Source organism: Lissotriton vulgaris, chromosome 12, assembly GCF_964263255.1.
Source record: "Lissotriton vulgaris chromosome 12, aLisVul1.2, whole genome shotgun sequence".
Classification (NCBI taxonomy): Eukaryota; Metazoa; Chordata; class Amphibia; order Caudata; family Salamandridae; genus Lissotriton; species Lissotriton vulgaris.
The window spans coordinates 658,292,344-658,547,701 of record NC_141700.1 but is presented as its reverse complement, the minus strand read 5'-3'; the positions used below and the strand labels follow the sequence as shown (position 1 = coordinate 658,547,701).

Below are 255,358 nucleotides of genomic sequence, written 5' to 3'. Positions count from 1 at the left end.
AGTGTTAGGTCGTGTTACGGACTCAGGTATGAGTCAAGAAGCATTCAAGCAATATTATCAAGCCTTGTATATGGAATGTAGTGGGAGGGAACTGAATTATGTTAGGGAATATCTTGATTCAATTACATATGTGAAGTTCTTCAGCGAGGATCAAGAGTAACTAGCTAGTCCCCCGCAATGGATTGAGATCTTGCTTTCTATAAATAACCTAGCAAGGGGAAACGCTGCTGGCACTGACTGTATCCTGACTTCTATTATACATTTCCTCTCAGCTTAAGGAGATTATGAACAAAGTATTTGAACACATCTTCAAGGGAGGCAGGCCTCGGAGTTCGCGGTCCTCTGTCAAAATAGCGTTTTTTTTTTTTAAAAGAGAAATAAACCTCCTGTTGAACGGCGGTTCTTATCACTCAATACCGCTGATAAATGGCAACTCCAAAATCTATTTGAAAGTTATGGCTATGCGGCTTGTACCTATTATTTATAAAATCATTTTGGTTCAGCAACATGTGTTTATCACTGGAAGAAATGCGTTACTTACCTGTAACAGCAGTTATCCAGTATTGGTGTCTTTCATAGATTCACATGCCTGAATCATTCCCCGTCGTCGAGACGGGAGCCTCCGGTAAATAAAAAAGTAATGTCCATAGACATACATAGAGAGAAAGGGTCCAAGGGTCTCCCCTTAGTAGCCTTTCCTTGTCCTTATGTAAAAAGGACCAAACTGACATAGTCAGCCAATCAGCTCCGACCTCCCTCCAGAACCTTCCTGGGAGGAGCCTCAGTCCCTCAGATTTTCGTACGCACCCAGCTAGGTTTGGCGTAGTATAGTTCCGAGAGGGAGGTGAGTCCTTCCCGGGGAGGCGGGAGGGTTACATGTGAATCTATGAAAGACACCAATACTGGATAACTGCTGTTACAGGTAAGTAACGCATTTCTTATCCAGTATTAGGGGTGTCTTTCATAGATTCACATGCCTGAATCAGAGTAGCTAGCAATCATAGTAGCACATTTGTAAAACAGAGTTGCTCTGCCGTCATAGTAGATAATGCATATAATATCATACAATAAAGAGACAGCTTAGACATAATATCATCAGAGCAATAATGTGCATACCTGGAAGGCGGGATGTAGGAAGGCTCACCTTTCTGAAAGAGATGGCGAAGCACCGCCTGGCCCACTGCCGCATCCTTCTGGAGTTCGATATCCAGGCAGTAGTGTCTGGAGAAAGTATGCAGTGACTTCCAGGTCGCCGCCCTGCAGATGTCCAGGATTGGCACTCCTGCAAACAGCGCCGCTGACGTGGACATCGCCCTGGTGGAATGAGCAGTAACATGATCATTCAGAGGCCGGCCGGCCTTGTCGTGGCAGAATGAAATCGCAGAGGAGATCCATCTGGAGATGCTTTGCTTCGTGAGGGGTAGGCCCATTCGTGGCCTGCTGTATGCCACGAACAGCTGTGAGGATTTTCTGAGATCCTTAGTCTTGTCCAGGTAGAACTTCAGGCACCTCATAAGGTCCAAAGAATGCAGCGATCTTTCCGCTGCTGTGGAAGGGTTGGCGAAGAATGACCTAAGGACCAATGGTTCGTTGAGATGGAAGTCCGAAGGTACTTTTGGAATAAACTTAGGGTTTGGTCGCAGTATCACCCTATCATGTCTGAATTGTAGATATGGTTCTTGAATGGACAAGGCTTGCAGCTCGCTAACCCTTCTGGCCGAAGTTAGAGCGAGCAAGAGCGCTGTTTTCCATGAGAGGTGTTGAAGAGATGCCCTGTGAATGGGCTCAAACGGGTGGCGCATGAGTTGGTTGAGTACCAGATTAAGCTGCCATGTGGGAGGTACTTTTCGAGGCCTCGGGAAGGATCTGAATAGCCCTTTGAGGAATTGCTTGACTAGCCGACTAGACCATAGAGAAGGTCCTGTGACCGTTCTGGTGAACCTGGAGATTGCTGCCAGGTGAACTTTGATGGATGCATGCGCCAGTCCCGACTGGGCCAAATGCAGGAGGTATGGTAATATCTGTTCAGGTGTGATGGCGAGGGGCCGTAAGCCCTGGTCTGAGCACCATATGCAGAACCTCTTCCATTTGAGACAGTAGGTCTTGTTCGTACTGTCTGCCCTTGCTTTGGCTAGTACATCCCTGCAGTCTTGTGGGATATTTAGGCCCCCGAACTCTCTGTGCTCAGGAGCCAGGCTGATAATTTGAGCGATTGGAGGTTCGGGTGTTGCACTTGCCCGTTGGACATCGTCAGAAGGGCCGGGTGTTGGTTCAGGCGAATCGGTGATTTGATGGAGAGTCGAAGCAGATCCGAGAACCAGTGTTGCCTCGGCCAGGACGGGGCAATCAGGATCAGGGTGCATGGTTCCGCCTTCATTTTTCTGAGGAGCCGTGGAATCATCGGGAATGGAGGAAAGGCGTATGCAAAGACGCTGTACCATCCGATGGAAAATGCATTTCCTAGTGATCCTGGTTGGGGATGCCAACTTGCGTAGCACGGGCATTTGGCGTTCCTCTTGGTGGCAAAGAGGTCGATGTTTGGGACTCCCCAAAGAGAAAAGATGTGAGTGAGGGCGCTGTCCGATAGTTCCCACTCGTGGGAGAAGGACTTTTGCCTGCTCAGGGCGTCCGCGATGGTATTGTCCTTTCCCGGGACATATTCCGCTTTGAGTTGGATTTCGTGCAGCACCAGCCAGTTCCAGATCGTCTGCGATTCGCGAGAGCGAGAGCGAACGTGTTCCCCCTTGTTTGTTTAGATAGTGCATCGTCGTGGTGTTGTCTGTCCTGACGAGCACTGGGGATTTCTGGATGCGGGGTAAGAAGGCTTGGAGAGCCAGATACACTGCTCTTAGCTCCAAGAGGTTTATATGGAGCGATTGCTCTTGAGAATTCCATTTGCCGCTGATCTGTAGGTCCTGGAGCACCGCGCCCCATCCCTCTAGGGAGGCGTCCGTTGTTATCACCAGCGGTGATGCTGGGAGGAGAAACGGTAAGCCCACTGTTAGATTTTGGCGACGTGTCCACCATTGTAGAGCTTTGCAAATTTTCGGTGTGATCCGAAGGATGTCCTCGAAGGAGCCAGTGCTTTGGGTCCATTGGCTCGCGAGTGCCTCCTGCAAGGGCCGCATTCTGAGCCTGCACTGCGGGATGAGGAGTATGCAGGAAGACATCATCCCCAGAAGGGAGGTGTAAGTCCGAACTTTCAGGTGCGTTGTCTTTGCCACAGCCGTGGCCAGAGATAAGATCTTGTCTGTCCTCTCTTTTGAGGGGAAGGCTTTCGTGGACACTGTGTCTAACATGGCTCCTAGGAAGGTAATCTTTGTTGTGGGGACCATGCATGATTTTTTGAGATTGAGCGTCAATCCCAGATTTTGAAAGAGATTGGTGCAGGCGTTGGAGGACGTGATTGCGTCTCCAGGTGAGGGTGCTTTCACCAGCCAGTCGTCTAGGTAGGGGAAGACCTGGTGGCCCAGTTGACGCAGGAAGGCTGCCACTGGCGCAAGGCATTTCGTGAAAATGCGCGGCGCGGACTTGAGGCCGAACGGCAGGACTTTGAACTGATAGTGACGGCCCGCCACCTCGAATCTTAGGAATTTCCGGTGATTTTTGAGGATGGGGATGTGGTAGTATGCATCCTGGAGATCCAGTGACACCATGAAATCTCCTTTCTCTAGAATGCCCAGGATTTCTTGGATCGTCACCATCCTGAACGATTGGCTCCGCAGGAAGGTGTTGAGTCCTCGGAGATCCAGGATGGGTCTCCACTTGTTTTCTTTTTGTTGTACAAGAAAGAAGTGGGAGTAAAATCCTTTCCCCTTTGAGGATGCCGGAACCCTTTCGATTGCTCCTTTTTGTAGCATTGTCGAAAGTTCCTTCAGAAGCAGGCGAGGATGTTTGTGTGTCCGTCTGCGTGGAGGGGTATTGGGAAGGATGGAGGTGAATTCGAGAGAGTGGCCGAATCGAATAATTTGAAGAACCCACCGGTCCGTGGTGATGTACTGCCAATTGTGAAGGAAATGGGTCAGCTTTCCTCCAATTTGAAAGAATGGAGATGGTGTTTGGACTGGCTGGAGTAGTCGGTCACTGGCGGCCGCCAGCGCCCCTCTTGGTATTTTTACCTCTGTAGGTTGACCTTCCGAATGAAGATTGTCGGCCTTGCTGTTGTTTGTTTTGGTACTGGCCTTTGTGATTGTATGAGAACGAGGATGAGGACCTGTTTTGATATGAGCCTCGATAGGAGGACTGACCTCTGGGCCTGTTGCCCCGAAAGGACTGGTTTCTAGACTGCAGAGAGCCCAGTGCCCTTGCCGTGTCTGTGTCCTTCTTAATGGCCTGTAGAGCTTCGTCGACCTTTTCTCCAAACAGGTGCTGGCCGTCGAAGGGCATGTCCAGAACCTTTGCTTGGACTTCTTGGCGGAATGAAGTCGCTCTTAGCCATCCTTGGCGTCTCAGTACAGCAGCTCCCGCAAGTTGACGGAAGCCTGTCATGGCTGCGTCGATAGCACAGTCTATGAGTTCCGCTGCAGAAGATTGACCTTCCACGAGGAGCGCTTTCACCTCACCCTGGACGTCATCAGGCAGTTCCTTTACGTAAGGGGCAATGTCCTCCCACAGCTGGCGATTGTAACGCCCCAGCAAGGCAATGGAGTTGGCCACCTTGATGGACATGGCCGATGTGGACGTGAAACGTTTACCAATCGTGTCAAGTTTCCTGCCCTCTTTGTCCGGGGGAGCGGACAGTGGTGAGGAAGGGTTGCGGGAGTGTTTCTGGGCCGCCTGCGTCACTACCGAGTCCGGTTTGGGGTGACCATTAAGGCAAGCCGCCGCAGTGAGTGGTGCTCTGTATTTCTTATCTAGGCGTGGGACCACCGCCGGTACTGAAGCAGGAGTTAGCATTAACTTCTTTCCTTGTTCCCACAAAAATTCTATGATCGGAACAGCTTTTGCAGATTTCTGAGTCTGTTCCTTAAAGTCGTGCAGGAAACAGTCAGTTTCCGTGGATTCCACCACCATGTGGAATCTCTTTGCCGCTCTCTCCACCAGCTTGTGGAAGCCAGCAATGTCGACCGGGGGGGAGTCCGCTTGGCGTGGTTGTGGTGAAGCTGGGGATGATGCTATATATTCATCCTCTTCATCCTGGTCCGAGTGGTCCGAGTGAACCTCCTGGACTTCTCCTTCCTCCAGTTCTTCCTCTTCCTCCTCATCGTCCGAAGAAACCACCACTTGAGGCTGGACGTCGTGTTGGGTTTGATGGGGAAGGTGAGTGCGTTCCGGTGCGGACACCTGTACTTGAGCTGGAGGTGTCTGATCCCCCTTGTCCCCTGGTGCGGGACTCTTAGGCGCTTGACCGCCTCTGTTAGCCTCCGGAAAGCGTTGCTTGTAGTCTTGCACAAGAAGTCGTAAGTCATCAACCAGGGTGGCTGGTAAGCATATCATGGGGGTGACTTCAGTGCGGACACTGGCGTGGACGGAGTGTTCCTGATAGGTGAATTCCTCCTGTTCCTCATCAGTGCTTTGGCATTTTATGTGAAGTTCTGAGACTGAAGTAGCGGGATCCAGATGGTCATCCTCTTTGGATTCTTCGCTTTGGAAAATTTCTTGAGGTGGATGCTTTTCCACCTTACTTGGAGACGTCGTTTCCGGGGTTATTAGTGGTTTGCCTGGTCTGCCAGACTGCATGGTAGAGCCTGTCGTCGTCGAGGGGACCGTCGACGGTGGTAGCATCATGGACGGTGCCTCCACCAGTTTCGATTTTTTCCATGGTTCATTCGACGACGAGTCGTCCGTCGACGGTGTCGTCGTCGAGTCCGTCGACGGAGCCTTTGGTGTCGTCGTCGACGGGGTCTTCGTCGACGGGGTCTTCGTCGACGGGGTCTTCGTCGACGGTGTCTTCGTCGACGGGGTCGTTGACGATGAGCCTCTCGTCGACGGGGTCGTCGACGAGGTCTTCGTCGACGGTGGGGTGGACGAGGGGATCTTGGTTGTCGACGACTGCGAAGTCGTCGTCTTCATCGACGGTGCCTTCGTAGTCGATGGTCTCGTCGACGAGTCTCTCGTCGACACTCTTGTCGTCGACGGTTTTGACGACGATGGGCTCGTCGATAGTGACGGCGTCGTCGACGGTGTGGTCTTCGTTGTCGACATGGTCTTTGTCGTCGACGACGATGTCAGGGGAATAATTGAAGACACAGGTCTACCTGAATATGAGGAGGACGTAGTCATCGTCGTCGATGCTGAGGGCGACGATGCTGATGTGGTAGACACTGTGGTTTTGACTGAAGTAGTCCTCTGGCTTTGTCTGGAGGACGGAGCAGGCATTTTAAAGGTTTTATCCTCCTTAGCAGACACTGAGGATGACGCAGATCTCGCCTCTGAAGACTTTTTGTGGGTCTTCGTAGGAGGAGTGTCTGAGGGGCCCGGGGAAGCTTCCCTTGGCCTCTTGTTTGAGACAGCAGAGGTCCTGGAAACGCTGCTCACAGAGGAGTCCAGATTGTCTCTGTTCTTAAGCCTGTCCAACCAAATCAGAAGGCGACCTTCCCTGTCTCTCACAGTCTTTTTTGGAAAAGACCGACAGATAGTGCATTTCTCCGAATTATGGTCCGGGTAAAGGCAATACAAGCACAGGTCGTGCCTATCATCCACATGTATTCTTTTCTTGCTGCAGGAAGAGCAGGCCCTGAACAGGGCTTTCTTCCCTGAGTCAGACATGTAAAAAGCAGTAGAAACACACACTTACTTCAGGGATAGTGTGTTGAAGAAGTCCTTGAAGAGTTTTGAGGTTTCAGAGAACACTTTCAAAGAAAGTTTGGTGAATTTAGAGTAATCCTGAGGAGAGCTCAGGCAGGAGACTCCCTAGCACAACGTGCGGTAGAAAATCTGAGGGACTGAGGCTCCTCCCAGGAAGGTTCTGGAGGGAGGTCGGAGCTGATTGGCTGACTATGTCAGTTTGGTCCTTTTTACATAAGGACAAGGAAAGGCTACTAAGGGGAGACCCTTGGACCCTTTCTCTCTATGTATGTCTATGGACATTACTTTTTTATTTACCGGAGGCTCCCGTCTCGACGACGGGGAATGATTCAGGCATGTGAATCTATGAAAGACACCCCTAATACTGGATAAGATCTAGTATCGATCATATCCGTAGAGTCATATCACTATTTGATGCCACCAGCGTGACAGGGGACCCTACGGCTTTAATTCTGCTTGATGCAGAGAAAGTCTGAGACCGGGTCTCTTGGCAGTTTCTCAGGATAGCAATGTCAAGAATTGGGCTTGGTCCAGGCTTTATTCAGGCGGTCAAAATGCTATATGTTGAGCCAACATCCAGGGTTGCTGTGAATGGCGTATTATCTGAATAATTTGCAATCTCACAGGGGACTAAGCAAGGTTGCCCTTGATTCCCTTTGCTGTTTGCAATTACATCAACCCTTTTATCCGCCGACTGAAGAGCAATGTCCTAATACCAGCGACCCATACCAAAAACTGGGAGACAAAAACCCTTGCTTATGCTAATTACATTGCTCTTGTAACATCTGATCCAGTATCAGCTATTAACGCAGTGGAAGAGGAAGCTGGACTATTAGGGAAAATCTCCGGGTATGCTTTGAAAAAGATAAGACCCAGATCATTAACAATAAAGGAATTACGATGACAGATATCCGGGTTGTGGAGAAGGTTATATACATGGAAGTTTGTCTGCTAGAGTGGGCAATGGCGTCAGGGATACTATGGAACCCCTTTTGTGTAAAATCAAGCAAGACATTGTCAGGCTAAATAATCTACAATTATCCATAGGGGGTAGATGTGACATGATTAAGATGCTTTTTTTCCCCAAAAATCTTATACTTCTTTCGGGTTCTCTCTCTAGAGTATTCACCGCAGTAGTTTACAACAATGGAACATATTTTCTCCCGGTTTATTTGGTCGTACTCCCGACCTAGACGCGCCTTTAAATGTCTTACAATACTCAGAGAGAAAGAGAGAGAGAGAGGAGGGTGGGCACTACCTAATTTGAAATTATATTAATGGGCTGCTACTACATTGATAAGTAGCAGAGTGTTGTTGCTAGAAAATGGTGACAGTGGGGAAACAGGATAAGTGTCCTTTCCCTATGAACTCATGATGGGAAGAGGGACCTGGAGGTGTCTATGGTCGCAATTAACTGACATCTACTATAAACAAGCAAGTGCTTGCTCATGTCTAAGGTGGGAGGAGCGAAAAGATGCACTCTGTAGAGTTACGCTGTGCCTACCTGCAAGACCACCTTTCAGCGAAAGGTCCACTGAGACCATGAGAGGTGCCTTCATTTATGTGCGTCACCATGGCTAAGTTATGCTTTTCACCCAGCAAAGGGTCACAAGAGGACAGTAAACATTGCTAACATCTCCCCAGAACCAGGCCACATTAGTCAGACTACGTGCCAGGGCATTCTACAAACAGTTGCGAGCTAGAGTGAGCAAAGAAACATGGCCGCTGACTTAATATTAACAGAGGTATGTTTTTTTCCAACCCAATAACTCCCCAACATGTGTGTGCGGGAGAGACACCCATTTGCCCGCATAATCTCATGTGTGGGCTAACTGGCAGAGAACAACTCCTGTTCTACTTTGCTCCAGCACCTATCTGAGGAAATTAATGAACCATCCCAATACATGATGTGAGCTAGTGTACCACAGTATGACAAGCAACTCAAAAGACGAAGCCACGCAGTTGTGTCTGAGGCCATCAGTGAAACAAAAGGTTCTCTTTAATGAGAAATTACTTTCCTATAATTACATTACAATCACTGTAAGTACATCAGGCCAAATGTGTTTAAATTCCATTTATATACTGCTTACTACACCATGCGTTGTACTGTATGTAAACCATCCGATTTCTGATTGTATTAAGGCACAGCACATTCTAAGTGAACAAAGTTAGCCTTCTAACTAAGGCGCCTTTGAAACAGCTTTGTAAACATATGCACTCTTTTGGAAGGATGTTTGATACACCACCACACTTGTAAAAGTAATCTAGTACTATTCAATTCCGGATGATCCCTACTGGAAGTCCCTCGAAGCACCCCGCAATACCCTCGCACAAGCATGCCCCCTTCTGATGGTGCAGTGGCTCGGCACACAGCGCTGCGATTCGTAGTCTATGTTTAATGAACAGGCCCGCCGGCATGAGTGTTACCTTTCACTCTAGACACCTTGTCACCTGATCAGTGTCTGATAACAGAGGTACAATGCAGTGCGTTAGGCGAACAGGTAAAACTGCAATCTTAGTGGTCATTCGTTGGTCTTCCTTTCCAAAACACGGGCCAAAAATAAACCTCACAATTGCCTACCCTCGGGCTGTGTACTTTCAGTGCATTTACACAGCGAGATCACGCAAATCCTGGAGCACTGCCTAAGCACCTTTACTCAAGGATCATCGACACTACCGGGGCGGGCTAAATACGGAAGGCCACTCATTCGCCTCTGAGTCGGGCAGGACACGCACATATCCCCATTTCAACATGCACTGCCCAGACTGCACTTATCTGGAAAGTGGCACAAAATGTGTGACGGAAGCCAACACCTGCATTTTGTGTGGACACACTTTCCATTGTCAAAGGAAAAAAAATGCAGATGCCCCAAAATTAACAGCCCAATGCAATCACTTAGCAACTATAACACAGAAACCAGCTACTCTGATGTACACACAAACTGATACATTAACACGATGTGTCCCAGTAAACCTTACCCATGTATTTACTGCAGCAGTTAATGGGGCTGAGGGGTGTTTTGTAAGTAGCATCATGGGTAAGAGTGAAACAACAGTGAACCTGTTCAGACCGCTCACAATAGTCATTCATAAAAGTAAATCTTCTGCCCCAAAACTTCAGAAATTCGCAAGTGTGAAGAAATTCCTTTCAGTGGTAACAGGTCTTAGAACCGAGCTTCGCATAAGTGAAGTGTTAAGTGAGAGGCAGCAATCTCACAGAGAGAGGCTAGATTTCATTTAGGGTGCGACTGAGAATGGACTGCTCATTTGATGACGAAAAACCATGTAACTGCCCAATCCGCTGAAACAAGCCTCTGAAAATGTTAGATCACCCGTGCTGCAGCATTCCATCAGGGGAATAGTTGATCATGTCATACGTATATTAATACAATTCTGTAACGTGAAATTAAACACCTCCCGGCTTCATAAAACAAGCATTGGCATAGCAGATAGGTCTCGCCTTTGGGACCTTATAAGTATTTAGTTATGCAGCACAATATCCTTAATGCAACAACATTAACTGTTGCATGGCTAAACACTTATAAGGTCCCAAAGGCGAGACCTATTGGCTGTGCCAATGCTTGTTTGCTTTAGTGCCCTATTTTAAATCCTACCATAAACAAGCCTTTGTTTACATGAAATTCTGAGGAGCAGCTGTCCAACACATTGCAGCAGGCAAAACAGACTTATAAAATAGCATCCTAATAAGTAAACAAAAGTTATAATAAGCAATACCGAAAGCATCACCTCAAAACAGACTCCTGCATAAACTCTTGTCTAGGTCTAAAATGAATTCAGATTAAAAATGCTACCAGTAAATTATTTCCCTAACGTTAAATCTAGTTGGAAACGGAAGGAATAGAATTTATGATCAGTACTGAAAGTGCACTAGCATAGAAAACATTCCATTCGCCACTCACAGCATCTCATCATTCACCAGTATGGTTGACAAACTGATTCTTGCAGACATGGCACCGCATTGATCGCCGTGAGTCTTTTTCATTCAGTAATCCCGTGCATTCTGGGGATGTAGTCTTAGTTTGCTTCAAATTAAGCAATTCAAATAATTGATAATAGCAATGGTCAAGGGAACACCTGGGGGGTGAACCCTGTCGTCTTGCTTAGATGGAAAAATCCATAAACTCTATTTACATATTTACGAAAGCACCCTATGTGTAATTCACAAGGTGCCATTTTCAGTTTGTAGTCTGAAAAGCATGTCTAATAATCTCCAGTTTGCTTGGGCCGTCCGTGTGTCTTTAGTGCAGCCTTCCTTTCCACTTTTGTACCCAAAGTCATGGAGATCAGCTGCATGCGAATTCTAGGGCGGCGTGTTCTTCATCGAGTGGCCTGACATGCAGAAGCCAATGTTTGTGATTGCCCAGAGCCTGTTCTATGGTCTCTCCTGAGAATGCTCGTCCTCGGCTCCCAGCAGTTGCTGTCGCAGACCTGTAAGACACTCATTTCCCATGAGTGCGAGGGCGAGGCTCTTGGTTACAGAACAGCAACAGTGCCTCAAGCAGCAAAATATGATGAGCACAAGTCTTGTGGGGGAGGAGAAAGGAATTGTCAAGACCAGCCTGTCTCTTCTTTTATTCAAAACGTGGAATTAGCAGTAGCACAAAACCTATATATTGTATTTGCCTGATTAGAATCGGCATGCTAGCATTTCATTCAAAACAAGCAATCGCAGCACTCGTAGCACTCGTGCTTTAGCTGTAAACATCTTAAGCTAAAGCGCGGGTGTCTCAATTGCTTCAAAAGTAAAGAAATAGAAAAGAAAAAAAGATTCAATTTCTTTACTTTTGTAGCAATTCAGACACCCGCACTTTAGATGTTTACAACTAAAGCATGAGTGCCACGATTGAAACCTAAGTAAATAAAGAGAGAAAGAATGGCCGGCAGACTTTTTTTTCTCTTGATTTACTTTGGCTATAATTGCTGCACTCACACTTTAACTGTAAATATCTTAAGTTAAAGCGGGTGCCGCAAATGGTTCAAAAGTAAAGAAATTGAAAAAAAAGTTCTTTACTTTTGAAGCATCATGGCACTGCGCTTTAGCTGAAGATGTTTACAGTTAAAGCGCGAGTGCGGCGATTAAAACCAAAATAAAGGCAGAGAAAACAATTCGTAAAATTAAGTGAGGTGCTCCAGAAACGACCGCAGCAAAGATGTGACAGTAGAATCGGGAGGGAGCCCCCTTCATCACAAAAAACATTAAAGTACGTTCCAATAGCGCCGCGCTCACAGTGAAAGTTTAACACACTAGCGCTACAGAATGTAAAACAAGGAGCGACGGGTGGGTGGCACTCTGGGGTGGCAGAGGGCAGGTGGCAGTGCGGGGGAGACTATGGTGGCAAAGAGGGCGGGTGGCAGTGCGGGCGGCGATGGTGGCAAAGACAAAGACGTGCATGAAGCATGAAGCAATGCAATACATACACAAGCATTGGCCGCGCGGCCGGGCCGTGAAATGAAATAATTTTGGGGAAAAAAACACGAGTTGTGCGCGCGCACGCGTGATGAAAAAAAGTGCTGTGCACGTCGGGTGCGTGCTTGTGCGGGTGAGCTGATCGCCGCTTTGGAAGCACTTCCAAAAGCGGCTTCTAAATGTCTCGGCCAAGCCCAGCGCATGCGCTGGATCAGTACTGGATCATGAGCTAGCAAAGCAGCCTTAAGTCAAAACCAGGAATTTCATCAGAACAGATGCAGTCCTTCATTCTCCCCAGGTTGACAAACTGAATACCATTAGACTGGCCACTAATTATAGCAGATATTTAGGAGGATATGTAAAGGCAAAAATGAAGAAGCAAGTGTTATAAAAAACATTTTGACAGTCGAGTGAGGATTGTCCAGATCCTCATCACGGGCAAGCGCTTTCCCTAAGAGTTCTCAATGAAACCTCTGGTAATGAGCTGTTTTGTCCTAAGATAGGGCCCAAACAAGGAGCATGGCAATGAGGAGAGAGGTGATGACAACCTTTTTGGAGGAGCAAAATCCTGGATAAAGACTGAGAATGTTACTCAGCAACCATCTAGCCCTCAGCCCCACCCCCTACTGGTTTAGGCACAGAACACAACCAGAAATGGCAGCCCAAAATATCCTTTGAGAGAAGTGTGGTTGAACCCAGGTTTGCCCAGGACGAGACCCTCCTTCAATCCTGCCAGGGAAGATGTGATTGCTCAGTCCAGGCAGATGTACATGGAAAATGAGGACAGACTGGATCCCATGGAGGCCAAACTTGAAATTGTCCATTTTACCTTTGGGGATCGTGAAGAAAGGTGACCACTGACGAGGCTTGGGAATCTTAAGTTAACAGAAACAGTTAAGAAAGCAGACCTGATGTTTGCAGATCCTGCTGTGGGCCCACCACAAAGGCTTGTGCAGATGGAGTCTGACATTTTGGGAAAGGGAAGACTCACCGCACACAAATATTTGATGACGATGCTTGCCGCCCCGAGGCCGGATTCAATGGTTTTGAGACACTGAAGAGAGTGGGGACCTCTATGGCATCTGATCAGAGAGCCAATGTGAAAATACTTTCACAAATAAGAAAGGAATGGTGAAAGGAGACAAATGAGACCAACACGCAACAAAGAGATTTTGTGCCTTTATTACACCAACATGATGGAAAAGTAATCTGATGTGCGAGAAATGTTTCACTACATTTCTAGAGAAATTCGCCTATATGCAAAAGAGACGCGAAAATGGGCTGAAGAGAAGATGCTATGGAGTACAGTGAAAGACCAAATCAAGTGGCCTCTCAATAAGTCGAAGCAGGAATGGTAGTCACCTTTAGAGGCATGGGGACCCACAGGATTCACACAAACAGTGCAGAGTCCCCTGATGTCTCTAGACTTAGGAAACACTGCTCCAGCTATTGAAAAGGGGTCTTCATTTTGTAATTTTCTCAACTTCTCTCTCTACCCCAGTGTACTGAAGAGCATGGAAAAAGTAACAATTGGCATACCCCCTTAAGACAGGCAATGTGAGATGGTACATGATCTTTCAGTAAAATTTCTACTAAGAAGATTAAGGAGCAGTGATCTGCCACTCCCCTATTAATCCTCCTTACTTCATGTCAGGTTTAGGTCTTTCCTTCCAACATAATCTAGGTTTGTCCAACACTTATTAACTACGAAAAAGTCTAGCTGACCATTCTACTTTGAGCCTACTCCTGACTGCGTTTCCCTTCCATGAAGTACTTCCTCCTCAGTCAACAATCCTGCCCATTTGGTCACTCTACCTACCAACAGGCTAGGGTTCTGCAACAATCACGGCATGAGAATCACAGAATCACTCACTTTTTTTAAGTGGAAGGAACCCAACCATGGGCTACAGACAACTAGGCCTTTGACATTACACATGACAAAAATTTTCCTGTTTGCCTGAATGTTTGCTGTTCAGAGTGTTCAATTTACATATTCTAAAACATGCTAACTGACTGTGTCTTAAACAGTCATTCAAGCAAAACATCTCATCTTGTTTACCAAAGAATGATTCAAAATAGTCTTAAATGGGTGGAACCATTAAAATTTCCAAATTTGACTAGAATACCTTAAGGGTATTTTCATTTTTTGAACATTGGCAATTAGAGAAGCTGTGTGGTTCGCTCTTTTATTCAAAACATTTTGCTAATTTATTGTGACAGAAGAGGTCCGGAATCTGCTCCCACAATACTGCATAAGGAACTACACAAATGGCTTGAACTAGGAACAATATTTTGGACAGCCTGAATGGTGCATTTGTCATTCACATGAACAAAGAGAATTCATAAATTGAATAGCCAAACTTCTTGGAACACTATTTAAAGTTTAGATTTTAAATATTTGAATAGATGTAATGCATGCTAAGCTCAAGAAGCGTGTGTATGGTGATTTTGCTTGTACTGTAAAAACAAGGTAGTCAAGAGAGAACAAATCCTCCTAAAGCTGATATGACCAAATTGAGTCATGCACATTCCTGTACTGCATCTACGAAAGGTGGGATGCAACAGTGATCTCAACCATTGGACTGTAGAGTTCTGGTGAGTAAGAAGGGAGTACTTTATAATGATATTGGCTCAAGGAAATATGACAGACACTGGTAGAAGGACCATGACTTACTCATATTGGCTAGTGTAAATAAACTTCATCAGGATGAGTTCCTGCATGTGCTCATGGAAGATGTCCTCCAGGGTCCGGCCCCACTCCTCCCTCAGCCATGTACGAAATTCCTGTAAAAATGTATCTGAATTATTCTTTTTTGTTTTTTAATTCAAACAACCAACCTTGCAGACACACAAGGGATGAGGAGAACTGTTGTCCGTAAACTACATTTTCGCTTAATTCAACACTAGACTAGATGTTGTTGTCTTGATCTAAAACCTTACCAAAAATTTTGGGATACCCACAGCCTAGAAAGGAAAAGCTACAATTTATAATATCAAATATGCACCATGGTAAAATACTATTACATTGATCAAGAAGCTGAAATATCTTGTTACGGGTCTAACATGACAGGGATACAATTATACTTCAGAGAAAGAACCTCTACACTCCACAAAAAAGGTAACACTGTTCATTGGAATTGATTTCAGACACTAGCAAGTGGACAGAATCAAAACCACTTGATCTTCGAAAGTAACTGCACAATGCAAGACAATATTAAATGCAAGTAGAAATGTATCAACATTCTCTGGTCCAACTACTCACCAACTCCTCTCACGTCAGATAACAAATCTACCAACATCCCAATACAGACAATAGTAATTTCAACAAAACCTCTGACATTCAACAGCAATTGTATTTAGCCTAGATTTCTGGTCACAAAAAAGTTACCTACTTGTAACTGTAGTCCTCCATTTTTGTTATCTCACACCGATTGATATGCCTGAATCGTTCTCCATCATCGAGGTGGGAAAAGCACTGTAATTTTACAATAGCAGTACAAGGCACTGCCTGCCAAAAGGCCCTAGAACAGTGTCCCTTTATGAGGATATTCACCTCACTGGAAAAGTCCTGAACTCCAGCCAATGGGGTGAGAGTACTCGCAGCCTCAGACTTTACGGAGGGCATCACACCTCAGATAAATCAACAAGTACTTTACGTAAGCCTCTATTTCGGGAGGAATCTAGAAAAGATACCAGTAATGGAGGTCTAGTTATAGGTAAGTAACTTCTTTCTTCCAAAGCACTGGTGCCTTCATAGATTCACATGATTAAGAGTAGTAAGCAGTATTGACAGTTGATACCTACACCTACAATGCAGAAAATGGGATGAAATAGAGGGCCTCAGGAGATGGCGCAGAGCTGCTTGTCCACCACTGTCTGTTACTGCTTCCAAGTTGTAGTGCTTTCTGAAGGTGTGTCTGTTACACCTTGTTGCTGCATGGCAGCTTTCAACCGGCACCACTCCCGCAGAGAGTGCAGACATAGATGTCATCCCCTCTCATACAGTGGCTTATGACTGATGTTGAGAGCACCGTTCCCATTTTGATGTGGCAGAAGTCAACTGTGGGGCACAACCTATCCAGTAATGTATTAACTTTGAAACAGAGAGTCCTTTATGTGGGTTTGTGAAGGATCATAAAATGGTTTGATTTTATAAACTGTGCTGTTCTGCCCAGATAAACCTTAAGGCATCTCCTTAAATCAAATACGGCCATCTCTTCAGGTATAGTGGTATTTTGTAAAATAGCTTTGAGGACTGTGGGTCAATTATGAGAAATTCAGTTGGAAATTTTGTATGGATTTTGAGTTCCTCGTTAATACAATATCCTTGATGAACTTCAGGTAATGTTCTATAGAAATAAACTCTTGGACCCCACTTACTCTTACGGCCGTTATAACCAATAGAGTGGCCGTTTTCAAGTAAAGAGATCTTTTGCAAGCCTTGTAAATTGGTTTCAAATGGACTTGGTATTAGGTGGAAAAGGGTTGTGTTCAACTCCCACTTTGTCGATAGCTTCTTGATAGCAGAAATATTCTACAATGTGCATTTAAGAAATTATTTACTGTTTGTTGCTATAAATATGGTCCTTTTGCAGATGTTTGGTTTCATGACATTGCCGCAAGGTGGATTTTATGGACAGAAGTTTCAGTTCTGATTGAAGAAGCTGTAATAGGGCAAACTGTGATGGGCTGGGATTTGAACCGAACTGAATAGTTTTGAAGAGCCCTTGATGCACAATATCCTTCATTTGGCTATGTAGGTTTTATTTGTAGATAATGTTCTGCTTTGAGCCCAAATGTCACTTCAATCCTTTGGTATGTCTAAGTTGTGTAATGTGGCTGGGTCCATACTGGAATGGAGTGGTGAGCAAAAACAAAGAAAGAATCAATCCAGTGTCTCGTTGCTAAAAAAGTTAGCTTTGTTACACCAGACGTCTGTGTCTGAAGTTGTTGTGAATACAGGAGCTGCATCAAACAGGATTTTGCTGTTAGAAGTGGGAGAATACTAGAAATTACCATAATACACTGCCCCCCCACACACACAGACATACATACACTTGCCTAGAACTCAAGCTTAGTGTGACTGAAGACTTCTGCCATCTTGAAAATAACCAAAGTGGGTAGGGTTAGCCCTGGGAATGTTTATCTCATTGTTTAGAGCATCCTCATGGGACAATCCCATCCACTAGCAGGTGGCAATCATAAATGTGGCACCTTCAGGCACCCACCATAGAACACTCGTGGATCAGTAGAGGACTGAACTTGTTGTCTGAGACCCGAGAAGAGCCTATTAGACTAGACCTGCTCTCCCTATCGAACCCAAGATAAAGAAGTGTACTCCTAGGCTCACAAGGGTGACTTCCCATGATAACTACAGGGACAGATGTTCAACACTGGTGAACCCTGCCGCTCTCATTTCTTGGCAGAACAGCCTTGTTTGAAAAATGATAGCGCTGCCCTGTGTTCTGTAGGTCTTACACAATACACCTTATCCAGTCCTTACTTTAAAGATTTTGAGAGCTAGATATGTACGCTCTTCTAAAATAGAGCCCCCCTCTCCCCTGGGCATTGCTATTCAAAAACTGATGAGAGGCTGGTATGATGGTGACAATGCGCTGCCAGACATCTGGAAATATTATTGGGCTGCGCAATTAACGGTGGTGTACCACTGGATACATCTTCCACTGACAAGGCCAGCCTACTAGATGGATAGATTGATGATGCGTACAGGGGGGCCTAATACGGTGCTCTATGATGGAACCAGACATACAACTTTTAAAGGCCCAACTGCAGTAACTCTAACCTTATGGCATGCAACTCTCCATGCTCCTGATGGAAAGATACAATAACTTGTGGGACGCAGTGAGTGAGTGATCAAGGGGCACAGCCTGGTTTTGATAAATTAGCCTTATGATCTTGGTACAGGTAATAAACACACATCTTGAGAGGGTGATGTGTGAAGACTTATTTTCCCAAAGAAATAACATGGCCTGAAAAGGACCCATTTTGGAGGAATTTTACATGGTCAAATCAATGATTTTTCTCCAATATAACGAAAGTAGTGGAACAAACTCTACACTTGCCATCACCACCCACAGAAGGGGTTTTAGTCAAATATTTAATTGAAATAAATATTTATCTAGTCTGAAGTAAGAGCAAAGCTCTTGGCCTACCATCCACACATTGCGCAGTACAAATCAAAAGTGAGACAGTCTCAGGGAGGCGGATAGCACTCATCTCATTGGCTGGAGTTCGGGTCTTTTCTAATGACGTGGATGTGCTAATCAAGGGGCACTGTTCTAGGGTCTCTCAGGCAGGCAGTGCCTTTTACTGCTATAGTAAAGTTACCTTCGGGCTACCATTTTGATAAAGGGAAATGGTTCAAGCATGTTAATCTATGAAAGCTCGATGCTGGAGGACCATTTATTATGCAGCACATTCTGTGGCATTATCTTGCTATTACCATATTTCAATGCACAAGTAATGCTGCAAAATAGATCCAGTATTTTGGAAGATACCATTCAAAGAACTACTCATCAGCATTAATTATTCTTTGTTGCAGTGAGACATAACAATAACACGTTAATATAGATTTCCATTTCTGAGAAAATTCAATCCAACTAACGGACTCAAATGTCCAATGCTCAAATTAACAACTTAGATTTCCCTATACTAATCCATCACTAATATACTTTGGGTTCTGGACTAGTGTGCTACTCGCCGATAAAGTGCTCCAAAGCCTCATCAGGAGTAGTAAGACCTATATAAATACAATAATAATATGTTAGGATTATTGCAAAATCCCAAAGGAGCGCTGACAATCTTAAAAACAAGGCAATGCACCAATGGAAAATTCCCAAAGTGCTTAAACAGATTTTAGACCTGTTTGCCTTTTCAGTGAATTGGCTTAACCACTGTAATTTGCAGCTGCAAGAAAAAAAAGTTGAAAAGACTTACATGCATGTATGGTGCTACAATGGGCCGGGGTGGTTACATGCATGCAAATGCGTCACCATAATTTGGTTTGTTTTATTTACAGCTCATAGATGGTGGTTGCCAATTTTTGAGAGGTAAACAGCATACACATATTTAGTATGTGAAAAAGCACATCTGAAAAATGCACTTAATGGAAGCACATAGGAGCTTCTGGGTCCTCCCCCCAATTTTTTTCTTTCTTTAAATAATTCAACAGGTGGAGGCTGGGCAGGCAGGCAACACAGGAGCGCTTCAGGGTAAAGGCAGCATGGAGTGAAGGGAAACAACCGGGAGTGGGTGGGGAAGCAACACAGGAGCTTGAGGGGATAGGGAAAAAACGAATTAAGCACAAAAAAAGGATAAGGCGGGTGGAGTAAGCAATGAATGAGCTAGGGGGATGGGGAAGAATGGAACAACAGAGAGTAAGTACTCTGGAGGAGATGTTTGAAGGGAGAAGCGGCGCAAGAGGGAGACAGCAAGAAAGCATATACTCTCTCATGAGTGCTGAAGGAAAAAAGTCGTTATTTCAAGTTGGGCAATTAGGATGGTAAAGGAGCTATGCTTTGGGGGCAGGACAAACCCAAACAGAGGAAGGAAAGCCGCCATTAAATAAAGAAGCAAGGCAATAAGAGTGACAAGAAAGCCAATCACTGAGAAGGAATGGCCTGTCTCTAAGCCCACTGTAAGTTTTTTGGTATGGTCCACTAGAGCAATTTTGACAACAGATAGTTAAAATATGACTATGTGCGAGACCTACCAACACAATTTCAAAGCTTTCCTAAAATGGGTAATATCTGAAATGTATCTCAGGGAATGGGGAGAATGTCCAAAAGGGCTGCCCCGAGAAGCATGGATCCTCCTCCAACAAATGATGAAAGATTGAGTGGTTGGGCGTGAATGAGTAACTTAGTGGAAGAGAAAAGGGGAAAGATAGAGCTAATTTCCTGGCAGTCACAAATATATATATATATATATATATATATATATATAAGCAATTGGGATGAAGGATGTATGTAACAGGACCAGAGATTATAACAGGCAGCATTCCTTTACAGGGAGTCAATATGTGGACGCCAATATTGGCTTGAAGCAGTCTCTATTTCTGGAATAAATAACTAATTTGGCGACTGAATTTCGGAAACCTGGAATTTTCTTCTGAAGAGGGATGTTAGAACTTTTGAAAAGAAAATTACAGTAGTCCAAATTAAGATGAATTTGTTTTAGAGTAATGATTCAAACTTTACATTTAGGACGGAATGTCATAGGGATTTTAGGTAACAGAACCTCACCCCAACACTGTCTTGTGACTTTCTGTAAACCGTGATGATTGCTAATTTACTCTGACTGAGGCATATGGCAGCACTGTTTGGTAAGAGGTAGTTTACAAGGTCATGAACTTAATTCCGAACCATTTCCATTTAAGAGATAAAACACTTATGCTGCGGAAGGCCTCCCTAGTTTCCCCAGAGTATTTAGAGACCCACTGATGGAAGCTTCAGATCTTCAACAATTCTATGACTGCAGAAGCCATGTCAGGCCTCAAAAAATCATTAAAGTTTACTAGACCTCTAGGTCTAGTAACTTGAATACTCTATTTGACTTAACTGTAATGTACTTGACCCATAAAATGGTCTCAAATTGTGTGATCCTAGACAAATATTTGATTTTACAGAGCCGCCTTTTTCTTCATTATCCCATTTGTGCGCACCATCAAATATGCAAGTTCAGTATTTCTGCTGTACAAAAACTCTTGTTTTGTTTAATACAATAAACATTTGCTCCATGTATAGTAAGAATCTAGCCCACATGTAGGGTACACATGGCTCCTGACTTGCCTCTTAATTCATTAATAGCATTGCCATCAGGGCATGAATATTTCTCAGTAGTTCATGTTTAAAATCAACTTTTAATAAATATATTACAAAAGCAATGATGTGGTAATCATTTACAAATAGCACATTTTCCATTGAAATGGCCAAAAATCTTCCCAGTAACTTAGTTTTACTGATACGACTGTATATCGTATTAACAATCTGAGAAAATTGGGTTTCAGCTAAAATATTTGTCATTTGTACATCAAATAAAAGGTTCTGATTTGTTTTTAGCCTATTCACATCTGTTTTGCATCACACAAAACATGATTTCATAACTACTGAAATATATTTTGAAATGTCTGTAAAGTTCACTTACAAGCTATTTAATGTTGTGTGTTAGAAAAAAACACCGAGACATTCTACAGCCTTTCATTGCACACTTTGTGTACAGCACAATTAAAGGCTGAAGTCAGAGAAAGAAAAGAAATTATGAGAAAACAAACTGACTTTCGACGTCTCTAAACACAGAGCAAATGAGACAAGATAAAAACGAGATTTAAAGGCATCTTTATTGCTTATTCACTGACTGAGGGAACAGAACACCTCTTCCTTGTCAGCTCGCCGGAACGGGCCAGTAGGTGCTAAAAATAGCTCGCCATGAAAAAATATGACTCGCCTTAGAGAGTGGACAAGTAGGCCTCAATCCTATTAAGTTACTTCCAATTACTTTTTGGGATAAGAGGCCTCTGCATGAACTGGAAATGTTGCATGCAGTTTTTCAGTCCTGCCCTATGTATTATTTCAGAGGGCTCATCTACCTACAAACTAAGTGAGGCAGCTAATTCTTCCACAAAATTGTTCACAACAGAGCCTTGCGCTATGCAATGAGGTGAATGATGGAGGTGGCAGCAGATTTAGTTCAGGGATGAATACCTCTTTTAAATGTCTCATTTACCTGACTACAAGCTCTGCTGAAGGTCAGTCCAGTGCCCTATATCACAGGTTCCTTACATATTCTTAGGTGTAAGTACCATATTTATGCATCTGCTTGGGTACCATGTATGTGTGCTAAACTGTATACAATTAAAGAAAAGTATCCATGGCTGCACAAAATAGTGGCCTCCATGTAGGCTGTTCTATGTCCATGCTGGACATGACAGCCAACATCTCCCACACTTGGTACTCCTCTGAAACTGAAGCATGTTGTTGAGAGGTGAAGGCTTCCTCATCTCTTACATTTCTCACAGTAAGTTTCCTCTCCTCTTTGAAACCCACCCTTCTCCTATTTTCCACATTGCTAGCTTTCACCTAGCAACAGCAACTGTATATTTGCACAAGTTTGGGTTAAATTGACAACTCAGCATTTACTATTACAAACTTGCTTGAGCTGCATATGAAGCCGTAAAAACAAAGGACAAAGTATTTCTCCCTCCTGCTGCGAAGTAATGTCCTAAAAGTCAAACTCTTGGCAGAGACACACTCCAATGTGAAATACACCTGGGGCAATTAGGCCCCACATCATCGAGAGCATGCACTGGATCTATACAACTGGATAGTGCACTAGGACTTTCTAATACACAAAGTCCCACATGACATTATGCTTAACCAAAACAAAAGATGTATTCTTAGCATGTGATGTGTCATGAATGAGATCCCTCTCTCCAGGGTGCAGTGCCAGATGTTCTGGGCATCAGTTGGCGAAATATCCAACCCCACTTCAGAATGTATTCTATGACTTTGCTACTTCTGACCAGATCTGTACATTTTGTGTTTGTTGTTTGTAAAGGACTTAAAGCGTAGAATCACTATCTTGAGTTGCAGCAACTTTATGCACAGATTTTATTTCTCGACCACGCTATCTGCCATTGGTAATGGGCAATCCCTTGTAGGCTCACATCTTTTCAGGAGAGTCTGTAAAGATAACCAACGGGTTTTCATTGCACAGGTATGCAGCGCTACTTCATAATGGCTACATTCCACTTCCTAAAAGCCTTCTGTACATCTCTTGTCCTAATCACCCAGTACATTGTGACTACTGGCTGTAAAGCCTTTCAAGTAAAGTTTGCAAGTACAAAGAGGCATTTGGAATTTCACAGATGCAAGCTGCCTTTATGCCAAATTCTGCCATCATGTCCGTCAGACTGTAAGGAGTGAAAAAGGGAATACTTTCGTAAGGAGTGAATTTCACCTCTACATTAAAGGCACTTGATCTCTGGAAATCTATGATTGGCCCATGAAATGTTTTTTTGTTGGCAGACAATCAACTGCTGTATTTCCAAAGAGTTAGGTTTACTGCCTTTGAGTTTTCCCCATTACCTGCCAGTTGTCTAAGTAACAATACTAATGTATACCTTCCCTTGTAAAGTCCAATGCTACCACTAGTTGACATTATAGAAACTCTCGTTTGGGTTTCTATTCCGAAAGGTCAACCTTCAAAAATTGGGCGTGCTTTACATCACTGCGGATCCTAGGTGCACTTCAGGATATGGAGATGTGAAGTAAGTATTTTTCAAATAAAAGTTACGGAGGAATTTGTCTTCAATCATGACATCTTCAAACACTTTGTAACAATCCACTTGTCGAGGAGTCTCAGGTCTAGGACTGGTCTAAGCGTACTGGTAGTATATAGAGAAGACCCTTTTCTTGTCTTAAAAGCCCTTTGCCTTTTAGAATAGGAGATATAAATCGTTTGAACAGAAAACTTTCTTTCTAGGGGTAGTTTCTAATTCTCTGGCCTTGGTAAAATCTGGATGCAGCAACCCTGCAGAATTGTATGCACCATCCATTTGCCTAAGCTGATAAATTCTCAACATTTAAACAGACTGCTCTGATCTTGGTAGGACATGTCACTGTTTAGAATGCAACCCTGCTGATTATACCACCCCACTCTATCTCTTGGATACCACTCTTATTTGGCAGTGCACAATTTTTGGGTTAATTGCTATAGTATGTTATAATCATTTATAGGACGCATGTAACACCAATGTTTTCTTGACACAAGTATAACAGAACCACCACAGAGAGCCCGCAGTGTGCCTGTTTAAATATCCATGTTTTTAAGAGTTGTCTAAAACTGATGTAAAAGTGTGTCAGTCTAATTTCTGATGCCAGAGTTCCATATTCGGGGGCGAGATAGGAAAACCTAGAGCCACCAAGTGTCTTCTTTTTAAAGGAGGGAATGGTAAGAAGATTCATATGAGAGGATCATAAATTGTGGGCAGGAGAGTATTTTTGGAAACGGATCAAGATGAAAGCAGGGCAGGTGCCATGTAGGGATTTAAAAATGATGCAGCCAGTCTTGAATACTACACACTGTTTCACCGGTAGCCAGTGCAGCTCCTTTATCAAGGGGGGATGTCACATTTTCTAGGTTTATGAAAGATCCAACAGGCTGCCTGGTTTTTTGCCGGTTGTAGCCTGCGGTTCAGTCCCTCGTGGAGGCCAAGTAAAGAGAATTTGCTTAATTAATTTAGCCTGGAGATCACCAATGCAATGATTATCTTGAGGAGGGATTCAGGAGTGAGATATTTATCCATTTTTCTTATTTTACACAAATGAAGGAAGCAAGATGATATTGCAGCACCTACTTGGGGCTTGGTGGACAACTTATATTCAATGAAGACCTGAGGCTCTTAATTGAACTCCTGGGCTAGACGCCCACTGATGCTGGCCAGAAACTAGGATTCCACAAGTCAAGCTTGTTGCTGGGTAAGGACTATTTCTGTCTTGTAGGAATTCAGTTTGACCGGTTTATTACTTATCTAATCCCGGATGAATAGTACTGTATTTTGAAAGGCAGTTTTTGATTTCCGGGAGCTAATGATAGCTAACAGCAATTGCATATTGTCTGCACAGTAGTAAACCTTCATCTTGACCATAGCATACACCAGGTGGTTGTAAAAATAGACTGAAGAGGAGGGGAGACATAGAGGACCTCTGGGGCGCTCCATAAGAGAGTTGAACCTTGGGGGAGCTGAATGGGGGTAGGCAGACTGACTGACAACTGTCAGTCTAGTTCTGGTCCCTGTAAGCCTGTAGCTCCGACACAGTGATCAGAAGTAAATAGTCAACTGCGTTGAAAGCCGCCAAAAGGTCAGGAAGTACCAGCGCCTGAGGGCTGCCCCTGTCCACTTCTTCCCTCATGTCATCTATGACTGAAAGGATAACTGCTTAGGAGAGTGAGCTGGTCGGAAGCCTATTTGATGTGGGTCGAGGAAATGAGTGTCCTCTAGGAAGGAACACAGGCAACTGGCCACATGTGACCTCAGAATCTTAGCTAGTTACATTAGCAATGATATGAGGCAATAGCTTTTCAGCATGTGTGGGTCAACCCCAACTTTCTTTAATAGTGGAACCAATTTCGCCTCCTTAAAGGAGTTGAGGACCACCCCTTGACTCAGGGAGTTATTGAGAAGGGATAAGGCTGGGTCCTGAAAGGAGAATACTTCTTTTAGGACCTTTGGAGGGCACATATCATACGGAGACCCCGACTTTACTTTAGTTAGCAGATCCAGGATGGTGGGCCACTCAGACAGGTTTAGAAGGGTTCATTGCATTGATTGGAATTTTTGCAATGGGAGGCCTAAGAAGAACACTCTTTCATCGTTTTGATCTTATCTGTAAAGAAAAGGTTGAGTGTGTTACACTAGCTTACTAGTGTATGTGGGATCGTTGTGGTCAGGATTGGATAATTTGGTGACAATTCTGAAGATTTCTTTAGATTTATTATTTGAATGTATTATTTTATCTAAGAAAAAGACAGCTTGTATGATTGATTCTATTATATTTTTTATGGTGGAGTAGATAAAACCTTTTTCTGGACGAATAAGCTCTCCGCCAGCTGCATTAAGCTCGGCAGAGTTCAAGTTTAGCTGCTCTTAACTCTTCAGAAAACCATTTAGATGTGTTGTGTCATTTAGTCGGTCTGGTTTTCCAGAGAGGGGCATGCAAGTTGCTAGTATCTGTTGACCAAGCCATAATTCCTTCCTCATGCTGGTTGATATTGGTCTTTACGTCAAGAGGAGAAGTTGCCAATGGGGTGCAAAATGTTGTAGTGTTAACTCTGGTCCAAGTTCTAGAGGGAATTCCTGTGTTAGTTGAGGGTTTAGGGAGGACCAGATCAGTAAGTAAAAATGTAACTAAATATTGATCGAACCATGCATATGGCGTAACCATGAGGTTAGATATAGAGAGGTTAGTTGATCACACCGGATCCAATGTATGGCCTTTAATGTGGGTGGGCATAGACATGTGCTGTTCAAAATTCAGACTACTTAGCATGTCAGAGAAAACCGGATGAGGACCCATCCATTTTCTCATTAGCCCAGTATTTAAAATCTCCGACTATCAATATTTTAGCATATTCAATTACTAGAGGGGAAAGGAACTCTGCCAAAGTATGTGGGAAATGGGGCATATGGCTCGGCAGTCTATATATCAGAGCGCAGATGTGAGAGGAAGCAGCTGAATCAAGTTTAATCATGAGGCTGTCGACATGACTCAAGACTGGTGAATTTCAGATTTTTCATAATTATAGCTGCCGCACCTCTGCGCGTTTTCCCCGGTGGTCTTTTGGCATTGAGTAACAGTTTTCTTGATGAGCAGCTAGTAAATTGGGAAAGGATTCCAAAGTTAGCCAGGTTTCTGATAGTATTAATATATGAGGCTTGTCAGCGTCCAATAGAGTCCAATAGATGATATATTTCTAGTTGGTGTTTTACCATAGATCTAGTGTTGAGATAAAAACTGTGATCTGGTTAGAAGTGTTAGCAGTATCACTACAAATCCTGGAGAGGGGGAATCACAGTTTTAATCGATTCAATGAATGAGCCATTCCTGTTAAGTAGCCCTAGGCTGGAGAGGTGAAGTACAATGGAGGAGGAGAGTTGGGATTTTACCCATTGAAGGTCTCTAAGTTCATTAGGCATATAGGTGATTTTTTGAGCATATTAACTGGCTCCTGGCCCTGGTGCAGACAGGATTGCTTTTGGCACACTTACGGGGTGCCAGTGCTGCTGCTATTTCAGGGCTGCAAGCTCTTTCAGACTTCACCCATCTTCCCACTGGTTGGTTCACTACCAGCCAAGCGAGCGCCCTGGAGCGTCTGCCACGGCTAACAGTGGCAAAGTAATGTGCGATAGCAGGGTTAAAAGTGCAAGATTAAAGCAAAGTTAAGTCAAAAAGCAAACAACTTGATTGAGAAGCATTAAAAACACTGAATGCTGAATGAGTGTGAGGCAGTAAGCAGTGAAGGTATGTGCAAATAGCAGGGTTTAAAGTGCAAGGTCAAAGCAAAGTTAAGTCAAGTCAAGTCAAAAAAGTTTGGTTAATTGTTCTAACCAAACATGGACAGGCAACATGGCATAGGATTATTACCCAATCTATCCCAATATGGTTAGAAACTGGCTGACAAATGTGAGGAGTTAAAAGTTGTAAGAAAAAAACAGATTCCATGTAGAAGAATATGTGACCAATTTTTTTACCTGTATATTATCACATTAAAGGTATTTTGATTGCAAGGACTAGAAGGGTAATGAAATGGGAGTTAGCATCATAGTTCTTCCAGTCATTAACTTATAATGGTAGCACATTCAACATTAAGGTCTTTGCCCATGTGCCTTATCCTTAGTGCCCTTAGGAATGTGCCAAGTGGTGCAAGCTCCGATCACGGCCGAAGACACCGCCTCGACCATGAAAAGCATCCACTCTGGGGCCCCCACCGACTCCTGCCCCCCTCACATCTACCACAGAGCCACAGCCGCCATCGCACACGGACTACAATGCACTATCAACACCACCTTCAAAAGAGGCACCTTCCCAGACGACTGGAAGCGCACAGAAGTCAGACCCCTGCTCAAAAAGCCCACAGCTGACCCCACCGACCTCAAGAACTATCGGCCCATCTCGCTCCTCCCCTTCGCAGCCAAAGTTGCAGAGAAAACAGTCAACAGGAAACTGACACAATTCATTGAAGAGAACGCGGTCCTTGACCTGTCCTAATCCGGATTCCGAAGCAACCACAGCACAGAGACCGCACTACTCGCCGCCACAGATGAAATCCGCACCCTGCTGGACCAAGGCCACTCCCCAGCCCTCATCCTACTCGACCTAACAGCGGCCTTCAACTCCATCTCCCACCGCACACTAGTTGCCATACTACACAACGCAGGCATACAAGAAACAGCCCTGGCCTGGATCTGATCATTCCACACAGGAAGAAGCCAAAGGATCAGACTCCCACCCTTCCTCTCCGACCCCACGAAAATCACCTGCGGAGTCCCACAGGGTTCATCACTGAGCCCCACCCTCTTCAACATCTACAAGGCCCCCCTCGCAGCCATCGCCCGACAACACGGTCTCAACAACGTATCCTAGGCCGACGACACCCAGCTCATCTTCTCCCTCACCAAAGACCCCACCACTGCCAAACTTAACTTCCAGAAAGGAATGAAATACATCGCAGTCTGGATGACCAACAGCTGCCTGAAGCTCAACGCTGAGAAGATAGAAGTCCTCGTCCTCTGTACCACCCTTCTGCATGGAACAGCATCTGGTGGCCGACCGCCCTCAGAAGCCCACCTACCCCCTCAGACCACGCCAAGAACCCCGGCATCGTACTAGACTCATCACTCACCATGAACTGACAGGTCAATGCCGTCACCTCCAGCTGCTTCAACACCCTCCCCTCCGTAAGACCTTCAAGTGGATCCCCTCCCCGAGTCTAGGAAGACAGTCACCCATGCACTCATCATCAGCAGACTGGACTATGGAAATGCGTTCTACGCCGATATCACAAGTCCCTTCTCCGCAAACTCCAGACAATACAGAACACCGCCGCCAGACTCGTCCTCGGAATTCCCCGACACAAACACATCAGTCAACACCTACGAAGTCCCCACTAGCTCCCAGTGGAGAAAAGAGTCCCCTTCAAAATCCTCACTCACGCCTACAAATGCCTACACAACAACTGACCTAAATACTTCAACAACAGAATAAATTTCCACGTACCCAAAATAAACCTCCGATCTTCCATCCTCGCACTGGCCGAAACCCCGCGCATCCACAGAGCCAGAGCAGGCGGAAGATACTTCTCTCACATTACAGCCAAGACCTAGAACGAGCTACCGGCAGACATCAGACGGACTCCCTTCCTGAATACCTTCAGGAAGACCCTCAAATCCTGGCTCTTCGGCTAAACAGATCTGCGGACCCCCTCCCTCCCCGTAGCGACTTGAGACCCTCACAGTGAGTAGCGTGCTTACAATTCCCTGATTGATTGAACGATTGAAGCTCACCTCCTGGTGCTCTAGGCACAGTGAGCATTAGATATGGTCTACAGAGTCCTGGGCTACCTGACCTCTTTCTTCCTTTTTTTTTTGACTACCCCATGTATTGTCCTTTTAACAAAATTATGAGCAGGGATTTTCACAGTGGAGTCTGTTTAACTCTATTTTTTCTTTCGATCAATGCTAATATTGGGATCTTACACCTGGAGCCTGGCAACAACAGCGTATGCATTTTCTCAGGGGATAAGCACCCGGCATAAGTGTTGTGGAGCTTATATGTGTGATGCTTATGCGCTTAAGTGGGCTCCTTCAATATTATATACACCGAGCACAGGGGTTTGAGGCTATACAATATTGCACCTATCCACTAGTGTCACTTTAATATCTGTAATTTTTAGGTGCCAAGGACAGGAGATCCAGACCCCTAGGTCTCCCTGAGACTAAAAAATCTCAAACATACACAATTTGACACAATGTCCAGCACTCTACAGAAGTGTGAAAATGATCTATTTCTATGTGGTATGATAACCAAGAAAAAAAGCAATATTCTTTATGGATGGACACCATATAGTCACAGCATTATATTCATTCAATCCAGGTAAGTCAAGAATCTTCAATGGTTGAGTAGCAAGTTCTTTATTCGGTTCAAAAATGCATGGATTCTATCTTCATAAAAACAATGTTGTAGCCGGTGCCTTCAATAGTGTGTAACTAGGAGTTTTAATGACGCTAAAGCTTTTGCCTATGATGATCTTCACAGAGAGCACAATATATGTCTTGATTAAAATGCCCTTCCTTGTTTGGGAAGTCCTGTGGGGGTAATCTCATTAGAACCAGCGTACCAAGCACAACATTTCTGCTTTAGAGTCTTAAGTATTGCTACCTGGATTTTGCTGCAAGTGTTACATTTATCGGCATGATTTCTTCGTTAGATTGTGGTTGTAGAAAATGTGTATTCATCTACCCCAAAAGAAATTCTGATTACAAGTACAAAAACAAATGACATGAACTTTCCGAACCATGAAAAACATCAGTCTGAGGAATCTTGAAAACAGAGTTACTTACCTTTGGTAATTCTCTTTCTAGTAGATACTATGTAAATGCAGATTCCTCACCTCCTGAATATTCCTCAGGCATCAGACTGGAGCTGGAAACATTTCTAGCAGTACCTCTGCATGCTGGTAGGTTGCACCATGCGGCTCCTTACATATGCTATTCTGCTCTGGGAATGAGGTTGTGGCTTATATAGGCAACACTCCTTCGCGCTTATGTCAGTTGCTTTTGAAGATGTCAACACCCTAGACGCACAGCCCCAAAAGAAAATTGGTTGTGACTAGTGTGCAGATTCCCAGACTTCAGATCTTATTAATGGATATTGTACAATGAACAGAACAGGAAGGTCGGTGGGGAATTTAGGGTTAGAATGTCTACCAGAAGGAGCATTACCGAAGGCAAGTAACGTGTTCTTCTGATGGATACCAACTGCAGGTTAATAACCTTTTAAATATATGCCAAAGCAAGACCTGTCTGGAGGAGAGTCTGTGAATGGACTCAAACTAAAAAGTGCTCAGGAATGAGCAGATAAAATGCCCCGGTCTGTGAACCTTGTTGTCCAGACAGTAGTGCTTCATGAAAGTATGGGGTAACGCCCTTGCAGCTGCCTGGAAGATGTCCAGGACAGAACTCTGCATGCCAACGCAGTAGTAGCACCTTTAGTTCTGGTGCAAGGAGCTCAGAGGCTGCTTCACAGCAAACGCACATCAGATCTTAATGCAGGGCACAATCCATCGGGAGATGGTCCACTCCTGTACTTTTTTTCATTACAGCGAACCCCACAAACAGCTAATCATCCTCCAGTGTTCTGCGGTATGATCAATGTAAATGCACATTGCTCTCTTGGGGTCCAAATGATCAAGTCTCTCCTCCTCCTTGTAGGAGTGAGACAGAGCATAAAACACCAGCAGGATGATGGTTTGAAAGACGTGGAAAGGCTTTCGGCAAGAAAGATGGACACGCCTACAGAACCAGTTTGTCCAGGAAAAAGGTGGTGTACAGCGAGTTGACAGTGAGCTTGAAGCTCGCTTACGTGACTCACCAATGTTATGGCAATGAGGAACACTGTCTTTAGGGTGAGAACTGCAAGGGACAGCTGTGGAGCGGCTCCATGGGAGTACACATTAAATTGCTACAGACAAAGTTAAGGTCTCACTGTGGCATGACAAAGGGAAAGAGAGGAAACAGATGTGGTAGGCCTTCCAAAAAACACGCACAACCGGTGATTTAAACAAACAATGAATGTTGGTCCCAGAACTGTAAAAAAGCCAAAAGAAATCTTTTAACTGTATCCAGAGGAAAGTCTTCCAGGGAGAGAGACAAAACAACAAACAATAGATCATTGTGCCTAAAGAACGTCTATCTAATGAGTGCTGCACCAAGTCACAAATCTGTCCTGACAGTCGTATACAGTTTTGTTCAAGTGACACCTGGCTGCCAAGAGAAACACCCCAGAACAAGGTTGAAGGTGTTCAGCTTTCACTGCTCAAACTCCATACATGGAGGCAAAGATTTTAAAAGGCCAGTTATTTACTGCGACACCTGGTCCTCGTGGAGGGGCAGCCTAATCAAAGGCCCGATGTTCGGGCCCAGGCACTCTGGATATCATACTTTCCTTGCCCAATTCAGTGCTACTGGGATGACTTGGGCCTGGTTCATCTTGGTGATCTTTAGAACTCAGGCCAGAGGAGGTTATCAGCAGAAAGCCATACACCCTAGGCTGAAAGTGTCTCCACGATAGAGATGCCATCGAACTTCTAATGCGCAGAACTGCCGACATTGCACATTCCCGGCAGTGGTGAACAGATTGAGCCAAGGTTCTCCCCATTTGCTGAAATGACCTTGCACTATCTATCGGTGCAACTGCCATTCATGATCAGCTGGTCGTCTACAGCAGAGTTTGTCCACAATGGCATTCAAGGAGCCTGCCACATGGCTCACCACTACAAAAATGCCTAGATGGTCCTTCCATTTCCAGAGGCACAGAGTCTTCTGGCACAGGGACTGTGACCCCCATCTCACCCTTTTGTTGAAATGCCATATGGCGAAGGTGTCGTCCATAATCACCCATCCCAGCCTCTCCTTGATGGATGGAAGGAAGGCTTTCAATGCCAAGCAGATGACAACTCAAGAGGGCTGATGCAGTGCCAGGACTCCCCCAGAGACCAGAGGCTCAGAGCTCCACCTATCCCAGGTGGCTGCCACAATTCAGGAGTGACGCATTGGTCACTACTTTTAGCTCTGAGTGAAGTAGGGGGGAGGGGTCTTTTTTGGACCCAATTAAGGTCTTGTACCACAAAGTGCAGTTCTTTTGCAGTCTCTTCCAAAATCTGGACATGGTCTGAGAAGTTCCCTGGATGTTGTGGCCACTGAGGCTTCAGATTCAACTGCAGAGCCTGCGTATGCCGCTGGTGTGCTTGACCAGCAGCCATGAGTCTCTCTCACTAAAATTCAGGACCAAGGCTAAAAGATTGAGATAATAGCCTTAATATCCTGAACTCTCCTCTCTGGGAAAAACACACAAAACCCAACCATGTCCTGAATGGCTCAGATGAAAGAGAGCATCTGTGAAGGAGCCAGATGTGACTATGTTACGTTGATAGGGAACTCCAAAGATGACAGGCGGTTCTCTACAGTCTGAAGGTGGTTGACGATTGCCTGGGTAAAACCTGCCTTCAACAGCTAGTCATCAAGGTAGAGGGAAGACTGGAACCCCAACCTCCGAAGGTGCTGCTACACCAGTGCCATCACTTTTATGAACACCAGAGGGGCACCACTTAGACCAAAGTGGAGCACCGCAAGCTGAAAATGCTCCTGTCCTACCATGAACCTCAGGTAGTGTCAATGGGCCTGCAGGACGGGACTATGGACATAGGTGTTCTGCAGATCCAAGTCCACCATTGAGTTTTCAGGTTCCTGGGCAGACAGGACCTGGGCCATGGTGAGCATTCTGAATCTATCCTCACAGAAGAAGGCATTGAAAGGGTGCAAGTCTTAAAAAGGATAAACATATTTGTCCTCCTTTGGCACCAGAAAGTAGCTGGAATAATCGCTATGGCCCACTTCAGGAGCAAGCACCATCTCAGTAGACCTATTGGCTTAAAGGGCTTGCACTTCAGGTCATAAGATGGACAAATTGTCCTTAGTCAGTCTGGCGCGGGATGGGGTGGGGGAGTGGCTATGAACTGCAGGGAGTATACCTTCTCCAAACGCTACAGCACTCACCTGTCCAATGTTATGACCTGCCAACCTGAAAAGAATGGTTAGATCCTGCCTCCAACCCGGGGGCTGTGCTTCATTAAGGGCATGCTAAAAGGGTTTGGCAGGCAGAGTGTTGGAGGATGGCAGTAGGCTGACAAGCTTGATGATCCCGAGACTCAGTGGGTGTCACAATCTCAGCCATGAAATGGCCAACCACCTTGTTGAGATTGAAGTGGATGGAGTACGGGGTTCCTTTGGGACGAAAGGAATGATAGGGATGATGTTGCTGGCAAGTCGAGACAGATTAACCCAGGAACATGCTACGGCACTTCTCTTTTTGAACTGCCCCAGTGTGGAAGCAGCCTTGTCTACAAAAACGACCCGTCAAAGCACATGTCCAGTAGGTGAACTACACATCGCCTAAAGAAACAGCTGACCGAATGGCGACACTGCTGCAAATGGCTCACTATGAAACTGGTCGTGTTTAGGCCACAACGAATTCTGAGTTTGGCTAAGTCACAACCGTCCTGTATGGATTCTATCAGAACAGGTCAAAGGTCTTTCACGACACTGGGGAGGACTTGAGCCCCAAAGAGGTTGGGAATATTGCCCAATCAGGTACTGGCATTGACAGGCTGGAGTGCCAAACTGGTAAAAGGAAACCCTTTCCCTAAAGGTCTTACACTTCAGACTCCCTACCAGAGAAGACATCGGAAAAGTATTCAGACTTGTCCGACTAGTAGATGCCTACATCAATAAGCTCTCAGGAGAGGGTTACTGAGGCAAAAATTCAGGGTCGGCAGAGACAGGTCAGAGGTGTGCTGTAATATAGCGATTTATTGAGGGCCAGAGCAAGGCCTCACAAAATCCCCTAAGGGAACCAGTTAGTGCCTCAATAAAGGTAGGAGGGGCTTGATAATAGTTTGCCTTAGCTGGAAAACGTCAGTCAAAACATTGTTTTTGGCCATCTAAGGAGGGAAAATGGAGGTCTAGAACTTTGACAGCCCTCCACATGATCATCACATCGAAAACACTTTTTAGTGACAAGACTGGAGGGTGTGAGAAGGCCAGAAACAGAAGAGGTGTCAAGGCCACTGGCCTCTTGAGGGTCATCAGATTAATTCTTTTCATGTTAGGGTTGGCCAATTTCCTCACCTGCATCATAATCTCGGTCAGGATCTGTGCCAAACAAGGAATGCAATGTGTGGGGTCATTCTTGTGGAGGTGTGATGCAAAGATCAGACTGCGGTTTGGCGGAAACCGGGTGCAACACCAGCAGAGGTCATAGCAGCACTGCCTCAGAGTTGGAGAGCACAATGGGACCTCATCCGCTGGCATCTGCATCAATACCCCATGAACCGGCATGGAGGTTGAGGTGGAGTCTGTCCAGAAGCCAGGAAAGGCCCACTGAGGGCAAACCCATTGGCAGTATACCAAATGGAGGGCTTCTCGGCTCCTTGATGCCCACAGGTGCACCAGTGGAAGTTGGAAGTGTTTCGAAGAGTCAGAGCATGGACTCATGGAACTCTTAGGTCTTCCTCAGTGTCTCAGATGGCCCTCGAAACTTGGATTGTGCCGGGACATGTTGCGAGATGTTGCGAGATGGGTTCCAAAGTCGACTGGATTTAGGAGCAAGATTATGAAGAACGGTGACGCACTTGCACCTTCTCAGGAGTACAAAAGTGGCGAGTAGAGACTAAGTCATACTTGATGTTTTAATGTTTTTTCTTTGACTTACTCAAAGATTTGGAAAGCAATGATAAACAACCTCAGGATCGACTACTGGACGCAGAACTGGACTTCGACCTATCTTGACCAGGAATCTTCCAGAGCTTTGAGACGTACAGTTTGCCTTCCGCATGCCCTTCAGGTTCATTGATGTGCAGCCACTGCAGGCCTTAATCATGACTCAACCACAGGCATCACAGGCAAACCTGGCAGCCCTTACAGGGTTTAAAACATGTAATCTTGGGAGGTGACATTTCCCTTGCACACTGTTAAGACATTTTTGCAAAAGAGATCTCTAAGAGATAAAAGGGAGCTCTGGATCCGTGAAAGGAACGGAGGTCAGTGTGCAGCAGTGGCGTCTATATAGGCTATGAAAGTTATTTCCCAAGTCTAACTGCATCAGTGCAGAGCTACACGCCGCCACCTACTGGTGAATAGACGTACTGTTGGAAAAGTGGCCAGAGACAGCCCAATGCCCGATGAATATTCAAAAGTGAGGTGGTTCGACGTCGCTAACATTAAATAGTATTTATTCTCAGATATCCTTGCACAACACATGTCTAACAAATCAGAAGCTTTATTGCCCGTTTGATTTATAAGTTGAACTGATGCTGCAATTTTAGTTTATTTTTTTAGCTTCCTCCTAAGTAACTTACACTTAAAGCAGTTGCAAATGAACCAAGAGGCAGAAGAATGAATCTGAAGATGATGCAGAGGCAAGATAGAGCTGCAACTCATCACAAAAAAGTTTTATTACATACATTCTCTCGTTGAATTCCAACTTTACCACCAAATGTTTTTCTTTAGAAAAGCACTGTAAAATTTTAGATGCAACCAGAAGACAGCAGAAACATGCACAGCATGTAAACCTATCCCAAAATCATGCTGCAAAACGTCTACTTTGACAACATGGACACAAACATTCAACGGTCTCTGAAATTCAAGACAAAAAGTATCACTCTTTCAAGATGTTTAAAATATATTTAGTATTGCAGAGTTTTTGTTTCCTTGTTGTTTAACGAACCAGAAAAACACTTTCCCACTCCATAAACAGAGAGTACAGTAGAAATATAAACACTATCTGAAAGAGACCTTACTTAAATATTGCCAGAACACAGCAATCAACAAGAGAAATTTGACAGTAGGCAAGTTTCTTATGTGATATTCTTAGAGTGTATTTGTAGTGAGTCCGAGCTACTGAATTGTTTTAGCCAACTCTGCAGATTATCTAGCTGGTGGATCTTTTATTAAATAAAATATCTTTGTTCGTTTTACATTGAACCACACAATTGCATACCCCTGTGTGCCAACAGGAGTATTACCACAAAACTATAAGTTTAAAGAGGAATGACTTGGCAAAGTAGCAATAATCTCACCACTCTGTTCAACTTGCTTCTCTTGCTACATACTAGCACATACGATTGCACCCCTGAAGATGCAGAGCTGATCGCTTCAATTTCTACCTCACACTAACATGAGACTGCCAAATGGGATGAAATGCCAGAATACATTTAAAATCATCTCAAATGGATTACGGTGTTGAGGGTGAGGGGGGGTGAGGAGGGATGAGTAATTGGAGGACTTCAATGTTAATAGACAAAGTGAGTTCTTCACTAATTAGTATTGATAAGATGCTGGGAGTAAGGTGGCCACATTCAACTAATGCACTCATTCTGGGCGATTTATCAACTCTAAAAGCTTAGGCATCAACAAGCCTTTCAAATAAGTTTTCCCAACATAAAATAATTGTACATTTAAACAGAGGAATTACAAATCCTGCCATGAAAGAAATTCTACTTACCTCTTGCCTTCCACCAGACATGCGATGATAATCTGTCTGGTTGCATTTCGTGGAAAACTCATCTTTCTTGACAATCTACCAACAAATCACAAAAGAAATATGTGAATGATTGGGCACACAGTAAGTACTGCTAATATATATTACTTCTAATAGACTACATGGGTTCTGGCATGCCATACTCAGTGCAGATCCTATGTGTAAAAATAGTTTAGCTTACCACAGTTCACTTAAGGGGAAAATCTCCAGTTCAGTGTTCTGGAGTACACAACATAAATCTGCTATACTAATCTTAAAGGTGTGGCTTACAGGAGTCTTCAATCAATATTTCACTTTTTTTTTTTTAGAAAAGAAAGTTATTATTGTAGACATATCAATTCATTTTGGTTATATTTCTGCAATATTGTCCAAATGTCCTGAGTAGAGTGCAGTGCTATTCTAGACATTGACCTGTCATTCTACAGGGAGTGTACAAACTGGCAGTCTAAAAGCACATAGGAACAGTTAACAGCATCTCAAACTTTTGTTTCTTTGTGAAAATATGATGGTAAGTTACAATGTTCCAGAAAACATGTATTATATTCAAGTGAAAGTTGCAAAATTGTACACACTGACATACAATAAGTCTGTTGGTGTTTTACATAGCTGAAATATTGCAGCTTGCACACACTATATTACATGGCCAAATTACACTGTTGTCTTCGTGCAAATAGCATAACTTTCAAATGTAATCCAGGAAGTGCATGGCACAGAACCATATATCATCAAAAGGAAAGGAAATTCAAGTTTATTTTAGAGAACTAGACTTCATATCCTAAGACTAGATAGACTGTAAACAATGTCCCAATCTGGAGGTCATACCTGGATGTGTCCATTGTGTGGACCCTTATGGCCGTACATGCACTCTACAGTTGCAGATTTTCTCTCCATTAAGTGTACCCTGAAGAGAGGTTTCAGCCTCATTGCGTTGTCGACATGAGGGTCATGGGGGGGCAAGTACATCCAGCCAATAATGAACAAGCCATCCACCTGCAAAACAGGAAAAATGGACACATTACAAAGCATGCCTTTAGGTCAGTGCTAAACAAGCAAATAGTGCTCTTAACAGCATGTTTACCCTGGTACATCCCAGCACAGTTGCAAGTACAAACCTGAGTAAGACATGTAAATGTCACATCCTGGTTCGTTTCCCTCTCCAGTGAGTTAAATGAAGTTGAAAACACACAGATATGATAGGCAAAAAAGAAAATTACCTACTGAATGTATCATATCACTTTCGAATATGCGCAGAACAAACCATCACAAAATAAAGGTCATCATATGTTCTCCTGAATTTCATCTCAAAGAAAGAAAAATATGGAAGATTCTACTAACTTGAATAATAGAAGTATAAAATAATCATATAATGCATACATCCAGTAAAGTTAAATCCGATAGGCAGAAATAAAAAGCAACAAAATAAAAGAAAACACCACAACTCATGAAAGTAAAAGGTCTGAATGATAAGTGATATTGTATAAAACTGAGAATTTAGTGTGCAATATATCCTGATGTAATCCGCATTATATACAATATTGGAATAAAGGGATTTGCTAAAGCAAGAAGAGAATGAATGAATATCTTTTATTTCCACAATAATTAAAATAATTTCAAAACCAGGTTAAACAATCATACAAGACACAGCATGGGGTCATACAACAGACCATAATCTGTATTGCGTTAACATAATTAAATGGAAATCCTCAGTAGTACATTCTACTAGTTTTTCTCCCTTTCAAATATATAGTGTTAAGGAAAAATGGAAAGCTGCATGATCGGATGTTCAATACAATGCATCTGTACAAACGTTTGATAGATTATTAAAAATTGTGCAATAAAGTGCTGCAGTATAAATGCTTAAAGTACTCTTCAAAGACAAGAAAGTGCGGGTGAGCAAAGTTACTAACAGCACAATTCAGTTAAAACATTACAAAAGGTACACGAGTTAACGCTGAGTACTCACTGCATGACAATTTGACCTGACTCGGTCTTTCGCATGGCATGTCCGAATGTCCACTTATCTGCAACATCAAAAGGTGCAGGTGTGCAAAGTGGCATGGGACATCGTCAATTCAAAGCATTACTAAAGTGCATATGTGCAAAGTGACATACAAGGCAAGAAGAGAAATTGGGAATACAAGGAAAGTGACCTATAAGTGAGCAGGCCTAGAAAAATCTACTTGCCCACTCGCTATGGAGAGTCAAGTTTTAGCAGGTCGAGCTATTCACTTGTCAGTTCTGGGAAGTTAATTTAAGCTGAAAGGAACAGGTGTTCTGTTCATTCAGAAAGTGAATGAGCAATGAAGATGCCTATAAATCTTGTTTTTATCTTGACACATTTGCTGTCTGTGAAGGATGGAGGGCAAATGACAGTTTGTCTTTTTACAAATTGTTTCTCATCTTATCCTGGAAAATGGCGGTTACTTTCCTTTCTCTTATTACAGTTAGAGGTTTTTTGTCAAGTGAGCTCGATGACAACCATTGTGAAACAAAAGGCTTTAAGATGTCAGCATTTTTTTCTAACGCACATTTAAACATATCTTAAAATACTAATACTATTCATTTACAAGCTATTTTAGGAATTGTGCATTGCATTGCATTGCATTGCATTGCAGCGTTGGGATTGGCTTAGGGCAGCCTGGGAGCTTCCTGCTGCTGGGACCAGAGACAGAAGGAAGAGGACGGAGGAAAGACGGCAGCCAGCTTGCTGCAGCGAGGTAAGCGCATTTTATTTTCTGTTTCCGTCCCCCCACCACCACCACCACCACCTGGGTGAGGTAGCAGCCGCTACTGCTTTTATGTACCATATGATACAAATTTGTTCCACTGGAAGGCATATAATGTATTGGTGGAAGGGTGCCTGGCTGCCAAAATAACATTAAAGACTTAGAGGGGAAGGTCAAAAGCAGTCGACTGTTGCCGCTCAATCTTCACACAAGAAGCACAAGGTCGACAGGTTGAGGAGGACCAGCCCCTGCTGCTGCTACAGAAGATCCTCCTGGAGGGGCAGCCTGATCGGAAGATCGATGCTCATTTGCAGAAGCTCGGTAGATCAACTCTCTGTGCCCAGAGCTACAAGGATAACTTGAGCCCGGTCGTTCCTGATCTTCTTGAGAACTCTGAGCAGGAGAGGTATGGGCAAAAAGGTGCACTGGAGGCGCAAGTTCCACTCGAGACGAAAAGTGTCTCCAAGCGAGAGCAGCCTTGGAAACTCCAAAGCGCAAAACTGCTGGCATTGCACGTTCTCGGCAGAGGTGAACAGATCGAACCGCGCTCTCTCCACTGTTGGAGAGTTTTCACCACCGGATGGAGACTTCACTTGTGATGCGCAAGGATTCGACAACTAAGTTTGTCCGCACAGTCTTTCAGGGAACCTGCCAGGTTTTGAACCACTAGAGAAATGCCCTGCTGTTCCAGCCACTTCCAGAGACATAGAGCCTCTTGGCCAAGTGTCCACAACCACACTCTGTCCGGTTTGTTGAAGTACCACAAGGTGAGTGTTGTCCAAAAATACTTTCAATGCCATATGGATCTCTCAGAGCTCTGGCACGTTGATGTGGAGTCTGAACTCTGCTGGAGACCAGAGTCCTCTGATCTCCACCTCTCCCAGATGGCCGCCCAATCCCCAAGAGTGAAGCATCTATCACTACTGCCAGATCTAGTTTGGGAAGGGAGAAGGTCTTTTTATTTCGCAATTTAGTGAGTGTGAATACTTAGTGGGGTCGTGAAAAGTGAGTGTGAGATTAAATATTAAATCTGGCTAGGGGATATCCCAAACGTTTTTAATATACTGGTTCCCCTGTCAGAGTAAAAAACCTGTAGGTTGTTGTTACTAGTGGGGTAATAATGGCCCCTAGTAACTAAAAGATTGACATGTTTCACGTCTAATAATGGTCAGATTGATCACTGGCGCTTCATCGGGACCAGAAAAAGTAAAACGTTTTTGCTAAGTCAGCCCCAATCATGATTTATGATTGAGAGGTCCCCCTTTCTCTTATTTAGGGTGGTACCTGCTTGTGATAGTTATCACCGTTGGTTCGACCTAGAATGCCAATTATTTCAGAGAATAGGCTTCATAGGCTGTTGCATGGTAATCTGCAACGTTACGTGGTTTTTGCCGGGTGCGCGACTTGCTGCAGCTACCCTCGACCATGCGTGCACTAGGTTTGAAGTGAAGCAACCTAGAGCAATCCTCTGAGGATTTGAACCAGGTGTTAAGACAAGGAGCATCTCTGGACTACAGTGGAAAAGAAGTGTAAATAGTTACCACTTTGTTCGAGAAGAACTGAACTAAAATACTACATCCATCCTCAGAAGGCGCTGTGTTAGCTGAAACTCGACATAGTGAGGAGAGGGACTTCACAATGGCAAACATTTCTAGAGAGGACTTCTGTGCAGAAAGGATTTTGTTTGCGTAGAAATCGCAACGGGATTGTCTAATCCAGCCATGATATGCTTTAAGGGGCGTCAAACCACCAGTAGTTTTACTGACAGTCATAAGCTCTACGCCAAGAACACTCCAAGCGCTTACAGTTCTTTTTAAGTGAGATTAGTTAATTATTTACCACTCAGATGGTTTCGGTCTACAGAGAGTCTGATCAGCCAACAGGGCTATTTGATCTAGTGCATAAGAAATCCAACATTCCAGTTGTAAATTTGCTATATCAACACAACTATCGATGGAGGGACATCTTGAGTAACACCTGAATAAAGCTGGCGGGAGTCACCCTACCCCACTTGCATGACCGTACTACCTGGGCTGTAGACAGACAGGATAGGGATTTGGTAAAGGGAACCAAAAAAGGAATAGCAAGATGGCCGGTCCAGGTGAGTCGAAGAGGGGTGGAGGGGTTGGGGTGGGGGGGGGGGGGGGGGGGGGATCAGTAGACTAATTGACCATATTGGAAAATATAGGATTGAGAAAATGCCCAAGTCTATGGGTAGGGGAAGAAACAGATTAATAAAGCTGGAGGTCTTCCAAGTCAGCAACCAAGGCCGCTGCCATGGGACAAGAAGCATAGTCGAAGTGCAGATTAAAATTGCTGATAACTAAGAGAATAGGATAGTGCAGAGTGAGTGGAGATTGTACATCGGCTAAAGTTGTGACAAAGCTAGAAGTCAAGTGCAGAGGGCGGTAGATTAAAGTCCCTGTTAAAGTGAAATTACTTGAGAGAGTTAAGGAGAAAAAAGCTGCTCACACTTCTCGATGGATAATTCAGAGAAGGAGCAGTGCAAAGTCTGCTTAAAGATGATGGCAGTACCACCCCTCTCTGTGTTCGGCTATCCAATCTCACGATTGCGAAACCTTGGGAAATGGCTTGTAGAATGTATGGCAAGGAATTCTCAGTCAAGCAGGTTTCTGTCAGAAACACAGCATCTGGCATATGTTCTTCCAAGAAGTCCCACATCGCCTGTTTATGTTTAACCAGTGACCTGCAGTTCAGAGCGAAGAACTTGTGGCATGCAGAGGCTGTGGTATAGCACTAACCTTTGTGCTCGAAGCCAGTCCAGGTGAGACCAAAAAACTGCACTTTCTACATGGAGTCTCTGCTTGTGTGAGGTCCAGCAAATGGCAGCAAGCATTTGGCAAGAGGATCACTATATGCTTTCGCTCAATTGAAGAGTAATGCCGGTGGACTGACCCGGAAACGGCAGTGGTCCCGGCCCCTGGCGCCATCCAGGCGCGGACCTGCTTGCCTCAAGTGACCCCGCTCTGCTGCCACCATATGAAGGGGTGTGAGCGCTAACAGTCTCTGCCACTTGCCTATGACTGGTTCCCCACCAGCCAATCAGAGGCTTCCTTGATGTGTCTAGCACCTTTCAAGAAAGAAGCAGGAAGTGCAAAACACGACAAAAGTTCAATTCTGATTTAAAAACAAGGTTAAAATACAAATCTGAACTTAAAAACAAGGTACCAGCATTAAAAAGCACCCCAGAGAAGTGGGAAACCGATAACTGTAGAGGGTCAACGTTGTGGGAAGTACACCATGGTATACATTTCTTCCAATGGCAGGCATATACCATCATGGTGGAGGGAAGCCTGACAGACAGAATAACATCACAGACTTCGGTAGGAAGGTTAAAAGCGGTCAACTGTTGCTCATCGATTTCCACTCATGTAGTTTGTGAGTGTGGAGGTTCTGGTGCAGAACCCTGCCTTGTACCTGCAAAAGAAGATCCTCCCACAGATGGAGCCTGACCGGAAGACCGATGATCATGCTTAACAGCTCGGGATACCAGACTCTCTGTGTCCAAACCAGAGCCACAAGAATAACTTGGACCTGGCCGTTCTTGATCTTCTTGAGAACTCTGGGCAGGTGTGGCATTGGCAGAAAGACGTAGTAAAGGCCAGAACTCTACTCAAGAGGAAAATCATCTCTGAGCGAGAGTCGCCTTGGAAACTCCAGCATGCAGAACTGCTGGATCCGCGCGATCTCAGTTATGTAAAAAAAATCTAACCAACGCTCTCCTCACTGGTAAAAGAGGCCTTGCACCACTTCTAGGTAGAGAAGGCATTTGTGATCCACTATGCCTCTTAGGCCGAGTTTGTCCGCTCTGGCATTCAGAGATCCCACCAGATGCTCACCACCAGGGAAATACACTGACGTTCCAGCCATGTCCAGATGTGCAACCACTCAACACAGGGCCCATGACCTGACCCTGTCCTGTTTGTTGCAGTACCACATAGCAGTGGTGTTATCAGTGAACCTCTGCACCAGCCTTTCCTTAATATGTAATTGAATCGTCTGTAGCTCCAAGAGGTTTATGTGAAGCTCAGACTCTGCCAGACCAGAGGTCTCCACCTCCCCCAGATGGCCACACCAGCCTAGGAGTAATGCATCTGTCACCACCATTAGAACTGGTTGGAGGAAGGGCGAGGGGTCTGCCACTTAGCCAATTGCGGTTTGTTACCCACTGCAGCAAGTTTTTTGCAGTTTCCTCTGAGATCTGGACCATGACGAAGAGATTCCCTTGATGCTGCGTCCCCTGGGCCTTCAGGTCCTTCTGCAGAGCCCACATATGCCAAAGGGCATGTGTCAACAGGAGGGTGCAGGAGGCCATGAGGCCCAACAGCCTCAGAGTCCGTCTCACCAAATTCCAGGATAGTGGCTGAAACATCACTATCATAGCCTGAATATACTGGACTGTCAACTCGGGGGAATGGGCCAGATACCGCACAGAGTCGAGAATAGCTCTGATGAAAGGCAGCATCTGAGAGGGAACGAGGTGTAATTTTGGCAAGTTGATGGTGCACTCCAGTGAGTGCAAGAGGTTCGCCGTAGTCTGAAGGTGGGTGACAACTGCGGGGCGAGCCTGCCTTCAACAACCAGTCATTGAGGTAGGGGAAGGCTGAGATTCCCGACTTCCGATGAAAGCTGCAACCACAGCTTCATCGAGGAGCACTAGAAAGGCGGAAAGGGAGTACAGTAAACTGTAAGTGCTTATAGCCCACCGTGAACTGCAGATAGCACTTGTGGACCAGCAAGAGGGGGATGTGGAAATGTGTGTTCTGCAAGTCCATTGCTACCATCCAGTCTCCCAGATCTAGGGCCGACAAAACTAGAGCATTATAAATTTCTCCTTCAAGAAGAGGTTGACAAGTCACAGATCCATGATAGGATGAAGTCCTCAGTCCTTCTATGGCACCAGAAAGTAGAGGGAAAAACAACCACAGCCTAATTCTGATACAGGTCCCCTCTCTATGGCTCACTTGGCCAAGAGAGCCTGTACTTCTTCACAAAGCAAGCAAAGATGGTCCTCCGTCAGCCAATCGAAAGATGGGAGGCATGGGTGGAGGAGGTGTCACAAAGGAGGTGTCTGATGTTACTGACTGCCAGTGGGGGAGAAGATTAAGTATTCGGTCTCCCACTGGGTGCCCATAGCCTGTCTGAGAGCAGGCTAAATAGGCTTGGTGCCAGAGTGAGGAGGGGATTATGTGGACTGATCTGACCGCTGGCTGCCTGTCCCACATGTTCTCTGGGACCCTTGCCCTAAGCCACAAAAAGGCTGGGAAGCCTGCTGGCTGTGGTAGTTGGGAGGGTATGGCGCCGATGGAGACCCCTTCCATAGTCACGAAAGGGGGATTGGAGTTGTCGAGGAACCATGGAAAAGCCCAAGGAACTGCCTGTAACCCTGCGGTCCTTGAAACCATCGAGAGCTGAATCTGCCTCGTCTCCAAAGAGGTGCATGCCATCAAAGGGCATGTCCACTAGGGAAGCAACACATGCCCCGAAAAAACATATGTTCTCACCCAGGTGCGGTGCTGCAAGGTTACGATGATGAAATCGCTCTACCCAGTAAGTATGGCGTATCAAGTCCACATCTGATGGAGAGTTTTGTGGTATCTCTCTCATCGGCAACAGCCCGAGAGTGTATTGCCAGAGCTTCCTCCAGGACTATAGGCAGCAGTTGCGCAACCAAATCCCATAGTGAATGGGAATAACAACCCAACAGGCGCGCAGTGTTCACAGACAGCAATGCCAGGCTGGTGGAAGAGAACATACTCCACAGATGCTGCCCAGCCTCTTGGATTCCTTATCCGGTGGCATGTTAGGGAATGCGCCAGGGTGAATGAGGGATGAGGAGGCTTGGACCACCAAGCCCTCTGGGGTGGTGTGCTGGGTAATAAAACTAGGACCCCCCCCCCCCCAAGGAGTGGGCGATGGTGGCGGGCAATTGTCCCATGCACAGGAGCCCCAATGAAGGGCTTGGACCAGGCCCCCCCAAGTAGGACTTCCCTAAGAGCTTCATTGAATGGAAGTAAGGGTTCTGAGGAGATGAATCCCAGATGAAGTGCCAGTGTCAAAACGTTAGTCTTGACTGCCAATGACGGTATGTTAAGGTCCAGGATCTCAGAAGCCTTGCGCACCACCATTGCAAAACAGGCTCCCTCTTCCGCAGCCATAGTAGGAGGGGGAAACCAGGCCAGGGTCAGGTGCAGTGTCCAGTCCACGGGCCTCACCCAGTTCCTCATACTAGTTGTTCTCAACTGGGTCTTCTCCATAAGAGTCCATACAACCCTCCCAAACATCACCCTCACCAGGTGTATCCATCACATAAGGCACTGGCTTTACTCTGGAAAGGATGTCCTCTGTCGGCACTGGACACTGCATCTATGATGCCCATCCAGCTTTGTGTCGGAGTCAGGAATGACGATGGGGCTGGCATCAAATGAGGGGCTGCCAGGGGAGTTGGAACTGTAGTGGGCACTTAAGAACGCCTCGTCGCAGGCTCTGCTTTGGATCCATCAAGGGATCCTTGGGGTCCGACTGGTACCAGCGCGGTCCCAGTATGGGCCCCTCAGATAGGGCCCAAAGATGCTCCACAGGGGCAGGGCCGCCCAAACACGAGGCGCAGCACCTCATAAAATTGCTTCAGCTGGGCGTGGGAGGGTTAGGGGGGCTTCAGGAAAATCAGGGAAGCACGGAGCGGATCCTGGGTCAGGCCCTACCGACTCGTGGGAAAAACAACAGTTGATGGACAGAATGCAGAACAATGTCATACATTCACCTCAGTACAGAGATCTGGGTCTAAATCCATAGTTTTTTTGCAATCCACACCACCCCAGTTCAGACATGGCCGCCTTCAGCCAGGATAGCTTGACTCCAGTGGTGTGGAGAGCATGGGACTCACGTCTGAGCATACCCATCCCACTCATGGGACCTGGAGTGCTGATGCCCCTTTGTCTTGTCAAATGACTTTGACTAACACAGGGAAATCAAAGAGTGATTGGACTTCTTCACTTCTTGAGCTTGTAGGACTTATCCCACTTCCCAATGACTTAAAGTGTGATGAATAACGTCGGGAGGGGCTCGGCGTACGGTCCTGAGACCTCTCATGCGAAAGGGACCTCGAGTCTTGCAGAGTCTATGAGCTTGAGGGATCGCTCCCTCAGCACCTTCAGGTGTATGGCGCAGCAGTTGTTACACACCTTGGAGTCATGCTCCGGCTACAGGCACCACAAAGAGACCAATTGGGGGGTCTGTCACCAACATTTGCCTATAACAGCCCCCACAATGTTTGAAGCCAGCAGGTTTCTTGTGTGACATCCTCACATCAGGAGATAAAATCTCAAAACAGTCAATAAAAAGTTGAAAAAGACCAGTCAAAAATTACTTAGTAGTAATCCGGATCAGCGGTATCTGGCGCAGGAGGGAAATAATGGAGTATCTCACACAGAAAAAAAGGGGGAGAGGGTCAACTACTCCACTACCCCAACCCTCTAATTGTAACCTTAACACACCAAGAGGGGTAGTGAGGAAAAAAGGCCTAGACAAAGCATGCGGGGGCACACACAGTGTTAGTAAAACTGCCCTCACTCACACACAAACTTGTGTGTGTCATGCTTCATCATCGGGTATGCTTGCTAAACACCCTGGTGTAGCCACGCAAAGGGTGGAGCATAGGGGAGGGGATAACATAGACAACACAAACAACCAAAACATATATGGGGGAGTACAACGTGCTACCAACCCTGACTGGGAACAGTGATAAGAAAAAGATGCAGTAGAAAGTGATATTAAAACTGCCCCCTGTTGGTTATTTTAGTCCTGAGTCTCATGGACAGGATTAAAAACTAGAAAGGGAAAGAATTAAAGTCAGCACATTGAGGTGGTACCTATATAGGTACGGTACACGTCACTTCAGGCACCGACGGCTCCAATGCACAGCCGAATGATGCGACCTTCCGGGGCACAAGGGTACTGCTCAAAAATATTCCAGACTAAGTCTAATGCATGGGGATAATCAAAGGTAAGAAATCTGCAACTAGAATGTGCTATCAGATTGGCAAAGCTACTGGTACCAGTGTTGTAGTCAATCGTCATGCATGGATACGGTCAACTGGTTCTTCTACATCATGCAAGTACCCTAAATGCATATAATCTGGTAGTTTGGAGAAACGTCTGATTATGTGCCTTAATTCTTCAAGGAGAGTTGTGCCACAGCATACTCCTTTGGAAGGTTGATGGCAGCTAAGTAATTTCCACACAAGTACAAAATGTGCAGGGGCTATTTCATGCAGCTAGCTGACCGACCCTTTCCAACCTTTAGAGCAGCAACCAAATTAAGTTCAGGCAAGGGATATGACCCTCCACAGGAACAGTTCAATCCTGTATGGACAACAGGCATGCATTTCATCTTCTCCTGCTATAGCACTAACCAATCCGTTTTAGTTTCCACTCTCAGACTCATGACTGGCTAGTTAGAGGGAGAATACGTTGTATCCTCCATGGCTGGAAATGCATTGTGTTGGACAGATAGGTCTTTTTTTTTTTTTTTTTGTCCTCATTTTCGCCCTTGGTAATCAACTAGTAGCATGTGGAAGCGATCTTACTGTCTCAGATATACTGGAAGGAGCTCCGGGGTATGCCGCTCTAATTGCTCCACAGCAAGTAGAATCATAATCCAACATAGCCACATTGAATAACCATATGGGACCCATGCTGCGTTCATATACCCATCGTGCTGGGATATATCGGGTATAGTCAAATGGAGAAAGAAGAGGATGCCAAGCAGCGTAATCATTGGACCTTGGGGGGAAAAAAAAAAAAACCCAAGATCAACCATAGCTTTTTACCAACCATAGCTCTTTACCAATTTAGCAAACTCCAAAATTTTCTCTTGTTTTGATTTCCTGATCTTAAGAGGTCCATCTTTGATGTTTGTAGAACTGACCTTTTCCAATCCAGCAATGTTGGAGGTGAGGGATCCTTCCATTTTTTACATATTTCCCTTCTTGCCAACAAAATACAAAAAAAAAGTAAATTTTTTGCTGGACCAGTAAACTCTGGTGAAATTCCAAAAATAACAAGAGCAGGTTTCAAAATTAGTGGAGATCTCAACGAGGTAGATATTGAACTCGAAACGGAGTCCCAAAATGATGTTAGCAATGGGCATTCCAAGAACATGTGTAAGTCCGAGGCCTCTGCCAAACCGCATTTAGGGCATAAAACCTGCGTGTTGTCTATAAACTTTGACAGGCGTTGGGGCGAATAGTAGGCCCTATGCAGTGTGAACAGATGATTTCGGCGTAACCACGATGGTTTTACTATGTTCCACAAGATTTTAAATGACTCATACCACATATTCTCAACACTAATGCCAGTCATATGTGTGGACCATAACTGATCTGGTAATAGGAACTCACCCTCTACTTCATCTAGTAATATATTATACCATGATGAGACTTCTTTCTGAAATGGGGGTTTATCCGTTAGTAGTGACACTAATGTACTATCATTTCCTATTGCAGATCTACCTTTAACACGGGACCTTGCATTTGCCCAACCTTGGATTTGAAGATATTTGAACCTAGAGAGCCTAGGCCCCACTTTTGAACATAGAATCTCCCATGGTAGTAAACTTCCTTCAATAAAGATGTCCCCCCAAGTTATCAAGCCCGCCTCACGTAATGGTATTGCAAGACTATCCAGTAGCCAGCTCGGAGAGCCAGGAGAGTTCCAAAGTGGGGCTTTAGCAGAATAATAGTCAATTTTAAGGGTACATCTAAGTTTAACCCATGTTCTGCATGCATCCCTAAGCACCTTTAATTTTATTTTCTTAAAAAACTTTGGATCCCCAAATTTAAACAAAAATTCATGGTCAGCCACTTTTTCTCCTCTAAGTAGTGCTGCGAACATGTGTCCACAAGCCAAGTTTATAGGGGAGGACAGATAGGTCTTACAGATTGACCAAAAGGGCTGTGTCAGTCACTTCATTTCCTCCCCACACCTTCCTCCCATATCGAAGCGCGATTGGTAAGAGCACTCCACATATCAGATGCAGGAAGTCAACCTTTTTTGGATAAGGGTGCCAATGAATGGATGCTGGACTTGGAGAGGGGAGGAGGATGTTACTCGTGTTCTTTTCTCATTTCGAAGAAGGACGGAGGCCTTTTTGACCTCCACCTCACAAATACCTTTCCGAGAAGGGACATGCTCACAATGCTTACTCTTGCCCACATCCTGTCAGCTCTGTACCTAGGAGACTGGATACCGTGTTTGGACTTGCAGGAAGAGTATTTCCATATTTTTTTCCTGTAGTCCCTGTAGGTGTGGCCAGTGGTTCAAGGTGGACCAGGATCACTTTATGTGTACATTACTCCCCTTTAGTCTTACACCAGTCTTTAGTCTTTAGTCTACGGAAGATCTTCTGGTGGATCCCCACAGAGACCAGGAAGACCGTCACCCAGGCCCTCGTCACCAGCCGACTGGACTACGGCAACGCCCTCTACGCCGGGACCACCGCCAAGCTCCAGAAGAGACTCCAGCGGATCCAAAACGCCTCAGCCAGACTCATCCTCGACATCCCACGATCCAGCCACATCTCCGGACATCTGAGAGACCTTCACTGGCTCCCCATCAACAAGAGAATCACCTTCCGCCTCCTCACCCACGCACACAAAGCCCTACACGACCAAGGCCCGAGCTACCTCAACAGCCGAGTCAACTTCTACGCTCCCAAACGCCACCTCCGATCAGCCAACCACGCCCTCGCCGCCGTCCCCCGCATCCGAAGAGCGACTACAGGAGGAAGGTCCTTCTCCTACCTGGCCGCCAAGACCTGGAACTCCCTCCCGTCCGACCTGCGCTTGACCCAAGACCACCTCTCCTTCAGGAAGAAGCTGAAGACCTGGCTGTTCGAGCAGTAGCGGCACCCCCCCCCCCCCCAGCGCCTTGAGACCCTATGGGTATGTAGCGCGCTTTATAAGTGTCACTGATTGATTGATTGATTGATTGATTGACATTGGCCCCCTAAGGTGTTCATTAAAGTGATGGTGATTATCACTACTCATCTTCGGAGGTTGAGAGTACATTGATTCTTGTACCTAGAAGACTGGCTGCTAATGCCAAAAGTGCCAGTCATTCATATATCATCTTCATATTGCAGCCAAGCTCTCCCCATCATTTGATTTCACCATAAGCGAGTGGAAGTCCCACCTGAGCCCCTCGCAGATTCTGCCATTCATTGGGGCAATTCAGACATTGTGGCAAAGAGTGCCTTTCTTCCAAGGGACAGCTGAAGATATTCTGCTATAGCAGACAAATGGCAACCGGGCCAGAGACAGGCCAATATCCCTTCCCCTCCCAGAGGTCACTATGGCAACAGAAGAATCACTGCTGGTTAGGAAGCCATTTGGAAGAGGTGGCGATCAGAGGACTCTGTTCTACTGCAGTTAGCAGTTTCCATATCAGTCTTCTGGAGCTTTGTCCGATCAGTCTGGCCATAAAACCCTTTCTGCTGCCCATCAAAGGGAGACTGGTGCAGGTCTTTAAAGACAACATAATCGCCATGATGTATTGCAACACGCAGGATGGAGTGAGTACTGAATTCTGTGTCAGGAGGTGTGACACCTCTCGAGGTGGCTGTACTTGCAGAACATCTTTCTGGTTGCCAACCACCTGGTGGGGTCTTTGAATGCCACAGCAGAATAAATGACCAGACATCATCTGACAGACCAAAAGTGTCATTTACATCCCAAGGTGGTGCAGAGAGTGTTCCAGCAGCAGGGTACACCCTGGCTAGATCTATTTGCCACCAACAAGAACATGCAGTGTCAACAATTCAGTACACTGGAGTGGTATCCAAGGTTCTAAGGAGATGCATTCTGACTGGAATGGAAGGGCAGGCATTTGTATGGGTTTGCACGGCTACCTCTCCTGCCTCGAGTTCTGAGGAAGATCAAGACATATGAGCTCAAGACATTGTTAATAACCTCCTGGACTGGGTCGGGAAAATGTGAAACCCAGAGCTCCTGATCCCGAGTATTTGTTCTCTGATCAGGCTTCTGCTCGGGGAGGACATCCTGTCTTAAAAGAGAAAAGTCCTGCACCCGAATCTCTACAATCTACATCTCCATAGGTGGAGAATGAGCAGTGGCAGTTAAATGCATTTGACTTGCCAAATGAGGTGGTTGATGTCATCCTTGCAACCTAGTCACTCCTGAATGAAGCTGTTCTACGCTGGGTGCTGGGACAAATGTGTTGCCTGGTGTGGTGGCCGAAATACTGACCACTTACATTCCAAACTTTTCGGTGTTCTTTTATTTGTTCTTTTGTTAGCCGAGCGAGGCCTTGCAGTGGACATAGTGAAAAGTTATTTGTCTGGCTGTCATTCTTTACATGTCTAAACATATTTAAGTCACCAGTTGTGGTCATTGTTATAAAAAGTTTGACTTTCATATTTGCACCCCCCCCGACCATTTTTTTAAAACAGATTTTATTGGGTTTTTAGATTAAAGCAAAACATTCACGTCACCTTGGTACAATAAACAACAAACTGTCCTAATGAATCAAAAAACAGCAATCAGACACAGAGTCAGTCTTCCATCCCTTCCCAAGGGTCAGTACATCACCTCCCAAGTGGCTGCCAGATTGGCATATCAGAAAAGGAAAGACACCCTAGCAGTGGACTTCGGGCCAAAGGGGGTGCCCTCTACTGTGGGCCACAACTGTGTGCTTCGTGTGTCATGGAGAACAGTAGCTGGTAATGAGCCATCAGCCTTGGAACTTTGACTCTGCAGCGGAGCCCGCCAGTGAGTCAGACTCTGGGTGAACCAGGGCATCCACTAGCGCACCCCAGGCTCAAGCTCCTTCCATGTTTCCCATACCCCTTTGTGCTTCCCTCAAGAGTATCCTGCCTTCGCAGCTCGCCCATTTAACCATCACTCTCTCCCATACCCTCAGTTGCAGGCCACCCATTGCTTTCAAGTTCCTAGTTATCTCATGCTTGGCAATGACATATGCTCGGTCCTGGAACCTCCCTACCATCTTAGTCCTTGCGGGATGGGGGAATCAACTCAACAAGCAGTGTTCCGGCAATATCCTGACTGGAGCCGGCATGGAACCTCACACTTAAATGCAAATGCCACTGAGGGAAAACAAAAGGTATCACAGGTACTTAAGAGAGGCATTCTTTTGCCTTTGTTCAGTCCTTGTATTTAAGAGATGCATGCACTGTAAGAATGTCAGATGTGTTGGTTTAATAGCTCACTCTCACTGTGCTATATTATAAAGATTACAATTTATGAACTGCAGGTAACAAAAGGATCTCTGCGTTAAAAGCAGTAACCCACTTTACTATCTACATAAAATAAAAATCTGTCATCTGCATATTACGTGCCGTGCTTTGCAGAAGACGTGTTAATCCGCTATGCTACTTTGATTTAAATCTGGGACTTCACAAAACACAGATCTCTCTAACATACGCGTTAACCTCCAGAGTTATCTCAACATTATTACTATTCTCTGAGATTTACTGGGCACCTTTGCAGCAGATGCCTTAACCCATGAAATATTTTAAAATGCAGACTTTGCAACCAATTAAGCAGAACAGATCTACTGCCATGCTTCTCCTTGTTGCCAATTACTTTGTGATATAGTTTAAGAAAAAAATAATAGATCAGCGAAGGCCCAGATTTTGTGTCGGCGTTGCGCCACTTTTTTGGCACAACCCGAATGCCAAATCTCATTTGTTAAAACTCATAATGTGCTGAAATGTACTCATTATATACCTAATAAACATATATGAGGTCTTAATATCAAATGTCACTTCTTGTGATGTCACATTCAGTGAGGTCACTTCCTGTTATGCCACTGGCAACGTCGCTTTCTCATATATTGCACCCATATTATGGGATGCTCAACCAGATTCACTCAGAAGAATAGGAATGTCTTAAGCTGTCTCCTATAACAAAGTACGTCCATGTTTTTCCTAATACACTGAGCCTGGTAAGATCCGGAGCGCTGGGAGGCCAATTGGGTAGCCAATAGAACGGTATCTATACTGAAGGTGAGAATTCTGCAGTTAGATGTATCCATTAGAAAAACAAGTTACTTACCCTCGGTAACACTGTCTGGTGGATACTCAACCTTCAGATTCCGAATCTCAAAATTATATAGAGCAAGTAACTTCTAACTAGCTCCTTGTGAAAAAAACGATACGGAAATTGTTACACATACATCCAATCATTAGAAAGCTTCTTGATGTGTGTTTCCGTAGTGTGGATCCATCCACAGTATGTTTTCAGGCACAAATTGCTTACATTACGTCATTATTTACAAGATTTACATTTCAAACACTGGGTTAAGTGATTAGTTTCAGGTCAGCCTGATCTACCCACAGACTGAAAATCCCCCTACACAATCACCAAATAGCTACTATTCTAAAGGACAGGCAGACGTTCAAGTCATCCTCAAAAAGCGTAGCACTACCTCTAAGCCAATAAATAACAGCCATCTTCATTTTCAATTGTTGATTGGAATTTACTTTGTGTGCTGTAGCCGCCAATGAATTCGTAGGTGAAGACCAAAAGAGCAGACCATTACTACAATGCTAGGTACTAAAGCGAATCCCCACCCTACCCCTAGCTATGGCAAACCTTTAAAAAAAATACATAACGCTGAGGAACCATTCTATCAATAATTACACTATCTTAAGACCAGGTTGTAAAAAACTGCTAAGAAATTCAGATTTCCTTGAAGACTGTAGACAATCCGCTGCTTACATGGTGAAACATTTTGAAGCTTACTATAATAATACTTAGAACTTTGAAGGCCCCAATATCACAAATAGCATTCGAGCTTCACACAGAAGTTAGAAGTTAGTTTGTAGCAGCTCTCTGTTGTAGTGCAACTTAGTTAAACTGGCAGTACATAGCTGCAAGCTGCAACCCTTAATGGGTTGATAGGATACTATTTACCTAGGCTGGATTCAGGAGGATAAAGTGTGGACACACTATCCTGCTGCACACAGCATGTGGAGGGAGCAACTCTACTGAAGCCTCTAAATCCGGACCAAAAAGGGCATCATTGTATGAAATTGGAGATATGTATATACCCATAGATGTGTTTACCAGGGAAAAACAGAAATCATCTGGGTATGTGCGGTGAAAGGCCATTAAATGGGCCTGTTTACTTCCTCCCCAATATATTCCCCTGCAACATCATGCTTAGACTTCATCAGATATTTACTCAATGGCTGGGAAATCCTGATGGTATGCTAATAAGATCACCTGTTAAAACTTCTCTCTCAGCATCTTCCTTGCCTGGAAAGTTTAACTGAAGAGGGTAATAGATAGCTTGACATGCCTTCAGACCCCACGTGGTTCAAAGAGACCTGCATAATGGATCCATCACTAAGCAGCTTCTTAATGGGCCTTCTGCAATTAAGATGACACCACCTCAAAAATATTTAGTATACCTTCAGGTGTAAAGTGAATCGCTCCCCAAGACAGAGCACACTTGGCAATTAAATACATTATAAAAATATAGCTGAAGCCACAACCCACCAATAACCAAAACAAACAAAAAATAAAAACATATATGTAAACCTACTGGACTGTCCAGAAGATCAACTTTCAGCTAAACAGAAGCTAAGAAAATGAAGAAAACACCAAAGAAATACTGTTAACAAATGTCTAACTGGATAATAAGTTACAATTAATAGTTCTGTGCTCCATCTACGAGTCCCAGTGACCAGAAGGTCACAACTACCTTTGTTAGCTGATCCACCATAATAGTCCCAACAAGATTCTCCAGCAATTAAAAACTGATCAGCTTACCAAAACACAGGAGAATGAAACATGGAGGAAACAGACCATAAAGCCCACCTTTTGTATGTCTTGGGCTGTGGACATCAACATTTGGACATTTCAACTTTATTATCATTCAAAAGATTTCTGAAAAACAATGGGTTCAAATCACCTTTAAACTCGCAAACTGAGTTGACGGGGCAATCACCAGCCTCTTGGCCCCACAAACAATCTTTCATGTGAGTTTCTAATTAATCATTGTAAAATGATGAGTAGTCTACACTGTTTCATCATGTGCTGCGAATGCTTAGCTTGATACAAATAAATAAACAAACCAGTAAAACACTTGCAAATATTCAATGTAGAAGAAAAGCCAGAAATGTTGAATTGTTACTTACCACAACATTCAGGAGACCTCCATAAGGGCCAATATCTGGCTGCCATAACCCCAAAATATGCCTGTACCGGTGCAGCACTAACAAAAAAATAAGCAATCCATATATTAAAAGGACAGAAAGATAAGGAACAAAGACAGTTCAAAAGCAGAAACGTCTTTGAATTGGTAAACAATTACACAATGGTTAGAAACATTTTTTTTCAGGAAACCTAGAAGTTGAAATACTGAACAATAAAAAGAATGTAAATACCGCCACCAAGAAGACAAGGTCATCAATAAAATACAAAAAAAAGCATCATGCTCTGTCAGCGTGAAAGACACACATCCCCACAAACACAATTAAAGCTTTGCAGATGTCAGAAAATGGCAGCATGCAAAACAACATGTTACCCGCTGAAGTGAACATTTTTGAATGGCCATAGTTAATTTAACCTCAAACTAACAAGTAAGATCAAAGGTTCAATGTGAAATGTCAGAAAGGAAAAATAATATTTAATGAAATTGTTTTCCACGTTCCAAACTACAATTCAGCAATACATAGAGCTATGGTGAATCAACAGTGGAAGAGGATTGGTACGCTGGAATGAAAAAAAAAAGCAGAATCTACAGAATGGTGGTTAGGAAACAATCTGCAGGAAAGATGGAAGGATGTTGCAAGAAGGGTCAAAAGAATGGCTCAAAGGAGGAGGGATTAATGGATTTTTTATTTATAGATTAGCAGATCATGGCAAACCATTCCAGTAACAGAGTTCTGTGCTTGCAATTTGAAAATTTGCCTCATCGAAAATAACAATGATTTAAGGAGTAGTGACTGGGCAAAATATAGGGCTCCACAATAAACTTGTTATGTAAGAGTTCCTTCAACAAGTGGTCAGAGACATAGCCTTTTGGTTTCAAAATAGGCAATTCCAGTGTATTTTCCTCAGCAGTTGTGAATGGTACACTGCAGTTTTGAAAACTTGTGCAACAAGAGATGGCAAATTTAGAGTACTTATGGCTTATCTGTCAAAGAGATAAGATGGGCTTGCAAGAAAGGCAAGGGGATAAAATGAACACGAAGGGCGAGAGATTACAATGAAAACCTTTTCGAAGCTAAACAAGAGGGATACAAGTGGAGGAAGAGAGACTGTACGGTATGTGATAGAGTACAATAATACACTACTCGCAAAAAGGGGAACAAGCAGCATGAAAAGGAAGAGGGAATGGTCACAAGGACATAGGAACAAGTCCCAGCAAAAAGCTAGGAAGACATCTGCCCACAGACATGGAGGGACACACAAAAATAAGGTAAAGGTCCAAGTACTGTTTCCACATAAAATATGTACTCCTTATGGATGCTGAACGAACCAGCACTGTAAAATGTTGGTATAAATTGAAAACCCTAGTGCCAAGCAGCACCTCAACACTAACTGAGAACAATAGTGAAAACCAACACCCACTATTGATGGGGGAGAAGAGTGTTGGACCAGAAAAGAAGTAGAACACAAATTGCCACCAAAATTAATGAACACACTATAATGGCATGAAAACAATGGGCAATTAAATCACAGTTCACTCCCCACTGCTGGAACTCCAAAGAGAATTAGATTACTTTATGCAATCCTGCCAATGGAGGATCAACTCGACTATTCCTTCATGATCATCAAAAGATGGTGGATAAATTCAATTACAGAGGTTACAGCAGCCTAGAAATAGTTCACCATTTGGTTTCCTCGCCTACCAAAGTCTCCAGTTGAAATATAATACATAATTACTTTCAACGTAAACTGCGTTGTTGAAAGACGCGCATGTTCATTAAAATGAATGAAATTTTAACTTGTCCTAGGTTAGCAATTGCTACAATGTTTGTATTTAAAAACAATTGCGTCTTGACCTGATAGGAGACTAAGTATGTGTCAAAATGATCATGTTTATGTCATTTTACTATCATAGCCAACAAACATTTCCAAGTACACATCAAATTTCACCCAAAAAACAGACTGAGTGTCAAACACTAAAAAAAGTAAAAGAAAGAAGGAAAGAAAGATTAACACTATTAGTACTTGGCCAGTAGTTTTTTTTATGCTCGCAAAATCTTGTGTAGTTTCCGCATTTTACCCTAAACAACATGTGCAACATTTTCACCATTTTGCAAAGAAGAAAGCCGAAAATATCTTTCCAGGTGCCCTTTGCGCCTCAAGCAAGTTTCTCTTTCATGTATTTCGTATGACCTGCTTTTGCAGGATACATACCTGGTTGTATGACAATGTCTTTAGTAGGCATCCTTTACCAAACAATGCATTTTCCATGCAGGTCTTTACAACACATATGGCTTTACCACGCATGCCTTTAAAACACAATGCTAAGTAGATATCAGGCAAGTGAAACATATATATGTGACCAAGAGCAGGATTGCTTGAAACGCATCGTTTGTTGTGCCTGATTAAAACTTAAGCTTTAAACTGACTGGATCGGTGTGGCTCGTTCTTAGTTTCCCAACTGGAGTGAAGTTTCTTGTTGGAGATATATATATATATATATATATATATATATATATATATATCTATCTTGAGGGTGCACTCAGGAGACTGCAATCTTTCTCTAGGCACCGCTGCACTCCAACCTCTGAATGAACCCGACGCGTTTCGCACGATTCCTTAATCATATTTAACAACAAGGGGTGGTGATGGACAGAGTTTCTGAATTAAGCAGAATACTCTCACCCAGTCAAAAGATCAGGGCTAGATCCAACACCGTTTTTTAGCTCACTGCACCATCCCAGCGCAGAACCTGGCTATATGCAAATTAGTCTGTTCCTGTCCCAGTGCATGATGGGAACAGGGCAAACCAAACTACCAAGCCAATTCTTACACTGGGAAGGAAACAAGCTTCCGGGGACCGGTTTCTGGCATTTCAGCCGTCGTCGGCCCGGCTTGCTTGAATTCTGATGGTGCAATGAGCAAGGGACTCACATCTGAGTATACCCTTCCACGCTTAGGGTGGACAAAATATTTAACAACAAGGGGTGGTGATGGACAGAGTTTCTGAATTAAGCAGAATACTCTCACCCAGTCAAGAGATCAGGGCTAGATCCAACACCGTTTTTTAGCTCACTGCACCATCCCAACTCAGAACCTGGCTATTTGCAAATTAGTCTGTTCCTGTCCCAGTGCATGATGGGAACAGGGCAAACCAAACTACCAAGCCAATTTTTACACTGGGAAGGAAACAAGCTTCCGGGGACCGATTTCTGGCATTTCAGCCGTCGTCGGCCCGGCTTGCTTGAATAATGATGGTGCAATGAGCAAGGGACTCACAACTGAGTATACCCTTCCACGCTTAGGGTGGACAAAATATTTAACAACAAGGGGTGGTGATGGACAGAGTTTCTGAATTAAGCAGAATACTCTCACCCAGTCAAGAGATCAGGGCTAGATCCAACACCGTTTTTTAGCTCACTGCACCATCCCAGCTCAGAACCTGGCTATATGCAAATTAGTCTGTTCCTGTCCCAGTGCATGATGGGAACAGGGCGAACCAAACTACCAAGCCAATTCTTACACTGGGAAGGAAACAAGCTTCCGGGGACCGGTTTCTGGCATTTCAGCCGTCGTCGGCCCGGCTTGCTTGAATCCTGATGGTGCAATGAGCAAGGGACTCACACTCTGTTCATCACCACCCCATTGTCTGAATCGTTTTTGGCCACTATAGGTGCGGCAGGGTATACTCAGACATGAGTCCCTTGCTCACTGCACCATCAGGATTCAAACAAGCCGGGCCGACGACGGCTGAAATGCCAGAAACCGGTCCCCGGAAGCTTGTCTCTTTTCCAGTGAAGAATTGGCTTGGTAGTTTGGTCTGCCCTGTTCCCATGATGCACTGGGCCAGGGACAGACTAATTTGCATATAGCCAGGTTCTGAGCTGGGATGGTGCAGTGAACTAAATAACGGTGATGGATCAAGCCCTGATATTTGGACTGGGTAAGAGTGGTCTGCCTAATTCAGACACTCTGTTCATCACCACCCCCTTTTCTGAATCCTTAATCATAGGCGGACTCCAGTGACTAGTACGGCAGCTGACACTTTATTTAAATATTCTCTCTCCAATGGGATCTTTAATTTTGTTTTCCCAACTCCTGCTGGGATTCCTAGTGCCTTGCTGCCAACCTCTTGCCCAAATGGGATGCTGTACGTGTTAGTACCTTCAGCCCTCATTGGGCCGCGAAGCGCAGGTAATGTCAATATTCTAAAACAGTCTCCCACATGCAGCGTCAACATAATTTTGCGCTGTGGCCCCTTAAACAATCCAAGGGTGGTGCTGACCTCGTACGCCTGAGCCGGCACGGAAATTTTACCATATGAGTGCTCAACACGTTGGAGTAGGCTGCTTTTCTAGCAACCTTTTAGGTCTCGCCTAGGCAGTGCGCATGCACTGCTCAAGGAGATGACCTTTTGGAATCAGTCAGCTCTTTTCAAGCACTCGTGCTTGTGGCGGCATCCACCTTGCGGGAGCGAGCAGCGGTGCGCACAAGGGCCATGTGTTTCCAATCAGCGCTGCTCGCTCCCGCAAGGTGGATGCCTCCGCAAGCACGAGTGCTTGGAAACAGCTGACAAGGCCATCAGTTTTTTTTGCGTCCGCGGGTGCGTGCTGCAGGCCTTTTACTGCTGTTCCGGTCTGAACGCGATTAAACTCCCTCTCCTCCTAGCGTTCGTGCCACGACCCTCGGGGGAGTTTTCGCGCATCCAGGACACGTGTCCCCCCCACTTGTTTTTCTTATCCCGCCCGAGCCCGCGTGGCTGCTGAGCCCTGTACTTTATGATCATGTCCCAAAGAGTTCTCTTGTTTCTACAGTCAGCTCCACTGAAATATGTTAGCATTAATGTATGTCCAGAGTGTTTTTGCATGTGAGTATACATGTTTGAACCCTTCAACGTGTCTGCATTTTCGGTTGCATGTGCTGCTGAGGCTTGTACATTTTCCACTCGTATTTCTGAGCTGCTTCTGCACTCCGCTGCTCGTTTGTGCTGATTGACAAATGCGGTTTTAGAGTTTACCTTTGCACCCCCCCACCCTACAGTATGTGCATCCTGTGCACCTGTGGCTGCTAGCCCTGTGCTTCTCCTCAATCATTTGCCAAAGAGTGTTCTTGTTTCTACAGCCAGCTCCACTGAAATATGTTTGCATTAATGTATCTATGATCCGAGTGTATTTGCAGGTGCATATTAGAATCCTTTAACGTGTCTGCATTTATTTTTGGTTGCATGTGCTGCTGAAGCTTGTATTTTTTTTGTTCGCATTTCTGAGCTCCAGATGCGCTCCCCAATCCCCCTCGACCACCAACAATATGTGCTTTGAATGACAGTGGGTCATCTGTGGCGTTCTGACTTTCATGTGTAAGAAAGAGCCTGAAGTGAGCGAGACCTGAGATGCATGTAATATTAATACTGATCTTTTTATATAGCACTACGTACAGCACCTCTGCTGCACTAGGCACTGTGCATAACCGATGTCGCTTTTGCCCAACTAATAGTACTACATTTACTCAAATCGGAAATATTGAAGTGTCAACTTGCCTTGTCTGAATTCGAACTTGTGACTTTAAGGTCACTGCATTCGTCACCGGCGGTGTGTTTAAATGTCAAATTATGTAAACCTCTGCTTTAATGATGGGAATAGGGAGCTTGGACTGTCTACTTCTGTCCACAAAGACTATGCCAGTTTACCCCAAGAGCCTTGATTTACTCGGATTCAGGGACTACTGCCGTAATAACATATATATATTGTTTTAATCGCACTCCATATCTATTTCTGCTATTCCTAAGCGCATTAAGTAACCCGTGTTACGTTACCAGGGCTGTCTTCCAATAGACAACAGATTCCCAGGGAGCCACTCCTGTTGTAGAGCATGAGTAGGAAGGGATTATATTGCACAGCATGGCTAAAACACGTATTCTGCCATGTTCTGCACTAAATGGAGCTTTTTCACTGGGCAAAGCCTGTGCATGGACAGGATCCTGAATCAACCTGCGTCCAAACAAGGACAATTTTCAAGCCAGGCAGCCGAAAGTGAATGCAATGTGCTGTAATTGTACATTATATTTACATTGTGTAGTGTGCGCCACACTGATATCATCACACACGAGCATCTCCGCTAAGCGCTATATTTTATTAAAACCCCTTCGAGGCGGGCACAGTAAAGACCCTCGAATAGGGCCGCAGATTATGGGTCCCAGCAGAGGCCTCTGAAATACAACACCACAACTGTTTACAGCAGGACACAGCTTGCTTCCAGTGCTTGTGGTACATATGCAAATGAGTATGCAAATACAGGTGCCCGATCCCAAGCCTGGATGCCACGAACTGCTGCAGCGAGAGAGGAACTCCCTGATCTGCGTGAGGGTCTAAGTGTGCAAGTGTGAGCAGAGTCCGTGCAGAGATGCCGGGGTCCTCGAAGAGGTGAGGGCCACCTCTTTTCTAGGGAGCAGCAGCTGTGCTTGCTAGGATGCGGAGGGCGCCTCCCTGGGAATGGAGGGGGCCTCCTGCGTCCACATGCCAGGGCACTAGAGCCCAGACTGTTAACCTGATGTCTGTGACTGTCGCTTTCTCCAGCAGGTAGAGTTGGTACTGTATTAGATTGTTCTGCTATAACCAGGCCATGGAATTATGAGATCGAAAGTGCCGCCATATAATTATAAATCTGCCACTTTTGCCACATAAACCATAATCTGCTGCATAATCTGCAGATTTTAGCAAAAAGAAAAAAATGTTTCAGCTCAAACTGTGCAATAAGTTAATAACAATGCAGCAACAGGTGTTGCAGTGCAGTGGAAGGCCTTTTGCAAAGCTTGACTGGTCACCTTTCCTTTGCTTATTGCTATATGTGGGTAATAAACTGGTACTAATGAGGTGCACCCAATGCCCAGACAGTGTTAACATGTGTAACAAGCATTGGCATAGCCTAGAGGTCTCGCCTTTGGGACCTTATAAGTGTTTGGTTATCCAGCACAATATCCTTGGTGCAACATCATCAACTGTTGCATGGCTAAACACTTATAAGGTCCCAAAGCCGAGACCTATGGACTATGCCAATGCTTGATAAATTTAGGATTAGCACAGTGCCATACCTGTCGAGCTAGAAAGGGACACAGTATTTTACCAATTATACAGCAATGTTTTTAAGCATTGAATTAGCTGGTGTCATCCATGCAGAGTTGTACATGAAAAAGTATTTTTCCACTCCAGGAACAGTATTACAGCTTTGGACTGGCAACCTGGAATAAATAAAAATAAAAAAAACACCCCAGGCACGCATTTTGCTGTCAATACAGCTCTTCAGAGCGATTTAGCTTTGTCCAAACACAAGGGAGCACCCAGTGTAAGTCAAAACAATACCCATTCAGGCTTAGAGTGCCACATAAATTATGCAAAAACAAAGCAGAGAACTCTAAAATCGGCTCACCTCAAATAGCTTGATAGCTTACTCGCCCAGTGTGGATGGCACTGTGCTAATCCTATGTTTAAAAACTTTACTCGAAAAACAGACATTTCAGGTGAGCAGATTTTAGAGTGTTGCTGGTGTTGAAGGGTGCTCTATATAGGATAGGCGCTGCTCTGAACCTAAACTTGAGAACTACCCACAGTTCTCTGCTTTGTTTTTGCATAATGTATTTGGCACTCTAAGCCTTAAACAGTATTATTTTAAGTATGTGTATATATATATATATATATATATATGAGAGCAGAGAACTCTAAAATCTGCTCACCTCAAATAGCTTGGTAGCTTACTCGCCCAGTGTGGATGGCACTGTGCTAATCCTATGTTTAAAAACTTTACTAGAAAAACAGACATTTCAGGTGAGCAGATTTTAGAGTGTTGCTGGTGTTGAAGGGTGCTCTATATAGGATAGGCGCTGCTCTGAACCTAAACTTGAGAACTACCCACAGTTCTCTGCTTTGTTTTTGCATAATGTATTTGGCACTCTAAGCCTTAAACAGTATTATTTTAAGTATGTGTGTATATATATATATATATATATATATATATATATATATATATATATATATATACATATATATATATATATACACATGAGAGCACGAAGTTTTCCCCTCCTGTCAGATTTGCGCTCGTAGCCACACCCTCCACGCCAACGACAAAAGGAACACAGACCACCAAGTCAGCAATGATCTTGTTTATTTAACTTCACAGAACCAAATCAGCGACGCGTTTCGAGCACAAGTGCCCTTGTTCACGCTGCAGTCAAATGAAACAATCACAAGCCTTTTTAACATTATGCTCACACTCGGTTACCACCCCCTGGTGGTAACCTCCCGTGTCACGTGAGTAACAACAGTGAAGAAAGACTTTAGCTGCATAAATTACATGTAAACAGCACATTTAAATCAACAGTCTCAGGTTAAATCCACATAGAAAAAGTAATTAGAGCACAAAAGAAATGTGATTGGCTGGTTAAATCCAGAATCCTAGCTAAATTCTTAAAGTGCAAATGTTTCGTATATCATGAACAATGATGATATATTACTAATTACTTAAATTGTCCATCAAATATACAATGATGGTGTACACAGTTTAACTTTCCAAGCAAAAAGCTAATATTTAGGAAAATGTAAACAAATGACTGTCATGTGCAAAGTAGCAATATATATACACATACACACACACTTTAATTGTGGAGCCCACTAAACACCCCCATATTTCTTACTTTTACCCCCTTACCACCACTAACCGTACCCATCCCTAAACCCTAAAAATAGCATTACCACCTAACACCCTTACCCACTGCCTCACCCCTTTCCACCCAGAACCTTTACCCATCCCTAAAACCTATAACCCCCCTTATCACCCAGTACCCATACCCGCCCCTAAACCTAAAGACCTTACCACTCTATACCCTTACACACCCCTAAACCATAACACCCTTATCACCCTGTTCTGTCACCCACCCCTAAACCCTAAAACCTTCCTTACCCTAATTGCCGATATATATATATATATATATATATATATATATATATATATAATCTTACACATATATACATACATACATACACAAACACACAGATATTTGAGGTGAGCAAATTCAGAGTGTCACTAGTGTTACAGTGCGCTCTATATAGGAGCTGCTCTCCACCTAAATTTGGGAACTAATCTGAGTTCTCAGCTTCCTCTTTTGCATAATTTATTCAGCACCCTAAGCATGAAAGAGTATTGTTTTGATACATAAATGTACATACACACACCTGCACATTTACCCGATATAAACTTACCATTTAATTGTAAAGGCATGCGTGGTAAAGGCAATGCATGGTAAATGCCGCATTTTAAAGGCGGTTTGTCATCTATCCATGGAAAGAAAAGTTTCTCCCGATGTTGCCGAAGCATTTTGGGTAATTTTGTAGAAATTATGCACATTTCACAGACACAAAGTTGGAAATTTTGCACAACTTAATCAGTAACTAGAAATAGATATAGGCATGCTGGAAAATCATACTACACAAAATTAGGCTAATTTCAGTTAGTGGAACAGGTTACAGAGATTCTTCACTACTGGCCCTTTTAATAAGTGTGCAACAAACAAATATTCCATGCTGGAAAAAAAGCCCAAACCAAAGAAGTGACCTGACCTCTAAATACTGGAACAAGCAGTCAATGTATGTGCACATGATAAGATATGGACTCCTTTCAACGGTTGAAGGACCACAGAAAAGCACGGTCTACAAGTGCTGATAAAAAGGCCATTTATGACCACAGAGTACAGAGTAACTATCTTAATTTGATAAGTGGTAGTTTGCTCTACTGTGCTGTCTTTTCTTCAGGCCTACAAAGAAGCATTTAACACTTAGTTCCTTTCACTAGACCTATCTTTATCTGCACATTCAAAACCATCAATCCTTATTATCATAACAACTCTTTCACCATTCCAGATGCACCGTCTACTAGACATGTATCACAACCCCATTGCCACAGGGTGCAAGCTCCACTTTGAAACCATCTACTAACTTTTAAATCCAAATGTGAAGATCTCATTCAGGTGCACCTCATAAGATCAACGTTTCTCTGGCGAGTGGTCATCGCTACAGATTTAAAGTACATTCTGTTCGTTGCCTCTATTGTACGTTTTTATTGGCACATTAGCAGTAGCTATTGCCATTCACAGCTGCCTAGGATCCCCCTTTACCTCAAAGTCATGCAATTACTAAACCATCAAATGTCTTGACTCCAAAGTTATTGCCCACACCCCCACTAATACTTATCTCCTTCTCAGATCACACATTAGTTATCCTTCCTCACATGATTTAAACCTCTTATACATTCATCACACCCCAAACAAAACGACTGAGGGAATTGTGTATGCATTTGAGAAGATAGGAGGTGAGCTGCAAAGATCACATAGAAAAGCACTCAAAAAAGGAGCAGGGCACCAGTTAATCCAACAAGGCTTTCTTTTAGATTAAATAAGCATATCTAACATTTGCTCTATCGACAAGCTAGAAAAGAGTACATTAAGCCCACATCAAACTTCTGTACCTCTATGCAAGATCGCTTTGGGGAGTTATGCACTAGCATTTGGAAAGTACAAGCTTTCAGGTCTCCATCATTAAGGGCTCTGTCACAACCGTCATCCAGCTCATCAGTTTAGGATCAACAGCAGCTGCAGTTCCAGGCTTGTGCACACACAAACTGCACCAAGCAATGGTTTCACAACACGTGCGGTACGTACGGCAGGTGTAAACATCTCTGTATTCCATATTTTCATAATCAGGAAGGATTTTGATGAACCGGCCAGACTTCACACGTGGATTTATACCTGAACAGACACAGCAGGATAAGCAACAGAAGATATGAACTGTGCTCTTACCAAATGGTCTTGGACAATTAACAGGTTTTTCAAAAAATACTTGTTATACTCCTTTTTCAAGTCGGCTTGCCTTCCTAACAAATCAATAAATTCGGCTCCTCCTGCTCCCTTGAGTTGCTTTCTCTTCAGCCCTATGCCAATCACTCTTGGCAGCAGGCATTTTTCTTGGAGCCAAGCTACTCAAGCAGACATAGCATCGTTCCCATTTCCAAAACTCATCATCTTGTTTGTAGATAGATCTCGAGTCAGAATAATTTACAGCATAAATGTGTGAAAACCTCCTGTGACTTATTATGAGATTACAGGTACCTTCAAAGAGCCTAACAATGCACCTCATAACACACAAAGGTATTGAGTTACATAAAACGGCACAGCAAATGGTAAAAATATAAACTCATTAACACATACTTATGTTTTTCAAAGACAACAAGCTGAATGCTGTAGAAGCAAAGCATTTCTGCATTATCTAGCCGACCATGCTTAGAACTGATACCTCGTTTCGGATAGCCGATCATGCTTGAATGTGAACTGAAGCAACAGAAAATAGTCTACAGAATGTCTCCCTTACCAAAAATCTGCCATGTGAGTTACAATTCTTGACAAAAAGTACAGGCTTGACTGTCGCCAAAAAAACAAACACCCGATGCCCATCACTATCGCGAGCTGGCCATGTAGATTCCAGTTCCGCTGGACGAAATTATGTTTTAGAAGAATAGTGTCATATATTTCTCATTCTGCAACAGCAGAAAGGATAAAAGTATTTCTTGCAATTACAATTCATCACAGGGTTCTTCACTAAAAAATAGGAACGGGATGCCTCCATTGATGTGCACGATCTTGGAGCATTTTGGCAGAGAGTAATTTCTATTTTAACTAGACTAACACGAATGACAATGTAAAAGTACATGCTGCCTTTTTTGAATCACCAATTGGACAATATGCCAGGAGGCAGTACTGCTTGCAGATGAAGGTGATGATATGTTGATACAGGTTTGAGGAACCATCAAGGTTTGTCCCTCATTCCAGCACTCTCCACTCAAAGTGCAAACCTTTGAACAAGCGGTTTTGAAAGATCTGGAGGAGACACAGACTCAAGACAAGGTTGTGTATCAGAACTTACTAACCTGTGAAACAAAAACACTTCAAGATGCAAAGGCATCCTAATCAAACTAGTGGATAAAGGAGGAGCTATTGTTATCCAATACACTAATGAATGCAGAAAAGAATGCCTCATATTACTGATTTAACTAGCTAAGAAATTCTTCCACTCCTAGCCTTTTGACTACCATACAATCTATGGTGATGCAAGCAGAAACGAGGGCTAGATCACTACATTAGAATCAGACTGTTTTATCAACACCCATCCTAACGTTCCCTATTTCTGTATGTTTCTAAATAGCCATAAAAAAGTAATGCTGGGGGGCATGGCCAAGTAAGATGGCGGGGCGGACTGCAACCACAGAGGTGTCACTTCTGGTCCCGTTGATCATGCCCCGGTGCGCGAAGCGACTGGGAGCTGGGAAGCAGTGAAGTGTGGCCAGGCACAAGATGGAGTAGTGCCTTCCTTGCGGCGGTGACCGGCGGTGACCAGCGGCGCCGCAGCGCAATCCAGCGCCGCAGTACAGTATTGGCAGCATTCTGACCAGCACCGGGAGCGGGCCGCACCAGCAACAAAGAGCAGAGTGGCGCATTTACCTTTTGGGAGCCTGTTTCCGAGGCTGCACGAAGGGGCTGGAGACCGACCACGAGGAAGGAGGTGTGGCCGGGGGGCTATGCAGGCGACCAGATACCGGTGCGACAGACTCTTGGCATTAGTGCGTGGAGCACGGACTGGGCTGCCTGAAGAGGACAGTCTCAACAATGTCAGTGCACGCATCTACTCTGGCCTCCTCCCCCGGATTATTAAGGAGCCAACACTCTTTTGTTTATTTATTTATTTTTCACATTTTTAAAGCGCCCTGTTACCCGGAGGTGTCCTGGTGCTGGGTGATCACTGGTGTGCGTGTGCTGAGGAAATTAGTGAGTGAAGAGCCACGTCTTGAGGGCTCTCCTGAATACCAGCAGGTCCTTGGGGGTCCTTGGGGCCTTGCCTGACCTTAAGATGGCGGCCAGCAGGCAAGAATGCTCCGGAGCAGTCTGTTGCTGTGCACTGGGGACTCTCAGATGGCCTTAGGGGGCAATCAGGAAAGGCGCCTACACAAACTTCTTTCTACCTGAAGGGAGACGAGATAGCGCCACAGGGGCATTCAGCTGACCCGCTGAGGACGCCTGACCTTAACGTGGCCGGCTAAACTGCTCCAGGTTCGCCAACTGATGCCCGAGCAGACCCCCACTGCAGGAGAAGACGTGAAGGACTGGATCACTGCTGCTTCACCAGAGTCCCTACATCTTTGGGGTGTTGGTCGCAGCGCATATGCCGCCCAAGAAAAACACTAATAAAGTTTTGCACTACTTCCAGGCGGCTGATGAAGATCCCCCACTTCAGGATTCCCACTAAAAGCAGAGCATGGCGCTTATGTGGGAAGAGTTGGTGGCTACACTGCGAGACTTTAAAGCTGACCTCTGCACAGAGATCAAACAGGATCTGCGGACCTCTATAGATCAGCTCAAGGTGGACCTCTCCGAGAAGATGGTGTCTCTGCGCCAAGTTTAAAATCGATCGACCCCATCGAGTGGGGACTGCACAGCCGGGGGATTGAAGATGACCACGAGACATCCTGGTCAAGCTGCATGCCTTCAAGACAAAAGAGGCCACCCTGAGTGCAGCGAGGAAGAAGACGGACATCTCCTTCCAGAACTTCAAGTGCTCCATATTCCAAGATTTGGCGCCTGCCACCCTCGCACGATGACAACTCCTGAGGCCCATCATCGCCAAGCTGAGTGATGAAAACATCTGCTATCGCTGGTCGTTCCCCTTCGGCTTGGCCTTTGAATACAAGAATAAATCACACCACGTGACGGAGCTGGCTGACGGTCTCCGCATTTTGTGTCTACCGCCACTGGAGGAGGAGGCTTCGGAGGGTGCTTCAGACAGATCGGAGCAACGTCGAAAAGGGTCCAGATCTTGGCACACAGTCTCAAAATCTAAATGACTGTTCAGAGCCTGTCTTTGTAGAACTGCCGGGGGGTTGAAGTTGTGCGCTTTGAGAGTCGGTGCCCAGAGAAGCCTCTACAGACTGGCGCCACTCCGAGAGTTCGAAGCATGCAAACTGGCATCCAATGCAACTTCTTCGTTTGTTGAGGACACTGGGGCTGTTGCTTTTCCTTTCCAGGCTGACCACTGTGGTTTTCATGCTTATTAGCATGTGGCAGTCGAGGGGTGCGGGCCTTGTCCGTACCACCCAGTATCGTCCCTAGTATGCCAGGGAGGTTCCGAGATGCGGGCCCGTTGGTCGAGTGGCTCCCTGTTTTTGGTATTTTTGGGGGGGGGTATGGGGGGGTGTGGAGGGAGGGTACCTCGGTGGTGATATTTGGGTTATGTTTTTTGGTTCACCATGGCAATAGCAAGCTATAGGCGGGGAATGCAAAAGTGTGAGGGGTGGCGCCTAATGGGGATCAGGCGAGGGGGGGGATCTCTGCGGCTGGCCGGGGGAGACCCTGGCACACATGGGAGGGAGGAGTGGTGAGGTCACACAATGGTCTCAGTAGCAACCTGGAACGTTAAGGGACTGAACACCCCCCAAAAACACCCAAAAATTTGGAAATACATTATGGATACAAGATTTGAGGTGGTAGCCATTCAAGAAACCCATCTTAAAAAGTATGAGGCCGCTCAGTTGCGCCACAAATCATATCCTCTCATATACCAGTCGTCCTCTAGCACGAGGCATAAAGGGGTGGCACTACTGTTCCATATCTCCACCAAGTTCAACCTGGTGGATTCCAAAACGGACCAGGAGGGTCGGGTGGTGGTGGTAAAAGGGTGACTCAGGGGCACGCTCTGTACCGTTGCATCCATATATGCTCCCAACATGGGTCAGGCCGCATTTTGCACACACACAATTGACTTGATTTCTGGGTTTGGAGAAGGGCAGCTGGTTCTACTGGGGGACTTTAACCTGGCTTGGCATGACACGCTGGATATCTCACATCCTCACAGGGCGTCAACATCCATCTTTCCTAACAGGGTCAAAAATAAAATATCCTCCTTGGGCCTTGGGCCTGTGTGATGCCTGGCGAGAGTTGCATCCCACTACCAACGATTATATGTTTTACTCCCATGTGCATCAGTCCTACTCCAGGATTGACTATATATCTGTCAATCAGGCCCTAGTGGGCTCTCTGATCATAGTGTGGTCACTATTCATATGCAATGGACGGGGCCCAGGTCCGGAAAAGCCGGATGGTACTTCCCACTCCTGATCTTACGCGACTGAGTGCTTGCTACGGAATTAAGGATAGCCATACTGGTGTTCTGTGCACACAACTCCCCCCCCACCCCCCCCCCACCCCCAAAAGACACCTCTGTGCAGAATAATTGGGATGCCTTTAAGGCATTCATTAGGGGTAAATGTATCCAACTCCACGCTACCCTTAATCGCCAACGAAACAAGGAACGGGTAGATCTTGAACACGAGCTGGAGGTAATTGAAAAGGCACACAAATCGACCCCCACTAGGGTGATACAGCGCCAACTTACCGCAGTTCGCGGCAAGCTGCACTCGATTTATAACAGGGCGGAATATACACTCCTGAAACTAAGGCAGACCTCCTACTCTCAAGGGGATAAGGGATCCCACTTAGCACGGCGGCTCCGGGTGAAAAAGGAGCGGGATTTTATAGGGGGCATTATGGACCGTCAGGGACAGCTTACACACACAGACGACCAGAAAGCCAATCTTTTTGGTGATTTTTAATATTGGGAGAAATCATTAAAATTGCTTATCTCTACTCATTTCTACCCAATTTTATAACACTAACTTATTTTCACTATACACCCATGAACTGCAATTCAGTTACCCTGGTGTATTGGGCTTTTTTTTCGGTTCCACCCCTTATCAATTTTCCATCTTGCTTTGATTGTCTGTCACAAAAACATCTAGTGGCAGACTACACTTTCTCCTGGGTTAAGAGAGCCCAGATGATGAATAGGGCGGTACCGAGTGGGAACTGATGGGCACTTTTTCCTACTCAAGGAATTTAGTGCGTTTTGTTGCACTTTTGCACTAGTCATTCTCTTGGTTTTCCTCGGTTGTGCTACACTTTAGGACACACAGTTGAACCTTATTTCTTCTTTTTTGACCCACAGACATTTTTTGTTATGAATATGTAGTATTAGGGCACGTGTCTGTTTGGGTCCTTAATCTAGCCCTTGGACCCTCACCAATTTGTTTGTTTCTTGTTGGTAATTGAAAAGGCACACAAATCGACCCCCACTAGGTTGATACAGCGCCGAATTACCGCAGTTCGGGGCAAGCTGCGCTTGATTTATAACATGGCGGAATATACACTCCTGAATCTAAGGCAGACCTCCTACTCTCAAGGGGATAAGGGATCCCACTCAGCACGGCGGCTCCGGGTGAAAAAGGAGCGGGATTTTATAGGGGGCATTATGGACCGTCAGGGATAGCTTACACACACAGACGACCAGAAAGCCAATCTTTTTGGTGATTTTTACAGGGAACTTTACCAGGGCACCCCCCAGACATTGTCCCCCATCAACGGTATTTAGACGCCCTGGATCTTCCAAAGATATCCGCTGCAACTGAAGAGTCCCTCGAAGCCCCTATCTCCTCGGAGGAGGTCCGACTAGCCATAGGGAGACTCAAACTACACAAAGCCCTGGGTACTGATGGCCTGACTGCCCAATTTTATAAACATTTTGTGGCGGAGCTCACACTTTATCTCACTGGCCTTTTCCAGACGATTTGCATGGAGACTCGCGTCTCCAATTCCATGGCCTAGGCGGTGATTTGGGTAATACCTAAGCCGGGGAATGACCCCCAACAATGAGCCTCATACAGGCCTATAGCCCAACTCAATCTCGCGCCAAACTCGGTTGTATGTCTAAACAACTACTGCCTAAACCACGACTGCCTTAACCACGAAAGCCTAACCACGATCTATTTTTAACCACTACCTTTTTTAGCACGACTTCCTAAACCACGAAATTAAACATCTCGTGTTTGGCCATTAGATGGCACTATTGTACTTGCAATTCTTCTTGCGTGAACCACTTTGTTAAAAAAAACGGATCTAAATGTTCTATGTTAGTATGCTTTGACAACGCATACCATTATTATTTTTTTTTTAATGTATCCTTTTTTTTTGGGGGGGGGGGGGGGGGAGACCCCCCCCTCACCCCCCCTAATCTTCCCTTAATTCGGACAAGTGACGTTAACGTTCTACTTCGTGGTTCAGCCTTTCGTTGTTCCGGCCGACGTTGTTCAGCAGTCTTCGTTATTCTCTCCTCGTTGTTCAGGTGAGTCGTGGTTTAAACATCGTGGTTTAGGATGTTTCCCGCCAAACTCTACTCGATAATACTGGCCAATCAATCAGTCAATCAATCAATCAATCAAAAGCCTTTGTAAAGCGCGCTACTCACCCATGAGGGTCTCAAGGTGCTGAAGGGGGGGGGGGGGGGGGGGGGGTGCTGCTGCTACTGTTCGAGAGCCAGGTCTTGCTGCTGCTACTGCTCGAAGAGCCAGGTCTTGAGGTGTTTCCTGAAGGTGAGATGGTCCTGGGTCGTTCGTAGGTGTGTGGGGAGGGAGTTCCATGTTTTGGCTGCTAGGTAGGAGAATGATCTTCCTCAGGTGGTGGTTCTGCGAATCCGTGGGATGGTGGCGAGGGCGAGGCTGGAGGAGCGGAGTTGGCGGGTCGGAGTGTAGAACGAGAGGCGGTTGTTGAGGTATTCGGGTCCTATGTCGTGGAGTGCTATGTGTGCGTGGGTGAGGAGTCTGAACGTGATCCTCTTGTTGACCGGGAGCCAGTGCAGGTTTCTCAGGTGGGCGGATATGTGGGTGTGGCGAGGGATGTCGAGGATGAGTCGTGCGGAGGCTTTTTTTAAGCGTTGTAGTCGGTTTTGAAGTTTGGCAGTGGTTCTGCGTATAGGGCGTTTCCGTAGTCCAGTCTGCTGGTGACAAGGGCCTGGGTGACTGTCTTTCTGGTTTCGGTGGGGATCCACCGGAAGATCTTTCGGAGCATGCGCAGGGTGTTGAAACAGGAGGATGAGATGGCGTGGACTTGCTTGGTCATCGTGAGGGATGTGTCCAGGATGAATCCCAGGTTGTGTGCGTGGTCCGCGGGTGTTGGGGCGGAGCCCAGTGCTGTGGGCCACCAGGAGTCGTCCTAGGCGAAGGGGGATTGTCCGAGGATGAGGACCTGCGTTTTGTCTGAGTTTAACTTCAGGCGACTGAGTCTCATCCATTCTGCGACGTCTTTCATACCTTCCTGGAGGTTGGTTTTGGCGGTCGTTGCGTCTTTGGTGAGGGAGAGTATCAGCTGGGTGTCGTCGGCTTAGGAGATGATGTTGATGTTGTGTTTGCGTGCGATGGCGGCGAGGGGGCTCATGTAGATGTTGAAGACGGTTGGGCTGAGCGAGGAGCCCTGGGGTAAGCCGCAGATGATCTTGGTGGCCTCTGAACGGAAGGGAGGGAGGCGGACTCTCTGGGTCCTGTCGGAGAGAGGAACAAAGTGATCCAGTCCAGGGCCTTTCCTTGGATCCCGGTGTTGGAGAGGCAGGTTATTAGGGTGCGGTGGCAAATGGTATCGAAGGCTGCCGAGAGGTCCAGGAGGATGAGGGCGGTTGTTTCTCCATTGTCCATCATGGTCCTGATGTCGTCGGTGGCTGCGATGAGGGCAGTCTCGGTGCTGTGGTTGGCTCGAAATCTGGACTGGGACGGGTCGAGCAGGTTGATTGCCTCGAGGAAAGCAGTCAGCTGTTTGTTTACTGTCTTATCGATGACTTTGGTTGGGAAGGGAAGAAGAGAGATGGGGCGGAAGTTCTTGAGGTCTTTGGGGTCCGCCGTGGGTTTCTTCAGAAGGGCGTTGATTTCTGCATGTTTCCAGCTCTCGGGGAAGACAGCTGACGTGAACGAGCTGTTTATGACGTTCGGAGAGGGGGTGCGATGATGGTGTCGGTTTTGTTGAAGATATGATGGGGGCAAGGGTCAGAGGGGGAGCCGGAGTGGATGCAGTTCATGACGTTGGTGGTGTCTTCAGTGCTGATGGGGGTCCAGGCGCTGAGGGTGGAGTCGCTGGTTCGGTGGCTGCAGGCGGAGTCTGGGGTCCAAAGCTGTTGTGTATATCTGCGATCTTGCGATGGAAGAACGTGGCGGGGAGTTGCAGAGTTCTTGCGACCGTGTGACGTCGTTGTTCCTGGCGTTGGGGTTGGAGAGCTCTTTGACGATGTTGAAGAGTTCCTTGCTGTTGAGGGTGTTGTGGTCTAGTTGCTCTTTGAATTATGTCCTTTTGGTGGTGCGAATAAGCTGGTGGTGTTCGCGGGTGGCGTTCTTGAGGGCTGTCATGTTCTCTGTAGTTCGTTCGTGGCGCCTGGTTTTTTCCAGGGTTCGACAGGATTTCTTGGATTCTTTGAGTGCGTCTGTGAACCATGGGGTTTTCCTGTTGCCGGTCAGGCCTGGGGGGTTCTTCAGTGGTGCGAGGTCGTCGGCGCAGTTGGTGATCCACTGTGCGAGGTTGCGGGCTGCGTCGTTGGTGTCAGTGGTGTTGGCTGGCGGGTTCTGGCTTAGTGATGAGAGGAGTTGGTCTGTGGTGATTTTGCTCTAGCATCTGTGGGGATCTGTTGTGTACGGTGGTGGGATGTGTTCTTTTTAAAGGTGAAGTGGATACATCTGTGGTCGGTCCAGTGTAGTCAGGTGGAGTGGCTGAAAGAGACGTGGTTGCTGGTGGAGAAGATGGGATCAAGCGTGTGGCCGGCGAGGTGGGTGGGGGTGTTCACTAGTTGCTTGAGTCCGAGGTTGTCGAGCAGGGTGGTGGTGTTGTTGTCGCGGTTTTTCTCCAGTTGGAAGTTCAGGTCCCCTAGGAGAATGTATTCTGGTGAGGCTAGGGCGTGCGGGCTGATGAAGTCGGCGATTGTTTCGCTGAATTGTGTGCGTGGTCCCGGGGGGTCTGTAGATGAGCGTTCCTCTGAGGGTGGTCTTGGGGTCGGTGTGAATCTGGAAGTGTAGGTGTTCGGCGGCAGGTAGTGTGTCTTCCGTGGTGGTTGTGATGTCAATGGTGTTCCTGTGGACGATGGCGATTCCTCCTCCGGTTTGATTGACGCGGTCCTTCCGGGTGATCTTGTAGCCGTCCGGGATGGCTATGGCGATGTCGGGGGCCGAGGAGGCGTTCATCCGACGTCTGGTGCTGTTGTGTCGAGGAGGTCCCACAATTCGATGGCGTGCTTGTGGACGGAGCGGGTGTTGAGGAGGATGCACTTGAGGTGGTTGTTGTTGTTATTGTTGCGGGGTTTGGAGGGTGTGGGGCGGGTTCGGAGGGAGGTGAATTTGCAGGCTTGACAGGTGAAGGGTCCGTGGGTGCGCTTCGGGGTGGCTTGGTAGCAGGCGGATGGTCGTCCGGTGTTGAGTGCGTGGAGGGCGGCGGAGTCTTATCTCAGTCGTACCCTCTGGATCTGGTGGGGGCAAGGGTTTCTGGCACTGGGCGCGGTCCAAGCGCAGACGGGCTTGCCTTCGGCGCGTCCGCTGCGCTTCTGCGTGGTCTCCTCCATATATGGCGAAGTGGGAGGGAGGAGCAGCTGGGAGGCGGTAGTGGAGTGGCGAATGGGCGTCGGGGAAGCGGGAAACAGAAGGAAAAAGGGGCGGGCCGCCGGGGAGCAGCGGGGGGGGGGCACAAGCGGGAAAACAATCGCGATTGGAGGGCTTGATGGTTGACCTCATCCACCCTGATCAGTCCGACTTTATACAGAGGCGACAAACCCACGATAACATCAGTCGCACCATCCACCTTAGTGAAAAAGCCTCCAAATTCAAATTGACTGCTATCCTGCTTGGTCTAGACGCGGAAAAGGCCTTGACCGGGTGGACTGGTCGTTCCTCTTTCTGACCATGCAGTGCTTTGGTTTCTCAGCATGGTTAAAGCCAATTACCATCACCCACGATCCTGTGTGGTGGTGAATGGGTCCTCTTCCCTACGCTTCATGCTCAGCAGTGGCACGCGACAGGGGTGCCCTCTTTCGCCCCTCTTGTTTGCTCTCAGCATAGAGCCCCTGGCAGCCTGCTTCCGGGCCAATGAGGAGATCAAGGGAATTAAAGTCAGTGTCATTGAACATAAAGCGGACCTGTTCGCTGACTATATTCTGCTCACTCTCACTGAGCCGGCCTCCTCCCTCCAGGCAGCGCAAACTGAGCTGCTGGACTTACAGCAGGTAGCAGGATTCAGGGTTAATCTTTCGAAGTCTTCCATTCTCAACCTTACCCTCCCGGCTAGTGAAATGGCGCGGTTGAGGGCAATAACCCCTTTTCACTGGGCTAAACACTCTCTCCTCTACTTAGGGGTCTAGCTCACAGCGAAAATAGGGGGATCTATATCAGGCTAACTATCCCCCTCAGTAACACAGTTGCTACAAGATTTCAAAAGATGGAAGCCACTCTATATCTTTTGGCTGGGGCGCATAAATATGATAAAAATGACGGCCCTCCCCAAGCTCCTTTATTTATTCCAGGCTTTGCCAATCACATTGGAACCTGACCTTCTGCCGCGCCTCCGATCCATGGTCGTTAATTTTATTTGGCAGGCGGGTCGGGCCCGACTACCTTACCATGTCCTGAGGAAACCAAAGAAGGAGGGTGGGGTGGCCCTTCCAGACTTCACGCAGTATTATCAGGCAGCCCAGATGAGGGTGGTGACTGAGTGGTCACCCCAGGAATCTGACAATCACTGGCTACACATGGACCACTCAATTGCATGGGGGCACCATCTGGGAACTCCTGTGGAAGCCCAAGGGGGACCGCCCTGTGAATGCTTACCTGAGCACTCTCACATGCACAACACTGACCATTTGGGATCAGGTCACATGGAGAGAAGGATGGACCACTTTACCTTCACCGTTCACTCCTATCCACTTGAACCCAGCATTCTCACCAGAACTCCGGAAAGGGCCCTTCGACTGTAGGAGGGAGGGGGATGCCTCAAACTTGCGGACCTCTTCCATAATTTTGATATACGGACCTTTGAGAGCTGCCAAAGGGAATTCGAGATCCCCCCTAGTGAGCACTCTCACTATCTTCAGCTTAAGCACTGGGCCACATTACCCCACATAAAAGAGGCCGCCACAAGAGAGCTAACGGCGATAGAGACCTTAGCGACATATAAAGAAGGTTTCATGAAGGGTGCCATCTCCGCTATATACACGTTACTGTTGTCCACTTTGCAGACCCCACGAGCCGGTTACATGTCCTTCTGAGAACAGGTATTGGGGCGGGACGTTGCAGAGGAAGAATGGAAACATCTATGGAGGGACCTTTCCAGACATAACAAATCCATTGCCTTGAGGGAGGCCCATTATAAAACACTCCCGACTGGTACCTATACCCCACTAAGCTTCTGAAGATCTTCCCTGACACATCGGATCTCTGCTGGTGGAGATCCGGGGAGAGGGGGGACTTTTGCCACATCTGGTGGGCCTGCCCCAGTATTAGGCCATTTTGGGAGGAAATTCTTTGCCATATTAAAGAGATGCTTGGTTACTCAGTCCCGACGGACATTGGGGGGGGAGGGGGGGACATTGCTGGGTATCCGAGATCCGGTGCTGGACCACACACCAAACACTGAAAAGGTAATCTTGTGGACCTGTCTGGGGGTGGCAAAATTTACCATAGCAGCGGCATGGGAAAAACCTGGTACTCCAGCGATCTCCCTTTGGCTCGCTCGTTTGTGGAGACTACTCTCCATGGAGAGACTTGCGGACATTTTCAGGGACAACTACACAGCTTTTTAACAGAAAAGGGGCCTCTGGTTGGGTACCTTTCACAAGGCCTTCCGGCAGCAGTATGCCCACCCTCGACCAGGGCGATGCACCTCTTTCAGTTTTAACGCACACGCCCGAAGCGCCCAGGGGACTATTCGCCCATTGGCTCCAGAGGGACGCTTGAAACTGAACTCGCAATAGAGGTTTGAATTCGAACCCGGGGCTTGCCCGTTCCAACAGGTTTCTTGCAATTACTTTGAGAGATGCTCAATAAACAGAATTTTGACACAAAAAAAAGTAATGCTATTCATGAGGACTATTCATGGTTTCTGGGACTGATCCACTCCTGGGACCTCCTTCTGCGACTTTTTCTTGGGACTGTTAGAGATTAAGATGCCTTCATAAGCGAAAAATACAAAGGGTATCCTGAACATCAATAACATTTAATTTGATGAGGAACAAGACCTTCTTAGGAGTTTAGATGTGGAGACACTCTATACCAGCATCCCCTCAAGGTGACAAATTCCAGGTCACAGCAGATATACAACAATCTAGTGAATTGGAAAACATCACCCCTGGTAATTGCGTTAAGGAATGTGCAGCTCTGGTACTAAACGTTTTTTGAGTTTAAAGGTACATTATACCACCAGATGCAAAGAACATCAATGAGCAGCACTCTGGCACCCAGTCAAGCATGTTAATATGTGCAGTATTGAAATGTAGAAAATCTACCCTGAATAGAACCCTTACAAGCATCAATTTTGGCTATGGTGCTGTTGTTTGATCAAATGGTCCAATGAACAAACAGCACAGGACTTTTTAACCTGCATCAACACGCTAGAGCCTCATCAGCAACTTGTTTCTGGATCAAAATATCACTCCCAAAGGAAGGCAGTTGATCACAGAGGACTATTACAAACCCACTAACAGCAAGTGATTACTAAGTTTCAAAAGATGTCATCCCCCGAGAACTTAGAGAAAACTTAGCCTTTGGTAAATTTCTACATGAATACAGAAATTGCACTGAAAAATCTACGTATGAGACAAGCAGAAGAACTCACCATGAAATTAAAGGATATCGCCCACTAGGATAACAGGGAGAGCAAATAAATGAGCACAAAACAATAACTGTGAAGCTCTAGGAGGACCCAGGATATGAACAAAGAATGAAAGAATTACCTGCCTGACCATTTATTAACCGGTTTCTAACAATACTATGAAGTTCATCAGCAATGATGGGCAAATTCTGAATACTGGGAGAATGCAACAGTCACACCCCATGTCTCCTTAAAAAAATGGTGCAACCTAAGGGGCATTCTGATACATACAATACAACAACAAAAAAGAGTCAATGAGCAACAATCTACCATCTGTGAACTTCCAATTGTTATAGCTTTCCATGCGGCCACTGCACTGTTTGCCCATTCACCATAACTACAAACGAAATTAGTCTGGGACTAAAACACAATGACAGACAAGAACACCTAACTGTAAAATGGGAAATGTGGTCTATATTTTTATAACCTTTGTGTGAGATCCGTTTTGGTGATGTGTTTCACTTTATTACTGTTTGAAGTGTTGCACAAATACTTTACACATTGTCTTCAGATTAAGCCGGACCGCTCTGTGACAAGGTATCAGAGGACTGAGCCCAGGTTGATTCAGGGTTGGCTTGTGACTCACCCTGACAAGAATTGTAGTTGCTGCTTGAATAGAGTTTCACCCCCCTCAACCAGTAAGCACGTCGACATCACAGAAGGACCCCAAATGGTGGTATGTCGACGCCCACCAACAACAACAAAAAAAAACAGAAGAAATACTACAATTCCAGACCCAACCACTAGATGGCGTAATAGTGCACAGCATGTGAATCCAGAAAAGATTCACGCTGTAAAAAACAATTTCTTACATAAACTAATCATGTTGGGTCTGCTACTATGTCTACATATCTCAATTTTGGGGTTGGTGGTTACAGATGCTACCCCTTAAGTATAATTCACAATGTTCTGAGGGGAGACAGATACTTCATGGGGTGAAGTGTTGTAATTTGACAGCGATTAGATTAAGCATTAGCAGAAGACATCTTAGTTCCGGCCGTTATCTTGACATTTAGCGGACTCCATTTTGAATTTATGGCAGCCATCTTGTCTGCTACAAGCTGCCTCGTGCCGACCATGTGCTTTGTCCTATCTTCCTGTCCACGGCGCTTGAAAGCTGCCCAGCAACAAGTTATATTTAGCATCCTTCACTTTTGCGCATGTCAAGTAGGGTCCACATCTGTTAGTGATTAGTTCCAGATAGGAATGTGTTTGTCGACCCCCAAAACTGTTAGCTCCTCCCACTGATCGATTGTGCCTCTCGATATTACCTTATATGTACATAAACTGTGCTCTTGTGTTTGTACCGCCTTCTTTTGAGCCCCTGTGTGGGTATAAATAAACCATGCTTTCTTAGCTCGTGGTGCTACTTCTTGCAATACCAAAGGGTACTGTTTGAACCGTAGCACCACCTCATGAGGTGTAATAAATGTTACTTTTTCTATTCCAGTTTCTGTGCCAACTTCTTCCTATTGGTCTGAGGACATTTTGCAGAGAAGGGCGAACCCCTTGCACTAGCGGGTCTGGCAGAGGCCTGCTACCACAAATTGGCGCCCGACACGTGGGGCTCATCCGCGACTCGGATGCCAGAAGGAGTGGTTGCGACGAAGGATTGGGATCTCGCCGCGGACGATCATTGCCCGAGGAGACCAGAGTCTTTGCAAACCAAGGCGTTTTTTCCTTCTTTCCGATCTGACCATCCAGGTGGCGCCGGTCTTCGACTGAGATCTCTTCTGTCGATTCGCTGTGCAGTGACCGTTTGGTCGAATTTAGAACTTGACAGTTGGAACCTGGACACCCTATGATTGGTAAGGGCCGTTTTACGGCACGTACTATGGGTTTTGGATGCCCTTGTATGGTAAGGTAGTTTTAGGACCACTTACTGTGGCATATTTGGTAAAGACTAGTCTTATTTGTATGTGTATTTGTATGATTTGACATATGCGTTATAACACATATAGGCAGGCAATGTGGAGATTTTTCTTCAATGAGTCAAATTTGAACGGCGCATTGTACTAGAAGTACCTTAAGTGCCACTTGGTGTATAATACTGCATATTTTGCATTATTTTTGGCATGCCTATTTTTAGTGCACTTCGAAGGATGTGCTGCTTTTGTAATGGGACCCGACTTAGACTCGAAGAATCGCAACCGGCTCCCCCAGAGGGGACGCCTAATAGGGATATGTATATAAAATTTGGTCTTTCTTCCATAATGTACAGCACGTTATGGCATAGATATACCCGAAAAGATCCTGAGTTACGTTGGCCTATGCATGGGTCATTTGATATACAAAAGATTGAGTATGTGGAGCGATGTATGTTTGAGCGGAAGTCTAGACGTGATATGTTTGAATGTATGCGTATGTGGAAGAAAGAAGTGCGTGAACGAGCGAAGCGTGAGCAAGCATTTATTGAGAAAGAGCAGCGAAAGAATGTGTATGAGAAAGCGCTGGAGTTGAGAAAAAAAGAAGTGAAAGAGCTGAAAGAAGTACCCTGTCCGACAACCTCTCTATCCTGTCCTTAATAAACCACAAGATGATTTTTTGTTATTAGATCGACCTCCACCTCCGTAAGCCGTTCCGTCCGATGGTGGTAAGGATTCAGATTCAGATCAACGAAAGGTGCGGGACACTTGTTCTATGCTGTCCGCACAACGTGCAGCCGATATCAGATAAGCTGCTCGTAAAGCATTACGTAGCACTGATCCTGCTTCCGATCTCTTAGCTAGTATACAGGGATGGTCGGAAAGGGAGCAGATATATTTCACTGAGACGTTTGCTTCAGAAGTCGCTGAATTATTTTGGAAACTCTCTCGAGATTTAGATTCTGATGATGTAGCAGCTGATTGTAAGAACGTACGTGATGGTCTTTTTGTTTTCCCTCCGGTGGCTGACACGATTAGACCGTTGGTTAAATTACTAACTGATGCGGTTCACTTGAAGGAGAAGAAAAAGCTCACAGATGAAGCTGTGCAGCAATCTCAGCCGCACCCTTGTATGTTCTCCCTAGAGGAGCAGGTGACAATGATGATAACAATTCTGTTGATGCTAAAGGTTATTTTATTTATAATTGGGTCTATACTCCTTGGAATAGGGCAGATGTAATGGCGCTTAAAGCAGCATTACCCGATCTACGTCAAAATCCATCCGCTTTCTATGAGGAAGTTGAAGGCGTTATAAATTCCTGTACTATGACTTTGTGTGACATTGATCTATTTTTCGGATTAATATTACCACCGGATATGTGGAGGACCGTCCGTAGAATTAACGATCGTGCTACTTTTGGCGCAGAATGGAAAGAATTAGAACAATTGGATGTGGAGAGGGAACCCGCTAAAAAGTCACATAAGTTAATATTAGATCTCCCTGCAGCTATATTAACTTAGCTTAAAACAGTTATTCCCCCTAAAAAGATAGATTGGAATGTTTTAGCATCGTGCAAACAAAAAGGTAGATGAATCAGTTTCTGATTTCTTTACACGTTTTGAGGAAGCTTTTCGTGATTTTAGCGGTCAGTCCTTGACAGAGGATACAGGCAGACATCTTTTTGTCGATACATAGGTTACGAATCTGTTACCAGGGATAGCTAGCTGTTTAAAAGCCAGTGAAAGTTCTTGGACTACATCTTCTCCAGCATCTGTTTTAACGATGGCTCAATATTATGAGCGTCAAGAATTAGAAGTGAAAGGCAATGAAGACAAGAAATCTAAAGTTCTGAAAATGAAGGTTATGTTAGCTCAAGTTTATGGTCTGCCCTCTAGAGGTTATGATAGAGGCGGACGTGGATCTTTTAATTCCCCCTATACTCGTTCGAATTTGTCTATTAATCAATGTGCGTATTGTAAGCAATTTGGCCATTGGATGGCCGATTGTCCAGTGTTGCATGCTCAACAGGGTTCGCGAGGTCGGGGACAAATGAGAAATTGGTCTGGTTATTCAGGGCCTAGAGGGAATGCGAATGATCGTGCTCGATTCGACACCAATGTACGAACACAGGATAGGTTTAAGACTTTCGATAGACGAAATCAGTATCAAATGTCTGATTATGTGCAGCCTGACCTTTACGATTCTGTTCATGCATAGGATTGCCTGGGTTTGGGGTAAGGAATCAGTTGAAGGTCCAGTAGATCAGAGGGGTCCTTATGTTACAGCACATGTTTTGGGTTCTACTGATCTGTTTCTGGTCGATACAGGAGCTACTCGAAGCGCTTTGTCTAAACAATTGGTTCCAAGGGCTCCCCTGTCTGGCGTAACTATTACTTCGATAGGTTTCGATGGAACACCTTCCCTTAGCCCACTGTCACAACCACTTGCATTCCATGTTGATAAATTTAGTGCTCCATGTCCGGTTTTGCTTTCTACAAACACACCAGACAATATTGTGGGTCTCGATATGCTCAAGTATTTCAGAGCCACAATACGATGCTCTCCTGAAGGAGTGTGTGTCATTCTGAATGATAATCACTCTGTGACTGAAAGAGATTGTCTTGTTAAAGAGGATATTGCATTAGCTTCACTCCCTGAAACTTTGTAGGCTACCTCGGACACACCAAATGGCTATCCCACCAGTACACATTAGCGTCAAGGAGGGAGCTGTGTTACCACGTTTGCCTCAATACAGAATTTCACAGGAGGGTGAGGAAGCACTCATACGAATTGTACATGACCTCATTTAAGTTGGAGTTGTTGAGGAAGTTCCATTTAACGTCTGTAACAGCCCGATTCTCCCGATTTTGAAAAAAGACACTGATACTAGAGTTTACGGGTTCATTATAGACCTTAGAGAGGTGAATAAGATCGCAGTACCACAGTACCCTGTGGTTTCTGATATTACGACACTTCTTACTTTGGTTCCTCCAACAGCAACGAGGTTCTCTGTCATAGACTTGAAGAATGCTTTCTTGTCGATCCCTATTCATCCTGATAGCCGATATCTGTTCGCTTTCACTTTGAATAATCGATCGTATAGATTTTGTAGAGTTCCTCAAGGCTATACCGAGAGTCCGAGTATTTACAGTCAAGCATTGAAAAGAGACCTTGATTCTTTTGCCTTGCCTGAAGGTGTGGCTCTCATACAATATGTAGATGACATCTTGTTGGCAGCCGATACCCCTGAACAATGTGAAACGTGTACTCTGTCTTTGCTTTCCTTTCTTGCTTCACATCATCCTAAAGTGTCACGAAAGAAATTGCAATATTATAGACCAAAGGTAACCTACTTAGGTCACCTTTTGTCTAAGGAGGGACGTGCATTGACATCAGATCGCATACAAGCAATTTTAGTACACCAGTACCTTCGACACAGAAAGAAGTGCGTGCATTTCTTGGTCTTACTTCTTTTTGTAGACAATGGATTTTGGGGTTTTCCTACATTGTTAAACCTTTGCTAGCACTGTTGACAACAGACACTCCAATACCCCTTCCATGAACAGATGAATGTGAAACTGCCTTTCGACAGTTACGACAAGCCCTTTGTTCAGCACCAGTGTTGGGTACAACCAGATTACACGAAGCCTTTTACACTCTATGTGCATGAGAAAGATGGATGCACGTTGTCAGTTTTAGTTCAGTTGCATGGCGATAAGCAACGTCCCTGTGCTTATTTTTCAGCAGTCCTTGATCCTGTTACCAAAGCGTTGCCTGGGTGTTTTCGCTCAGTTGCAGCAACAGCTGTGTCAATACGACAGAGTGAAGAAATAGTTTTGTCACATAAGGTGTTAGTGTTGGTACCCCATGCTGTTGAGGCTCTCCTAAATCAGACAAAGACGCAGCACTTAACTAGTGCTCGTCTGACAGGATATGAACTGGCATTGCTAGCTCCTCACATTACATTGAAGAGATGTGCAACTTTAAACCCAGCTACTTTGTTGCCATATCCGGCGACTCAGCCTCAGTCACAAGAAACACATGATTGTATATTCCTGACTGAGGAACAGACAAAAGGGTCGCATTGATTTGCAAGATACGCCCCTTCCAGATGTGGATGGTGAATTGTGGGTTGATGGGTCCTGTTTGAAATTAGCAGATGGCACGACCTCAGCCGCTTATGCAATCACCACGCTTGAGACAACAGTGGAGACAGCTCGCATACCACAGAAATCGGCCCAAGCAGCTGAATTAATAGCCTTGACACGAGCATGTGAGCTTAGTGCTGATCTATGTGTGAATATCTATACAGATCGCCGCTATGCTTTTGGAGTGGCGCATGATTTTGGCCTACTCTGGAAGGAAAGAGGCTTTCTTACATCTCATGGAATGCAGATAATGCACGAAGATTTAGTACATAATCTTTTGACTGCATTGACATACCCAAAGTAAATAGCTATTGTGAAGTGTAGTGCGCATGAGAAAGTGACAGATAAGATTGGACAAGGGAATGCATTTGCAGATCACGTGGCACGTGAGACTGCGATGCAAAGGAGCACTACTTCTATGTATGTAGTGAAGTCACAAGCTGAGCGTTGGCATGATGCTAGGCAAGAAGTACAAGAGATACAGAAATCTGCTTCTGTAAAGGAACGTGAACAATGGTCTGAAGAGGGAGAGTTGGATGATGAAGGTTGTTGGCGAAATAAGCAGATGGATAGATGGAAGCTGCCTATAGCCTTTGTACAACCTATGGTTCAAATGGCACATGGGCTAGCACATGCTGGAGCTTCAGCAATAACGAGATTGCTTACACAAATTTGGGAGCATCCAGAAATTGCTAGCATAGCTAAGAGAGTAGTGCAGTCCTGTTTGATCTGTTTACAATATAATCCTGGAAAGGGGACGCGAACTTCAGCTGGAGGATTTGCTACACTGTTGGACCCGGCCCTTTAGGCAGGTTCACCCCAAGTCTTTTTGCTTTTTCCTAGCCTGTTTCTGGAACCTGGTGGTGGTGAATTTAGGCCTCTGCGCACTTTTTCACTGTGGCACAGTGTAAAGTGCTTGAGCTCTCTGTGCATGTGTGGTGAGTGACCTGCCCCCAATAGGAATGAATGGGGAAAATGTATGCCCATGGTAGTTCCTGATGTGTGGGGAGTGCAGGGTCGATTTTGGTATGTGTAAACTCGTGAGATTGAATGCTGCGTAATGATATATGCGGCATGGCATATTTGTGTAATTTGTGTCTGGCGTGTGATTGGCTGGTGAGCCTGGTCCAGGAGTGCCTGGGCCTGCTTGTGGATTGACTGTCTGGTTTGAGGGTGACAGGGGCTGGGGAGCCCCAGGAGGTTGTCTGAGTCAGCCCGTGGATGAAAGGCTGCATCTGCGGCCAGGGAAGTGGGAGGAGATGGCACCTGGGAGTGACTAGGGCTGTGCCTGCCTGACCACAATGCTGGCTCCACCTCCCGCTGGGCGACTGTCACCTCTGTCCCTGACACTGAAGAGAGTTCCCTAAAACCAGTTCTAGCTGGTTCTCACACTGCCTGCACAAAGACTTCAAAGACTTTTCTCTGTATAAGAAGGGGCTGTGTCCCCTTCCAATTGGTTCTTGTTTCTAACTTGAATCTGCCAGGGGCGTGCTGCTGCTTTGGCTCAGGGGAACCCCTGGGCCCTGCTCAGCCCCTGGACACCTGATGGACTTTCCCTGGGGACCCTTGCCTGTTGTCCCCTGCTGCAGACTTCTGGGAACTTTCTCTTGCTTTTGCCAAGGCTTGTTATAGCCTAAGATGCCTGGAAGGACTTGCTACATCCCCTGAAGAACTCCTGAGGACCCTTCTTGCTATAGGGGTCATTTCTAGGGACCTGTGGGTGCTGCCAGTGCCCCCAGCGAGATGGAAGCACTTTATTTTGTCCCATAGCGCTTGAGAGCGCTTTTTGCTGAAATCAGAGCGTGTCGCCGTCACGCATTTTGCGTGAGGTTTGGCAGGTGCCTACCCTGCGACTTTGCCCGCTTATTTACTTATTTTGCGAGTGCCCACCTCGCTTCTTTATTTTATTTGAAATTCGAGGTTGCCCCCCCCCCCCTCGCTAAGGTCCCCGTGCGATCACCGCCGCTGCCCCGGGCCCAGAGGAAGCAGCCGCAGACGTCACTGAACGGCCGCGCTGGGATTGGCCCAGCTGGGAGGGACTCTTCCCGCGTCACTGGAGAGGAGCCCCGTGATTGGCTGCCCGGATGGGTTTCCCCAGGCAACGTCTTCAAGCCCGGGAAAAGAGGAGGAAGGTGGCGCGAGCTTCCGCGGGGGCTCCCATGTCGAGAGGAGAGCCCCGCGGTGATGTCCCAAAGCCCCGGGTCCCAGGAGGGGGCCCGGGTGAAGCTGTAATGGCGGCCGAGGCCACCAACGGCCGGGCGGGGCTCCCGGAGTCCAGGGAAGCCCCGCGCTGAGGGGAAGGCGCCGCCTCTGTGAGCCTCGCTGCCCAGGACCGCCATCGGAGGAGTCGATGCAGCCGGTGAGTGCGGGAGGGCTGGTGGCTGAGAGGGAAGGTCAGAGCGCCCCGGATGGCAGCGGGCCACTCCAACGGTGGATAGAGCCTGAGAGGCTCAGCAAAGGCTGGATTCTGTTTGGAGCCCCGAGGCTCCAGGGGCCATTTTTGATTTACGAGCCCAGCGAGGCTCGAGGGCCATATTAGTTAGAGGGGGCGTCGGGGCACATTGCCGGTGCCCGCCCCCTCCTGCCTGCGAGGGATCTGTTCAGAGCCTCGAGGGCCACATGGGCCATATTTGTTTAAGAGCCTGTGTGGCTTCAACGTTTGTGGACACGAGTGTCTTCAGAGCCTGTGTGGGTCAGCAGTTGGCGCAGATTTATTCTAGGGGCTAGTGACAGCCCCGGGCGCAGTTTTTGTTGATTCACAGCTGCCCAGCAATTAGTGGGCCACTGCACCGTTTAGGTCTTGTGTGGTTCCCAGGTGCCCAGCAAGTAGTGGGCACCTGCAACGTTTATGTTTTGCGCCGTTGGCGCACCCCTGACTGGCGCTGCATGGCAGCGCGCCCTGACATTCTGGGCACATGGCTCTGTAGGCCCTTTATGGGATGGGGGCTGGTATGTAAGTTTTGCGCAATGTGGTTACCTGCTATGTTTAGTATGGTAATTGCCTACTGTGTGTTTTTGCGCTATTGAGTTGGGTTGGGGCACCTCTGAATGTTTTTAATGCATATGTGTCTTCCTTAATTTTACACCTCTGAATGTTTTTATGCATCATGTGGCTTTCTTTCCCTGCGCGGCACCTCTGAATGTTTTAGGCATCATGTGTCTTCTTGCGCTGACCTCTGAATGTATTTTATTGCATCATGTGCTTTGTTCTGAACACAGCTGAATGTGTAGGTTTATGCATCATGTGTTTCCCTTGTCTTAAAACTCTGAATGTTTTTAGACATCATGTGTTTCCCTTTACTACACCGCTGAATGTGTTTTCATGCATCATGTGTAATGTGTTGTGCTTATACCCCTAAATGCTGTGTGATACTTAGGTGGTTGTTCTTTTTAGTACAGGTGGTCCTAGTAAGGTCCTGGTTCCCTGCGTGACATTCTCCTAAGGTGGTTAGGGTTGCGTAGGTGGTACTTACCTGTTCCCAGTAGTTACTGGATGTGATTTATAACTGTTATCTTGTACTATACTTATTCTATTTCTAAAAGTGCTATTTCTGAGTCTGACAGGGGCCCACGTGGCCCTGTCCTGTAAATAATCCCTTGTGAATATTGCCCGTGCCAGTTGGCACCATGTATTTTGTGTGATACTATCTGATGTGTTTTTACAATACAAAAGTTATTTTATAATAACCTTGTGTGGAGTCCCTTTTGTGGTGTGCCTAGTATGTTGTTGCTGTTGTGTGCTGGCGCAAATGCTTTACACATTGCCTCTGAGTTTAGCCTTACTGCTCGTGCCAAGCTACCAAGGGGTGAGCAGGGGTTATCTTGAGTGTTACTCCCTTGCCCTGACTAGAATGGTGGTTTCTGCCTAGCTTTGGCGTCAGCCTTAGCCAACCAGAAATAGCCAGTTCTAACATCGCAAACTCCAGCTGGAGGATTTGCTACACCAAGTGCAACTTTTGAAGTCTTGCAAATGGATTATATCCAACTTGAGCGTTGTAATAATTTGAAGTATGTCTTAGTGGTGGTCTGTGCCTTCAGTAAATGGATTGAGGCGTACCCCACGAAGTACAATACTGCTATTACTACTGCAAAAGTGCTGTTGAAGGAATTCTTCCAGAGATTTGGTGTTTGTAAATTCCTATGGAATGATAACGGACCTCATTTTGTTGGGAAAGTTATCAAACATGTCCTGAAAGGATTAGGAATTAAACAGAAGTTCCATGCAGTGTTCCATCCATAATCAGCAGGATTGTTGGAAAGGTATAATGCTACTCTGAAGTTGAAAATAGCGAAGATTCAGGCTTCCACATCTTTGACTTGGCCGGATGCGTTGCCTCTGGCATTGTTGTCTATTAGATCGGTGCCGCATTCGCGAACATGCCTCACTCCTTATGAAGTGGTATTTGGGAGGCCGATGAATATTTGGGGAGTTCCGAAACAGAGTTCTGTGCATGATGTACCTTGTGTCTTGATGAATGACTATTTGGCACAATTAACTGACAGCTTGGTTTCTATTCATCAACAGGTTCGAGAAGCACTCCCCGACAGATCTGCAGGTGATGGCCATGCACTCCGACCTGGGGATTTCGTGATGGTGAAGGTATTTGAGAGGTCAAGCAGCTTGGAGCCGAGGGGGCGTGGACCAGAACAGGTGCTCCTTGCCACAAGAACAGCGGTTCGAGTCACCAACAAGAAAAATTGGGTGCATAGTACCCATTGTCACAAGGTATTGTCGGCCTTGGTGGAACCTGCTGTGCTGACCGATCATCGAGAGATCTTGTCTACGAAGAAAGGCCACGCTGTATCACCTGACGAATCTGCGGAGTTCTTCCCGGACCAGACGATCCCTTGAGCACCGCGATACAACTTGAGGCAGAGAAAAGAATCTACAGTTTTGAAAGAGACAGGTTGAGCAACCGCCCTGGGTAGTGGAAAAGGAATGCCGATATGACAAGGAGGGGGTAAGGGGGGGGGAGGGGATCAGTCCTGCGTAGTGTAGTGACACCCGTCTTGATCTTCGGTGAAGAAACCAATGTCTACCCACGGGAGAACAGCTCCTACGATTATTTTTGTTTTTGTTTTTTTTAGAGAATTGATTTTGTTGCTAAAATGAATAAACAAAGGAAAATATTAGGTGTTATAAAAGTTTTTGCTGCTTTGACAATTATAGCAGTGATTACTTGGTCTGTTGAAGTGATGATTCCTGCTTGTGAGTTGTTTGTTGTTTCTACTCCAGTCCCAGAGGAGCACCAGCATTTCACTCTTCCATATCATGAGCAGAAACACAGTCAGTCTTATCTCAATAACACTTTTGTTCAGATGCTTCACCATACCCATGACGCTACGAACACCACTAACTGTTGGGTATGTGGGATGATTCCAGCGCATCAAAAGAAAGGAGGAACGCCTTTTATTCCACTTCCTTTCTCGCACAATGGCTCTTGTCGAGCCTAGTACACCTTATTGTTTGCAACTAGGAAACCTGCAGTAGGTGGACTTCTTTTCCGTTTGAATAAAGAGTGTTATCAGGACAAAGATGGGTATCCTCGAGCCAATGGAACTATATGAGAATGGGAGGAATACCGACCGGACAATTTTTCTACGCCATATGCTTTCACCCACACAAGAGACTTTGCCAAAAGTGAACAATTTGTGATTACTGTTACAAAGACTAAAGCAGACTTATGTATACAAAGCATTGGACATATCCCAGTTGGAATCAGTGAATGTATTACTGTATTAAAAATAGATGAGATAAATAATAGTTCTTTCTTAGCTTCTCATAACACATATCTAGTATGTGGCAGTAATGGATACTATCGACTACCAGTTGGGTGGTCAGGTGTATGTTATGTATCTTTCTTGTTACCCCCTGTTTTCTTGGCATCTGCATCGTATCATCGAGATTTTAAATTGTACAAAAACGTTTTATAAAATAGAAGCAAGAGGACTATAAGCACTGATTAAGTAGATCAGACAGATACTAGTCTACAGCAATATGTTGATTTTAATTTGGGTCTGTTCCCTTTTGTTGCCGCTGCACTGAACAGCAGGAAAGTAAGACGGTTAACTAGAGTTGTAGAAGCTGTCACCAATCAGACTGCTATAGCGCTAGGAAATATTACTGAAGAACTGCAAGTTGCTAGAATTGTAGCGCTCCAGAACAGGATGGTTCTAGATGTGATGCTAGCAGATCGAGGAGGAGCATGTAAAAAATTGTAGGTAGGTAGTTGTTGTGTGTTTATCCCGGATAATTCGCCCTCAGTGTATGATGCAATTTTTAAACTGCTTAAGATAGCTACAGACATTCACACAAAGAATGACACTTAGTATTTTACTGGATGGTTTTGGGCTCTAGTCTCTGCTTGGGGTTGGAAACTACTGACTGTTCTATGTATCTTAATTGCAGTGATTTTCACCTGTTGTATGTGAATTCATTGTGGCCCAATGCTATGTTCTAGGTGCATTACTGCATGTATGCCAACCAGGAAGATTATTGTAGAAACGAAAGCACAACACATGTTAAATAAGGAAGTACCTGACATTATGCGAATAAATATACAGGATGAATATTTAGATTATCCTAGAAGAGCGAATGTCTTCAGCTAATGCTGAAAGGGTCGTCTGTTGTAATTTGACAGCGATTAGATTAGGCATTAGCAGAAGACATCTTAGTTCCGGCCGTTATCTTGACATTTAGCGGACTCCATTTTGTATTTACGGCAGCCATCTTGTCTGCTACATGCCGCCTCGTGCCGACCATGTGCTGTGTCCTATCTTCCTGTCCACGGCGCTTGAAATCTGCCCAGCAACAAGTTATATTTAGCATCTCTCACTTTTGCGAATGTCAAGTAGGGTCCACATCTGTTAGTGATTAGTTCCAGATAGGAATGTGTTTGTCGACCCCCAAAACTGTTAGCTCCTCCCACTGATCGATTGTGCCTCTCGATATTACCTTATATGTACATAAACTGTGCTCTTGTGTTTGTACCGCCTTCTTTTGAGCCCCTGTGCGAGTATAAATAAACCATGCTTTCTTAGCTCGTGGTGCTACTTCTTGCAATACCAAAGGGTACTGTTTGAACCGTAGCACCACCTCATGAGGTGTAATAAATGTTACTTTTTCTATTCCAGTTTCTGTGCCAACTTCTTCCTATTGGTCTGAGGACTTTGTGCAGAGAAGGGCGAACCCCTTGCACTAGTGGGTCTGGCTGAGGCCTGCTACCACAGAAGTGTGTGAGTTGCTTTTAGTAGTGTTGTTTCTTTTATTCCCCGTGTTTCAACTGCACCATGCTCTATGTTCTGTCACATGCACTGATGCTTTCTGTGCAAAATGGTTCATGACCCTGGTACATTGAGTACTAAATGTATGTTTTGGAACGTCAAAGCCTTAACAATGAATTTAGGAGGCGGATGGTGCTGCAACATGCCCGGAAATGGTCACCTGCAGTTCTTCTGCTGGAGGAAACGCACCTGGTGGGTACGAATTGTCAATTTTTGAGCAAGTTTGGTTACACCAGAGTATATCATGTCAGATTCACTCACAATTTAAAGAAGGGGAGGAAGGGGTTCGCCATCCGTCTGCGTAAAACCTTCTCTTTGGAAGTAAAAGGAATTTCACAATCCCTTGGGCCGTATCAGGCCAAAAGAGGGTAGAATGTGGAATATTGAGAGCATATATGTGCCCCCATCTGTGACTGAGGGAACCTTGCTGGAACTTGCTGCCCTCTTGTTGAAATTCTCCTTGGGTGGGACGGTGGTGGGAGGAGACTTTCACTTGGTTATGCATCCCGATCTGGATTGTACTCTCCCTTGAGGCACCAGAGCTCAACTCTTGGAGGTGTAGGCTGAATCAATGGGCCTGAGCGATGTTTGGAGGGTTTGTGACCCTGAGAGACTCCAATACACATACCGTCCCACATCCTTAATACTCTATCGAGGACAGACTACTACTTTGCCCCAAACAATGACCTTTGTGCTAATAGCAGTGTTCGAATTTTGTCCAGAAGTCTCTCGATCACCACCCTGTGGAGGCGGCACTAGGGAAGGAGGCACGCCTGGGGTGGCTAGGGGGTTGAAGGTTCAGTGGGTGGCTCTATGCAGAGGTCGAATTTGTTGAAGAACTGAGGGAGTATATATAACTATTCTTAAAGCAAAACACAGGTTTGGTTTCTTCTGCAGCTGTACTCCGGGAGGTGCAAGATAATGGCATACACAGCTAAACTGAAGCAGGATTGTCTGAAGGAGATTACCGAGGTCAAGCAGCTACTAGCAGAGCTTGAGAGGAGGTGGTCATTATCCCTTTCAGAGGATTATCTGTGTCTGCCGTAAATGGTCACAGAGAAGGTGAAGGCTAAAATCATTGACTTCACATGGATGGAATGGCGGGCATCCCAACACAAAATATATGAGAACGGAGATAAGGTAGGGAAACAAATCTATTGACCAGCAAGCAGGATAGAGGAGACCCAGTGGATATCACAGATAAATGACTCAACGTTTGGAGTGGTGCTGGACTTCCATGGCATTGCTAATGTTTGTGATGGGTACTGTGCAGCCTTATATGCTACAAGAGACCCCGGCAGGCTCGAATTGCAAAGGTTAATATTGAAGGACCACCGATGACTAAATTGTCCGAAGCGGAGAAAAAAGTCCTGGCACTCGGCTGTTGGAGGAGAAGCTGCAGTCTGCGCTGGGAGACATGCTGGTCGGTAAAACTCCAAGGCCTATTGGCTTCACCAACAAATTCTTTAAGTGCTGTGGTTCTGATTTAATCCCTCACATGCTGTCTATGTTCCTATAGGCACTTCATGAGGGCAATCTTTCACAGGACCTATAAGGCACTACGACTCATATTCTACACAATCCTGGACATCCCTCCATGAACAATGCATCTCACAGACCCACCTCCCTTATCAATATTGAGGCAAAGATTCTTGCAAAGATAATCACAGACAGGCAAGCAGGGGTAATTCGAGCAGTCACACACTGGTACCAAAACATCTTTAGGCCAAAGAGGGGAACTAGGCATTGTATTAGAAGATTGCTGGTTGCCTTTGCGCATGCAGGTCAGCTCCAAATAACAATGTTCTAGTCTTGACAGATTTTGATAAGGCCTTTGATTATGTGGGATGGAAATATCTACACTCCTTCCTAGAGAAGACAAACTTTGGCCCCTCATTTCCATGTGAAGTTTCACACTCTTTTCCCTGGGCAAGAGTGCAGATTAATGGGCTATTAACGGAACTCTTTGCGATCAAGCAAAGTATGTGGTAGGGGTGCCCTCTGTCCCCACTTTTGTTCATCCCGGTGATTGAGCAGCTAACAACGTGGGTCAGGTTAGATGCTCGGTAGTGAGGTATCAGCTGGGGCGGAAGCCATGAGGACCGCATCGCTCCATGAGGATGATGTCTACTGTATGCCTGCCCTCACTATCCCAAGGATTCGCCAGATACTGGGAGGCTTCGGGTCAAATGTTTGCCGGTTCCCTTGCGAGGAGATGTGTGCCCTGCTTACTGGCAGACGGTGGGGTTCCAATGGTAAATCGAAATTTAAGTATCTTGGTATGCATATCACAAGGAGCCCAAGCACTGGTTGGGACATGAATGTCTGCCCCTTCCTGACCAAAATTACATCTCACATGGACAAATGGAGCCAACTGCCGCGTTCCTTCATGGTGTAGGGAACTCTCTTCAAGATGACTGCACTACTCCAATTGCTCTACATCCTGCCAAACCACCAGTTCCCTGCTCCAGATAGCTTTCTCAGCATGTTGCAATCCAACATCACCAGTTACCACAGGGTGGGTCATAGGGTCTCCTTCATTACATGTGTTCAATCCCAGTACGACAAGGGGTTTAGGGATTGCAGTTGTTATGCTTTACTATTAGGCAGTGGAGTTGATCCCTATGAATGATTGGAGTCTGACCTATCTGCAAAAAGCCAATGTCAGCCTTCAGAAGGAGAATCTTGGTGTGTCTCAGCTTTTATCTGCGCTGTATGGAGGGCCGATACCCCAGCATCTCCCACAGATCATGAGGATTCCCTTGCTCTGCGGGTAGAAGGCCCTGAAGGGTATGGGCTAGTACAAGTGCATCACCAACAAGACACCCTTTTGTCATGGGATATGTTTGCCCTCTATAGACACATTGCCTAGATCCAAGTTCTGAGACCCTATTGGGATCTCCACAATATGAGAGGTCAGGGAAGGGTCCTCTATCAGGTTTTTCAATCAACTGAAAATAGATTCTGAACTCCATAGCTCACATTTTTTCTGCTATCTGCAATGACAGCATTCTTTGGAGGTCCAGGAGGTGGAAGTGAAAGGGGTCCTTGATTTCAATCCACACTGATAATGGGCAGATTCGAGACTACGGGTAGCTCCTCCCTATATTGAGCATTGGTGGTCCATGCCTTCTGTTTCCTTAAAACACATCCATTAGAGATGGGAGTGGGACCTGGGTAACTTGGAAGAAGAGGACTGAGTAGAAGCTAAAATTGTGGCCAGACTTTTGGTTATCTTGTCCCGTATCCATTTAATACACTGCTAACTACTTCCATCGTATTTACTATACACCATTTTGACTAGGCAAAATGGGGAGGGCATGCCTTCGTTGTCAGGCTGCTGATAGCCCCCTCATGTAATGTGGAATTGCCCGCTGATTCAGGCTTACTGGTGTGCGATGATACACACCGAACACAAACAGGTTATAGGATTTCCCTAGCACTCAGACCATGGACTGGCCTTCTCAGCATTGTGTCCGATGTAGGGGGAAATTGGGCAATGCGCCGGCCCACTTTTACAGGTCTGCTTCTGGCAAAAGGGAATATTGCAAAATATTGGAGGACAGCCTACCTCCCTCCCATGGAGGAATGGTATGGGGGTATGGGCAGATGTGCTGTTTCTGAGAAAACTGCTTATAAGGTGAGCGGAGGTCTCAGACACACCAGAAGGTATGAGGTGGGTGGTGTTCCCATTTTCATGACTGCTATGATGTAAATCAAACATGTTGTACTAGTATATACTATCTATATCCACATATTGGATCTTTGAATCTACTTTCAACTGACTGAACGACCTTATAGAGGACCCCTTCCTGACCTATCTTATTGTGGAGATCCCAATAGTGTCGCAGAGCTTGGATCTGGGCAATGTGGATATAGAGGACACAGACATCCCATGCCAAAAGGGTGTCTTGTTGGCAATGCTTTTGTTTCAGCCCATATCCTTCAGGGCCTTTTGTCTACAGACCAAGGGAATCCTCGTGATCTGTGGGATATGCTGGGGCACCTTCTTGGTCAGAATGTTGTCTGTCTCTGGTGGCCGGGGCGGTAGGATGTTAGGGATATATTTGTTTTGGTCGACTGTTGGTTATATAAACTATCAAAATGAATAAAAAGACATTTAAAATAAGTATTGGCAAAGCCAACAGGTCTTGCTTATACAACGGCTATTTGCTTTGGCAATGTGTTTTGGCCATGTTGTACACCAGTGCGGCTCCTGTTCAGCATGGGTAAAAGTTAATGGCTTGTAATGTGCCTAGAGTGGGGTAGGGGTGCAAAGTCTCATAGACTGGATTTGTTGAAGTAAACAGTGCATGCTCTTGCAGGCTCAATCCTAAAAATGGGGCACAATGTTTTTAGAGAGTTTCATTGTGGTCCACTTGAATGGCTTAAAAGAAAAACTCTGTTTCTGACTTTCCAGGTTGTGGAAATATTGTGACCCAACACTTTCGTGCAGCAGACGATTGTACTGGTTGGCAAGCAAAGCTTGAGTGGCAAAGATGATAATTTTTGTATATGGGTCATTAAACTGTAACCACCTTATCTTTCACAAATGAGCATTTGTTCTCTTTAACAATATGCTTGAAATCTGATCAGCACATATCAGTATCAACCCAGGGGAGAGCTCTTGCTTTGCCATCCAAAGCTCCAGATTAAGTGTCAGCTGCAAGCCAAGTTGTAGGAACAAGCCAGAAGTTTCGCAGATACCACTTTCTAATTAGCGCAAATTAACAACAACTGAAGGCACAGAAGCGAAATACTAATATAATGCGAAACAGATAAACATCTAGTCTCAATTTTGGTGATTTAATTTGTAGTTGACTGAACTGAGTTTTGAAGATAAATTCATCATCTCTAAACACACTACCTCAACTATGTTCTCTTACCATTTATCAACACTATCTTACCCGCTGTATCCACACACATGCCCACTACTTTCCCAGATGCGCCATTCTCTCACTTCATCTCCACTCTCCAGCTTTGTGAGCGGTTTGATTGTTTACACCCAGGTTCACAATAAACCACTCAACGAAGAGTTATAAACAGCCCCCACCCACCCAAATATTATGCTGAATATAACAGCAAACTTGACAAATCCTCTGGGCTGTAGGTAAATATAGAGATTTCAACCACTCTTGGAAATCTGAAAAAAAGATAGGGTAAACAAGTGTTAGTCAGATGTCCAACTCTGACATTGACTTGCCATTGCCTGAGTACTTGCTTTTAAAAAGCCTCTGGAAGGTTATGTTTTTATAATAGAAAACAGCTGGCAATTTCACGTTTTCCACCGATAGGCATTACTCCACAGCATTACAGCAAATTGTACACAGATATAGCATGATTGGCAGTTTCAAAAAACATATGGGTAAGCCATATGCAATTGTTTTGCTATTCAAGAATCTCAAAATGTTACTTCTCTGTAATATTTAACACCCTTGGCTATGTGTCCCCCAGCTGAAAAACACCTCCCACTCCAGTAGAGGGGTCTATTGACACAAATATAAAGCAATAATCTTACCATATATCATATGCTGCCTTCCATGGCAGTCACAGTATATACATTCTGAGAAAATGTTCGAATAAGAAGTGTTGCTATTTTTTTCTTGTTCAGTAGTAGTTCAAGTAATAAAAACAAAAAATATGCATTCCTATAGGCAAGGATTATTGTTGACCTTTTCTACTGGATCCTTACTTTATAATTGAAAGCAGTAGGTTTTTCAGGGGCATCGTGTCCCAAACTGCGACGGACTGGGACACGCATCGGTGCTTGTGGTGCTGTCAGAAGTAGGTTGTAAACTATGGCAATGTAAGGAGTGCAATGTGTGTATACTGACGGTAAGTCAGACCTCTCAATCAGTTGAACAATCACTATTGACATCTATGTGTAAAACTGCAGGTCACACCCAGCAGAGAGAACTCAAAAAACAGCTTCATCAAATTGATTCCCCTTCCACTGGAAAACAGTAACACCTGCTATTTGCAGTGGTACAAAACAATGAATACTCCTGCAGTGTGTGGGGTACGATCAAGACTATAAGAAAATTGATTGCTAGAAAATTTCTTGTCAATGAGCCTTCTTTGCAAAGCGGAATTTAGAGCCAAGACAGCCCCTTTGGGTTAACATGGAGCTTTACAAATTCCCAAAATAAACAAGTAAATATATTTCAAGTCGTTGTCATTCCTAAAAATTGCTAGCTGCTCCTCCAATTCAGTTAGTTTTATGTGAAGTTCACTTTGTGCATGTTGCAGTGGGCTGCTGCTTGATGAGCAAGCTTGCGATTTTGCTGGTAAAACACCAAGGCACTCTTGGTAGAGTGTAAAATTATAGAATCGTTTTGAATCAGTCATGTGATACTGCGGAACAATTATGCAAGCATTTGGAAGTGCTTTCTCTGTGGGAGGAATGCCTTACAGACTCCAAATCTGGGCTTGTACTTGTGAAAAGAGAATAAAAACTCGAGTTAAATAGCCAACTATTGGAAACAAAAGCCCAATGAAAGGGACGACTATTGCAATTTATTTGCTGTTGTATTTTTTATTTTAACGAATTGCAGAAAGGTCCAATTCTGATATATATATAAACAGAGGATTCCACCTTTCAGTATTGAAAAGGAAACTCGGGGGGGGGGGGGGGGAGGGCGGGGGGGGGGGGGCGCTCAGAGTACAGAAAACTAGCAAACGAATCTCAGCATTTTTTTTTCAAATATGGGGAGCCGTTTATCAGACGGACATTTGAAGAAGGACCCCAACAGCAGCGCATTTATTTTGAGATCATACTTTCATCTAGTCTTTATAACCTGCTTCAGCCAAGCACAAATTGCTTCAGCAAATGGCTGTCACATTTTAGATGCACTCCATCCCAAGCATTTTCTGAGGTTTACCACCTCCAAGGGGCTTTATCTGTTTAAAAAGACAGGCAAGTACTTCGGAGAAGGGAAGGCTGGGTTCCACATAAGCACTATATAAGTGGGCAGAAATAGGTTTGCCTATGGATGTTTACAGTTTCATAATAACGAGAAATAGATAGAATAAATAGACATGGGATATTTTGCTACACTGGTCATCTTAACCCTTCAAGTTCATATTCTGTTGATCACCCCATTGACATTAAACACAAGCTCTATATTCAAATAAAATCGGTCACTAGCCTATAGAGCCTCATTTTTACCAACATGAATAAAAGTTCAGAAAGAATAATACCAGAACAACTGACAATATACATAATAAAATCCTTTTTTATATTTGATTTGTTTTATACTTAAAGTGAAAAAAGTATTAACAAATATTCACTAAATTAATTAGTTTCATATATACAATATGGTCGGTCCATCACATCTTTCTTGAAAGCCTAACAGATGCTGTATCAAAAGATGTTTTAAGATTTTCTCTTTTCTGAAAAACTTAAGTGTTCTAGTTCACAGCAGATGGGAGTTTTCTCAAAAGATAGCCAACACATGTTTTACGGTTTAAACTATTAGCTTCTTCTAGGATTTGTTATGTAGAGGAATGCATGGACTGCCACTCCATCCAAATTCTACAGTAGAACTATAAGAGGAAACCTCACAGGTTCCTAAATGTGTGATTTGGAATATTAAAGATGTCATATTTAAGCCTATAACAGGGTTAAATTATACTTAAATTTGGTAAAAAATTAAGACTCCCCATATTTCTGTAGGTAGCGTCTGGTTTTGTTTGCCTATAAAGCTTCTGCAGTGGCGGCTGGTGACATTTCAAAGTGGTGGGGCTTAAAATTAGTGGTGTAGCACACCATGCGAGCGAGCGCAGCGAGCGAGCCCGAACCACCTAAGGAGGGTTCGGGGGGGATTCCCCCCGAGAAAATTTTGAAAAATTAGAAGGCAAATGGTGCATTTTCAAGACTTTCGGAAGCCACTGTGCTAAACAGAAACCGGCCACTCTCCCTCTCAAACTATCATCAGTTACATCTTTAACTCTGGATAAATATCTGCTCAATAAGTCATTGATAATTGTTTTAATAAACAACTTAAAGGCAAGCCACGAAAGGTGATTTCTCACAGGTTAACACTCCCACCCTGACATCCATCCATGCCATTAGAAGGCCCTAACTTTGGCTGTGGCAAGTCTCCACACATTTATGTCAGTCAGGGATTTTATCATTTTAACAAGCTGCAGATACACACCCGAACAAACTGATCTTAAATCGCTAGAACTGACAATGCTCTCTCCTAGACTGCAGGCAGGCTATAATTAATTATATCCAGTGGTAGAAATGCAATAAAATACTACTGGATCTGCCCAACCAGAGAACTCCACAGAATAAAATCTATCTTTACAGAGTGAATATCTTTGAAGCAAAACATTATGAGTAATCGACACCAAAGACCAAATATTTAAAAGTGGACTATGGCCCAACTATTTACTAGCAAACCTTGTAAGCATCTCAGCATGAATAGGCTGAGTGCACAGAGGGCCAACCTGCAGGAGCAAACATTGCAGGGACCCTACTGGGAGAACACTGAGGTAACTAACTTTTGGGGACTTTCTTGCATCATGGCCAAAGTACATATTTTTAGGAGCAAATGGGAGAGAGGTCGGGGATAACACATTTCCAATTCAAATTGCACCGGTGCCCACCTTTCAGGGGTCAACAGTGCAGGGGCCCAACTTTTTTGCAAGCAGACAGAACCAGTATCATAGTACCTGGCAATAAACTTGCACTTATTTACTTTCTTCCACACCCCTCAGTCACTGGTCAAACAGTCTTCTATTTTGTTCCTATGTATTTTCCATTTGCCCGTAACCTCAGTATGCTTCTAGAAACCCATCTTATGTATGTAGCCAGAGACCGTCCAACTCTTTCAACAAGAACCGCAATGAGACACAAGCACAACACCTTAAGTAACATCATCAAACTCATCTATCTAATCTTTTAATACACCCAGCACAGGCCCTGCCACTTGTATTTTGGTGATTAGTGGGCCTTTCTGAGCGCAGTGTGGTTGGCAGAAGGGTGGAGAAGTGTGGCTCAATGATTAGAGCGGCAGACCCTGATGCAGAGGTCTAGCCTGGGACCAGGGTTCAATTCCCCGCCTCGGCGGGTCTTCGGCTCAAAATTCCACAGACCTGATAATTCTTGCCTCGGTGCCTATTCCAATCATGGAGTCCCACTCTGCAACTCTGGGCAATAGCTTGCTTAATCTCCACAACGGCCCCCACAACTCTAAGGATGCCTGGCCTCAACCTTGGGGGTGCCCAGGAGTGGACGCCGCACAGGGAAAGCCAGGATGGGTTCACAGCGGTATTCGTACAAGCGCCTTGAGACCCTTGCGGATGATTAGTGCGCTATACAAGTATCAATTTACATTTTACTTCTGTCATTGACAGACAATCACAGCATCTGGAATACAGTTAAACCTACAGCAATATACTCGGCCACATTAATTACAACCCAGACTGCGCCAGCATGGCCCCAAGAGAGGCCTGGGCTGTCAGATGCATTAAAGCTTACACATGCCCAGTACCTCATGAACCAGATCTGAAGCAGGTTATTTAAAACGTGTCAGAGTATTATTCAGCAGCAGCCGAGGTGGTGGTTTTTCAGGCACCTCATTAAAAATGCTTTCATTTTATTGGTGCATAAAATCACGTATTTATTGTATTCCTCATGTTTCCCTACATTTCTACTAAATAAGAAAAAGAATAATAATTAAGAAAAAAGTGGCACTAAATACAGGGCAAACACTTATGAGCTGAGAATTAGTAGGCACGATTATTTCTTCTTTTCAGGTAAGCACTGTTATGTAAATATACATTATCCCTGTTTTCAGAGATGTCAGTATAAATATTGAAGGCTACATGGTGGAAATCTCTACTTAAATGCTCTCGAGTGCCATGCATATTAAATTTAAAATAAATAGTAGCACAAAATGTAGTCAGTCTAATGCTAACGTTTCCAAAGAAAGTAAAACATATGCACGAGGCAAATTGGATAAGGGCGAAACAAGGATGGAAAAACACGTAACAAAAGAGAGATAGAAAAGAGATGTAAAGAAAAGAACAAGGAATGAAGGGTACTCTGTTAAAAAAAAATTCCCCCGGACCTTTCTAGAAAGGGTGCAGATTACACAAGGAATGCCCAAAGTGGAGTTTTAATTTAGACAGCCTAGGGAAAGTCACTCATGTTGCAATTTAGGAGAAACAGAATAAAAAAACATGTGTGCTTATACTAAATGCGATTCTGCAACAGTACCAGAAAATAAAGGGTCCGGGCATTTAAAAACACATCTAGTGCAGAGCCAGCTGCCGTTGGCACCCCGTACAACCAGGCCACATAAACACACTGTTTTCTTCTCAACTGTCTGCTGAAAGATTATTGTGCGTGACTTTTTCATGTTACTAAGACAATACTATTGTCTTAGTAACATAGATACATCTTGCTTCATTATCTTGAACTGTAGATTGCAGCAGATGCCAGGAGCCCGTACAACTCACTGAGCTATTTTCCCAGTGTGGCTCCAGTTCAGCACACACACTCCACGCAAAATCAAGGGAAAGAGGTAACACTGCAGATTTAACATGTGGCGCAATTATACATTCGGCTCTGCTCCTGGGTTATATGAACATGAAGCTAGCATCTAAAGCCCAGGCCAGGACCCATGACGCTGTGTCTTGGTCACAGGGATGATGATTACTGCTAGCTACCCATGCATGCACAAAAGAATACAGCTTTGGGTGGACCCCAAAAACACCCAACATTCTTTCTGACCTTGCTAGTGAGCAACACGCCATGTAACCCACTGGTTACTACGACACTGAGGATTCATTCAGGACTTCTACACCACACAGACACTCTTCGCATGGATGCTTGCACGCACCACTTGACTGTAATATGCAGTGGGCTGTGTTGGATGTTTTCTGGGTATCTCAACACACCTTAGTCATAAATAGTGGAGTGCAATAATAATAAATAAACAGTAAATAACGTATTGCACAAATGCTGAATTTCCTTTTGAAACTCTGAAAGTCACTCTCGCCCTTGGAAATAAAATGAAAGGCTCACATAAAAAGAGAGCTCTCTATGGAAAATGGGCCGCATTCCCAAAAGAACTAATGAACTTGAACTATCTGCAGATTGTCGTTAAGAACAATCAGCCTGATTCATCAAGCCGAAATCGGCTCGCAAAGGGCCAGATTCTGAGAATCTGGCCCTTTGCGAGCTCTATTTTTGCATTTGGGATTCATCATCCCAAATGCAAAAATCGGTAATAGCGATGTCGCAATTTTGCGAGGAATTACATTTAAGGAATCTCTATTTGAGATTCTTTAAATGCAATTCATCATACATTAAAAAATTGCGAATTCGCAACTGCGGCCCGCTATTTACCGCGAGGTCAAACCTTGTGGTAAATAGCAAAAACGTAGAAAAATTCTTTTAACAGCATTTTTCTAAGTTGCATGTTGCACACACACATGTCCTTTGGACATGTGTGTGCGCGCAACACCTGTTTCAATTTGCATTTAAGGGGTGCTACAGGGTGTCCTTTGGACACCCCTGGTACCCTTTAAATCGCTATCTTATTTGCGATTAGCTAATTGCAAATAAGGATTGTGTAGGAATCGCAAATCTTTTTGCGATTCCTACATGAATCCCGTTTTGAGAGTCTGTAATAGCGATTCCTTATGAATCGCTATTATAGACTCGCAAAACGGGTCTATGATGAATCAGGCTGAATATTGCGTGTGCAGCTGGTGCAGCAGACCCGCCATGGCCGCTGGCCTGTGTATAATATCACAGAGACTAACGCTATTGTGTTAGATAAGAAAGATTTCATTATAAATTCTAGTTGCTGCATTAGCTCAACATCCTGTGAATCTGGCCAAATCACTTAATCCCCCCCCCCCCCCGTTCCTGCCAAAAATGAATGTGTGCATCTGTAATGTAACTGGTGCTTGTGTAAAGGTTCCATGACCCTACAGTCTAATTTGCGCTATATAAAAAACTGCAAAAAAATAGAAAATCGAGCAAACAGGCTTTGCTGCTCTTACCCGTTTTACATGAACATATTGCTGCACTCGGGAAAAGTTTGAGAAAATGCATTATAGCTTAAACAATAACTGCCTTGATTATAAATTAGATTGAAGAATGTTGTTAATTATTAAAGCAAACAGATTTCGTATCATTTAAATTGCCGTCAGAAACAATGGAGCAAGTTGAGTTTGTCTGAAGATCAATTACATATTCTCGATTTCAGTGCGTGGAAATGCTGTCAGTGTCAGTAAATGTGCTAGAAACAGGCCACCTTTAGTTTGCTTCAGTTCTGCCACGGTGCATAAAAACATCTGCAAACTTTGCGTATTCCATTTCCCACTACAGAATTGGCAAACTCATTCACTCCATTTTGCATGCATGAAGAAATTGTGCAATCTAGTCGGGATCCGGGCGTGCAATAGATGTGTTCAGTAATATCTTGCACCTTCTAATGTACGGTGTACCGTCACAGCAGCAGTGTTTCCGTGTTTGTTGAATGAATAAGGGGGCCCGTATAATGAAATGTGCTGCATTACAAAAAAAGACGGCTGGGCCAAACCTCACTTTCAGTTTACGGACGGGATTACTCAGCCAAACCATCTCTCCTTATTCCCTCGGCTCCACCATGAGAGAGAATAACACGCACGCAGGTCTATAAGTTAGAAACTGCCCGCCTGGGGGCCCTACCTGGTGAACGGGCCCGAGTTCACACAGGTCTACCTCGGCCAGCAACCACCTCCTGGCAGCCTGCAACCACATGGGCTAGCTGGCACGACCGGTCCGCTTCCATTAGGACAGACTGAGGCTCCTCGACCGGCTAGTCTACGCTCACCTTTAATACAGTCTGTGATCGTGGTCTGACTGGATAACATGGCTACCACTCATCCAACTGCCAACTCATGTGCGCGGGAAGCAGCCTGAACCTGCTCAGACGGTCACTCACACCCTTTCCCAACTCGTCGCAGGGTGGGTCTCACCACGCCCAGTGACGAGTTGGGAAGGGGTGGGGTGACACCATGGAAATCTCGCCTCCACTCTCTGATTGACGTGGAGACGTTAGCAATCCCGGGCTTGTATTGAAAACGCCCGGGGCTAACTTAATCTCCACGCCATCAGGGGGTGGAGACTGGACCCTGCAGCTAGTGTTTTGCCGAGCTGATGACATCACAGCCTTCAGGGCTGTGAGGTTCTCAGCCGGCAAAAACATAGCAGGCTTCTTTCTCGGCCCGGGAGCTGCAAAGAAATCAGTCACGTGATGTGACGTAATGTGAAGTTGTGAACAGCGGTATTTCTGAGTGGGGCAAAGTGTCAGAGACAGTGCCGAGTGCCCGTGTTCTTTGGCAGTTTTTGTAATTAAAGAAATGTGATCTCTATGCAAAATGTGATCTCTATTCTTCTCTTGCAAATGTGAAAATGTACCTGGGGCGGAGCCCCAACGCCCGTAAAGAGAAACCGCCACTGAGCTTCTGGCTGGTAGGGTGGCTAATCTTGTGAATACTAGCTTTGTAAGAAGGGCGATTAGTGTATTTCCGTCCTACTCCCCTACATAATTTCCAATTAACCTTTGGTATCACAGTTTCTATAGTGCTTGAACTGCTCTTCAGGGAAATGAAAGGTGCTGTTGCTCCAGCGAAAGGTAATGCTTTTCCTTGCTTTGCTCTGGCATGATTACAGTGTAGTAAAATTATAGTGACAATACAGATCTGTACAGGATTTTGAAGGATACTTACGCTTCACGTACACATCTTGACACGATACACCGCTGATCTCAAGCTTCCGTAGGTTCTCACAGATACCATACTCTGCAATGGCAAAACATAACATTAAAACTCAGGATCCAGAAACTCCATAAAAACAGCAGATGAAAATGGTTTTAGAGTTCAAAATTAGGCTGCCTTAACTAAAATGTAGACCAACCTGCTCAGTTTAGTCCCTATTGAGTGCCAATACAACATCAAGGCATACATCAGCCCTGTTCACAATCTGCACTGGAAATGCCACTGTTTATGTCCGCAAGATTTTTAGTGCACAGACTGAAATGTGAGACGTAGTAGGACAAGAAGTGCAAGTATAAACCCTGAAGGGCACACTGGTTCTAAACTGAAATACGGATACAACAAGAGGATGAGGAAATCCGACCAAAAGGAATGAAGAATGAGAGATGCGTGTAATATAGCTACATCAGATAGTGAGGACTAACTGTTAGAGAGCTCACGAGTCATGCACCCACTTGCAATATCTATGGTAAACAAGTATGCAGGTCACAGATCTCGGCCCCATCATGACGAACTCAGCCTTTCCATAATCCAGGTTTAGCAACCTCTATCAATGCGGATATTGGTTTAACTAACAAGGTGGCAGAGAATGAGAACATAAATCACTATTTGTCTCCATTCCATGTTCACAATGGTGGTGAGCAGGGACCTGAAGCAGGTGGGGAACACTGAATCCATGTGTCTGGGTTTGCGATTTGGGGAGCAGGGCAACTGCTAATCTATTGATTGAGCATGTGGTGTGAGGCATTACCCGCTGACAATTACTCATATCTCATTATGTAATAGTAGCTTGCCACTGCAAAGTGGACAGTAGCGGTTATAGCCATTAGCAGTGAGCAGAAACTCTTAAGCACAGATGGTTATGCTATTTCCCCGTAAAGCACTTAATGCTAGTCTGAGGTGGCCCTAAAGTGCTAGGAGGTGGAGAACGAACGAGGGATCAGATGAGAGTGAGCCTTGCCATTAGAATGAGCTTCCCCTAAATGATCGCATTACACTTGCCGACTCAGCATTAGTGAAAAATGTGTAGCCAACTTTAGACTGCTGGTCAGTAGGACACAAGAGGCAAGAAGAAGGGAAAAGACCATAAAGTGGGGCATTTCAGCTTGTAGCATACACACCTTATTTGTACTGATCTGTTAATAAGAAGGACATGGGTGGAAGTCACTCATCTGGCAGTGGTTTGGTTCTTAATTTCGTATGGTAAGTGATGAAGCACCTATGAGAGCCCTGACAAAACTGGCCTTTTGCATTGAAGAGGCACAAGACGCTTTACCAGGAATCATAAACAAATCTAATCTTTAACTGTGCGTAAATAAATCATGAATCTCCAACTGTGCACAAAGTTGTTGAACTGTCCTTTGCACGAGACAATGGAAGTACCTGCTTTATCAAGAGGCAGAGGGATAGGGACACAGGACTTGCCTCTCAGTCCTCCGAGGATTAATCTGTTACAAGGTACACTCTTCCCCCACAGAGTCCAGAGTTCTCTCTGTGCTCCTGCAGTGATGAGTGCTATGATACGGTTCTGAATTAACCAATCACCAGCCAGCTTTCTTTATTTTGTTTTATTACCCAAGTTGCTTACCTGTTTTTTTTTATTTAAAAAAAAGTGACAGGAGATACTAGCTATCCTCATTTAACTCATAAAGGGGATTTTCAGCATTTTCATGGAATTTTTTCTGACATTCAATGCATAGTGGAAAGTGTAATTTTCCATAGTTCCCTTGATCTCTTCAATTTTAGAAACCAGTGAACACTGAAGGCTCGCTCACCTATGTCTATGCATGTGTCTGAATTACATTGCTCACAACTGTCTCACTAGGCTGGGAACCCCCATTGTGTCCCTCACAGGTCAATCGAAGCCCCCACTCTGTTCAATTTGTATATGGAATTACTTCAAGTCTTGATAGAGGAGCTAGGTGTTTCTTGAATTTAACCTGTTGCTGAAAGACACTCGTTTGAGGACAGTGACACATACTAACCTTTAAAGGAAAGTGAACGTGTCAGAGGCAATTCTCCAAAAGGAAGTAACGTAGTCAGTTGGCTGAAAAATACGTAAAACAGGGTATTATTAATACCCCATTAGCAATTCCACAAATGTTGAATATGAATTTGATGGCTTGGTACGGAGCCAAATAAAATTGTATTGTCCTGTATTTATTTGTTCGTCCAATGTACCATTATAATTTTGTCATATTTTTACATAAATGTGTAGTTTTGCGCAAAGTAGTAAGGAGCTAAATATTTCAAGATTTTAAAATGCAATTTTGAAGTAAATGTTTATTGGACACATCAACAAAATAGCCTTCAAGTGCAATAAAATGCATGTGTACAATGCAATTTATAAAATAATGAGCTAATAAAAGTGTCCAATTGTGTACACAGAGGTTAATAATGGAACAGTAGATTATAATGTACAAGCTGCAGTTTAGTATGCAATAAACTTGTAGGGCTTGAGAGATACATTGAAAACACAATTTGTTTCCCCCCCCCTATGTGCACCACTAAAAATAGCAGAACTGGCCTAGACTGACTAATATCAGTGACAAATGGTATACATTTTTAATACCTAGGTCTTAATTTGGAGCATATCTGCTAATAAAATTGAATGCCCAAGGGTCTCTTGATAATACCGTACTGGGATTCACCTTATAGCTATTTGTAGATGAAAACTGCTTGAGAACCATATAAAAACCTAATGGCTTAGAACCTACCCATTGCTTACCATAACTTGTCTTTACTGTTGCTCTCACTTGCTTGGTTCTTAATATATGGCTTGCCTACCCTTTCTTGTGTTCGTCCCTTCGGAGGAGCATAGCCTCTTTTACAATCCTTTTCATTGACTAACTTGTATCCTTACAGGTCTCATATTTTGGAAACTATGTTTTCTTTGCATTCCAGCACTCCAGGAGAGCAAGTTTTCTAGTTTTCCTTCATGTGCTATTGCCCCCAAATAATCCATCATAAAACTTGCTGCTCTGCCTGCCTCCACCAGTAAATAACAAGCATTTGCAATGCAATAGGCCTCGCATTAATTAAGTTTGAGCTATTGGCATTGCTAAATATTGCAACACGAATAGCAAACAAGACAGAAACACCCAACTACACCCCCAGAATTTACATTGCATACACCATAGCGTCCACAAACACACACAAGCGCGCCTACGGTCCACTAGAGTACTGAATAATTTCAGTTCTTTGTTTTTTTGTAAAAGGTAACCAAGAAATCACAGTTATTCACTTTCAAAGACAAGTAGACAGAAGTGCTGCGATGCAGACACACTTATAAGGGCGCTGTACACACAGTGTGACATACACACAAACTCGCATGCAGGGGGCGTGCAAACACGCTGTCATCTACAGACAAGAGGAGACATGACACGCACGCAGAAGTATGTACAAAAATAAGTCAAATGCAGAGACGTTTCTACAGACATTCCACAGAATTGTGCACTAACATACAGCGGTATTAACACAAACCCCTATATTATGGAAACGCATGAGAACAATGGCGTGTACAATTGCATATGCCCCTTCAACTGTCCTTCTAATGCTCCCCCTTCGCACACACCTCCCATCATGCACCACAAGCATGCCAACAGTGCCTGTTGGCAACGCAGCCTGCGCCTTGGGCCGGCATCAGCACCCTCCCTGTGCACGTGTCACCTGTGCCTCTGCTCTGTCCCGAGGTATTTGCACTGCCTCTGTCCCTGTATCCTCCCGGCATTCTTCTTACCTCTTCGTGCGGGGAGCAGCGTCCACGGGCGTGCACTGACAGCATCCAGATCATGTCACTCCTAATGAGTGGATTCCACGTGGTGCTTACTGAGGAGTAACGTGAAGTGTTGATCTCACCGGTCCGAATGAAGACTATCGCTCAGTCTAGCTTCACCGCATGTGTAGAATCCCAAACTAGCATGGACCCTGAACCAAAGCAGCACGTGCTCGCCAGCTGCCGCTGCCCTGAGCTGCGATCTGTCCTGCCGAGGTTCCTCGCTCCTGGGGAGCTCCAGGTGAGGGGTCGCAGAGGCGACACTCCAGAGGTGGGAGCGTGGGAAGGACACTCTCCTCAAGCAGGTCACGCGGCACCTGCTCCCTCTCAAACAGAGTAATAAGGGAGCAGAAGTTGTGGTATGGTAAAGCGCTAGTGTGCAGTAATGTGGTCAAAATTACACAGGCAACAATAAAAACAAGTATGGACTTCAGTACGAGACAAAAAAAAACAGATGGCTGCGAGCAAAGGCTGCGGCCTCCCGCCCTCCGTGTCCGTCACATACGGCAAAGAAGGAAAAGTGCACCCGCGCGTTGTAGGCACGGTGTGCACGTCGGCGTGACATGGAGCTCGTGACTGTGGTAGCGCTTGACTAGGTGCTACGCGGCTGGTGCGGCGTAGGGAGGGGGCCGCCAAAGCGCCTAAAGCCAAAAAAGAGCAGGCCGAGTCGGAGAGCGTGGGCTAAGGACCGTGCATCAGAAGGGCACTTAGGTAAGAGCGTGGCCTGAAACGCCAGAGGGAGGGGAAAGTGGCAGGGGGCGTCTGGTGTGTGTCTCTGTTGGCCTGAAACGCCGGAGGGAGGGAAAGCGGCAGGGGGGGGCTGGTGTGTGTGTGTGTGTGTCTGTTGTTGAGTGAGATAAGTACGGGTGCACTGGCTGGGGGCGGCTGGTGCGTGTGTATGTGTATGTTTCTTGCCGCATGCAGCTGCCTTGCCTAGACTGAAGGGGGACAGGAGATGTGCATGTGGTGAACGCGCGCGTTCTGATCCGATCAGCCTGCAGCCTGCGCGTGCCCATCTCCTGTCCCCCTTTAAGCCCTTGAAAGCATAGCCTTTGATTATAGGTCTCGCTGCTACAGCGATTTGCGCTGCGTCGCAGGTGCGAGACCTAAAAATGGCATCTGTGTCATTCAGTAGATGCCTGCATACAAAAATACTGATGCATGCGTGCACCTACAGAACAACACAGCCTTGCAACAGCAAGTGTACGCGGTTACGTGCATGCCACGTCATCCCATCTTTTACTTCTCCTCGATACTGTACAGCATCAGCACATAAAAAACACATTGGTAATGCCAAGAGCCACAGAGGTGTCACCAATTGGCTTTGTTAATACTTGTTAAAAGAAGGAGGAATTCATGAATACCTTTAAAATTGCTCTTGATTTGTTTCTCCTCAGACCTTCTAGACAGTCCAAGGAGACAAACTTGAGACAATGCCTGCCCACCTTGAATTTTATACTGGAATTACTGGGATTCACCTCATAGCTATGTGCAGGTGAAAACTGCTAGTGGACCATATAAAAACCTAATGGGCATAGAACCCACCCATTGCTTACCATAACTTGGTGTTACTGTTGCTCTTATTTGCTTGCTTCTTAATATATGGCTTGCCTACACTTCCTTGTGTTCGTCCCTTCTCTGGAGCATAGCCTCTTTTATAATCCTTTTCATTGACTAACGTGTATCCTTACAGGTCTCATATTTTGGAAACTAGGTTTTCTTTGCATTTCAGCACTCCAGAGAGGAATTAATGAATACCTTTAAAATTTCTCTTGATTCTTTCTCCTCAGACCTTCTAAATAGTCCAAGTAGACAGACTTGAGACAATGCCTGCCCATCCCGAATATTATACTGGAAATAGAAAAATAGTTAAAATGTCTGGTATAGAAAATCTACACATAACAATCAATGGACTAATTCTACACATAAAAACTAATTCGACACATAAAAATTAATCAATTGACTAATTTTCTATAGGTGTAATATTCTACAATATTTCATATGTATGTTTAGCATTTTGATTGCAAACTAAGAGTGATGTAAGTGTGTTAGTAGCTGCAATGTGTGGTTCAGTAACCTCCTGATGCAAAGAGTATGTGGACTCTTCTTAAGGGAGAGAGACCAATAGGTTTGCACACAAAATAATTTCCTACCTCTTTATTAGATGGCTGAGGGCATAAATGTTCAAGACCCTGCTCCACATATAGTTTGCGAGAAGCTTTCTATTTTAGCCCATTAATATGAGGTCTATAAGCTTACTCAAATGTTATGTTCCAATATGATCGTGCCCATGTTAGAAAGACATTTTTAGGTCGAGGACTAGCAATGCACTGCGCAGCAGTGCTCGCGCAGCCGAGATTTAATGTCTTAGTAGGGGGCTTGAACCCGCCCCTCTTCTCCATTGGCTGGCTTCCTAAACGGAGGCCAGCCATTGGAGGAGAGGGGCATCACTCGGTTCAAGCCCAGTCTTTTCCAGATTCGGGCGTGTTTTTTCTCTCCTTTCTTGTTTTCGTTCTCTCCTCTTCCCATTGGCTGGAATTTTACCTTCCAGCCAATGGGAAGAGGAGAGAACGAAAACCACACCCCTGAATCGGAAAATGTCAGCGCCTATGCTGAAGCCATTTCAGCCTGACCGCCGCCGGAAGAAGTCGAGAAGCTGCCGAGTCCTCTGGTGAGTGCTTGCTGTCCTGCCCCCCCTCGTTGTTCGTGCTTGCTGTCCTGCCCCCCCCTCGTTGTTCATGCTTGCTGTCCTGCCCCCCTCATTGTTCGTGCTTGCTGTCCTGCTCCCCCTCGTTGTTCGTGCTTGCTGTCCTGCCCCCCCCCCCTCGTTGTTCGTGCTTGCTGTCCTGCCTCAAATTACTTGTTGAACCACGGTCATGGATAGCCCCTGCGGAAACCCGTGACCCCTATCCTTTAGCATAGCGCTTCGAAGTGGCATAGGAATGCTGTAAGCTGGGACTAGTTTCAGGAAGGCACAGTGCTGCGGGTTTGTAAGTCCACGCAGCTCCAGGCAGACGGGTCCTGCTCCAGAGTGATCCGTCACCTTGGCGCTGTGTGAAAGGTAACAATGGCTGGTTATTAATGCCACGTCCGCGGCACTCATACAAGCGCCCGTCTGCCTGCAGCTCCTCCGATGCAAAGGTCGTCCATCTCCAGCCTGCTCGACGAGGACACCGCTCTTCAAGTGGACACGAGCACGTGGAAGGATTGAATCTGTGCGAGGCAACACAAGTTTAGTTTTAGCGTTTTAATACTACTAATGCGAGAAAGAAACTGGTAAAACGATGTTCGTAATTTCTCCGTCTCACGAAAACCATGCGTTTGAGTGCGGCCTTAGCTCTAATTTGCAACATTACCCGGCTTATTTGCAGTGTTTCGTTACCTTCCGGTAGCTTCGAGGTGCTAAGTGCAGTATTGTAACAACTTTAAACGATTCTTAGTCACCAGTCACTGCCGTGTAAACTGTGTAACATTAAAACGCGTACACTCACGACGTTGTGATCGTTGCAGATATATTTTTTATCTTATATGATTTGTGTGGCCCAAGAAACTACCCGAACGTTATTAAAAGTGCGTTCCTGATACATTGGAAGACGAACTGCTGAAGGCCTAGCAGAATGGCTCCTGCTCGCCAGAGCCGCACAAAGATAATCACTCAGGAAGTGTTTCGGTCAATCCGTTGACGTTTCACATCCGCACACATGGGAGCAGCCTATGTATGACAAGCTTCTATCAGCAGGCCTGATCATCAAGCTGAAGTGCCATACCCTTTCTGTCTGAGAACAGAGTCTGGCCTCCATGTTTTCTAAGTATTGACATAACACTCTTTTAACAATGCATCCAGAGAAGTAAGCGTTTTATTTTTTCGTATTTGCTCAGAAATATGTGAATTGTATCTGCTCAGACTTTTTCCTCTGCGATTTGTCGTTCAAATCTCACAGTGCAGCCTGTGGTTTTGTGCAAACTGTTTACAGCTGCTTTTTAAGCAGGTCACATGTTTGGTTTTCTGAAGCCACATCTTTAATTTCACAGACTAGCTAAACCTTTTCTTTCAGGAAAGAGCAGGGGGGTTGTAAAGATCCTGCTTTTGGCAAGGGGTATTTCAGTTGGAGAAGAAAGGCAGCACTATTGTCTTATCTCCTGTGTCACATGCCTTCTGGAGAGAAAATGGAAGCAGAGTGGTGTTCTGTGAACCAAAAAAGGCCAAGCGAAAGGGCAAGTTTGTCTCTCCAGAAAGATAAATGATGCTCCTGGCTTTCTTCTCTTTAGGAAAATGTGTCTTCTCACTCAATTTCAGTTCTCGAAATGCAATTTTTATGGGCAGTTTTCGATTTTGGGGCCTAGATGTGCTGCTGCTTCTTTGTAAATTAACCCCTTGCGTGCGGGGCTTATTTTCCGTCTGTGCTGACTCCGCCTTGCGCGGGCGGAGTCATGACGGAACGGTTCCGTCATCAGCACAGCTCAACCGATGCTGATGACGGAACCGTTCTGTCATCAGCACGCAAGGGGTTAAAAGCCACACAGGATGTATATAAGCGTTTCTAGTAGTTACATGATATGGGTTTTATAATATAAGCTTCTTTTCAATTGAGATTTGTATTCGTAATACATTTCATGCTTGGGTGATGTGTTTTGGTTATGATGCAAGCAGGAAGTCAGGTCTGATGTCCATATTGTTGGAAATAAAATGTGCTTTTATTTACATGCCTTAACATTGAGTTTACTAAAGCTAAACTGCAATGTAGCTCGCCACACAGCTTCGGTTTACTGTTGAGTGAATTATTTCATATATTGTGGCCTGTGGGGTAATACGCAGAAGTTTCCTATCTCATGCAACTAGGAATGGGACTTTATTGTATTTAATGCTAAGCGTGTATGCGCGGCTCTGTCTGTGTGTGTTTGTGTGTGCGTGGCTGTGTGTGTGTGTGTGTGTTTGTGTGTGTGTGTGAGTGTATGTGTGTGTGGGTGTGTGTGGCTCTGTGTGTGCGTGCGTGGCTCTGTATGTGGGTGCAAATGCAAAAGGTCTCGCATTTGCGAGCGATTAAGCTATTGGCATTGTAAATGACAATGCCATTTATCTATATGTTTTAAAAACAAAAACATAAATAAAAATAATGTCATGAGCAATGCCAATAGCTCTAACTTTAAAAATGCAGAGACCATTGCATTGTAAATGCTTGTTTATTTTTACCACGACTCGCAATTCTCACAAACTGACATTCATAATCAGATATAGCCTAGAAAATTGTACAGACTTGCAATTGCACAGAGAACCCTATAAAGTAATTTGCAAGTGCAAGAAACTAAAACAGGAAGTGAAAACTCCTAGGCCAGTTCACAGACACTAAACACTATGAAGCATTCTGGCAGATAGGATCATAAAATGGCAGTGATAGGCCAAACACATTGGAGTTCCAAGTACTGTAGAAGAGACTGTACTCATATTTTTTTATGCTCACCTCTCCCTACTGGACAAAAGCCCTGACTGGAAAGCCACAAGTAGACGGTGTCAAACCATGAGGGCTGGTACTTGTAACTTTGGACAAGCATTTACGCAAGATGAAGTCATAAGGGCCACAGTTACACAGAAGAACAGGAAGATCAATGGCTCGAGAAAGTGCCCAGTGATCTTAGGAAAAGTAATATCAACATAAGGATCCTTATACTTAGAAACTGATCTATTTTTTCCCTCCACCGGCTTCTCAATTATGTTCATGGCATGAGGCTGACATCCGAATTCATATAAAGGAGATACAGGTAACTCTGCAAATTACTGACCGTTCTACTGAATATATTCCATCCAAAGGATCTATGGTGAGCTTATTTTAGGTAGACTGGAGTAAAGATTAACTTTTCTGAAAAAGGAATTAGGCTCTTCAAATGTTTGGCCTCTCTGTGGTGCATGAAAAACAAAAAACAAGTTGCTCTTGAATTCCTTTATGCAAGTGTACCATTTGCTAGCACAACAAAGTAATAGGGTGGCCAATATTCTCATCCTGATTTTTCTTGTTCTTGTAAAGAAAAGATTGAAACCTTAAAAGCAAAAGGGTTCAGCACTTTCAAAAGTAATGACAAGACAATGTCCAAAGCAGTGAACACAAAAGATGTTCAGATCCCAGATGTTAATTTCTTAACAGGATTGTTCTTTATTGAATTTTAAAATTCAAAGGACCATAGCCAACGCGTTTCGTCTCACACCGAGACTTCTTCAGGGCTTATTCAAGTCACAAAAAACATATTCAGAAATGTTGAATGTTTCAACAGAATGTTGTGGTTTTCATATTCAGAAAACCTTCATACAGTATGCATTACCATGATTGCGGCTCGATAACCAGCAGCGTGTATGCACTCAGTTTCGGGTAAGATTAAAACCAGTTTCCATTATTTTCTTTTTAGTCCAGGTTTTTGGGGCCTTCATAAACGCCGGTTAAAATAAATGTTCAGGTCATGGGTCGCAAGAAGGCCCTGTGATTTTTAAATTTGGCAGCTAATCTTGTAACTTTCCACTCAGTATGCCAATATTTTAAATACTCCTAGAGGATTAAATGTAGTTTGACAGCCAATTGACAGATCTTAATTTCGGTCCAGCACAATTTATTAGCTAAAATAATTGGATAATAACGGAATTCATTTGGAGTTATGCAGAGTGCAATTAATGTGAAGGTACTATTTCCCACTTTTCCTAGTTTATTCTTCTGCCTCAACTTCTTGAGACGTGTCAAGTGCTCTTAAACACGCCTATAGTAAGATGGAGCAGTAACAAATGCTAATTGCTCAGGATACATAACTAAACAGTTCAGATTGTTGAACTGTGTCCCAAAATACCTAAAGAGCTCTACGTTCTTCAGTTGGTTAGATCTGCACCAAACAGCTGTAGCTTTAAGACTGTTTTGACCCTTTCGATTAAGTACATTACATAGTATGCAGTATATTTTTTGAAATGGGTATGTCACAATGGGGAAATATATAGTTAGATTTAAAACATCTTAATCTGCATGGTTATAAGACACTTTTGTTGCATCTGCCTCCAAATGGTCAGATTATTATGTTTTGCCTGGCTCTGCATCAGTTTGTTCTTCTTCTGCTAAATAAGACATATTTTGTACTCACCTGGGCCCTTCCTCACCTTTCTCTTTTATTACTATCCACTTAACAGTTAAACAGTCGATTGAGTGTCTTCAGTGTATTCTGGAGGCCAAGCTAGTTATTAGTTTTGTGACAGGAATCTGGTTCAAAGAAAGCTCAAGACCAGATAGAGTTTATTCTACTCCCACATGGTTTAACTTCCTAGCCACGATCATACAACATAACCAGGGAACATTGTGTTGATTCATTGTTCTCATAGTCACAATTTGGACTTTATCAACCAGCTTTCTCAGCTGTGGAACTTCTTGCTTGCAATGTACTTTTTATTGCCCAAGTAAACAATATACAAATATTATTAAATGTTTACTGCAGGGCTACCCAAGAAATATTACCAGTTCTTTCCTAGATCTTATCCCTACTATTAAACCTAAATTTAATAATCGTCTGATTCTGGCCAATTTCAATACCTAGATAGACGATCACTCTTTATCAGTGGCATGGCACCTAACAGACCCCTGCTTCACCTTCAGTATGAAACAGCCATTATATATGCCCTATAAATTGTAGTGGTCACACTCATGACTGTTTGCTTACCAGAGCAAACCTTGATTCTTGGTAAGATTGTCTTAATCTTTCCTGGACAGAGGTTAAGGCAGTAAGATCTGATTTATCTTTACTCTCTCCTCACTCGTTTACAACCCATACAGATACATTCTTTATGGGCAAGGTCTGGCTAAATATTCACTAACTCTTTAGAATCACTTGCTGCAGTCTTCTAAGCCTAATGTCTCCACTGAGACGGATGGCAATGCCACGGATTTTATTATTTAGATTACCAAGACACAAGAACAGCCAAATTCCACTAAAATCTATTTTGTTTCATGGTATACTGCAAAGTTGACAGCCAAACACAACTGCAAAACAATGAGCTGCTCTGGCAGTAGAACTCATTATGCTGTAGAGAAATCCATCTAATTGGAAGAATTTCTGTTATAACAAACATCTGTGGACTTCACAAGCAGTATGCTACCAAAACAGATTTGTGAAGTTCTCTAATCAAGGCATTTCAAATCTTCAACAAATCTGCTTCCCCATAGCCTATAATTCCACTATTACCCCTTCTCAACACACTCCTTGGGTGAAGACTTTAAAGTGAAAAAATTCAAACATTCATTGACAGTATCCTCAGTCTCTTCCTAATTCGGTCTCTGGCTAACAGCTCTATTACTGACGAATTTTAATCAGACACTTTGCAATATTCACTTTTTTACCACTCTGGAAAAGGAAGTTTTGACCAAGATATTATCCATTTCTTCAAACTTCTAAAAAAGATCCCTGACATCTGAAAATACCGATCAGATTTGCCACTACTATTGTTCCAGCCTTGACATGACTAACGTTTCTCTGTACACTGGAATGATGCCTGAATTTGGAAGGAATCACTGGTTATTCCCCCATCGAAAAACACTCACCTAACTCCAGTATGCTTACAATTTCAGCCCTAGTTTCCTCTTACCTTCTCCTACTAACATGCTAGAGAGCAATACTAATGGCTAACTGTACACCCTTTTGAAACCTCAATTAGGCTTTCACCCAATCTTCAGAAAAGTCTCAAATGAAAAATGCATGCAGCTTGAGGGGGAAAGAGAGGCCACTGATTCGGCTAGATCACTGTGGCATTTTAACATGTTGGTGAACCCAAGCTTTCTGGACAGACTACGATCCAAGTGGGAGCATGTGTACTTGAATGGCTCGCCTCTGTTGTAGAAAACGGTTATTAAGCAGTAAGGCTCCCGCTTTATTGTTCATACTTCAAATCTGTCATTTGTGTGGATCCACTGGGCTGTACTCCGACACCCCTAACCTTCTGAACACCTATATTTGATTTCTAAGCAAGACAAGAGTTGTTTCCCCATGCAGATGACATATAGCCAAGCCTGCGTCTTGATGAGCTGAGGATCTGGTTCAGCAGTAAATTCAGGATTTGCATGCATGCCATCGCAAACTGAATGGATTCTACTTCATTACAGTTATGCTCCTCCAATAAAGATGTACTGTCTTTGGCACATAGTGTACCAGGGTCCCAAAGTAATGAACAAGTGACCTGAACTTGGTCTCTCTTACTATTTCATCAGAATCAATTTATGGGTCACTTTTTGACTCACTTCTTTCTTTCATGGATTATATACTTGAACAGATGCCCTCCTGCTTTCTACAGCTATTATCCAACTAATGGAAAACAGTGGTGTAGGCCGTTTATCTTCTGTGGACTACTGTAGTTCTCCACCTGTGGGACTTCCTCAACATCTTGCAAATGCCTTCAGATCATTGAGAAATCAGCAGCCAGGCTGATCCTAGTTCTGAACAGATGGCCAAATGCATATCAACATCTCACCAAGCTTAACTGGTAATGAATAAGTGCAGGCTTTTAAAATAGATGTGCCTATATCATCATGCCATTCATCATTCCGGCCCTCTGTCTATTTTACTCTGCACCCTACTGCAAGATCTTGATTCTCTGCCTCTGCAACCTTTCTGTGGATTCATACGTTTTGGTTATCCAAAACTGTGGTAGAGCTTTCTGTTTTGTGATAGTTAAAGCTAGCACACATTTGGTCTCTTCGTTGGATTCCTTCTATTCTACAGTTCCGCAAATTAGTCAAATTTAATCCCTTTTCATAATTCTAAATGTTCAGGTTTCCGACAATAACTAGCACCAGCACACCCACTTCCCAGGTATTTGTGCACCGTCAAATTGGCCATTCAATCTTTTAATTCCTATGATACAATGTTGTTGTTTCAGCCTATTTCACCATAAAAAATGTTTTAAAAAATTTGATGAGCTATTTCAAATAAGCAATTTAAACACAAATTGCAAAAGCCAATAGGTCACGACTTGCTGATCAATTGGCTGGTTCTGAGCAGCAACTGTCAAAACAAAAGCACAATGACCGACACTTTTGCCTGCTGCTTCATTCTATATGTGTGTAAAAACACTTTACAGCTCGCATATCTAGGGACATGGGGGTAAGCAGCTCACCAAAGAGCATAAAAAAAACAATGTACTCTCATGATGGCTTAAAAATAAAGAACATTTGTAGTTCCTAAATGTGAGCAGTAGAACACAAAACAGCCAAACAAAACATAAAGAGGCTATGCCCTAAGCAAGGGGCAAACAAAAGAAGAGAAGGCAAGCCATTGAATAAGCAAGCAAATGAGAACAACAGTAAAGCCAAACAAGCATTAGAAATGCAATAGGTCGCACATTTTTTTTGAGTTAGAGCTATTGGCATAGCTCAACAGCTACCGGACAGAAATTGCCACTTTGTAGGTGCCGAACAGAGCATTGCTCCGTGAAAACGGCCTGAAAGCCTAAAATGATGTTAAAAGCCTACAAAATAGAAAGGCAGATGAGGATGACCAGGAGGAACCTTGGACGTATTGGGATGGCCAACGCAAGCAAACAATGAGTGAAATCATCTGGGCATGACCCAAGCACGCAAAGGCGAGAGAATCAGACCCAATGCACCAATAAAAAACCCTTATTTCCAAATGGAACAACAACAAACAAATGGCAATTTATGGGCATGCCAAACGCCGATAAAGGAGATAACAGGTCTTGCAGACAGCGCATGTGCGCTGCCAAGGCTCGACCTAAAATTAGCGAGCAATGGGCGGGTTCTACTGGAAGCGTTTGGTATGGTTGACAATATGCTTTTGCCTACAGACAACTAAAAACTGTCTGGTAGGACAGACCTAAAACTTAGCCAATATACCAACATTAGCATTTTATACAAGTTTCAATTTAGTTTCCATAGTGTACAATTTCATTTCATTTTAAATGCAATTTAACTTTGACTGGAGTATTTCTAAAGGATGTTTTTTAAAGTTACTGAAAAAACATGCCTTAGGCTTCGGAGGCATTAAGCAAATAAATCCACAACGTATTTATTTTGAAAGAGTTGAACTGCTTGTACGCGTCAGTTCTGCGCTTTTGTTGGCACAGAAGGTCTCTGAAATCAAGGAAGACTCGTGACGAGTGACAGACATTGCAAGGTGAAGAAAATCAGTTTAAATACGTCAAGGAAATTGTGTACAGTTCACCCCAGTACTAGGCACGGGATAGGAAGGCTCGATAGCCAGCAGGGGATTCTTCTCACAGTGGATTCAGGAACCTCTAAGCATTAGAGCTGCGGGTTCAAAAAAGGTTTTGAACCTCACGATTTGTATATCCTCCCAGAGTGAAACAAACACCTGTGCAGCACCTCCTGGTTTGTGAAGGTGAGGACTCTGCAGGTTGGAAGGGTACAGGTAATCTTGTGCCAACAAGTACTGTAAACCAAGTCTGGTCATAAAAGCTAAGTGAAGGCCAGGACATGAACATGGCCACAAAAAAACAGAACTCAAAAGAGAAATCAGAGCGGTTCACAGGGAGCAGAAGACGAAAGTATTGACAGAATAACGGTTTCACCAATTATTTTACTCTTGCAACAGACACTATTTTATGGCATTGTTTGTTGGCGCAGGTGACAACAGCAGCTGGTGCGTGCATGTGAATAGTATCCGCATTAGGAGACTCTGACCCAGGTACTGCCAACGGGCATAGGAGTATGTTGTGCCATTGATGATGGAGCTAAAATGGCTCGCACTGTTGCTCCTTTTTCCAGGCCCCATGTCAAGCCAGTTAAGTTGGTGTAAGGTACTCCCGTTGGAACTGGGCAGCAGTCAGTCACTGATGGGCTGGCAGGGTTTGGGCGAGGGTGTTGGGACAGAAATGTCCCATGCATAGAGTGCAGTCATGTTCCCCTGCCCTCAGTGCACAACTGCAAGTACCTTGTATCTAGGTTTTTGATTGCGGCCCCAGTCTCACACTAAGCGGGGGTGTATAAAGGCCTAGGACTGTCCATTGACACAAATGAGGTCCTACATCTGGAGAGGCACACAAAGTGTGGCCTCATTTGTTTGACAGTGAACTACTGTCCCAGTCATGGGTTTAGTAAAGAGGCATCCAGTGTTTGGCAAATTAGTAGTTTAAACCAGACCTTTTTATCTCTATTGCTGGAGGGGAGTCCTCCTAGCCCATTCATTTAAAGTTCTTCTGATACATGCCAACCCAGGTCACAGCGCTAAAACCCCAATGAATGGTTGCGCATAGGGCCTGCATTGTACATACATGGAGCGTATGAGTGAACCAAAAGAATGGAGGCCATTTTGAAAGCCCATGGCCCAATTATCACATTAAGTCCCTTTGCTGCAACGAGCTGCTCACTGGTCGTCCTGTGCACTGCCATTCCATACGTTATGTTCAAAGTGTGAAGGATCCTTCAAGTAAGGCAAGCCTTTTGCTTCTCTCCTTGATCACTTATGTGTGGCTGTTGATGGCCAGGTGCAGAACACTTGCATCTCTTTGTGCCTCTGTAGTTGGTGCTCAAAACCAGGGACAGCCCTGCTGTGAGAAGCGTCGCTCTACAGAAAGGCTGTGCCTGGAAGTTAGCCTGGAAAGGACGCTTAAAAGAAGAACCAAATCGAACTGGTTCTGAGTGGCAGGCAGACAATACACCTCCCATGTCTGCAGTACCTGAATAAAAGTGAGAGTTGTTGTTGACCCACTTATTGTTCCAGTTCCAAGTTCTCTTGGAACAAGGAAGTGAGAGCTCTGGAGAGTACTCAAAGGATTGCTGTACAACCATAGCTGGTTTCAGCTGGAATCTAGCCTCCCAGACGTGAAGGGACATTACCCGCAGTCTGACTTGGAAGGAAGAATTGTATCCCTGTCTAGATGCGCCTGGAAGCCGCCTGCCTAAGTGAAAGATGGGAGGAGTGAGACAACCCTGCAGGAGAAACTGCCCTAGGAACCGGGTGGCCATCGGCTCGAGACTCCCTAGAGAGCCTGATGTTCTCCTGCACCAAAGTGTTGTCTCTCTCTACGACGTGGCACTGTTCTCAAGTGTGTCCGAACAGTCTGAGCAGCTGTCCCCCTGCTCATTGCTAGCCTGTGGCACGGTCCTGGAATGGGCCCAAGCGGACTATGCCACTGTGACCCGCATTGTTGTACCTGCAATCAGACCAAGACATTGCAATTTAGAAAAGTGTGGCAGAACAGACTGCATAGCTGCATCAACTGACCAGACCAGCAAGGCTCCAGCCGTTGACCGAATCGTGTGTAGTGTCAGAGCTGCACCGCCATGGGAGGAATGTGAATATGAATGAAACTGAAAACAGTTATTGTTGAAATATATTTATTTGATTTAAAAAATAAAAATTGTGTTTTTAACTTATTTTTTCTTGAATAAGTGTAGTGTACAAAACATTAGGTCTGCTACAGTTTATGACATATAGATAACGGTCTTAAGTGTTTGTGCTTTGAGATAAGTAACAACAGTGATTTGTGGTTATAGTTTATAACTTTTAGCTTTTGAGCGAAGGTTGGTTTAATACAGTGACACTTGGTCCAGGAAATAGCAATTTGCCCATTCTCTAGACCTTTTAGCTGTTGGTTTTTCCACACCCAGTCCCCTTTAGTTTTTACTTTGGGGACGGTAACTCCCTTTACTTTGAATAGAGCTGCACCGCCACCACCTGAGAAGAGCCGGCAGTGGCCATGTGTCCTCTGATCATCTTTTTCTCAAAGACCACATGCGCAGCAGTTGAAACTGCCAGCAACACTGGAGCCTGCATCCAGCCAGCCTCTGAGGAGAGGCCCCTGCACCTGCTGTCCACAGGCTGGAGACTGGAGTGCTAATGTACCCTCAGCCAGAGATGCTTCCCCCTGGAGAGAGGAAGGAAACGGACGTGTGCTGTAGCCCCTGACTCGCAAGGACGACTCGCATTGGTGAAAAAGTAAACACTGGGACTAAGAAAGTAGAACTGAGTTCACAAACTCTGCATGCGAGGGGAAGCACTGCACACATGTCTGGAAGCTTTGAGACTTTCTAATTGGAGACCAAGGAAGGCTTGGGGTGGGGGAGGAAATCAAGGGGTGCTTTGCATTCTCGGTACAGGGATCTGCTCTAGTTGTAACCTCTTTTTGCAGGGTATAACATTTTGCTTTAAAGTGTATTAAAGTACTCTCTTTTAAATATTGAAAAAAAAGGCAATCACTGGGTTGGCCAAAAAGTTATTGCACTGGTGTGTGATTGTTGTGTGCGGAGTTTGATACACAAAACCTGCCCCAGAAGCCTGTGGCTGCTTGCCTTCACTTGCCTTCGCTGTCCCTAAAGCCAAGTGCTGAAGGGGTTGTACATGGCCCAGTTTGCAGGGCCTCAGTACGACAAAGTCTGTGAAATTAGAGGCAAAAGCCCCCAGTCCCCACCGCTGAGCCCCAGTAGTCCAACCGTGGCCCAGCAAACGTGGTCTGACAGAAGGGCACGCAAATGAACCACAGCAGTGGTCTGGAGTGTGGAACGCCAAGAGCAGACGGTCATGATGCATTTGGAGACATGGAACCATGTACATGACAATATTTATTATGTTGAAAAAAACCTTTACATATGGAAACAAGCATTTGCAATGCAATAGGTCTCGCATTAGGAAAGTTTGAGCTATTGCTACTGTAAATTTTTTATTTTTTATTTATGTTTTGTTTTTGAAAATAGCGAAATTAATAGCTTTGTCATTTACAATGCCAATAGTTATAACTTTTGCAAATGTGACACCTATAGCATTTGTAATGCAATATGTGTTGTATTTACGTGACTTACATGTATTGATATTACAAATAACAATGGCTTTTAATTTTTTGTTAAACATTACTACTTAAATAAAGGTTATTGTAATTTATGATGGCAATAGCTTAAACTTTTGTAAATAACTTTTTTTAAGATTATGTTCAGTGTATTTTATTGTGACGAAAATCCAAGAACAGAAGTGAAATATTAACATCTTTTTGTTACATTTGTAATAAAGCTTGAAACATTGAGAAAACATATTTAAACCAAGTGTTGTTGAATGGTTGCACAGATTGATGCTGTGGTGGCGCTGGGTGATGTTGTGATGGCGAACGAGTGATGCTCTGGCTTTCAGTGATGCTGTGGTAGCGCATAGTGATGTGTTGCCCCTCAGTGATGCTGTGGTGCTGAATGAAGCTGTATGCTATGCTATGTTTTGCTATCCTATGTTTTGTTTTGTTATGCTATGCTATGTTTTGCTATCCTATGCTTTGATTTGTTATGCTATGTGTTGTTATGCTATGCTATGTTTTGTTGTGTTTTATTATGCTATGCTTTGTTTCGCTATGCTATGTTTTGTTATGCTGTGCTATGCTATGTTTGGTATGCTAGGTTTTGCTATGCTATTATGTGTTTTGTTTTGCTATGCTATGTTTTGTTATGTTATGCTATGTTTTTTATGCTATGCTATGTTTTGTTTTGCTATGCTATGTTTTCTTTTGCTATCCTATGTTTTGTTTTGGTATGCTATGTTTAGTTTTGCTATCCCATTCTTTGTTTTGTTATGCTATGCTATGTTTTGTTGTGTTTTGTTGTGCTATGCTGTGTTTTGTTGTGTTTTGCTATGCTTTGTTATGCTATACTATGTTTTGTTATGCTAAGCTATTTTTTGTTGTGTTTTATTATGCTATGTTCTGTAATGCTATGTTCTGTTATGCTATGTTCTGTTATGCTATGTTCTGTTATGCTATGTTCTGTTATGCTATGTTCTGTTATGCTATGTTCTGTTATGCTATGTTTTGTTATGCTATGCTTTGTTATGCTATGCTTTGTTATGCTATGCTTTGTTATGCTATGCTTTGTTATGCTATGTTTTGTTATGCTATGCTTTGTTATGCTATGCTTTGTTATGCTATGCTTTGTTATGCTATGCTTTGTTATGCTATGTTGTTTTTTATGCTTTGCTATGTTGTGTTTTGTTATGCTTTGCTATGTTTTGTTGTGTTTTGTTATGCTATGCTATGTTTTGCTATGCAATGTTTGTTGTGTTTTGTTATGCTATGTTATGTTTTGTTTTGCTATGCTTTGTTATGTTATGCTTTGTTTTGTTATGCTTTGTTTTGTTATGCTATGTTTTGTTATGCTATGTTTTGTTATGCTATGCTTTGTTTTGTTATGCTAAGTTTTGTTATACTATGCTAGGTTTTGTTGTGTTTTGTTTTGCTATGCTATGCTTTGTTGTGTTTTGCTATGCTATGTTTTGTTATGCTATGTTTTGCTTTGCTATCCTATGTGTTTTGCTATCCTATTCTTTGTTTTGTTATGCTATGCTATGTTTTGCTATCCTATGCTTTTTTTGTTATGCTATGCTGTGTTTTGTTATGCTATGATATGTTGTGTTATGCTATGCTATGCTGGTGAGAGTGAGTGAGGGTGAGTGAGGGTGTGTGAGGGTGAGGGTTATTGAGGGAGGGTGAGGGGTGTAAGTTTGTTAGGGGGTGTGAGGTTGTGAGGGGGTGTGAGGTTGTGAGGGGGTGTGAGGGTGAGGAGGTGTGAGGGGGTGAGGGTGTAAGGGTGAGGGCGTGTGAGGGTGAGGGGGTGTGTGAGGGAGAGGGGGTGTGTGAGGATGAGGGTTGTGAGGGTGTGGGGTTGTGAGGGTGAGGGTGTGGGGTTGTGAGGGCCTTGGGCCCGCCTCTTGTGCAGAGTGCAAGAGGGGGGCACCTGGAGCCCGGGTCCCACCTGCACTGCAGGGGGTGTAGGGGATAATGTTACGCCACTGGCCATAGCTTTTAAGTGACTTCAAGTCATGTGAGACACGTTCAGTAAACTCTTGATTTTTTTCAGCCAGTGCAAGACCTTGCATTGTGGTTTTACTTTTTCAGTGTAGGTAAATAAGAATAACACATTTAAAGGTAAATTTCTCCTCCCCAGTACCTCACATACAAATAAACATAGTACATCTGAGTGTTTTAAGTAGGATTAAAAAAGTGTGTGTGTGTGTGTGTGTGGGGGGAGTGTTCTTCAATTCGGGCGAGGCCTATCTAATTAAGGGCATTGCTTAAACACCTAACCTAAACATCTGTGCTTAGCATAGTGTGTCATCAGACTTCTATTTTGCTGCCTCTTTGTTTTATCGCATCCAGATACAAGACAACAACTGACATTACACCTGAAACAAGCTTTGACATTGGTTGTTAGTTGCATAAAATAAATAAGTAACAACAAGGACTTTGTTGTATAGTAGTACATTGAACATGCTTCAATTTTGTGCTGACTGTGAAATAATGAAAACGAGTCTCTTTGAAGCTACATCAAAGGCAGAGATTTTATTTTCACTCTTGAGTGTGAGGGCAAAAATGGAAAGCGGGAAGGGGACCCGTCTCAGCACCTGCTTTACAGAGCGCCAAAGGGCACCCGGCCCACTTAAAGCTCTGGCAACACCAGCGCCACCAGGGGGCGGAGATGTGTTATGCAGGTGCTCCTCTAAGAGTACCAGGCACAGAGGTGATTGATGACTAATGTGGTGGATGAGAAAAGAATGTCACATGAAGGCGAAGCACACTTAGTCGCTTCACTTTTCATGTTACACTAGTTCAATTAAATGCTCACTAGTGAAATGAAAGTCACTTGTGCATAGCTGGTCACAAATGCATGCCAGGTCATTTTAAACCAAAGACATTTTAGATTGAAGAAAGAAGTGGGACTGGTGAGACACATTTTAATTTGCATGGCAATAACATTGGAAATGAATCGCGAGGTGACAGTGTGACGGCAAAATGCTGCTGAAAATGTGGGAGACTTTACGGGAGTGTTGTAGAACGAAGCTGAGAAATGTGGCAGACTCGTCTGTCTCGCTCACCACCCCCCACACACCAGTAACTTGCCAATGGTGCACAACTCGCAGGGATTTTAAAGGAAATGTAGAAGCGCAGGTGCTCACTCTATAGAATACCTGTTTCCGCCAGATAAGTGCTGGTACTTTCCTATTAAATGAATGTGTCTGTCTGTAACAAAACTGGTGCTCCTGTACTTCGCGCTATATGAAACTCAAAAAAACCAAGGGGACAATCACCAACCCCGTCGGCTGCTGCGACAATCCTTCATGGAGGCAAGCTGATGGAAGCAGCATTAGATATAGAATTGTTTCCCCTCATAAGCCACATTTCAAATCTCAGTTCCCAGCGCTCAGTAAATGCTGTCATTTTTCTGTAGTGTGCCAAGTGCTGCACAGGAAGTACACAGGAGGCTCAACAGAAACACCGCACAATGCCATAGTTGAACACCCGTGGTATTTTCTCGTTGGGCTGGAAGCTAGGAGGTGCTGCTTTCTGTGATAGCCCAACCATGAAAGCTCCGGTAGTTCATTCTGCTCATGGCCTCCTGCAGTGTGGGGATGGTTTTACCATTTTTGCGGAAGTTTTTCGGTCCGGCCCCGCCCACGACTTTTCTGCAGTGGCTCCTTACCCTGGACAACCCTGCACCTGCGGGCGCGCGCCAGAGAAGGCCATCCTCACGCGCACTCTGAGCAAGGTCCTCGTGCGGCAGGCACATTTTTAGCGCAAGCATTGCATGGGAAAGGAATGCAGGATGCTGTAACCGAGGCGGGCTGGGCCCCAGCAGCACGCGGCACAGTGTCCTAATAGAGTGGCGCGAGCTCGTTTAACCCCTACTGCACCGCCATTCTTTCCACATATTTAGTGCATCACAAAACGCCGGCATCTATGAAGGTGGCAGGATTCAGAATTACCGAGTTCTACCCAAACTTAAGCATAACGGAGCAATTAATGGCCGGGGGAAAAAAGCACACACAGCTCACCAGGGGCGTTCAACGCCAGTCCAGAAGGGAAGCTGCAGGTGGAATGTTCAGGATTTACACTCAAAGTACTTTTTATACCGCTGATATCAATGAAAACGATTACGATAATGTTAGTTCTGACAAGGTGACAAAGAGATCCAGCCCCAGCGTCAATGGTCGAAATGGCTACAGGGGGACTTTGAAATGTACAGATCTAAAGACCGGATTAGAAAAACAAGACCAGAAAGGAATAACAAGTTGCCGCCGGGCCGCCGCGCTGCCTGCGACGACCCGGAAGCGGTTGGGCAGCCGGCCAATCGCAGCGCGGCCCCAACCGGAAGTCCCGCCCCCATCGCGGCGCGAGAGAGAAGAGACTGTCCGAGAAGCCCCGAGAACTCCTGATCGAGTCCCGGTCCCGAGATGGGGGACCGGGTGAAGAGCGGCCGGGCGCATGAAGAAGGCGGGGCTCTCATGTGGTGAGAGTGCCCCGCAAAGCGCAACCGCCGCCTGAGAGGCACGCCGAGCACCGCCAGAACAGGTGAGTGTGTTGCGGAGGAGGAGGGGTGAGTGGGGGTGGGGTGTGCGCGTGTGTCTGTTGTAGTGTGTCTGTGCGTGCGTGCGTGTGTCTGTCTGCGCGTGTGTCTGTTAAAGGGGGGTGCGTGTGTGTGTGTATGCAGTGTGTGTATGTGCGCATGCGTGCGGGAGCCTTTGTGTGAATGCGAATAGCAGGCAGGGCGACGCGACGTGCGCGCTCACGAGCTGCAATCTCCAGGACAGGCTCGTCACAGTCTGATGTCCGCGGGAGCCTTTGTGTGAATGCGAATAGCAGGCAGGGCGACGCGACGTGCGCGCTCACGAGCTGCAATCTCCAGGACAGGCTCGTCACAGTCTGATGTCCACACCATTCCCAGAAAAGTGGCAACATAAGTTGTCTCGCATAGACAGCAAAAGCTTCGCTTTTGCTTTCGTCTAGGCGAGACCTAAAAAAAGTGCATACCTCTATCTGGTTAGATACAAGTAAAAACATTATATGCAAATACTCCACTATGATGAAAACATCAAACAGATTTAAGGAATAAAGCAGATGAAAGATTACATATTTCAGATCAGAATGTAGAAATTCGTGTTCGTTTCCTCCAAAGCTCTAGGGTGATATAATTTTTAGTAACATATTCCAGACATGGAATGTTTAACTACAGTGAATGGCTTTGATCAGCATTAGTTGACATCAATTATGAATACAATGTTTTTACTAAATACGTCAACATCTTGCTACTGATTGGACTCGTTTTGGATGGAATTTTACAAAACCTAGGAGGGCTTATTCGGCGATGCTCGTGACCTGATGAGCAATGGCAGTTGGCGCAAACATGTCAAGAGGGCGGTGTCCTGGCATGCTGCTGTGGGGCCGCGTGCTCCCAGGGGTAAAACAATGATGGAAATTACGCTGCATTACACAGAACACAACCAAGAGACGGGGGCACCAATTACCCAACTAAAGGAGGAAAACGTGAAAAGGCACAGAGCAAAACTACCCAACCCCAAAACGAGGATTAAATAAATGAAAGCCAGCTTAAAGAAGGGCCTCGCTGAAGAGGAAAGGGTGCGCCCCAAGGCATCTTGCTTCGATGTCTATCTCCTGATTGAGGCGCCTTTCACCAGCTTCTGTGAAACCCACGAGATTCCTCCTTACTGAGGCATTTGGACCAAACACCGAACATTCTATATTGAGGCAGCGATTACTGAGTACTTGCAAAGACCTTCAGAAAATGAACGGAGCCACAGGATCTATGCTATTCTGAAGGTCTGCGCTTCTTCCACAGGATACGAGCTGAAAGTCTTGATGCGGCAGTTTGAGGCCCCTCCCACGCTTTCATACTCCTTACGTGTTTTACTACACCGACTGCCCATGTACAGTGCCGGAACCCAACTGGCTTTCGTGTATTCTGCAATAAAGCACACATTTTGTGCTGGCAACCCAGCCCTTAAAATAAACACCATGCACACACATCACATTTTTTTTAAATCAGCAAAGAATTATGGCCGTATGGTGCAACTCTCGCTTGCCCCCACAATCCTAGTGCCGCTGCACATGCACCTTCAGGAGCGCACACAGCAAATACGAGTAACAAGTTCTACTCGCAGTATTCCACCACAGAAACAAGCCTGGGATCGTAGATCGAAATGCCTCTATGGGATACTATGTTTGCAAACACCGCCCAGGGTTAATTTAGAGTTGCACTCCGGGGAGCTACGCGAAGTGCAAAAAAATAAAAACTGTTGCACTACGCAAGCGGTGGAGTACGGTGGAAAAATGCAGTTCGTGGTGATTGCACAGTGCCGGATGCTTATCCGCACTGTGGCGTCATTACGAACAGCACCATGCCCAGCGCAAGCTTACTTTTTCTGCTGCTCAAGTAGATTTTACTCGAGCGGCAGCTTTCTCAATGCGAACGGGCAGTTTCTCAACGCGAGCATACGCGACCCCTCACAATGAGAAACCTGACCCCCCCCCCCCCCCCGCCCCCCCCCCTCCCGCACTGAGAAATCTCGCTGGGAGGTTTATTCATCACGCTCGCACTCTCTAACTTGATCTTGGTGATCGCGAACGAGGAAAAATCTCGCCAGGAGGGGATTTTCCTTGCTTCCGCTTGCTAACTTAACATTGGTGAACGCGAGCGTGGGGAGAAAAACTCCGCTCCGTGAAGCAGAGTTTTTCGGAACTCCGCGAAACACTGAGTGCGGGGAAACTGCGCAAACTCCGCAAGCGGAGCGGAGTTCACTGCCCAGGTGTCAGAAGGCTCCAAATACTTCGCTGGGGCAGTATCGATGCTAGTCCCAATCGCACTCCACCAGTGGCTCCGCTACTAAGAGCTGAGAACACCAGACAAAGGGAAAAGGGGAAGTGGAAGAAAGAAGAGACACCTTGAAAACTGTTGCCACCTGCACCGACTGCTGGGCTCTGGAATAGCGTCTGCCGTCTGTCAAGGAGGTGCCTAATACACAGAGGGGGAAAAGAATAAACAACAACAACAACCACCCACCTTTTCTAATCCCTGTTTAATAAATGTTTAACCCCTTCGATGCTGGTGACGGAACCATTCCGTCATCAGTCACGGTTGAGCTGTGCTGATGACGGAATGGTTCCGTCACGACCACACCCTGTTCTGCATTGTCCAGCACAGGGGGGAAATTCAAGCAGCAGCCAAGGTGTTAAACTTGTCCTACCAGTGGTTTTCGAAGTAATTGCGTCTCTTCATGTTAATGTGAGTGTTCAGCTGAGGACTTTTCTTACTGCAAGGTAAATAACTAACATTACTGGTTTGCTACTTTCTGTAACTTCCTCCTACTGTGTATTTAAGTACTCCAAATACCTGAAAGACCTCTCACTCCTGCCGTGAATGGGTTTCTTTCTGGAACAGTAATGAAAGTCACTAGCTTCGCATGCAGTCTCTTGGCCAAAGGAATCCTTCTGAAGTGCGCAAAAAGGTTCAAGGTAGGAACAGAAGGAAAGGAAAGGATAGGGCAAGCGCAAGAAGGTAGGGAAAGGCCAGTTAGCTGCTTATCTCAATAACGCTGCAATCTTACTGTCCGTGCTCCTAGATCATCTGCCTTGTACCGTTCAGTATTCCTAATCAGGGAGCGTTAACAATACGTCGACTGCTGCCTTGTAATTTACTAAGTCTGTGTACTGGAAAGGCGCTGTAATTTCTTCAACTGCTGCCTCACTCAAAAGCAGCTCAGTTCGTCGAAAGGCAGTTTTTGAATACTGTGGCTTGCTTACAAAACAGCCTACTTTAAATCTATTCTCCTCAAGTCTTTTATATTCTTTACTGGGAATGCTCAAAAATTAACGAAACAAGGTTTTTTCCGCCTAAGAGCCTTGGCGAGAGATTCCTCACTATGAAACTATAAATCTTACTTTACTTCCAGCTCCCGTCAGGAAAATAGACGCGGAGCAAAGAAACCCGACTGCTACCTCAGGAACGAACTTCGTTGAAGTGCGCAGTTCCTTACTCTCGTTCTAACTACATGCACTAGACCGCGCATCTCTACAGTGTAACAAGTACGCCCAATGCGTCGGCCATCTTAGGGGAATGACTGAGCACGTCATTTAATAAAAAACTACTGAGAACCTAAAGGACTTTTTACAGGGGTCACGGAAGTCTGTTTTTCAATGGCAAGGATACTACACATTCACCCGATTGGGTTTTACAATTGCACGAGTCTTGATCTGCCACATGGGAGCACAGGTTGCTGCAATCTGAAAGTTCCTGATAGTACCCCCTCTTAACGACCGATTTATCAGTTCTGGCTTGAGTGGTCTTCGTGCATGAAATCTTTTAATCAGTTGTGGGGCATGAATGTCAGTTTCAGGTTCCCAGGACCTTTCCTCTGGACCATACCGCTTCCAATCCACTAAGTAATGACGTTTCCCTCTCTTCAATTTGGAGTCTAAAATGTCCTTGACTTCATACTCTGCATGGCCGTGAATCTTTAAGCGTTCTGGAGGTTTACTCAACCGCATTTGTGGCTTGGTCTTTTTCAACAAGGATACATGGAAAACGGGATGAATACCTATCTTAGCTGGCAGTTTTAATTTTACAGTCACAGGACCCAAAACCTTTTCCACAGGATAAGGACCCACAAATCTGGGTTGAAACTTCCTATTCCCTTTCAAATGAAGATTCTTAGTCGAGAGCCACACCTGATCTCCCTCCCGATATTGTGGAGCGGCCTGTCTATGCTTGTCTGCACATTTCTTATATGAGGTCTTAGCTTTTAACAAATTGTGTTCTGCCAACTTATGAAGGGTGTTTATGTCAGTAATCAAATTTTTAACTGCAGGTACCTCCAAATCTTCTTGAGTTACAAAGGGGTTAGGGTGACGGCCAAAGTTCAAATAAAATGGAGAGTAACCAGTAGAGGCACTCCCCGCATTGTTACAAGCAAATTCGGCCATCCACAACCAATCTGACCATTCACCACCCCGATCCATGAGGAACAGACGGAGGTATTGCTCTAACTCCTGATTGATTCTCTCCGTCTGACCGTCAGACTCAGGATGGTAACTGGTAGACAATCTACTCTCAATTCCCAAACCTTTTAGGTAAGCCTGCCAAAAATGGGAAATAAACTGAGGTCCTCGGTCTGACACTACAATTTAAGGAACTCCATGCATCCTGACTACACTTTCACTGAAAACTCGGGCTAACTCTGGAGCTGTAGGGGTGCCAGACAGAGGAATAAAGTGACTCATCTTCGTGAAAGTATCCACAATCACTAAAATGGTATCAAATCCCTTACTCACTGGCAAATCCACAATAAGGTCCATAGAAATGGTATGCCAAGGATGGGTAGGGGTGGGGAGAGGTTGTAACAATCCCTGTGGAGCCCGACGACTAGGTTTGCTTCGTGCACATAGCTCACAAGATTGCACGTATTGTTTGACATGAGCGGACAACCCAGGCCACCAAAAATAACACTGCACCAAATCCAGAGTTTTGGAAATTCCTTTATGTCCGGCTAAAGGATGATCATGACAACTTTGTAACGCTTTCTGCTGGAGGGTTGACGTGGGAAGATATAGAGTTTCCTTAAAATAAGGTAATTGCTGATGACGTCTTTCTTTTCCAAGCGAGACCCACTTCTGGAATTCTTCTTGAGTCAAACTCTTCCGGACCTCTTCCTGAAAATTGTCTAAGGAAAGAGTACAAATAATCTTGTCTTCAGGAATGATTGGTTGAGGTTCCACTGGATGTTCACATTCTTCCGTATTCAAACGGGATAGGGCATCCGCCTTCCCATTTTTAGGACCTGGACGGTAAGTGATGACGAAATCAAAATCCGCAAAGTATAAAGACCATCGTAACTGCCGTGGTGTTAAAGTCTTAGCGGTCTTTAGGAACTGGAGATTTTTATGATCTGCCAATACTGTCACGGTGTGTTTGGCCCCCAACAAATAATGTCTCCAATCTTCGAAGGCATCTTTCACTGCCAGTAATTCTTTTTCAGTAATTGTGTAGTTTAATTCTGCCGCATTTAATTTCCTGGAATGATAAGCCACCGGATGAAGTTGCCGGGTTTTGAAATGCTGTTGCGAAAGAACTCCTCCAATGGCTTGATCTGAAGCGTCGGCTTCCGGCAGAACCCTTCTTTGTGGATCAGCATGTTGCAGAATAGGAGCAGACACAAATTTCTACTTCAGATCAAGAAATGCCTTCTCGGCCTCTGGAGTCCAATCAATTTTAACTCCTTTCTTCAACAGACGCGTGATTGGAGCGATCAACTGTGAAAATCCCTGGATGAAACGCCTATAAAAATTTGCGAAGTCCAGAAATCTCTGAATCTCTTTTATGTTATGTGGAGCTGGCCAATTTTCCACAGCTCGCACCTCTCCTGGATCCATGGTGATTCCTTGAGAAGAGTTGACAAATCCTAAGAACTCCACTTGGTTCACATGAAAAACATATTTTTCCAGTTTCACGAACACATGATGGGCCCTAAATCGTTCCAGCACCACTCTTACATGTTTTGGATGATCCTGCAAATTCCTGGAGTAAATCAAAATGTCATCCAAGTAAATTATGGCAATGTTATCAATCAAATCACCCATGATGTCATTAATGAAATGTTGAAAAACTGCAGGCGCATTACATAACCCAAAGGGCATCACAGAATATTCAAAGAGGCTGAACTTGGTGCGGAAGGCAGTTTTCCATTCATGCCCTTCCTTCATTCGAATAAGGTGATAAGCACCCCGCAGATCAAGCTTAGTAAACACCTGAGCTTCTTTAATTTGATCCAACAAAACAGAAATCAACGGTAACGGATATCTGTTCTTAATGGTTACCTGGTTCAATGCACGGTAATCGATACAAGTTCTTAAAATCCTTCCTGCTTCTTAGGAATAAAAAATAAAGGAGGAGAGGATACCGGCGACTGAGAAGGTCTGATAAATCCATTAGCAAGGTAACGGTCCAAATACTCTTTGAGGTGTTCATTCTCTGCTTCAGTTAGGGCATAAATCCGACTACAAGGAAGGATGGCCCTAGGCTCTAGATCAATAGTACAATTGTATGAGCGATGAGGCGGTAACACTTCAGCTTCTTGCTCACTGAAAACGGCCTCTAAGTCTCGATACTCTGTGGGGATTTCTTCTGAAGTAATCGCTCCAATAGTCTGACCTCCAAACGACAGCAGAGATGCTTGCGAAGGTTCTTCCAACACTTCTTGTGGACCATAACAGTGCTCCAAGCAAAATTTAGATTGCATACCGACAGTCCGATTCTCCCAATCGATGGTCGGATTATGGGTGGTTAACCACGGTAACCCTAAAATCAATTGAAACTGCGGTGCATCAATTAGATTAAATTGAAAATCTCCCAGTGACCATCGGATGGAATTAGCATTAATTCTTCAGTAGGACTGGTGATGGGGCCTGAGGTCAAATTTCTTCCATCCACGGCACGAACAGGTTCTTGTCTTTCTTTACGGATAGCTCGGATTCCCATTCTCTGAGCATATTTAATGTCACAAAAATTGCCAGTGGCTCCCAAGTCCAACATAATGGCCACTCCAGAAAGTTGAAGTTCTCTGAACTTTAACGTCATATGAAGAATTACATGTGGAGTCATGGTTTGTAGAGTATTCAAAATCAGATGAGGTTCAGGAGCCGACTTATCCTCCTTCACCACCAGAGCGACCCTGTCTACTGATGGTTCGTCTCGTTTCCCTTAAATGGAATTTTGGGTCGCTTCGTGCATTCCTTCACAAAGTGACCAGAGCCACCGCAATATAAACATAGCTTTTTCCGACGTCTCTGTTCCTTTTCTTCTTTACTCAAAGGACCTCTAACTGCTCCAATTTTCATAGGTTCCACGTCATTATTACTTCCAGTCCCTTTCTCTGTTAGAGTCCGATCAAATCGAGGGAAACTGACTCTCCAATCCTTCCTCTTCTCTCCTTTACATTCCGAGCTGCGGAAATCCAACTCTAACACCAGATCCACCAATGCAGATAGTTCAGTCGGACGGTTTGGTACTTGAGCTAATGTGTCCTTAATTTCATCTCTTAAACCTCGGTAAAACAATGCCGCTCTCTTTTCTTCTGGCCAATATGTTTCAAGAATGAGTTTATTAAATTGCGTGAGGTAAGTAATCAAATCTCTAGAACCCTGACGCAACTCCAGCAACTCGTTATCTGTGGCCTGGGAAATCCTTCTCCTGTCAAAAATTCTAAAAAATTCATTCTTGAATCGAGCGAAATCACCAAGAAGGGGATCATTTCCACTGATCAAAGGCATCGCCCAATTGGCTGCATCTCCACCCAGATAAGAAAGGATAAAGGCAACCCTGGACTGAGCGTCGGGGAAGAGGGTGGGACGACACATAAAATGTAAAGAACATTGGGTTAAAAAAAGTTGAGCCTTTCGGGGATCCCCCGTAAACCTCTCTGGGGCTGCTAAGGGAATTAAGGGAGACACAGAATGAATAACCTGTGCGATTGCCTTAGGATCTGGGCTAGAGCTACTAGTACTGGAAGCTGATGTACTTTGAACTGGATTCCCCATTGCCAACCCATCTACATTTTGAGCTAACACCCTAGTCTCTTGACGAGATGCCACCAGTTCTTGTTTCAAATTTTTATTTTCCTCACGAACTGCACCTATCTCTCTTTGAATTTCTTCAAGTAAACTCCCCAATGCCTTCAAATTCTTTCCCTCAGCCATACTGCCCAGGCGAAGTCAATACGTGGGCACTTCAAACTGTCAGAAGGCTCCAAATACTTCGCAGGGGCAGTATCGATGCTAGTCCCAATCGCCCTCCACCAGTGGCTCCGCTACTAAGAGCTGAGAACACCAGATAAAGGGAAAAGGGGAAGTGGAAGAAAGAAGAGACACCTTGAAAACTGTTGCCACCTGCACCGACTGCTGGACTCTGGAATAGCGTCTGCCTTCTGTCAGGGAGGTGCCTAATACACAGAGGGGGAAAAGAATAAACAACAACAACAACCCACCTTTTCTAATCAATCTATAATAAATGATTAAACTTGTCCTACCAGTGGTTTTCAAGGTAATTGCTTCTCTTCATGTTAATGTGAGTGTTCAGCTGAGGACTTTTCTTACTGCAAGGTAAATAACTAACATTACTGGTTTCCTACTTTCTGTAACTTCCTCCTACTGTGTACTTAAGTACTCTAAATACCTGAAAGACCTCTCACTCCTGCTGTGAATGGGTTTCTTTCTGGAACAGTAATGAAAGTCACTAGCTGCGCATGCAGTCTCTTGGCCAAAGGAATCCTTCTGAAGCGTGCAAAAAGGTTCAAGGTAGGAACAGAAGGGAAGGAAAGGATAGGGCAAGCGCAAGAAGGTAGGGAAAGGCCAGTTAGCTGCTTATCTCAATAACGCTGCAATCTTACTGTCCGTGCTCCTAGATCAGCTGCCTTGTACCGTTCTGTATTCCTAATCAGGGAGCGTTAACAATCCATCGACTGCTGCCTTGTAATTTACCAAGTCTGTGTACTGGAAAGGCGCTGTAATTTCTTCAACTGCTGCCTCACTCAAAAGCAGCTCAGTTCGTCGAAAGGCAGTTTTTGAATACTGTGACTTGCTTACAAACAGCCTACTTTAAATCTATTCTCCTCAAGTCGTTTATATTCTTTACTGGGAATGCTCAAAAATTAACGAAACAAGGTTTTCTCCGCCTAAGAGCCTTGGCGAGAGATTCCTCACTATGAAACTATAAATCTTACTTGACTTCCAGCTCCCGTCAGGAAAATAGACGCGGAGCAAAGAAACCCGACTGCTACCTCAGGAACGAACTTCGTTGAAGTGCGCAGTTCATTACTCTTGTTCTAACTACATGGACTAGACCGCGCATCTCTACAGTGTAACAAGTACGCCCAATGCGTCGGCCATCTTAGGGGAATGACTGAGCACGTCATTTAATAAACAACTACTGAGAACCTAAGGGACTTTTTACAGGGGTCACGGAAGTCTGTTTTTCAATGGCAAGGATACCACACATTCACCCGATTGGGTTTTACAATTGCACGTGTCTTGATCTGCCACATGGGAGCACAGGTTGCTGCAATCTGAAAGTTCCTGACACCAGGGTTAGTTTAAATGCATTCATATCGAGTTTGTTAAAGCCCATTTATAGATTATGAGTAAAAACACCTTCACTCTCCGAGCCTGTGATAAAGCAATACAAGTTCCATGGATTCCCATCAAAAGAGAAGGCGCAGACTCAGCTCGTGTGCGTCTGTTCCATAATTCCCGCTCGAATTTGCACATTCAAGCTTTACTATAAAGTAATTTTTCGACTTGTTCCTTTCGATACAAAAGAAGCACATTTTCAACAAAAGTTGGAAATAGAATTATGGGAAACAGAGAAATTTGCAGTTTCCTTTGAGTTGTTCTGAAATTATTTTGTGAATTCCAAGGTCCACTCGTTTCTCACTAAATGTACAATGTCACATTGCGTTCTAGATGCCCCCCACAATCATGCAATTCACTGAAATCAAATTCTTCCTTTATTGAGATTGTGTCATATTCCAACCCAGAACAAGTAATAGAAATGCTTTAATCTAATCGGAACATACATACATTTACAGCCGTAAAATAATGCAACAGTTAATGCCTGTTGATTAATTTAAAAGCCCCGATTTGTGATACTCAAGAAAGAAAATAATAAAACACTGAAGAAGTACTGCAAAAGCATTTATCAGACTCGCAATTCTGTGCCAAGTTACCCTAAATAATCATACAGAAAAAAAGCTAAAAAGGTGATCAAAAAATCTTCAGAAAGAGCAAAAACACAGACATTCTTAAGGCTAGAAATACAAGGTCAAATCAACACATCTTTTGCAACACACAGCGTGGAAATCAGTGGCTGGCTCTGTGTACACAAAATCCAGAAAACTGCTGAAAGCACAATACAATCAATTAGAATCTTAGAGGACTAGAAGAACTGAAAAGGCACCAGAATGTTAAACCTTGAAGTTAAACTTTACCAGGAAGGGGCAAATGCAACAAATGCATGTATGACATTTAAAGAATGCAAAAAGAACAATTGATGGACAGAATGCAGAGCAATATCATACATTTACCCCAGTACAGAGATGTGGGTCTAAATCCATCATTTTTTTGCTCACCATGCCATTCCAGTTTGGACTCAGCCATATGCAAATCGGTCTTGACCCTGCGACTAATGGGAACAGTCTAGCCCGAACTGCCAGGCAAGGTCCTCTCTGGACTGTAAACAAGCATCCTAGGACTGGTTTCGAGCTTTCAGCCCTCATCGGCCAGGATAGCTTGACTCCAGTGGCATGGAGAGCACAGGACCCACGTCTGGGCATTCCCTGCCAACTTAAAGGCGAAAAAGCAAACACAAGGGGATGATGGACGGAGCACTGAAACTTTTCAGAGCCTCACCCCATCACAGATCTGAGTTGAATCCATCATCGTTCTTTAGCTTACTTGGCCACCCCAGGTCAGACACAACAAACAAAAATAAATAAGAGAAAATAAAATATAGTATTTCAAGCGCAAAGATTCTACCTTTTGAGGTTTTAAGCACGTTAGAGTCAAAAGTTTCCTAGCCACTTTTAGTGTCCTGTACATCCTCCATGGATATACGTTGTGTCTCATCCTTGGAACTTAGTTCCCTCTCCAAATCCAAATTCCTACATAAATTAGAAGGTTCTTCAAAGACTGCATACCCATCTGAGTCATTGCCAGGGTTTGCGTCACTATTTGGGGAAAGACCATAACAATCCAACCACCAGTAGTTACTAGCAATAGTTTTACTATCTTCGCCTTTATCACAAGCGTTTTTAGCTGGTGCAAGGTTACTCAAATGACATTTCACCATTGTACAACAACGCAGTGTTATTCATTACCTCTATTACTTTCTTAGGTTCACTAAACCCGCTTTCCCCTTTTGCTACTTTAGCACTTTTCACTCTTACCCACTGACCCACATTCAAATGTGCTTGTTTCGTACCATGTTTGCTATCATAACAGTTTATTTTTTCTTTGAGAATCCAATATGCCCTTTCTTACTTCCTGGATATGACACTCAACCATTACACCTTTCTTAATCCAACCCGAATTTACCATGAATTGTGGTATTCTGCCTCATTAATGAAAACGGGCTTTTCCCAACAGTACCTTGACACGTAGTTCTGTATGCCCACACCATTTACTTTATCTCACTCTCCCATGAAACTTTTCCTTTGTTAGCAAGTTGTAAAACACCTTTAATACTTCTGTTTATCCTTTCCACGATACCATTTCCACTGGGTTGACACGGCACTGTGAAGCTTTGCTCAATTCCAGATGCTTTTAAGTACTCCCTCATTTCAGAAGATTTCCCCTGCACTCAATTGTCGGACAGTATGATCGCTGGAAAACCTTCCCTCTAAAACACTTCCAATTTAAACATTAGCTTCAGACCATTCTTTCCACTGATTTCTGTCAATTTCAGTTAAAGGTAAGGACATTCTGCCAACCCAAATGGCATTCAGTGGAATTGAAAAAAGCCAAACGGTGTGCAGAAAGTGTTTACTCCTCTACTAGAAGGATGTAGGAAAATCTGGTGATATGACCAAGAGAGTTCTATCGTGGAAAACCATTTAGCATTTTTGGGCAAAGAAAGCATTTCATCAATCTTTGCTAATGGGAATTGGTCAACCACAATGTTGTTGTTCAAGTATCTCAGATCAACACAGAGCCTAATCTTTCCATTGGCTTATCTTGTGACTACCAATGCCCTGCTGCCTCTGGTGACCGGCCATCCCCAGACACTAATTTCCTAATGGCCTGCAACCTCCAGTCGAAAACAAAAACCCAGAACAAATCAAATGATGATAAACAAATATTAAAGAAGCTTTTACCAATATAATCAGGCAACGAATAGACACCAAAAATAAGAGGAATACAAAAAGGAAAATAGATAACCTTACAAAAAGAATAGAGGAAGCTAATTGGGACAATGTCACAAAAAAGAACTACAAAATACTCAACAAGGTAATAGACAAGTACAAAGAAGATCTGATATGGAGAACAAAAAAACCTGAAGATTTAGATGTGACCAACTAGATTACCCACTCTGACCCAAGTACACATTTGCCAAACGCCTCAATAATATTCCTAGCACCTGAACACGCCCACTGTACAACAGACTAAGAAACTAGTTCTGATTTAGACTCACCAGGGAGTGGAGTAGAAGCTACAACTTCTAAACTTGGGGTTCATTTTTTTTTCCCAAAAAGTTTAAGACATCGACTCTGTATACAGAACCAAAAGACCCCCGATACGAGAACCAGAACCGAAGCTTCAAACATTATACAATCACAGATAACCACTTCCGGAGTGACACAGAAGCATGGAGGGAAGAACAAGAAAAAGAAAGCAAGATTCAAACCAATTGATGATAAACATTTCCAACACCAATTTGACTAAACAGCAAATCAAGCTTATAAACAAAAACCTATCTTTCTGCCTTAGTGCATACTAGAATCTTACAAACCCCCCTACAGATCTGAAAATACATTAAAAAAGCATTCCCATCACCTGGATGACCCATCCTTGCAGGTATTAACTCCATTTGTTCTCGTGTGGGATAATATATAGACCACCATTTACAGCTAATTATGCAGGGCCATCTATCTTATATCAAGGACACCAAAGATTTACTACAAAGGTTGGACAATATTGTCTGGGAGAAAGACTATACTCTGGCAACTACAAATGTAATAAGCCTTTACATCTCAACAAGACACATGGATGGCATTAACGCAGTACAGAAAGCAATACCAACCAAACCAGCCCATTTCTTGGAATTCAATCAAATGATACCGGTCTCCCCAATAAAGTTTTCAGTTTTAATTAGGATTATTACCTCCAGATACAAGGGACTGGGATGGGGGCCTGTAGTCCCCATATAATCTTTTGGAGAAGGTTATTGACAATATTGTTTGCATTTGACAAGGCACAGGAGCATTACTCAAACAATACTTACAGGAAATAAATATCAACAAATTAACATTCAGACTACACTGGAATATACCGTCCAGAAATCGATTTCTTCAGTATTATCATCTATTTTAACAAGCATTTACAATGCAACAGGTCTCCAATTTACGCGAGACCTACTGCATTCCAAATTGTGGGCAACCTGGCATCACGGACAACGGCGGGGGTGGATGGGGGTGAAGGCACGGATATCAATAGGAAGGGCAAGGGATATAAGGCACGGACAACGGGAGGGCGGGCAGGGGAGGAGAGGAGAGGACACAGACAAAGCTGTGTGACGCTACGTGTGCACGAAGGAAATAGTACATGCCCTGTGTAACAACCAAGTAAAGGGGCCAGTAGCCATGGGAGGACACAAATGACGACATGGCAGTACTAAGGAGGGACTAAAAAACCTCACAATGACTCAGAAGCCAGCATTTACAAGGGACAAACACACAAGCCAATGAAAAATAAGGGCGGGGGAGTGGGCGAAGCTTCTCTCCGTACTCAACAACCACAGCTCTTCGAAGAGCAGCACTTGCACGTTGGCTCATGCTAGACTTAAAAATGAAAGGATGCAGACCAAACTGTATAGAAAATACACAGATGCCAAATCCATTCTAAGAGCACATAGATGTCATCCACAAAGCACAATCAGGAACATTCCTAAAGGAGATCTCCAAAGAACTACACGCAATTGCACTGAAGAGGAGTTCCATCAATTCAAAAGAAACAAAAAAATAAAACCAACACAGGTTTATTAACTGACTATCACAATGGACATTTCCAAATCAGAAAGGTTCTCAAACACTATTATTACTTATTCATGACTAATCCATCGATAAAGAATGATATTGTCAACAACTCAAAAATGAGTTTCCCTATCGCAAAAAATCTTAAACAGCTACTCTGCACAACAAATGTTATTGATAAAAGACAACTGAAAACAACCTTCCTAGATAAACTTAGTGGAATTTGTACATGCCACAACTGCGGAGTACGTGAGTTTGGACTCAACAAAATTAAAACCTTTTCACTACAACTGAAATCACTATACACACTACGGACTGGGTTAATTGCAATAGTAGTTACATTACATCATCTACATAACTGACTGTCCATATAACAGACTTTATGTAGGAAACACTATCAGACCATTAGGAATCAGAATACCAGAAGACCACCGGAATATTAGCAACAGAAATTGGCTAACCGCTCACCAAACACTACATCTGTATCATACACACCAAAATAAAGTTCACTTTTGTTGGACTAAAACATACCACAGCACATTCTCGAGAAGGCAACAGAGTACTGGACATGAGGAGAAAAGAAAGTGAGCTGATACTCAAGTTGGGTACCACAAAAACTAGATTGAATAAGGATGCAGAGCTGCATTACTGGCTTCAATAAATATAACAACTCTTGTTGCATGACTGAACAAACTCCAGACCCTATTACCGATTGTGAAGTACAGCTACCTACAGGAGCTAATCACTGATCTTACCTTGGTAACATAACACCCGATTTGAGTTTATTCAAGGATACGTTTTACCTAACACCATAGCATCATGGACAAATAAAATGAAAAGTTTAAAAACACTACACCTCCACCTCTGGTTTGCTTAGGTATGGAAAACATTAATTTCAGCAAATGAAACCTAACCATCTATGTTTTCTTTAACTTTGTCAACAACTAATGGTAAATTAGTGAATAACAGAAAGATGATATTGGAGAACTCGATGTAAAATACTAATTGAATATTTATAATAGGTCTAATACCGTGAATCTAAAGACAGTATTTGTAATAACAAAATCATGCATAGGATACACAGCACAAACCCCTTTTTGGTCCTTGCATGCACAAACGACAACATTTTTTTCATGTACGAAGGTTAGGATATGTTTCTTTTCTTTTCATTGTCATTAATAACCACTTAACCTGACTGAACTTGACAAAAGAAATGTATCCCAGTACCGTTCTATCTAAAATTCGAAATATTAAACCTGCTCCACTTTAACATACTCCAAGATGGTCACCTTATTCTCCACAGACATTGCCCAATATGGCAGCCCCAAGGCACAAGTCACCAACTGACCTTTGCCCTGATAGTAACTCAGATATGAGCAACCATAAACTCTGGCTCCCTCTGCTGGATTTCAGAAAATCTTGAGCAGGACGACAGAACAAACCCGCATCTGTATGAGGACCGGAGTACTAATCCACAGGTTCTTCCACGATACAGGGGGAAGCACGAAGCCAAACAATATTTGATTTGACACTCGCCTTGGCGTCTTTTCCTGCTACAACTAATTTACATCTCTGTAAACACTTTTACAGAAATATATTAGCTGCCAAGTATTTGCTGCAGATACGCAGTGATATTTTTTAACGTCAATTAAAGTATTTCTTTACACCAGCCATAATTTCATCTTTAAACCGCACAGTCCTTTTTAATTTCCCCAACCATATTGTATTATCTCTTCCTCTAGATCACTTTTGAAGACCTTACTATAACCCAGTATCTTCAACTGGTCGATCAGTAGAAGCCTTTGAATATATTTTAGCATGACACTTATCAATAATAACCAGGTAAAACTTGCACGATTTATTTACGGATTCATATTATATTGGCCAAAGTCAGCCCGCTCTTTATATTACATTAAGATCAGGGATGACTCACTTTACCACAATGATCAAATGGATGATTTGAATTTACCAGTTTGAAATAAACTGCTCACCATGCATGATTAGTCTCATACAGCCTTTCGCCTCACCTGAAACATACATGTGCATTAGCACCGCACTGTCACTCTATTGAATAGATCTTATAAGGATTTAAAAAAAAAATCTTTTTATTGCATAGGAAATTAAAGAAAATCACAGGGGGCGTGGCTAAGGGACCGATGAAGACGGGCGCCTGAGCTAAGAGCTTCGCGCCGACCCCAGTAATTATCCTGTGCTGAGAGACGCTGAAAATCGCCCGGGGCCAGGGACGGTGCTGGCTGGCCTTGGGAGCTGCGGGCGGCGGAGCTGGTAAAGATCGAACCCTTGCCGAAGGCTGGAGGGCTAGCAAAACGGAGAGCTCAGTCCAGACCCCTCCAAGATGGAGCTGATACCGGCAGCTCAGAGACTGTAGGGCGCCAGGAGGTCGGAGGAGAGCGGAGCTCAGGAGGACGAGGGGGCATAGAGGAATGCTGGAGGCTGCGCCTGGTCCTCTTCTAGTGCACTCCTTGAAGACAGCGCTGAGCAGGGCTGGAGGAATGCGTGACCCGTGGGGGTCCGCCTGATAGCGGAGGAGATCGATTGGGCAATGGCTGGCAGTGAGGTGAGAGGAGGCAGACGAGCGGACAGTGATAACCCCTGTTGAGCGGAGGCCCGCGAGGGACAATTGTAGACCCGGAGAGCTGCTGCGGTCATAGTACTCAGTACTGATGGGACCGCCATCGTGGAGGCTCCTACGAGTGGCGCAACTGGGGACCGGTGGAGGTGTGCCATCGAGGTTGACTGGTTCAACAGAGCCCTGTTTACTATGCCTGCAGGTTCTATGTGGAGCAAGCTGAGTGCCGTGGGGGCCGCTGCAGTGCACTTCCAGTGCAAGTGGATTTCCTGCGGGGGAGCCAGAGGGATCCGAAGATCGTGGCAGTGTGTGAATCGGATGGCTGTGCGACCGGAGCCAACCGTGGGGAGCGGTGATCAGCAGGGGGCTCTGCAGTGTCTCCTTTCCTCGGGACCCGGAAGGCTGCATTAATCGGAGGAATGGAGAGAGGATCCGGCCGCCAACATAGACATATAAACTGTAGGAGGCCAGCGCGCCGGGGGACCAGTGACAGTGCGCATGTGGAGGTGGCCCCCACAGAGCTGGCATATAAGGGGCGCACATGATTGTTGGCGCTCTCAGGCGGGGCGGAGAGCTGCGCACCATCTGCTAACATTGGACTTACAAGGCTGGGTCAGGGCCATGAGGGGAGCGATAACTTCAGCAGAGATATTGACTGGGAAGGGCTGCCCCCTGATTGAGACTTTAATAGATCTTCCCAGCGGGTGAGGAGTGTGGTCAGCGGGTGAGGAGTGTGGTCAGCAGGAGAGGGTGCACTTACCTGGGGGTGCCCAGTGGACTATTTATGCGCAGGAGGTCCTACAGAACTGTCAGGAGGGATGAGGACTCAAGGGGCCATAAATCCCCAGGAGAGCTGATCGGAACGGGCTTTGTACATGGCAAATTTTATCTGAGGCTTGGGACTGACTGAGGCAGAGTGCGGAACCGATCAGGAAATTGAGCTGGTGACCGGGAGCATGACAGGGCATGGGGAAACCACGGGGGAAACAGGGGGGGGTGCATCTCTGGATACTGAAGACTCAGCGATGGAACATGGGAAACAGGATGCAGTGGAATCGCCGCCTGAGACCATGATGCAGCAGCAAGTGGACCAAATATTGAAAGCCATCCCTGACACAAGGGATGCCCTACAGAAGGACATTGCGCAAGTGGCATCTGGCCTGGGTCTTCTCCGAACGGACATGCTAAGCTATCAGATCGGGTGAAGCAGGTAGAAACGATGTTGGAGACCATGGCTCCGGCTCAACGGACGCTGGAGGCCCGGATGGGGATGTTACTAATCGATTGCAGGCCCTGGAAGGGAGAGTAGAGGACGCTGAAGGGCGAAACCGCAGGAACAACATAAGGGTAGTGGGGTTGCCAGAGGGAGTGGAAGGGGCCAACATGGTGGATTACTTGGAATATTGGCTGCAAACCGAAGTGGCGCCAGAGGGCCTGTCTCCATTCTACACTTGAGAGAAAATACATAGGGTGCCGGCACGCCCAACGGCCCCCGGAAGGCACCCTAGGCCGGGGTGACACGACTGCTACATTACAAAGATAGGGACCTGTTGCTGCACAATGGCCGATCATTAGGCCCCTACAAGGTGGAAAATGGCAATGTGACTCTGTTCCCGGATTACACTTTAGAAGTACAACGACGTCGCACCTCATTCTTGGTAGTCAACAAGGCACTGAGGGATGATGTTCCCCACGCGCCTGAGAATAATATTGGATGGTAAAACACACTTTAGTGATACCCCGGAGGAGGCATGGGCATGGCTGGAGACTTACTGAGCGGGTACGGGAGAAGAAGGGCGCGGCATGAGGCCTCCTACTGGGGAACCGTGTCCTCATAGGTCGCAGCGTATCCTACGGTGCCGTCCTGGTGCTAGAGGACCCACAGAGACCCAAATGGAGACAGAGAGGTCAGCGGCGCTGAAGGCCGTCTTCGAAATTTCCCAAGAAAGGCTTTCTCAATCGGTGATGGACACGGAATCGGAGAAGGGATCGGAATGGACCGACTCGGATGGGATTGAAACGGGAAGCGCTACTTTGATGCATATTACGCCTGGGACAGCAGATGAACTTGTGGATGCTTAACGATATGGGAGAGATCTTCGATAGTTAATGTGGGGAACTGCACTCTGTTTGTGCCTTTCATCCCGTTTCAATCATTTTTTTGCAGTTGTTTTACAGAGGCAATGGCGGTTGGTAGGCCCTGGGGATATTAGCTTGTGTACTGTGGCGGCTCTCACAGTGATGCGGGTCCTCTGAGGACTCGCGGATGCGCAAATAATGGGGGTATGACGTCAGACAGGGATGACACAGTAAACCGGGTCTTCTTGGCCTTTGGCTGCCTCCCCTGCCTTTTGGGTTGTGAGTCCTCAGTAGATACTGGAGGACATAGTTTGTGGTTTTTTGGCTTTGGATTGGAACTAGAATATTAGCGCCTGTTTGGGGGGGGGGGGGGTTCGGGAGTTTCTGTTGGGGAAATTGGGGCCACCGGTGTGTCCACCGGGAGTGAGCAGTCACGTATGGGACTTCAAATGCAATATGGGGACGTTACCTGAAGTAAAATGCATTACATGGAATGTGCGAGGGTTACGTGTTACGTGTTACTGGGGGTGACAGAGGATTTTATTGCAGACATCGCGCTACCACAAGTAGAAAAGACCCAGGCGGGCCGGATAGGACAGGAGATTACACTAGGGGGAAATTAGGAGTGCGATTAAACATATGGCACGTAACAAAACACCAGGTACAGACGGGCTGCCTATAGAGTTTTATTCGGCATACATTGATTTATTGGCCCCCCAAGTTGCAGGTGTTTTTTACGGAGGCAAAAGAGGTTGGAATATTACCGGCCTCCACTCGAGAGGCACTAATTGTTCCACTGTTGAAACCTGGGAAGGACGCCTCTGATAAGACGGCTTATCGCCCCTTATCCATGCTTACATCTGATTATAAGATACCGAGTCGGATTCTCGCATCTCGGCTCATCCCATATATGACACAATTGGTCCATCGAGATCAAGCGGGATTTATCCCAACCCGGAATACAGCCATCAATGTGCGACGTTTACTTCGCATATTGGGAGAGGACTACGGTGCAGCTACCTTTGCGGCAGTCCTATCGGAGGACATTGAGAAAGCGTTTGACAGTCTAGAATGGCCGTACCTATTCCACATTATGCAGACTTTTGGCCTTGAGGAGGCATTTGTGGGATGGACCGAAATTCTCTACAGATCTGAGACGGCTCGGGTTCGGACAGGGGCTATGATTTCAGCCTCTTGCCCAGTAGGGCGAGGACAAGACAGGGGTGCCCGCTTTCTCCTTTGTTATTTGCCATTTCCATTGAGCCACTAGCAGCACAAGCCAGATTGGAGCGGAATTATCTCGGGCTCGACTTCCGCGGGGCTGAGCAGTATATCCCATTCTATGCCGACAATTTACTTATGTTTCTGGCTAACACAGAGGAGGCTCTGGATGGAGCGACAATGTTGCTTTGCAAAGTTGGCAGGGTTTCAGGGCTTGGGGTGAATTGGGCGAAGACTTGCTTGCATCCAGTGACCCCTTCAGACGATGGCCCTGCTCAGGTTAAAGGCATTCAGTGGGAGTCCCGTTGTTTGCCCTAACTCTGAACTAACATCTATCATACACCTGATGACCTGGTAGAAGGGAACATAGGCAGAGCAGTGCGAGGGCTATGGGGTAGCTTAACGTTTTGGAGTACTTTCCCGCTTTCGGTGGTGGGCCGGGTAGGCTTAACGAAGGTGGCGCTCCCCCGGTTGTTGTATTATTTTCGGACACTGCCAATTTGGATACTGGGATCCACTTTTAGACAGCTCCGCTCAATGGTCGGGGTTTTTGGTGGGGGACCAGAAGACGGCGGGTGGCACTGGATAGGACGATGCACCCAAGGGCTAATGGGGGACTGGCGGTGTCGGATTTCAAGCTCTGTTATTTGGCAGCCCAACTGCAGTGGCTTACCCAAGCAGTGGCATTGGAGTTCAGGGGCCCTATGGTCCTGAGGGACGATGGATACCATGCCATGTATTGTCCTTTATAGTACTCCAGCAGCGGTTGCGCCCTGGAACGCTTTCTAACAAGGAATGGACGCTGAGGCTATGTTGGAACCAGAGCCAGTGCAGAGCCGGAATTGCCCGTCCCTATGCCCCGCAGATACCTCTGGGTATGTGCACGGCTTTCCCGCACCGGTATTGGGGAATTTGTATGAAGACGGAGCCCTATTGCCCTATCAGGCCTTGCAGAAAGGATATGGTCTCACACGCGGGGATTATCTACTACATTCTGCGCTGGTTTCTGCAGTACAGCAACATTGGAGGGAGGGACTTTCGGAGCCACGGACGACCATGGCATGCCGGTATGTAGTGATGGCAGCAGGGACCTTCAAAGCAGTTACATGTTTATACAGGTGCATGGTGGGGGAGGGAAGGAAGCCTATGAGGGAATTGCAACGGAAATGGGAAGTGGATTTAGGCAAAGAGATCCCCGAGAAAACATGGGCTCAAGTAGTCAGGAGAGCATGGAAGAGTACCAGGAACAGCAGATTTCAGCTGGTTCACTTTTTATATATTAAACAGGGCATATCTTACTCCTGCTAAGGTTAATAAGTATTTTAAATTAGACACTGCCCAGTGTCCCCATTGTACTTTAGATGGGGCAGAGTTTTGCCACATGAAGTGGAGTTGTCCACAACTGGGTACATATTGGGAGGAGGTAGTGAACCTGCTCTGCGAAGTTACGGAACGAAGAATTGAACCAGACATGGGTACCGGGTTTTTACACTGGTTTCCACACACCCCCAAAACGAAGGTATTGAGTACGTTTCTGGACCTGGGATTGCTGTTGGCCAAGAGGGATATCACAGTGCATTGGAAATCAAGGGGAGGGCCCAGCTTTGAAAGGTGGAAAGCAAACTAGTTAAATGGGCGACGAGTGAAAGTACAGTTTGGCTTCAACATGCTATGCAAACTAATAACGATAAGGCCTGGAGACTGCAAGGGCACGGGAGGCATTAGTTATGTTACTGCAAGCACCAGAGGTAGATTCGGATACAAAATCGGTCCTGAATGCATGGACGGGACCACCCTGAAATGTAAGGGAAGTAGGGAATCCCCTTGTGCAGTCATGCTGTGCAGTTATGGCAAAGGACTGATTAGAAGTTCAGGCGTACTGTAATAATGTTACTACGATATGCACTGCTGAGGGACCTATTACACTAGACTGTATAGACAATCAGTAGTTGGGGCACACCGGTGGAAAAGGGTGGGGTGGGTGGGGAGACTGCTTATATTTTGTTATATTAGACAGTTACCATGGAACGGGAGCCCCTCGATAGCTAGCAAGAGATGGGCCTCTGTCTGTGTTGTACCCTGTACTGAGGTAGGACTAGCGAGAGGTAGCCTTCAGATTGTAAGCATATAAATCCTGTGATCAGGACGACAAAGGGCAGTGAGTTTCCTGACTGGGGGGGAAGGTTCCCATGATGAGCACTGAGTATAAGTAATGCTGGGCTATTTATTTGTTGTTGTATAGAAAAATCAATATAAACATTTTTAAAAAAAAGAAAATCACAGTGACATTAAGCAGCATGTATCATAACAATAAAAGGATAGATAGTGAATTATAAAGTCTCTTTCGATCTCTGTAGTCCCTGTCCAACCAGCCCCCCCCCCCCCCCCACCCCCAGCAGTTCACAGATCGGCAACATGGTCCAGATGTCTCCGCACCCAAGAATCTCGATTGGTATCCACAAGAGAAGCACAGAGGCCTCACCTCCTGATATGTATTCCATTTCCCCCATTTAGACCATGTATTCAGGCAACCCTATCTTTTACACACCACCCTCTCTGTCTGCATACACCGGTGCATATCCTGCCTCCAAATCGCCCAATTGCGGTGGTAGTGCAGCTCCATACATCCGTGCAATATTGTGTTTAGCCACCATCAACACCAGTGTGTACCAAAGGCGATCCATACAGAGAGCGGTTTCATATAAAATATTCAGGAGGCATCACTTTGCTTTTGGTGCCATATCACACATACAAACACTGTTAAGACAGTCCATAGCAGCTGTCCAATAACTTTGAAGTATCTGGCAACTCTATATAATATGAAAAAATGTTCCTTCCTGACCACACTTCTTGGGACAGAGCGCCGAATCAGTCATTCCCATTTGACCAAATATATATATATTTTCCAGTGTTTTACAAAGCGCTAACTTGACCCAAAGCGCGTTACTTGAGCACCAGTTGCATTAAAGACGGACACGTTTATTGTTTGTTAGGAACTGGGAGATTAAGTGATTTGCCCAGAATCACAGGACGTTGAGCGTCCCTGCCGACACTCAAATCCGGTTACCCCAGCTTCAAGGTTGACCGTTCTAGCCGGTATGCCACATCCTCTCCCCTAATTAGCAACGCAAATACTTTGGGTCCAAATGTTCCAAATCCCCTGTATAAACCCTGCATTTATCGCGACATGGTAACTGAAAAGCTCACAGATATTTCACAACTTCTTTACAGCGATCCACACTAAATGTTTTGAAAGGTGCGTTACACTGAAGCAACACAATCAGTGGTCGAAGTGGGGAAACAAAAAAGTAGGGGAACTGTGGGCAGAGGGATCAGAGGGCCGGAATAATCTGAGGATTGGTTCAGTGGGCGGAGTAAGAGGTGTAGCCAGAATGTGCAAAACATCCCAATTTTTTTTATATTTGTTTGGCATTTCACTGACCAGTTGCACCTTATCATGTTATTTAATTCAACCAATGGATAAATATGTTTATTTAAGGTTTAATATAAGTTATTGACACTAAAATACATTCACAAAGTGGAATATGTTTTCAATCACAGAATGTCCCAAAGATGCTTAAAAGTTGAATCACAAGCCATTTGTCTCCGAGCCATGCAGTTTCTGTCACCAGCACTTCTCCTACCTTTTTCCACAAGAGCAGTTCAAACATGATTGGCAAAATATCCTAGTTTGCAAATGTTTTCTACATAATTATGGCTTTGCCACATCTGCTCCATAATCTGACAATTTTAACTAATAAATTGTTTGTAGCTCAAATGGATCAAAAGTTCACTGTTCTATATTAGGATTTTAACTTATAAACTGCAAGTAAAAGGATTTTTTTGACAAAAGTAGTAACCCACTGACCTATTTACAAGCAAGCAATGATAACTTTATTTCAGTCGAAGACCATAAAAGTGCAGATAAGATACATACAAGGCACTGTAATTAAAACAATAAATATGAATGACTGCTATTACAGATAAAAAGTTAATTAAACAAATAGTTATCGAGTGGGAATATAGATAAGATCGTTTTTAAAAAATAAAAAAAAATGAATCCAGGTACATTTACAATGACTTTAAAAAAAACTTTTCCTTCGTCGCCACATGCCATGTAAAAAGCGAGAAACAGCAAAGACAATAGGTGGCGAGGTGTCGTGCATTAAAACTCTACACGCCTGCATATATTGCCTGAAGCCCAAGTTTCTACATAGTGGGATTAACCAGCATTTTCTTATTGCAATATACGCTGGGCAGAAAAACATAACATGGGCAACAACTTCTCGAATGTAATTACATGCTGGGCAAGATACATTTTCTGCTTTAGCCCATTTCGAGGTAAATGCCCTAATTGGCAGGCCTCCATGCCTCAATTGAGTATATAATTCCTCGCAAGAGGGGTTGGACTACATCTAGGAATTCCTCCTGTCGAGGTACAGATTTCACTAAGAGGAACTCCACAGACAGCCTACCCTGGGTTGTTAATCGGTGTAATGCAAGTAGATTTTTCTCCCTCACCAGGGTTAACAGCTGTGCCCTAGGTATACTCGGGCAGCTCAACTCGGGGGTCTCGCATAGCTAGGGCAATCCTACATAGGTGGCGAGGGCCTTAATATGAGTTAGCCAAGGAATATTTTTGTTTTTTATATGACCCCAGACCTCCAAACATTCAGCTCTATAGGATACCAGTTCCGGTGCTGACCAGAACCTCCTCCAATAGAGCAATGGCCGGGCAGCTACCAGTTCCTCTATGGACTCTAGTCCCAAATCCAACCTCAAGGGGGTAAGTGGTCTACTTTGTGGTAGACCCACCAAATTCCTCATGAAGGACTGCTCAACTTTCAAGAGGCTATAGGTATTCTTATGTCCCCAGAGTTCAGCACCATACATAGCTGCTGTCCTCGCCTGTAGTCCAAACATTTTCAAGGACTGGAGCGACCGGCTTAAATCCTGATGTTCTGTGGTACTTGCTGATACCCCCTACTATTTACGATAGTCTAAGCGCTGATTTAGCAATTTGGTGACCCCAGCCAAAATCTTCTGTCAACATGATGCCAAGGTAGACAAAAGTCTTGACCCTTTCCAGGGGAATACTGTTCAAGACAGGGTTCGGACGGGTCTGCCTCGGGGAATTGAAGATCATAAACTTGGTTTTGTCCAAGTTGATTTCCAAACCCAGCGAGGCACAGAATGATACAAACCCATCCAGAACACGCTGGATGTCCGATGAGGTTTTGGATAACAACAAAGTGTCATCCGCAAACATCAGAGCGGGCACCCGACAAGAGGCCAACAAGGGAGCGTCATTGTCTTTTACACCATTTATGGCGTCCACAAGGCCATTGATGAAAAGGCTAAACAATGTGGGAGCCAGGACGCACCCCTGTCGCACACCCCTAGATACGGGAAAGCGGGCTGAAAGATCCCCATGTCTCCCACACCTAACCTGAGCATAATTGCCAAAATGCAATCTAGTTAAGATGTTCAATAGGTAAGGTGGGAGACCCAAATCTGCGAGTACTTTCCACAACTTTTCCCTGGGAACCAGATCAAATGCGGCCCGCAGGTCCACAAAGACAAGGTAGAGGCTGCCACCCTCCACTCTAGCTGTTTTACAGAATAAGACCTGGAGCCGAAAGATCTGGTCCAGGGTTGAGATGCCTAATCTAAATCCAGGCTGGAGAGTAGTCAGTATTTGGTGTTCCTCCATCCACCCTTGTATCCTGTCCAATATGATCCTACCCATTAGTTTTTATGTTACATCTATAAGGCTAATGGGCCTATAGTTTGATGGGGTTAGTGGACAACCCTTCTTGTGAATGGGGACGATTTCAGCTCCCAACCAGGTGTCCGGTAAATCAAACCCTGTAAGAACCGCATTGAACAGGATAACCAGGTATGGTGCCCATATTTTGGGTTGAGATCGGAACAGGTCCCCAGGTAGTTTATCAAGGCCAGGAGCTTTATTGGGGGTCAGCCTTGCTATGGCAGATTCTACCTCCTTCAGGGTGATGATCTCTAATATTTCAGGGAGGTAAGTCTCTGAAGCTTCCAGGTAATCCACCTGCAACCTCGCACCCGAGTCCCCCACCAGTCGATACTCATGGTGGGGGTCTGGGACAGGGGATGGCGGAAGGACCACGTCTCCTTCCTGGAGCGAATTCGTCGTCCTAGTCGTTCTATACTCTTGGGCAGATTTGGAACCTAGGTGATGGGCGTCGCCAGATTCCATATTTGTATATAGTGCTCCGAAATGCACCTCCCACACTGAGGGCGCAATATTCGGGAGAACGGCCTCCCCTCCCCCTCTTACACCTGAGCTAACAATGGCACAGAATGACTTGGCATCCTTGAAAAGGAGCGCAAATCTCAATTCCTCCCACCTAGTTTCCTCCCAATCCCTCTTACCTTTAATAATTGCCTTTTTATAGAGCTGTCTAGATAGCCTGATTCCTACACTATCTCTAGATTTGATTGCCGAAAGGAGATCCCTTTTTGCTTTCCTGCAGTTGTCATCATACCAGGGGTGTTTCTTCTTAGCCCCACACCGTTTATTCCCACTTACTGGGTAGAACAAATCCCCCAGTGAGAGAGCCAACTTCCTATGGATTTCTGCGGCTTGACCGTTGGGGCCCGAGTCACCCATCTCAATATCCTAGGTACAGCGATCTCGTATATATCGGCAAGCCTACTAGGGGAGTCCTGAAAATAGGGCCATTTAACCATACGCCTATTATTGGCTACCGTGAGGGGCAAGATCTCAGTAATGGGTTTGGCATCAGGGTTTGTCAACCCGAAGCTCCCTGGCTTGAGTGATAAGACAAGGGCATTAGGGTCGCTATCTTGCCTCGGTAGGACCCTATATTTCATCAAACTATCCCAATGTTTTGCTTCCATCATTATATAATCAATGATGGAAGTTTGTTCTTCCCTATTGAATGTGGCTGACCCAGTTGGTCAGGGTCCAGCCTCCCGTTGCATGCCCGCAGAGACGTTGCAAGGGAGAAAGATTTAATTTGCAAGACCAGCGGGGTCCATGCCCTAACAGGGGGGATCTTAGGGTTAGAGATATGCCAAAACGAGTCTTCATCATCTTGTTCACCCAACTCGGGACTGGTCAAAGGCTCGAATTGACAGTTAAAATCGCCAACAAGGACTATAGTGATTGAGGGGTCAAGTGCCTGGATAAAGAGATCCAATACATTAATAGTATTTGATTCCTGTCCATTCCGGACTGGTCTTGAGTAAATATTTATTATGGCTAGTTGGGGCATGTTTAGGGGTGTCAGTAGCACACATTGGACGTCTAGAGAGTTAGTTGGCAATTGGGCTGCCTGGATGCCCAAGTGCGTACTTACCCAGATCGATAAACCACCCGATGGGCGACCTCTACCCCTAGTGGTTGCCAGGATATCAAAGGTTGCATAACCTGGGCTGGCACTCTCCTCCAGTGCCCAGGTTTCCTGCATCAGGCAGATATCGTGTGATGCCATAAAGGTACCCCACTCAGGCGTAAGTAGCTTATTTTTTAACCCAGCTACATTTCACGAGAGGATTTTTATACTTCCATCAGCTACCTCAGGATTGAGTTGTAGTTTCCCTATTCCTGTATCGAGGGAGCTAACACTAGTGATAGTCCCTGGCTGGATTATCCCTTCTCTTATTTCCACACTAGGTACAGCCTCCATGTGAGTACAGTCTTCTAACTGGTACACAATTTCCCCCATTTCTCCCATTCCCACCTCAGTCAAGGTGTGAGGTACTATTTCTTCCCCGGGGGTAATAGTTATATTATTTTCCTCCGATACAATTGCAAGGGTAGATGTTCCACTGGTAGTATTTAGTAGGGAATTCTCATTCACATGTGCACTTTGTGATCTGCATGGTACATGTTTGTTGCAGCAGTCACATTAACCCTCTGTGCTACCTTTCCATGAGTCTAAACTTCCACTAGACAAAACTCTGATCTCTTTCTAGGAAGAACATTAATCATGACATTTTTATCATAGTCGAAAATTGCTGGAGGAGAGTAAGCACTTTTAAAATCATAATATACTTGCAATCACAACACTCTCCCACCCAAAGTAAGAGCCTGGTGTGATCCCACAGGTTGCACTGCCCTAGAGACGGCCCTTCTCAAGGGGCCTGTGACCTCAGTGACATGGTCCCACTTGCTCTAGGGTGTGCTGCTTCATAGGCCTGCCCACAAGACTGGAGGTGAACTTCAGTGTGGATTGTGATGGGCAGGCCTTTAAGGTTAACTCACACTTGCCACTGCTAAGGTCCACCTGCTGTTGCTAAGACACCAGGGGTTCTAAGGTCTTGAAAAGCCTTCTATGGTCTAGCATGGGAATGTACTCCCTCAGGAGAGTAGTCTGGGGGACTGGTCAAGAAGGCTGAACTTGGTTCCCCAGTTCCAAATTCGGCAGCTCTGACCATAGTGCCACATCCTCAATCTAACCTTAAAGAACTCAGGGCCTACACACCGTGCCGGACACCTGCTAGATCCTATTTTCTCTAATCTCAACAATATTGTGACGCTTTCTGCCCAGCCTTTGCCCTGGTCCGATCACTTTTTGGTTAAATTTACTCTTCAGGTTGATCTATCAAATAAAGACAACACACCCTTACCCACTCAGTTTATAAGAAAGTGGAAACAACTTGACATTGATAGTCTTAACGCCCTCTTGGAAGAACATCGTCCTTGCACTAAGACTACTGTCCAACAGCTTTCCTCTACAGTAAAAAATTGGCTTTTTGCAGCCATTGATTCCACCCTGCCTAAAACAAAATACCCATCGCTCTCCTGCACCCTGGTTCAATGATATTTTACAAAACGAAAAAACTAGATGTAAAAATTTGGAACGTCAATGGAGGAGGAGTTACTCACCTGTAGACAAGGAAAAATATAAAATTCAGTTAATAACATACCAAAAGCAGTGTAGCAAAGCCAAAGCAGAATTCATCTGCACTAAAATCACAAATGCCTTAGACCACTCCAAAACACTCTTCAAGTTAGTAAAAGAGCTGGCTGGTTCCAATACGTCTCAACTTCCACCTGAACTTAACAAAACACAATGTGACCTGTTAGCCACCTTCTTTATCAACAAAGTTGATAAAATCCACCAAGATATCAACCAAGCTTCTTATAAACATGATTCAACCTCTGAAGCTACCTCCAACTGTGCACCACCTATTCCAGGTAATGCCATAGGTACTCCTGATTGCCCTACTCTGGCTGATGCATCTTCTGCCACACTTGATAGTTGGCCCTTGCTGAATCCTGATATGGTTCAAAGGCTGCTAAAACTATTAAATCTGGCTCACCTAAAGACCCATTGCCATGCTCAGTTTTAAAGCAACTTAACAGCAACGTTTTAGCTACTATTACTGATCTTCTCAATGCTTCGTTACTGGAACAATCTGTACCCAGTGAATGGAAGCATGCAATGATTCATCCGCTTTTGAAGAAAGCTGGCGCAGACCCCAATTTGCCAGCTAACTTCCGCCCAATATCCTTGCTGCCCACCTTTGCAAAAATACTAGAGAAGCATGTACATCGTTGCCTTACTGATTTTATCACCATTCATGACCTGTTACCGTCCCACCAGTCGGGATTCCGTGCAGGTTTTTCCACAGAGACTACCTTGCTGGGGGTAACCGAAAATATCCGTTGCATGGTGGACATGGGCGAAACAGTGGCACTTGTGCTACTCGACCTCAGCGCGGCATTCGACACCGTGTCGCATGCGGTCCTCGCCCAGACACTCCACTCCATGGGCATCCGTGGGGCGGCTCTCAACTGGATCAGATCATTATTGGAAAACCGCACGTTCCAGGTATTCTCACAAACTGCCTGCTCTGATACCATGACATTTAAACACGGAGTACCACAGGGCTCCATTCTTAGCCCGTTGCTTTTCAACGTGTATATGAGTCCCCTGGCCAAGATAGTGGAGGATACAGGGCTTTTAATGTTTTCTTACGCTGATGACTCTCAGCTGCTTTTTTCTTTATCAGCTGTAGACTCTGACAATTCTTCTTCCTCACAACTCGGACTTAGTAAAATCGCTGAATGGATGCAAAAAAACTTCCTAAAAATCAACTGCGAAAAAACCGAGTTAATCGTGCTAGGCAAAAATAAAGAACTCTGGGTACCCCAACACTGGCCAACTGAAATGGGCGTCCCCCTACCCCTGTCACTCATGCTCGCAACTTGGGCGTCATTATTGACAACTCACTCAGTCTACACCAGCAAGCGGTAAAGACTTCGGCCACCTGCTTCGCCATATTGAAATGGCTAAAAAAGATCTGTTGGATGCTGCCTGAAAACACCAAGAAAACTGTTGTCAACGCCCTAATAACATCCAGGCTAGATTATGGCAACGTTCTGTACCTGGGGGCGAATAAAGCTACTGTCCGCAGGTTACAGTCAGTACAAAATGCAGCAGCCAGACTACTCTGGAAAATTCCTATCTCTACTCCAACTACTAAATATATCAGGAAGTTACACTGGCTAAAAATTGAAAATCGAGTCAAATTTAAATCCCTATGCTTTATGCACAGGATTTCCACCAATACCGCTCCAAAATACCTGCAAAACCTGGTGCGCCCCTATCGTCCTTCCAGATCTCTTCGGTCTTCCACGGCAAATCATTTTGAAATTCCAAAGATCAAGCTGTCACGTATGGGTGGCAAGTCCTTTTCACTCCTAGGACCTACACTTTGGAATTCAATGCCACATACATTGCGGTCTGAGCCGAGTTACATCAAATTCAGAAAAGCCTTAAAAACATGGCTATTTAACATCTAGTTTTCTGTAACCGCATTGACATTGGGATCTGCTGCGCCGGGAAACCCTTTGTTGGGTAGCTGTGCGCCATACAAATGTAAACAAATAAAATAAATCCTCTCCCCCACTGAGCACCATATTGCCCCACTGAGAGAAACTTGCACTGCCTTCAGCTACAACCCAATTATGCCCTGTTATAAACACCTGGATGTGACTCAATTCAAATTACGCACTAAAACTTTTACACTCATTCAGAACCAGTGAGTGATTTTGCCTGAAAAGTTAAAGACATGACTACAGGACCCAGAAGGGACACATTTCAATGTCTGTTACTTATATCCTTAAAAAACGTAAGCAACATGGTTTAAAAAGACCACATCCCTGAACAAAGAGCTGCTGTACACATTTTGTTTTCTAATCCACCCATCAATCAGGCATTGCAGTACCTCCAGGAATGGTGCACTTCCCCATGCGGTGAAAATAATGCTGTTCACAGACAGACAAGAAAATAAAAGTAGTGCTTCATGCAAACTCTGTCAATTGATGCTGATGTGTTTCGGTGTGCATAAAATCAATCTGGCCACTTTACGACCACTCTGTCTTGCTTTATTTAGTTATTTATTTATTTTTGACATTTTGAACTTTCTAATCCAGATCATGCTACATTTTGGAATAGTAAAATCTTAGAAAAATACATTTTGGATCCATTTCAAAGTGGAACAAATAAACAGAAGGATGAGAACCGTTTCCCGAAGTCATGTCGTTCAGAGAGGAGGAGCTAGACAGAAACAGAGGGAATAAAAGGAAGGAAGAGAGGAGGGGGCAGCGGCAGAGCAGAAGTGGACACTGTCCTTGTCTTGGCAAAAAGGTAAAGACTGAGTCCTTTGTCTTCTGTGCCCACCCACCCGTCCCCGAACGGACACCAACGCCAAGCCTTAGCTATAGGTCTGCCTGGACCGCACAAATTCTTTTTTTTTTTTTTAAGTAGGGGAACGGAATGTTTGAAATTAAAGAAGTAGGGGCACGCAGAGCCCTGCCGGTCCCGCCCTCTTCGACCACTGAACACAATACAGAAAATAGCCAATGTTGTTCTTTTGAAGGATCTTGAGCAGCACCAGGCGAAATCTGGATCCTATAGCCACTCCCTTGGGGGATGCCCAGGCCACAGGCCACTCATTCTCCCCCAAGCCTCCCAGGTCTCCCTCCCAGCTTCCACACAGGCGAATCAAGGTGTCAGGGGAATTGCTTAACAATTTACAGTAGATACGCGAAATTGCTTTCCTGGGCGTGTATTCGTCCACCAATCTGTCTTCAAGTGGGGAGGACTCTGGAAGCTCTTCACCCCTGGGGAGTACTTTCTGTAAGGTGTGACGGATCTTTAAATATTGGAGATTTGAATTCTTCAATTGGATCAACACTATCGCCCTCGCTTAAGTACTATAATGGAGAGGTTTTATTTTGGTTTGAGTATTTCATCAGAGGATTAAGAAAGCTTGCTGCCTCCTGCAAGTTTGGTGGTGCGGTGGAGGAAAGAATTAGGGATCAGTTTGTCTTAAAATGTGCTCAAGATAAAATTAGAGAGGAACTGTGGTTGAAAGACGAGTCGCCCTTGGATGAGGTTTGGGCAATTGCAAAAAGTGTGGAACACATGATGAAATGTGTTGATGAGTTAAGCTCTGTTAAAAACAAGGCTAATACTTTGAGCAATAGTGTTGCAGTTGTATGTCAAGTGAAAAGTAAAACTTCTGGAGAGTGAGAGGGATAAATCTTCTTGTGTTGCTGAAGGTGTCTCTTCACTGGACAACAGGTCTGTATGTTTCAGATGTGGGAGAACAGGTCAAAGAGCGAATGCTGCATTCTGTCCAGCTCTACATTTCAGTTGCAATCCGTGTTTGAGAAAGGGTCATTTTGCTAAGTGTTGTAATAGAAAGGTAAAATGGAGGGAACAGTCTCAAATCAAAGAACAACCACAGGTAAAAGAGATCATGTATCAGGTAGATGATAAAAAAGCAAAACATCCCCCTCATGTCGTTACTATCGAAGGTGTTGAGCTTGAGATGAAATTTGATTCCTGCTCGCAGCTCACCATGATTTCCAAAGACATTTTTGATGTTCACTTTGGAGACAAAGACACACCGCTTAAAAATGATGTTTCTCCTGTTGGTTTTTGTCAGGTTTACTGATCAACATTTTTGGTTATATTTTAGCGTGTATCGAGGTGAGTGGACGCATGACTACTGTTAAAATATTTGTGGCCATCAACGTTTGCTGGGTGTGCTTCTCAACCCCAATGCGGTGCCTCAAGTCCAAGTTCAGTTGGAGGATAATTCTGTTGCCAACCTAGCAGAATGCTTTGCTGATGTTTTTAAAGACAAATTAGGGTGCCTGAAGGGGTACAAACATCACATAAAATCGAGAGAGGGTGCTGTCCCTGTTGTTGCAAAGGTTAGGAGAGTGCCCTTGAATGAACAGACTGGAATGCAGATCGAGATTGAATGCTTGGTCAACATGGGAGTAATTATGCCAGTTGAGGCAACAGAATGGTTGGCTCCGACAGTTGTTGCCAAAATGGCCACTGGTGAGATACGCCTCTGCATTGACTTACGCTCACTCAATAAAGAAGTAGTGTGGATAGATTTCCACTGCCTAATATTGATCAGTTGGTTGGCACTTTGGTAGCTGCAAAGTACTTCACCACCCTAGATCTTGCCTCAGCCTACCATCAGATGGAGTTAGACAAACCTTCACAGGATTTGACGGCCTTTGTAACACCCACGGGCACCTTTACATTTCTGCCATTTGGGCTTGCTTCGGCTGCGCCTGTTTTTCAACGGATAATGTCTAATGTTATCAAGATGATTTGTTGATTTATGGTAGCACTACGACAGAGCATTTCTCAAGGGTTTATGCAGTTTTAGAATGCCTGAGAAAGGCCGGATTGACTCTCAAAAAGGAGAAATTTAAGTTTGCCGTGGAAAAAGTAAACTATCTGGGTCGTTGCATTTCAGGGAAGGGCAGTTTTCCAAAGAGAGAACTCCATTGTGAACATTAGTGAGCCTTCTAACAAGGAGTTGTCTTTTTTAGGAATGGTAGAATGTTACTGTAAGTTTATACCTGGGTATGCAGATAAGACTCAAAATCTTAGGAGGCTGACAGGTAAGAGTGTGATTTTTTTATTGGAGTACTGAGTGTGCCAGAGAGTTTGTCTCCCTCAAGGAGGATTTGAAGAAAGCTCCCTTATTACAAGCTTTTCTGCCAGGCGAAGAGACTCATTTTCACTTATGCTAGTGCCAAGGGATTGGGAGTAGTGTTACTTCAAAAGAACTGTGGTGTTGAACGTTGGATTGCTTGTGCTTCGAGGTGTTTGAGGGGCTCGGAGCTTTATTACTATGTAAATCGAGAAGGAAGCTTTGGCCATCTTTTGGGCATTGAGGAAGTTTAGAAATTTGATTTGGGGTACCAAGGTGAAAGTTCTGTCTGACCATAAACCTTTTAAAGAGGTGTTTTCTAAAAAAGGTCTAGATTCAATTTCTTCAAGAATTAACAAGTGGATCATTTCACTTCAAGAGTTTGATTTTGAAGTGGCTTATTTTCCAGGAGTATCAACAATTTTGCTGATTGTCTTTCTCTTTTAGTTGATGAGAAGGTAATTGATTTGGATGAGGCGAGTCTGGTGGATGATGTTATAAATGTCTGTGAAATCACTTTGGGTGCGATAGAAGAGTCTGAATGGAAACCTAAATTGGAAATGATCATGAAATTACAAAAAAGTAATTGACTTGCTTCTGTTGGGAAAGAACAGGCATCTAGAGAAACCCTGGTCTTTAGTTGGTGAGGAATTGATTTTTGTGGATGGTGTACTTGTTGGGGGTACCAAGCTTGTACCGCCATTAGGAGTGCGGAGTAGGCTTCTTAGTCTTGCACATGTTGGTCATCTTGGTATAGTGAAAACGAAGGAATACTTGAGAATACAATTCTGGTGGCCATGGATGGATAAGGAGATTGACAGAATTGTTCGTGATTGCCTGGAGTGTTGTACCAGTGATAAAATATTTGAAAACCAAAGAGATGCCCATGGTCTGTAGGAGGTTACCTGATCGGATGAGATAGCCATTGATATTGTTGGACCTTTGCATGGTGTTGGTGATACTCCCTACTTGATTTTTGTCCTGGATCTGTATTCTAGATGGATCCAAGTGACTTCTGTTAGGGATATTTCATCAGCGAGTGTCACAGTTCTTGGAGGAAATATTCAAAAGGGAAAGCTTTTCCAATTGTATTCTCTCCGATAATGGGACACAGTGGTGTTCTTCTGAATTCTAGTCCTATCTGAAAGATTGTGGCATTGACCACAAGAGAAGTTCTGTGTACCATCCAGAAACTAATGGGGCTGTGGAAAGGGTAAACACGACTCTCAAGGAAAGCATGCAATTAGCCAGAGTGAATAATTTGAACTGGAAAGCTGTCCTGCAAGACAGGATCACAAATGATCGCATGTCTCCCCACATGACCACAGGAAGATCTCCATTTGAATTGTTCAAGGGTGGAGCCTCAAGCTCCAAGTCGTGCCCAGGATGGATGAATTCGAACAAGGGGTTGAAGGATTATCAGATAGGGGATTTGAGACAAAGGGAGTTTGATAAGCAACTGACAAGGAAACACTGTATTATGATGATAAAAAATGTGCTCAAACCAATGATATGAATGTGGGTGACTTGGTGAAGATTAAGGCGCCTGTAGGTTGTCAACCCTGGTCAAAATACACCGAAGTTAGAAATGCTGTCAAGATTTTCAAGAATGCAGTGAAGACTGATGATGGCAGAATTTGGAATAAGAGTCGGGTGGTGTTGGTTAATTCTAATCTTAATCCAGCTGCTAGTCCTGGGGGTCTCGCTCACTCGTTTTCCTCGACATCTAATGCGGATCCATGTCTGACGAGTTCATGTTCCTTGCCTATTAATGTCAGAGAGAGGAGTCAGAGGGTCCGTAGATTACCTTTGTATATGAAGGACTATGTTTGTTAATTTTTCTTCATTTGTATTGTTCATTTTATTGATGGCGTTTTATTTACTCTCTTTAAAGATTCCATGTTGCATTCTTTTCTTCACTTAAGTTATTTCATGCATTCTTTTGGTGACGTCTTGTATGTTCTGTGTAGAATCTTTTCATGGGTTCTATGTGGAAATATTCCTGTTAATGATTCTGAATTTGTCAGTTGCTTAAGAGCTGTGGATGGCTGAGGTGAATAGACCGGACTTCTACTTGGTGTGCAATTCCTATTTACTTGAGTGAAAGACACCACAGGGGGCCATTAGATATTCGCTTTGTAGTTCTACAAACTGAAACTTCTCACCGTGCCTCCACAAGGGATCTTATAAAGATTAATCAGGAGTGTGCTGTTTTCCACGATTTCGACAACACTGCAGTTAGTGCATTGGAAATATAATATTTAATATGATTTGACAAATTAATGTTTACTCATGCTTATTTTTATTTTTTGTCCTATTGTTATGTCCCATATACGTTCACTATAACTTGCATTTCTTATTATGTGACATGACGGATTCGCCAAATGTTGCTTTATATATATATATATATATATATATATATATATATATATATATACACACACACACACACACACACACACACACACACATACATATATAAGTGTATATATATATTGATGTGATCAAGGCCGAGGCAACCTGGTTGAAACGCGTCATGTTGGAGAATAAATTTGCACTTTAAGAACTTTACCTCTTGTGTGGTCCGTTCCTGCTTGAGAAACGTTGGGTGGAGTTTGGAGAAATATATATATATCACAACAAAGATGCCCCAGCATTGAAAGAGCACATGACGGCGCCCTCGTACCATCAGGTCAGTTTAAGCCTCGCTGCAGCTCGCTCCTTCACTGCCTTATCTTTTCATGATGCCACCGACGCGTTTCGAGGCTAGAACGCCTCTTCTTCATGGGCTTTAAGCAGGAAACCGGCATTGAAACATCCCCTCCATGTGCAAGTTGTTATTTGTAAAACACGCCCACAGTGGGCTGAGCTACACTTGATTATAGTAATCATCGAATTATGGGACTCGTAGTTCCATGGAGAGTGAGTATATATATATATATATATATATATATATATATATATATATATATATATATATATATATATATATAAAACAAACTCCCAACTGCTCTGGACGCAGTTAAAGCGGGCGCAGACCTCAAAAAGCAAACACTCCAGTTGAAAGATGAGCCAGCACCAAAAAGTATGTTTCAGCAGTGCATTTAATAAGCAGTAAGTGCAGAGCAAGTGCCCTCCATAACGCGTTTCGCCCCGCGAACGGGGCTTGGTCACATGACGCGTCAGGAGTAGGTGGTGATTTAAATTGTGAATAAAAGCCCAAGCGCCAAAAGAAACAGGTCGCGAGGGTAAAATAACAACGTAAATAAGCAAACAAGTTAATGTGATAAAGTGTCCACAAACAATATCCAATAATAGTGAATATTGAAAACAATTAGAGCATAGTGCTCAAAAACGGCCAAACAATTTATAACAGAAGGAAAGAAATTCATAGTAAATACATTGAACCTTCTGAAAAAAAGTTGACAGTATAAACATCCCACAAAACAAGGAAAAAAGAAAAAGAAAGAATTATATGCAAGTGCACATTAAAGTTTCCCTTGTAAAAGAATGGCCTAAAATTGAGGTGGACATCACCGATTGCTTAATATATACAAAATACAAATTATTAGACCAGAAAAAGTTTCAGATGTTAAATACATGGAATCGAACTAGCAGCAGAGGACTCATATTATGGACGTTACCAAAAACAATTCAGATATCATAGGTATATAAACCAGCTGTAAATTCATCATATTTGTATCTGAAATAATCATCATTATATGGACTTTGGAACATCGTGAATCAACAACGCCTCCTCCCATTCACAAAATTCATGAATCAGAAGAAAGGCATCAAAAAAACCATTGGACATATAGCAAAAGAAACACACACTTGAAAATGACAAAAAGTTCATTAAGGATGACATATCTGGAAAAACCACTAGTTTCATAGGTAATGATGTAATTCATCAAAAGCGTTAAGACCATTGGGGGGATCTAGTGTCGAGCAAAATAATGAAAAAAGCCTCTTTTTGTCGGAGGAGTCTTTCTCGATCACCACCCCTGCCAGGATTAGCCACAGAGCACAACAGGGTGTATTTGAGATCTTTTAGTTTCTTGTCGTGCACAGATTTAAAATGGCGCGCGACAGGGTAGTTCATGTCCGAGTTGACTATGGCCCGTATGTGTTGCAGAATACGTTGGTGTGCTTGCAACTTAGTACTCCCAATGTATGACAATGAGCAAGTGCAGGTCAATTTATAGATCACAAAATCACTGCGACATGTTAAATGTTCCCTAATTGGTATGGCACGGTCACTAAATGCAGATGTGTAATGGGTGCCATTGACTGCAAACGCGCAGGCACGGCACGAGGTGCATCTGTAAAAGCCAGGTTTGTTGAGCCAAGTGGTCTTAGATTGGATTTCTGGCTGTGTACGGTCAAGGGAATCTTTCATAGAGGGAGCTCTCCTAAAGGTGATAGCTGGAGATTTGGGCAAAAAAGGGGCTAGAATTATATCTGTCAATACAATCGGCCATTCAGATCTGATAATTTGGCTAAGTCTGGAGCTTTGAGCGCAAAATGTGGTGATGAATCTTGCTGTTGTTCCACCAGTAACATCAATGTCTAGTTTGGTTTTGGGGGTCAGCAATGTCTCACGTGTACGTGTTGATACTGTGTTGAGAGCTCTGTCCAGTACCGCTCTTTTGTAGCCCCTTCGAAGGAATCTATCTCTAGATTCTGTTAGACATTGTTGAGTTACAACAGGATCGCTACAGATGCGTTTAATTCTAATGAATTCCCCCAAAGGTATGCTATTGATCGTGTGAGAGGGGTGAGCACTGTGGGCATGTAAGATGGAATTGCCCGCAGTGCTCTTCCTGAAAAGTTTAGATTGTATTGTGTTATTGTCAATGTAAATCAACACATCCAAAAATTCAGCAGAAGTGACTGAAATAGTGGCAGTGAATTTAAGATTCCTGTCATTCACATTGATTTCCTTGACAAAATCAGCTGCCAGAGTTTGAGATCCTTTCCAGACGATAAAAATATCGTCTATGAATCTCCAGTAGGCTAATAAGTGAGGAAGCCAATGAGCGTGAGTGACGCCAAGCACATGCTCCTCCCACCAGCCACATGCAAGCATGAATAGCTGGGGAAGAAGCATGAACCCATTGCCACCCCACGTTCTTGATGATAGAATTCTTTGCCAAACTGGAAATAGTTATTAAAGAGGCAAATACGAATCATATCTAACAACATCCGATTGTGATCACGCATAGTTGCCTCCCGGGAATCAAGAAAAAACTGAACAGCTTCCAGACCCTGGAGATGGTTGATACTGGTGTAAAGTGCTTCAATATCCATCACCAGGAAACATAAATCAGGACCCCAAGTGATGCAATTAATCTTCCCCGGAAAATCAGTGGTATCTTTAAGAAAGGAAGGGAGGGAAATCATATGAGGCTGAAGAAAAAAGTCGACATATTTTAAAATATTCGCATTCATGCTCCCCTGTGCTGAAATGATAGGACGACCTGGGACTGGGGTAGTGCATTTGTGGATTTTGGGTAACAAATAAAACAAAGGTGTGATAGGGTGCAGATCATTCAAAAACTTAGATTCCTCTTTGGTCAATAAACCACATTTTAACCAGGCATTGATATCTTTTCTGGTTTTGTCATAGCTATTCAGCATAGTGAATTTGGTGGTTTTAGAATAACAAAGGGGGTCATTAAGTTGGCGGGTTGCCTCTGTAACATAATCACTTTTAGCCCAGAGAACAGTGTTCCCCCCTTTGTCCGCACTTTTCACAACTATCTGATTGTTACCTTGGATCTTTTTAACAAGCTTAGTATACTGTAAGTTGTTAAAGTCACATTGTTTTTTCTTTTTTCCCAGTAACGTCCTATTCAAAGTCTTAAGCTCAGTAATGACTGTCCTCATTTGCTAAAGAAATGAGGGTTTGTAGCCCCTGCAGATTCCTTACTGAAAGAGTTTCATCCGTTGATGGAGTAGTCTGTCCTATGCCCTTGTTAGGTTTCTCAGGATGTAATAGGAAATATTTTTGAAGTTTGATTTTCCTAATAAATTTAAATACATCAATCCGTGCCTGGACATAGGAGAAATTGTTCGGTGGACAATAGGACAAGCCTAAGGATAAAAGTTGCTCTTCCGCTTTGGACAATACAAAGTCAGTCAAATTGATTACTGTGTTGTCTTGTGTCTGAGTTATTTGTTCCAATTCCAGCGCGTTCTGCCCCTCCCTCCACCTCTTTTTGGCAGCTCGTTTCCTGCGCCAACGTTTTTGGCTGCTGGTTTGCCTGCTTGTGGAGGATTGTTCCGTGAGCGCAGGGAATACCTCCGGTCCTCGCTTACAAAATTAAGTTCAACTACTGAGAAAGATGTCAAATCAGAGGACCCTGCATCTGCAGAAGGTGTACTATCCTCAGAACCCGTGTTCTATCTCAAACCCCTCCTTTGCACAAAAGAAGTGGAAGCCACAACGGGGGAACATCAAGGAGGCCGCTTTATTCAGGAAAGTAACACATAACAGGCAAATGCATTTCGGCAAGGAGCCTTCTTCAGTGCCCGGTGAGTATGTCAGGAGGCGTGCACAAATCCCAAAGAAATGAGTCCCGCTCTGTTGTGATAGGTTGAGGCCCAATGACTCCCCCTCCAAGTGGAAACATCACCCTGATTGCTGACCACTGTGTGACAATGGACCGCAGGTCCCAGAATGCATTGTTCCGGTGCTGGGCGATGCTGGGGTAGGTCACAACCTAATTGCGCAGGCGAGTCAGGGCAAGTTGGACACGAACAATGTCCTGATGTGTCCCGTACAACAAAGCACCCCCTCAGGTCCCCACACAGCACCAACCTTCTGTCCGAGAATCTGTTTGGCGAGGACACGACGACAATGCATCTAGCCCAGTGTGAAGCACAGTGGCATCAACATCGCTTCTTTTCTTCTCGGGCGGTGAAGGTGGGCTCTGGATAATCCGATACCTCGGCACACAAGAAACAAGCAGCCGTAGCCGCCCACGCCAATGAGCACCAGAGCCAACTTGTAGTGCGGGGACTTCCAAAAGCGTGTCACTGGCACACACGCTGAAGTAAATGCCAAACACCTCCTTTGCACGAAAGAAGTGGAAGCCACAACGGGGGAACATCAAGGAGGCCGTTTTATTCAGGAAAGTAACACATAACAGGCAAATGCATTTCGGCAAGGAGCCTTCTTCAGTGCCAGGTGAGTATGTCAGGAGGCGTGCACAAATCCCAAAGAAATGAGTCCCGCTCTGTTGTGATAGGTTGAGGCCCAATGACTCCCCCTCCAAGTGGAAACATCACCCTGATTGCTGACCACTGTGTGGCAATGGACCGCAGGTCCCAGAATGGATTGTTCCGGTGCTGGGCAATGCTGGGGTAGGTCACAACCTAATGGCGCAGGCGAGTCAGGGAAAGTTGGACACGACCAATGTCCTGATGTGTCCCATAGAACAAAGCACCCCCTCAGGTCCCCACACCGCACCAACCTTCTGTCCGAGAATCTGTTTGGCGAGGACACGACGACAATGCATCTAGCCCAGTGTGAAGCACAGTGGCATCAACATCGCTTCTTTTCTTCTCGGGCGGTGAAGGTGGGCTCTGGATAATCCGATACCTCGGCACACAAGAAACAAGCAGCCGTAGCCGCCCACGCCAATGAGCACCAGAGCCAACTTGTAGTGCGGGGACTTCCAAAAGCGTGTCACTGGCACACACGCTGAAGTAAATGCCAAACACCTCCTTTGCACGAAAGAAGTGGAAGCCACAACGGGGGAACATCAAGGAGGCCGTTTTATTCAGGAAAGTAACACATAACAGGCAAATGCATTTCGGCAAGGAGCCTTCTTCAGTGCCAGGTGAGTATGTCAGGAGGCGTGCACAAATCCCAAAGAAATGAGTCCCGCTCTGTTGTGATAGGTTGAGGCCCAATGACTCCCCCTCCAAGTGGAAACATCACCCTGATTGCTGACCACTGTGTGGCAATGGACCGCAGGTCCCAGAATGGATTGTTCCGGTGCTGGGCAATGCTGGGGTAGGTCACAACCTAATGGCGCAGGCGAGTCAGGGAAAGTTGGACACGACCAATGTCCTGATGTGTCCCATAGAACAAAGCACCCCCTCAGGTCCCCACACCGCACCAACCTTCTGTCCGAGAATCTGTTTGGCGAGGACACGACGACAATGCATCTAGCCCAGTGTGAAGCACAGTGGCATCAACATCGCTTCTTTTCTTCTCGGGCGGTGAAGGTGGGCTCTGGATAATCCGATACCTCGGCACACAAGAAACGAGCAGCCGTAGCCGCACACGCCAATGAGCACCAGAGCCAACTTGTAGTGCGGGGCCTTCCAAAAGCGTGTCACTGGCAAACACGCTGAAGTAAATGCCAAACACCTCCTTTGCACAAAAGAAGTGGAAGCCACAACGGGGGAACATCAAGGAGGCCGCTTTATTCAGGAAAGTAACACATAACAGGCAAATGCATTTCGGCAATGAGCCTTCTTCAGTGCCCGGTGAGTATGTCAGGAGGCGTGCACAAATCCCAAAGAAATGAGTCCTGCTCTGTTGTGATAGGTTGAGGCCCAATGACTCCCCCCTATATACACACTTATACATACCTGAGAAAGCCCCAGGCCTGCCCACCATAAGGGGGAAAACATGTATTGACATGAGGATTTGTGAACTGAAACCAGTCAAGTCCACAATGTTGAAGAGGACAACTAGTAACAAGAACAATAAAAGCAGAAAGATATATTAGGTCAGTCAATTTGCCTAGTATTGAATCTACCCAGAATAATTTTGATTGAACCATGAAACTAAGATTAATGGTATACGACTAGCCTATACACTTGTTTACTGCAATCTCCTTGACCACTGATGCACCAAATCTACCACCTGACCAGCAACACACGTTGGCCACTAGATCATACTTCCTTTGTGATACTTGATTGCCAAAGCATGTAGGGCCAGATGTAAGTAGCCCTTTACCGGTCAGAAACGGCCGAAAATACCGATTTTCAGCCGTTTCCGACCGGTAAAGGGCTATGGAGATGTAGGGGCTAAAAAAAACGTACATTTTCGGTAATTTTACCGAATCGGTAAAATTACAGATTCGGTTAATTTACTGATTCTGTAAATTTACCATTCGGTAAAAATACCGAAAATGTATTTTGTGATGTAGGTAGCACTTCTAACAGTGCTACAGGGCCTTTAGAATTCGGTATTTACTATGCAATACAATTGCATGGTAAATTACGAATTCCTGTGTACATGCACATCTGTGCATGTACACCTGTGCCATGTGGCACACAGACATGCCCTAAGGGCATGTATGTGTGCCACATGGCGCAAAAGCCAGTTACAGGGGTGCAACAGGGTGTCAAAGTGACACCCTGTCCCCCTTAGCAATTCAGTATTTTTACCGATTCGGTAAATACCGAATCAGTATTTGCTATTGAATCCTATGGGCTTCAAGGCCCATAGGATTCAATAGCAAATATCGATTCGGTATTTACCGAATCTTACCGATTCTGTAAAAAATACCGATTTTTTACCTACATCTCATTTACAGATTCATAAATACCGATTCTGTAAAATTCGGTATTTATGAATCGGTAAATGAGATTTACCTACATCTGGCCCCTAGCTTCTACCTTTGACATATACAGTATCAGGGGTGTGGTATTCCTATGGTTTGACACCAAAGACATATTGTTTGGGGTAAAGGACAAGAAGTGTTCTTGTTTATTTTGTCCTTTGGACAAATAGCCCAACCCCTGCAGCATAAACCCTTTGGCTGCCAGATTACACTACTACATTAAGAATTAGGGAAGGGCATTGTCCGCAGTCAAGGGAATAGTTGTGCCCATATGTAAATCCTGTTCGAACTTTTATTTAAGGTTCATTAACACAAAGCCTTTTTATTAGGATGAGCGCTCTAAGAAAATGTTGTAAATTCAGCCTGCACTACTGACAGTGGTTTCAGTATAAAAATGTGTACACCCGTTTGCAATATATGGCTATGTATGATGCTTCCAGAATGGTCTCTAATTAGATGCAAATATATGCAAAAGCTTGAAAGTTAGATTGACGATTCTTAGATTTCAAAATAAAATAGTCCTAAAAAAAATTCAACTACGAAAAAAACATGCTAAACTACTGTGACATTTTAGGTACCATTTCTTTTAAAGATCGTTCAGCAAAATGTGGTGATGCATGCTAGTATTTCCTAAAAATTTTCATAATGGAATAATCAGTGTAACCAGTTGAAACAAAATTATAAGGGAAGTGAAAATAAACAAGCAATAGGTAACAAATTTGGTGGTCAGTCTTTTCGTTATGTCAATGTGTGCCATGTTTTGACGTGGGTTTTGTAAAACACAGTTGTGGGAGCTGCTGGGCCCTCATCAATAGAACAAACATTGGATAAAGCTAAAATATTTTTGCTCTAAAAAAAACAAACATTGCCAATGTAGTTCCTGTCACGGAACAAAACTACTTAGCGTGCCAACATGCTACTTGTGAAAGAGCAGAATGCTATCACTCACAGTGAAGACAGCCAGTAGATAGAGAGATTACATTTTAACTAAAAAACAACGCCAGACCTAAATATGAGCCCAATTCTTAAGGAAAGTCACAATAGTGCACCTATGGTATTAGTTCTTGCAGTAGTGCTGATATACGACTTTCTTGAATTCACAAGAATTTCTAGAAGTAGGTCAGGAAAATGTACTCCTAGAAAATATTTGTTAACTCCATTTCTCAAGCATAAAGTCCGCCAAAAAGGAGTATTACACAAAAGCTATCAACGACGCCCATCAGAAGCAAAAAACGGTTTTCTCTATTGTGAAATCCTTCACCCACCCCAAAGCTCTTCAGCCCGAAATCCCCCCTCTGAAACTCTGTGCAACCAAATTGCAGATTTCTTCAGGGAAAAAATTGCAATCATTCAAAAGGATTTCCCGCCCCCCCCCCCCCCCTGACCATTCCCACTCTTGGACCCCAGAAACAGGTAGGCGATCACCATCACTCCCTTTGCGGTTTCCAACCTGTCTCCCTCCAACAGACCCGCAAGTCGATTCTGGCCTGCAAATCAGGAGCTCCAACTGACTCCTGTCCCCCACGCATACTACATCATTTAATTGAGGTACTCAATCCTAACATCAACGCTATCATAAATGCTTCCTTAGACTCAGGGGTAGTGCCTAACGAATGGAAAAAGGCCATCGTGAAACCCCTGATGAAAAAGCAGAATAAATCCCCTACGGATCTGACGAACATGCACCCCATCTCACTCCTGCCTGTTCTAGGAAAGATCACGGAACAGATAGTGTACTGGGAGCTAAAAGCATTTGTAGAGAACCATAACATTCTGCACCCACAGCAATCTGGCTTTCGCCCCAGCCACTCTACCAAAACGGCCCTGATAGAACTCTCCGATTCCATCAAGTTCCTGCAGGATGAGGGAAGGAAAGCCGTCCTCATCCTGCTTGATCTCACAGCAGCGTTCGATACAATCTCCCATGTCATCCTGATTGATAGGATGCGTGAGATTGGCGTGACAGACACAGCTTTGGCATGGGTAAAATCTTTCCTGACCAATAGGTCCCAATCTGTGTCGTTGGGTCCCCACCTATCCAGCGCAAAACAAACATTACATCGGGAGTACCGCAGGGGTCCATATTAAGCCCATTACTTTTCAATATCTATATGGCACCCCTCCTGGCTGTGATAGAGTCTCATGGGATCCTTGTCACGTCATATGCTGACGACACCCAACTCGTCGTCTCTATCGACAAAAACTGCACAGATACAGAGCTGCGGTTTCAGAATTGTCTCACAGAGGTATTTCAGTGGTTGAATATAAACCACTTGAAGTGCAACAGCGGGAAAACTGAAATCATACCATTAGGGAAAGATTTACTCTTTTGCCCTAAGGATTGGTGGCCCAAAGATTCAGAGGCCCCGCCTAGTGCAGTGACTTCTGCTCGCAACCTGGGTGTGCAATTTGATGCAACCCTCTCCTTTGACGATCACGTCAGGATTACGGCCGGTTGCTGTTTCGGACTCATCAAATCTAAAAAAAAAATGTTTGACTTCCTCCCCATTGCTTCTAGGAAATCGGTCGTGGTTGCATTAATACTCTCCCGACTCGATTACTGCAATGGGTTGATGGCCGGAGTGAAAAAGTCCACTCTGAAGAAGTTGCAAAGTGTACAGCACGCTGCTGCAAGATTAGTGTTAAAACTACCCAGGAAATCTTCAGCCTCAGCAGCATTAAATTGTCTCCACTGGTTGCCTCTGCATAAGAGAATCCTTTTCAAACTCTTACTAACAGTTTTTAAAGCCCTGAAAAACATAGGTCCTAAATACCTCGCCAACCGTTTTATCCACTATGACCCCGCACGCTGTCTGAGATTCTCAGGGACCAACCTCACCAAGATCCCAAGGTATAAATACAAAACCAGGGGTGGAAAAACTTTCACAGTCCTTGCAGCAAGGGCGTGGAACAACCTGCCCGTAAACCTCAGACTGATTGAGACTGAGAGTCTTTTCAGGAAACAACTGAAGACTTGGGTCTATCAGCAATCCGATACCTATGTGATGGCAGCCATCTAGATCCTTTATCATCTAATCTCATACATGCTCGCTTAGCGCCAAGATGCTCCCTCCGGAGCGAAAGGCTGCGCTTAATAAATACCCACAAATACAAATACAAATACAAATTTTGGCACTGGCAAATAATTATGTGTAGATTTCCTCATGCGAAAATATGTTGCACTGTAACAAGTTCACTTTCCCACCTACCACTTTTTTCCCCCAACCCTGGAAGAAATTTTACCTCAGCCCTTCTCAGGAGTAAATTTACAACTTTCTCTATATGGGAAAATATTGGAGACAAGCTGATGAAAACCCATAAAACATGCAAGTTAGTAGGTTTGCGCAGACTCAAAAGGACATGTCAATCATGGGAAATTATTCCCTACCACTTCTTCCAGCCCCATTATATAGATCTGTGGAAAGGTGGCAAAACAAGAGAATTGCCAGAACTCAAACCTTAATATAAACCTGGCATAATCAGAGAAGCTATTATCAGAGCTCTTAAATTATGGCAGCAATCTCATTGTATGTTGCTGCTCTACATGACACCAATGGACAAGTGGATTTTATCACAGGACAAGAAGTTTTATGAAGCAATCTGTCCCGTGGACAAGTAGATATTTTATTAAATTCCACACCCCTGCAGTATGCATGCCTAACTGGTCCCATTCCTCAACCCTACCATACCACCTCTTTAAGAGAAGGGTTGTAATTAGCCTGATGATACTTTTGCCCAAGTCTATTGGACCCAATCTCAAACATAACTGTTATCTCATTAACCTACCTCTCACGGCACCTTGGCTGAAAGAAAATATGTCAGCACATCTGCCTACAACATGGTTGTGCTTGAATATGCCCTTCAGGTAACTCTGTTCAAAAGCTGTCTCGTCTGCATCCCGTGCCCTGCCGACGGCCTGTGCCCTTGCCATTAATGCTGCCAATGGCAACTCCTGCCCCGCTAACACTCCAGCTGGCAAACCCCACCCCACAAACACTTCCGCTAGTGACCCATTCCCTGCTGACACTTGTTCCGCTGACCCCTGCCCAGTCGAGCCTCCAGCCAACACTCCCACTGGCGACTCCCTGTCATATTAACACTCCCACTGGCAACACCCTGACCTGCCAACACTTCCACTGGCAACACCCTGACCTGCCAACACTCCCACTTGCGATCCCTAGCCACACTACTGCCAGCACCCCTTCCCCACCTACAGTCCTGCTGATGGCCCCATGCCAACACTCCTACTGGCAACACCTGCACTAGCAATAATCCCACCAATAATCCCTTCACCGCCTGCACCTTCAAATCTCTGCCACAGCTTCACTCCAGCCAGCGGCCTCAGCAACACTCCCAAACCCACACCCAGCCCCTGACACCAAACCTGAACCCAAAAATACACCAGAGAGTAGTTTTGAGCCCAACAACACCCCCAATGACAGCCCCGTGCACACCAACAGACACAAAGGCAGAAAATGCCTGAAGGCACTCTAAATAGCATGCATTATCCTTTATCACTCCAATAAACAATCCTACTTGATTACAATCCCAGTATCACCTCTGCAAGACGAGACTCCAGATGGAAGCCCTATTTCCTACAGCTCCCAAATTCCCTGCGGATTCCTGCAACCCCTACCCACCAATTCTATGCATTGTTTATCAACTGCCTGCAAACCCCACACCACCCTCCCTTTCCTTATTCTTCATCATGCAGCACTCCACTTTTGGCCCGACACTAGGGTGTTTGTATTGTATCGTATTGCAGCTTTTATATAGCGCTTACTATGAAGGGCGCTGAAGGGCTTGCCTACATGAGTAGCTTGAAACACCGCATAGTGTGTGATTTGAAGGATTTTGTCTTTGTTTAGATCCTAGGTACTGTGGGTCTCTCTACTCTCAGCAGCAATCACTTTACCGTTGCTGTCCATCCCAGCACTTACCGAGCGTTGACAGCCCCAGTCCAGCACCACTCCCATCCCTCCTCCCTCCCGATTCCATGCACTAAACCACCCTGGCTCTCACTGGGAGAGTAGGCTATACTTACCCTCCCGGCAGCGCCTTCTCCAGATGGTGTCAGTGCTCAGGAGCTGTCGGAACTTCCTGCATACTCTAGCCAAACTGGGCAGCTGAGTACCGGGTAGAGACCCGAATATATGCACCAAAAGCTCCGGCGGAAGCTGCAACAAGGAGCGGGGGGCTTCAATCCGTTCCTCTTCCTCCTCCTCGGGCTCAGCCTCCGGATCCCGCTGCTCCCGTCGTCGGCAGCCCCGTGCCTGACCGACCCCGCATAGACGTGCACACACCGCCATCCGCACTCACTGTAAGGCCAGCCACAACACAGGCACAGCCGGCCAGTGGGCGGGGCATACGAGGACGTCAGCGCGTAACCTCAGCACGGCGAAGGGAGGTCAAAGCGGATGACGTAAAGCCTAACGTTTAACACCCCTCCCTCTCCTCCCTCCGCGCACACACACACACACACTGTCAAGTAGGCGGAGCCAGAAAAACTGACGTTAAATAGTAAACACATAGGAGGAACAGTGAATGAAGTAATTAGTAAACAACGAGCAATCGAGTCGGCAAATCAGTCGTGAAGTAAACAAGCATTTACAATGCAATGGTTTCGCCTTTGGAATAGTTAGAGCTATTGGAATTGTAAATGACAACATTTGAATTTATGTGTTGGTTTTGAAAACAGATAAATAAATGGCATTGTCATTTACATTGCCATTAGCTTAATCTCTCGCAAATGTGAGACCTATTGTACCCTACGGACGAGCCATTACATGGACACTAGACACCACTGCCCACTTTTAAGCGTTTTCCACCCACGTCTTCCGCCCTACCTGTTGCCTCCACTCCACTTCAGTGTTGGCTCCTGCCCCAACCTGCCTCCTGCAAGATCCATCCTAGAGCATGAGGCTCCTCTGCTGAAGCTTTGTATGGAGGTCAAGGGTCGAGGCTTGCTCCAAAGACAGGTACAGTCCAGACCGGCTACTTGAAGTTCAAACCCACCTAACCTTGCACCCCACTGTGGCATGGTGCCTGAGGGGGAGCGGCCCTAGTCTCACAGCAGGCGGCGAGCTTCTCTTTCCAATCCACCCTGCTCAGTCACCCAGGCACTGACCTTGGCCTCCAACAGGAAAAGCTCAAAGAAAGCTATGTACAGTCTACCCAGACATATGAGTTAAATCACCACTTTTATTTCAGGTCCCCTTAGTGCCAAGAGTGAGCTTAGTGAAAGGAGCCACGCTCCACAAGTGCTTCCGGGTAAACTTCTTCATCTTCTTGAAGATGTCATGGCCACCTGCGAGGGCTGGGCCCCCTCAATCTTGGTATTTTATCTTATAATTTGGTTAGAAATAAGAGTGTAGTGTCTTCAGATGCCATGTGATCGGCTGAAGCCTAAGACCTTACGGGCATTGCTCATGTTCCATTGTGTAGGGACAGTTGGATGGACCAGCAGGAGAACACCATCACTGAATTTTACAATTATTCTGCAATTGACACTTGCTTTATTCCCACCTTTCTGTTTACAGACTACACTCCGAGCTACTGTAGTGGCAGTATCCTCTGAGCTCGTGTCGCAGAGCTGCCAGGTGGCGCAATGTATGTTCAAGAGCACGTATGGGCCCCTATGTATAATATAGTCTCGGCGTGAAAGCAGCAAAATACAAAAAATATGTATGATTACAGCTTTACAGATGAACAGCAGTAAAGATGCATGATTAGAAATAGTGAGTTTAAACTACTAGTGTGAACTTTTTGGGTGTGTTCCTGCCTAATCAAATATATGAAGAATGCTACCTTTTTTTACTGGATCTGTACTATAAATCTATTAAAATGTGTTTTATTGGAATACAAATAGCTTAAATAAATCCCTCCTTCAGAAACAAAAAGGAGTAGCTTTGGGTTAAAAAAGAATGTTCTGTGCTAAAGGTCACACTGTGTGACAGAGCTTGGGTATAGTAGTCGTTTTACAAAGTGCACTTAAGCTGAAGCTGGTTTAGCATTTACTGTATTTTTGTAGGGACCTTGTATGTAGGAGACCTGTTTGTACCTTAGTAAATATGGGCCAAAGCTTTAACGACTCACTCGTCGAAACAGTTTGCTAATCCTGCCACTACTTAATTAAATTCCAGAAAAAATATGTAATGCGTTTTTAAAGACCACTTGCTGATGGCAGCTGCGTCCTTTGCCATGGTGGTCCCCTGTCATGCTCCATAAATGGCACATGCCATCCAGGTTACTTTGGAGGGTGGCACAGGGGCACAGCGTGGCGATCTCTTTCACGCAGAGGGACGGTTTCAAGACCTCAACAAAGAGAGGCATTCGCCCCTCCATGCCCCCTGCCCCCTGCGGGGGGCGCGTCACAACTAGCAGGCCTGGCGTGCACCGAGCACATCTGTCACTTGTGAGTAAATAAATAGCTCTCCGTGGGGCTGCAGCTGGTAGGGGGCGCGTTTGTTAACATGACTGGTCAGCGAATCATGCATGGCTGGTCAACGAGTCATGTACTGAGCCGACAGTGCTGGGCCCTTACAAACTATTATGTACAATATATCATGAGACCCGTATAGAGACCCGTATGTGGCAGCTGCATCCTGGCCGCATCCTGGCCAGTACCTCTGGAGGTGTCCCGGAGCTGGGGACTGTCGGGAAGATTAAGCGAGCTATTGCCCAGTCACATGGCTAACCTGGCGCCGGGGATCGAGCCGTAAACCACTTGGTCCGGAGCCAGGCAACCTAGCCGCTGCACAACATCTCTTCCACCTCTTGATTAGAAACAGGAGTCAGGCAAGGGGCGCAGCAGCTCTGCTTCAGGCATGTTGTGGGTAAGTAGACACATAACATAATAAGAAGCAGGGGCGCAGAAGATCTGCTTCAGGCATGTTGTGGGTGGGTGTGTAGTATTATCTTCCAGTAAAAGAAATAAGTGTAAGCACACACTTCTATGTAAAAATAATCTTCTGATTTATTAAGTTAAGTCGGTACATAAAAATGCATGCAGCTCAGTGGGGAACTGCAGACAAAGTGAATCATAACATTCTTAGATTACAAGTACCACATAACATTCTTATTACATCAGAACAATTCTACCATTACTCTTAAAGAGATAAACCACTCACTACAGGGTGCCAGTCGCAGATCTGCTCTGGTTTTCACTCAGCCGGCCGGCCTCTAGGCGCACCAATAAACAATGTAAATAAATATTTACTACTAACAAAGGAATGCAGATAAGGCACCGGCTACAGAGTTCAGTCTGCCTCCAGACACACGGATTAAAGATTGAATGAATAGATGACTGGTGCCGAGATTCACGGGACAGTGCCAGAGCGTGGGAAGGCGGGTTCGCCCACCACTCCGACTTCAGATGTGGGTTGGTCATGTTTCTATCATAGAAGAAACCTGTCGGGCCGGTGGGAGGGTCACTGGGCCAGAGAGGTGAGGGCTCTGGATATCCGCACCCCTCCCAGGAGCATCAGAGCACAGGGGCGCGGCGCACCCCACCCGGGGCATCACCAGGGAATAGATTTCGGCAGAGTACTGTAAAGCAGGGCGCATCCCGTTCTCAGAGCTCACCCGCGCGTGTCCTGATTCCTGAATCTAGGCCCATGCTCCCTGCCTTCACATCTGTTCTAGATGAGAAATCACACAGATGTATGTACTCCGCTTTCACAATTCACCCTGCAGCCAGTATCCATCCAGGTATCAAATTCCACATATGCCGTGATCAGAAAACGCACAATGCAACTAGCCATCAGGACTTGTCCAGGTGTGCCCCTACTTTCACAAGTAGCCCACCTGTGCAACATATAACTTGCCGTTAGAGCGTGTGCATTTGTCTCCGGCCTTCGAGAGGCCATGCTGTGTCCAAGACGTGGTCTCCATGCTCGGAATCTTCCCAGAGGTGCTCTGCTTTAGACGGCCCCAAAGGTGCATCACTTAAAAAACTCACCCGGGGCGCTCTTTCCCTAGAACCGCCCACTCCGATCTACGCTCAAAACTTCCATCTTGCGTTCCCACCTGCCTGAAGAAGAGTTTACATAAAAATAATAAGAGGGGGTGCGGGAGGGGAGCGGGAACGGCGCACGGACAGCGGGAGGGGGGGGGGGTGGGAGCGGCGCATGGTCAGCGGGAGGGTGGGGGCGGGAACGGGCACTCACCTGGACTTCTTCCAGCGGCGGTCGGCCTAGAATGAAGAAAACAAACTTTAAAAAAAAAAAAAAAAAAAACGCCCACCGCCGAGATGACATGCACAGAGGGGCGGAGAGGGAAAAAATCGCGGGAGCGCCCACAAATCTGGTACGGCCATGACGGACAGATCTCTGTTCCAATGGCTAGCCTCCATTTATGGAGCTAGCCAATGGAACAGAGGGCGTATTCCAAAGCTACATATTATTCTCATTAGGTTTTCACCTTCGTGAAAAGCCTGCTGCGCAGGCTTTCACTTAGGCGAAACCTAAAAACTGCGGCTTTTTTTTAGGTTAAACAATCGTCTGCTTTTGGAATTGTAGTTGGTAACGTGCAACAAGCGAAGAGTAAAGTAAAACCATGGGGCATATTACCAACAAGAGCGATATTTATCGCTAAATAGTCTTAGCGACGATTTTTTTTATTGCTGCCTATCGCTGGAAATGTTAGCGGAGAAAACATGCTATTAGCAACATTTTTTTCCATTGTGCTAAAATATCCAGCGATAGCGGCAAAATGCGTGAATATCACTGAGAATACAGCGATATTCACACATTAGCGACGAAATGCTCTTAGCCATGTTATCCACCTCCCATTGGATAACATGGCTAAGAACTGGTCTGGGCAGGTGTTAGTATTTGGAGATATTCGCGCTTAGCGCAAATATTTCCAACGCTACGCCTGCCTTGCTAATAGGCGATAGCGACATTAGCGACTGCTAGCACAGTTTTAGGCCAGCTGCGATTGCAAACACATACTTTTTTTGCATGGAGGATTATTCCTGATTTTTTTTTTTTATCCACAGGGTAATCAATTTTTTTACTAAAGGCATTTCTATAAAACAAATGGTTCCGCAGTCAATAAATGCAGCACAGTAGACTTTCTCCCCACGTATATCTTTACTTTGCTGTCTCATTAATAGGGCGGACTGGGAACCCAAAGCAGCTCTGTCAAATTTGGTCACCCCAGCTTCTCCATAACACACACGCGACACGCCAATACTTTGGAACAGGAAAGTGGGATATTAAAATTAAATAATGGGGAGAATGTATGTCTCCCGTTGACTTCTATTGAACCAGAGGCATTTCCAGGCAAGAGACAGCCAAAATAAAGCTTCTGCTTCAAAAATCGGGAGTCTCCCGCATGAACCGGGTCTTTTGTCATGTATGTCACTGCTGTGTAACAAATTCCAATGTCCACACAACGTAGATGTAAATCTTCTTTTATTGAAGTATCCATGCACAGGAAGCAGGTGTGCCAGGTCCAGCAGCGACAACAGTACTGAGCTGAAACCTTGCACAAGAACATCAGGAAACAAAGCTAGAACCTGTATGTGTCACTGCACTCTATAAGAGAATCAGACACAACACATCCCATTTTTATAACAAATAAAAATGAACACCCACACCCACCTCTTGCTTAACACAACAACAGAGAGAGAAAAAAATATCAACCCACAACAAAGTCTTTCAACCATGTAGGTAAATTCATTTTCCTTCCACATTCACCAGCGTCTGTCCTCCCATCCACCACACCAGGCACATTCTCCCACAGGATTACAATCATCATGAGGTACTCCAGTGTCTTGACTAATTGACTTACTAATGTCAGAAGACCAAATGGGATCAATTCTTCTATTCAACTCTACATGACATTTTTTACATAACGCAACCCTTTTTAAATTCCATACTTTCCCATTCTCTAAACTGATAGCGTTTATAAAAACTTAATTCACTTTTTCTAGCTCAGAGAATTTGCATACACCTTTTGCCACTTTTACTGTTTTTTTAATTCTCATCCAATCACCAACTTTCACCCGAACATCCTTGACCTTTGTCAAATCGAGAATAAAAATACTGGACGCAGATTGGAGTTGTAGTAGTGATAAGGTTTATTTATGGAAGCATAAAGCATAAGCGACCCCAGCCCCAGCTGACTCTCTCGCTCGCTAAAGTGTTTGCCTGTCTGGGCGCCCATCTTAGAATCTTCACCACTGTGACATTCCAAGTGATGTCACTAGCGGTGCGTTCCAAGGTGAGTGCGGGGGTGAAGGCAAAGGGTGTGACATGGCTTCCCCCTGGGACGGAAGATACCACACATCCCCCTCCTCTACACAACACAAGAACACAACAAGCCTAGGAAACAGATGAACATTACTGTACACTGCTTGGTAACATATTGCTCCAGGTATTTTGGGCGACTAACCACCCTGTGGCTAACTCTGCAGAAAGAGTTGGATTCACTACAACACTCCCTCTTGGGCAGGTCGCCCCTCGTCTGGGAATTGTCTTCTCTCCTAACACCATTGTCCTTGTCTTCTGGAGGAGTATGATAACTTACAACTCTTCCCAAGTTCCAAATCTTTCCCTCCTGTGTTTTAACAGCGTTCTTAAACATTTTAACAATTTTGGTGAGTCTAGTGAATTCAGACCAGTTTGCCCTGCCCGTCGGCGCTTTGATTTTAACCACATCTCCCACCTTAAACCCTGCCTCTTTGATGGAGTGTAGCCTGTCATACCTGTCTTTCCTGTCCAACATAGCTTTGCGTTCCCTGTCCTGCCATAGTGTCTCTCTAGAATGTCCCGTCCACCCTTTGTGCCACTCCATCCACCCTGGTGCTAACTTCGTGTTGGGTCTTCTTGCCCGGAGTAGTTCAAAAGGTGTGACACCTTTTGTCTGATGGGGGGTAAGCCGGTAGGCCTCCAGGCGTTTCCCTATCTCTTCCTTCCAATTTAACCCACTGGCCCTTGCTAACAGGATGCTTTCCTTGAGGGTTTTGTTGAACCGCTCGACCATCCCATTGGTCTCAGGGTGGTACAGTGAGCAGTGCTTGTGTGTGATCTCATTTTTCCCGAGGAAGTCTTTGATTACCTGTGAGCAGAGTTGTACTCAATTGTTGGTCAACAGGCTGCTAGGTAGACCTTCCCTGAGGAATAGTTCTTGCAGGAACTCAATGACCACCATGGTGGTGATCTCGGACACCATCTTCACCTCTGGCCACCTTGAATAGAGATCCATGAGCACCAAAATGTAAGGGATGCGAAGCTCACCCGACAGAGGGCCTACAATGTCCAGTGCCACCTCTACCCAGAGACCCACCGGGGGTGGCCTACACTGCATGGGAGGTGTGTGCTGCTTCAACACCTTGTCACTGGCCGAACACGGAATGCAGTCTCTTATTTTCCTCTCGATTTCAGTATCCATGTTGGGCCACCAGTAGTCTGACCGCATCCTCTGCTTGGTCTTGGTGATCCCCAAGTGTCCTTCGTGGGCCAAATCAACTAGGCACTCCCTCAGTGTTTTAGGCGGGATCAATCTTGTGCCCCGGAACAGACATTCATCAGTGATTGACAATTCGTTCCTGACCATCCAGAACGGACGTAGCGTCTCACTCTGTTTGTCTTTGTCTCTCCAAGTTTCTTTGATCCTTTCACACACCTCCTTTAAAAGCTCATCAGCTCTCAGGGCCTCTTTCCAGGTTTCTTCTCCAATGGCCCCCTGGGAGTTTACGCACACCTTCTCCATTTGCATCACGTCGTTGTCTTCATCATCCTCCTTGCCTATATCCACTTCCTCCTTCATTTCTCTTACGAGGCGTGAGAGACAGTCGGCTGCAAGGCTCCTTGTTCCCGGTACGTATTCGACGTCGAAGGTGTACTCCTGAAGATTCATGATCCAGCACCTGATTCTACTCGAAATCGCGTTGAGCCCTTTCCTGTTGAATACTTCGACCAATGGCTTGTGGTCTCTTCTCAGATTGAACTTTGTTCCCAAGACAAAATCTCGGAATTTGTTCATTGCCCAATGTACTGCTAGGGTCTCCTTCTCTATCACCAAGTAGTTGACCTCAGCCTTTCGAAGGGATCTTGACGGTAAAGCTATAGTTTCTTCTCCACTCTCCCCCACCTGCGTGAGAACTGCTCCCAGTCCTTTTGAACTCGCGTCTGTGGTCAATACCGTCTTCCTCCTCGGTATGAACGATCTGAGGCTTGGGGCTTCAGCTAGTGCTTTTATCACGTCTTCAAATTCTTTCTGGCACACTTCATTCCAACTGAACGTCACGCCTTTCTTGAGTAACATGTGTATGGCATAAGTTCTGCCAGCAAAATTCCGCACAAACTTGCTGTAGAACTCCAGCATTCCCATAAATGATTTTATTTCTTCTTTGTTCTTGGGTGGAACCAGACTGATTTTGGTGTTTTGGAGTTCAGCCTTGGGGCGAATTCCCTCTGCTGTTACTTTGTGCCCCAAGAAGTCTATCTCTTTACAGCCAATCCGGCACTTCTCTTTCTTCACCGTGAGACCTTGCTCTCTGAATCTCTCCAACACTTGCCTCAATCTGATTTTGTGTTGTTTACTGTCTACGCCAAAAATCAGCACATCATCCTGATAGCACAAGACACCTGGAATGGCTCTAAGTATACTGCTCATAATCCTCTGGAATACCGCTGCGGCTGAGACTAGTCCGAACGGCATTCATTTAAACTTGTAAGCTCCCATCGGTGCGAGTCTTCATGAGGCTTGACCTGAAAATAGGCCAAGGTCAAGTCCAGCGTAGAAAATACTTTTGCTCCCTCCAGCATGCTCATCATTTGCGAGATATTTGGGAGCGGGAACTTGTCGACTATAACCTCTTTGTTCAAAGTCCTGAGATCGATGCATAGTCGGACTGATCCATCCCTTTTCCTTGCTGCAACGATCGGTGCAAGCCACTCTATTACCTCCACCGGTTCGATGACCCCTAGGTTGCACAGCTTCTGCAATTCCTCCATCACGGCCTCCTGAATTGCTATTGGAAGGTTTCTGACTCTTGCTACCACTGGCACTGCATTCTCCCTCAATTTTATTCTGTGGGAATAATTTTTTAGGCATCCTAGTTTCCCACTAAACACTTCCTTAAAGTCTTCTTCTGTCTTCCCCAGCATCTCACTTACTTCTTGCACTAATATCTGTGGACTTTTGTTGGGGTCGAGATATAGGCCTAATTCTTTTTGAGCTTGTTACCCCAGTATGTTGTCCCCCTCTTTGGATACATAAATCGTTACGACAGTCAGTCTATCTTTGTAGCCTACAGTACCCCAAAAGTATCCTTTCATGTTAATTGGTTGCCCTCCATAACCTCCCGGCCTTACGTCCATTTTCTTTAACATCAAATTCCCTTTCGCCACCTTCTCAAATTCTTTTGCATTTATTATCGTTATCTTGGAACATTAGTCAAACATTGCCTTTACTCCTGTCTCTTCCACCCTTATCGTGTCTTTGGGATTGCTAACTTGTTCGCCTTGTACTTGCAAGACAATTTCATCGCACACCCGTGTGGTGTTGTCTTTACCTTGCCTCCTGTACGTGTGACTGCTCCTGCAGCATTGCCTGAAATGTCCTTTCTTACCGCACTTGCTACATGTAGATCTCAAAGCAGGACAATCTTTGTTGCTTGCCATGTGCCCTTGCTTACCACACCTATAGCAGTTTCTTTTGAAACTCCAACTCCTTTTAGTCTCCCTCTGCTCTTTTTTCTGTTCCTTTACCACCAACACACAGTCACTTTCAGCTGTCACCTCGCTCACTTTAACCTTGCTTTCGCTGTCTTGCTTAATTTCACTTACACATTGCATCATGTGCTCTACTTGCTTAGCCACAATGAGCACCTCCCCACAACTCTTCTCGCACCCGCTCAATTCTGCATGTCAACACAAACTGGTCCCTGATCCTCTCCTCACACGCTCCCCCAAACTTGCATATTGCCGCCAGCTTGCGCAATTTTGGGACAAATTCCTCTACGGTTTCCCCCTCTTTTTGCCCTCTCTTGCCAAAATGGTATCACTCCATTGTGAGAAGTTGGACCGGTATATGATGTTCACTATTCTAGTGGGCACCTTGCACCAGTCCAAACAACCCTTATGATGATGGCTGTAAAGTCAACCTTATAGACCAGCTATCCTAGAGGTAGCATGGACAAAGCAGTCTTAGGCTAAACTCAAGAGGGCATGTGAAGCCAGCTGTTTTACCATATACAATCCCTTAATATCAAATGAAAGGACACCACACAGGATATATATTCAAAATATATATGTATTTATTTCTAAAGACATCCCCTGAACTCTTTATGAGCACAGAAGCACAAGCGCATAACAAGTAACTTAATATAACATACAAAAGTTGCACAAATATGGATAGGGCCGGGTGGCCCGCTAAACCATATACAAAAAAAATGGTATAAGTACCACGTCATGAACAATGGTAAGGCCTAGGGCCTTGGGAATCGCTGGGGCTACACTGGACTAACAATGGTTAGGGAGCAGGAGGCCCACGGGATGCGTGTGCAGAGTCTAAAGGCACACATGTGCACACATAGAAGTCAATGGGTGCGTAAAAATGGAAAGTTAAAGGTTTGGGAGTCTTCCGACTGGACTAGAACTTAACCACTTGAAACTAGGACACTAGGAGAGTTACTCTTTACAGGAGCACCGCAGTACTCGCGTTACCTAACCCACAGGAAGCGGGTGCATAGGTCCCAAAGTGTGTCGGGTTTCTTCGTGGAGTTCAATGGAGCCTTGGAGAAAAGATGCTGCAGGCGGCCAGGAGAGAAGAGTCCGGGTGGATCCAAGGGTGGATCGAAGATTTAGAGGACCTGAAAGCAGAGGGGACAGAGTCTGGGTCACTAGTCAGTGACCAGGAAGGAACCAGGAAGGAACCAGGCGATGTTGCGAAGCAATCAGGTGCTGATAGGAAGCTTGTCTCTGCAGCCACGTGGACCAGGAGGTGTCGGCGATGACCAGGAGTCAGGCACGGACTGTTCCACAAAGGCTCTCGCTGTCGGCGGTGTCGGCTTCAGGATTGAAGTCAACAAGCCTTGGCAAAGGCAACCCATGCAGGATACGATGTATGCTTCTTACTCAGACCAGCAAGTTCTGAGGGGATGCTTCTTTTGAGGGAAGCAAGGGCCAGTCTAGAGCAACCAGACCAGCAGTGTAGTTTCAAAGGATCGTTGCCAAGATGGCCACTAGCCAACGGGCAAGTGACCGGGCAGACGCATCAAGCAGGAAAATGCAAAAGGGCCCCACGCAGAACTCGTGGAGGGTGCAGGGCTGATCTTTGGTGAAGATGCTGCACGGGGCTGGGGCTTCTCAATCCCCAATGCACAGCTTCAAGGAGGCCTTGGGGGCTGCAGAGTTAGCAGGTAGCATACTTTTCAAGATGGCCGGTCCCACGTCTCTCGTCGCCTCCACGGGTCTCAGCTTTGCAGGGACTGCGGATCGGGCTGTTGGATGTCTGGGAATCCAGTTCTTGTCAGGCTCTGTGCTCGGGCTCCAGTGGGAAGCGGCGACAAAGCAAGCCATTGATCGCTGGATGGTGCCTGCTTGTGCAGGGTGGTCACTCCTTGTCCACAAGGGAGATTCTTCAGTCGTCTTCTTCAAGTAGATCGTCGAAGGTCCAGAGTTTTGTTTCAGAGTTTCAGTCAGGATTAATCTAAAATTTTGGGACTCAGCTCCTACCTATATACCAAACGTAGGGGCTGGATTACCTGCTAGGTCCCTCCTATGGATGGGACCAAGGAAGGGGGTGGTTACACCCCTTTTCCTTTGTCCAGTTTTGCGCCAGAGCACCGGTTTGAACTGGACTATCCATGGGACACCTTGTGGGCCCCAGGCAGTGTCTCATTCCTTTCAGCCCTCCCTGTCCCAATACACAAAATCATGTCTGGGGTGGTGCTAGCACCTCCCAAGGCAGGAAACCTATTGTCCAAGCCTCCCTCACTGGAAGGACTCCCAGCAGCAGGAGGTCAGACTTGTGTCTGTGGCAGCAGCATCCATTTTGTGATGCTGAGGCTCTGGTTAACTTTAACCGGGAAAAGTAGGAACAACATGTCTTCTCCCTCTGGAAGGGTGGAATAGTACCCATGTCACCAGAACTGGCGAGGGGGTAGTATTCCAAATCGTATGACACCTTACTCGACATGTTTTGATAAAGCCAAACCAGAGTTAGCATTTTACCGGGAGGTTCATAATGCACTTAAGAGCATATGGTATGGCAAGATCCTAGAACAGCTATAAGGACATGGTTCCGAAAGCTGCAGACAGGCTCAGCTCATGCTAGAAAACCATCTCACATAAAACCAAGCACTCTGCCTCCAGGATTGTTATGGCCTGCCATAGGAGTGACTTATAGGTGTATATGTGTCTGGATATAAGGTTAGATATAGGTATACTATATCTAAAGCAAAGGGTGATTACACCACCTTGCCCCTGCTGAGTGTTAAGCCAGTTGTGTCAATTTGGGTGGCCAGCCAGGGGTGGCATAATACATGCTGCAGCCCCTAGTAGGCCTTGGATGCACCTATGCCCTGGGTACCTATAGTACACTGTACAGGGACTCATAAGGTGACCCAGTATCCAATTGGAGATGTACCTAGGGTACATGGAGTCCATTTTAAAGAGAGAGCAGATAGCCTGGGGCCATGATTAGCAGGATCCCAGGCCAACTAAGTCGAAAACCAGCTAAACACTAGGCAAACAAATCTGGGGTAACCATAGTCAGGTATCCACCTTCCTACATCCATAATGGTGCTTGTTTTGGGAAGGTAATGTAAATCTAATTTCTTTAGACTTATTTCAAATTCATTTAACCCCCTCGCCTCATTAGCACTCAATTCTGGAAGGTGTTCCAACACTTCCTGTCCTTCCGCTCCCATGTAGTGCATCAACAAGGCTACCTTCCTTTCTAGGCTTAAGTTTGGTACATACACAACAGCATAGTTCTGGAAGCCCTTCTTCCATTTGTTCCACTTAAGGGCAGGCTCCCCTGGACTGGATAAAAAGAATGGAGGGGGTGTGACTTACTGCATGGTCCCCTTTTTGGGTCAGCTGGAAAAAGCAATGCGAAGCATTGCTGTCTAGCAAAGTATCTAATGTTGCCCGTCTCCTGGGAATCTGAGACAGGGGATGTGCACGCGGCAATTTCACTTTGTGGGCGTGCACGCCCAGGCCGGCGCCGTGCACATCTCCTGTGTCAGATTCACAGCCTGCTAGCCTCTCGCCGCTCTCAATCGCGCGCACACATAGCCACACTCACGCATGCGCACACATACACCCACGCAGGCACAATGCATCAGGGCGCATGCACACAGACCCACATATACACACGCACAGCTAACAGACACACAGTCACACATATACATACATCCACACGCACAGCTACACACGCGCACACACACAGCTACACCCACACACGTGCACACCCCCCCCCCTCTTACCTCACCGGGCTATTGTCGCTGCGCATCTCTGCATCATCTAGTTTACGAGTGTCAGTGTCCGTAAAATTCAGTTCTTCCAGGACTCTTACGGGACCAAGCCCACCGCACCTCTCATCATATTCTCCGAGACGTCCGTGACCGGGCGATAAAGTCTGACGTATAAGGTAACGTGGAATGCAGCATGTTAGCCAATCGTAGTACGCTGCACAAAATGTCCACGTGCTGATTGGTTCTGGAATCCGCATGTGCCTCTGACCCAGTCGTTCCACAACAGACTTGCGGGTTTGCTAGAGGCGTGTCTGAGGCGGATAAGGCGCTGAATGGGCGAGAACGACCTCTCTCTACCCAATATCTTCAGTGGCAGTTCTGGCTTTTTTAATGGACGAGCAATGCACATTATATAAAGTATTTGTACGTCTATTGTAAAATGTGGGATGGTTTTAAACGACTCAAAATGCAATGCATGGCAGACCTGGCTTACGATGTTACACATGCATTGGGTCCTTAATAAGAACAAATGTAACTGAAGATAGTTTTGATCTAATTTCCCAGGAAGGCTCTACATTCCTCAGATAGCAATTCTTTCTTGAGGCCACCCCTTAGTCATTTACTTTACAACTTCCAGTAGGACTTTATCCTCCAAATGTTTAGCCACCCAAGTTTTGCGCTCAATGGCAGGTAAACCAGAGTCATGTATTAAAGCTACTTTAAAATCGTTCCATGGGTCATCCTCATTCACTTCTAATGGATTAGGCAACCTAGATAAACAGTCAGCAATTAAATTTGGTTTACATGAAACATAAACCATACCATAGTTATAATCCTTCATCCTTATAGACATTCTAGCTAATCTTGCTGAAGCAGATGAAGTATCATCTGTAGTAAGCAATTTTATGAGTGGTTTGTGATAACTGAAAATGACCGCAGGCCTTCCCCAGACAAAAGCTCTGAAGTGATCAAGTGCCCATGCACATTCTAATGCCTCTCTCTCGATAATTGGATACTTTTCCTCTGAAGGAGATATAGATCTGAACCCAAACAAGAAGATGTTTTCCTTTCCTTGCTCATTTCTTTGAGAAAGAACCGCCCCAGACCTTTATTACTAACATCCACAGTGATATAATTATCCAAATTAGGGTAAAAACTCGCCAAATGTGGTACTTTCTCCAAGAATTTCTTAATGTACTGGAACTCTTCATCACAAAGGGGATCCCAACAAAATTTAGCATGTTTCTTGAAAAGTTGTCTGATATTAAATACTTTCTCAGAAAAATTTGGGATACATTTGGCACAATATTCTGCCATTCCCAGGAAGGACCTTACTGCATCCTTACTCATGGGAGATGGTGCACTTGTTATGGCATTAATTAAAGTCAGTTTAGACTTAACACCCTCTTCACTAATCACGTGACCCAAATAGGACACACTTCTTTCTGCAAATTTACACTTGCTCAACTCAATTGTTAGTCCCTTGCTTTCTAAAATTCCTAGTTCTTTAAGCAATCTCTCATGATGCTTGATTTTATCCTCCTCAAAGATTAAAATGTCATCTTGGAAGAATAATACACCTTTTTCCTTCCCAAACAAGTTATGCTTAGGTCTTTGGAATACAACCGAAGCTAGGCCAAAGGGCATTCGTTTGAACTGGAAACATCCAAACGGTGTGATGAAAGCTGTGATTTTTCTGGATTTTTCTGACAATTAAATCCGGTGATACGCACTTGAAAGATCAATGGTTGAAAACCACACTGCACCTTTAAGACAAGACTCCATTTCAGTAACTTTGGTAAAGGAAAACGGTCAATAAGGATGTTGTTATCAAGCGTGGCGGAAGTTCACACATAAACAGATTTTTCTGTTGCTAGGGCGGGCAACAACCACCAGAGAAATCCAGTCAGAGCAATCCACAGGTTCAATGACATCCATGTCTTTTAGTCTTTCAAGTTCCTTAGTAACTTCCTCCAGTATCATTATGGGTACAATTCTCTTCTTATGTACTTTAGGAACTGCATCAGTTTTAAGAATAATTTAATGTTCAAACCCATCCAGCATGCCCAATTGCTCCTTAACACCATGCGCGCGTCTGCTTTTCCCGCTGTGCGCTGAGTTTTTAAAAAACCTGCGGTTCATGACGAGCTCAGCTCGTCATGAGCATACGACAGGGGTAACTCATGAGCTCGTCATGAGCGTCGAAGGGGTTAAACACCTTTGAGTACTTTTTTTCCATTTCCTTTCAGATAGAGATACCTTCATCCACTACTAGGACTTTATCAATACTATTGGGATGCAAAATAATTTGAAGATTTCCTTGATCATGCCAGCCTAATACAGATGGACTCCTCTTTGCCACATACAATTTCCCTCTTGCACATATGCCCTTAAATGCAAAAGACAACCACCTGTAGCCAATAATGTCTATTCTTTCACCAGTAAAACTCTCTTATTTGATGTCAGATGGGGATAAGTACTTGCCAACTTTTCCTATAAACTTATCTCTCCATACATCTTCATTCACAATCGTGAAAGGTGAACCATAATCAGCATAAATCTTTATTCTAATATCACCAATAGACACATTACATTCTGATTTTCCTTTAGTGTTCCTCTCCTCAATATTGAGCGCACATTTCTCTTGTAAATTCAAAACACTTTCATGTTTAGTGTTTTCCTCCTCCCTTTCACTGCCGCTTGAACTTTTAGCCTCATGTACACATTTCACTTTAAACTTCTTTTTGCTGCAAATTTTGGCATAATGTCCTACAATGCCACAATTACTACATTTTTGCTTAATTGAAGGGCATAACTTACTATATGTTAAATGTTCTTTGCTGATACAACAATAGCACTTTCTGTCCACGGTTGCCATATTACTTTTTGGATCATACTTCCTACTGTGCTCTCCTTTACGAGATGTAACCTTGCATACACATGACAAATCCTTGTCTGGTTGCTGTAATTCTGTAGCTCATCTCCTAGGCATTTCTGCCTTACGCACAATGGTAATTACTTCTTCCAATTGAGAGTCTCCATTAATCCGTGAACATTTCTGGATAGTTGCGTTATTGGCATGCATTACCAGCTGATCTCTTATTAAGTCAGGGTGAATGACACCAAATTTGCAATTAATGGCCAGCTTTTTAATTTCAGCAAATAATCATCCACAGCTACACCCTTTTGCTGTTTGTGTTGGAAGAATTTTAATCTAGTAATTCCTATGCAAACTTTCGGCACAAAATATTTGTCTTAATCTTGTAAAGCTGCTAGAAATACTTATGCATCACTCCCAACAATTCCTTTCGACAGTTGATTATAAGTTTTCAATCCTACTGGACCCAAGAAGTGTAAAAGAATTCTTTTTTCTGATCCTCCAAAACATATTTTTTCATCAATTGCTGCAATATAGTTTTCAAAATACTCCTTCCGTTCTACCCACTTCATGGAAGGCTCTGGACCAGAGACCCAAAAGCTGTGAGGAGGGTTAATTGGTGAGCCATTCCAATGTAAGGCTTTATTATAGGATAGCTAGAACTTGTTGTAAAGTCTAATCAGTACATGTATATAATTAAAACTGCCAAATTCAGTTGTAATATGGCCAAAAGTCACGAATACCACAGCATCGCTTTTCCTCTTAAATATTAATGCAGCCAGGAAATGTTATAAATAGAAGGCGGAAAAATAAAACAAAAACAGTACTCCCACCTGTTTCCTGTATTATAACTTGTGAGTGTCTGAAATTCCTACCGGCTGGATCGTCCAGTTCCGTAGTGTGCCAGACACGTTGGATAGAAATGAAGGCAACCTGGATGCACTCAGTTTAAACAAATAATCAGTGTTGATACCAACGTGGAGTCAAATACTTAACTTCATGCGTCAATTGCGTGCAACAAGGAAAAAGGTCCTGCAAACCCTTTGTCATGAAATGATGAAGAATACTAGACATATGTCAAAGTAGCCTCATGCACAGAGTGAATCACTCCTGGGAGTGTGAACCAAAAGTATTTAAACAATATCAATGTTCATAAGCAATTTGTCGAAAAAAATACACTCAGTATTCTACCGTAGAGTCAATGAAATGAAACATGTAGTGTTTGTTCTTCTTGATTTGATTGCTTTTATGATGCAACAAACAATTTATCCGTGGACAATGTTCATAATCACAGAATCCAGGTTTTTGTAATATATACTTCTTCAAGTACAATGAAGTTACAAATCCCAATGCATTTTGGGCTTTTCAATTAGCCCTTCATCAGGGGAATCTAAAGAAACAATGGTACAGTTTTAGTACTAGAAGGTTTAAGCTGCAGGCTTTCTACCACCGAAACGCGGAGGTGAGGAGGAGCAAGCACAGAAAACAAGATCCTTCATTGAAAATAGCTATTCCGCATTCCGTTTCTAGATGTATTAATCACGCTTCAAGAGCTGGTACGCCAGGGCATTGTTGCGATCAGTTTTCTTAGTGAACAAGGAAGTGGTGATTTTCTGTTCTTGAAGCGTGATTAATACATCTAGAAACGGAATGCGGAATAGCTATTTTCAATGGAAGGATCTTTTCTTTTTACAATCCAATGGAACTTCAATGGGTTTTCCAGGAGCCCCCAGCTATGCCAACATCTTCATGATGAAATTCGAAACTGAACACATCCTCTCGCAGTTAGAATGGTCAGAACATCTACTATTATTCAAACGGTACATAGACGACATTCTAATCATATGGCGAGGCCCCCGTGCTATACTTGAAAACAACATTCTTCAACTGAACAACATCCATTCACGCATTCAGTTCACCTTTCAAATTGAAGCAAAAAGCATTCCGTTTCTAGATGTATTAATCACGCTTCAAGAACAGAAAATCACCACTTCCTTGTTCACTAAGAAAACTGATCGCAACGATGCCCTGGCGTACCAGAGCTTCCACCCTTGGTCACTTAAACGCCACCTACCATACAGTCAATTTCTACGCATCAAGCGTATACACTCTGATGAACAGACTGGCATGCAGACCATAGAGAAATTCAAGGACAAATACAGAGCAAGAGGGTATCCACCCTCAGTCATTCAACAAGCAGAAATCAGAACTCGCGCTCTCAAAAGAGAACAACTACTGATCAAAACTTCAAAGGCAAAGATCCCCAAAAGAGAAGTTTTTGTCTCCACTTATTCTACTCAATCCAACATGCTCAAAAGTAATATTACTGACAGATGGTCTCTACTGCAATCAGAAGTAGATTTTAAAGACTTGTTTCTTGAAACACCTATGTTTGCTTATAAAAGAGCACGTAATTTAAAAGAGATATTGAACAAACAGCCGACCCCTCTGGTCACATACAAAGGAATGTCAACTTACATGAACTGCTCGAACTGTGGCAATATGATAAAAGGTCACACTATCAACCACCCAAGGTCAGGCAAACCTATTCATCTCAAGATCAATGCTACATGCAATAGTCACCATTTAGAATATTTCATCAAATGCCCATGTGGCCTATTCTACATAGGGAAAACTGAAAGACCCCTAAGAATCCGGATTACCGAACATAAAAGCCGAATCAGAACTCAAACAACAAGTTCTCCTATTGCTGAACATTGGCGCAATATGAAACACAATATAGCGCAATTGAAATGTGGGGTACTTGAAACAATCGATATACGACCAGACAGAGACTCTAACAAGTTTTTATCCCAGCGTGAAACATACTGGATTTGGTTCATGCAGACATTGACCCCACTAGGTCTTAATTGAAAGTTTGAACTGGCATGTTTCCTTTAAAATGTTTATTCTCTGACTTAATTGACATACACAAATTGTGTTCATACTGGTTGCTGTGTTTTCCATATTTGGCTTTATACTATGTACTGTGATCCCTGGCGAAATCACACCTACGTCGTAGTTCACGAATCATAATTGTCTCTTCAACTCTGACATAGAATTGAATTTCTTTCACCACATTTGGTATTAATCTGGTGTGCATTGGATCTTTTTTACTTTCCTTCCAATTCATTTCTGTTTTCACTCATTCAATACCTCCTCACTCCAATAGGGGCGACACATACTAGATTTCTATGCTGGTCCTACTTCCAGCTTCACTATACCTCGGCTTTTCATATACACGTAAACTCCGGGCGCCTTCACGACGCTAGTGTTTCCTGCTTGTTCACACCGGGTTCCCAGCACGCCGTTTCTTCATGTAGACACCGGTAAGAAATTTGAATCGCTCACATGAGCACAGCATAAGGTTTATTACGCTACTGCACGTTAAAGAATTGACACTCTCTTTCACGTAATGTCTTACAGCCACTGTTGCGCTTTCGAATATGACACCTTCTACATTATCGGTAAGCTGTGTTCTCACGCTTTCACTTGTTTGGTTATGATACGGCAATTGAGTAGATACTCATCGTAACTCACGTACATCATTCTATTAAACAGCACCGTTCTTTGAACATAAAAGGATACACTTCATTATAAACCTCATCATATTGTAAGTGTTTGTTACAGCATGTGAGCTTCACTTGCACGTTCCCCTATAATGTTCACAGTCTAACTGAGTCATCTCTCATGAATTTACTGTCACTTCTTTGGTAATTATCGTCGCGCACATCGCCTCCTTCACTGGCCGCGGTTGCTTCTATCCACACTTGTTCACCACTCTTTGATCTCTGTGGCATTGGCTTTTCTGAGTTTCATTCCATCCCTGCACAATTTCTTTCATGACACACATTTTCTTGTACATCGTTTGGACCCACTTTCACTTCTTTCTTTTTCTTTTCGATTACTTGTTTTCTGTGCTTGCTCCTCCTCACCTCCGCGTTTGGGTGGTAGAAAGCCTGCAGCTTAAACCTTCTAGTACTAAAACTGTACCATTGTTTCTTTAGATTTCCCTGATTAAGGGCTAATTGAAAAGCCCGAAATGCATTGGGATTTGTAACTTCATTGTACTTGAAGAAGTATATATTACAAAAACCTGGATTCTGTGATTATGAACATTGTCCATGGATAAATTGTTTGTTGCATCATAAAAGCAATCAAATCAAGAAGAACAAACACTACATGTTTTATTTCATTGACTCTACGGTAGAATACTGAGTGTATTTTTTTCGACAAATTGCTTATGAACATTGATATTGTTTAAATACTTTTGGTTCACACTCCCAGGAGTGATTCACACTGTGCATGAGGCTACTTTGAGACACGTTGGATAAGCAGCTGGTATACGGCGTTAAGATCTGAAGGAAACTTTATATTGATGGAAAAAAATGGCTCCCACTCAGGTCATGCTGCGAGACTTCAACGTGAGTCTCCAACTTGATGACACAACCACGTAAAGCTCCCCAAAGCTCAGTGCACGACCTCAGCAGACGTCACATGATTATTACTGGAATCCTTCGGTACGGAACAACTCTCCGGAGTCGCTCGAGCAACACTTGAATGACGCCGCATTCAACAGTCCTTCAACAGCCGCTCAGGTCAATTGAAAACAACAGTGAGCACAACGGATCGGTAGATCCCACATTGTACTCAAAAATAAATTCCACGACAAGATTGCTCCACCAGTGATGCGACTCAGCTGTAGTAACCCAGCAAGGATTCTTTCTAATAAAACAAGCATTGGCATAGCCAATAGGTCTCGCCTTTGGGACCTTATAAGTGTTTAACCATGCAACAGTTAATGTTGTCGCACCAAGGATATTGTGCTGCATAACTAAATACTTATAAGGTCCCAAAAGCAAGATCTATTGGCTATGCCAGTGCTTGTTTGCAATTGGTTTGGGATTTTTCTTGTGTTGTGTTTTCACTTTATTACTGTTTGTGTGCTGCATAGATACTTTACACTTTACACAAGCCTGACTGATTTGTACCAAGCTACCAGAGGGCTAAGCACGGGTTAATTTAGTGACATGATTGCACTTAGAGTAAAATAAATATCCATTGGTTTGCTTGTTCAACCTACTTTGAAAATCGCCCGCCACCGCATTCCATAATTAAAAGGCCCACACGAGCTGCATTTTTATTCATATTTGTTTACTTTAAAAGGGAGCGATTTCTTATATTGGTGCTTTTAATGTGCCTCTTTCTTTCATCCTCTGTATGTCCAGATCAAAAGAGTGACACACGTTTATTAGCGAATGTCATGTCTTTAAAGCCACATAATGTAAGCTTAGATTTCCCTGACATGCAGATGTGCAGTTGTTTGTTAAAAGTTGTTCTATGGGATCATCTTATTTAAATTTACCTTTCACTTCGTTTTAACAAATAATTAATGCTTCTTGAAAATAAAACTGATCCTAAGTCCTTATTGTTTTATATTATCTTTCTGAACCGCCTCCAGGTCTAAGGACCATGCAGTAACCCTAGTTCCAGCACCCGTGCACTATGGATTCGGAATACTCAAGAGAAGAGGTGTGCAAAAATATTTTGTGTGACAAATGCAAGGGCTTCTCTGGTACAGGCAATGGTTACTGGATGGGATTAGTGGAGGGTACGGTTGTTTGCCACCAGTCTCTCTGGTTCTCAGATAGTATTGCAGTTCACCTGGATAACCAGATTACTGCCTTTGTGCAGCCGACTTTCTAAGGGTGACGAGGATGAATATAGCTTACACTCATGGGCAACAATTCACCAAAATTACAGGGGCAATGGAAGTGACATCATACACCCATTGACCAGATTTAAATCATAGTAGTTGATCCTTTCTTCTGCTTTTAGTTCACCAATATCCTCCTCTGTTTGCAAAACGCCAAGGGGACTGCAGGTAGTGACAAATAACAGAGCAAACATATCTTACAGGTGTTTACTTTCTGGTTCTGCCACTGACCACATGTTCATTCAAACCAAAGGTACCAAGGGCACTGCTAGTTGTCCCGAAGGGAAATTCAGGGGCGGCAGCTGCTTCCCCAAGTACACTCAGTTAACATATTTGCTTACAGGATGGACCTCTTGTCCCACCTGTAGACCCTTGACGCCCTTCGTTTCCCTGCTCAGGGTTAAGGCACAGCGCAGGAAATACAGAAAGTAAACCTATCTCATAGAGCCCGTCTGCCTTTTGTTCCTGCAACAAGAGGTGGAAAGAGCTTTGCCCGAAGTACCAAAGGGCAGGTCAGGGGGCACTGCTCTTAATTGAAGCCCACGACTAAATGGTGCAGTTATTGGGTCTGTCATACTTGCTCACCTTTGGCTGCAGACACTTACTCTTTTACACTTCTACCTATCAAGCAGAACGGTATGTTTTAATGTTGGGTGCAAATTCTGTAATATAATATTCTCATTTAGAAAGGAGATATGAATAATGTATCAATCTCTCCTCACTAGAGGCCGGCAGTGTATTCTGAAGGCAGGCCACGCTTGTGCGCAGAGCAGGAGAACAGGAAAGCTTGCGGTGCACTAGGGATGAGGGTACAGTGGTTATGCGGAGGACGTCGTGCAGTGTCGTCGATGGATGGCTGGCCAGCCTCAGAGGGGAGGACGGGACAGTGCTTTCTGCTTCCTCGGTGGTATGTTTCCGCATCTCGTTCTCTGAACATTGCAGAGGGGGCCTCGCTCTCCGTGGGCTTGTTGCCGAGGTGAAAGCTTTTATTCAGCCCGTTAGCCTCCCCTCCCACTGCGACTCCCCAGAGTAGCCGAGAACGTGTCATGGAGTCCAAGATTTAGTGGGTGGACCGTGGCAGCGCCTCATTACAGGAAACCCTAAGCCCCACGTCAAACTTGTAAAAATAGATAGCATTACCTCATTTGTTTAAGGGAGCCCTAGTCATGACAACAAGATCAAGCTTTTGCAATGTAATTGGTCCGATTGCATCGCCAATTCTTAAGTTTAAAACTGAGCTCGGCGCCGCTTCACTGACACCGCGCTCGGTTTCTTTATATATTTCTTAACTTCAACACTGAGCGCGGTGTCCTTGAAGCGGGCGCTGCGCTCAGTGCTAAAGTTGAGAAATATATAAATAAACCAAGTGTGGTGTCCCTGAAGCGGCGCTGCGCTCAGTTTCAAAGTTAAACAAGCGACACTCGCAGAGCGTTTCCCTTGCGGGAGCGAGCCAAGGGCACCATCTGTTTGCAATTTAAATACAAACAGATGGTTTCAAGCTCGCTCCCGCAAGGGAATTGACAAACGGGCACGCGTTGCCATTAAAAGCAATGCAACGCATGCACGTTTTTAGCCAAAAAAGCGCATCGATCACAAAAGGTCTTTTTCCTATGCAGCACATGCGCGCTGCGTAGGCGAGACCTAAAAAATTACACTGTCAAGGTCTTGATGAAATCTCCATTAAAAAAAAATGTAATCCAGTATGTGCCAAGTTGTAGCTCATCCTCAGCTCGTCGCCAAAATTGTTGTGTAACAAATTCTAATGTCCACACAACATAGGTATAAATCTTCTTTTAATGATGTATCCATGCACAGGAAACAGGTGTGCCAGGTCCAGCAGCAGCAACATTTACTGAGCTGGAACCTTGCACAAGAACATCAGTAAACAAAGCTAGAACCTGTGTGTGTCACTGCACTCTATAAGAGAATGCAGACACAACAGCCACCACCAGCCCCGGTTGCCTAGCGAGAGAGGTTTGGTTGGGAGAGTACCCTCCGAATCCCCCCCTCTTGAGAATTTGGGGAAAATTGCAATAGTGGTTCATCCTACAAACATTTTTCATTATATATTCCATCGTATTACATTTTAAAGCATAGTAAATGCATACATGCCAACATGTAAGATGAGGAAAATGGGAGATTTATAAAAAAAGAATTTGGGTAATGTATTTTCCCCATTGACTTCTACTGAAGCAGTAGCAATTTCAGACAGGACACAGTCAAAATAAAGCAATCCTGAGTCTCCTTCTTGAATCGAGTCAATTGACATGTATGCAAATGATGATCTTATGGTGCACTAGGATACAATCTTTGTTGGGGTCTTTAAATGATTCACTCACTATCACCCTCCAACAGTGCCCCTCATCTTTCCACAGCCCAGAGGTCTGCAAACTGTTTTGCTTTGAACCCCCCTAAACAAGATGTTTTGAAGTCGGGACCCCTCCAAAACTTATGAAAAGGATTGGGGGAGTGGTAGAGATGGGGCTGGGCACAGGGGAAAATGATAAGATCATTTCAGTGGTACTTTTTCTGTAGTTCATAGTCCCCACTGAAGGTGGGACTTATAAAACAGTAAATACATCGAACAATACCAGTAGTTAACCCAAAAATACTGCTCCCCATAATTGAGGTATGTGAGCCCCTCGCACTCCTGGGCCCCAATGCAACTGCACCTGCTGCACCAATGATAACTGAGGTCCTAAGTAGCAGGCTATCACCTCTGCCGCTTTCACCTCTACCCCACCTTGAATGACCATCATGCCAACCTTGCAACAGGCTCTCTGTCCCTTTCAAGAAAAAAAGAAGCTCCCACATGATATTCTTCTTTTCTCTGCAAGGGTTTCCTAATGCTACATATGAAAAAAAGTCCCCATGACCCGTTTTTAAAGTGAAAGTCCTAACTGTGATGCAGTGTGCCCCTCAGAACCCTGGACTGCTGCACCTATTTCACTAATGATAGCTTCTGCCATTCAAAGCGGGCTATCTCATCTGCCATGTGTTAAAAACAGAGCTCCTATCTTGCCACATCCGCACCCCTGCCATCTCTCTGAGGCTAAATTAAGGTGCCTCCTCTGCTTCAAGTTTCTCCTCCCTTGAGCCATTGCTCAGAGGCTGAAAGCAACACTGACATAGCAAGTGTGCATTGTGCCCCAATGCAAGTCAAGGGGGGTGGTAAAACTGCCATGAATGAGGTTTGCTTGGCTCTTCATGCCATAGGGCCCTGGTGCCACTCTACCTGCAGCACCAATGATACTGTGTGCCCCGACTGTTAAAAAAAAGCAGCAAGGGTGACCTGGGCTCTAATGCTAGCAAGGACCCTAGCCCCTAAAGCACCTTTTTCGTAGTAAGGAAGACATATAATTGTGGGACAGTGGCCGTTTACACCCTTGCCTCAGTACCTGTTACACTATTGATTGTGATGTCCCTTAAAAAAAGACCCTCTGTACCACACCCTTCCCAGGGGGCATCTCTCTGAGGAAGTTGTCTTTGTTTATTAGTAAAAGAAAAAATGAGCCCCAACATAATGCCCCCTCTTCTGGGCCATACCTTTGACACTACCCATGGATCTTGTTCCTTTTGTGTTTCTCCTCTGCCATTACTAATTAATAATGACTTACATATTCACAGTGCTTTCTGTCACAGGCTGGGACTTCATAGCATATAAATACATAAGTCAATATTACACACATACACACACATGCATGCACGCACATACAAACACACACACACAGTCCCCCCCCCCCCCCCCCCTCTCTACAGTGATCACATTAACCAACTGAGATGTCACATTTGGCAAATCAAGATTATTTATTTTTTGGGGCAGTTTTATATAGCGCAAATTTGACCCAAGATATCGCAGTGCTTTACAAAAGCACAAATACATTACACAAGGTCACATTCCTTTGTAGGCACAGGATTGCATTGTGTTTGGGTTACTTTTTTGCCTTCACAACTGCATATAAAATAACAAAATCCTTACAGAATCGTTTGTTCTTCTTAGCCACCTCTTAAAACCCTGCCAACATTCTCAATGACCCCAGCCCCCTTCGCATGGTTTCTTTCTTAACACTTCAAGGGCCATATGCATCAACACATTTTCCCATAGACACAGAATGGGCAAAACCCTTTGATGCATCTGGCCCCAAGTCTGTAAAAGGAATTGGCCTGGAAATGCCCCAAATAAAGAAGGTCACACTTCCAGCGCTCTTCGTTTACACTTCTTTGCTGAGACATATGTGCCTCCCCTGGAAATGCAGTCATGGACCCCCCGGGGGCACGCCCAACAGTTGGAATACCTCTGCCATAGCCCCTCTCACATGCATTTTATTTTTTGTAGCTCCTCCTACCAGTGTTGGGTGTCAGAGCACTTTACATCTTACACAGAGGCAATGAATAATACATGTGTAAATCAGTGTATATGAAATGTTACATATGACAAAGGGGAGTACAAGGTGTAGGCCGTTTCTTAGGAGTGCTTGGTCTGAAAAAGATCAAACTCAGGATTCAAAACATAACACAATGCTTAGGGTGAGTTTTATTAATAAGGAGGTATTTCTACCCAAGCAAACCCTTTTTAGCAACATTAGAATAATTAAAGACTGGGAAAAAACATAACTGTCTAACCTGTACCATGCAGTTTGCATGCAGCTCTTTTATTGCAGTACATAGCTCAATGAGGTAGATTATGATGAAAACGTATGAACTCCACAGTAAAAAAGGGATCTCCGTGGCAAAAGAACTAACCCACTGCGCTATGCACATAAAATACAGGAGCATATTACCAACAACTAGCGATAATTATCGCTATGTTGGCTTAGCGGCAATATTTTTATTGCCGAGCTGCAGCGATTTTTATCGCTTAGGAGCCTTGCTATTATCAAGGTTTATCTCCTAAGCGATAAAAATCGTCCGAAATGCATGAATATCGCTGAAAAGTCAGCGATATTCATGCATTACCGAGCTAATGCTCTTAGCCATGTTATCCACCTACCATTGGATAACATGGCTCAGAACTGCTCAGGGGCAGGTGTTAGCTTTTGGAGATATTCGCGCTTAGCGCGAATATCTCCAAAAGTTGGTAATAGGAGATAGCGATGTTAGCGACTGTTTCCAGTCGCTAACATCTTGGTACGCCCACTTTGCATGTCATTAGTGATACATTTCACTGACATGCAAAGCGGGGCCCAAGATGGTCGCTATCTCCTACTAGCTGTCGCTAACTGGTGTTAGCGACAGCTAGATAATAGGGAGATAATTTTATATCCGCTTTCTTGGCTTTTAAAGCCAAAAAAGCAGAGATAAACCCCCTTGATAATATGCCCCACAGTTCTGTGATCTGCATGGTACATGTTCTTAGCAGCAGGCATATTAACCCTCTGCTTTACCTTAGATGAATCACTGTGCCATCTTAGATGAGTCAAAACTGCCTAACTCTCTCCGGCAGGAAGGTTAGTCACCAGAGATAGCTTGACACTTTTATTGTTGCTAAAAACTGCTAAATATATAAGGAACTCTGCAACAGGTGCTCTTAAAACTATAAAAATACAGGTAGGCTGCACATTAAAGTGAGTGCTGAGTGGAATATGCTGTCCTGCTGATTTTGTTGCAGCAATCGGCTCACCATTAATAAACAGACCGCACCGTACCAAAACTGGCCCCCACTCTTCCAGCCTCCCGGTGAAATGCCCGATACAGCCAGATACAGCCTCATGAATTCCGCACATCCCTTTCATTTCCCTATATCTAAGCATGCAGACTTCCTCGCAATTGATCGTAGTTCGCTGCAGATGTAATGGTGTACTGCTTGTAAAGTGGCCACATCGGACAGGGCCTATTCTAGGATTTGCAAGGCCCCTCTAATTTGCAAAAGATGTAACATCACAGGAAGTGACAACAATTGACCACTAATTTTCTGGCCTTGTAGAAGCAGCTTAGCTAGTGTGGATGTTATTAAAATGGCTAAAAGTATAATAACTCTAACAAAACAAGTACATATATTTTACTATTCTATTAAGTGGAAATACATTACTTTATTGAAACTGAGTGAAAAAGCTTGGACTAGGTCTCTCCAAAACCAATATGATTAATAATTGTTTACTAATTATTTCCAGACCAATGTATAATAACAATTCAACGGCAGATTGTCCCAGAGCTATACAGCAGGACTTCAAGTGACTCCCCAGCCCTCTCTTTATGCCAGTGAGGTACAAAGATAAAGCATTTGTTTTTCAGCAGGCATGGGGGATCAACACAAAGAGATACATGCTAGATCAGGTGAACTAGCTGCAAGTGCAGTGGCAAACAATAGAAAGCACAGATTGTGAAAGATAAGAGAAGGAGATTGCACAGATGTCATACACAGGTGGGGTTCCCAATATATTAGCAGGCAGAAACACGAAAGGCTGGACCACACCTGCACACTGAGCATTAAACACAGCAATTACTCTAAGGTGGTGATTAAGATTGCGGGTGGACTAAAGTCAGCCCGCCACCCTATCGGTAACGGGACCGCCCACCTGCCAAGCGGCAGTCCCGCCACCCCAATTATGATGCTACCGCCACCGCGGCAGCGGCATGAGGCATTTTAACATTGCGGCAGGTGCTGCTGGCTGCAGCACCCACCTCAATGGTAAAATGCCATGTTGTGCATTGCCATGCACAACTTAGCAGGCACTGTGCTGTGCCTGCTACCTTGTGTATAGCAATGTAGGTTATCCATAGGTACCCCCAAGTGCAGCCCCCCACCCACGGGGGCCCGCATTGCGCCCCCAAAGCAAATCTCTGCCATGGAAAGGCCTGGGATACTACACATCATAATATGGATGGCAGTGCCTGCTAGGCACCACCACCAAATATGAGCCCCAGGTCCGACCGGCTGGCAATCGTAACAATTGCAGACCAGCAGAAAAGCGGCGGATGGACTTTCCGTCCGCCGCGTTACCCACCGCCATTGTAATCTGGCGGTAGGTAAATCAGGTTATGATGGCGTGACTGTTGCAATTGTTACGCCATCCTAATCATCCCCTTAGTCTCAATTTTTAGGAAATTCAAAGACCTGAACTAACTTAAACATATAAAGAAGAGATGGCTGAAAAGGGACAACAATTTGTGACCTGGGAAAAAGGCTCTCAAAAGCTACACTAGGAGCCAGTCACTTAACTGATGAGTAGTATGTTAAAGCAAATTTTAACAGGAGGGGGGAGAGAGAGAGTCAGTGGATTCAGTCTCCCTAGTCATACGCATAAACAAAGTGGAATCCACTCAAAGTGATAGTGATCCCTAGAGTGATGGGGAACACACAGTGTTGTTTAAATGCCCCTCACACACCAACAGGCCCCTTGGTGTCATGCTTCATCATCGGGGCCTTCGCACCCCTCTACGGGATGCGGCGTGCTACGACTCGCGAATACGCAGGAGCACTTGAAGTGAACTATGTGTGGGGGGTGTGTGTTTTTTACAAAAGTGTGAGTGAGGTGAGGTGAAAAAGTGAGTGGTTAAAAAATACCTGGCACGTGGGAGAAAAAAACTTTATTAAATCCCCGGCTGGTATTATTAAAATAAAAGTGCAGGGCGTGGTTATGATAGATACGTGTTAGGGTATCAAACCACTGTCTTAAAAGTCAACATGTTTCGGAGGTCAAAGCCCCCTTCTTCAGGACAAGGGATAATGCACTTACCCTCCCCTTACTCACATGTAAAGATGTAAAAGTGTAAATAAAAATTACCACAATGTGTAATGTTCCTCACAGTGTTAAATGTTAGTGAGTGTCGTTGCGCCCAATTGGCGTAAGAACCTGTGGAGACAAAATCATAGATAAATATACAGATCTATATGACACAGGTTAAAGGAGAAGAATCATGCTTCTCTGAAAAAACATCAGGTAGAACCAAAAAATTATTGGACCCTGGGAAGGAAAAAGAAAAAAGAGACACTACAAACACACATACACACAACAACATAATTACTCTCTGCTCAGATGGAAGGAGAGCAAACCAGAAAGGAATAGAAATCTTACTTAAAGTTCCCAAATACAGGACTTCATGAGCCTTTAGCGTATATTGGGGAATCCTTCCTTTCTAATCAGAAAACCGAAGAAATCAATATCAGGGGTTCAGTAGGAAGACTATGTCATCAATGCGCCACAAGTACAGTGAACAACTGCTTCTCTTGGATGGTCTAAAACTCACAGTTACTGCAACAGCTAATCGCCTGCCTTCCCTCAACGCGGCTCCGATGAAGTGAGCTACGGAGGAATCGAGGCCCTTATATATCGTGCCTGTAGGTAATTAAAGATGATTAATTGAATGATATAACCCGGGGGATGCCCATATACGGAGATAACAACCTCCGAGCGTCCGGTAATGCGCGGCGCCTTTCACTCCTCTGTCGCGCATGCGCATTAACGCTCCAGGGGAACGCATGCGCGGTAGGCGAGGCTACCGCGCATGCGTCAAGGGAGACACTCCGTTCAGACACGGAGCAATCGGCTTTGCAGGTAAATGCCGGTTGGTGAATGGCATTTCAACTGCAAAAGGATGATGAAAATATGCGCATATAAGGCAGTGCATTTAAGGCAATTGTTATAGCTAGAGGCCAAACAATATATAATAAGTAACCATGACAGTAGTGGTAAATTAAACTGCTTCTTATGAGGATATACGAATCAGCAATTAGTTGGACTGCCTCCCAGTTCGGATTCAACAGACGGTGATTCTTATTTTGAACTTAGTTGTGAAGAGGGGAAAACTCATAAAACATGGTCCCTATAAAGGGATACATCCTCAATCACAATTTAGCTCAAATGAGCCCCGCAGATACAATTGTTGAATGTAACCACACGTATACAACAACAAATTGTGATGGGTAGTCAGGTTGAGTTTTTATCTGAGAAGGTTCCAAGGGATGGAATCGTTCAGCCCAGTGGTGTCGGTTCCCAACCGAAACACCCACCGTTGCTCTTTTTCTAGGAGACCTCTCTCTGAGGGCAGTTGTTCAATTATTGTCCACTGTAGCTCATTCACACAATGTTGGTATTCAATATAATGGGTTGACATCTTAGTCGTTAGTTTCTTGCACCTGATGTTGCTTTTGTGTTCATTTAACCTGACCCTTACAGGTCTGGTGGTCATCCCCACATATTCCTTTCCACATGGGCAGGTAATTAGGTAAACAACATTTTTACTGTTGCAGTTCGTAAAAGAACGTTGTTCCCATGTTGTCCCATTGGTAAAGGTTAGATTCTGGCTCTTTTTTGTGAGGTGGCAGTTATTGCAGTTGCCACACGGGTAGTGCCCATGTACGCCTTGTAACCTCGTCTGATCCTTGGCAGGAGGGGGTGGTCTAGTATGAACGAGTATATCTCTAAGGTTCCTACCCCTTCTGTGTGCAAAGAGAGGTTTCTCCAGAGTCAAGCCACCACTCGTTAAGGTGCGCCAATGTTTGTGGACCAATTTTGTCACTTGGTTGCTGACCGGACTGTATGTGGTAACACAAACCGTCCTGTTTGCGGCATCCTCCCTACGTGGATTGTCCTCCAGAAGGGCGTCACGGTTATTATTTCGTGCTCTTGTAAAAGCTTTTTTGATCACAGTTTCCGGATATTTCCTTTGTCTTAGTTTTGCACTAAGATCCTTGGCCTGAGTTTTGTATCTAGCCACATCGCTACAGTTCCACCGGAGGCGTAGGAACTGTCCATAGGGCAGGTTCTCTCTCAGATGACGAGGATGAAAGCTGTCAAATCTGAGGAGACAGTTCCTCGCCGTTGGTTTGAAATGTGGTTCAGTTTTTAACATGCCGGCTTCATGGTAGATATTCAAATCTAAGAAAACCATGTTGGTATTAGATGTCTGGTGAGTGAATTTCAAAAAAGCATTTTGATTGTTCAGCCAGTCGATGAATTCCGTTATCATGGTTACATCTCCATCCCAGATGACCAGGATATCATCAATGTACCTCCGCCAGGTGCGAATCCTCGCCCTGTAAGGATTGTTTGGGTGCAAGATTTTCGTAGACTCCAAATGGTGGACATATAGTCCAGCTAGACTTGGGGCAAATGTGCTGCCCATACTGGTCCCATGCCTCTGCCAGAAAAGAGTGCCCTCATATTCGAAAAAGTTTTTCGTGAGTGCCAAAGAGATGCACTCCATCACTACATTCCGTGGGGTGTGGTATTCCCAATTCGTAGAATGTAGTACCTCCTCAATGATTTGGATGGTCTCATCATGGGGGAGACTCGTATAGAGGCTCTCCACATCCAGACTTAGCAGCATCTGTGAAGTTGGATCAAAAGTTTGATTATTCAACAGTTGTAGTACTGCTTTGGTATCCCGTAGATAGGTATCAGTAGCTTGTACAAGTGGCCTCAAGAAAGCATCCGCAAACTTGGATAATGGTTCCAGGATGGATGAGATACCGGAAACTATGGGGCGACCAGGGGGGTTATCCAGGTTCTTGTGCACCTTAGGAATAGTATAGAAGTAAGGGGTGCGAGGGTTCCTCTGTGTCAGGAACTCAGACTCCTTTTTAGTAATCCAGTCATGTGCAAGTGCCTCTTCCACCATACCACCTATCTGGACTCTTAAAGATTCAGTGGGATCTTCTGTAAGTATTTGATAGTTCCTGTTATCAGAAAGAAGCCGTCTGCATTCTTTATCATAGGCTGTGGTTGTCTGAATTACCACTGCACCACCCTTGTCTGCTGATTTTATAACAAGGTTTTTATTCATCCTTAATTCTTTAATGGCCTCATTTTCTGTTCTGCTCATGTTCTGAAAGACCTTTTGCCTGGTTTCAAGACCTTTCAATTCCTGCATCATGGCTTTTTCGAAGGCCAGTACTTCGACAGGAAGCTGGTTGTCTAATGGTGTAAATGTTGACTTGGGTTTTAGGCCAGTGTCAGAAGTCTCTGTAGGTAGATCCTTGTCTTTAAAGAATGCCCGCAATTTTATAGTCCTTATAAACTCTTGCATTTCCTTATGTAGTAGGAAAATGTCTGGTCTATTGGTAGGGACATAACCCAGGCCTTTATTCAGTACCGCCTTTTGCAGATCCGTGAGGGGCCAAGGGGTTATATTGATAACTAGGTCCCCCTGTGGCTTGTTGATGCCTGATTGGCTGCCATGCTCCTCGTTACTACACGTGGGTCTGACTCCTCTGTGGATTGCCAATTCACGTTGTTGCCCTTCTTGTTCCGCCCTCTGCGGGATCCCTGGCCCCAAGATAAAAAAGGTTGTTGATTTTGGGGCACATTTGTTTGGTCTGGAACCCACTGGGGGTACATTTGACCCATTTGAGGTGGGACAAACTGATATTGCGGGAATTGAAAAGGAGGTTGGTAAGGGTTAAATTGAGGACCTTGAAAACCACGCCAACCTCTTTGACGTGGAAATTGGGCTCTTTGTTGACGAAAGCCGCCTCTTTGCTTTCTTTGTTGGAAACCTCCCGGTATCTCATCCATCCTGGAACCATTATCCAAGTTTGCGGATGCTTTCTTGAGGCCACTTGTACAAGCTACTGATACCTATCTACGGGATACCAAAGCAGTACTACAACTGTTGAATAATCAAACTTTTGATCCAACTTCACAGATGCTGCTAAGTCTGGATGTGGAGAGCCTCTATACGAGTCTCCCCCATGATGAGACCATCCAAATCATTGAGGAGGTACTACATTCTACGAATTGGGAATACCACACCCCACGGAATGTAGTGATGGAGTGCATCTCTTTGGCACTCACGAAAAACTTTTTCGAATATGAGGGCACTCTTTTCTGGCAGAGGCATGGGACCAGTATGGGCAGCACATTTGCCCCAAGTCTAGCTGGACTATATGTCCACCATTTGGAGTCTACGAAAATCTTGCACCCAAACAATCCTTACAGGGCGAGGATTCGCACCTGGCGGAGGTACATTGATGATATCCTGGTCATCTGGGATGGAGATGTAACCATGATAACGGAATTCATCGACTGGCTGAACAATCAAAATGCTTTTTTGAAATTCACTCACCAGACATCTAATACCAACATGGTTTTCTTAGATTTGAATATCTACCATGAAGCCGGCATGTTAAAAACTGAAACACATTTCAAACCAACGGCGAGGAACTGTCTCCTCAGATTTGACAGCTTTCATCCTCGTCATCTGAGAGAGAACCTGCCCTATGGACAGTTCCTACGCCTCCGGCGGAACTGTAGCGATGTGGCTAGATACAAAACTCAGGCCAAGGATCTTAGTGCAAAACTAAGACAAAGGAAATATCCGGAAACTGTGATCAAAAAAGCTTTTACAAGAGCACGAAATAATAACCGTGACGCCCTTCTGGAGGACAATCCACGTAGGGAGGATGCCGCAAACAGGACGGTTTGTGTTACCACATACAGTCCGGTCAGCAACCAAGTGACAAAATTGGTCCACAAACATTGGCGCACCTTAACGAGTGGTGGCTTGACTCTGGAGAAACCTCTCTTTGCACACAGAAGGGGTAGGAACCTTAGAGATATACTCGTTCATACTAGACCACCCCCTCCTGCCAAGGATCAGACGAGGTTACAAGGCGTACATGGGCACTACCCGTGTGGCAACTGCAATAACTGCCACCTCACAAAAAAGAGCCAGAATCTAACCTTTACCAATGGGACAACATGGGAACAACGTTCTTTTACGAACTGCAACAGTAAAAATGTTGTTTACCTAATTACCTGCCCATGTGGAAAGGAATATGTGGGGATGACCACCAGACCTGTAAGGGTCAGGTTAAATGAACACAAAAGCAACATCAGGTGCAAGAAACTAACGACTAAGATGTCAACCCATTATATTGAATACCAACATTGTGTGAATGAGCTACAGTGGACAATAATTGAACAACTGCCCTCAGAGAGAGGTCTCCTAGAAAAAGAGCAACGGTGGGTGTTTCGGTTGGGAACCGACACCACTGGGCTGAACGATTCCATCCCTTGGAACCTTCTCAGATAAAAACTCAACCTGACTACCCATCACAATTTGTTGTTGTATACGTGTGGTTACATTCAACAATTGTATCTGCGGGGCTCATTTGGGCTAAATTGTGATTGAGGATGTATCCCTTTATAGGGACCATGTTTTATGAGTTTTCCCCTCTTCACAACTAAGTTCAAAATAAGAATCACCGTCTGTTGAATCCGAACTGGGAGGCAGTCCAACTAATTGCTGATTCGTATATCCTCATAAGAAGCAGTTTAATTTACCACTACTGTCATGGTTACTTATTATATATTGTTTGGCCTCTAGCTATAACAATTGCCTTAAATGCACTGCCTTATATGCGCATATTTTCATCATCCTTTTGCAGTTGAAATGCCATTCACCAACCGGCATTTACCTGCAAAGCCGATTGCTCCGTGTCTGAACGGAGTGTCTCCCTTGACGCATGCGCGGTAGCCTCGCCTACCGCGCATGCGTTCCCCTGGAGCGTTAATGCGCATGCGCGACAGAGGAGTGAAAGGCGCCGCGCATTACCGGACGCTCGGAGGTTGTTATCTCCGTATATGGGCATCCCCCGGGTTATATCATTCAATTAATCATCTTTAATTACCTACAGGCACGATATATAAGGGCCTCGATTCCTCCGTAGCTCACTTCATCGGAGCCGCGTTGAGGGAAGGCAGGCGATTAGCTGTTGCAGTAACTGTGAGTTTTAGACCATCCAAGAGAAGCAGTTGTTCACTGTACTTGTGGCGCATTGATGACATAGTCTTCCTACTGAACCCCTGATATTGATTTCTTAGGTTTTCTGATTAGAAAGGAAGGATTCCCCAATATACGCTAAAGGCTCATGAAGTCCTGTATTTGGGAACTTTAAGTAAGATTTCTATTCCTTTCTGGTTTGCTCTCCTTCCATCTGAGCAGAGAGTAATTATGTTGTTGTGTGTATGTGTGTTTGTAGTGTCTCTTTTTTCTTTTTCCTTCCCAGGGTCCAATTATTTTTTGGTTCTACCTGATGTTTTTTCAGAGAAGCATGAATCTTCTCCTTTAACCTGTGTCATATAGATCTGTATGTTTATCTATGATTTTGTCTCCACAGGTTCTTACGCCAATTGGGCGCAACGACACTCACTAACATTTAACACTGTGAGGAACATTACACATTGTGGTAATTTTTATTTACACTTTTACATCTTTACATGTGAGTAAGGGGAGGGTAAGTGCATTATCCCTTGTCCTGAAGAAGGGGGCTTTGACCTCCGAAACATGTTGACTTTTAAGACAGTGGTTTGATACCCTAACACGTATCTATCATAACCACGCCCTGCACTTTTATTTTAATAATACCAGCCGGGGATTTAATAAAGTTTTTTTCTCCCACGTGCCAGGTATTTTTTAACCACTCACTTTTTCACCTCACCTCACTCACACTTTTGTAAAAAACACACACCCCCCACACATAGTTCACTTCAAGTGCTCCTGCGTATTCGCGAGTCGTAGCACGCCGCATCCCGTAGAGGGGTGCGAAGGCCCCGATGATGAAGCATGACACCAAGGGGCCTGTTGGTGTGTGAGGGGCATTTAAACAACACTGTGTGTTCCCCATCACTCTAGGGATCACTATCACTTTGAGTGGATTCCACTTTGTTTAATAGTATGTTAAAGCAACATAGGAGGAACTTATTATAGAAGACTGTGCTTTTTACACCTATAAAGAAAGGAAACCTAGCGACGTGTGTTGCATATATTGAGTCTTTGACTCAGCTCTACAAGGTTTGCTTTCACACCCACGGATGACACAAGTGAACTTAGTTCAATGCACCAACAATTAAATAGGAAATACAGGTATTTAGAGCCTGCTGAATATCACCCAATACATAATTGAAGTGGTGTCAATTATTTAGGGTTACTAACAGTACATAAGCAGGGATCCATGGACCCTGTGGTGATTGGAAACAAACCTGTTTCATTTTTTTCAATACCACACACACAGACTGCGCTAAGAAAAAGAAAGCTTTAACTAAAAAGCATGTTCATTCCTAAAGGTGCACCATGTTGCTTAGCACATCTAAAGCAACTACACACAATATAATTAAATCAGCACAAATGCATGTTGCGAAAGAGAATCAATGAACATTTCTACCAAGGTTAAAATGCCATCAAATGTAACCCCTCCAAAGTCCAACACTTTCCGGTCAAAAAAAGACATGGATAGGGAACTTCTACACATCCTAATATTGTTAACTGCCACATTTTCCCCAAAATGTCCTTTTATGCTGGCCTTACCAATCATACACATGCTTTTAGTCTTTGTCCAATACTCATCCCAATTCAGTCTATGGAGCAGATCCTTCATAGCACAGAGCCAGGATATTTTCAGTGTGTACTCAGAGGCCAAAGGGTCTTTAACACCCTCACTGTAAGGTCAGCATTCTACATTCAATCTTATCTGCAAGTTTCTTTTGGCCCAGGTCTAAATAAAAAGGGGCAGTGGTGTTCTGGCGGGCAACTTCAATAAGGTTCTTTAAAACCATTGCTCTACTATGGATAGGCCTTTAATGTGGGAGTAACTCCACAGCTCAGCTCCATAGAGACACGTACCTAAAGCCTTCACATTGTGCATTTTAAATGCTGGACTCACCCTTCTTGATATTGTTTCCTGTGGATTTTACTAATATGTGTTGTATGCTGAATTAAGGATACATGGGATTTTTCCACCTCTTGGTCAATTTAATCCCCAGGTACTCAAAGCTTGCCACCACATCTAAAACTGTGTCCCCCACTAGCATGCTCCTCTTACAAGAATTTGACAACTGTCTACTAAAAATCATGCATTTGGTCTTTGAGCTATTAAGCTCCAAGCCTCGATCCACACAGAACAGTTGGAAAGAGTTCAGGAGCTGTTGCAAACCCTGCAGTGACGTAGAAATTAAAAAGGTATCATTCGCAAAAAGAAGTGCAGTGACCCTTCTCACCCATCTTAGGGGCATCGCACCCATCTTGATCTAAGAAGCCAATTAACATAAAGCATTGTGAATGAATGAATATAACATTTGTGAATGTCTGACATAATATCGACAGACATAATATCGAAATACAAAAATATCGGCACAAAAATATCGACATCAAAAATATCTGAGTCATATCTTCATAAAGGTAAGTACAAAAATATCGAAAAAATAATATCGTAGTACAAAAATATCGAAATTAAAAATATCGTTTTTTTAAATGTATTAATAATAATGTAAAAATAATTTTAAAATACATATAATTTTACAAATATTAAATAAAAATATTAAAACAAAATTAAAACTAATACATATACATTTAAAATAAATAAAACACTTAATAATTTAATGTTATTTTCTTTTTTTTAATTTCATTTAATTGATTTAATGTACATTTTTTTTATTTTTACCCTGTACGCCTGTACCCCAAAAACCCAAAACTGACCCTGAACCCTAAAAATATCCCTGTACCCCAAAAACCCAAAACTGACCCTGAACCCTAAAAATATCCCTGTACCCCAAAAACCCAATACTGACCCTGAACCCTAAAAATACCCCTTTACCCAAAAACTGAAAACTGACCCTGAACCCTAAAAATACCCCTTTACCCAAAAACTGAAAACTGACCCTGAACCCTAAAAATACCCCTTTACCCAAGAACTGAAAACTGACCCTGAACCCTAAAAATACCCCTTTACCCAAAAACTGAAAACTGACCCTGAACCCTAAAAATACCCCTTTACCTAAAAACGGAAAACTGACCCTGAACCCTAAAAATACCCCTTTACCCAAGAACTGAAAACTGTCCCTGAACCCTAAAAATACCCCTTTACCCAAAAACTGAAAACTGACCCTGAACCCTAAAAATACCCCTTTACCCAAAAGCTGAAAACTGACCGTGAACCCTAAAAATACTCCTTTACCCAAAATTAAGTAATATTATTTAATTACCAATTAATTATTAATTAACAATAACAATAAAGTAAATATATTAGCACATTAGCTGTAATTAATGTAATTTAAAAATTAATCTTATTTTTCCCAATTAATTAATTAAGAATAACAAAAAATTATATATAAAAAAAATAATCTAATTAATGTAATTAACTAATTAATATTAATTAATTACCAACTAATTAATAATTAAAAATATGTACAAAATTATATTAATTAATTAACTAATTAATATAAATTAGTTACCAATTAATTATTAATTAAAATATGTACAAACATATAATAATTAATTAATTATTATTAAATAACTTCCCACCCTATTCCCCTATAAACCCATAACCCGCTACAGAACATATTTATCAATTAATCAATTAATTAAAATTAATTAAAAATTAACTCTCAATTAATTAATTAATAATTCCTACTAATTAATAATTAATTTAACATAATTAAATTACTTCCCACCCTATTCCCCTATAAACCCACAACCCGCTACAGTAGTAAAAGACAATATTTAATTAAATTACATTAAAAATAAATAATAAAACATAATAAATACAATATAATATACACTAAATTTATTTAAAAATTGATATTAGTAACATCGAAGTTATTTATTTCGATATTATTGACATCGATATTTAAAACTTCGATATTACTGATATACTAATATCGATATTAAGACTGTCGGTATTACTTACCTTCGATATTTTGTCCCATCGATATTTAAACTTCGATATAATTGTATATCGAAATTTAAAACTCGATATTTTGTCTGTGTACCAACATTTGTAGAGTGCATACTTAGCCCAAAGGCGTCAAGGCGCTATAACAGAACGGTGTACAGACAGGAGAGGTCATGTTCAAACAGGGGTATATGTGAAAAGCCAGGAAGAGGGAATGTTGGAATGTGACACCTGCCCAGAAAGTTCCTTCTGGAGAGAGTTCCACAGCTTAGCCGCAGCAATAGAGAAAGCTCTACCTCCCCATTTCACCTTTTTAAACCTCAGCACTGTTAGTAGGTTTTTGTTTACAGACCTAAGCTCCCTAGTGGGAACATAACGCTGGAATATGGTTTTAATACCGACAGGGCCCAAACCATGGTAAGCGTTGGGGGTCAGGCAGAGGTTCTAAAAATAATTCTACAGTCCGAAGGATGCCAATGCAGTGTGAAGAGAGAATCCGAGACTGGGTGGTATTTTGGCTGGTCCATTACCAGCCTGGCAGCAGCATTTTGCACAAGCATCAAGCGCCGCACCAGTCCCTTGTTAATGCCCAGATAGAGGGCATTAAAATAATCCAATCTGGACATTACTAGGGCGAAGACAGCCTGTTTGCGTGAGGCAAACTAAAGGAACTGGGAGATTTTCCTAAGGATCCTAATTATTCCAAAACAAGTGGACACTGTCCTGCTAATCTGCAGGCTCAAAGAAAGAGAATTGTCCACAATGACCGCTAGATTCTTCCCATGGGAAACGGGGCACAGGCAATTGCCCAGCATGCCCGGCCACCAATCGCTGGACTAAATGTCCAATTGGTTACCAAATATCAAGACTTCGGTCTTCTCACCATTCAATTTCAGATTATTAAATACCACAGTGAGTGCTGTTTCCATACTATGGTGGCTTCTAAAGCCATGTTGTGAACCATCGAGAATCTGATGGTCCCTTAAGTAGGCAGTAAGGTGGGAGTTTAAATAGGTTTCCAAAACCTTAGCTGGCACTGGTAACAGGGAAATCGGCAGATCATTTTTCATTTCCATAGGGTCCAATGAAGGCTTTTTTAAAAGTGGCCTAACCACTGCAGACTTCCAGGACACAGGGTATTGCCCCTCTGAGATGTCTACATTCAGAACAGCGGTAAGGTGGGGGATAATAGCCTCTCTGCCAATTTTTAACACCTACAGGGGGCAGGAGTCCAGAGGGGAACCGGAGGTAACTCCCTCTAGTAACTGGTCCGTGACCTCAGGTGACATGCAAGGGAAAGTAAGTAGCCTGGGTGTCTCCTCCCCAATGGCACTTTCATTGCGATGGAGTGCAGGCTGAGTAGATAACCCCCGTTTAATATTGGATGCCTCCAGCAGGGAGTATATATTTCTGATTTTGGTACGGAAGAAGACTGATAATCTATCACAGAGCTCCTGTGAACACTCCGAAGGATATGTAATGTGAGGGGAAGTGAGGGAGTTGATAATATTAAAAAGCTCTCTAGAGGTTAGTGAGTGCCTCCTTACTAATAAGACTGAGGTTTCTCCTATCCTCCACTTTCCTGTTTTCAGATAGAGCATTGCATGATGCCTAGACCCTTAAGTTAAAAGGAATGGCAAAGTGATCTGACCAGGCGAGAGGTAAAGGCTCTCCCACCTTAATTCGCCGTTCGTTAGAGAAGATACCATCTAAGGTGTGTCCCGCCACATGGGTGGGATGCGTAACTAGCTGCATGAAACCGCAGCAGCTCATAGTTTCCAAGAGTGTTAGAGTGTCATTACTTAGAGTATTATCCAAATGGAAATTAAAATCACAGAGAAGTTTGAGATTAGCTCTTTCCAGGTAGGGCTTTAGGAGATTACTAAAGAACTGGCTGAAGGATGTCCTAGAACCAGGTTGCCGATAGCAAAGAACACCAGAGAAACTTTCAGTCGGATGGGTATTTATTGAAAAATATAAAGCCTGATACTGATCAGAAAGTGAGGTGAGTGGCTCTGTACGACAGATAAAAGTCTCTCTGTGAAGAATGCCCAGCCCCCACCCCGCCGGCCTACCCTATCCAATCTGGCTAAACTATAACCAGAGGGGATTGCTTCTGCAAGATCGGGACCTGAGCAATCCTTGGCCCATGTCTGTTATGAACACCCAATCTGGCTTCCGTATCGAGATAAAGTCCCTAAAGGCCACTTTGTTTTTGATCAAAGATTTTACATTAATGAGATAGCCGTGAACTATGTCCTCTTTAGAGGGGAAAATAGTTGCATCATTATTGGTGGTGATGATCCCAACTCCTACCAGTGTCAGGCAAAAACCGCAGGAGGAGCAGGCAGAGCACTTATTCCTAGCTAGGATTTCCGGGTCCATAGTATGGTGACTGGGATCCCCGGACTTGCAAAGATCCAAGAGTTCCTTCCTGGAGTACCTAATCCATACCTTCAGATCTGGCAGAAAACTACCAGCATCCCTGGCGCAAGACATGGTCTTGGCGCGGACGGGCCATTGTGGAATTCCATCAACACAGTAATGAAGGGTAAACATATTGTGTGCAGCTGAAGCACTAGAGGGAGTTTCAAATGTTAGAGAAGTGCTGCTTGGGATCTTGAAGTAGAAGTTAACTGAACCGCTGGACATAGAAGGTTGTGCCCTTTGGTCACAGTAAGTTTACGACTCCTAACACTGTAGGCTTTGAAGTCTCTTTGTATCGCACCACCTTGAAAAAAGACGCACACAAGGTGCAGATTTTAAAAGAAAAGAAGCGGGCACAATTCAGACACTCAGAGTTGCAGACTGTGGAAGACGGGCTGCTGAAGTGAGATCACTTTTCTTCCTTTGTTGAGGAGCTCGGATGTGAAAGGGAAATGCTATGTCTCGGGCTATGGGTGACTGACTGGAGCACACCGTGTGCAGTAGTGGATTCAGGCTCAGGAAATACTTCTGTATGGTTCATTAGCAGCTCCGAACAATTTGGAGATATCAACACAAATACACCCACTACTTCAAATTTAAATAGGTAAGTAAGCACAATACACAGTTATCTCCATATACTGAGAAAGTGGAATGCGAACTGCGACCAAAGTCAGGACTTGGACCAGGAGACTCAGAAGAGCTGGAGACATGAGCAACCACCCAGGGTAGGTACCAAGGAACCCCATGGAGGCTGTGTTCAGAGTGAAAACGCAGCTGCGTACTCAATAGAAGTCAAAGGGAAAGTTGCGGTTGTAGTTTTGAAGAAGAAGGACCCTTCCCAGTGGACCCTAAAGAAATCCTGTGGAAGACTGAAGGATGGAGTCATCCTACCCATGGATACCCCAGGAACCAGGATACCTACACCAGGGAAGCAGGGTGTATAGGTGCAAGCGTTGTCAGAAACTGCCGTAGACCACAATTATTCCATTTCCCCCTGGGACCCCTGCCTGCCATAGATGCACATTACACACACCAGCACTTTTTTTAAGGAGTAATACTTTCCCCCGGGCCCCCTGCCTGCCATAGGTGCACACACAGCAGCATTCCTTTTTTAAGGTTTATTCCATTTCCTCATGGACTCCCTTGCCTGCCATAGGTGCACACACTAGCATTACTTTTTTAAGGATTATTCCATTCCCCCTGCACCCCCTTGCCTGTCATAGGCACACACAGCATTAATTTGTAAGGCTTATTCAATTTCCACCTGGGCCCCCTGCCTGCCATAGATGCACAGCACACCCACCAGCATTTCTTTTTGAGGAGTATTCCATTTCCCCAGTCTGCCTGCCTGCCATAGGTGTATACCTACTAGCATTCCTTTTTTAAGGTTTATTCCATTTCGCCCTGCGCCTCCTTGCCAGCCACAGGCGCACACCAGCATCCATCTTTTAATGATTACCCCTAGACCTCCTTGCTTGCCACAGGCGCACACCAGCATGACTTTTTTAAGGATTTTTCCATTTCCCATTGCACCCCCTTGACTGCCATAGACACACACCCGCATTCATTTTTTAAGGATTATTCCATTTACCCCTCGACCCCATTGCCTGCCATAGGCGCACACTTTTTTAAGGATTATTCCATTTCCCCTGCAGCCCCTTGCCTTTCACAGGCGCACACAAGTATTCATTTTTTATTTAACTTCTCCCTGGACCTCCTTGCCTGCCATAGGTTCAGACCTTCTTAGCAGTTTGCTTGCGACTTAGACGCGGACAACGTATACAGGAGACTGTTATCCCCTCGAAGGTCCCCGACCCTGCCCTGGACTTTCAACTTTAACGCAGTGGACTAACATCAACTACCAAGTCCACGATTCAATCCTGGCAATCTACTCTATGCAGAGCAATTACAAATAACACACAGACTTTTTATGCAGTAGTAAATTGTCAACGTCCGGTTTCTGAGTAATTAGTGCACACCACTCTTTGCTAAGTTATGAGGTCCTGATGAGAACCCCCCAACCTGTCAGGGGTTCGAAACGCGTAGACCGTGTGTTTACACCATAAGATCTCTATTCACTAAATTGTATTCTTGATATTCTTTAATAATTTCTGAGTAAATCAAACAAGTTTCTTTGGTGTACATTCAAATTTCTATCTTGTGACATTGGAATTGTAAATATTGACTTGTATGTTTGTGTTGTGTGTGAGTGCGAGAATGGAGTGCTGATGTTGATCAACCACGTCTGATTGATTGTCTTGTTATTTATGCACATTTTTTAGGCTAATGTAATTTTTATCAAAATCGATGTATGTAATGTTTGTTTTGTAATTTCCTCTGTGTACTTTTGGTGAATAATAACCAACAAAACTTCTAAAAAAACATATGACAAATAAATAGTGATTCATTCGATAAAATTGTTCGTAGTCACACTCAGTTTAATTCTCTGTGTGAGACAATTCATTTTTGTTTAGTAGTGTTCACGGTACTGGCATCTATTCTGTTGTTTTATAGGTTCAGACCAGCATTACTTTTTAGGGATTATTCCATTTTCCCCTGCTCCTCCCCTACAGGTATCTTCCTTAGATGCACATAAAACAAACAGTTACATCTACATGTTGTTTTCCGGACTGGAAATCAAATATTATGTAATGGTGGTGGGGTTTGGCTTTGGAATGGATACGCTGTACTGTTGTTAATCGTTTGGGATAATAACTTAAGTAAACACAATACATTATATTGTCTTTGTCTGTATTAATTCAGACTGCAACAATGCCATGTTTCACTAAATCTTGTTCTTACTTGTTTGCTTTTAGGTGCACAAGAGATATCATGCTTTCATCAAGGAGCTGAAGAGGGAAAATACGTGCCAGATCACCCTCCAATCATCATGTATTCAAACACAAAAGATCTGGCAAAACCAGGCACCCTCACAAATGTTTGTATAGGATTGGTATAGGGGGATATTTTTATCTCCACCCAAACTACCATACTCATTTATACAGTCTGACCTAATCCTCTGTGCCCACTTGATTAATATTTTAAAACAGGAACGGAAAAGAAAACACTCAAAATACAACATACCCACTCTAATTAAGTGTATGTGTACCACAGAGAAAAAATGTGTGGAGAAATGAGAAAGTATCTCACGTGGGCACCACCAGAGGAGCTACTGGCAGGTTCTCACCAGCTTGCCCATGTATGTTTTTGTCATCATCGATAACTTTCTCATATAGAAAAAAGTGTGTGTACAGTGAACGAAAGGTGTCGAGACAAAACATAAAGTAAAGACCCCGTGAAAAACGAAACAGGATAAGTCTCTAATAAAATTGAGCTAAACTCACACATATACTTGTGACTTTTTAATCCAAAATGTGAGTTTGCTCAGCATTAAAAAACACGGCATGTTGTGACCCACTTCAAGGACGGCAAACATTTTTCATTGCCTTTATATATTAGCAGAAAATTTGTCAGGGCAACAGAGGTCAACAATCAGCTCCCTGGACATCTAACATTGAATCAAGAATGACTAGTGAGAGCCATGGGCCCACGTACAAGCTCCCACTTAGTCTTAAGGGTGTATATCGTTTATACTTTTGATCCCTTCAAACAGCACATTTGTTGCTTATAGGTTCATCGCTACCGAGAAACCTTCAAGCGGTAACTCATTGAGAGGATTAGGTCAGACTGTATAAATGAGCTTCTGAGTTTGGGTGGAGATAAAAATATCCCCCTATACCAATCCTATACAAAAATTGATGAGGGTGCATGGTATTGCCAGATCTTTTGTGTTTGAATAGCACAAGAGATATCACCCAGAATACTGCCAAACAGAAGGCCAGTACAGAGTGACGTAACCACACAACACAGTATGTGAGTTCTTCAATCTCTTCCGCTTGTCCAGCTAAGTGCCAATGCAACTGACAGCTTCAAGATGGCCCCAAAGATAGGTGCTGCCACAAAAGTGTCCAGTGAAAAGAAGCAGCTTTCCACCACTGGAGTGCCAACCACAACCTTTTTCCAGAAACTTTTGCCTCCCGCACCGGCCTTCGAGTAGCAACCTGGGAGCAGCACTCCCTCATCAATGACATCACCCATACCTAAGCCCAAGCCCATGTCTGGCAGCTAGGCAGCCACTGCAATCACGGCAACGCCGAAAAGCAGTGACTTTGAACTGAATTTGTCCCTTTCGCAAAGTAGTACCCAATCTTTGCAGGAAGCAGAGCAAAGTGGCCACAGATGCAACCAGCAATAGTAGCTCTTAACGAAGTAGGAAAAAAAAGAGGAGACCAAGCTTTCTGCTGAACAAGAACCTCCTGTTTTATTGGCTTACAGATGTCCAACAAGAAAAAGGAAGGGTACTCCACAATCTTCTCCAAGTCCTCCTTCTGATGATGTGGACATGGATTGAACCCCGACTGAGACTGAAACACACAAAGAGAAGCAATGGAAAAGGAAAGTTCCTGAAAGTCTTACAATTATAGGGAATGAGGATGACGAGCTAGTCATTGTAATGGAAGCTGGTCCAGAGGATACCGACATTACCCCTCCTAGTATTCAACCTGATCCGAGGGATGTGGCACTATTACCACCGCCAGCAACAGCTCCTGTATTTGTAAGGCAGCCGCTGAGACCTGCATTCACTACTCTTAGAGAGGCAATCATCAATATCAACATACCCGCCTACCTCCAGCTCTTTGAGCATTGGCAGTGGCACCAGTGGCCCAGTGAAAAAGTTTACCTTCCCAGTTTGGGACTTCTTAATAATTAGCAAGCATGAAGATAACAGTGCAATATGCTCCTTTTGCCACCCAAATGTTCGTCGAGGTAAGCCTGGTTCACACTATAGTACTGGAGGCCAATCAACCCATATGAAAAAACATCAGGCAATCCACTGGGAGGCATTCCTTACAAAAATAGCTGTCATGGTGGTGAAGGTGATGAGAGCAGGGAATCTGCTGCAATGGTGGTGGAAGGTGAAGGTGACGAGGAAGAAGAGGGTGACATCTTCTTTATGCACAGAAGCCCTTTCCTCAGCAGTGCACCAGTATCACCAGAATCAGCAGCCTGGAAATGGCACAAGAGTCTGATGGAGACATCACAGCAACCGCATACAGTGACTGCCCCAAGACGCACATTGAGTCTACCTTCCGGTTCCCCTCTCTGGAAGTCGCAGGCGTCAGTGGCACCATAAAAAAAATCCAGGCTACTATTAATGGCATGTTTGTACAATAGTAAAAAAAATGTTGTGAGGAGGCCCCCTCTTGGTAGTTGTCTGGGACTAGGTGGAATATGTGTAGGAATTATGGGATGTCCCACTTTTGCAGGCCCACGAGACCTGTTGTCCAATGGAAATGTTCTGTATGCCTCGGAGTGCTGGGGGATCTAGTAGGGATTTAGCAACAATACGCAACAAGTATCTAATGTGCACCTAATACACAGACAATCAGTAAGTATTTCAGATATAGGGTGACATAAATGTAAACTAATACAAATAAATTCTGGTAAAAAAATATACGCGTTTATTCATTTTTTCATACAAATTGAGACATATCGTAATATTAAAAACAGCAGTAAAAACAGACATATATATCAATAATCAACATAGTCTTATACAAATGAATTCAAAGTAAAAATCCGATACATAACAACAAGAATCACAGGTTAAGTCGACGCGGCGTTTCGGTTTTCCTTATAAGACACCTTCTTCAGGACCGATTCTAAAAGATTTTTAAAAAACGTGAGATTACCCACTGTTTGCTGTTTCTACATTTTTCACATGTTAAAAAATTCCTCACTACTCATTAGCACATACCTCTATGTCACCCTAAACTTCTGCATTTATACATTTTATATAGAACAAGCTTTATATGGTGTTGGTCTAAGATAGACTTACTTAAGACAGTGGTTTATGGTTCCATATTTCTACCAGTCATGTGCGTCTAAAAGCTATGAAGCATCAGTAGTTGTTGCTATAGTTCCATACTAATACCCCTCAGAGGTATACAGTTCCAACGGTCAGTCTATACTCATTATGGTACATAATTAGATGCAGGGACTCGTATGAGAATTATACAGAAGGGTCCCTGCCAGTCATGTATATATTACAACTGGGAGTTTGAAAATAATAATAATTTGACGGGCCCGGACAGGTCACCTTACCTTTAACACTAATCTTTATATTTGAGTCCACTTGAATTTTTAGTGGTATACAGTGCCCCAGTTTGTATGATCTGTTGGCATAGGTTGGATACTGTTCTGAGGCTGTCTATCTGTTTGAAAAAAGCAAGGTATTTTATTCTGTCATGTCCCTTGGAGATTTCCTACATGCTAGATTGTTTTTTAAGGTTACTTTGTATACCTTATTTAATCAGATGTCTGGCCTTCCACACTGTGCGAGGGAGCCACCGTTGTATTTTGCATGTAGAGTTTCCTTTAAAACAAATTATTGGGGAAATTACTATAGTGTTTAGGAAGTCTCTGTGAGAAGCAATGACTGTGAGTTCTGTTTTATTCTACTTCGCCAGATCCAAACTCACCTATTCTCTTAGCGACAAACCGCTGCAGTCAGTTGCACCTAGATCAGGATTTGCGTAGAGAGTTTTTCGGGGGTTGTCCTCCCGTTCCGTTTCTTTTATCCCACTGCACTCTACAAGTAAATTTTAAGAAGCATGTGTTGATTTCATGGTTAGTTTATGTGTTTTTCTTATACACTGTACTACATCTTTCTTGCTCGTTATGATTATTTTGGAGTCGAATCTTCAATGGTTAAATTTTGTATGTGTTGAGGCCGTGAAATGCACCTGGGAATGTAAGAATAACTGCCGGTTATCCCGGGATGTATTGGCATGTCTACAATCTCAAAGTTAGAATAGGTTATCCTATTTGTTCTCTGGTAGGCTTACATTTGTGTGTATATAGGTCCCTATTGTTCCCTACCCAGTTAGGAGCATTCAGCTTACTGTAGTTAGTGGAGGTATCTACTTTAAAAATGTACCAGTCTTGTGTTATAACTAAGTGGGTGCTTCGTTCTTTCCACATACCGTTTTCAATAATTACGGCCTCCCTGCTCCTCGCCACAGCGTCGCCGGTTCTCGTCTTAATTTCGATTCCGATCTCGATAGTTTGACGATCATTTTGGCCTCATTTATATAATAAGAGTTCTGATTGGTTTTATTCATTCCCGATCGCTCATAGGCCATATTTTAGCCAATCACGAGTCGGTCGTCAAGGAAATATAATGCGGTTTATCTTCCTGTTTTGCCTTAATGACCGCGTTGCTATGTGTATTCACTATGTTGTGATTGGACCAAAGCCGGCCAATGGAGTTGTCGTTGCTATGTCAACCGAACGCACTGTTGCTTTTGTTCCGACTGCCTACTACGTTTTTAGAGAGTGTAACATCGCGTTTCGATGTTTTTTAACAGGCCGCATTGCCTCTGTTATCAGAGCCGGCCTTCATTTCCACATATCTAGTTAAGGTTGATGATGATAGGCTGGAATTTTTTAGCGCGTGCTGGGTTACAATGATAGTGCCTATACACGGCTGGTCCCTATGTGTGTGTGTTCGCATGTTGTGATTGGAAAAAACTCGGCCAATCAAGTTGCCGGATGAAAGGAAACCACTGTTGCTTATGTTTCTACTATCTACTGCGCTCTTTAAAGTGTAAATCCGCGTTTATAAATTTCTTAGCTAGGCCACATTGCCTACGATATCATAGCTGGCCTCTATTTCACCTTATCTAATTAAAGATGTTGATTTTAGGTTGGATTTTTTATGGCGCGTGCTGGGTTAAAGATGATAGTGCTTATCCACGGTCGATCCCAATGTGGTTATCTTCGTGATGAAAACGCGATTGCTATTGTGATGTGCGAGAATGTCCATGATAGGAGGTTTTCCCTATTCTTATTTTAGGATACGTTTACTGCATACTATCCATCGTATCCCTGTTTCTCTCTATGTCATAGAGTTCATTTGTTTAGGTTGCATACTTTAATTATACCTATCCTTAGTCAGTAGTGGCAGCATGTTACCACACGAGGTGGATTACATGTCTGTGATTTAATTATACCTGCTCTTGGCCACTGATGATACTGTGTTACCACACAAGGTGTATCACATTTGTGATGGCAAAGATTGCTTCAGAAAATTGCCATTAGAGTTTCGTCATAAATTAACCTATGCTACTCAGACCGAGTCAAATTTTTGGTTAGTGCACAATTTGTTCCAAGTCTTCTCTACTGTTTAAGCCACATCTCACACTATTGAATCTTGACATATAAAACTGTTCTCTCTTTTTCCTCTTTACATTTGTGTTACCCCCTCTGGTATTCAAAGTCACAATTTCAAGGCCGCACCATCTCAGATCCTCTATTTTATGGCCTGCTGACCGGCAGTGATCTGTCAGTGGGGCGCCTTTTTTGTTATTTCTGATAGCTGATTTATGTTCGTTGAGGCGCACACGTGCCTCTCTGGACGTTTCACTCACATAGCATAATAGGCAGGGACATTGTATTAGATATATCAAGTTCTTGGTGCGGCAGTTCATAAAGCTTCTAATCTGGACTGTTGTGTTCTTTGTAATGATAGAACTGCCCTTGATGATATTCCCGCAATTAACACAGCCCTGGCATGGAAAAGTTCCCATAGGCAGAGGTGCATTATTTATGCAAGGTTGAGCTGGATGTCTGTTCTCTCTATAGGTATGTACCAGCCTATTGCGGATCGTCATATTTCTTCAAAAAGAAAACATGGGTTTAGGTAATTTTTCTTGAGCTTTGTTGGTGATTAGGTGCCAGTTTCTGTTCACTATGTTTTTTATTTTATTACTAACTTGGCTAAAATTAGTTACGAAGATTAATGGTTGTGTTTGGGCAGAGGAAACCGTTTTTTCTTTGAACAGAGTCTCACGGTTGAAGTATTTTGCTCTTTTGTATGCTTGACGTACCAGGCGTCTTGGGTATCCTCTTTCTAGAAACTTTTGCTTGAGAACTTCGGCATGTTTCTCATAATCTCTCATAGCTGTACAGTTTCTTTTAACCTTAAACACTGTCCAAACGGGATGTTGTTTTTTTGACAGGGTGGGTGATTGCTGTTAAAATGGAGCATAGTATTTCTATCAGTTGTTTTGGTGAAAAGTTCCACATTAAGTCTGCCCTCCGTATGTTTGATAATTATATCTAGAAATTTGCATTGTTCACGGTTCTTATGTGAGGTGAATTTAAGGTTAGTGTCGCCTAAATTAAGCCATTCTAGAAATTCTGTTAGCATGTCCATTTCGCCTGTCCAGATAAAGAAAATGTTGTCTATATATCTAGACCATTCAGTGATGTTCTCAAAGAAGGGCGCAGCTGGATTGAATATGTGCTTCTCTTCGAATCAGGAAACATACAGACAGGCCAGACTAGGAGCACAGGTGGCCCCCATGCTCGTGCCCTTGACCTGCCTGTAGAGGTCCCTCTCGAAGACGAAGATGTTATTTTTCAAGACCAGTCTGATGCAGTCCACTATGAATGTTTGGTGTGCTGTTAGGTCTTGCCCCTCGTTGCTCAGCAAATCTATTATCATCATGATCGTGCTGTCTTGTGGAATATTAGTATAGAGTGCCTCTATATTTAAAGTTACTAAGATTTGGGTATCAGGGTTAAAATTGAGGCACTCTACTTTTTTGATCATTGATGTGGTATCTTTGATGTAAGCTTTTTTTTTGACGACCAAAGGTTGTAGGAACACTTCAGCATATTTGCTGAGTGGTTCGGTGAGTGAGCCTATGCTTGATACAATGGATCTCTGGCGAAGTAGGATAAAACAGAACTCACAGTCATTGCTTCTCACAGAGACTTCCTAAACACTATAGTAATTTCCCCAATAATTTGTTTTAAAGGAAACTCTACATGCAAAATACAACAATGGCTCCCTCGCACAGTGTGGAAGGCCAGACATCTGATTAAATAAGGTATACAAAGTAACCTTAAAAAACAATCTAGCATGTAGGAAATCTCCAAGGGACATGACAGAATAAAATACCTTGCTTTTTTCAAACAGATAGACAGCCTCAGAACAGTATCCAACCTATACCAACAGATCGTACAAGACTGGGGCACGGCATACCACTAAAAACTTCAAGTGGACTCAAATATAAAGATTAGTGTTAAAGGTAAGGTGACCTGTCCGGGCCCGTCAAATTATTATTATTTTTAAACTCCCAGTTGTAATATATACATGACTGGCAGGGACCCTTCTGTATAATTCTCATACGAGTCCCTGCATCTAATTATGTACCACAATGAGTATAGACTGACCTTTGGAACTGTATACCTCTGAGGGGTATTAGTATGGAACTATAGCAACAACTACTGATGCTTCATAGCTTTTAGACGCACATGACTGGTAGAAATATGGAACCATTAACCACTGTCTTAAGAAAGTCTATCTTAGACCAACACCATATAAAGCTTGTTCTATATAAAATGTATAAATGCGGAAATTTAGGGTGACATAGAGCTATGTGCTAATGAGTAGTGAGGAATTTTTTAACATGTGAAAAATGTAGAAACAGCAAACAGTGGGTAATCTCATGTTTTTTTTTAAATCTTTTAGAATCGGTCCTGAAGAAGGTGTCTTATAAGGAAAACCGAAACGCCGCGTCGACTTAACCTGTGATTCTTGTTGTTATGTATCGGATTTTTACTTTGAATTCATTTGTATAAGACTATGTTGATTATTGATATATATGTCTGTTTTTACTGCTGTTTTTAATATTACGATATGTCTCAATTTGAATGAAAAAATGAATAAACTCGTATATTTTTTTACCAGAATTTATTTGTATTAGTTTACATTTATGTCACCCTATATCTGAAATACTTACTGATTGTCTGTGTATTAGGTGCACATTAGATATTTGTTGTGTATTGTTGCTAAATCCCTACTAGATCCCCCAACACTCAGAGGCATACAGAACATTTCCATTGGACAACAGGTCTCGTGGGCCTGAAAAGCGGGACATCCCATAATTCCTACACTTGTTTGTACAATAGGAAGCAGGCTCAAATGTTAGCAGTGAACCTCCTCCCTTTTTCTTTTGTGGAAGGAGTGTTTTTTTATTTTTATTTGTGGCGTTCATGTGCCCAAAGTGGAAGGTTCCCAGCTTTACCTATTTTGCCAGAGTTGCTGGTACAGTGCTCCATCATGATGTGCTGGAGTTGGTTGGACAAAGTTTTGCAGCAGAGTGCTGTTCACACTACCCACCTGTCGACAGACATGTGGACCAGTTGTCAAGCCACTGATCACACGTGTCACTGCACACTGGTTCTCTTTTGTGGGGTTAGGCAACAGCTATTTACAGTTCTTTTCACTTAATAAACTTTTAAGGGCATTCTGGTGCATTCAACAGTAGCCATGTTTGCCATGGAGAAATCCCATAGAGCTGCAAACATTTTGAAAGACTTTACAGCAAGGAGTTTGACTGTGACTCAGAGGTCTCAAAATTGTATTTGTTGCCACTGACGATGGGAGCAATATAGTTAAGGCCATGGCAGATAGTAAATATTTCAGGGTCCTGTGTTTGGTGTATTGCATCATATCATTGTGCAAAACATTCTCATAGAGAGTACCTAGTCAGCAACTTACTGATCATCTGCAAAATAATCTGCACTCATTTCAGCCATTCTTTTAAAGCCTAGAAGCAAATGAGGATCATTCAGCGTGCTAACAGAGTACCAGTTAAAGCCCTCATACAGGGGATGCCAACACTTTGGATCTCGACCTATTGCATGTTGCAACGTCTGTTTGAGCATTACAAACCAATCAAAAAGTATGTCACCCAAAGAGGAGATGCAACTGGGAAAAGCATGATCATTGACATGGAAGAACTGTCTTTTTCCTCTTTTGGGCTAGCGCCGGAACACTCTTTCCAGTAGTTGTGCACATTAATAAACTTCTATAACATAACATAACAAAACAAATGGGGCCTAGTCAAATACCTGACAGAGTTGCTATTTCCTTCTGCGGTTTTCACATGAGTAGTCAGAAAAGAGGACAGTACGATGGGCCAGCTATTCCATTGCTACAGGACCAGTTAAAAAAGGCGTCTAAAAGGTTTGCACTTGCAGGTCGGAACGAAGATGTTCGTAAGTTGTTTGAGTGATTAATCCTTCTCCTGGCTGATAATACAAGGCTGCAAAGAGACCTTGTGTTGTCCAAAGAGTACATCTGTGCCACAATACTTTATCCATATACAAAAAAATACTGTCCACTTTCATTCCTTTTTTCTGAAGGGAATGTTTCACAATACAAAGCGTGGATTTTTGAGCGAGCTAGAGAACTGGAAGAAGAACAGCTGGACATGAAAGTCCCACTCCCTGGCAGAAGTTCTGGGGTGCCGCCTTCAACTTCCAGAGAGGGCAGTCCTATTGTCTCACAACAGGTAACACATACAACAAGAACACCGGGGCAACAACAACAACAGAAATAGAAGATTCGGCCCCAACCTCAGCACTGGCTTGGTTTCAAGTGACAAGTCTTAAGTACAGTGCAGAGGCAAAGGATAAAGAGGTTGAGCAGGTGGCAGCATCAATGACCATTCAGATGATGTTCCAGTATTATCTGGAAGAAACAAGAGAAGTCTATGTGGACCAAAACCTATTGGTGTATTGGTATGGGAAGGTGCACCAATGTCCACAGATCAGCAGGCTGGCAATAAAGTGTATATAGATAGTCCGATAGCCAGTGTGTCTGCTGAGCATGTATTCACTGCAGCTGGTACAGACATCACAGGCAGAACGACCAGTCTCTCTCCTCGAAACGTGGAGAGGGTGACCATGATCAAAATGAACCAACACTTAATACCACAATATTACACCAATCCTGAAATATCACAGGAGGAGGGTGACAGGTCAGACTCAAGTGTGTTAACTAACCAACTTCTGGGTGTACCACCTGAGATTGAGGACAAACTCTATTTGTTTAACTGAAAGTTGGTTGCCTTAGAACATTTTAATTATTATCGTCGCTTTGCCAAACAGCGCTTTGTTTGGGTCTGACTGACTTACACAGCCCCACCATTGTAGGCACCTGCATGGCTGGATTAGAGTTGAACCAGTGTGCAGTAAAGATGCTTCCCCATTCCCTTCAAGGACATTAAAGACAATGCCTGCCTCCATCCCATGCCTTTCCTTTTTTTCAACCCCTAGCAGGACTAACTCAGATCATTTGATCTACAGGAATACCAAATGTGTGTTGCTTGCATCAAAGAGGCGATACAATTGTGTCCCACCATGCTTGAAATTGGACAGGTAACTATTGCAACAATGAGTGCTATATTATTGAATGATTGTGAGTGGTGGTTCATGTGGTGGCAGACAGTGAGAGAGGTAATTTACTAATTTGGAAACTTTATTTTGATAATTTGCAATGTTTGGGGCCTGATCAGTGATAGGCCCTTTCACATTTAGTGAGATTTATTTGCAGAGTCCACTCCTTTTTTCTGGTTATCAATCTTCAGACACCATACAAGTTAGTTTAGTTAACAAACACAAATCTACTCAAAAATCTACTAAAATAATGTTTTTCTTCTTGTTCATAGACAGCAATGCACTACAGGTCAATCTCTTTCATTTGGGACGATTTGTTAATCTAAGTTTAGTTAGTAACTAACTTCTACTGAAGTTGTTGTTTATCTTAGTTGTAGGCATAGGCAATATAGGCCATGGCAATCCCCCTTAGTGGTCAGGATAGTTACAGAGGGTAGTAGGATAAGGGTATAACTAACTTGTATATAATGTTTTAAGCAGATTTAATACACAGACTGCGCTACAAGGCAACAACAAAAACTATTTGATTTACACCCTATCAACCCACAACAAAAGTTCCTCTCACCAAAGCAAAACAAAAAAAAAAGGGGCATTAGAGGGCGTCATCTTTAAAGCTTAGGCATGCTAATTCCTGGCAAAGACTTGCCACCAGAACCACCAGCCTGCGATGTTCAGCCTGGATGGCCTCCTCCCACTGCTGCCTCAGCCGGGCTGCCATCTCCTGCTGAAATGGTGGACCAACAGGAGTAGCTATATGAACAAAGAATAAAAAGGAAAAAAATACAAATTGTAAATATTTTGCTGTACAAACACCTGCTTATATAGGGGCTAGTGACACACTAGTAGCATTACACTGCTGTTCCCTAGGCCCATTGTAATTTTTGATGTGATTAGTCTTAGGGCCATGTTTTGCCCACACATTCCTCTCATAAAATACGCACTAACTGGCTCGAAGGAATTACGCCAGAATACTATACCACCAGATTAAGACTAAGCACTGGTTTTTCTTTTAAAGATTTCCTAGTTTAAAAAAACCTAAACTAACACTTTGTGTATAAAAACACTAAAAATAAATTACCTCTCATTATTGATGAGTAAGGCATTGTGTACTATGCAGCACAAATATTTTTCTTGTTGTGCTAAATTAGTAGAGGCGTGCTAGCACATCAGGTACTTTGCCACACTCTGCAATCTACAGCTGGGGCACTTGAAATGGTCAATTTATTATCTTGCATTAATTCCAATGGCCCTGCTCTTCTCCCACTGTCTTTCTAGTCTACCCTGACTCCAAAGAGGCAGATAATTATAATATGTCACACACATCAGATATAAAACGCAGATATCCTGTCTGCCATAAGTAGATAGTGGGAAAGACGATGCACTGCAGTACAGGGAAAGGAACAGGAAAGCCTTTATTCAGTACGTTCGTCACAGAGTATCCCATCAGCCAAATTCTAAATCAGGCACTTAGTACCACTTTACTCCTTGGCCTCTTTCTTGACCACAAATTATTTTCAAGAAATACCTTAGCTTGGCAGTAAGTAAACTTACTCTAATGCAGGGTAAGTTAGAGGGATTATGGTAGGTAGAGGTTTTGGTATAGAATAGTAGGGTGTCACTGATCTGTTCTAAGCTTTGGGTTAGGCAGCCACTTTAGTTCACGAATGATGAAAAGGAAAATTTGAACAGGCGTAACTGTAAATCTGTTATGGAAGCCATGAAATATATATATACATACATCAGTTAACCAGAAAAATGTGGGACATGCCAAGAATAGATTTACATTTTTTATGGTAGGCTGGGACAGAACTAAGTAAAGACTAAAGGAGTAAAGTACTGGTAGGAGATGACCAGTGGGTACTGGGAAACACACTCTGTTTTCGTTTTGTAATGCATTGAAAAGTAATCTTCGCTAATGCCACATTAACTGAATCAGAGGCATATTGCACAGCCAACACTGTAGTGTTGAATAGAAACATACTGCAGCTAGATCATGGCCCGGGTGGTGAAATGCCATGGGCAGGTAGGTGATGAATGATGATCGGTGCGATATCTGCCTCGCTTAACAAATACAGTAAGTATACTTAAGTAGTCAAAAAGCAAGCTGTATGACTAACTACCAACCAGGACTCCCATTCCAACTGCCTCTATCGCGTCTAGTGGACTTCCGCCAACCCTGGCGGTCTGTACTACTACAAAACAAATTACACATTTTAGACTCCAATTACGCCTTTCCTTATGATTATATTTTTTAACAAAAAAATAACTGCAACAGCTCAGTACAGTTAGCAAAATCTTCTAACAAAACTATCACTTTGGGCGGTTTGTTGCCATTGGTTGACAATGTTGGAAAAGCCAGGAGGTCAAGCTAACCAAACACCTTTTGTAATGGAGGGGCAGAGCTACGATGACTGAGTCATTGAAGCACAATGAAGGAGTAGAATAATGGTCAATGAAGGACATATGGTCTTGGATGGCAAATGCAATGTGGGACCTCATACTTTCCACCACGCTGCAGTGTCATGGAAACTGTTGGTATACAAATTAATTATAAAATGAATTATAGCACAACATTGGGGGGGGCACATGGCCATTGTTACTCTCTCGTTTTAACTGTTTGATCATGAGTAAGAAAAAGAAACTCTTCTCAACAAACATGCGTGATGAATATTATACTAGCTTACTTGGGCCTGCAATCTTCACAGTAGAGTACCGAAACTCGGTTTTCTTAGTCTTACAGTACCCAAGATATATAAGGGGAGAGGGAAAGTTTGCTAACAAAGTAGAAGAAAGCTACAGACTATGACAGACGGGAGGAAGTCAGCTACAGAGACATGTAATATGGAAAACTAGGATAGTGCGGGGATAACTAGAATTAAAAAAAACATTACAGAGACAATTTAAAATAAAAGGAGACAATATAAAAAGAAATTCTGATGAGAGGTGAACGTTAGGTAAATGAAATGAATAATAATAGGACTGACTGGGCCAGCAGAACCCTCTGCTGTGGGGCTGGTGGTGGTGGTTCCACTGTTGCAGCACTGGTGGTGGCAGCCCCTCCTTCGCCCACCTTGGAAGGTGCCCTCTTGCCCTTGGATGCTGATGTAAGAAATGTAGAATATTTAAAAAAAAGATTTATTGGTACAGTTAACCTCCCCAAAAATATTATGACTGGCAAAGCAGTAGCATTGTACTTTTCCAGATCAGATCACCTATAGTACGAGTAGTATTAAGTTGACCTATTCCTAGTTTCCCCATACAGACATATTCCTAATTTCCTAAACCAAAACAACTAAAACTTTGCAATTAATTTGCTTCTCAACCCCCTTTGATGCGCCAACTCAGTCTCCCTTTGCAATGCATGGATGCATATTCATCACTAGGAGATTGGGACTGTATGAGCTACATAAGGAAAGGCACAAGAACACAAACTCACTGACATTACTTACTACTACCACCTTTAGTGGCAGGACAGAGGAGTATGTATGACTTTGTAAAATAATTAGCCCAAGTGGGCGCCGATGAGTATGATTAGGTAGCGCCAAGCACCTGGCTAGCATAAGCTGTGTCACATAATAATTGTAACTTAACTTACTTCTGAGTGCGAGCAGCATGCTATTTGAAAATACATATATTAGCATTTTAGGAAACAAACAAACAATAAATCACCAAGCCCCGCAAGCTCAACACCCAGCAGGTTGAGCAGGTCCTGTTCACGGTCTATTACATCTGCATAGTGGTGTGTCTGCTGCTGCACCGTGCACTGCACCCTACTGTGCCCAACACACTCCCCCACAGCAGCTGACACTTCCACAGGGCATATCCCCTCTGATGGAGCAAGGACTCATATAAAAGAGGCTTGCTCGGATGCAATCCTCTCATATAACTTGTAACACTGTATTAATAGAGTATTGTGTTCATTAATATGCACCACACTACATCTATACTACTATTATAAAGAGAGAACTTGCACCTTTTGGCAAGGTAATCTCGGGAACCACAGCGCCAATCTACACACCCGATACATCTTTGAAAATGCCAGGGTGTGTAGATGGACATAGGTGATATAAATAAAATAAAAAAGCAAAATAAAAAAAATAATTTACAAAACAAAGTAGTCCCCTGAAAGTAGCGCCGGCCGGGACCTAGCGCTGGACGCGACGTGCATCATGACGAAGGAGGAGGGGCGGCGTCATGGAGGAGCGGCGGCGTCATGGAGGAGCGGCTGGGCGGTGGTGCAGTGGTGCAGTGAGTAGCGGCGGCGGCAACGACATGAAGAGGCGGCGGTGCAGTGGTGGCGACATGAAGAGGAGGAGCGGCGGGTCAGGTAACAAAAGTAAATAGTCGGGGGCGGGAGGGAGTCGGGGCAGTACTCGGGAGGCTGGAGGCGGGGGGGCTGGAGGCGGGGGGGCGGGAGGCTGGAGGCGGGGGGGCGGGAGGCTGGAGGCGGGGCACGGCGGGGGACGGCGGGAGGGAGTCGACGGGTGCACCGCAAGACAACATGCTGCCCCAGCCACCTTCTGGCCCCGGCCTACAAATGCAGCCCCCAGCCCCCTTCTGCCCCAGGCAACGCTGGTGCGGGCTGCTAGTATTTTAGTAAAGATGAAGCTTGCTTACGTGTTTTACTAATAAGTAACCCGAGTGAGACTAAAAATGGCTGCTAAAGCGGGAAACTGTACTGCGCATGCGTCAACTGCATCTACACAGAATGACGTTCTTTCGCTTGGAGGGAAATTTCAGCACCTGCGCAAATGTATCTAAAATGGCGGCCTGAAGGCTTACATGCTAAGCATTTTCTTCACTGAAAATAAAACAAGCGTTTTACTAATTGCTAATGCAGGGAGAGCCTTTATAAGTAAATGGGATTAGAGCAGAGATAGGTGGTATACAGTGAAATCATTTTATTTTGAAATTAATATGTTTCTTTTTGGCCTCTCTATTAGTTCGTATTTGGGCCTCTGACTAAGACAGAAGTCCATACCACACGTGACTTTCACACAGGCACAGCAATAACAAGCTGAGAAGCCATGATGTTGTATTTGAATCCCGTCCAAGGCCATCTTTGTAACATGTCTTGGGAAACTGCTGGACATCCTAAATGTTGAATAGAAATGAATGTCATATGTATAATTTTGTTTGATAAAGATGTGAATAAGGGTGGGAAATAAAGCTTGGGAATAAGAATTAAGGGGCTGGAGCATTAAACAAAGAACCAAAGAAAAATATAAAATTTAGCATGGTGTGATGATCATCACCCCTTGCCTGTCCAATTAGAATTAGGAATTTCATGAAGTTTAGACATTAATGGGTGGTACATTCATAAGAAAGGTATAATTGAGGTAGTTTAGTTAGAACAATATTCGCAGCAACACCAGAATGCTGAGAGACCGGGATGCTGCCCGAGAGCTGAGCGAATGCTAAAGAAGAATCAATTTGCAGACTTAGAATTTGTTGCCAAATAACTAGAAGAAGATCGAGGAAAAATTGGGAGGAAATAGATTAGAAGAGGATCGCAGAAGAATCGAGGAGGAAGATAGTGTCAGAGAGCGGTGCGACGCAGGCATCTGCTCTACAAGAGGTCATCTATCCTGTCCTGAAACCTGTTCTGAAGTCTTTTTCACCTGATCTATCCCAGGTGACCCTTCCAGCTTCTTGGCCAAGGGGCTGTTTTCCACATCATTCTAGGTAAATATACTTTTGTGTAGTATGTCATTGTACCGCTCTCTCTATCCTCTCTTTTCTTAAGTACTGTCATTGTGAAATCCCGTTTAATATAGATGAATGATTATTGGATTAATTGACTCTTCCTTCCTTGGAGAAATGGAGTTTGTACTGTAATTTGTTTTTGGCTCACATGAATTTAACTAGATAGAATATTTAAACTTTTCCCGAGTCTGTGGTTATTTCCCATATAGTAAGGCAAATATAAATTCTATATCATTTCACCATCAACTAGTTCCAACTAATAGGTCCATTGACCAGAGGAAAGAATGTTTTGATCAGTGAAAGATTAGTTAAGAAAGTCAGGTAACTGATCTTTCTAAAAAGCATTTATAAAATTGACCCCAGTGGTATTTACTAGCCTATGCGAACGTGTGTGTTCTATGGGCCCAGGTGAGTATATAGTGTTTGAGTATCTGAGGCTGGGAACCCGCTGGATCAGTTTTCTGGTAGCGGAGCTATGGGTATTGTTGACTAGTTTGGTGATTGTTGGTTATTGATTTATGTTTTAATAAACCTGTTTGTGTTTTTTTTTATGTTGTCTGGAAATTCCCGGGAAGTGAATAGCGGGTGGTAAATGGAAGCCACACTGCAGTGAGGTTACTCGTCTGTTGGAATAGCACTGAGAAACTATGCAGGGCTGGCAGTGTTAAATTAGGGACCAGATCCATATAAAAATGAGAGTGATTTATAGCAAAAGAGTTCACTGGTGAAACTTTGGTCTTATATCACCTAGAAGGGGTAACACCGAAGAAGTAACAGGTTTGTCTGAGCTTGAGTGAAGGATGAGCAGAAGATTTTACCTGCAGTGTATGAAGAGTAAGTGAAAGGTCTTACTCCTAGCAGAAGAAATCAACTGTCCTTTGGTTTTAGTGGAACAGACAGAGTAGCAAACGTTTTTACGTTGTTATTAATGACATTTTGATGTAAAGTTGTAAGAAAATACATTTTTATGTTATCTTGTGAAGGGAGGGTCAGTTGCCGGATTTGCACTGATGTCACAAAGTGCCGCGCTGGGATTGGTTGAAACAGAGGGCGTGCAACTGACAATAATTTGTAAAGGAGGGGTCAGTATTAAGGAGTGATACTGATGTCACAACAAAGCCGCATTAGTATTGGCTAAACGAATTGCGTGAGTCTGAGCTTGATCGGATGAAAGAATAGAAGCCGCACCAGGATTGTGGAAAACCCCGAAATATGAGGAAGAATCAAATTGGTTGGTAAAAATAGAAGCCGTAACAGTATTGGACAGTCGAGTTTCTATGGGAAAATAGAATCCGACCTTAATGGGGAATCGCCCAGACAGAAGGTATTTAAGATTTGCAAGAGACAAATATGTAAAAAGATCCTCTCCTAAAATGTATGGAGAAAAGAGAAAGATGTTGTTTATGCAGAAAATCTAAAATTACTTCAAGGAAGATTAACACATTAAGACTAGAGAGGGAATTCTTATCCCACCACCGAAGACACCTGCCTCATTTATGATGATGGAGAGAGGCTACCATACCTGTGTGTGGTTAGAAAGTTGGATACAATACACCAAAAATGATGCAATGTTAGCTTTTCCAGAAAATGGTACATTCAATGGGAGAATCCTTCATATTTGAGAATGCGGATGAATGAAGTAGAGTCCAGCCCTAGATTAGCACAGTATGAGGCATTAGAAGAATAGGAAACTGGAAACTGAGTCATTTGAACGCAACAGATCTAGAAGTAGTAGGAGTTATACAGGATTTTTCCCTAAACAGATGTGTGATTCACGAGAAAATCAGATGAAACAATGGAGACAAGCAATGATTACGGAAGGACTGTATCCTGTATTAATGGCAGAGGAACAGTCGGGGGCAAGTGTACAGGGAAAACAGAAGATGAGTTTATGGAAGACATCTTAACGAAAAATCCTCCACCATATCAGGAAGGACATAGTAGAACTACTCCAAGTGCCCCCGCATTGGGAACACCTTTGGTTCCACAGGTTATACATGATCCAATAAATGAAAAGGTACTCCAAGAAAAGGAAAGAGAAGCATTAAATAAAAATATAGAAGAATTGATATAGAAAAAAACCCAATTGAATTCACATCCTGAAGCATTGGCTATACCCGCTAGGTCCCGTTGTTCCATGGTATAGGGATAAGGTGAATTGTCCCAAACCACCAGTTATGACAACTCCCATAATCGAACCTAGAAAAGAAAATATAATAATTGAGGATCAAGCCAGTGAATGCGATTCAGTAATTTCATTACTGGATTTGCCGATAAGAGGACAGATAAATGAAACCCCAAGAAGAGTTACACCTAGCTGTTCAAAAGAAATACGATTAGAAATATCTACAGGAACTAAAAGTGCCACAATAGTATCTCTGGAAGAATTAGAAAGATGGGCACAGGGAATAGACAAACCGAACCAACAACCAAAGATTTTAGATATTTATAAATTGAAAGTGGAATTGGAAGAAATGATAGCTGGAAACATGGGACTAGATAGGTTAAATGCTTACAGTGAAGAAGAGTTATTGTTCATTAGTAGAAGCATAACTAGAATTGCATAAATATTTCATGAAATATTGACAGATTTTGCCTCTGAAATGGGAATTAAAATAGGGAGATCTAAAGTATTACAAAAACCTTATAGAGCAGAATTTACTGTTAAGGATTTGGAAAATATGACTGTGTCCGGAAGAAAATTGCAGATTAAGGAGTTAATGACCATCTTACAAAAGTGGGAAGACTTGGATAAATGGAGAGCTAGGTGAATGAGGAAAAAGGAGGAAGCACAGGCAAGTTGAACAACATCCGAATTCTTGTTGAAAGAATCAGGAAAGGTAGAGAGATTGTGCCCAATGAGAGAAGTTCCAGGAGGGGGATATGTACAAAACCCATGGACTCGACAAGATAGTTTGTCATTTACTAATGATTTCCCAAAGTTAAGGGAAAAACCAGTTGAATGGTACAGGCAGGTGGAAAGATTTGTGAAGGTTTCTAAGGTTTTGTTGAAAGATTTGGATGGTCTATTTGACATAGTGGTGCCTGCTGATTTACGGTTCAGAATGTTATGTTATGTTAAAGTCGCTCCCTTACGCGCAGCGGGACGCGCAGGTGGACGCCCTCGCTTGGCCTGAGTCGTGCCGGTGTCCTGCCCGTCTGCGCCCGTCAGCGTCCCGGAGGCGTCGGGGCGGCGGTGGATGCCGGTCCGGTCAGGCGTGGGAGAGGATGATCAGTTACACCTCGGCGACGCTGCGTGCTATGCAGACCCATTCCTGCTCTTGTCGCTCGGTTTTTCCGGGGCGTTTCAAGGGCTGCGGCTGGTCGCCTATTTGGACACCGGTCAGCGTCCACAGGCTTGCCGAGGCTCGTGTTAAACATCTATGCCTGCTGCTCAATACGAGGTCAGTAGCTTGCCATGCCCTGCACCTATATGATCTTCTTGTCAGGGAAAATCCCTTATGCCTTCTCCTGACCGAAACTTGGTTGGGAGAGGCGTCTAATCCAGACATATTCTCTGCCATTCCTCCGGCATACAACATTCTCCGGCAGGACAGAGTTAAGGGAAGGGGTGGTGGAGTAGCCGTGGTGGTGAAGAAGAACGTTTCCTGCTCAGTTCTCCCCCTGAATCCCATCGGGGGCTCCGAGTCCCTTGCTTTTACACTCAGACTGTCCCCGGGCCAAGCGCTTAAGGGGCTGCTGGTTTACAGGCCGCGAGGCCCTACGGGTTCCTTCTTCGAGGACCTGCAGATAGCGATCTCCGAGTTGGCGCTGTCTACACAGCATTGTGTAGTGGCAGGCGACTTCAATTTCCACCTTGACGTGACAGATGACCCGGACGCTATTAAACTCTTGGACATTACATCTCCGCTGGGCCTCGCACCGTTTGTGTCGGGTCCTACACATGAGAAAGGGCACACCCTTGATCAAGTGTTCTCGTCAGTCCCGATTGCGGATATCGAAACCCTGCCGGTGCTCTGGACGGATCATAGGCTGATTAGGTTTTCTGTGTTGGAGAATGGGCGGTCGGTCAACAGCGCCCTCACGGTGCCTAGACCAGCCTCGAGAGCGCTGCACAGAGTGACGCCTGATATGTTGGAGCAGGCGCTCACGGAACATCCCTGCCACCTCTCGGGGGATCCGGAAAGAGACACTGAGACTCTGCAGCTGTGGCTGACTGAAAGGCTGGATGATCTTGCCCCAAAGGCAGCCCCTCGGTCCACAGTAATACGGCAATCTGCGCCGTGGTTCACGGAGGCGTTGCGTGTGGCTCGCAGCCAATGTAAGGTTGCTGAGCTGGCCTGGCGCCATCAGTACGATGGGGAGGCCAAACTTGCCTACAGGGCGGCTGTGAAGGCCTATCACCGGGACATCCTAGGAGCTAAGAAAGAATATCTTGCTAGGAGGATTGAGGCGTCGGTGAACTCCTGTAAGGAGATCTTCAACGTTGTGAAGGAGTTCACGACCCCCATCTCCCATTCACCCCCGCCAGTATCATCGGATGCGTGGGCGTGTGATCTCGCCAGTTTTTTCACCGACAAGATCAAGGCGATTCAGGCCTCCTTCTTGGAGAGCTCGGAGGAGGGTGGCTGCGGCCTGTGGCGGGACATGGGTCACCGTCCACACCTGTCGCAGTGTTGTCAGATTTTCCTGCCATCTCTAGCGAGGCGTCTCGGGTGTTGCTGGCCAGCCTTAAATCAGGTTCGCCACTCAACCCCTGCCCTGCCAAATTTTTGGCCGGGATGGCGGCGGTGGTGAACCCCCTGGTCAATCCCATCCTCAATGCCTCCCTGAGGGAGGGGAGTGTCCCTCGCACCTGGAAAAGGGCGATGGTAATCCCCCTCCTGAAAAAGCCTGGTCTTGATGCCGAGGTTTTGGCCAACTACAGGCCAATCTCACTTCTCCCGGCTCTGGCTAAGATCACTGAGAAACATGTCCATGGCGTCTTGTCGAGCTTTTTAGAAGACAACAATCTGCTCCATCCATCCCAATCCGGATTCTGTCCTAATTTTAGCACGGAAACGGCGTTGTTGGAGGACTCGGAGATCATCAGGGAGACCTTGGATGTTGGTGGCAAGGCCATGCTAGTCATGTTGGACCTGTCGGCGGCCTTTGACACCGTCCCCCATGAGGCGCTCCTCGCCAGGCTTTATGACATCGGCCTTAGGGGGACGGTGTTCAAATGGTTCACATCTTTCCTTGAAGGCCGCCGCCAGACGATCTGGGTTTCCCAGAACTCCGCCGAGATGCCGCCATTGGGAGTCGGGGTTCCACAGGGTTCTGTGTTGAGCCCATCGTTGTTTAACATCTTTATGACCCCTCTGGCGGCGGCGGTGGAGGCGTACGGGTCCCAGATCGTGTCCTACGCCGACGACACGCAACTCCTCTTCACGTGCGGTAAAGACCAGGCATGGGACGGAGAGAATATTCGGGGCTGTCTGGGAATGGTCTTCGACTGGTTCCAGCAGAACAGTTTGAAAGCCAACTCCAGTAAGTCGGAGGTCTTATTCTTTGGCTGTGCCACCGACCCTGAGTGGTGGCAATGGTGGCCGTCTGACATGTGTCCTCCCGCACAATCATCATTGGTTGCTAAAAACCTTGGTGTCAAGCTGGACAACAAGCTTTCATTGAGAACTCCTGTCCTCGGTCTGGCCGGCACCTGTTTCGGCATCTTAAAGATGCTTCGCAAGTTCCTTCCATTGCTGTCTGTGGAGCACAGGCGGATTACTGTGCAAGCGCTTATTGGATCCAGGTTGGATTACGCCAATGCCCTCTTTCTTGGCCTCCCTGACTATCTGGTCCAGCGCCTGCAGGTGGCACAAAACTCTGCTGCCCGTGCCATCTTTGTCCTACACAGGCGAGCACGTGCTTCTGGGTTGCTGCAGACGCTCCATTGGCTGCCCATCCAGAAACAGATTATGTTCAAATCTTTGACGCTGATGCACAAAGCATTGCATGGCTCAGGCGCTGGGTAACTGCAGCGGAGGCTGGCGTTTTATCGTCCAGCCCGCTCACTCCGGTCTGAATCTCTCTTCACTGCTGTGGTTCCGCGTGTGAGGAAGGCCCGCACCGGGGGGCGCTCTTTCAGCTTCAAGGCACCCCAGTTGTGGAATTCGCTCCCACTGGCGCTACGCAGCACCTCCAATCTGCTTCAGTTCAGGAAGAGCCTGAAGACCTGGCTTTTTAATCTCTAATTTTTTCTGGTGGGCCTTTTTTCTTTCTCGTCTATCTGTTTTTCCTTGTTATGTTGTTATACATTGAGCTGCCTGTGGAAAGCGCCGGGACACTCTTTTAGAGTAGCCGTGCGCTATATAAACCTACTATAACATAACATAACATAACATAACAACCCAAGAAATAAATGAGTCTGTACATACTTATTATGAATGCCTATTGCAGGTATTCAAGCAGTATAGTGGTTTTGAGAACATCAGAGATAAAGGTATCTTCTGTATCGGTTTGTGCCTGGTTAAAGACCAGAAATTTCCCAAATGATTCAGCAGCATATGTTGTGCTGGCAGGTAAAACCTATTGATGAGATTCTAAAATATGCCAAGTATTGTGGAGATGATATTGAGAATAGATGTAAAAAGTTGGAAGAAAAGGTAATGTGGGCACCAGTGAGATTGGCAGAACACCAAGTGCTTAAATTAAACAGACAGACTGATGGTCAAGTGAAAGGACAGGGTCACAATAATAATAATGGGGGAAAACCAAGAGGACGAATGAGTAGAGAGGAAGCAAAGAAGACATTTCCTTGTCATGGGTGCCTAAAATTGGGACATTGGAAAACCGAGTGTAAAAATATTCAAGATAATAATGGCCCAAATCAAAATTTAAATCCACAGATGCAGAGTGAGGTGATAATCAGTCAACCGCAGCAGGTTGTTAATCAGCAGAGTCAGTTGCCTCTATGCCAATTTTATGAACAGAGCAAAGTACAGTGCGGACACCGGATTTCCAGGAGGAAGTGGTAAGAAAAATTCTGTAACTTCACAATTTCTTTAGAAAAATAGTTACACCCCTGAAGATGATCAATGATGGTGCCTTAGGGGGGAGGAAGAGGAGTGCGTACTTGGAGCATCCTTACCGGTAGATAAATCAGGTGCATATATTGATGGAAAGGTAGAAGGAAAAGATATTACCTTTTTATTGGACACTGGTGCTACCTGTTCTACTGTGAGAACAGCAGACATCCCAAACCTACCCCTCTTGGGTGAAACAATCCAAGTAGTAGGCATTTCAAACAAACAGATTAGAACCCCAATCACGGAACCTATGGAGGTGCGCATTGGTAAATTTAGAGAAATGCACAAATTTGTGGTATGCGACTCTAGTCCAGTAAACTGCTAGGAAGAGACTTACTCTGCAAAATGAATTGTACAATTTATTGCACACCGGATGGTGTTACGATTCAGACCCCTGATAAAGACGGTATCTACAAAATAATGCTAGCAAAACAAGGCACAGAGGTAGACGAAATGTACTCAATGATGACAAAAGATAACCTACCGGATGAATAAAAAACGACTGTGAATCCAGAGTAATGGGATTTTACTGGAAAATAAGTAGGGTTAATGGCAGTTGTGGATCCAGTGAAAGTGACTGTAAAAGAAGGTGCAGTACAAAATGAGCCCTGAAGTTAAAGCAGGTGTTGCATCAGAAATTGATCGAATGATTAAACAAGGCATTTTAAAATAAATAATGAGCAGTCCTTGTAATTCACCTATAATTGGCAATGAGAAGCCTAGCAGAAAATACCAGATAGTGCAAGATTTACAAAAAATTAATAAAATTGTTGTGCCTTGTTGCTCAATAGTGCAGAATCCAGCAGTGATTCTGTATCAAATACAATGGAATGCAGGATGGTTTACTGTAATTAATTTATGTCAAGCATTTTTCTCCATTCCTTTACACCCAGACAGCCAGTATCTTTTTTCATTTTAGTTTGAGGACCGTATTTCAGTATGGACTCGAGTTCCTCAGGGTATACAGAAAGTACTTCAATATTCAATGACATTTTTAAAAAGTGTCCAGAAACCCTAGTGATGCACAGAAATTCAGTTCTAGTCCAATATGTTGACGACTTGCTCATTGCATCAAAGTCGCGAGATGATTGTGTTACTGATTCAATTGCTTTGTTGAATCATTTGGCTGATGGTGGAGACAAAGTGTCTCCAGATAAATTACAAATTTGTTGAACTAGAGTCAAATATTTAGGACACCAAATGGAAGGAGGAGTGAGAAAAGTGACCCTTGAAAGAATAAAGATAATAAAACAAATGCAGTTACCACAAATCCGGAGAGAGATCAGAAAGTTCCTTGGTGTAGTGTTGTATTGTAGACAGTGGATTGTAGGTTTTCTTTGTTAGCTAAAGCACTAATACAGATGACATGGAAACGAGCAAAGGACCCAGTAGTTTGGGATGATGAAAGCATGGAAGCTTTTGTGAAACTATGAAATTGTTTATGTGAAGCTCCTGCCCTAGGTATGCCAGACTATACAAAGGAATTAGCATTATTCTGTTGTGAAAGAGAAAATTGTGCACTATCAGTGTTAACTGAACGACATGGTTTGATGCAACGTCCAGTAGCGGATTTTCTGCTACCTTGGACCCTGTAGCGTCAGCATTATCTGGATGTTTAAAAGCAGTAGTTGCTACTTACATGAGTCTTGAACAAAGTGAGTCAATTGTGATGGGGCATCCTGTGAAAGTATTCTTTCCACATTCAGTGGAAATTCTTTTGACTAGAACACAAATTCAGTACCCTACTCCTAGTCGGATGACTAAGTACAAAATAATAATTTTAGGAGCAGGGAACGTGACAGTGGTCAGGTGTACTATACTAAACTCTGCTACTTTATCGCCAGATGTATATGGGGAAGAAGTAGGAGATGAAGCTGAGCATGACTGGATGTCACTGAGTTATGTTTTAAGCCCCATCCAGACATACAGGAGAAACGCCTGAAGGAATCAGAACATTAGCTTTTTGTAGATGGCTCGTGTATGAGACATGAGGAAGGAGGATTAAGTGCTGCATATGCTGTATGCACCTTGGCTGGAATAGTCGAAGTAACCTAAAGCATGTAAAACTGGGAAGAATTGGAAAGTAACCATTTACACTGATAGCCAGTATGGTTACGGGGTTGTGCATGACTTTGGCCAGCTCTGGATGCAGAGGGATTTCATGACTTCTTCAGGATCCCCTATTAAAAATGGGAAATGTGTGAAAGAACTGTTGGAGGCAATACAATTGCCAAAAGAAGTGGCAGTGGTAAAGTGTACTGCACATCAGTCAGGTGATGACTATGTGGTAGCTGGTAATCGATACGCTGACCAGGTTGCCCAGGACTGAGCCAAAAAGTAAAATGCCACTAAATAGGAAAATTGAAACAAGTGGCATCAGATGCCAACTTATGCTACTGTCAGCACTAGAAACATGGGATGAAGAGAGACAATTACAGGATGAGGTGGAAGTGAGTGAAAAGGAGGAGTGTATAAAAATAGGGTGTCAAAGGAGAACAGAAGATGATGTGTGGATTTACCAAAATGGCAGACCAGTGATGACAAACTGTTTACTCTCTCAAATGGCCTGAATGTATCATGGAGACACACACGTAGGCAGGGACGCCATAATTAGGCTCTTTAGACAGGATTGGTACAATCCAAGGTATAGGGCTGTCACAGAGAGTTTTTGCCAGAGATGTTTAACTTGTCAACAAATAAACCCAGGCAGGAAAACAGTGGTCAGTTTGGGAAGAATTGGAAAGGCAGAAGGACCATTTGTGAGGTTGCAGATAGATGTTATCCAATTACCACCACGCAGGGGATTGAAGTACGTCCTTGTAATAGTTTGTTTGTTCTCACGGTGGGTGGAGGCATATCCTACAAAATGAATTACAGCATAAAAGTTGCCAGACTGCTGTTGCGGGAGCTAATTCCGCGGTTTGGTTTTCCAGTAACTGTGGAATCAGATAGAGGATCTCACTTTAATAATGAAATAATTAGTTTAAGCTGTGAAGCGTTTAAAATAGAACAAAAACTGCATTGCACATATCACCGAGAGGCTTCTGGAGTGGTAGAACAAATGAATGGCACAGTCAAATTAAGATTGGCAAAGGTGTGTGCCTCCACATCAGTGTGTTGGCCAGATGCATTACCTCTTGTTCTGATGGGACTCAGAAACATTCCTGATAGAAACACAGGATTGAGTCCCCATGAAATTCTCATGGGAAGAGCAACAAGACTAGCATTTATACCAGGACACAAACTGTTAAGTATAACTGATGATCTGGTATTAGACTATTGTAAAGGATTGGCTGACTTAGTGCGTTCTGTCTCTCACCAGGTTGGAGAAGATGCAGTTTCCAGGCAGCCGGATGGATCAAGCACATGATCTAAATCCCAAAGACTGAGTGGTGATGAAGAATCACACCAGAGAGTCGTGCCTAGCACCCACGTGGGATGAGCCGCAACAGGTCATACTGGTTACAACAACAGCAGTGAAATGTGCAGGTTTGCCTAACTGGATACATGCCAGTCATATCAAACGAGCACCAGCCCCTGAAGAAAGGGAACCACAACTGACACAAGCAGTTGGAGCCGCTGAAGGTTGTACAGCTGAGGAATCTAGAATAACAGATTCTGAAGTAGCTGACCAAGAACAACCAAGCACAGGCCAGGAAGACTGGATACCAGTGAATGACATACCAGATGTGATTATTAAAATGATAAGCCAAACAAGATTAGAAAGGCAAGAAACTAGAAAGGATCAGACAGGTGTAGAAGAACAAGCTCAGGAAAAGGAGAATAAGACTGTCGGAGACCCTGAGCAGGATCAGATAGGGAAAGAAAAATATACGCAGACAGAGGTGAACCAAAACATTCACAGATCTGAGTAGGGACAGATAGGCCTAGAAGAACACGTTCAGGCTGCAGAAAAGCAAAGTGCAGTCAGACCTGAGCAGGGCCAGTTAGGAAAAGAAGAACAAGTTCAGGAAGAAGAAGAACAAGTCGAAATAAGACCTGAATAGGCCCAGATAGAGGAAGAAGAACACGTTCAGGTAGATAGTCACAATAATAAGCCATGGACAATGACTGATAGAGAGGGACTCTGAAGACGAAGATAATCAAATTGTGCCACAACATAACGAAAATAAAAGAGATCCCCTCCCAGGCCTGCTGCCAACATGGAGGGAAGGTATCGTTTCACATAGAAAACAAGTGTGGACACCTCCGCCTCATAAAAGATGGGACGGTCTGTACCCCTTGGCGGTGCTGGCGACACCATGGTGTGCGGCTTGTAGAAGCTACGCTGGCACCATGGCTTTCTCCCTGGTGCTCCGACATGGCAATGAGTAGGATATAAAATAAGGAACAGAACTTACAGAAGCAGAAAGAAAGAACTAAAGTAAGCACAGGAAAACCCCCAAAAATGGCACAAGTCACAACAAAAGTAAAAAAAACAAAAAAACACAAACATAAAATACACAAAAACATTGACACACATTGATCACAAAAGGTAACTCAGGGGTGGATGAGTGGGATGTGGGTGGAATGAAAAGGATTAAAAAGCAGGCCCAGTACTACGCAGAAAACAGAAAGCATGGAAAACAAAATGGCCACGCCCAGGCGAACTGCGTGGTGCCATTTGTGCTGACATTTCAGTGCCCCCTGTGCTACTGGCATATAAAAAACCACCACAAACGGACGGGTGATCACCTCAGCCCACTGTAAAGTCCCGCTGAGCAAAACTCCGCCCGGCCTACGCACAATGCCTATGCCACTGAAAAACAAGTACATGAACATCAAGAATGACGCTGCTGAACAAGACAGCAAATACAAAAAGGTCCCTGGACAGAAAGAAACACAAAATGTATGAAACAAGCAATGCAAAGGGGATGGGCAAGCAACACTGGGACATTAATTAAAACAATTCTCACACTTTGATGCAGAGAAAGGAAATTAAAGAGGTGGCCTCAGAAAACAGCATCTGACATAAAACCTCAGTCTATGAATGCACAGCAAATGTGATGAGATAAGATCAAGATTTGCAGGCTTGTTTACAGAAACGGAGCTCTCAGAAGAATACTGAGAGAGGGAACAGCAAACATAGAATGAAACGAGTGAAAGCATGAGCGCTCATGTGAGGTGCTCAAGAGCAAGATACATCAAAGTTAAATAAGAAAATCCTTACCCCTTTTCCAAAATTTCAATACGCTGTTTTGAAGTACCATCTGAATGCTCATTTCTGATTTTAATGTTTTACATGGGAACGCCGTTAAAAATGTGCAATGGATCTAATGTACAGGTGGCTTAGAAATGGTAATTGGAATCGCAGTACTTCACAGTACAGACGACCTATGTAGCTGTAAAGTCTGTTCATCTATATATTTCAGTAATACCTCTAATACAACTGAAGCTAATCTTAAACACTGGTCTATGGAGTTTGTTAGTATGGCACAAATGTTTATGAAATTAAGCCCCCAGATCAATGATGTCTTGAGTAACCAGCATTATGCTTTTTGGGACAGCCTAGCAAACACTGACCTTTTGGTTGTCAAAACTTGCTAATTATAAAAACACCGACGTTTGGGTGTCAAACTTGCCAATTATGACTATGTGGAAGTTAAAACAATAAGGTATAAATGCGCTACTCTTTCTCATCACTGCATCAATGTATGATGGTTAAGTTAAACTTCGCCCCTCCTCATTACTGCATTGATGCATGATGGTGAAGCTAAACTTTATCCTCCTTATGGGCCACACTTCTACACTCACACTTCCAGCCACGTAAGCATCAATTGGTTTCTTATAAAGCACGACTACTCACCTATGAGGGTCTCAAGGCACTGAGTGGGGGGTGGATCTGTGGATCAGCTGAAAAGCCAAGCCTTGAAGTCCTTCTTAAATTGCAGCAGCAATGGTGATTGCCTGCGGTGCAGAGGCAAGGAGTTCCAGATCTTCGCAGCGAGGTAGGAGAAGGATATTCCTCCAGCAGTGGTCTTGCGGATCCGTGGGATGGTGGTTAGGACCAGTTGGGTGGAACAGAGATGTCTTGTGGGAGTGTTGAAGAAAAGGCTGTGGTTGAAGTATGCAAGTCCATCTTTGTGGAGGGCTTTGTAGGCGTGTGTGAGGAGCTTGCAGGTAATTCTTTTGTTGATAGGTAGCTAGTGAAGGTCTCTTCAGGATGAGTCTTGTGGAAGTGTTCTGGATGTTCTGCCATTTCTTTAGTCGTTTCTGGGTGGTGCCGGCGTAGAGTGTATTGCCGTAGTCAAGTCTGCTGCTGATGAGCAAATGGGTTACTGTTTTCCGGGACTCAGTGGGGATCCACTTGAAGGTCTTACAAAGCAAGCAGAGCGTGTAGAAGTGGGAGGACAACATGGCGTTAATTTAATGGTTCATTGACAGCGAGGAGTCCAGGATGATGCTGAGGTTTCGTGTGTTGTCTGTAACAACATCCACTTCGGCCACACCATGTAACCCCCCTGGATGGACCACCATTGCATACACTTCCATGTCGACAAATCCATTGCCCCCAAACCTGCACCCCGCCCTCCGCAAAGGAACTCGAGCAAGGTCACTGAGGAGCAGCTCAACTCCACCCTCAACTGTGAATGCCCCCTCCACCACGACCGACGCCAACCTCACAGCCAAAAAACTTCACAGATGGATCACCAACTGCACAGACGAGCTTGGACCCCTCCGCAACCCCACTAGACAGCACCCCAGAAACGCCACCTAGTTCACCGGCGACCTCCAAGAATCCAGACGCACCTGCAGGCGTCTCAAGAAGAATTGGAGAAACAGCAAATCCGCACCACATACAAGAACGTCATGACAGAACACCACCAACTCATGAGATCCACCAAAAATACCTTCATCCAGAACAAGATACTCGCCAACACCAGCAACTCAAAGGAGCTTTTCAACATCATCCAGGAATTTGCCAAACCATGGACAACACCCCCTCCCAGGACCTCGGCAACAAGCTCGGCTCCTACTTCTACCTGAAAATCAAGTCCCTCTACAACAACCTCAACGAAAAGACACCGGACTCCAAAACCACTCCCTCCTCCAGCATCGCTAGCCAGCCCACTATTTCCTCTTGGACCCCAGTCACCACCGAAGACACCGCATCGACCATTAAAGGCATTCACTCAGGAGCCCCCTTCAGAAACCTGCCCTCCGCACATCTTCTACAGAGCCACCATCGCACCAGAACTACGACGCACCATTAATGCCACCTTTGAAACTAGCACAAACTTGATGATTGGAAATGTGCAGTAGTCAAGCCCCTACTCAAGAAGCCCTCAGTAGATCCTACGGACCTCAGGAACTACTGGCCCATCTCCCTCCTCCAATTCACGGCCAAAGTCACTGAGAAGACCGTCAACTCCCAACTAATGACATTCATCGAAGAGAACTCCATCCTTGACCCCTCCCAATCTGGATTCCGCAGCAACCACAGCACAGAGACCGCTCTACTCCCCACTGCAGACGTCATCCGTACCCTCCTCAACCAAGGCAAGGCCTACTCGACCTCACTGCAGCCTTCGACACTATCTCCCACCGCACCCTCACCGGCACACTCCACGACGCCGGCAAACAGGGAACCACCCACGACTGGCTCTGCTCCTTCCTCACCAGTAGAACACAAAGAATCAGTCTTCCACCCTTCTTCTCCAAACCCACAAAGATCAACTGCAGAGTGAACCAAGGATTGTTGCTCAGCCCTGCGCTCTTCAACCTGTACATGGACTTTGCAATTACTTAATATGCACATTTATTAAACGTGATATATATTAAGTTTTATAAATACACAAAAAAATAACATATATGTATATATACATAAATGGGAATGTATTGTCCATATTCCTCAGTGTTGTGACTACCACACCGCTCACTGCTTCTTTAGTAGCTGCTTCCTGACTACAATTCAGTAGAAACCTGGAATACCTGCAAATGATAGGAAATGAAGGAAAATTATTTTTATTACAAGCATGCCCAATGTTCTTCACTAACTCTTGCCGAGGCATGCCGCCATCTGGAACCATGCAGAAGACTTCTAGGTGTGTGAGAACCGGTTAGGAACTTTTAGTGCATGGTGTTAGGGTGCTGCATTATTAGATAAAGACCAGCTTCTGGTCATAATGAGTTCCATTACGTCGGGGGTACATGACCACACATGTTGTTTCAGATTAGTTTACAGTTTCTTTTCCTCTTGTATAAATGCCAGGGCTCTCCAAACCAACTATGTGGTTTGAAACAGCCTGGGTGGAAGCTCCTTCTCAAAATGACGTGATTTCGCTATAGAACCTTCTAATTAATGACCGAACATTCCTAGTGGGTGCCGAGTACTCACAGACATGCACTGTATGAATTGTTTTGAAATGCTGAATAAAGTACAGTCAAAAGATAGACACTGTGTGAGTGCTACCTTAGAGAGAAATTGTCTTAAGCACATATAATATAATTCATTGAGATTATATTATTTCACTTTTTAGTATACTATCCTCAAAGTTTCTTCTGTTAATCATTTCAATGTTTATTGTATCACACAGCCCTGCATGTAAAACAGGTTTTGTGGCAAG

General features: G+C 44.4%; 1 protein-coding gene across 2 annotated transcripts; it reads right to left on the bottom strand.

Annotated features, from left to right (window-relative positions):
* Positions 1-12,388: 12,388 nt before the first annotated feature.
* On the bottom strand, positions 12,389-179,060 carry FBXO31 (F-box protein 31). Of its 2 annotated transcripts, XM_086946544.1 has the most exons (7): positions 178,720-179,060; positions 106,853-106,924; positions 66,720-66,806; positions 55,999-56,075; positions 37,891-38,058; positions 37,033-37,107; positions 12,395-14,959 (listed from the first exon to the last, which is right to left on the bottom strand). In XM_086946544.1, exons 1-7 carry the CDS (start codon positions 178,982-178,984, stop codon positions 14,846-14,848), a joined length of 858 nt encoding a protein of 285 aa, XP_086802670.1. In that variant the 5' UTR covers positions 178,985-179,060; the 3' UTR covers positions 12,395-14,845. The 2 variants fall into 2 exon arrangements, with proteins under 2 accessions (XP_086802671.1, XP_086802670.1); XM_086946545.1 differs by lacking the exon at positions 66,720-66,806 and having other exon boundaries at positions 12,389-14,959; positions 178,720-179,057.
* Positions 179,061-255,358: the final 76,298 nt, after the last annotated feature.

Bases quoted from the DNA above. Each gene is read 5' to 3' on its own strand.
- FBXO31 (XM_086946544.1), bottom strand. From the start codon at position 178,984: ATGGCGGTGTGTGCACGTCTATGCGGGGTCGGTCAGGCACGGGGCTGC. The intron at 106,925-178,719 runs GTAAGTATAGCC...TTGCCATTGCAG, and splicing joins GAGAAGGCGCTGCCGGGAGG to AGTATGGTATCTGTGAGAAC. The intron at 14,960-37,032 runs GTAAGTAGAATT...ACATTTTTACAG, and splicing joins TGTCTGGTGGAAGGCAAGAG to GAATTTCGTACATGGCTGAG.